The 277,541-nt window shown below is 44.2% G+C and overlaps 29 protein-coding genes, 2 long non-coding RNA genes and 2 pseudogenes across 48 annotated transcripts; 19 read left to right on the top strand and 14 right to left on the bottom strand.

Moving 5' to 3' along the window:
- Positions 1-4,866: 4,866 nt before the first annotated feature.
- Positions 4,867-6,579, top strand: LOC127772753 (NAC domain-containing protein 90-like). Its single transcript, XM_052298716.1, has 3 exons — positions 4,867-5,157; positions 5,280-5,590; positions 5,855-6,579. Exons 1-3 carry the CDS (start codon positions 4,998-5,000, stop codon positions 6,206-6,208), a joined length of 825 nt encoding a protein of 274 aa, XP_052154676.1. The 5' UTR covers positions 4,867-4,997; the 3' UTR covers positions 6,209-6,579.
- Positions 6,580-12,804: 6,225 nt separating this feature from the next.
- On the top strand, positions 12,805-13,953 carry LOC127772755 (transcription factor DIVARICATA-like). Its single transcript, XM_052298717.1, has 2 exons — positions 12,805-13,275; positions 13,543-13,953. The coding sequence occupies exons 1-2, from the start codon at positions 12,914-12,916 to the stop codon at positions 13,727-13,729; spliced, it is 549 nt and encodes a 182-aa protein (XP_052154677.1). The 5' UTR covers positions 12,805-12,913; the 3' UTR covers positions 13,730-13,953.
- A 3,071-nt stretch (positions 13,954-17,024) lies between these two features.
- On the top strand, positions 17,025-18,421 carry LOC127772756 (transcription factor DIVARICATA-like). Its single transcript, XM_052298718.1, has 2 exons — positions 17,025-17,487; positions 17,885-18,421. Exons 1-2 carry the CDS (start codon positions 17,129-17,131, stop codon positions 18,069-18,071), a joined length of 546 nt encoding a protein of 181 aa, XP_052154678.1. The 5' UTR covers positions 17,025-17,128; the 3' UTR covers positions 18,072-18,421.
- Positions 18,422-20,333: 1,912 nt separating this feature from the next.
- LOC127774238 (transcription factor DIVARICATA-like) lies at positions 20,334-21,300 on the top strand (annotated as a pseudogene).
- A 4,778-nt stretch (positions 21,301-26,078) lies between these two features.
- LOC127774408 (protein GL2-INTERACTING REPRESSOR 1-like) lies at positions 26,079-27,979 on the top strand. The gene has a single exon (XM_052300650.1). It carries the CDS (start codon positions 26,536-26,538, stop codon positions 26,932-26,934), a length of 399 nt encoding a protein of 132 aa, XP_052156610.1. The 5' UTR covers positions 26,079-26,535; the 3' UTR covers positions 26,935-27,979.
- A 13,859-nt stretch (positions 27,980-41,838) lies between these two features.
- On the bottom strand, positions 41,839-45,729 carry LOC127772715 (uncharacterized). The gene has a single exon (XM_052298667.1). The coding sequence runs from the start codon at positions 44,096-44,098 to the stop codon at positions 43,604-43,606; it is 495 nt and encodes a 164-aa protein (XP_052154627.1). The 5' UTR covers positions 44,099-45,729; the 3' UTR covers positions 41,839-43,603.
- Positions 45,730-56,457: 10,728 nt separating this feature from the next.
- On the top strand, positions 56,458-57,901 carry LOC127774136 (transcription repressor OFP13-like). Its single transcript, XM_052300419.1, has one exon. It carries the CDS (start codon positions 56,554-56,556, stop codon positions 57,484-57,486), a length of 933 nt encoding a protein of 310 aa, XP_052156379.1. The 5' UTR covers positions 56,458-56,553; the 3' UTR covers positions 57,487-57,901.
- A 7,813-nt stretch (positions 57,902-65,714) lies between these two features.
- On the top strand, positions 65,715-67,035 carry LOC127774962 (uncharacterized). The gene is made up of 2 exons (XM_052301256.1): positions 65,715-66,405; positions 66,603-67,035. The coding sequence occupies exons 1-2, from the start codon at positions 66,311-66,313 to the stop codon at positions 66,994-66,996; spliced, it is 489 nt and encodes a 162-aa protein (XP_052157216.1). The 5' UTR covers positions 65,715-66,310; the 3' UTR covers positions 66,997-67,035.
- A 3,714-nt stretch (positions 67,036-70,749) lies between these two features.
- On the bottom strand, positions 70,750-72,050 carry LOC127774410 (transcription repressor OFP8-like). The gene has a single exon (XM_052300653.1). It carries the CDS (start codon positions 71,872-71,874, stop codon positions 71,179-71,181), a length of 696 nt encoding a protein of 231 aa, XP_052156613.1. The 5' UTR covers positions 71,875-72,050; the 3' UTR covers positions 70,750-71,178.
- A 2,093-nt stretch (positions 72,051-74,143) lies between these two features.
- Positions 74,144-80,460, bottom strand: LOC127774349 (serine/threonine-protein kinase Nek4). Of its 2 annotated transcripts, none has more exons than XM_052300576.1 (15): positions 80,204-80,460; positions 79,642-79,870; positions 79,439-79,505; positions 79,267-79,332; positions 79,144-79,190; positions 79,015-79,060; positions 78,851-78,931; positions 78,735-78,777; positions 78,597-78,646; positions 78,213-78,294; positions 78,080-78,129; positions 76,998-77,071; positions 76,730-76,781; positions 75,993-76,652; positions 74,144-75,911 (listed from the first exon to the last, which is right to left on the bottom strand). In XM_052300576.1, exons 2-15 carry the CDS (start codon positions 79,737-79,739, stop codon positions 74,496-74,498), a joined length of 2,832 nt encoding a protein of 943 aa, XP_052156536.1. In that variant the 5' UTR covers positions 79,740-79,870; positions 80,204-80,460; the 3' UTR covers positions 74,144-74,495. The 2 variants fall into 2 exon arrangements, with proteins under 2 accessions (XP_052156536.1, XP_052156537.1); XM_052300577.1 differs by having other exon boundaries at positions 80,090-80,209.
- Positions 80,461-91,664: 11,204 nt separating this feature from the next.
- LOC127773400 (histone deacetylase 8-like) lies at positions 91,665-95,707 on the top strand (annotated as a pseudogene).
- Positions 95,708-97,833: 2,126 nt separating this feature from the next.
- Positions 97,834-100,816, top strand: LOC127773399 (histone deacetylase 8-like). Of its 2 annotated transcripts, none has more exons than XM_052299461.1 (3): positions 97,834-98,972; positions 99,159-99,577; positions 100,337-100,816. In XM_052299461.1, the coding sequence occupies exons 1-3, from the start codon at positions 98,678-98,680 to the stop codon at positions 100,637-100,639; spliced, it is 1,017 nt and encodes a 338-aa protein (XP_052155421.1). In that variant the 5' UTR covers positions 97,834-98,677; the 3' UTR covers positions 100,640-100,816. The 2 variants fall into 2 exon arrangements, with proteins under 2 accessions (XP_052155421.1, XP_052155420.1); XM_052299460.1 differs by having other exon boundaries at positions 97,841-98,972; positions 99,159-99,739.
- A 44-nt stretch (positions 100,817-100,860) lies between these two features.
- On the top strand, positions 100,861-105,283 carry LOC127773401 (protein LEAD-SENSITIVE 1). 2 transcript variants are annotated; one of them, XM_052299462.1, is made up of 3 exons: positions 102,828-102,992; positions 103,156-103,229; positions 104,320-105,283. In XM_052299462.1, the coding sequence occupies exons 1-3, from the start codon at positions 102,973-102,975 to the stop codon at positions 105,048-105,050; spliced, it is 825 nt and encodes a 274-aa protein (XP_052155422.1). In that variant the 5' UTR covers positions 102,828-102,972; the 3' UTR covers positions 105,051-105,283. The 2 variants fall into 2 exon arrangements, with proteins under 2 accessions (XP_052155423.1, XP_052155422.1); XM_052299463.1 differs by lacking the exons at positions 102,828-102,992; positions 103,156-103,229 and adding an exon at positions 100,861-101,060.
- Positions 105,284-105,997: 714 nt separating this feature from the next.
- LOC127773175 (uncharacterized) lies at positions 105,998-107,441 on the bottom strand. Its single transcript, XM_052299205.1, has one exon. It carries the CDS (start codon positions 107,311-107,313, stop codon positions 106,330-106,332), a length of 984 nt encoding a protein of 327 aa, XP_052155165.1. The 5' UTR covers positions 107,314-107,441; the 3' UTR covers positions 105,998-106,329.
- Positions 107,442-120,106: 12,665 nt separating this feature from the next.
- On the bottom strand, positions 120,107-121,195 carry LOC127774237 (uncharacterized). Its single transcript, XM_052300491.1, has one exon. It carries the CDS (start codon positions 121,193-121,195, stop codon positions 120,107-120,109), a length of 1,089 nt encoding a protein of 362 aa, XP_052156451.1.
- A 945-nt stretch (positions 121,196-122,140) lies between these two features.
- Positions 122,141-123,741, bottom strand: LOC127772766 (U-box domain-containing protein 29-like). Its single transcript, XM_052298730.1, has one exon. It carries the CDS (start codon positions 123,688-123,690, stop codon positions 122,332-122,334), a length of 1,359 nt encoding a protein of 452 aa, XP_052154690.1. The 5' UTR covers positions 123,691-123,741; the 3' UTR covers positions 122,141-122,331.
- A 5,099-nt stretch (positions 123,742-128,840) lies between these two features.
- Positions 128,841-130,986, top strand: LOC127773139 (pentatricopeptide repeat-containing protein At2g20540). The gene has a single exon (XM_052299163.1). It carries the CDS (start codon positions 129,052-129,054, stop codon positions 130,705-130,707), a length of 1,656 nt encoding a protein of 551 aa, XP_052155123.1. The 5' UTR covers positions 128,841-129,051; the 3' UTR covers positions 130,708-130,986.
- Positions 130,987-138,190: 7,204 nt separating this feature from the next.
- Positions 138,191-139,472, top strand: LOC127774499 (RING-H2 finger protein ATL72-like). Its single transcript, XM_052300758.1, has one exon. The coding sequence runs from the start codon at positions 138,262-138,264 to the stop codon at positions 138,922-138,924; it is 663 nt and encodes a 220-aa protein (XP_052156718.1). The 5' UTR covers positions 138,191-138,261; the 3' UTR covers positions 138,925-139,472.
- A 5,101-nt stretch (positions 139,473-144,573) lies between these two features.
- LOC127773198 (actin-1) lies at positions 144,574-148,053 on the top strand. The gene is made up of 5 exons (XM_052299225.1): positions 144,574-144,754; positions 145,855-145,923; positions 146,005-146,398; positions 146,476-147,089; positions 147,629-148,053. Exons 2-5 carry the CDS (start codon positions 145,867-145,869, stop codon positions 147,692-147,694), a joined length of 1,131 nt encoding a protein of 376 aa, XP_052155185.1. The 5' UTR covers positions 144,574-144,754; positions 145,855-145,866; the 3' UTR covers positions 147,695-148,053.
- A 576-nt stretch (positions 148,054-148,629) lies between these two features.
- Positions 148,630-149,299, top strand: LOC127773199 (histone H3.2). The gene has a single exon (XM_052299226.1). It carries the CDS (start codon positions 148,725-148,727, stop codon positions 149,133-149,135), a length of 411 nt encoding a protein of 136 aa, XP_052155186.1. The 5' UTR covers positions 148,630-148,724; the 3' UTR covers positions 149,136-149,299.
- Positions 149,300-152,302: 3,003 nt separating this feature from the next.
- LOC127774321 (fructose-1,6-bisphosphatase, cytosolic-like) lies at positions 152,303-155,215 on the top strand. The gene is made up of 12 exons (XM_052300546.1): positions 152,303-152,435; positions 152,528-152,764; positions 152,905-152,979; positions 153,071-153,132; positions 153,261-153,327; positions 153,625-153,738; positions 153,823-153,909; positions 154,014-154,084; positions 154,168-154,233; positions 154,435-154,521; positions 154,601-154,676; positions 154,949-155,215. Exons 2-12 carry the CDS (start codon positions 152,558-152,560, stop codon positions 155,060-155,062), a joined length of 1,026 nt encoding a protein of 341 aa, XP_052156506.1. The 5' UTR covers positions 152,303-152,435; positions 152,528-152,557; the 3' UTR covers positions 155,063-155,215.
- Positions 155,216-155,574: 359 nt separating this feature from the next.
- Positions 155,575-157,261, bottom strand: LOC127774322 (soluble inorganic pyrophosphatase-like). Its single transcript, XM_052300547.1, has 7 exons — positions 156,971-157,261; positions 156,776-156,841; positions 156,572-156,679; positions 156,411-156,476; positions 156,163-156,283; positions 155,984-156,065; positions 155,575-155,893 (listed from the first exon to the last, which is right to left on the bottom strand). The coding sequence occupies exons 1-7, from the start codon at positions 157,157-157,159 to the stop codon at positions 155,851-155,853; spliced, it is 675 nt and encodes a 224-aa protein (XP_052156507.1). The 5' UTR covers positions 157,160-157,261; the 3' UTR covers positions 155,575-155,850.
- Positions 157,262-163,094: 5,833 nt separating this feature from the next.
- LOC127774613 (uncharacterized) lies at positions 163,095-174,441 on the bottom strand. Of its 13 annotated transcripts, none has more exons than XM_052300885.1 (14): positions 174,058-174,441; positions 173,466-173,538; positions 168,050-168,122; positions 167,660-167,974; positions 167,452-167,587; positions 167,211-167,369; positions 165,967-166,298; positions 165,483-165,702; positions 165,033-165,398; positions 164,828-164,956; positions 164,450-164,755; positions 164,293-164,370; positions 164,040-164,138; positions 163,097-163,802 (listed from the first exon to the last, which is right to left on the bottom strand). In XM_052300885.1, exons 4-10 carry the CDS (start codon positions 167,833-167,835, stop codon positions 164,846-164,848), a joined length of 1,500 nt encoding a protein of 499 aa, XP_052156845.1. In that variant the 5' UTR covers positions 167,836-167,974; positions 168,050-168,122; positions 173,466-173,538; positions 174,058-174,441; the 3' UTR covers positions 163,097-163,802; positions 164,040-164,138; positions 164,293-164,370; positions 164,450-164,755; positions 164,828-164,845. The 13 variants fall into 13 exon arrangements, 9 of the variants coding, with proteins under 9 accessions (XP_052156848.1, XP_052156847.1, XP_052156845.1 ...); XM_052300886.1 differs by having other exon boundaries at positions 168,050-168,110; XM_052300887.1 differs by having other exon boundaries at positions 163,096-163,802; positions 164,450-164,739; positions 167,660-168,110.
- Positions 174,442-184,773: 10,332 nt separating this feature from the next.
- Positions 184,774-187,725, top strand: LOC127773987 (tubby-like F-box protein 8). The gene is made up of 5 exons (XM_052300244.1): positions 184,774-184,939; positions 185,364-185,920; positions 186,072-186,159; positions 186,409-186,541; positions 186,632-187,725. The coding sequence occupies exons 2-5, from the start codon at positions 185,555-185,557 to the stop codon at positions 187,380-187,382; spliced, it is 1,338 nt and encodes a 445-aa protein (XP_052156204.1). The 5' UTR covers positions 184,774-184,939; positions 185,364-185,554; the 3' UTR covers positions 187,383-187,725.
- A 3,111-nt stretch (positions 187,726-190,836) lies between these two features.
- LOC127773462 (uncharacterized) lies at positions 190,837-196,317 on the top strand. 2 transcript variants are annotated; one of them, XR_008017571.1, is made up of 3 exons: positions 190,837-194,912; positions 195,084-195,188; positions 195,785-196,317. It is a non-coding gene; the product is annotated as an uncharacterized LOC127773462 (long non-coding RNA). The 2 variants fall into 2 exon arrangements; XR_008017570.1 differs by having other exon boundaries at positions 195,003-195,188.
- Positions 196,318-199,636: 3,319 nt separating this feature from the next.
- On the bottom strand, positions 199,637-202,845 carry LOC127772515 (bZIP transcription factor 12-like). Its single transcript, XM_052298444.1, has 4 exons — positions 202,011-202,845; positions 201,817-201,888; positions 200,899-200,928; positions 199,637-200,063 (listed from the first exon to the last, which is right to left on the bottom strand). The coding sequence occupies exons 1-4, from the start codon at positions 202,632-202,634 to the stop codon at positions 199,986-199,988; spliced, it is 804 nt and encodes a 267-aa protein (XP_052154404.1). The 5' UTR covers positions 202,635-202,845; the 3' UTR covers positions 199,637-199,985.
- An 866-nt stretch (positions 202,846-203,711) lies between these two features.
- LOC127772633 (protein YIP4b-like) lies at positions 203,712-207,757 on the top strand. Its single transcript, XM_052298585.1, has 3 exons — positions 203,712-204,344; positions 206,969-207,043; positions 207,147-207,757. The coding sequence occupies exons 1-3, from the start codon at positions 203,841-203,843 to the stop codon at positions 207,405-207,407; spliced, it is 840 nt and encodes a 279-aa protein (XP_052154545.1). The 5' UTR covers positions 203,712-203,840; the 3' UTR covers positions 207,408-207,757.
- A 6,874-nt stretch (positions 207,758-214,631) lies between these two features.
- On the top strand, positions 214,632-220,313 carry LOC127773218 (polypyrimidine tract-binding protein homolog 3). Of its 2 annotated transcripts, none has more exons than XM_052299245.1 (15): positions 214,632-214,826; positions 214,964-215,052; positions 215,203-215,274; positions 215,374-215,450; positions 215,749-215,830; positions 216,511-216,643; positions 217,434-217,498; positions 217,577-217,626; positions 217,703-217,744; positions 217,938-217,989; positions 218,098-218,146; positions 218,233-218,246; positions 218,346-218,453; positions 219,341-219,484; positions 219,597-220,313. In XM_052299245.1, the coding sequence occupies exons 2-15, from the start codon at positions 214,996-214,998 to the stop codon at positions 219,984-219,986; spliced, it is 1,335 nt and encodes a 444-aa protein (XP_052155205.1). In that variant the 5' UTR covers positions 214,632-214,826; positions 214,964-214,995; the 3' UTR covers positions 219,987-220,313. The 2 variants fall into 2 exon arrangements, with proteins under 2 accessions (XP_052155205.1, XP_052155203.1); XM_052299243.1 differs by having other exon boundaries at positions 218,095-218,146.
- Positions 220,314-220,990: 677 nt separating this feature from the next.
- LOC127773219 (protein LIKE COV 2-like) lies at positions 220,991-225,250 on the bottom strand. The gene is made up of 8 exons (XM_052299246.1): positions 224,694-225,250; positions 223,650-223,702; positions 223,446-223,555; positions 222,794-222,961; positions 222,405-222,502; positions 221,639-221,765; positions 221,395-221,510; positions 220,991-221,253 (listed from the first exon to the last, which is right to left on the bottom strand). The coding sequence occupies exons 1-7, from the start codon at positions 224,811-224,813 to the stop codon at positions 221,404-221,406; spliced, it is 783 nt and encodes a 260-aa protein (XP_052155206.1). The 5' UTR covers positions 224,814-225,250; the 3' UTR covers positions 220,991-221,253; positions 221,395-221,403.
- Positions 225,251-226,027: 777 nt separating this feature from the next.
- Positions 226,028-230,790, bottom strand: LOC127774702 (ethylene-responsive transcription factor ABR1-like). The gene is made up of 2 exons (XM_052300986.1): positions 230,333-230,790; positions 226,028-227,062 (listed from the first exon to the last, which is right to left on the bottom strand). The coding sequence occupies exons 1-2, from the start codon at positions 230,694-230,696 to the stop codon at positions 226,314-226,316; spliced, it is 1,113 nt and encodes a 370-aa protein (XP_052156946.1). The 5' UTR covers positions 230,697-230,790; the 3' UTR covers positions 226,028-226,313.
- An 11,928-nt stretch (positions 230,791-242,718) lies between these two features.
- Positions 242,719-248,842, bottom strand: LOC127773220 (protein S-acyltransferase 8-like). Its single transcript, XM_052299247.1, has 6 exons — positions 248,618-248,842; positions 246,335-246,629; positions 245,843-246,028; positions 245,439-245,732; positions 243,949-244,182; positions 242,719-243,583 (listed from the first exon to the last, which is right to left on the bottom strand). Exons 2-6 carry the CDS (start codon positions 246,380-246,382, stop codon positions 243,056-243,058), a joined length of 1,290 nt encoding a protein of 429 aa, XP_052155207.1. The 5' UTR covers positions 246,383-246,629; positions 248,618-248,842; the 3' UTR covers positions 242,719-243,055.
- A 2,582-nt stretch (positions 248,843-251,424) lies between these two features.
- Positions 251,425-252,786, bottom strand: LOC127773222 (uncharacterized). Its single transcript, XR_008017548.1, has 4 exons — positions 252,569-252,786; positions 252,380-252,488; positions 252,182-252,250; positions 251,425-251,673 (listed from the first exon to the last, which is right to left on the bottom strand). It is a non-coding gene; the product is annotated as an uncharacterized LOC127773222 (long non-coding RNA).
- A 1,996-nt stretch (positions 252,787-254,782) lies between these two features.
- LOC127773221 (signal peptide peptidase 2) lies at positions 254,783-261,288 on the bottom strand. The gene is made up of 13 exons (XM_052299248.1): positions 261,138-261,288; positions 260,936-261,012; positions 260,485-260,622; positions 260,246-260,361; positions 259,970-260,121; positions 259,786-259,871; positions 259,054-259,181; positions 258,863-258,913; positions 258,520-258,606; positions 257,693-257,762; positions 256,710-256,846; positions 256,248-256,325; positions 254,783-255,269 (listed from the first exon to the last, which is right to left on the bottom strand). The coding sequence occupies exons 3-13, from the start codon at positions 260,522-260,524 to the stop codon at positions 255,183-255,185; spliced, it is 1,032 nt and encodes a 343-aa protein (XP_052155208.1). The 5' UTR covers positions 260,525-260,622; positions 260,936-261,012; positions 261,138-261,288; the 3' UTR covers positions 254,783-255,182.
- Positions 261,289-277,541: the final 16,253 nt, after the last annotated feature.

Genomic DNA, 277,541 nt, shown 5'->3' with positions numbered 1-277,541 from the left:
TATATATTAATTAGCTTCAACGACCGATTATATGATTTTATCAACTATAATTTTGAAATATATTATGATTATGATGCATCAAAGTGTCATTGTTAGACAAAAGTATTTCACCAATATTCACTTTTCTAGAGTTTAAAAAAATCAGTGGCTAAAATTAAATCCGTTAAAGTCAAATTTCGCAAATATTCCTACCGAGGTCGGTCTGTGTGTCGGAATTCGGTGACGTCTCTTTCAATGGGTAGCGGTCTACTAGCACCCTAGCAGGCTAGCACTAGTGCATTTGATCTCGTGTCATTCTCTTTTGCTCTTTGCTGCTGTACGGCAAGATCTTGATTAGCAGGTCACAAACCGTATCTCTACTATGGATCATTGAAGCAGTCAAGAAATCAACAAGTTTGCGGGCTGTTTGTTGCAGCAGATTTAGGTGGTGTTTGGATCCAGGGACTTAACTTTAGTCCATGTATTTAGACATTAATTTAGAGTATTAAATATAAACTACTTATAAAACTAATTACATAAATAAAAGCTAATTCGCGAGACAATTTTTTTAAGCCTAATTAATCCATAATTAGAGAATGTTTACTGTAGCATTACATAGGCTAATCTTGGATTAATTAGGCTCAATAGATTCGTCTCGCGAATTAGTCCAAGATTGTGGATGGGTTTTATTAATAGTCTATGTTTATAATCAGTGTCCAAACATCCGATGTGATAGGGACTTAAAAGTTTTAGTCCTATCTAAACAGGGTCTTAGTACTCCTCTGTCCAGAATATAAAAAGTTTTAGAGTTGAACACGGTTATTAAAAAAATAGGTAAAAGTAAATGGTGAAGAGTTGTGATTGAATTAGTAGTGGAGATAGGTGAGAAAAGTGAATGGTAGAGTGTTGTGATTGCGTGAGAAAAAAATGTTAGTGGTGAAATTGTTATATTTTGGAACAAATCTTAACAGTTAAAAGTTGTTATATTTTGGAACGGAGGGAATAATAATTAACACACCAACTGTTTGATGGCGCCTCAAGTCCTCAACCCAATAAATAGCTACGGGTGGCAAAACTATTTATCCGCACAAACCGGATCAGCTGACACACACACACAGTGATCGATCGAAGCATCGAATGATACTGTGGCAACATAGATGAAATCGATGGATTAAGTGATTGCCGTTTGAATATCTGAAATTGATGGCCATTATTAAATAATCTGATTTCTATAATGACTATATGAGGGTATAAATGCATGAATTGACAGCTACAAAATTAAAATGTTATTTTTGAAATCAAACCATGGAATTTTATATAAGTCATTTTTATATGAAACACACTGTTGTTTAGGAACTTAGTAGGCGTGCAAACGAGAATTCAAATTTCAGAATCAGAAAAAAGAGCATAGCCTGAACCAACCAAACCATTATGGCTTATTGAAATAATTAAGTTAACATATATTTTTTATGAGGTGTTTTACAACTGTCTATATTAATATTAGAATTAATTTAAACCATTTATTCCAGATGGTATATATTTGTACTACTGCATTACTGGTGGTAGAATAATTTCTACTAATAGTAGAAAGTTCATAAATTAAGGTTTAATACTACTTCTATCGGTGATAATATACTTACAGTAGAATATCATAAAGGTACTCAAATTTTTACATAAGTCAAAAAAGACCGAGTATTTGCAACCAAAGTTCATAAACATCATCATAACTGTTCGCCGAATCGTTACCCTTCTCTCCCCCGTGTCGCTTAGGGACAGGGGCGACACGGGCGGCGACCACCGCTGCCGCGCTACACACCCAGCTTCCTCCCTCCTCCGCCTTGCCGCCGCCCAAGCGGGGCGACGAAAACCGCGTGGATGCAAAGACGGCGGTGGTGGGGCCTTCCTTTTTCCCCGAGGTCGCGGGGTCAGAGCCCACGACCTCGAGCTTCGGGGTGGCGGTGGTTGCGGTGGCGGCAGACTGGCCGCCAACGTCGAAGAGGCAGTGTCAACAGTTAGGTGGACCAGGGTGGAGACGGCGAGGTGGCGGTGCCGGACCTAGTGTCCCCCGCCAGATCCGGCCCCTCCCGTCAGCATCCGGCCTCCCTGGCACAGGAGGCCGGCACCCGAGCCGACAGCGGCGGCGAGGCGGTGGGGTGCGGCAGTGTGGAGGCGGTGGGGTGCGGCAGTGTGGAGGCGGTGGGGTGACAGTGGAGGCGGCGAGGCGATGATGGAGGCGATGAGGTGTGTCTTCCGGGCTCCTTCCGCCTGGATTCGGCTTCCCGCGAGCAACGGCGCGGGCGTCGTGGCGCCATGGCGACAGTGGAGGCGGCGGGGATGTTCTCCCGTCCTCCTCCCACCTGGATCCAGCCTCCCTTGGGCGACGGCAAGGCGACGCCAATGTAGAGGCAGCAGCGCGGACGTGGAGGCAGCGGGGCATTGGTGGAGGCTGCGAGGTGGGTCTCCGGCTTCCTCCCAGTTGGTTTCGGCTTCCCGCGGGTAGCGGCGGCTGCACGCATCGCGCGTGAGTAGCAGCAGCGACCAGTGACAGGCCTCAAGCGGCTGGCAGCGGTGGCGCCGTCTTCTCAATTGCCGGCCGACCAATATCCTCTTGTGGAGCTCCTTCTCTCCTATGGCTGGATTTCCTGTTCTGGTCGTGGGAAGCTCTTGGAGAAGGGTGGAGGGGATGGCTCTATGCAGCAGAGGATGGCAGCGGCATGGCGGTCTCGTGAGCTTGCCTGTGTTGTGGTTGGTGGGCTAGGCTTGATGGCTAGAGGGACAATGCGGTGGTCCGGCAACGTTCGTTGTGCGGGTGGGTTGTGTAGTTTTGGATGAAAATCGCTGGCGAAAGCCTTGGCTGGCTTGATGTGACGACGCCCTTAGACGTCGTTTTCCTCCTTGGAAGCATTGTTATGGCATCCTTTCTCCCTCACTACCAAGAATCTTGTCTGTGCAACGATAGTCGTTAGTGAACTCCTGGGTTGAAACTCTATAGGCCTAGCTGTTCAGCGAGGCCTTCGCCTTCTAGGTTCCGTTTCTTGGATGTGGCGAGCGCCTAGCTTTCTTCGTTTCTGCTAGGTGAAATCAAAGCTGCTTCGTTGTGGTGCGATGAAGCTCGGCAACGATAACACGTTGTAGTCTTCTAAGGATGCTGGTGGTTGCTGTACGCGAGAAGTGGTGCTTTGGTGGCTTGGGTTAATGCTCAAAGTTGGTTGTCGGTGTTGTTTGTTCATTTTGGCGATGCATTTGGCAATGATGATGCGATAGATGTGGAGTTGGAGCTACTGTGTCGCTAGGTGACAAGCTCGTCAACGATAACACTTATCTCGCGAAGTCAAAGTCTCTGTGTCGCTTTACGACGAGCACTTTTTCAGCGTCTGTTTTGGGCTCTGCCTTTGTAGTCTTGGCAGCTTGAGTAGTTAAATTGTGGTTGTAGTAGTGGCTTTCGCCTAGTTTTTCCTAATTAATTGTGCACTGTAAGGTTTGGTCCCGTTTTCTCCTTAAAATGGGACACTTTCTTTTTTATATAAAACGTCTGCAACGGCCTGACCGTTCGAAAAAAAAATATTAGCGCATTGCTTATACCGTGACTTTTCTGTCCGAGGGTGTAACTTATTCAGTGAAGCTGCAAATTTTGGTAAGACATCAAACCACAAATATTATCACAAACTTCAAGCTTACCCAAAAATTATTAATAACTTTTTTTGAGATATAAAAAAATGATAATACCAAAATTTTATAAATGCCGATTTTGACATTAAACCAAACATTGGCTTATATTTTTCATTCCATTGTTTATCTATGAACCCATTCCATTTGGAGCGTCCATATCGATCAAGATGGTACAATCAAGGGCAGAGACATGTCTAGGGCAAGTGATGAGCCTTAGGTTTATTACCTCCATGTTAAAATCATCTTAATTAGATCAATATTAATATAAATTCTGGAAAGAAAAACTAATTGAGTCCTTGCTTAGCCCTACACTGGCTGTGTTTAGTTCCCTTCAAACTTCCAACTTTTCCGTCACATCAAATGTTTGGACACATGCATAGAGTATTGAATGTGGACCAAAAATGCTAATTGCACAGTTGGATGTAAATTGCGAGACGAATCTTCTGAGCCTAATTACGCTATGATTTGACAATATGGTGCTACAGTAAATATTCGCTAATGACGGATTAATTAGGCTTAATAGATTCGTCTCGCAGTTTACAGGCGCAATTTGTAATTTGTTTTGTTATTAGTCTACGTTTAATACTTCAAATGTATGTCCGTATACATAATTTTTTTTGAAAAGTAACTAAACACGGCCACTATACATTTAATTAGTATGAAAAATATTTGGATGTCTCTGTTTTTTTTTCTTTTTACACTTTCTGTTCCAACTGTAAAAAGGCACACCACAAAAATCGAATTCGCTTGTCCTCATGTTTACTGATCCTGCGATGCCAGTGCGGCAGTGGCGGGCAGTGCCACAAGCAGCGTCGACCATCTGATGTCACAGTGCAGCAAGGATAGCGAAGGGCGAAAGCAACCGATCGAGCTTAAATTCGTCAATCGTTATAAAGCCCTAATCCAAGGGGTTGGAATGACTAGTTATTAACAAAAGAAATTCAGAGAACGATAAGACTGACCCAGTCCTCCTCCCTCCTCCCGCCACGGTCACTACACACGTCGTAGTAGTGTAGTACTACTCCACCGCACCATGCAAGTATGCGACCCCCAACACTCCAAAAAAAAAAAACTTGGTTTCCACGACGACCATCTGCTGAAAATTTCTTCCCCAATTAAGCCGCGCAAATTATACCGATCGCCATGTCAACAGACGACCACACCTCCCCCCCCCCCCCCCCCCCCCCTCCCCCCAGCATGCTATATAGCCTCGCGGCCAGTACTCATCACTCTATATACGAGCCTTTGCTACCCACCACGAGAGAGACGCCCACCGTACATCGATCCATCGCCGGCCGGCCGCACACGGGGTGGATTGAGATCGATCGATCGATCGGGCAGCGGCGGACATGGGAGAGCTGCCTCCGGGGTACCGGTTCTACCCCACGGAGGAGGAGCTGGTGTGCTTCTACCTCCGGCACAAGCTCGACGGGGGCCGACGCGTCCCCGACATCGAGCGCGTCATCCCCGTCGCCGACGTCTGCTCCCTCGATCCATGGCAGCTCCCAGGCACGTTGATCGTCGTCGTCGTCGTCCTTGCAGCTAATTGTATTTACACCTTGCGTATGCCGTGCATTGCGTGTTCGCGCCGCCGCTAGCTAACGGGGGTCGTTCTTGATTACGTTGTGCAGAGGCGCACCAGGGCGCGTGGACCGGCGACGGCGAGCCGTGGTTCTACTTCTGCCCGCGGCAGGAGCGGGAGGCGCGGGGCGGGCGGCCGAGCCGCACGACGCCGTCGGGGTACTGGAAGGCCGCGGGCACGCCGGGGTGGGTCTACTCCTCCGACGGCCGCCCCATCGGCACCAAGAAGACCATGGTGTTCTACCGCGGCCGCGCGCCGGCGGGGGCCAAGACCAAGTGGAAGATGAACGAGTACAGGGCCTTCGAGGAAGACGACGACAACGCAGCCGCCGCTGCTCCGGCACAGAACCATTATCTCCAGGTAAATTGATCTTAGAGATGCCTCTTTTTTTTTATCCTATCCTATTTTTTTTAGATATGGAATTAAGTCCTATATAACAAACCTAACATCATGGTCAAGTTGCAACTTCAATCATTTCTCATTCCAAAACAAAACATACTCCTTTATGCTCTAGTTGCAATGGTGATCGTGATGAGAGGCGGCTAGCTACTGTAGACGCACGAGCCGTGAGGGAAACTACAACTTGGAATATAAAACGTTAATTTGTGCTTGTTAATTTCGCAGACGAGGAGTGACTTCAGCTTGTGCCGGCTGTACACCAGGTCAGGGTGCCCCCGGCAGTTCGATCGCCGGCCGCCGAGCTCCTCGGTGGCAGGCGGCGGTGGCGAGAACCGGGCGGCGCCGTCATCCACCGCGGCTGCGTTTGCCAACGAGGATGCTGCTGAATCCTCCGGGAAGAGTCAGAAGAGGAAAAGGAGCGCGCCAGATGACAGGCTTGACAGCACCTCATCCAGCGACGACAATGGCGGCTGCGATGGCTCTATGCTGCAGCAACAGCAGCAGAGGCAGAGAGGAACCGATGAGGAGCTTGTAGAGTGCAGCATGACGGACTGGGCAGATCTTTTGGACTGGTTTTGATGTAGGAATTCGATTTTACGGTCGGTCGTAAATTCAAGAAAACGGCGGTCGATCTCTAATTTTTGTTGCTAATTTTCATTATTTTTTTCGTGTTGCCAAAAAATATTTTTAGCAGTCAAATGGTAAATTTTGAGAAAGATCTCAGACAGTTGGCAGCTCAAAGACACAAATTTTTAATGATAACGGAAACTAATAAAAGCCTGCTGAAAATCAAATTGTAGCGTTTGTTGAATTAATTGTTGATGCAATTTTTGACAAGAGCAATTGAATCATTGCCAGGAACAATAAAATCCAACAAAATATACTTATCAACTTTTGGTGTGATTGAACAGGCGAGAGACAAAATTCATACGGCCGGAATAGAGTATTTATGTGATGACTTGTTCAGACACTAAAACATACGCTCAATATATAGGAAGATCTGAAGTTCAATTTATCACATAATTAATTTCTACCCAAACACATTTTCATAAATGTCGATACTTTACTTATCATTTATGTTATTGTGAAACAAAAACTTTGTACTACTAATTGTTAGATTTTTTTTGAGTTGAATATAGTTAAAAAAATATTTCCTCAATCTACTTTTGATAGTCATATTTTCAAATCTAAGAAATTTATTTTTGATAGGTGTATTTCAATCCAACAACCTATCATCTTAATAACTTTCTCGGATTTAATGCGTGACTCTCTATTCTCCCACACAAGATTGGATATATGGGCATCGAGAAATATAAATATTAATGAATCGCTTGTTTACGAGGAATGACTAGTAGCATGTTTAAATGGATGATAAGTAGAATTACTTATCCTTGGTTTGTGTGTTAAGATGAAATATAACTATCAAAAGTAGATGAAGAGAGTATGTTATTATCCAACTGTCATATTTTTCCTTAATTGTTATATATCTTTATAGTATAAGATATTACCATTTTGCGTACATATATTTAAATAAATGAATACCAAAGACCAAAGTGTTCTAAAGTTGCTACACCAAACGAGATCATCTTAATCCACCACCACAATACTAAAAGACATTATCCGCCTAGGATGTTTTCATTGTTTTAGTAGCTTCTTCTCTCCCCTCTCTTTCTCTCTTTCACCATTTTGGTTAGGAAAAAGTACGAATTACCCCCCAAAGTATCGCGGCCGTCCGAATTACACCCCTAAACCACAAAACCGGACATTCTTCACCCCCAACTATGCAAACCGAACGAATTACCCCTCTCAACCTAATCTGGGGTGGTTTTGGTCTACGTGACGGTCCAGTCAGTAATTTATTTATTAAAAAATAGGTGGACCCTACCTGTCAGTCTCTCTCTTCTATCTCTCACTCTCTCTCTCTCCTCCTTCAGACGGCGAGAATGGAGGCAGCGGCGCGGCGAGGCGAGCGTGACAGCGGCGGCGGAGAGGCGCGACAGCGGAAAGGCGAGCGGTGGGGGCGGAGGAGGCGAGGCGGCGGCGAGGCGAGCAACGGGAGCGGACGAGGCGAGGCGACGGCGGAGAGGCGAGCGCGGCGGCGGAGGAGGAGGCGCGGCGGCGAAGCGAGCGGCGGGGACGGAGGAGGCGAGGCGGCGGCGGAGAGGCGAGCGACAGGAGTGGAGGAGGCGAGGCAGCGGCGGAGAGGCGAGCGCAGTGGTGGCGGAGGAGGAGGTGCGGCGGCGGAGAGGCGAGCGCGGCGGCGGAGAGGCGAGCACGGCGGCGAGGCGAGCCGCGGGGGCGGAGGAGGTGAGGCGGCTGCAGCGAGGCAGGGCGGCGCAGGGGCGGGTGCGAGCGGCGGCGGCGGCTTCTCTCCCCTCTCCCACCCGGGTGCCGAGGAGGCCATCCTCCGCATGCTGCAAGTGCTCGCCGCTGCTCCGCTCCTGTCCGATGACCACGTGGGCGAGGCGAGCGGCGATGGCGAAGTCGGCAAGGAGACGGAGGCGAGGCGCAAAAGGCCGTGGGCGGCGGCGAGGAGACGACGGCGAGGCGGTTGGCGGGGGGACGATGTCGCCGCCTTCTCGTCTCGCGCCGCCTCCTCGTCTCTCGCAGCCGCCTCACCTCGCGCTGCCAGTCACCACCCAGCCGCACCCACCAACCGCCTCGCCGCCGCTGCTGCCTCGCCTCCTTCGCCGCCGCTGCTGCCTCGCCTCCTCGCGGAGACGTCGTCCCCCCGCCAACCGCCTCGCCGCCACTGCTGCTCGCCTCCTCCGCCGCAGCCTCGCCTCGCCGTCGCCTCCTCCACCGCGCTCGCCTCGCCGCCGCGCCGCTGCCTCCGCTGTCGCCGTCTGAAGGAGGAGAGAGAGTGTGTGAGAGAGATAGAAGAGATAGAAGAGAGAGACTGACAGGTGGGGTCCACCTATTTTTTAATAAATAAATTGCTGACTGGACTGTCACGTAGACCAAAACCACCGCGGATTGGGTCCAGGGGGTAATTCGTCCGGTTTGCATAGTTGGGGGTGAAGAATGTCCGGTTTTGTGATTCAGAGGGGTAATTCGGACAACCGTGATAGTTCGGGGGTAATTCGTACTTTCTTCCTTTTGGTTATCTTGTAAATACTTTTTTCTCCCCTACTTAATATAACACCAGCTTTGCTGGCTTCGGTTTTCAAACAAAGAAAAACAATACTAAAAAGAGAGCAAGAATTATATGCATCTACAACTCCACCATCACACCCCAGAAAATGTTGTCCCTACTAACGTTTTGCTGCAGATTTTGAAGATATTGTTTTAGGCTGAGAAAAGAAGTTTTGAGAAGCAATTAATTGGTTAATATTTAGGAGCCATTTAGAAATTTGTGCATCTCATAATTAAGAACACATTTTCACTAATAAGGGAAAAGCAAATGTCAGAAAATCTAATTTATTCTTGGGTTTGTCCACCAGTTATTCACTCATGTGATTCAACGATGTTTCCATGGAACTAACCATAATGTAAGAGAATACACGCGCATGTGTTTAATTTTCATGTGATTCAACGACGTTTCCATGGAACTAACCATAATGTAAGACACATAGTGCAGCTTGCATTTTGGTCTTCCATACAAAAACATATCTCTCCCTCTCTCTATAATTCGATGAGTAAGCTCAAAAGAACATGTCCAACTCATTTGACATCAATAACTAATGAAATGCAACTTGTGCTTTGGCCATGCATACAGAAAGATTCGTCTATCGATCGTGACATCTTATAATTGTTTGCGTCGGACCAAAGATACCCAACATGACGCAATGCGTCATTTGTCATAAATTTCCCACGCTGACTATCCGTTGAACTCCGCTTGCTGATAAAAACGCAAACATTCCCGTGTCCATTTCATTGCACGATGTATCATTTTGTCATGCTGACAGTTGCCAATCACATATACTAGCAGGACTGCTAGGAGCAGTCCATGCATATGCCCTGTTTTGGGGAATTTCTGCAGCTTCTCCTAAAATCAGAAATTCCTCAAACAGTACAGCTTTTGGTCCAGATTCTAAGAAACTATAGTAGTAGAATCCAGAAAATAAAGTAGAAGCCAGAAGCTGTGAAACCCAGCTTTTTCAGATTTTCAGAAGCTGGCATACTGACTACAAACCAGTTACTTTTCAGAATCTTAAGTTCCACCAAACAGGACCATAGGCACATCCGCACATGCACAGCCACAGCTCGCTGCAAACGTACATATCGTATGCAAGGTTTTTCTGAAGATTTTACACAAATCAAGTTCTTATTATATATGGAAAGAATAATCAGTGGGGGTATTTTTGGTTGGCATCCCAGTTCACCAGATGCATATTGTGTGGCTAAAATCACTGTTCGCACGCCATACTACTAGTGTCAAATTTGTTTGAGAAACCAAACAGATTCCTCGTTTTGCACGGTTAAGGGCCTATTCGGTTTGGAAGAATTTTAAAGGAATTGAAGTGTTCCTGTAAAATTCCTATATTCTGAAGAAACCCCAAGTGAACCGTGCCAAAGATAGACTGCAGGGGGGCTTCATCCAGGGATGGGCCAGCTTTGGACTCGGATCGGGTTTGGGCCACACACACGCACACGGACTCGTGCAGACAAGCGGGCGCGGCCTAATTAGCTGCACTGCTAGGCAACTTCCGAGCCGAAAGGCATTTCCAGCAGTCACCGTCCACCGAGCCCTTGCGCTGGACGGATCCTGATCAATGATCATCACGGCGCTCTGGAATCAGATTCCGACCGAATCGACCTGCATTTCCACGCCCGAACCTTCACCTCATCTTCTCGAGCCATCCATCGATCGATCGATAAGCGAGCATGCTTGCTTGCTGCCTCTGCGTGCAGATTCCAGACGCATACTGAGCATGCGCACAAAAGAGAAACGATCGATCGCGAAAGGTTAGGCATGCACCAATCGGCACCGGTCGATGATGAGGAAGCTTCGGGTCTCCGGCGATGCGTGTGCAGACATATCCAGTTTAATTCACAGCTGCAGTGCAGTGCAGTGCAGAGATAGACCAGATTTTACACGCCCCAGGTTTAGTTTAATTACATGGCCGGCCGCGAGAGTTGGCACGTACGTACGTGCACACGTTCTTCAGTAAGAAAGGGATCTTAGCTAGGCTTCTTTCGGCTGCGAACGTCGTACAGACGATGAGTCGATGATTCCTCCCTACTTTTGCAATGCACGCTTGTGCCAGCGATGTGAACGAATCACGGTGAGGCGAAATACGCACGTTGATCAATTGCTGATCGCATCTTAGGATGACGCACGCACCGTGTAATAGTCCATGATTCCATCTTGATCGGCCGCGATGCTTGTATGCCTTTTTTTTTTCTTTAATCATTGAACGTTAACTGGTTGGCTAATCGATTACACCGATTAACGAAAAAAAGGAGTGATCCATCGATGGATCTCCCTTTCCTGTCAGCATACACGCGCGTACGGCTGAAAGTGAAGAACCAAATCAGCACAACCACCGCTCTGGGATGCAAGCATGCAACTTGCCCGATCAGGCCCGCGGATAAGGTAAACTAGTGCGTCGCACAGGCGTGCACAGATACGTGCCACAGATTTATCCAGAGCTCAGGCAGATCCGGCGCCTTTACAAGAGATCACACACGACACGAGAGAGAAGAATGGTTGTTGGGTCCCAGATAGTACTCCTACTGGCTGCTGGCATCCGCGGATGAGCCGTGAGCGTGACGTGTCGTGCGGCAAAAGAGGAGGGGGGGAAGAGGAGACGAGTGGTGCTCCGGGTAATTCTGGTGGGCTGCGTGATCTTATCCTGCCCGCTGCGTTGGCCCACGCACGCGGCCCACGGCACGGCGGTTGGGATCCGGTGGTGGGATGGGTCCGGCGCTCGCGTCACTCGCGCGGGGGGGAATCCAAACGTGGGCGGCGCCCGCCGCCCACCGATTTTTTTTTTTCTTGTTCTTCTCGTTCTCGTCCTACGCGCGGTGCTGCAGATGCATCATTTGGCGCCCGCATTCGGAACGTTCCTGTGGAAAAAAATTAAGCACGCGCGCGATCACCCCGTGACCAGAAGATGCGCGAGACAAAATATATCATGTAGCCCAAACATGTGCATATAAGAGAAAAGGAGTGAATTTAAGTATTGGTGTTTCAAAATGCAACTGATAAGCTTTTGGTGTTTTATTAGAAGGAGATACGAAAACTTTATAATAACATAAGAAGGAATAAATTCCAATTCCCTCAAAAGGAAAAAAGAAGAAGAAAATATTCCAATCGAAATAGCCCAACGATCCGCCGGAACCAGCAAGCTTGCTTCCTCTGGTTTGGACGTGGCCACGGCACGAGCAGATACAACGCGCTGGCGAGCACGGGCGCGGATCCCATACCATCATACGGGCTGGGAATAATCCCCCAAGTGCCGATTGATTCGTGGCGTTGGAATCGGCCGTCCCAATCCTCCTCATTATGCCCGGAAGAGGATTTTGATCCCTAGAGAGAATATCCTCTTGTTATTTGCATGTCACTTAAATGGATATAAAAAAATTAAAAAAAATTTAAGAAGATGTATTAATATGTGATATATCACTCCACAAACATGCAAGTAAAAAATTCAACTTCTACATCTTGCAACGAAAAAAACAAATTTGGCTCTGAATATATGTTAACTAGCTGTGGTTCAATTTGTTTTTTTCGTTACGAGATGTAGAAGTTGAATTTGAACTTTTATGTTTGTGGAGTGTTATATCACATGTTAATACACCTTAGCAATTTTTTAAAATTTTTTTTATTACTATTTAAGTGACATATAAAGAACGAGGTATATCCTCTCGAGGGATTAAAACAGTCTCCATCATGCCCCCCTTTCCCGCACTGTTGGTTTGGCTGCGCGAGGGCCTGCGGCCAAGGAGAGAAGGAAGAGGTCGGCGCCACGCGACCGTATCACCGAATCCATCCAAAAAGCGGCTGGACACATGGCGCCCACTAGACCCGCACCGCGACAAGGAACTCTAGCTCGTACTACCAGTTCTCGGTTGCTCTCGCTCATCACTATCTTCTGAGCTAATCTCTTCCTTTTCTTATCATCATCCTGATCAAGACAAATGCAACAGAACCAAATGATGTGTACATGGCTGAGGCTCGCTCCAAATCTCTATATAAGCTGCCCATTGCCTCCCGTTGTGCCACAAGATCCAAGGCTATCTAAGCACCGGCATTTGCATACAGCCGCCTAAGCAAAGAGCACAGCAAGTATACGCGAATCTGAGTGTGTGAGAGGGACTAGTAGCACAGACGAAGGTATGGCGTTCTACCTCGGCAGCATGGGTGGCTCGCCATCGTCATGGGGGGTGGCGGAGGTGCCGGTGCCGAGCAGCAGGCCGTGGAGCAAGGCGGAGGACAAGGTGTTCGAGAGCGCGCTCGTGACGTTCCCGGAGCACACGCACAACCGGTGGGCGCTCGTCGCATCGCGGCTCCCGGGGCGCTCGGCGCACGAAGTTTGGGAACACTACCAGGTGCTCGTGGACGACGTCGACCTCATCGAGCGTGGCATGGTTGCGTCCCCGGGCTGCTGGGACGACGACAACAACAGCGCCGGCCACGGCCGTGGCAGTGGTGGGGATGAGCGTCGTCGTGGCGTGCCCTGGACTGAGGAGGAGCACAGGTATGTGTCCAATACGTGCCATCAAATCCCGGTTCTATTCCATGTTATTTTTTCCTTTTTTCTGTTATTTTCGGTGCGCTCTTTGAGATCCTAGGTATTATTATATTGTTCTTTTCACATCGGATTACTTCCCTGGCCCACATCACCTGTCTCACCAACACGCAGGCCCTAGATTTCCCTATAGCAACAGTACCTTGCACTACACGTCTACTATATCGAGTTGCGGCTAATTTCCTCTCTCTCTTTTTCTATTATTATTATGAATAGGCTATTTCTGGAAGGGCTGGAGAAATATGGGCGTGGCGACTGGCGCAACATCTCGCGCTGGTCGGTGAAGACGCGGACTCCGACGCAAGTGGCGAGCCATGCGCAGAAGTTCTTCATCCGACAGGCCAACGCCAGCAGCCGTGGCGACTCCAAGCGTAAGAGCATCCACGACATCACTGCCCCATGATGTGTGGTCCGATCGAGGATATGCATTATGATCCGGTCCAGTCTAGGTTTAGTTGTATTTCTATCAATTCCAAGTAGCTTTCAACCCCATTTCAAAGAGGAGAGAACGAAGGGAGTTTAGTCGTCGGCCCTCCCTGTTAGTTCCTCTCTCTGTGTTGTGTAAAATATAGCTAGGCAATAGCTAAAACTATGCTTGGCTGGAACCTGAGATCAATTGTTGTGATACTAGTTTGTGTACTTGTCAAATAATATTTGTATCCGTTTAATTTCACCGTGTGCGTGCGACATGTAAGCTAGCATTGCTACACATGTTTGATAGTACTTAATAGGGTAATAGGGTTATACATTCAGCTATCACATTTTCATAGTTGTAATGATAAGTTTATTAAATTGTGTTCACCCGTATAACAATAATAATAAAACTAAAATAGCCTTCACCCGTTGCAACGCACGGGCTTTTTTCTAGTACGTAAAATATATATCTTAACTAATTAAAATATTCATAATTTTCCTTTCGTCACCTAAATTTCTGTCCATGTTAGCGCTAATTTTTCGTCCGTCAAGTGAGTGTCCTCTTTGCTCATGATCTCCCCTGCGCGTCTTTCGTCTGTCTCTTCGTGAGAAATGGACCGTATCAGATGCACCACAATACAAGGGAAGAAAGATGGAAGCAGTGAACACATGAACAAATATATGACTATATCAAGAGAAGAAGGAAAACTAAAAGATTAAGAAATTCCTAAATCGAAGGAGAGGATAAACTAGACTGAAATTGCTTAGCAATAGAAGTAAGAAGAGGGATTAAACTAGATTGAAATTTCCCGAAATCGCCAAATTAAGAAATCCCAAATCAGTGACACCCTAAATTCCTAAAATATGCAAATCAAATTAAGTATCTGCTAATCAATTTAACCTCTTTCGATTCGGTTACTCACCGTTTTCTTGGAACCCTAAGCCACCTGGAAACCCCAACACAGTGCGGTTTTTTGCCGTGAAGCGGCATCGCTGCCGTCGCCGTGTGGGCCTCATCTTCGCCCGCGCGTGCCTTGGTGCCGCCGCTGGCCTCCTCGTCCTCCTCATGGATGCGCCGGCTTCACCGTGCGCGCGATGTCTTGGACCCCCGCCCCCCACCATCACCGCCGCGCTGGGACCAGAAGGTTCGCCTTGACGCTGCCCTGAGCAGCGCCCTCCTTTGCACCCTCCAAGCCCCTCCCAGCAGATGATGTTGGAGCCGCCCGGCGGAATCACCTTTACCCCCGCGAGCCACTTCACTGGACCACCGTAGCTGCCATCGCCGCCGTCCGCTCTCATGCTCGTCGCCGGTAGAGGCCAAAGGGGATTGGGAGAGAATGAGGGTTAGGGTTTCCCCATCCACATCTTCAGTGGCGTGAAGGCGATCCAAGCCGTCCATCAGATCGGCGGTTCATGCATGTAATATGAATACATAGTTGTACATAGAAATTTTTATATGTATGAATACAAAATTTATACATATAAATAAATAAATAAAGTATACATATATACATTTAGAAGATACATAGTTTATACATAAAAATAATAAATTTTATACTATGCATATAAATATAAAATCTATATGTATATATAAATTTTATACTTATAAATACAACGTATAAACTATATATACGTATACGTATAGGATAGAGGGGATGGGTTCCGGCCGCGCATCATCCTCCCCCAATCCAAATCCTGACTCTTCCATGTTACAGAAGGACTCGGTCCAACGAAGTATTCCTCCTAGTGTAAGTGCGGTACGCATCAAAGATCACACAATTCACCAATGCACGTGACGGCAATGCCTCCAGCGGTCCTGCCTCCCTGCAATACGCACGTACGCACACACGGTACTCCCAGAATAATCTGCTTCGATCGTGTCTCTCGAGTGGGCTTCAACTACCTAGCTTGGCATATCTGACCGGATGATGCATCATTATCCACAAACCAAAGCCTCTAATTATCTAATAAATATCCCTTTTACACGTCCAAACCCAACAACAACACACTTACATTATCCAACTCTCACCCAGGTTCTCACTCAGCAGTAACATACTTCCAGAAAAAAAAAACAGATAGCGACAGGGAGATCACGCGGGGATGAGCGACGATGACGAGCTCGGACGATCGAGATCTCTGGATAAGAATAAGAGCAGGTACAATAGCAGGCTATAAGCAAACATATTTTAAGAAGATAAATGAGGAGAGAGAAGGACAGCGGGTTACAGATTTGTAGCCAGCTGTAGCACGGACACCAAGACGCAGTGTGTGTATGACAGGTGGGACTAGATATTAATAGTGTAGTATGTAACTGTTGTATACATAAGCTATTATATTGGCTATAGATGAATTGGAGCTAGTGGTTGGCTATACTATTAAACTTGCTCTTAAGGCCCAGTGCAAGCGCGCGCGTGCGAAAAATCTCCAGACGGCTGGGACGAGGACGGTGCGCCGGCCCGTGCGCGCACTTTTTTGCGTGGGCCACGCGGCGAACGTGGCCTCGCGTCCTGCCACCCGCCCGCGCCGCCAACGGTTGAGGCTGATCTGAATCCGATGCTCGCTCGCTCGCGGGCGCGGCCCCCACGCCCACGTCGAGGCGCGATCGATCGATCACGGCTAAAGTGACGGCGGCAGGCCACCGATTCTACTATGTGACGACAACGCGAGAGATTCCGATGAACGTGACGGGGACATGTACACAATAACACAGCCGCGCAACGTACGTCAAATCGAGAGGAAACGCAAGTATGTGTTACAGGTTTTATACAGCCGTATGCCCAGGATTGCATGGTATGTTTGTGTGGCTTTTTGTGTCCAATCTGTATAGATTCCTGTTGATCGATAGTTTGATACGGGTTTAACGGGAGAGAAAGCGACTGATCACTACTGGCTGATTCGTCGGCACTCGGCCGGCCGCGGCCAAAGGAATTAATGTAGGATTTTTCTCGCGGTTCGCAGCACATCGGAACAGTTCTCTGGTCACTGCTTCGTTCAAGATTTGCTGAAAAAAGTTGATTCTGTGCTACCCCATCATCAAATTTACTTTTCGATCGGGGGAATCTGTTAGCCATGGTTAGGGAGCACAAGAGCTGTACGCAATTTGGATTGATCTCGGGTCGAAATAACAAGCCATGCGGCGAACGTGGCCTCGCGTGCTGCCACACACGCCGTGCGCCGCCGCCGATACAGCGCGCGCCTTGCGGGCTTGCGGCTGAGGCTGGCTCCAAACCTTTATAAGCCGCCCATTAATTGCCTCCTAATGTGCCACAAGATCCAAGGGGAAGCACCGGCATTTGCAAAACAGCCGCCTCCACAAGAGCACGGCTTGTTACATGCGAACCTACGTGTGTGAGAGAGAGAGAGAGACTAGTAGCACTCGAACAAAGGAATGGCGTTCTACGGTGGCGAGATGGGTGGCTCGTCGTCGTCGTGGGTGGCGCCGCTGGTGCCGAGCAGCAGGCCGTGGAGCAAGGCGGAGGACAAGGTGTTCGAGAGCGCGCTCGTGGCGTTCCCGGAGCACACGCACAACCGATGGGCACTCGTCGCATCTCGGCTCCCAGGGCGCTCGGCACATGAGGTCTGGGAGCACTACCGGGTGCTTGTGGATGACGTCGACCTCATCGAGCGCGGCATGGTCGCGTCCCCGGGCTGCTGGGATGATGGTGCCAGCCGTGGCGGAGCGCAGGGCGCAAGCCGCAGTGGGGATGAGCGTCGCCGTGGTGTGCCTTGGACAGAGGAGGAACACAGGTACGCATATGATTTATGCCGTTAAATCTCGGCTCTATTCCATACTCACTCCGTAAAAAAAAAACAACCTATCCCCTCCTATTACAACGAATTTAGACAAAGGGCTATCCAGATTCATTGTGCTAGGAGGGGATCCCCTCTTAGGTTGAATTTTTTTTGGGACAGAGGGAGTAGTATTTTTTCCTTTTCCCCTGCTATTCTTGGTGTGCTCTTTGAGGTTATTATAGATACTTCACCTTCTTTTTATGTCGCATTACTTGCCAAGCTCACACCACCCATCTCACTTATACGCGGGCCCTAGGTTTTCTAACAGCTATAGTACCTAGTACTATACGTCTACTACACCGGATCGTGGATAATTTCCTTTTCAAACATTTTTTGTTATTATTATGGATAGGTTGTTCCTAGAAGGGCTAGAGAAGTATGGGCGTGGCGATTGGCGCAACATCTCACGCTGGTCGGTGAAGACGCGGACCCCAACGCAGGTGGCGAGCCACGCACAAAAGTTCTTCATTCGCCAGGCCAACGCTGGCAATCGCAGTGACTCCAAGCGCAAAAGCATCCATGACATCATTGCCCCGTGATGTGTGGTAGGACATGTGGCATGATCCGGTCCAGTCCAGATGTAGTTACATTTGCTCCGATCCCCAAGTAGCTTTCAACCTCATTTCAATGAAGACAAAACGAAGGGAGTTTTGTCATCGGCCCTCTCCGCTAGTTTCTATCCTGCTGTGTAAAATGTAGCTAGACTATAGCTGAAGCTACTTGGCTGGAACATGAGATCAAGTGTTGCAATAGTAGTTTGTGTACTTTTCGAATAATATATGTATCCTTTTAATTTCACCGTGTGTGTGATATGTAAGTTAACTGTTGAAAGGGGTTTAGCAGTCTTGCACATGTTTGATACTTGTTAAGGCCAATGGGGTTATACATTCAGCTGTCATCTTTTCAATACATCTATAAATCATCGTAATAACAAGTTTATTAAATTGTGTTAGATGACTGTTTACATTACTTCTCGCACACCGCGGTCCATCTTACTGGAGAAGCATATATAAAAATCATGTCGTTAGCGTTGCCGTGTCGGTTTTGCAACAGACACATACATGAGATTTGAAATGGATATTGATAAGAATGTTTGTACCGGTATGATTTGCTCAAGGGTAAGCCTAGTGTCTGCATTGGTTTAAAGAAAGATCTATGTTATCTTTGTCAGGTTAACGAGCGTTTGTTGACTAACATCCCTTTTCCCTAGATAGTGAGTCCTCATCACCTCACTTGTATCATCTATTATATGTTTCATGCTTACCTATTTTCTAATTTTGGCATGTTCCTTGGTAAGGAAAAAAAGTTATATATGATGACAAATATGGCTTGTATTAATTCAGGTTCGATAACCATATTTTGAATCGTTTAAATGCTATCTTATCCAGGAAACAAGGGTCATACTCCGTTTCATATTGTAAGACTTTTTAGCATTGTCCATATTCATATAGATCTTAATGAATCTAGACACATATCTATATGAATGTGGACAATGCTAGAAAGTCTTACATTATGAAACGGAGGAAGTACTTTTGTATAGATCATTATTACACCTAACCTTATTTAAGCAAGGAGTTATTATGGACTGATATTCTTAAAACAACACTATCATCAGAAGTAGTGTTGAAGAGCACTATTGCAAATTAAGGAGAGAATTGCCATCTATATATTATATGTTTCATGCTTACCTAGTTTCTAAGTTTGGCATGGTCCTTGATAAGGAAAAAAATTGTATATGATGACAAACACATATTGTATTAACTCATGTCGGATAACCATATTTTGCATCGTCTAAACGCTATCTTATCCAGGAAATAAGGGTCAAACTTTTGTATAGATAATTACTACACCTAAACTTATTTGAATAGGGAGTTATTATGGGCTGATATTCTTGAAACAACACTATCATCAACAATAGTGTTGAGTACCACAGTTGCAAATTAAGGAGAGAATTGAAGCACTTGTTTTGCATACTTAACACCTTCTCACCTTGGAAAAAACGAGGTACATGTCCACTAGTAGCTTTGTGTAGCTAACATATAACAAACGGTAATATTCAATATTAAAAAACCATATAAAATGTTTCTCAATCATAATAACGGGTTATTAAGAAAAAAGTAGCCATTCCTTAGGGCACTACATAGTGTTCAAAGTGCGGTGGCATTGCTATCTAATATCGTTGTGTATTTCTTGTTACATCAATGTTTACCTTGTCTCCCTCATCAATGTTTACCACTTTTTTTTTACGAATAAGACAAGAAAAAAGCCACAAATATACATTTTCTAGTTGCATGATACTGTTGTTCAATATCAGAACGAGAAAATTCATTGTACTTATATCCAACACTAAGAAGGTTTTTATTTTCCCAAAAGAGAACTCCTAGATGATTATTATGCAATCTCATCATCAAATCAATGGCCACATGAAAGATGATATGACTGGAACTCCGTTCACTCTCTTCAATCAACTAGTCCACACAAATTGTAACTAAGGGAGAAAACTTTAAAACCCAGCTAACCACAAAGTTTGTGTTCCAGATTTACTCTAATTAATGTTTATCCTAAATGACTAATCCTCATGTTACTCCCCTTAGTCACACTTTAATGTAATTCCTAAACTATTTAGTTTACGCATCATCACCATTCCATTATGCAACACGCGTAAGCTTATCCCGGTGCTCTCATGCCCAAAACGTGGTGTGTCGCAACGGGCACGCACATTGTTGGACCACACTTCCTGCGTGCCGGGTTGGGCCGACCACCTGCTCCAAATCTTTATAAGTGATCCATATTTCCTCCCGATGTGCCACAAGATCCAATGTAAAGCATTAGCATTGGCATATAACCACCTCCACAGGAGCATATGGTAAGTTGTTACACACGAATCTTCGTGTGATAGAGACTAGTACGTAGCACGGAGAAGGCATGCGTTCTACTGCAGCAGCATGGGTGGTTCGTCATCATCTTGGGCAGCGGCTATGATGGCGGCACCGCCAGTTCCGAGCAGCAGGCTATGGAGCAAGGTGGAGGACTAGGTGTTCGAGAGTGCACTCGTGGCATTCCCGGAGCACACGCACAACCGGTGGGTGCTTGTGGCTTCGTGACTCCCAGGGCGCCTAGCGCAAGATGTTTGGGAGCACTACCAAGTACTCATGGACGACGTCAACCTCATCGAGCATGGCATGATCGCGTCCCCGGGTTACTAGGACGACGTGGCTGGCCGTGTTGGGGCGTAGGGCGCGGGCCGTGGCGGTGGCGGCGGTGGGGATGAGTGCCGTCGTGGCATGGCCTGGACCAAGGAGGAGCACATGTACATATCCGATCCACGCAGTTAAATCTCGATTTTGTTCCATGGGATTTTTTTTGTCATTTTCCCTTGCTATTATCGATGAACTGTTTGTGGTCATAGATACTTTTTCTATTCTTTCTTTGTCGGATTACTTCCCTAGCCCACACCACCCATCTCACCGACATGTGGGCCCTAGTTATCCACATGGCTATAGTACCTAGTACTACATGTCGACTACACCAGATCGCGGCTAATTTCCTTTTCTCCTTTTTTTTTATTATTATGCGTAGGCTATTCCTGGAAAAAGGCTGGAGAAGTATGGACGTGGCGACTGGCGCAATATCTCACGCTGGTCGGTGAAGACATGAACGCCGCCGCAGGTGGCGAGCCATGCTCAGAAGTTCTTCATCCGTCAGGCCAGTGCCGACAGCCGTAGTGACTCCAAACGCAAGAGTATCCACGACATCACTACCCCGTAATGCATGGTCCGGTTGAGGATATGCAACGTGATCTGGTCCAGTCTGGGTTTTGCAACGTGATCCAGTCTAGTCCGGGTTTAGTCACATTTGCCGCAATCCCCAAGTAGCTTTCAACCTTATTTCAACGAGGAGAGGACGAAGGGATAATATATCATCCAAAATGATGTCTTATCTTGGAACAAGTGTCATATTTTTGTGTGGATAATATAACACTAATCCTTATTTAAGTAGGGAGTTATTATAGACTATCTTGAGACAACACTATCATCAACGGTAGTGTTGAGTATCACTGTTGCAAATTAAGGAGAGAACTGAAGCACTTATTTTCCATACTTTACACGTTGTCACCATGGAAATAATGAGGTACATGTCTACTAGTAGATTTGTGCCGCTAACATATAACGACTGGTTTATTCATAATTAAAAAAACATATCCATTGCTTGATTGATCACCGATAATTAAGACAAAAGTAGACATTCCCTAGTATACTAGGCTGTGTTCAAAGTGTGATAGCATCGCTATGTAATATGGCTGTGTATTTCTTGTTGCATTAATATATATTTACCTTGTCTCCCTTATCATTGTTTTTTTTATGAACAAGACAAATAAAAAAAGACACAAATATATTTTTTCTCTGTTGTAATCGCGTCGTATATGTGTTAGCTAGTATACAGATCGATATGTCAAAATGCTTGTTATTGAAGGAAAGTTAGATATATAGGTAGAATAAATTGCTGATGTTCTTTGTAAAAAAAAAGTACTTTTAGATTATATGTACATTTGCACCGCTGCTGCTTTCACCATAAAAGCTTTAGTTGCTCTTTCTTTCTTTTTTTTTTTCTACCGACCTTACCATGCCTACTAGTATTTGCATAATTGTAATCGGCTATACACACCATAATCTGTAACTTTCTTTATAGGCACTATCCTACGATGATAATATCACTAACACATGCCCAAAATTCGTAAGGTCCATAGAAATAGCAGATGAGTTGTTGGCAAAAGCGAGATCGTGAATCGAAACTAAGATGACTCTGGCCCCTTACTAGTGATGAAGGCACAACCACAAGGTGATTGTGGTCAAACCGTCTAGGAAGAGAGGTGTAGAGGAGAATTAATCCTCCTGATCAGCGTTGTTCCCAGGTATGAACCATTGTGTTGTGCCATCAAGAGCCTGCTATATCACGCCAATCCTTTGTTGAGCGAACCAGGGCTAGATGATGCCCATGGAATCACCGTTATCTAATTCGGTAGGCCGTGTGCTAGGGAGTAAACAACATCTCCGAAACTGTCCACGCGGTTCGACGAGGAGCGACATCATTGTCGTCCGGAGGCCGGGAAGGAGCTAGCTCGAGAAGCCATGACGCTGCCATGGGACGCTCACCATCTCTATTCATTGTGATAGCATCGTTGCTCAGATTCAATACTTCTTTGCATAGAAAGATATTGTGGTTGCGGTGTTCTAGCAAGTATATCCTCCGTTCCAAAATAAGTGTATATTTCTAATTTTTTTTATTTTAGAACGGATTGAGTAATATGGAGTAATAACTACACGGACACCCGTTTTCTTTTGAGGTTTGTCTTTGAAAAAAAAATGTTGCCCAAGTATGAAGATCAGTATAGAGATTGTTTGTAGGGAATATATCTTATGCATACAAGGTTCTCGTGCACACCAACTAACGAATATTACAGAAAACTCTATAAAAAATTAGCCATGTACTTCCAATAATATTACACCTACCTGTGAACTCTTATCTTCAAATTCATTGTATTTCAACCTGTAACAAAAATGACAAAATTCTAATATATTTTTATCATTAAAACTGTCAGATTTTTTAATTGTTTTTTGTTACGAAGAAAAAATAATGAATTTGAATGTGAAACTTTACAGATATGTGTAATACTATTGTAAGTATGTGTCTAACTTTTTATAGAATTTTTTGTGATATTTATTAACTGGTGTGTATAAAAAGTTTATGTGTATAGGATATGTTTGGAATGTAATCATAACCTCTTACTTTATTCTCAAAGTGGTGCCAGCAATTCTTTTTTCCCATGGTACCAGCTCTCTGTTTTTGGGAACGTTAGCGTCAAAGCGTTCCGTTTCACCCCTTCATTTTACCGGACCGTTTCACATCCGTCAGAAAAAAAAAATACTAAAACTATACTGTACTCCCTCCGTTAAAAAAAAAAAGACAAACCCTTGTTTCTGTGTCTAACGTTTGACCGTCCGTCTTATTTAAAAAAATTATGAAAAAAATTAAAAAGATAAGTCACGCATAAAGTATTAATCATGTTTTATCATGTAACAACAATGAAAATACTAATTATAAAATTTTTTTATATAAGACGGACAGTCAAATGTTAGCACGGAAATCTAGGGTTTATTTATTTATTTTTTGACGGAGGGAGTAGGTAGTAAAAGCCTTCCGTTTCAAGACGAGAACGGGGTCAGAACCAGCGGACTTCCTCAGGTTTTTTTTTTTGGGGGGGGGGGGGGGGGGGGGGAGGGGGGGTCAAGTCTCGAGTTACCAAAACTGTGCTGCGGCGGCCGCCGGTGGGCCCAATTCGACGTGAGCGCGGCAGGTTCGGCCCATCCAACCACGCCGATCACGCAAGCCTGGCGCAATGTGAGGCACAGCCTCGTATGGGCCGTTGGAACAGCCTCCTTCAATTAACGAATCACGGGCTTATGGCCCATCCGATCTCCTCGTCACGCGATCGAACTCGCCAGCTCAAGTCGCATATATAGCATGGACGCATTATGGTCTCATTCAGGATCAGTGGATGATGGTGATTACTCACACGCTGAGTCACACTGTACGCTCCTCTCGCCGCCGGGCAGGCTGCCACACAGCAGCAGCAGCTAGCAAAGCATCTCATCAACTCGTGTCCGGCTTAAGATTCCTGGCGTGACATAAAGGCCGGCACATGGCGAGCTGAGCTTGCAAAAATACACCAAAAACTACACCAACCACTATCTCGCAAGCTTATTTATGCACCTCCATTAAGTAAGAGCGAGCGAGCTGAGCATGGCTGCCATCGTATAGGAGGAGCGCAGCAGCAGCCAGCAGCGGCAGTAGTGTTTTGCTTTGCTTTGCGCGCTGTGGCCCGTAATGACAACCACGTCAGTGCCATTTATGTGCTTGTACACTCCCCTTTTGGGCCTCAGTGACAGCGCTATGTTGAGTTGAGGCGTAGTAGTGGCGCGCGGAAGCATTCCGGACCGAAAATTTATTTATGGCCTGTTCACCAGGAGGAGGCAGGGGCCTGAACCCGATTATCCCATGGAGATCTCGCGCGCGCGCGGTGACCTGCGCTTTCAGAGACCAGGGTGAATGTGGGTGTGATTCTGACTGGTGCTCATCGTCGTCGTTGCAAAATCCAGTATAATTCCAATCGTCTCTAGTCTCGCGTGGTCCCGAATTTGACAAGGAAGAAGCAGAGAGAGCCTACGACGGTCGACGACGATGGAGTCAGCACAAAGTCAATTCCTCCCCGGTGGTCAGGGATAGACATGATGCAATGTGGTGATGTTGCTGAACTTAATTTGGCTAGCTAAATGTCTCTGCCTGCCTCCGGGAACTATTCAGTTTCTGTTGATTGTTTTCTAAGCAATCACCTCTTCACAGTCAGCGTTCTGTTCTAGCTTCCCCGAGAGGTGTATGCCACCTAGCAGTCGTAAAACCCTGATGTACCCTCATCATGTGTGATGAGTGATGTGTCAATATAATACACTGCTGTTTTCCCTACTAGCTAGTACTCCATGCAGATTGACTTAAATTTCGTTCTTAATTGGCTTGTACGCATGCCATTAACTCGCCAAAACAGAAGCGTGCCAGGAACATGGTGATCTTTTATTATGCGGACGATGTGCATGCACATCTTGGGGACAACTGGGCAAGTTCTACACTTATGGAGTAGTATTTTTTTTATCAGTAACATTTTCCTAGCTTGTTTTTTAAGAACTTTCCTGGCTTCTTAATCTGAGCCAGAGTCTATGCCAAAGTCTTACTGAAACTGAAATCAATCGCACGATTGCATCACCACTTCTGTCTGCACAAACTGCAGTCTGTTAGTCAACAGCCTGGCTGCATCTTCGCTAACTCGCGCGGAAACAGGGATGCATGAATGTTAGGGAAATCAGAAGCAAGAAGGGAAATGAACAACACTGAAGAGCTAGAAACCAAATCAATAAGACAATAACAGATCAAACAGAGGGTCTAGCTGAGGGATTCAATATTCGACAGCTGGGAATATTCAGAGGCCAACACTATACGGTCTTCCTCGCAAGTCGCAAGCAAGTGCTACGTACAGTGTACAGATCTTATCTGAATTAGCAACTGCATATGTCTATTTTTTTATTCGAAAAAAGAAGCAACAGTAAATATATTTATGCATGGAAAATGAAAGATGATATACTACTCCAGTATAGTACGGATCCACGCACTGCACTAGCCCCTGAATGCAGTTGCAGACTTTCTGTTGAACGTACAGCTCCGGTATATGCTCTACCAGGTAAATATTTACTGCAGTCACAGCCAGTCCAGACAGTAACACCAATGGGCCGTACATCCAGCTAGCTCATTGACGCATCCTCCGTACCTGGCCATGCATGCAATGCACGCACCATGCGTGCCCTCTCACTTCCATTTCAACACGGATGAATTACCAGCATGGATGAATGAATGGATATATTGACGTATATATACGAGTCTATGTCATCCGTAATAATGTTCGCATGACTCTTCCCATCCGATTTCGCAATCCAATTAATACATTAAAATCCTCAACCACAGGAAAGAGAAGGAGCTAGCTGTGTGAAGTGTGTAGTGTGTCATAGTGTGCTTACTTTAAAACCAAAATGGGGAATCAATCAAGCAGCTGTTTGCTAGCTAGCATCGGAATACAGTGTGCGAGGAGTGTAGTGATGAGAGAGCTAATTAAGCTCCCTAGTCGTAGCAAGCAAGGATGTAAATGCGAGCTGCTGCTGCTCATCGATCGGGCAATAAAGAAAACCATCACCTCCACCTCAACGCCGGCCCTAGCGATCGATCGATCGAGCGATGCAAAGCGCCTCGGCCTCGGCCTCGTTATATAACACAAACTGGAGCTGCACCACCACCCCACAAAAACCCAGGCACGCACAAAGCCCACCTCGCGCGCGCGTGCTTGCAGAGTTGCAGTGCGTGTGCTAGCTGCAAGAGAGCTAGCTAGCTTAGCTTGGGTGCAAGATGAGCAGGAACAATGGTGGAAAGGGGGGGAAGCTGCAGGAGGCGCGGGTGAACCTGCCGTCGACGCGCGGGGGAGGGGGGACGTCGTCGGGGGTGGTGGGAGGGAGCAGCTCGCCGAGGAGGCTGTCGTCGTCGTCGTCGTCGACGGCGTCGCCGCCGAGCTCGTGCGTGTCGTCGGAGGGGAGCCCGGAAGCGGGCGGCGGCGGCGGCGGCGGGGGGTCGTCCGGGATGATCCTGGCCGGGTGCCCCCGGTGCATGATGTACGTGATGCTGTCGCGGGAGGACCCCAAGTGCCCCAAGTGCCACAGCACCGTGCTCCTCGACTTCAACGACGCCGCCGCCGCCGCCGACCCGCGCCAGGTCGGCGCCGGCAAGAGCAAGGGCAAGCATCGCGGCTGACACAACCCCTCTCACCTCGAGCGCGTACGTGCATGACGTCGCCGCCGGCCGGAGCCGAGCTAGCTGACCTGGCCGCCGTGGTCGCCATGACGCTCTAGCTAATCAATTATTCCAAATTAAAGCTTAGACCTTATCTCCAGTACTCCAATCGTCGCCGAGCTAGCTTCTACTGCATGCGTCTTCGTGTTCTTTCTTCTCTTATCTGTGTGTGTGTGTGTGACAGTGTGAGTTGATCAAAAAACGGAATTATCACGTAGACCTGTTCTTCCATGGATCAATTGGGTGGTGCCAATGGAACGGGTCTAGGTAATAATTTCGCGTGCGTTTAATTACTGCGTTGTCGTCGTGGTGATAGTGTTGTAGTAGTAGTGGCGTGCAGCGTGCTGTACGTACGTACACATGTCCTGGTGACTGAAAGTGATCGTCGATGATGATTTTAAGATCTGTACGGGGGCAGTACTACTGCTACGGATTAAGATTTTGTCTCTCGGGGGATTTCGCGCGGAACGTAATGCCCCCTGTCCTTCGGCGTCAGGCGGAAACATGCAGGCTTGACGCGCACGGTGTAAATTCGGTTCAGTGGAACAGAGCGCGGTCGGTGCAATACTACTGCAGATGCACCGTTCATTTGTTCTTGAGATTTAATCCGGTCAAAAAAAAATATCTCAAGGGTATCAGTACCTCACAATAACAAATCGTTTTCGATTGTTGGATCAGTTAGACCCAACGATCGAAAACGATTTGGTACCTCAAAGCACCGGCATCTCGAAGTACTTTCGTTGGATCAAAGCAAATCGTTCGTACGTAGGGACGTAAGTGGACAATCCAGCGCTACCTGCATAGAAACATGTTTTTTAGGCCTTGTTTAGATTCCAAAATATTTTGGTCAAAAACGTCACATCAAATGTTTGGACACATGCAGGGGGATTAAATATGGGAAAGAGAAAAACCAATTACACAGTTTGCATGTAAATTGCGAGACAAATCTTTTAAGTCTAACTACACCATGATTTGTCAATGTTGTGCTACAATAAACATTTGCTAATGACGGATTAATTATGCTTAATAAATTTGTCTCGTAGTTTACAGGCGGAATCTGTAATTTATTTTGTTATTAGTCTACGTCTAATACTTCAAAATTAAGTTAAATTGCAGGTTCCACCAGAAAAATACGAGACGAATTTATTAAGCCTAATTAATACATCATTAGCAAATGTTTACTGTAGCACCACATTGTCAAATCATGGCACAATTAGGCTTAAAAGATTTGTCTTGCAATTTTCTAGCGAACTGTGTAATTGGTTTTTTTTTTCTATATTTAATACTCCATATATATATATCTAAACATTCGATGTTACAGCGCGGAAAATTTTATTTGGGAAGTAAACAGCACCTACCTAGCCGAGCCAAACTTAATTATAAGCTAACCTTCGACGGAACTAAGGCTCGACGACCTTGGACAGTCGTCAGAAAATTTTGTGAGTCATTTAGGCCTCGTTTCGTTTCCAATAAAAAACTTTTCACTAATCACATTGAATGTTTAACACATAACTAGAGTATTAAATGTGAAAAAATAAACCAATTACACAGTTTACGTGTGAATTGCGAGACAAATCTTCTAAGCCTAATTGCGCAATAATTTGACAATGTGGTGCTATAGTAAACATTTGCTAATAACGGATTAATTAATCTTAATAAATTTGTCTCGCCGTTTTTCTGACGGAATCTGTAATTTGTTTTGTTATTAGACTATATTGAATACTTCAAATGTATATCCGTATATCTGATGTGATAACCAAATGTAAAAGTTTTCCCTAACTAAAACAATGTGAGGAAGGTCAGGTTGCATTATACCTATTTTGACTATGCTAGCGGTCAACCGTATCTTTTTTTATCAAACTAAAGGGATATTCCCCCATTTCTATTCCTAGAAGCGGTAAAAAGTACTTGCTACAAGATCAAGGATTCAGACAATTACATGGGCTAGAGCAAGGAGATCCACCGTAGTGTGTCATTTAAGCTAGTACAAAAAAAAAATTAACGTTTGTCGTTGTTACCAGCTCGATCGATGTGCAGAATGTACGTCCCACGTGGATGGACTTAACCGAATATATATCTACTACTTTCTTCGAAAAAAAAAAAAACAAGTCCTAGCTTTATTGGTTTAGAATAGGGGCGGATGCACAAACAAAACGTTTGGGGATTCAACATACCGAGTATACCGGAATAAACATATCATCTTAGTATTAAACACACCATCTCAACATACCAATACATGGTTTCTTCAACCTCTAGCTATTCAGAGACCTTTAGTATCTTCTATCTTATCAACTATTGCAAAAAAAATTAAAGGTGGGGACTTGGGGGTATCCATGGGACCAACGGGTGTAGGGGGACTCAAGTCCCCTCTACACACGTTGAATCTGCCCCTGATTCAAAAGTTGGTGGTTTTGTTTACTACTCCTTCTGTCCCAAATTATAAAGTCTATATTTTTTTACACGATCTTCAATAACATACTTTGACAATTATTTTATTTCATTCTATGTTCCCAAAAAATATGAATTTAGCGTCACATGAAAATACTTCAAAATATGAATCTCGTGATATAACATGCATAATACTTAGTATAGATATAGTTAGTATGATTATTAGTCAAAAACTATTGAGTTTGATTTTTCTTAAAAAGGGGCGCCCTATAATTTAGGACGGAGGGGTACTGCCTCTGTCTCACATATTTAATTTTTTTTCACATAATATTAATTATTAACAAAATTGTCCCACAATATAATTACTTTTTCACCTAGCTTGTTGAGTATGTATCTCAACCAACTACAACTTATTTAATTTCTTTATATATACTTACTCATTTTAATTAATCATAACTATTTGTAAATTAATTTTATCTCATTCGACACTCTCTCCAATAAAATCTAGAGGTAGGCATATTTGGTTAAGCTTCAGCTCGACGCTACCTCTCCTGAAACAGTTTTAGTTCCAACAGAGATAGTAAAGTTACTTAAAGTGTTTTTACAAATAAACAGAGGTAGAGATGAGTTTAGATTGTTCTATAACTTTATTTTAGATTTAGCGTTTAAGGTAAAATTTAGTAATTAGAGTACTACAATCCAAGACAGTACTACTAGACAAGAATTTGGAGTGGAGCCGAGCCAACACCCCTGGTGCGTACGGATCTGATTGGAGGAGCTAGCTAGCACTGTAGCTAGCTATGCAGCACTAGCTGGAACCCGACTGTACGCAATATGTACTTCATAAATGCGTATACCGGCAGAAAGAACTTCTGAATACATGCATATATCCGCGTATCTACGTATAGTTGTACAACAGTACATCTACATCTGATCCGTTCGCATCTGATATATGCATGCATGGAGGTGGAACTCATGCAAATGAAGGCGAAGCCAGGATTGGTCAAAAGGCCGGAAATACGTCTATATGGAAATACGTATATACGTACTAACTTTTTCTTACACTAAATTCTTACTAACACTTATGTGTCATGCTATGAGTGTATCTAGATTTTTTATAACATCCATCTACTTAAATCAAACGGTTGAGATGATTGTTAGTAAAAGTTGAATAAGAAAAATTTAGTACACGTAGCATTGCTCTTTTAAATATATATGATAGACTATTTCTACAAAAATTGACCAATAATATTTGCTCAGTTAGTACATTGTTAAGCAGTACATGAAAAGAGTGCCACCGCCTGATCTTTTAGGGTGTGTCCTTTTCAACGACAAAAAGAGAAAGTCTCTCGTTTTACATACGCACGTTTCCGGACATACTAAACGGAACCTTTTTTTTACCTTTTTTAAATTATATTAATTTAATTTTTAAATTTAAAATAATTAGTACTTAATTAATTATGTGTTAATGGTTTACCTCGTTTTAGTATCTATATCTTCTCATTAATCTTCTCCTTTCCCCTATTCTAAACACGCCCTTAGATCAAGTTTAATAGTAGTCTATAAGCCAACTATAACTTATGTGAAGAAGTACGATAAATAGAAAAATTAATAGTATTAGCTCTTCAAATACTTCAAGATAAATGCATTAAATGTATATATGAGAGAAAAAAAATAGGACAAAAAAACTGAGACAATCTTATAGCTCACCTACTATATACTCCCTTCCTATAAAAAAACCAACCTAATTCATAGTACTAGAATGTGTCACATCCGGTTCTAGATTCGTTTTTATGGGACGAAGGGAGTATATATTAACTCTAATATGAACTTTCCAATTAAACTTGCTCTTAGTCTATATATATTTGAAGTGTGTTTTGTATGCTTATCTATTAGACTATTACCATGAATATTTATACAAAAGATGAATAGTCAAATAGACTTAATAAAGTTATCAGCATCATATATTTAGGGTGTGTTTAGTTCAGCGCAAAGTTTGGATTTTGGTTGAAATTAGAGATGATGTGACTGAAAAGTTGTGTGTGTATGACAGGTTGATGTGATGGAAAAGGACTGAAGTTTGGATCCAAACTTTGGATCTAAACACAGAACCAAAATCCAAACTTTGCGCTGAACTTTTTTTTCGCGAACGCGCAAAAGGATTGCACGTCAATATATTAGAAGAAAAGAATTTAAGTTACACGACGCAATCAGCCAGACCGGCTTATGCCAGGGGAGGGAGAAAAAGCAAAAATAGAAAACTGAAGCTTAGAAAAGAACTACGACTGCTAAAAAACAAAAAAAAACTCCAAAAAACTAAAGACAACGGGAGGGTGCTAAGGCACGCTAAACTCCCAAAAAATCCCCAAAAGCGGCAACGCTAGCTAAAGACCACAGACAACCCTCCGAGTGGATGGACTCCAGAACCACTGAGACAGAAGAGAGCGCAGAGTCAAAAACCCTAGCGTTCCGCTCCTTCCACAACTGCCAAGAAACTAGCAGCACCAGGGAGTCGAAACCGTCGTGGAGATGCTCAGGTAAGCAGGCCCTGCAAGACGACCACCAGTCTTGGAACCAGCTACCGCGGGGGGGGGGGGGGGGAAGAGAGAGAGAGGGCAGCCCACCTAGGAGGCGAAAGCACGCGGAGCCAGACCTGCCGAGCAAACACACAGTCGAGGAGGATGTGAATCGTCGTCTCAACATCCTGGGCGCAGAAGGGGCAGACCAAGTGACTATCGATACCACGCTTCTGGAGGAGATCAGCTGTCCAACAGCGCTGCTAGAAAGCAGACTAAAGAAAGAACCTGCATTTAGCAGGACCCTTTGCATGCCAGAGAAGATTAGCACATGCAAAGGAATGCTGGCCATAGAAGAATGCTTGGTATGCCGAACGCGCTGAGTAGCGCTGGTCAGACGTCCAGCGCCAAACGAGACGATCCTCGACACCCAGCGAGAGATGCACGTGAAGCACCGCATCCCAGATAAGGAGAAACTGGGAGATGACTGGGACAGTGAGGGCACCGTGGATGTCAGAGACCCAGGAGTTGTTCGCTAGGCCAGAAGCAACCGTGCGTGAACCTCGGAGACGCTGGGGAACGGCGAAGAGGAGATCCGGGGCCAAGGATGCCACTGAACGGCCGTCGATCCATTGGTCAGACCAGAAGAGCATGGACTTACCATTTCCGGGCACGAAGAAAGTGGATACCGCGAACATGTCGAAGACGGTCCGCTCGACTGGAGCCTTCTGGCCATCCCAGTAGGGGTGCCCTGAACGCTGAAGCCAGAGCCAGTGAACGCGCAAGGCAAACCCTGCTAATCTGAGGTCAAGGATCCACAACCCACCGTAAGCTTTAGGACGACAGACGTTTGTCCAGGACACCCGACACTGCCCCCCATGAGCTGAGTCCGTACCCGTCCACAGGAAGGCGCGACTCTTCTTGTCAATGGCCTTAATAACCCAGACTGGAAGGCCAACCGCCATAGATACATGGACTGGAATAGAGGAGAGAATCGACTGGACCAGCACAGAACGGCCCGCCAGAGTGGTAAGTCGTCCCTTCCAAGGCGGAAGTCGATGGGAGACTTTATCCACGAGTGGCTGCAAGGCTGCCTTCGGCAACTTGCGAACGAACAGCGGAATGCCGAGGTAGGTGCAAGGGAAATCAGAAACCGAACAAGGAAAAGCAGGACTGAACCAGCTCCATGTCCTCAGCCGAGCAACGGATCGGAGTAATCGAGCACTTGGCAAAGTTGGTGCGCAGCCCGGACGCAGCACCAAACACAGAGAGAATGCCCTGGATGAACTCAAGATCCTGATGGACCGGGGAGAGAAAGAGGACCAGATCATCAGCATAGAGGGAGGCACGGTGTCGCAAGGCGCGGTCATTTAGAGGAAGGAACCCGCCTAAGTCGGAGGCTTACGGAGACTAAACACAGCCTTACGGAGACTTACAAAATTGTCACAAGTTAAAGCCAGAGGTAGTAGTTGCGGTCGCTTTCAGACTAATTTAATTCAGATACAGGTCGGCCATGCATGCAAGATTTCCTGCAAATATGTTTTCAGACTTTCAGTATTTCAGCGACTGTTCAGATTGTGTCATTTTGTTGTTCGATAAAATTGACAAATGTATGATTGTATTTAATTTGTTACCAAACATTGGTAATGCATAAGAAATTTTGATAACAAACACATTGATTTTATTCACCAAAACATTAGTTGATTTTGGCAGTAATCTGTATAACACTTCAGATTCTTAATTTGACAAGCAAAGGAAGCAGATATATGCAAGCTTGCAGGCGCAGGGTTGAACCCAGCCAGGTAGCACTCGATCTGGCCGTCCGGACGGCGAGACGAACGGCGATCGTAGGATCGAAGAGGCTGGGTGAGGAAGATGCTGGGTGGTTAGGATCATTCAAAGGGGAGACTATTGCGGATTAACTCGCTTTTAAACCCAAATAAATGCACGAGTAATTGGAGACAGTTGAGGGCAATAAGAAGGGGGGATTGTGTCAGGGTGATGAAACCACAGTTCATGCCAACCTTGTCGCTTCAATGCATTGTTGCAAATTAAGGGTCGAATTGAAGCGCACTGCTTCCAGTTCCAGCCGGCCAGCCACTTAATGCTCTCGTAGGAGTACTGCCACTAGCTTGGACTTGTGTTCAGCATTCTGCTTTGCTAGCTAGCTAGCCCAGTGCTATAAAAAAAACTCTAGAATTTGAATGCGACGGAATGAATCTAGATATAAACATGTTTAGATTTATTATATTGTACTAGAAAATGTTATATTCTATTCTATATTGGTTTTTCATATGACGGTAGGAAAGCCATGCATTGCTCCGTGACTCTCTCTGCCTCTGCAGCAATTGATCGAGCAGATACAATGCTAGGAGTGGTGCCTGTACCAGTAGTCAACACACAGGCACAGCTAGCTACCTGGAGTAGTAGTACGTATTACCATTGGGTATTATACCATCGATCGGTCGATTACTTCATGGCTAGCTATTAAGTACTAGTGACTGTTTTGCCTGTTGGTTGTTGCATCATCATTTTAATTAAGGACCAGTGCTCGTACAGTGATCAGGAGCAGTGTGTGTAGCCAAGGCATTTGGGCTAAACTAGTGAGACGTTTCATGCTCTGCTCTGCTCTGCATGCATGCAGACGCGCCTCTATCTAGCCAACGAATTAGCGCTATCCAAGTGTCCGTCAAGCCACGACCTACTGTTCGTTATAGTGTGTTCTAAGAGCATGTATAATAGGAGACTATTAACCGACTATAAACATATTTTAATAAGATAAAAGATGAGACAATAGTAGCGGGCTACATATCTGTAGCCAGCTGCAGTACAGACTCCAAGATGTAATGTACGTATGATAGGTGGGACCATATGTTAATAGTATAGTAAGCAACTATTTTATGAATTAGCTATTAGATAGACTATAGATAAATTGGACCTAGCAGTGGGCTATACTATTAAACTTGCTCTAAGGGCATGCAGATGTGCAGCTAGCAAGCAAGCCCTGCTTCTCTTACTACTGGTTATCACGATAATCGGGCTTGTGCTGTAATTAATGGTAGGTGTCCGATACGTTTATAAGAAATTTATACAGAAATTTTTTTGTATAAATTTTGTCCAATATGTTTTCCTAATATTTATGATGGCAACTGCATAAACAAAAAAAATATCCTAATGTTTTTTGAACAAATTTTGATAGATGTAATTGAGCTTACCGTCGATGTATTGTAATGGGAGGGGTCCGAAAAGAATTCTAAGTTTAAAAATGTATTATTTTTATAAATTTTGTCTCGTCTTCCTAATGTTCACCATGGTAGCTGCAAGGTTACAAAGCTTATCACCAGCTACAATAATTTGTCCTCCCCGGTAAGATAAACCCTAATTTCTCCGTCCCTAAATATAATGGATTTTGGTTGTTGTTATATCCAATCAAAATCCCTTATATTTAGGGACGGAGCGAGTACCAATTAAGCTCTACAGCTAGGTGGCGCACCGTACTACAGGATTCCACGTTTAACGGAAACACAATATTTGTCTATGTGTGTCCATTTTATTCCATCCATGCATGGGTGCATCCATGTGATGAAGCGAAACAAGGGGAGCAAACGCAACGCAATAATCAAGGTTCGACCAACCACTCGCCCCCTTAAAATTAATCCCAGCTGATCGATCGATCCCTCCTAAAAGATCAGCTCGTAACCTCACGGGAATTAAAAGCCACATAGTGCCTGGAGAGAAGATACAACAGTACGGGGGTACTAAGTGCTAATGAATAAGAGTTGTTGCTTGGCCAGGGTTACAGCTAGCCAGCATTGCAATGCTGATCTCCAACTGAGCTGTACTGTGTGTTGGACGACCTTAGCTCTCTCTTCTCCCGTGCATGGATCCATCGCCCCAACGTCCACGACATGCAAATGCTGACATGAATGAATGCAAGAGAGTGAGTAATGCTAACTGATCATCAGTCGTAGGCCCCGTATAGATTTCAACTTTTTTCTTTAACCATTCAACTTTTCCATTACATCAAACTTATATACACACATAGACTTCTAACTTTTCCGTCACATCGTTTCAATTTTTTCAAACTTCCAATTTTAATTTGGAACTAAACACAGTCATAGTAGTCCACTTGGCATTGCTCAAGTGTGTGGCCATCTAGAAGCTTGGGACTCCTGCGTGCGATCAAGGTTTTTCTTACCGTTTGGGAGGGTATACCCTTACTTGACGATTAGCTCGATTAAAATAATAAATTGATAAAAATAAAAAAAAACAAAGTTCATTTTCTTTGAACTTGGTCAGGTTAATTACCAGGATGTTACTATTTCCATATCCCGGCGATAAGGAAAACCCTGCATGCAACATGTGGGATGAATGAGTTTACGGAGATGTATTACACAATGCTCCTTGATGAAGTTAGGTTACACAAGTGAGATGGAATTAAGGACTGATATGATCGACAAGAGGAACATATATGTACAGCTAGATCAATTGACAGTATGTATCGATCATGCATGCCATATTAAAGGGGATAATTAAGGACAAATTAAGCAGTGTGGGTGCAACCACACCTCAGCAGTGTAGTTGATAATACGCGAGTGTACAAAATACAGCTCGCAAAGTTGTTGCGCAAAATCGCTATATATTTATGGGGTCAATGGTCCCTGCGTGTTGCTCGCCACATTCCATTTGCTAGCTAGCTACTCCGAACCTCCACCTCCTACTGGAATCAGAACACTGCAGCTATGGCCCAGAGATCACTGTTCCTCGTTGGTTCCTAGATTCTCGGTCGTTGCTTCTTTAGGTCAATCTATCCCTTTTTTTTAAATAATAGATTTTCATTAATCCGGCCTCTATATCCACTAAGGATATACACAGCCAAAAAAAATACGAGAGCACTTAGACTCACATCTTAATAGAGAACACAAAACTGAAAAAGAAAAATCAACTACCCTAACACATCCTTGCTTTCCGACATAATCTCCTAAAACAGCGAGATTCGGCGAGTGGAAGTCGTTTGGTCGTCAACGCTCCTAGTGCATCATCGTTGCGAGCCTCCGCTGATGCCATCTTCATTCGCTTCAGATGAGTTGATGCCAAACGTCGCCTAGTTTAGCCCACTTTCATCCGTCATTGCCCAACCAAAACAAGCTAACCAAATGCAGGCCGACAAGATCCATTTCCTCTTTGCTGAATTCCTAGGCCTCTGTCGCCCTAGGGCCGCCACCATCTTCGGGATCCTCCTCCCCCTCCTGGACTCCTAGCTCGTCGCCGCCCCAAGGGCCGTTGTTGGAGACCTCTGCAGCCGTCGTCGAGGAAAATCTCTTCCACCCAGACTCCCAGGCATCTGTCGTCCCTAGGGCAGCCACCGCCAATGGGATCCGCCTCCTCACTGCGAACCTTGCACCGGCACTCAGGCCGCCACCGTCTCGGTTCGATCGCTGCCCCTAGGGCCGCCGTCGCCGCCGGAGAAGTCTTCCGCCCGAACTCTCAAGCACTTCTGCCAGACGTCGCTGCAAACGATACCACCTCCACCCAATCCCGCCGTCTCCTTGCCAAGGATACGCTGCCGACGTTTAGGCCACCGCAGTCCGAAGGGACGCCGCCGTTGACTCCAGAACACCTCAGCTACCGCCCTTAACAATCACATGGCTAGATCTGGGCATAGAGGTCACACCAGTAAGCTGCTGCCCCTAGGAACATCACTGCTAGTGAGCATACCTCCATCCTCCGTCGCCATCTTTACCACCACGCCGAAGGGGACAGGCCACGCGCAGAGGAATCTGCCGCGGCGCTGCCAACTGCCTAGCAGCGGCAGCATGCCACCCGTCGTCCCCTACTGCCCTGAGGCCGTCGCCACTCCCCCGCTTACACTGTCCATCTGCCGCTTCCATCACCACCGCGCCGCCCCACCAGAAGGAGCCAGCACCACCGCTTCACTAGCCGGAGCTAGCGCCACCGCCCACCTCCAACAGCGTCGCCGCCACTCTGCAACTAGGAGAGTGAGTCGCGAGTTCTGCTCCAACCAGACGTCGTCCTCGCCGGAGCAGCCGACCTGCCGACGCCACGCTCGAAGCCTAGCCGCCGCTCCCGCCTGCACGCAAGAAGCGGCCATAGAGAGCTGCCGAGAGCTGAAAGGAACCCCGCCACCACTGTCCTTGCACCCGCACGGAACTCCGGCGGTGTGCTCAGGCAGCGCCGAGGTGGGGAGGAGTCGAGGGGTCGGGGGAGTCGAAGGGGCGAGGTCAATCTATACTATACTAATTGGCTGGCTCATCGTTAAACATTCCATTGAAATTTCAGCGTTTGAGAGGATTGATCATAGAATTTTGTCCATGCTTAAAAATTTTTCTGACTCCACCACTACTAATTGCACGTTCTTTAGTAGCTGACAGTTAACAAGAAAGATCTGATTATTAATTCAATAGATCGTATTGTCGTGAACGTAAATCATGCTGATAATGCACATGTTAAATAAATCACGCAACGGAAAATTTAACACTTTTAAAATTCATACTTTGTAAATATGATATCGTACATCCTGAACTACTCTCATATTTTTTATTAATTTAATACTAAAATTTAAAATTAATAATTAGTTAAGGTGTAACTGCCTGAACTCTTCGTTTTAATATAACCAGCTATAATTTTAAAGCTAACCAACAAGTTTAACATAATTTTAAATATTTAAAATTCAATAATAGAAAGTGTAGCATATGGGTTGACGACCAGTTCTCTCGATTACCAAGTGACAAAATGGCATGCTAGTTATTATGTTGCAAAACATGTAGTAGTAGTAAAATGAAACGTGAAGTTCCCAAGGAAAACAAAAAGGAAATGTGAAGATCTTCATGGGCCAGCTGCAAGCTGGCCATCCTCACCTTGTGCCACCTTGGGCCCTCGAAGGGCATGCTTGCACTTCCATAAGTTTGCAGGCCCACGAGCTACAAGCTGATCACACACAAATAGTCCCGATCCGTTGCTATCAAGCATCGACTTCAGTCTTCAAGACACCTGCACACCAATAAACCAAACACACAGTTTCGAACACAAACATCGCACCCCACATTATTTGACATGTGCATGAGTTAAAGATGCAACATAGATAGTCCAACCTATTGCCACCTACTCACATTGCACTAGCATTTCCACTTTTTCATCTCGAAACAATTGTGCCAACAAAGCATGGTTTCACAAAATGTCATTTCTGGTTTTCTAATGCTAAATTCATACTACTACGCTATAAACTGCGGAGCAAATCAGGGAAAGGAGAATCCTGGGATGGTGAACACGGGCTGTCACAAAGTCTGTTTCGCCTCCCTTAACTATAGCCCCTGGTGGGTTCTCCTCCTCGAGCGGTATTGGTACCGGTTTCATCCTATGTAGCTCCCATGTGGCACGTTGACTTGATCTTTGTTTGATGTAGTGCGAATGTGACGCTCGTATGGCATTAGTTTCAATAAAAAATTGAAAAAAGAAAATAAAAAATCCCAAAAGGAACCACATGCTAGTGATATTAACACCTCCTCCTCCTATAGAAAAAGGCCCATTTGTCAATGTCGCCATGTTATTTTTCCTTTTCTCTTCTCTTCCCTCCTCTCTCCTCTCACTCAATGCAACCGTGGCAGTGACCTAGCTAAGGCCTGGTGGAAAGATCCAGGGTCTTAGCGATATGGGAGGAGAGGGCTCGTCAGTGCACCTGTTCTCCTCGCTCGCAACTTTGCCTCATTAGTCATCACCATCCGTCACCACCTGCTATACCCCTTGCCACCTCGCTCCTCAGACACCTCATCTCGTACCATGTTTTCCGCTGGCTCTGTCCTCCCTCCATGCTTCAACGGATAGCCGGAGGAGCCTACTGCCGAGAGGAGCTCGAAGCTCCCAGAGGCCACCTCTCACCATGACCTCGCGCGAAGTCGGGCATCTTGGGCTAGGCGTCATCGGGCACTCGAGCCGAAGATGGAGGAGATGGGGCAACCTCCGCTACCGCCCTTCCTTGACAGCACCGGCCATCCTCTTTCGTGTGATTCTGCCCTAGCCACCAACTGAATTTGCCTCAGCGAGTTGTATCCCGCCGTCCTACTAGAGATTAGGGATGAAGTTCCCCAAGCTTCGCGCTCATTGCTTGGTCGCCAACATGGACAAGTACGGCGAACGGTCAAGGAGGTAGAAGGTTGGGGAAGGGAAAGAGTGCCACCAACACAAGCGCGTTGTCAATCCTTGCAGCACCACTATCGTGCCGCGGAGAGTCATAGACGGAGGTCTCTAGCTGCTCTACAACCCACTTCCCACCGTTTGCTGGAGCGCCGTGGAGTCAGCGTCTCCCTGTGCTTGGGGACGAGCGGATGCGGCTAGGCTTAGGGTGCCCAAAATTGGTCACCTATCTCTCTACCACCATTGTCATCTACTAGCGCCCCACACAAGCTCGTCGGCAAAGGAAGCATGCCATATTGGTAGAGAAGCGTCCTAGGATTAGAATACGTGGAGGCCTAGAGGGAGGGGAAAAGAGGAGATTTTAGTGACGTGCGTCCACTACTTTTTTTAATTTTCTTTGTTGAATGTGATGCCACGCATGACAAAATAGCTATCAAAATCATTTCGATACTCGAATTAAACCAATTTTGGGAGTTGAGGGAGTCTATGTATCTGGTTTTACGGTTGAGGGAGGAGATTTTAGTGGTGTGCGTGGTCCACTACTTTTTTCTTAATTTTCTGTGTTGACTGTAATGCCACGTATGATAAAATAGCTATCAAAATCATTTAGGGACTCAAATTAAACCAATTTTGAGAGCTGAGGGAGTCTATGTATCTGGTTTTACGGTTGATGGAGGAGAATCAATTAATCTGGAGAGGTAAAATGAACTTTTTTTTCCAGATGGCGGTCATAGGAGACTGCAATGCCCCTAAGGCGTACAGGTCGCCCGGTTTATCGAAGTCCATCAGTCAAGTGAAAGCCTATGAGCGATATATGGGCCTGACTTGGGCCTAGTACCGGATGGACTAGCACCGATGCAGGCAGTGCTGATGCGCTGTGGGCTGACGAACTGCTCAAGTGCAACAACGCTAGCAACGAGATTGTCACCGTTAGCTCCCCTTTTATTTCGTACTTCTAGTACACTAGAAAATTAGTGTGACTGTTGGCCCGCCTATTATTTTATAACACATGCGGATTTTAAATTTTTAGTTTGATGGACAAAATATTGTGTTCATCCTTCGTGTTAAATACCGACGGATTATTTTATAATCTTATTTATTAGCGATTCTGTTTTGTTCTTTTTTCATAAAGTTTGCTTCCTCGTCTCTGTTTTAGTAAATTTCTCTATATATCTCTGAGTCCATTTGAACTGCGCCTTGCCAATCACCAATAATTTTGAACATTCAACCTCTATTTTTACTGATCTATACAGTTGGACCATCTCTAAACTAATCTACTAATCTTACCTGTGATCATGTTGCAAATTTGTTTGAAAATAATTTTTGTTTTCGTATAAAGATGATATATCAGACGACTGCACTTTATAATAACACCCTTTTAGTGTTTCTCGAAACATGGTATAGTACAATTTTTTAATGGGCAAGGATCGTTTAAAATGACATGGATAGTTTGTTTAAACCACATTACCTGCCACCTGGCTCCCTAGCATCTAGATTCTAGAGGCAAGGGCCCATGATGAAAGACAAAGAACGGCTATAAAGGGGGGTGAATATAGCAATTTAAATCTTGCCCTCGAAAATACTCATCAAGCCGGATTTTCTCAAAATCCTTACTAGAACCGCGGATATTAGAGAAGCCAGATCTAGAAAAGAAGAGAGAAGGAATTCCCGAAACTAGAAGAGGAAGAGAAAAGGAATTCCCGAAACTAGAAGAGAGCTGAGGAGGACATAGCAAAACTCATCATCACAAAGTTCAAATTGCAAGCGGAATTTAAATTGCGGAATTTAAATGAACAAGAAAAAAAAAACGAAACCCTTCAAATCATTTCATTCATAGGTGATGCAAAATAACCGCTCAACTAAGAGCAAACATACACCTTCAGAGAAACATTAACACAAACTTAAAATCTCTCGGACAAACACACTCCAAACTAATCCTAATACAAAAGCCTCTCGGGCAAACACACTCCAAACTCACACCGAAACTCTCTCACCGAGCATCTCAAAAGGATTACAAAAAGAACAACCTGCACCCTTGCAACCATCTCTCAATTTATAGCCTAAAACCTCTAAGACATTGTCTCAAATACCCCTAAGGCGAAACCCTAACTCAGAACAGATCTGGTCCATCCATTGTTCCTTCTCCTCAAAGGAAAAGCTCTAGATGTTTGCCACCTCATCGATCCGAAGCCTCACATGCAGATCAATCCGCGTGCTCGCCATCTTGATGAATCAAAGCTCGCCACGTCGCCGGCCGTGCCACGCGCGCTCGTCTTGATCCGCTCTCCATCCGTCCATGCAAATCCAGAGCCGCCGCGTGTCCAGCCTGAGCCGCTCCCGCGTGCGCTTCGTGAAAACCATGTTCCCGCCCGCGCCTTGCGAAAACCGCGTGGGACCCAGTACGTACGGTTCCTACGCTCCAGCCGCGCACGTTGCTGCCTCCGCCTTTGGGCCATGCGCCCGCGCCTTCATGGCCTGCTCGGCTTGGCCTCCCTGCCAGCCGAGAGCAATCTTGGGCCAGCCACGTGCCTGGGCCAGATTGGTTTGGCCTCCCTGCCCACATGCACACATATGCATGCATGCCTCGGCTGCACCACCGAGCCATGCATGTGCATATTGATCATGACACACATACATGCTGCACATCTTTCTCTTTTCCAATTTTCTTCACGGATTCTGGCACTTGCACTTGACCTTACGAAGCCCGTTGTGAAGACCTCTTTACACGGTATCCGTCCACCGTGTGCAACCTTGTGTCCAATCTTGTCACCCGGCATCCTTGATCGTTCTAGACCTCAACTCCTCCCTGAGTCTAGTCCCGATCCGCCGTTGACCAAAATCAACTCTGATCACCTGCTCACACATGAACTAAACAACCGTTGTCTTGGCACAGATGTCGCAACCTGACCAATGTTAGTCCACGCACACACTTCTTGCACTTCCGATACTTGTCAATTTCCCATCACCAAATATAGGGGAACAAATCGACCAATCAAATGGCAGGATAGTCTGCCAGATTTAGAATAGTAGATTTTTCCGTGTCTTATACTTTTGTCCGTTCAATTTTATCATCGTTTAATTTTTAATCAGGTTAAAACTATATTCCCTAACTTGCAAAACCAGTAAAAATGCCATATTCTACACCATATATTTTTCGTGGAATATGGATATAAAAAGGAAAAAGTACAAATTACCCCCTGAACTATTTTTGTCGGCCGAATTACACCCCTAAACCACAAAACCAGACATTTTTCACCCTAAACTTTTAATACCGGACTAATTACCCCCCTCGACACTATTTTGAGCGGTTTTGAATTGAGCTTGCACACGTAGCGCCAACATGGCAATCACAGTCAGCAAATTCAGTGGGGCCCACCTGTCATTGTCTCACCCTCTCTCTTCTCTCTCTTTCCCCAATCCCGTCTCTCTCTCTTCTCCCTCCCCTCACGGCCTCACCTCCTTTACCCACTGACGGCGACAAGCTGAAGACGGCGGCGCACGGGGGCGGAGCCAACTGGTGGCGCGGAGGGGGGCCGAGGACGGCGGCGAGCCATGCGACGGCGGATCTAGCTTCATCACGGGAGGAGGAGCAGCAAGCAACGCGGCCTCACCTTCCATCGACGCAGGGAGGGCGGCGCGAGAGCATGGGGACACGGGCGAGCAGGATTAAGAATCAGCAGGGGGACACGGGCGAGCACCCCACTAGCGGCCTGCTTCTTGGTGGCGTCCACCGACGCCGTGAGGCCACCAACCACGCCGTCGACGGACTTCCTCCAAGCGCCGAGCGCGTCATACGCCGACAGCCGTAGCTTGTCGTACCCCTCGGCGAACGAATCCTCCACCTGGAAGATCTTCTTCCCGAGGGAGCCGATGAACCTCGCGAAGGCGGCCACGGCGTCGGACGCGCCGGCCGGGAACGTGGTGGGCACTGGCGCGTCCAGCAGGGCGAGCTCCGCGGCGTCGCTGACTGTCGCGTCGTCGGTGGTGGCGGCGAGGTCGGAGACGGCCGTCAGCGTCGGCGGCTCAACCCCGCCGCAGAAGAGCGCGTCACCGGCGTCGATGCTAGGCATTTCCGCGGCGGAGAGCCCCCGCACAATGTCGTCTGGTGAGGCGGAGTAGGGGGAGACGATGGAGGAGTCGGCAAGCAGCGGGCGGTCGGGCACCGGCCACGCCACGAGCGGGTCGGCGGCTTACGACCTCACCTCCACCACCCTCCCGCCGCCAATCGGTTCCCTCTCCCGTCCACATCTACCGCTGGCCGGATCCACCAAGCAGCGTCCGCTGCCGCTCTGTGCTATCGCTGGCCGCCCGATCTGCCTCTGCCTCCACCATGGGCAGCCCCGGCGAGCTCTGCCTCAGCCGCCCGCCACCCGGGCGAGCTCCACCTCCGCCGCTGACCGCCTGGTCCGCCTCCGCCCCTCGCAGCCGCCTGCCCAAGCGTGTGCGTGGGAGAGAGAGAGAGTGCGTGACCAGGGTGAGAGAGCGCGTTGGGGGAGAGAGAGGTATGACAAATGGGACTAGGGAGGTATTTTTATTTTATTTTTTTGCTGACTGTGATTGCCACGTTGGCGCCACGTGTGCAAGCTCAATTCAAAACCGCTCAAAACAGTGTTGAGGGGGATAATTCGTCCGGTATTAAAAGTTTAGGGTGAAAAATGTCTGGTTTTATGGTTCAGGGGTGTAATTCGGCCGACCGCTATAGTTAGGGGGGTAATTCGTACTTTTTCCATATAAAAATGGTACCGAGTTAGAATGAACTTATGTTGAAAATGAACCAAAGTTATCAAAAACTAAAGTTAAACCTAGCCACTAAATGGTTGTGATGTTGTATGAGCCAAGCATACGTGTTGTGTATGACCTAAAAAAATTGAATCCTCGTATTTGAAGCTTATAACAAAAATTGGTCAAACTTTTAAAACTACAACCATTATTTTTAGATTAAAAAAAGTTTATAAAATCCAATAAGCCTAATGATACTATGATACTTTTAGGCAAATCTTTTTTAAACAAAGCATTTGAAAATTTATTGATGGTCAGAACTTCTTCAAAAGTTTGATCAAAACTTATCCTCAATGTCAAATATTTATAACTAGAGGAATAAAACTTAATTTGTTGGTGGAGGGGCATCGATGCGATAGTGGGCGGGGCTGGTGTCACATCCCACCCTTACATCATCTATAGTAACATTAGAAAAGATACGCCTCTGAAAATTGATGTGAACCGACTCCTACAAAAATATGATGTTGGTATCAGTCCTGGATACAAATGTTGGTACCCACAACCAACGGAGTAGCAACTAGCAACTAAGGCTGTGTTTGAGGAGAAGGTGATAGAGAAGATTGGGAAGATACGCAAAACGAGGTGAGCCATTAGCGCATGATTAATTGAGTATTAACTATTTTAAACTTCAAAAATAGATTAATATGATTTTTTACAGTAACTTTCCTATAGAAACTTTTTATAAAAAATACACCGTTTAGTAGTTTGGGAAACGTGCGCGTGGAAAACGAAACAATCAAACACCCTATCACCCTAGAACGAACGCAGCTAAGTAACTTATGATTGATTGTACCTTATAAGAGTTAAGAATAACACTTCGAATTATAGCTCATAGCAACTAAATAAATATACAGTTTTAGATCGTTATATTAAGGCCGGGATCAACTTAAAACGAGACAGCAAGGGCAAGAATTATACCTTTTCGATTTTGTTCTCCCTCCATTTGCACATCCTGCAATGATGCAAGAGGAAAACCTCGTGACAAAAGTTTTGAAATCCCATTGCATTCTCTATATAGTGCATCCTGCTCGTGAGTTTGGATTCCGGAGTTCCAACGCTGCAATTTTCTTCTCCATATAGTGAAGTACTGTTTTGGTCCATGGAGACAACAGACAAGGCAATCATGATGGATATGTCGGCCGGACGTGTGCATGCATCGAAGATGAAGAGGTGTTGAAAATATGTTGCGTGTGTATAGAAATGGAACAGTACTAAATTTAAAGTTCTGACCGTCCAGTTGCTGTTCCTCTGATAGCAATGTGCCACTCAAGACAAGGATGATATCCTTGTAAACTGTGGCGATCTTTTGGGTGGATTTGCCACTAGCTGTAGAAGAAGATAGAAGTGAAAAAAAAATACTGTTATCATCACCCGGGATTCAATTTTTTTTAGAGCAGGTTTAATAGATCCTAATCAGCCAGCGCTAGCACGCTACGCCTCAGCCAAATCTGACGAGGAGAAGTGAGAAGAGAAGAAAAAGGATGGAGCGGACGTTCCATCTATCGCCCGGCTGAAGCGCTACACACGAGAAAAAGCTGCTTTCTTCCAATCAGATGCGAGGAAATCAGGTGTACATGCGAATATTAAATGTCTAAATCTTCAATAGAGGTAAATAAACAGCTAACCTAACAGCCAGCCTATTATATTAATGATGGCTATAGGTGATATGGTAATAGTATAGAGCCGGCAGGTGGCCATATTATTATCCTTGCTCTTACTACATCTTCCAGTAGATTTAATACCAGATTGATCACCAAGAAAGATAATGCAGTAATCTTTACCAGAAATTACTGTTACCACATGATTGCTCTTTGCTTCTCCTCCGCTGCTGCTATCATAGTACAACATCTGTTGAAGATAATACAGCAGCAGAAAAGTTTCAGAAAGCAACAATTGTTACACGCCGCACGCATAAGTTTTTCCCTTGTCTTGACGTTAAAAAAGCGCGAGAGAGCTTAGCTTTACGCTGCACTGCGACCAGGTTAGGCATGCATATATAATATATATATATACACACGCATGCAACTTTAGGATCAGAGACCAGAGCGTGTACTGTGACCAGATGATCGATCAAAAAGAAAAAAGGTTGCTTTTATCGCGAGTAACCGAGGCAGGCTGCGTTGCAGGGCTCGATCGCAGCGTGCATGCGACACAGTGCGCGATGATATGCTACAGCGTACAGGCGAATGCGTACAACTTTCTTTGGTCATCATGGTAAATAGTCCCCTGAGCCGCCGAGCAGAGAGCGTTGGACACGTCCAAAGATGGCAGCTTCAGTATTACGCCCCCCACAGTGAAATCTGAGTGCTGGGGGCACATCGTGTTGACGCTGTCCGAGCCTATTATTCATCATTGGGCGATTTTTTTTATCGTAAATTTTTATGTGCTCAATTAGTACAGTTTCACATGAGCTGATCCACAACTTCCATGGCTCCAGTTAAGTTGTTGCAGCCTTGCAGGTAGTTTTGCACTCGTGAAAAAAAAAAGTATAGTACTGTACCTGGTTAGTTTTTATCCTCATCATTTAAGTGAACAGGAAGTGTGAAGTCTCTTTGTAACCTGGTATGCACGACCATCCATTAATTGCAAGTAGGGACGATTATATATTATTAAGTAGTACCCTTGATTCTTGCGTGTTGCAGAACGCATGTTGCTTCTTATAATTTGTTCGTAATCACTGAAAAAAAAATGCTAAACAGTCAATCTGGTCCTTCAAATTTCGTTGGAGGCTTGATTTTGGTCTTGACGTCTTATCAGAGTCCGGTCCCCACTCCCCAGGTTTTCATTTTGGATCAAAAATCATTGTGTGACTCTCGTTCGATCGTACTAGATTAATATCGCCAATGTCACCGGCCTATATGCTTTCTTCACAACTTCATATAGATAATCAAACGAAAACCAAAAAAAAAAAAATGAATCGCTTTGACTATTGACATCACTAGGGCGACCTTAAACAACCTGATATCCAAAAACGGTGATAAGGTGAGATCTGACGTGTCTATCTGCATTTTATTCTATGTCACTCACCACACGTCTCCACGTTATAATTCGCCCACTTATTAAACTACTATAAGCAAGTTATCCCAATACCGGCTCTGTAATTGCTTTTGTATATTATAGAAGGAAGTCGGTTTTTTAGTATAGTTATTTTCTTGTGCTCCAACAGTTGATGCCATGTGGCCGCTTGAGCTATAAATTTTTCTTCCCCTTTAACGATAGCCTTGCCTATTGTTAGAGATAGAGCCAGCTATTGGGCAGGTTGGGCGGCCACCACAGAGCTCCACCGCTGACACTTCTAATATAGATAGTTGTCGACGTTTGAAAAAAAATTAGTCGATCACCAAAAAATACTATTAATCACCTTCTTCCCCTTTGGCAATAACCTTGTCTATTGTCACTGACGGAGCCAGGCACCAAGCATGTTGGTTGCCCTTGCTCCGCTACTGACGTTTTTACAACAGATAACCGTCGGTGTAAAAAAAATGATCAATCACCGAAAAACACAATTAATCGTTCGGACTCAAAGGCACCGCATTGCCTATGCACCTAATAAAGTCAGTGGCACAACGAAATTGCTTCTACAAGCCATAGTGGCTTGCCCCCTTCTATCTCTAAATACTGGCTTTGTTCTTGATTGCGAATACATACACACCATTTTCTATCTACTCTCTCCGTTTTTAAATATTTTACACCGTTGACTTTTTATCACATGTTTGACCATTCGTCTTATTCGAAAACTTTTATGAAATATATAAAACTATATGTATACATATAAGTATATTTAACAATGAACCAAATGATAGAAAAATAATTAATAATTACTTAAATTATTTGAATAAGATGAACGGTCAAACATATTTTAAAAAGTCAACGGCGTTAAATATTTAGAAACGAGGGAATATGTATTTTTGTTGAAAAATATATACGTGGGGACTCGAGATCTAGCAAATGCATTATTGCGCGCGCGCAAGCAATCATATGTAAGATGGTCCTAGCTAGGTCATCCATGAACATGTACGTCCCGTCCCGATGTCCGTATCCTGCTCCCTGGCCAAACGATCCATGCTCTAGCTGGTAAGAAGCAAAGCTGGCCTTCGATCGTTCCCAACTAATAAATTCTGCACGTAATCTTTGCGTGCATCAGCAGCGCTGTTCAGTCCTTCATTTTCCTTGCAAACACACGTCATGGTGTTCGGCGTGATTTCCTCTCGAGAGGCATGCGACCGTGCATAGCGAGAGCTGTGTACCAGTGCTTCGATCACTTGCAGAGAAATCAGAATTCTAGCTCTCTTGGTCAAGAACTCCATGGCCCCCACTCTACGCGAGCTGCTTGTCTCATTGCATCACTGCATACTTTACTAGATAAACGAATTTTACCAACGGGAGGCCATTTATATTTTCAGGCGGACAAAAAAATACTTTCATATAACCCTGCCTGTAAAAATCAACTTTTCCAGGCATACATCTTATGAGATCTGCCTAGATAAATATGATTTTCGCAGGCGGAACCTTAGTTGGTCCGTCTGCAACTTACGAGAACACTATTAAATTTGACCGTGCCTCATTTTTTTCTCTGTCTCCCTCACTTTTTCCTCTCCCTCCCCTTCACTTCTCTCCCTCTCCCTCTCCATTTACCGGGGACAGCGGCAGCGCCAGCCACAGCTGATGACAGCGGAGGTGCGCGGCCCCTCCCCTCCCTCCCTCCCTCCCTCCTTCCCTCTCCCTCCGGCTCCCCTCCCCGCCACTTCTTTCCCTCCTAGATCCGGCGGAGGGGAGGGGCGGCGGCGATGCGGCTCCCCTTCCTCTCCCTCTCCCTCCCATATCCGATGGAGGGGAGGGGTGTCGATGGTGGCGCGGCTCCCCTCCCTCTCCCTCCCAAAACTAGATCCAGAGCACTGGATTTGGTGTCGGCTGTGCTCAAGAGCATCGGATCTAACACCGGCGGTGCTCTTGCCAAGCGTGGAGACCTCGAGCGCACCACGACGACGATGACGGCGGGCAGCAACCACGGTCAGGCTCTACTCCCGCCTCCATCTCCTATTGGTCTCTCGGCGGGCAAGCTAGCTCCTCCAGTCCTCTTCCTTCCCTCTCCCAAATCGCATGTAATGTAATTTGTGAATTTGAGAATGCTATGTGAATTTGGTATCGAATTTGTGAATGTGGACTTTGTGATAGAACTTGAGGTTTGATTTAGATTCGGTGACGGGATGAGGAGCAGTGTACGCTGCTGATTTTTTTTCACCGAATATGATTTTTCTAGGTGGGTTGTACAAGGGAGCCGCCTGCTAAAATTGATTTTCCTAAACGGACGGTATAACTTAGCCGCCTGAAAAATTGATTTCCGCAGGCGGCCGAGACGTCTGCCTGCGAAAATACCTGTGAAAATACCTGATTTTCGCAGGCCTTTACTTACAGACGACATGTCTGATCGCTTGCGAAAACCATTTTTGCCGCCTGCAAAAATGGTTTTTCTAGTAGTGTAGATCGAGCTCTAGGGTGAGCTAATTTGGAGGTTGATTCATCAGCTAGTCATGTGCACTTTGTCAGTTTCGTACCAGATTATGTGCAAGCTGCAAGTAATTAGTGCTAGGCACCACAGTCCTGTCCCCCAGATGAGTGAAAATAATGCGAAACATGGATGGTCTATTGGTCCAGGCGACGCGGCGACAGGGGCCCTACGCATATGCACGAAGAGGACGATGGTTAAGCTGGGTCGTCGCCATGCAATCTGAAGCCCGTAGTGCATGAAATCTCCGGGACGGTAGGTAGCAGGAGGCATTCACAGACACATGTTCTTGATTCCTAAATTTTGCCAACATCGCGATCATGTAGAAATGAACGGCGAGATGCATGCATGGGAGACTTGTTGCAAAGTAATTAAAGGTAGCTATACGCCCAATCAGCGGAGGCTGCAGAGCGCTGATACGGAAGTTATAATCCGATATGAAATAGTAGAATAATACCGATCAGCGCGAAGAATATGGAGGCCTGCTTTGGGATAAAGGTTTTAGGGGGAAATTTTGACAGATTTAAATTATAAATAGAAAAAAATTTAAAGGGTTTGATATACTTTTAAAATTTCTATGGAAGGGATTAATATATAAAAGATTTGGTAATTTTTTTGATAACTAGTTAGAGAGTACTGACTAGATATGGAGCCAACTAACTTTTGATATATATATATATATATTACTCCCTCCATTCCAAAAATATAAGGCACAACCACCCTTAACCCAAAGACCAAGAAATAATTATTATCATCTTATAATTTGTATCATCCTAATAAATATAATGCATGCATCCAATACGATTAGATAACATGATAGTGGGGGATTTAAAAAAATAATAATTTAATGGAGAAGATGCTATAGTTAATTGCATACTTGCATGCATGCCTTATATTATAGAATGGAGGGAGTAATACATATGTACATGCCTTTTCTCTGACTTAGGGCACCTCCCCATTTCACGGCAATCCTCTTTTTTTAGAGTGTTTTTTATTAATTTGTAAAATCTATAGACTATAGGTATTTTCACTGACATCAACATTTAGATTAAACATTTCTGGTGTGCAAGCAAAAAAAAAAAACAAGTTTTGGAATTTTAACCCTGCTGAAGTTTTGCAATTCTTTGAAGTTGATAATTCAACACTCTCTGACTGAATCCCTTACATACGTACTAGAGACTGCGAAGCTACTGTGTGCCAAAAACACTCGGCAACACCTCGAAAACTCTCAGTAACACAAGTTCCCGAGAGAAAACTCCCGGGAACGCGCTCTCAGCAGCTTCACACCTTTACCGTGAGGTTCTTCCCGTGCGACACCGCATGTACAGTCGGGATGATGTACAAAATTACCGAGTAAACACAACCGCTCGGTAACAATCTTTTTAACGGCACAAGCCGTGTACAAGACGGGACAAAGCAACGTAACGGAGTGTTACCGGGAGGTAAAAAACACGGGAAAATTACAATCGTTACCGTGTGTAGTACTGGATATACGGGAATGCTGAAATTGTTGCCGTTTGTTTGTGTAGCTCACGGTAACTTATTGAAAATGAACATTAGGTAACATTGTACCTGATTTTACAGATTTCTTATATATTCATGATAGTACATCACAAATATGAGACAAGATCAGTCACACAGATTTCACACAAACTTGGCAGACAGAACATAGGCCAGCATTAGAGAAACAAATTAGAATCATACAAAAATATCATGTGAACATAATAAGCTATAGATTCTCTGGTATTATTAAGAACATCATGAGGCAAGAACACAACATGAATGGATCTACATACTAGCTAGCTACACATGACTCAATAGAAACGGAATGAGCCTCAGTTCTTACAAACTCTGCCAGGGAGGCAATAGACACATCTTAGTGGCTGACTAACCAAATGTGTGCATTGACAACACAAATCAATCCCAGTCCTTTGCCATGATACCTGAAATTATACAAAAAGTTATGTGAGAGCCAAATGATATTATAGTTTGTTTCACATACCACATTATGAAGCAACAAGCCAAATGATATTACAATCAAGTATGAAATTCCAAATGACAAAGAGGTGGCATGAAACAACTTTTGTGAGAGCATATCTCTTAATGTGTTTGTGTGTGTGTGTGTACACCACTGCACAGATAAAAGAATGAAGGGAAACATCTTTGCTACCGCTTCTTCTGAATGCCTGACAACAACATAGGCAAATATACTCTTAGTATGATATATTTGTGATTCTTAATTTAGTCAACACTATAATGAATCTCTTAATCGTCATTTTTTTCTTCCGTACCAAACAAACTTACCATTGACATAAAATAACCATGACAAAAAATTACCTTCAATCAAGTGGGAGATCCAACCAATTGTTGGGATAGAGCAATAATTTGCATCCATGCTCTGTCGCTAGCCCTACATCTCATCCTGATCATGACCATGGCAGAGTGCTTGGTGCAATCAGCTCCATGTACTGCTTCCATGATATTCTGCAGCCTCTCCAGTACGCAGCTGGTCACAGTTGCAGAGGATGAAAAAATTGAGGTGGTCGTGTACTGGAGTTCATGCATGATATCACAAATAGTTAATAATAATGTTCTACAAAAAGAACATTAGAATATTATGCACTTGAAGAAATGATTGTCATTTTGTGTTGCATTGCCAAGAGATTAATATATTTTGGAACAAACTGAATCTTATCCTCTCTCTCTCGTAAGGAAAATATGAAATCTTATTCACTCTAGCAAAAACTGAATTAGATTTTCAATTCACACAATCTGTAAAAAACACAACCGATAGAAGAAGATGCAAGCAACAATTAATAGAACATCTCCTCCATTTTGATTAGGGTGTTAGCAATCTTCAGTCTTAACTCAGATCTTTAATTTATGATCTACCACTCATTACAGTGTAGAAGAGGCATAATTGGTTATAAAAACTGATAGGGGAGAATAGGATGTGTTAGGATACTCTGTCATGGAACCAACTACCTGTGAATCTTAGTGCTGAAATGTATTCTTTAGAAAGCAATTTGACAGCACAGATAGAAGCAGGAGCAGAAAACTAAGAACTGAAGGGAAAAAAATAAAAATCCAAAGATCCTCCATGCAGCAATGCTGCACCATCTGCATGCGCCACCAGGTACAAGATGATCTCAAGCCGTGCAGTAATTACCGGTTTCTGTCACAGCGACATAGTCAAATAGCACCAATAATTAACCAAGTAGAAATGTATGCATAACTGTTCACTAAAAGAAAGTAATTGAATTTCAGTTCAGCAAGAAAAATGTAATTTAATGCAAGGTACAAAGTATTTCTAACCAGACTGGAAAGAATCTAGCTGCTCCACCCTCCATTCTGCTATAACCCGGTCCCCTTACCATTAGCATATCGTATATAGTCTGCAGATATTAATTTCAGAGACGGGTCAAATCTGGTCCCCTTACCATTAGCAACACAGAACACTCTTTCGGAAGGATAAATGGACAACAGGTCGATTCAATATATAGAGTTTGCTCTGTACAAAGACTGCACGGTGGCATCATAATATCCAAATTACTACTAGCAAATAAAGCTTTACAATAATCTGTCCCACCAAGCACAAACGGAGCTGCAAGAGGTTCAGCAAATTCTGAATATGTTCTCCCCGACCAAGAAACTTCTGACCAAAGAGAAATATTTACCCTGATACTAAAATTTGTACTTCTAATGCATATCAAATAGCATACCATGGTTCCTTTTGGAAAGCTGCAGAGCCACAGATGGAAAGATGGAGTTGCTTTACTGACCTCTCGTTTACGAAGCATGTTGATGTAGATAGGGCCGAGTAGAGTCGTCTGCCTCAGCCACAGTGGCGTCCTAGCCTAGGAGGAGCAGGCGGGGTTAACAGACGGAGCTCCGACTTCATGTGTAGCGTTCCTCCCGGAGCAATGGATGGAGGTGGCCGTCACAGGTGGGGACGAAGGTGAGGCCCCCTCAATGGGGATGTGCCCACGGCAGACTCGGCTTGGATGGGGGCGTGGTGCGGTGATGTGGGGCTGGATGGGGCAGCACGGCGGCGAGGACCTGGATGGTGTGCGGTGCGGCGGCGGGGGCGGGGGAACCGGGGGAGCACGTCGATGGAGTCATGGGGATGAGTGGTGGACGCGAGGATTGGGGATTTTTTTGTGACCTAGTAAGCCACACAAGAGAGGTTTGGATAAGAACCCACGAGATTTTTTGGTGCCCGCTGCACGATTTCTGACAGGTGGGCCTGGGCTGTTACCGAAGGCAAATATACAGATTATTCTCGGGAATCAACTATTCCTTTCGCGCCAACGAAAAACACAGCCGGCCATCCTTCGGCGCCAACGGAAAATCGTCCTTCACTCTGACGGAAATCATCACCTACCAAGCCAAATAATCCGCCCCGTCACGTGGAAACAGTGGGTCCCAGTGTTACTGAGAGTATCGGCTTGGCACACGGTAATTTTTCAATGTTCCCGAGTTTTTATTTGAAAATACACGGTATGTTCACAATCTTACCGAGAGTAGGCAAAACCTCTTGGTAACGGAGAGAGGCACACGGTAGCTTCACAGTCTCTGATAGTTATACCCTCTAGGCTTTGCCTCAATATCCCTTCTGTTTCTCAAAATTCATTTTAAATACCTTGTTTCCATTCTATTAGTTGTCTGTCCTTCTTTATTAAAACAAAATGACCATAATACTCTTGACTCGCAATACTAAGGGAAAATAATATCTCTACCAATATCAAACTATCAAGGGAAAAACATTCCATATACGTAAAATTCCTAATAATGCTTTCAAAGTGAAAAAACCAACCTAATAATGAAAAATATCATATAGATTTCAACCAAATTTCAATACAGTATGTTTTTTTTTTCAAGTTCATGCTGCGGGTATTGAAATTTAGTGAGTTGGGTATCAATGAAAGATTTGGTGATTTAGATAACTGTTCTCCCAATATAAGTATTTATTAAAAATAAAAGTTCACTTATTTGATTTTATGAGTTAAATTATGAAAACTACCGAATGTTCCTAGAATTTCTCCAAGACTCGATTTTTATTGGTTTTGTTGGATTGGATTAGCCCATGTTCATCCAAGTTATAGGACTCGAATACTGTTTGATGATTGACTCAAGTGTTTTGATTTATCAGGTGAGGCCTATATATGCTTATAGATATAAGTAGAGCAAAGGGTGGTACTGGTATGGTTATTTTTTAGAAAAAACTTAATGGTAAACTACTGGAATAACAAGTAGATGATTAAATCAATAAGTTAGGACTAAGAAATGCCACAGAGATTAAGAGAGATTTAGAAAACAACAATGGGGCTAAGGGAGAACTCACGGTACATCAGGAAGGCTATCTTTCTATCCGTATATATCTTTCTATACCGTATTTCTCTGACCAAAATGAAGGTTAACAAAGGGGTGAAATATGATGGTCATGCATGGTACTATCCATAATTCTCAGCTATCACTATTGTGTGGTTTCTTTGTGAGGCCTTCTTGATGACTTCATGTTCTTTTCTAAGTCATGTTAGACCAATAGAGATTTCTCAAATCTCTCATGATCAGTTAACTAAAAAACAAATTTCAGTCAGCTCTTTGGACGGATTGCTTTGCGATTTATGCGTGAGTAGTGAACATCATCTTCTCCTTTTCTTTCCCCCTCCCCATGCACGTGCGCGTTTATGAGAGCTCCGTGGCTCACTGGCGCTGCCCTCCTCTCCTCGCTTGCTGGCTAGAATATTCAAAATAGCATTAGCGAGCCAGTCTAGACCGCCTCATCCTCCTCCTCCCCCCCTCCCTCCTTGTACAAGTTCAGCAATGTGAACCACCCACCTCACTAACAGATCCTCCACCAATCCACCCTACTACCAACCATGCCCATTGCAGGCTTCCACCGCCCGCCTGTCATTGTCGCCCACTGCCGATCCACCCTTCGCCCAAGACCATCCCTTTTAACCCAAAGGAAACCCCCTCTTCCCCCTCCTTTAGCCCGTCTTTCCACCTAGACCCTAACCTAAAACCCAAATTCATATCTTTTAATCCATTAGAGTTAAGGTGTCGCTGTTATCGTACCAGAGAAGATGTCCATAACCTGCGTGCGCACACACACAAAGAGCATCGGTAGGTAAAAGGTGGGTGAAATTCATTAAAACTAGCAATTCCCCTCTTATATATATTAGTTAGAAGAACTGATCAACATATAGCCACAGAAAATCTTCTCCTTCCCCTATCATGCATGTCCTCTTCTGTTCCGACTCCCGTAGGACACTTCAAAATCAAACTAACACCTGCACAACTTCGACCGAAGAAAATCCGACTTCAAAGGCGCACATACACACAAACAAACACCCTCCTAGTGTGGCTAGTGCGGCTGCACTCGCTTCAACTGCCACGCCAATGGTGAGGAAGCTGCCGCTAAGCTCCGTCCTCTACACCATCAACTCGGCCAGGGACATCCCACCCTCGTCGCCTCCCCCTCCGGCGGCCACTCCACCGGCATGGATGTGGCCTTCTTGCAAGCACCCTAGAGCTCATTCCTTCCGTTCACCGTCCGCCGCCTCGGCAGCCGCAGCGGCCAAGACCATCGCGTCGATCTTCCTCGACTCCGGCGAGTCCTCCTTCGCCAACTCATCCGCGCGCATGCACCACGACTGCGCCTCCGACAGCCTCTCCACCGAGTCCGACGTCTCCGCCACGGCCGAGGACATGGCCGACGCCATAGTCCGCGGGCTCCGCTCCGACCGCCTCCTCTTCGAGCCCCGCGCGCCCTCCAGCTCCATCCTCGATAAGAAGCCCGTGCGCCGCGCCGCAGGCGGCGGCGACGACGACGACGACGGCGCGGCGTCGTTCGGCGGCGGCGTCGCGGTGGCGTTCGACTCGGAGGATCCGTACGAGGACTTCCGGGCGTCCATGGCGGAGATGCTGGCCGCGCACGGCGTGGGCGACTGGGGCTGGCTGGAGGCCATGCTAGGGTGGTACCTCCGCGCCAACGGCAAGGAGACGCACGCCGCCATCGTCGCGGCGTTCGTCGACCTTGTCGTCTCCACGGCGGCAAGGGGCTCCAGCTCCTCCCGCCACTCGTCGTTCACTCTCGCCGGGACCGACCTGGAGAGCAGCAGCGCCGGCGGCGGCGCCGCCGGCCATATCTCTTTCAGGCTAAGGTAAAATAACTAAAGCTAGCCCCGAGACAATGCGGGCTGGCTACCTACGTGTGTGTGTGCGCGTGTTAATTAATTCCGTTTGTCTTTGTGCTAAACTGTAGTAGCACTTTCCAATTGAATGACGAAGTAGCTAGCTAGCCTCCGGTTAATCATGGATCAATGCCAGATTACCGATAATGCACATGACTCCTCCTACCCGTCGTGTATCAAGCTTGCATGAGTGGAAGTAATCAAGTAAACTGTAATATTGAGTGTAAGTGTGTAACTAAGTTTGTACCCAGTACCCGCAGAAGCAGCTGGTAGTGGTAGCTATAGTAAGCTAGCTATAGCTGCCGGACTACCGGCACGTATGTACGTGCAACATGTGGAACGTAACAGCTAACAGTGACAGCGATGTGACCAACGTAACACAGTACTTTGCAGTAAAAGTTTACACATGCGCAGCACCGGACAAGGGACGGGGGTTTGGATCTAGCCGGCAGGCGCGAGCTGAGATCGATCGATCCACCGAGCCGCGGGCGGCGGGCGCGCGCGGGCCGCATGCCGCATGCAAGCACGGCTCGCTCTCGATCGATCTGCAGAGCAGTAGAGGCGACAGCGAGCGTACGTACGTACGAGCGCTGGGGTGTACGCGCGCGATCCATGTGAGACGAACAGCGGACGTCTTATCGGTAGCGGTTTGGGCGGCCGGGGGCGGTGGTGGGGGTGGGGGTCGCGCGCGTCGATCTTGGTCCCCGTGGGGCCGTGGATGCACGTGCCGTCGAGATCGGTATCGGGAGGGGGGGATACGGACGGACGACGCGGAGCCCGCGCGGGCGGCGACGTTGATGCGGCAGCGGCATCCATCGATCGGCCGCTGGCTGCGCGCGCGCGGGTGGAGGGGGCCGGGGGACATACACCGGTTGGAACCGATCGATGGGCCGGATCGCGGGTGCAGCGCTTTAGAGCAAGTTCAATAATACAGCCCAGGACAAGCTCCAATTCATTTATAGTCAATCTAATAGCCAATTTATACAATAGTTACTTACTATACTATTAATATATGGTCTCACCTGTTATACACAGATTGCGTCTTGGAGTCCGTGCTGCAGCTGGCTACAGCCCGCTACAGATCTGTAGCCCGCTGCTATTCTCTCTCATCTTTTATCTTATTAAAATATGTTTATTTTTTTTAATAATGAAATAAAATATCCCGGCCTTTGCTCATCAGAGCTACAGCCAATTATTACAAAAGTAACACCCAAACACTGAGTGTAGTTCAAATGAATTAAACACACCCAACAAAATAAAAGATCAAACTAAGATAAGGAGAGCACATTTATTCAAGTCTATTTGTGAATCTCCATCCATAGTTTGCAAGGAGTTGCATGACCATTGTCTCAAGCCTACGATATGCAACCTTCATAAGCTCTTGATTATCTTCACACATTTGCAGCTGTGCCCAAAATCGGAGCCAATATGTTGCCCTGAAAATTAACTGCATATATGAGATAGATGGTGATTTGTCAAAAACCATATCATTCCTAGTCAACCATAGAGCCCAACATATGGCAGAAGCTCCTACAAGTATGAGTTTACTCTTCTTCTTGTCTACCCCCAAGAGCCAACCATCAAACATATTAGATATTGTAGTAGGAAGGTATAAACCAAGAGAGAACTGTACTGCTCTCCAAACAAATTTTGCATAATGACACTCTATAAAAAGATGTTGAATAGTCTCATTTTTCATTAAAAAAACAACATCTTAAACTACCATTCCAATTTCGTCTTGCCAAATTATCCTTGGTTAGCACAACCCCTTTAAGCAAGTACCACATAAAATTCTTAATCTTAAGTGGCATCTTAAGCTTCCAAATAATTTTGTTTCTCTCAATATAACCATTATTAATTAAATCTACATACATCGACCTAACAGAAAATATTTCATTCTGATGATAATTCCATCTAAAGCTATCAGAGGATTGATTCAATTGAATATGTACAATAGAAGCACACAATTCATGCCAATATGCAAGATTCTGACTAACTAATGATCTCCTAAAGGAAACATTGAGTGGAACATATCTCATAACATTAGCAATAGTAGAACTTTTCCTTCGGACAATAGAGTATAAAGATGGATATTTGTCTTTAAAAGCCAGGTTTCCTAGCCATTTATCTTCCCAGAACCTTATTTGTTTCCCATTATTTACAATCCAAGAACCCATATCTAAGAAGGTATCTTTGACCTTCATGAGACCTGACTAAAAATGAGAATCGCCATGTTTCTTATTAACTTGGGTTATAAACTGATTGTAGAGATACTTTCTCTTCAATAGATTTTGCCATGCACCTTCCTCGTTAATCAACTTAAACAACCACTTACTCAAGAGACACTTGTTTTGTATTTTCAAGTTATGAACCCCTAAACCTCCATGATCCTTAGGTTGACAAATGATATCCCATCTAGTAAGTCTATACTTTTTTTATGGTCATCCCCTTGCCAAAAGAACCGTGATCTATAATAATCAACTTTTTGAAGAACCCCTTTCGGTATCTCAAAAAAAAATATCATAAACATAGCTAAACTTGAAACTACAAAGTTAATCAAAACCAGTCTACCCCCAACAGATAAATGTTTTCCTTTCCAACTATTAAGTTTTTTCTCAATTCTTTTCTCAATCATTTTCCAATCTCTATTATTCAGTTTTCTAACATGCATTGGTATACCAAGATATTTAACAGGGAGAGAGCCAAACTTACAACCAAAGATGTTAGAATACTCATCATAATATTCCTTTGCCTGACCAAAACAAAATAGTTCACTCTTATGAAAATTTATTTTCAAGCCAGACAACTTTTCAAACACAGATAAAATCAATTTAAGATTCTTCGCTTGTTGTAAGTCATGTTCAAAAAAATGATGGTATCATCTGCATACTGTAAAATAGATAAACCATCATCCACTAGGTGAGGGACTACCCCATTCAATGAACCAGCATCTTTAGCCCTTTTAATTAATAAAGTAAACATATCTGCTACTATATTAAAAAAAATTGGAGATAAAGGATCTCCTTGCCTTAGACCTTTGTAAGTTTGAAAATTATTACCGGTCTGATATTTACTCTAATACCAACATGTCCCCCTTGAATAAAAGAAGTTATCCACTCACACCATTTAGGAGAGAAACCTTTCATTCTGAACGTCTGTTGTACAAAAGACCATTTAACATTGTCATAGGCTTTTTCAAAATCGATCTTAAAAATCACAGCACTTTTATTTTTGCGATGTAATTCATGCATAGTTTCATGCAAAATAACAATACCTTCCATAATATTTCTCTAAAAAACCATATCATTCCTGTCAACCACAGAGCCTAACATATGGCAAAAGCTCCTACAAGTATGAGTTTACTCTTCTTCTTGTCTACCCCCAAGAGCCAACCATCAAACATATTAGATATGGTAGTAGGAAGGTATGAACCAAGAGAGAACTGTACTGCTCTCCAAACAAATTTTGCATAATGACACTCTATAAAAAGATGTTGAATAGTCTCATTTTTCATAAAAAAACAACATCTTAAACTGCCATTCCAATTTCGTCTTGCCAAATTATCCTTGGTTAGCACAACCCCTTTAAGCAAGTACCACATAAAAATCTTAATCTTAAGTGACATTTTAAGCTTCCAAATAATCTTGTTTCTCTCAATATAACCATTATTAATTAAATCTAGATACATCGACCTAACAGAAAATATTCCATTCTGATGATAATTCCATCTAAAACTATCAGAGCTTTTATTCTGATAAATATGTTTATAGCTGGCTAATCCTTGTACCTGCTCTTACCAATGGCTCGCGTAGTCGTTGAGGGTAGTACTCCTGGCTAGGGGCCAGCTGTGTGTACGTTTTCTTTTGGTCCATCCGTTTACTATCAATCAGGTCGGTCACTTTTAGGTAGCTTTGCTCTAATATTCGTGCACTACTGATGATTTATCAATCAGAGAATGCTTGGACTCGGGGAGTCCCATTGGACACTGTTGCATGCGACGTTTCCCACTTCTCGCTGCACAGCATGCTACAGCATTTGGGCCATAAAGGCAAAGATTGCTTCTTTTTTTTTCTCAATCCCAAATGTCCATTGCATATGAGGGTGGTTGCTGAGACGGATTCATTAATGCTGAAGATGGCTTTGGAAGAAAACTCTTTTGCTTTGTCGGTAATTAATGGGAGGAATCATTCGTGTGAGCCAAAAGATGTAATTTTCTCCAGTTTCGTGTCTTTCCCTGTTAATTTTTGCCCCCAAGGTTGTAATCGGGTAGCTCGCGCCATGGCAGCGATGGGTTGTAAGTGCGAACTCTATTCTAATCTCTGGTGGGAAGGTGTCCCCCTGGAGGTGGAGGGTTTGGTGACCATTTAGCTGTGTCAGGGAGGTACGTAATGGAAGTATCTTTCCAAGTAAAGAAAAAGTCCGTTGCATATATTCCATCCGTATTTAATGTATGACGTCGTTGATTTTTTGACTAATGTTTGACAATTCATAATATTCAAAAAAATTATGTAATTATTATTTATTTTATTGTGACTTGATTTATCATCAAATGTTCTTTAAGCATAGCATAAATATTTTGATATTTACAAAAAAAAATTAATAAGATAAATGGTCAAACGTCGATCAATAAGTTAACAATGTCATACATTAAAATACAGAGGGAATACTAATTAATGACCGGATTTCACTGCCCTCTAATCACAAAATCTGCCCTTCTTCTCCAATCATGCAAGTAACACTCTATTAGCAAGTTTCAAATGGCCTTTTTCACCTAACTTTTATTTATCTCATTATTCGATTACACCGTTGTATTGTTGGTATTAATTAATATTTACAACAAGATTTTGTGTCATTGTATTCTGATGAAGACAGAATATATATGTTTTAATTGTTAAGAATTGATGTTTCATGTGCGAGAGTAAAATATTGGTGTGTTTCACATATTTTTCAAATATTTGAATTCTTATTTTTATTCACGACATATAACTTGATGTTTTATTAAATAAATTTGACTGTTTGATTTTTGTCATCGTATTGAGTGCTCAGCGACTAGTCTCCCCCTTATCAATCACCTCTGATGCTTTGCACACGCCCCCACAGCACCCTCCACCCAGTGCCACCCTTCCGCGCGCTCTCTATGGGTTCCTTCTAAAGTCACGCACCTTCGTCGACAATCATGGTGTCCTAAGAGCAAGTTTAATAGTATAGCTGGTTACCAGCTCTAAAAGTTCAATGTCAACAAAAAATAATGGAAAGAGATAGCTTGCACAACAACTAGTTACATAGCACATTTCTCTAAAAGATTGTTTTATAATTTTCTAATCTAATCAGCTCTTGCTATTGGCAGGACAGCCATGCATGCATGAATCAATGCGCTGGAGCTTGTGACTAATTAAGCGTCAGCCTTTCTCTCTCCAACCGTTCTCTTTGCTCCACCTCAGCTAAAAACTGAATTGCTTATTCCTATCGCCGGCTGACATAAACCTATTGAACCTGCTCTAATGAATCATGCATGCTTGCAGGGTTGTGCAGTGTTGGTGCTAAGCTCACATTGTCACTAGAGAAAATGAAGATAACTCTTTGGTTATTGGATTGAAACCATAGAGTTAGTGAATGGTGATCATTACTCTGGCTAGCAAAGGTGTTTTCTTTTGAAGTTACTATCAAAAACCCATACAAATGAATAGATCTGCCAAAGTATCTTAGGTCATATTTATCATAGCTCCAGAGATCTTAGATCCATGATGGATTTAAAATTTGTATGTTAAATTATAGTGGTTTAAAATTTTAAATTTCATCTAAAATAGGAAAAAATAATTTATCCAAATATTATCAATGTAATCGCAAATACTTACAGATCCATGGGTTTGTGGAGCTACGAATACCTAACTCCAAGAAATCTTGGATCTGAAGTTGTGCTAAAGAGGGCGGAGGACTTTACACGATACATAATTGTGGACATTAAGATTTGTTTTAAACATATTTTTAGGAGAAATTTAACTTGTGTTGCCCGTTTAAAACTTCTCTAGGTTATAGCTTATTCAAATGGTAAGCGGGAATTTTTCTACAATATTTGAAAAACAGATTTCGAAACACTTATAGATTTTCTAATATCAATGAATCATCAACACATCATCCAACTCATTTTATCTAAACTCAGTCCCAAGTTTGAAATTAATAATCTGTAGATTTCAAGGTTAAATAGCGTGGAAATTTTTAATTTTCGTCTAACAGTTAGTTTTTAGATCTTTGTAAAATTTAAGGCTTCCTGCAACAGCGCCATGTCACAAAACACAAAACACAAAGTGAGTAGGGGTACTATATTTGTACACTTTGCAAACCGCCAAACCCCGTTTCTCCTGCCCAAGCGTTTTCAGGTGGAAAGAAACTACCACCATCACTGCTATAGTGGGTAACGGCTGGCCGGTGCACCGGGCCTCCCCTCCGGCCAGCCAGCCTCACGTGGATGGGGGCAGCTGCTTGTGCTTGTCTGCTCCAACCAGAGCTGCGGTCCGCCGTGTGGCAGCTGTGCTGCCCTTGTCCGTCTCCCTTAAATAGTTTTGAGAACGGACGGCACCACTTCCATAAAAGAATCTTTTGGCCCCCATGGTCCACGGCCTTTGGCTTCTACTCTCTCTAGCCCCACCTGCGCCATCGGCCATCGCCACCAGTGGGCTCGATGCGTCATCCACTGTGGGCAGTGCCATCACGAGGCTATATATTGCAGGTTTGTGCATCGTACTACTATACATACACTCAACAGTGTAAACTCCAGTGGGCTGAACTAGTACTGCTCCTACCACCACCTCATTCACGCAGTTATTAGTTATGACAACAACAAAATAACTTCGGTAATAACTCGAGCCCTTGCAAAAGTTGTATAAGCATGCGAATGCCATGGCCGGCCGGGTTGCTGCTACTTTTTTCTCTTGTAAAAATTTCATGTGCTGCGGACGGCGGGAGGCACAGGGTACGGCAATAAAACGTGAGGCGCTGCGGCCTGCGTGCGGCAGCGAGCAGGGGCAGGGCAGAAGAGCCAGCCGCGCGGCGCGTCGCGCGGTGTGGTCCAGGCTCTCTGCCTCTGCGAGCCTTTTTCTCTGTGTGTGTGTGTGAGCTAGCTAGCTTGCTTGCTTGCGTTCTCGATCGGTGCTGTAGTGCAGTGCAGTGCAGCTTTACTGGCGCACCGGCGCGACGCATGAGCATTTGCGTTGCATTCGTTTGTTCCCATCCGCACGTATGTACGGATGCTACCGGCACGTCCTTGGTACTTCTCAACTTCAGTGCTACGCACGCACAACTTCGTTGTTAGTACGGCTTGACTGATTGAGGAAGACGATGTTTGATCATCTTGAGCTTTGCAGAATTTGTGATGCTGGGCCATTGGCCATTTCGCCCTGTCGTGGCAGCTGGATGTACGAAGTTGAATGGGAATATGGAATGACAGTAGAATGATAGAGCACCGCACATCAGCCAGCAATTGTCTTTGCGCCCTGGACAGTTTGCTCTTGGCCGGCGTGTGCCCAGCTTTCCAACTCATCATGGGTCAACTACGCAACTAACGCTCAACACGACCAGGCCTCTCAGCTTTACATATATAGATAGATGGATTGACGTGAAACTTACTCGTACCTCTTGAATTATACACATATCCCACTATGTTTTTTTGGGAATATTAGTTGCAACTTGGAAGATATGTCACTTGATAACAAACAGGCAGGCGCCGCACCGCATCAAGCTATTTTCATTCGAAATATAATAATGACAGTACTAAGAATTTTAAAAATTGAAACCATCATGGGCCTGAAATTGGTAAAGCCCAACTGCAAGGAATAAGTTCACTTTAGGTCCCTCTATTTGTCGCCCAGTCTGATTTTCGTCCCTGAACCACAAAACCATGTACGAACCATCCTCCAACTTACGAAAACCGGGCAAACGAGGTCTCTCGGTGGTTTTGATAGCGGTTTTAGCTAACGTGGTGTCTACGTGGCTAATTTGACTCGGTCTTCATCTAACGTGGCACTGATGTGGCGCTTACGTGGCAAGTTGATCGAAAAAAAATAAAACCAGTGAGACCCACATATCAGTTTCACACCCAAATAGAGGAAAAATGGTGGGACCCACGTGGGCCCCACATGACATCCTCACTTCTCCCTTTCTCTCTATCCTATCTCCCCTCTTCTCTCTATCCCTTCTCTCTCCGGCCGATGGAATAGGGCGAGCGGCGACGGCAGAAGCGGGCGACAGGCGGGGCGGAGTGGCTGGTCGGCAGAGCGGGGCGGGGCAGCGGCTGACGGCGGGCTAGGTCAGGTCCTCCTCCTCGTGTTTGCGGCTAGCTCGCTGGATCTTCACGACCTCGTCCGGTGCACCGCGCCACTTGCAGGCGGTGGCGCCGCCTCGTCACCACCTCACCGGCAACGCGGTGTACATTTGCCACTCCATGCCGCCCTCCAGCCACCTCATCCGCGACCTCGCCGTCGGCTTCTTCCACCAGACCCACGAGGACGACTCGTCTTCCTCGGTCGCACCGCCTCGGTTCGTCCCGTTGCCCTCGACCTCCTCCAGGTTCGGCAGCGGCGAGCTTGACAGGGTGTTTGACAACCCCGGCCTCTTCAAGAACTCCCGCCTCGTCGCATCACGGAAAGGCCGCCTCGTCGTCGAGCTCCGCCGCCCTTAAGTGACAGGTTTCCCTAAGTGATCGACGAACAAGCTGTGGAAACACACGCGAACACGAGGAAACACGCTGAGTTTTGTGGTGCGATGAAGCTGCACCTTTTCTGGTTTTCTTTCTCCCTTTCATTATGCAGGTGAGTGCATTGGATGCGTTCCCACGTCGCGGTACAATCGCGTCCATCCCCACGATCCTAACAACGTGCTCACGCCTCCTATCGCCAAGGTCAGCATGACTACCACTACACGCATAGCATCCATAGACCGGAAGCTCATGCACAATGCAATAACAGAATTGAAACCGGATAGCTAACAGTTAGTAGCTACATGCATGCAAGATTTAACTAACATTAAGCTCGTCGTGTGCAACCCCATGACCGGTGAAATGGCCATCCTCCTCCCCGTCCTCTCCGGGAAGGACAGGCCCGGGCTCTACGCGTGCGCGCTGCTCACCGCCGACGATCTCCAGGACTCCGCCGATCCGCTCCCACCGGGTCCCGCCGCCTTCCGCTTGTTGGTCCTCTACAAGCGCCGTAGCTTCACGGCATGCCGGTCCTACTCGTCGGACACCAAGGCCTGGAGCACCGAGCGCAAGCTATCCGGCGGGACGGACCTCACCACGGGGGCGGGGCTAGCCACCGCCGCCGCCGGCAATCCGAAGGACGATGGGGGAGATTCGCCGCCCTCCCCGCGAAGAAGGAGGCGCTACGGGAGAATGGCTGGCGCGCCGCGACCTGACCCGCCGTCGGCCATGTCCCGCCCCGCCCGTCGCCCGCCGCTCGCCCTGCTCCATCGGCCGGAGAGAGAGAAGGGATAGAGAGAAGAGGGGAGAGGGGAGAGAGAGGATAGAGATAGGAGTGAGGATGATATATGGGGCCTACGTGGGTTCCACCATTTTTTCCTCTATTTGTGTGTGAAACTGACATGTGGGTCCCACTGGTTTTATTATTTTTTCAGATCAAATTGCCACGTAAGCGCCACGTCAGATGAAGACCGAGTCAAATTAGCCACGTAGGCGCCACTTCAGCCAAAACCGCTATCAAAACCACCGAGGGACCTCGTTTGCCCGGTTTTCCTAAGTTGGGGGATGGGTCGTACCCGGTTTTGCGGTTTAGGGACGAAAATCAGACTGAGCGATAAATAGAGGGACCTAAAGTGAACTTATTCCCAACTGCAACGGAGAGTACACATGGGCCTACCAAGAAGGAAAGCCCAACTGCTCAAGCAGTCAAACAAGCAACGTCTATCGAGGTAGGATCGAGCCGTACGTCAAGGTGGTGCTTTACAACACGCACAAATATGTCTGCACCTGGCAAGTTTCTCCCCATGGAACACGCTTTCACATGAATTCTGCGCACGGTCGATCGGGAGTACGGCGAATGTATACGGAAATTATTCCCTTCTAACATCCTCCACACCTTACAACGGATTAGACTCATATAATCAAGGAAAAAGTACGAATTACCCCCTCCCCCCAAAAAAAAATATCGTGGTCGGCCGAATTCCCCCTGAACCTGAAAATCAGACATGACTCACTCTGAACTTTAGACGAATTACCCCCCTCGACCCACTTCTGAGCGGTTTTATCCTACGTGGTGTACGTGTGGCAACCCAGTCAGCATTTTCTTTTTTAAAACATGATGGACCCACCTATCATATACTCTCTACCTTCTCTTCCCCTCTCTCACTCTCTCTCCCTCTCTCGGCGAGGACACAGAGCGCAGTGGCTACAGCGTCGTCATCGTCGTGGGAGCGCTGGACACGGAGGCCGCGGCGGCGGCGGCGTAGGACGTGGAGGCCGCGGCAGCGCTAGACACGGAGGCCGCGGCGGCGCGGGATGCGGGGTCGGGGGCGGGGGCGGGGGCGGCTGTGTCGTGGGATGCGGAGGCGGTGGTGGCGGCAGTGTGGGATGCGAAGGCGGCGGAGGCATGGGATACAGAGCCGGCGTCGCTACCCGCCGCTCGACGATGGAGACAAGAGAGAGAGTGTGTGCCGAGATCAGGAACGGTGCGGGGGCCGGCAGTGGAAGGAGATCCCACGCCGCAGCCGCCGCCGCCGCCGCCACATCCTCCGCCGCCGCATCCTCCGCCACCGCATCCTGCACTGCCACCGCCACCGCCTCCGTGTCCAGTGTCGCCGCGCCCTCCGCATCACGCGCCGCCGCCGCGCTATGTCCTCGCCGAGAGAGAGAGAGGGGGGAAGAGAAGAGAGAGAGTATATGACAGGTGGGCACCACCATGTTTTAAAAAAAGAAAATGCTGACTGGGTTGACACGCGTACACCACGTAGGATAAAATCGCTCTGGATTGGGTTGCGGGGGATAATTTGTCCAGTATTAAAAATTCAGGGTGAGTTATGTCTGGTTTTCGAGTTCAGGGAGAATTCGACCGACCACAATAGTTTCGGGGAGGGGGGAGGTAATTCGAACAATAAACTAGAAGAGTGATTGAGAATAACATAGTGGATCTGACGGTTATATATGTAGAGTAAGAACGCGCCTGGCGTGTTCTAGAAGGACAAGATGAAAGGAGGACAACACCTTTTAAATAGCAAAGATACAAAGCATTTTTAGGTTTCTCTTAGCAAAAATTAAGGTAGAGAAAAAAATTCTTTTTGTCACTTAAGTGGTCAACTTTTAAATTTTTCAATTGCTTCGGTTTTTTTTCCAAGCATCTCATTAGCTAAAAATTATAGATTTCCATGTATTGCAATGAGTGGCTTAGAATTACTCATCTTGTCGTATCAATTTTTATATTTTTGAACGAATTGAGTAGTTCGCAAGTCGCACGTAGGGGGAGTGCTTAGCACTTGAATGATGTCTTCAATAAAATGTTAAGTACATAGTTAAGTTGAAATTTTTCAAATTTTAGTTGAAAGTTTTGGGAATTTAAGTTGAAAGATTTAAATTATGAGTATAAAATTACAAATTTTAGTAAAAAGTGAATTTCGAGTTGGAATTTTCTATTAAAAGGTCTTCATTGCAATTTGCAATGGAATTTTAAGAATATGCAGAAATGGAAAAAAAATAAAAATTCAAAAGCTGTCGATACTACTTAAAGTAGAAACTTATCGGAGAATGCTTTGCGTGGGTTAATCGATGGAAAAGAAATACAGAGTTGCTAAAAAACAGTCGACAGTTTTTGGGGCAAAAAAACAGTCAAATGTAGCTATTTAACTACCATATAATTACACTATAGTTACACTGTAACTACAGTGTAACTGTGGTGTAACTACGTTATAATCTCTATATAAGTTAGATATGAAGTTATATTTATTATTTTAATACATATATAAAAGTTATATTATAGTTACAGTATAGTTATACCGGAACTATATTACAATTATGCTATAGTTAGATTTGAAAGTTTTTTTTTTTTTTTGCTCTCTGCTGTCTCTCAACCAGATAAGAGAATATCAAGCTCCTTCCCAGCCACTCCGTGGCCCCTCTCGCTCTTCCCTCTCTCACACAGGTGCTTGGCGGTGGGCGAGAGATGCTTCTCGTGTCCTTCACGTCATCATCCCACGGCTGCCATGAGCACCGCGTCCACTTTTTTTTGTGGGGGGGGGGGGGGGGGGGGGGGGGGGGGGCTTCTCGTGGGGTCACGTGGACATTGGCACACACAAAAGTTGGACGAAGATTAAGGGCCCCAGGTAGATTTGGAGGTGGTGTGGCCCCTGTTAACCGGCGATGACGGGGTGATGAAGGCTTGGGGAGCAGTACTACCTACCTAGGTGGAGTAGAAGGGTCTTACGTCGTCCCGACGTGGATTTGTAGTTTGTAGCGAAGACTAGAGGAGCCAGCAGTCACCGGAGATGAGGAATAAACTAGATCTGGATTGGTACATATTCTTTTGTGAGTTTTCAATATTTTAGCCAATGTAGCCGGATGTTTCTTAAGGTTGGATAAAAATATTGCATTGGATACTTATATGGTGTGTTTCATATTTTTTGCCTTCGATTTAATTTCTTGCACATCCATGATGTTTCACTGATTGAAACTTTGATATTTCATCTATGAGATTAAAATGTTTCAATTGTGATCAATTATGTTCCACATTTTTTAATAGTTTAAAATATTTTTTTTATTTTGGTGAAACATTTTTCTAGTAGTGGTGAAACATCGTCCCATTTTTGAAGAAAAGTTGGACACCTAATTTGTAGTCGCTGGGCACACGCATCCGTACGCATCTTAGATCCAGACTCTGTCGGCACCGAGTGTTGCCGCACGCCAAACATGAATTCCATATTTCCACATAGATGAAACCGCCATCTCATGTGACGAACTAAAAAAATAACCACTTCTCGACATCCCACTCACACGTACTAGAATGATTACACTCTATAACCCCAATCATGTACGTCACTTTGACATCACATATGTACACGGCTTCATCTTTTCGCTTTTGCATATACTATTCAAACAACTTATTACCAACTTAAAAAAATAACTTATAAACTTTTATGTACGTGGTCTTTTACGTCTTCATAGTAATTCAAAAAACAAGTATTGTAAAATAAGTGGATGAAAAAAATCACAAGATCAATTCATAGGCTAAGTTTTAAAATTAAAATTTTGTCTATAAATATAAACATACATAGAACGATGGGGCTGATAATCCTGTAATAGAATATCACATAACCATGCATGCAGGGCAACGCGACGTCGTGCTTCCCATGCACATGCACACCATATAGAGTAGCTAGTTAGAGTACAATACGTATTTGTGCTACGGCTAGATCATACTATTTTCGTTCTAAATGTTACTACCTAGTATACGATTAGATACTTTCTATTGTAATGAATTTAGGAAAAACCTTTTTAGTAATAGAAAGTATTACATTATATTCTAGCTAATACTTTAATATTTTAGAACAGATGAAGTAGCACATTGGTCATTACATGTGGACCCGATGATCTCCAGGCCCATACATGTCCGTGACAAAAACCGTGCCTGTAAAGGATCTCAATCGCTTGCGGCTGGTGGGTGGGACCAGACCATCAGAGAGCTTGGCACGGGGAGGGAGGGCAGAAGAGGCCGGAGCGCGGGGCCCAGAGGTCAGCGAAGGCGTGGAGGATGAGCGCGTGGTGGCGCGGCGAGTTGAGGGTCAGGAACTGGTGGAGCAGCGCGTTCAGCTCCTCCCACGCGTACATCTCCTTCTCCACCACCATCGCCACCATCGACTCCCGGAAATCCTCGTACGGCGCCGCCGACTCCACCTCCACCGCCACCGCCACCGCCGCTGCTCCTTCCTCCTCCTCCTCCTCGTCCCACGCCGCCGCCCTCCTCCTCCTCCTCCTCCTCATGTCCTTCCTCCTCTGCCGCCTCACCTCGTCCTCGACCTCGTACAGCGTGTGCGTGTTGGTGGCGGCGTACGTCGCGGGGCCCCACGACTCCTTGGAGGAGTCGACGGTAGTGGCGCTGGCGCCGGTGGTGGAGGTGGAGGTGAAGGCGGCGGCGGCGGTGGTGGTGGTGGAGGCCGACGAAGACGGCGGCGCGGACGACTTGGGCCTCGACACCGCCCTGCCGCCTAGTGCGCCGCGCGCGCGGGACACCAGCGAGGAGAGGAGCGAGCGGAGCAGCCTCTGCTTGGGGCAGCTGCAGCCGACGTCGTCGTCGTCCACCACAGGCGGCTGCCGCAGCGGGCGGCGCCGAGCAGAACCACCACCACCACTCCCTGACATCAATGGCGCCATTGTTGACGCCTCCGCCTACAACTGAGCTGAGGGAATTCTTCTTGACGTGAAGAGAGCGCGAGAGGTGGTACTATATATCGTCACCCAAGCTGGCCTCACTGTGACTCGAGCGTGAGCTAAGTGAAACAGTAAAAAAACACGAGTGTGGTGAAACAGTAGCCGCGCGCTAGCGACGCTATGAGCCTACGAATGATGAATCATGGCGGCCGTGCAGCAGCACGGATGTACTGCAACCAGGGATCGATGGTGTGATTTGACGCGTCGGGGGGAGAGGAGACACAGGTTTTTACCACTGGTAAAATCGTATGGCGGGCAGGTGTGACGAGGGGCACAGGCGTAGTACGTGAAGAAGAAAGCCTGCTTCCAGTTGACTATAGCAACAGGGAGCGTGACTGCATGAGGACAAGTAGATTGAGGAGGGGCTTGCTCAAGTCTCGAGCAATAATTTGAGCAAACGTAGCGAGAGTAATTGAGGAGTACCCGAGTACCAGAAAAGTTTATTCAGTGAATCCTGAAATTGTCACGTACTTCCTCCCTTAAAAAAACAACTTACGCCGTGTTTAGCTCCAAAATATTTCTTCAAACTTCCAACTTTTCCATCACATCAAAACTTTTCTACTCCTATATACATAAACTTCTAACTTTTCCATCGCATCTTCCAATTTCAACCAAACTTCTAATTTTAGCGTGAACTAAACACAGCCTTTATATGGGTGAATTTGAAAAGTCACTCGTCGAGCCATTTACAACACTCAACGGTGGTGTGAGAAAAAGTGAATACTCCATCTCAAAATATAAGTATTCTAGCTATAAATCTAGATAGTAGATTCATTGTTAAAAGTTATTACTCTCTCCGTTTTAGGTTATAAGACGTTTTGACTTTAGTCAAAGTCAAACTGTTTTAAGTTTGATCAAGTTTGTAGAAAAAAATAGTAACATTTTCAACTCAAGACAAATTTATTATGAAAATGTATTCAATTATTGATTTGATGAAACTAATTTAGTATTATAAATATTACTATAAACTTAGTCAAATTTGAAACTGTTTGACTTTGACCAAACGTCTTATAACCTGAAACGGAGGGAGTATATTGTAAGACGTTGTACTGGACAAGGCCACTCGTGCACCAAGGCACGACTCTCTAGCCACGTTTCATGAGTAGAAGAGAGAGAGGGGAAGGAATGGTGGAGGTCAAGCACCAAGCTAAGCAATAGCGAGTCCTCGCAGCTAGATGCGTAGATCCGACAAGGTCATCGCAACATTTGGGGTCATGGTCATTGCTCCATCCACCGCATCATTGGCTCGCTATCAAGATCTTGCTCGATCCTCCGTGTTCCATTGTGAAGCTCATTTGCGAAGGAGAAGAGGCGCCGTGGCGAACAGTCGAGGAAGACAAGAAGGGTTAAGATTGTCTCTATTCTCACTTCACCGCTGATAGAAGAGGGGAGGTAACGGTCCCGCCACCACGTTTGATTCACGTTGGGGAAGGAGAAGGAAGGAAGACACCAATAGTAGAAAGGAAGGATGGAGCAACGCAGATAGAGGAGAGGGCGATGACATGGAGGAAGGAGGGGCTAAGCAAGCATCAACGGGAAAACACCGATTTTTAGATCTAGGGAGGGGGATTGGATTCAGTTTATTTTTTTTTTACTAGCGTCAAATGTCCGTTCGTTGCAACGGTATTAAAATAAGTATCATACATCATTGCTATTCCAAATATTCAGAATTCATGTTACGGTTGGAATTTGACATATTCAGAACATATGTGAGCCTTTTTCTCTATATGGCCTCGCTTGTGGGCGCTCACTTGGGAAGATAAAGAGGGATATTAGTGGCGTTGATTTCATCGTTTCGCGATCACGCACAGTAACGCTACCAATTAGACGAATTAGAGATGCGCCAGGAAATGTGTGTTCAATCGTGAATTAGATGAACCGATAGGTGAATGCAGATTCACCCTTCATTATTATCATAGAGTTTTTTTAAAGGAGTATAAATATATGAATTAAAAGAAAATGAAACCTAAAGTACAAAACTTTAGAAGCCGATATGTGGCCTCAGCCCAAGTGGCACTTGGCTATTTCTATTGTGAATTCGCAAGTGCAAACTGCTTGTGAAGCATAAGGTATCCACGAGACTGTGAGAGGAAATGGGAATATGGGATCTAATGATCCGTATCATTTCTCCCATTTTCTTCCCATGTGGCCATATCATCGAATTATTTGGTCACTGCTCGACCAATCAGTCGGAAGGAATGCAGGATACAATCATACATGCCAGCATTAGAAGATGTGTAGGCAACCCGTGCTATTACAATTTGCTTGAAAATGAGCGAAGCAAATATTGGGCAACTAGCGTGGGCATTTGATCAGGCATAATCCTTCTACTATTAGCTACTAGATCATATCAAAATTTTCAGAACTGAAGGCAAATTTTATTAGTGTTTACAAGTCTTGGCTATTTACAACATGCGCCAAAAAGAATGGTTTGAATCAAAAGAAACAAAAAACAAAACCGGGCAACACAAACACAACACGCTGTCAGCAAATCAAGCCCACTTTGAGCTACTCAAAAAAGCAAAGGGGAAAGCAATAAAAAGGCCTTTTAAGGTTACAGATACTCACATCGACAGGCGGCCACCTTCTTCGTTCATCATTCCTTTGAAACTTCTGGCCAACCAAATTGCGGTCTCTCGCGGGGAGACCTTGTTCTTCCCGAAAGGCTGTAGAACAATGGCGAGTTCCTCCAACCTGTTGTTTTCCAGCAAGTCCGCAGAAAGCTCCAAGAGACCTTCTAGAGCCTCAGCTCGCTGCCTAAATGACGTAACATCAAGAGCTTCCTTGGCAGGAGATGCCTCCTCCTTGACTCCATTGCTGGCCTCGGACGTGTACGGTTTAACGTCCATGGCGGTAGATAATCTCACTGCTTCTGATATGGATGGTATGGATATGTTACTGGCAAGATTAGTTTCAGGCACGTTGAGTTTGGATCTAACTGGGGTTTGTCCAGAAGGTTGCGTGCTTGTTGAGCATGAACTGCTTCTTACATCAAAATCTTCTCTTACTACATTCAGAAGCTTGCTGGCAGCCGTGTCCCGAGCTTCCCCTTGAGCTGTTTCTGATGTTGGCCACTCATCACTAACAAGGAAACTGTTGAGTCTAATAGTCTGTGCAGGAACATCAACTGGAGGGCCCGAATGTGAATCTGATTGTTTCTTGAATGACTGGTAAGAACTTTTATCCTCTGGCAGAGTGTTACTTGTGCTTGAAACAAAAGGAGAAATAACTGGTGTTGATGCAAGAAGTTCTTGGACAGTAAATTTGTCCTCACCACTTAGTAGTGTGACAGCACTGTGCCCATGCTTGCTGGATTGCGAATCATCCTTGCAGACAAACTCTTGTTCAAAACTAAGATAAAACGTATCCAACGGAGAGCTCAGGCTTGAATCATCATTACTAGCCATACTCTTCTGCAATGTGCCAGTGTGTATTTCTGAACATGGTATGGCTATTAGGCCATTCTCTCCTTTGGCATCAAGCACTGGGCCTGTCCACGGTGGAGTCAGGTAGGCTGGAGAATTAGATTCAAATACTTCAGATGGCTCGGCCTTTTCAACACAATCAACTACAGAATTTGAGTAAAAGCTGATGTCCTCCTTGGATGCTGCAGTCAAGAATTCCAGAGGAGCTGGCATTGCCTGAGAATTACCCAGCTTGATGTTCTCTTCTGACAGATTTGTAGATATCGGTATCAAAGGAGGGAGATTATGTAGAGAATTATTTGGGCTATGGGCAGGTCGCGGCGGTGTTTTCTCACTCTCTGCCTTGATATGAGCTCGTTTTGACACAGTGAATGGCACGATTGGAATTCCTGCTCCTGTTTGTCTCTGAGGACTAGGCCGTCTACTAGAACTAGGTGACGACTTGGTTTTACTCATTCCTGAAGCTGAGGAACCATTTTCTGCAATCTGTTTGGCAGGTTCAGGAGTTGAGGACCCGGAATTTTTTAACTTTGGACAATGCTCAACAGTTGGTGACTGCAAAACCAGAACCAAGCAAAACCTATTAGAAGAAGAAAAAGAAATGGACGTTTTGTGATAAGAAATATAGGCTCATACCAGTTGTTTCAATTGCAATGGCGCCTGGACTGGATCTACACATTCATCGCTTGTATTGGTCCATCCATTAGATGAAATGTCACCAAACTTTGAACTGTATGAAACACCACTGTGAGGCCTTGAGCTCTCTGATGATTGCTCTGCTTGATTCTTATTGCTAACTGCAGAAGTCAACTTTACACCACTAGAACTTACAGGAGAATTGTTTTCTCTAAGCCTACTCTCCTCTCTAAGAGTTGTCATTATCTTCTCAATTATTTTTGGCTGCTTACTCTCACCCCTGTGATGCTGATGTACACTTTTTGAGGAATCTTGTCTTTTCAGTTCAGCACCAGAAATGTTCTTGTTGCCTCTAAGATCTTCTGGTGTTACACATTTTTCGTCTGAATCAGCTCGGTCTGCATCTTGGATGCTTCTGATATCGTTAAGCTTGCTGTCAGTGCTAGGAGCGCCCCCTGATGTGCTTCTGTCACTTGATTGTGTACTGTCGATATCACTACAAGAAATGCTACTGCTTTGGCTCTCAGACGTGCATCTCTGATTACCCCGTGAAGTGGATAATGGTTTCTCTGGCATGCGCATGGGAGTTGGAGCATCAGAAAGAGGGCGGCATTGATTAACATAAGGTTGGAGATACGGATTCTTCAGAATCTCAGATGCCTGTTAACAAGATTTTTCATGTGTTTTCAGAATCCAGATGAAGAAATAAAGCTATTTCAAGAACTGTGGTAACTTACAGTAGGTCGATGCTCAGGACTTTTTCTCAACATGCTTTTGATAAGAGTTTTCCTGTACACAACAGCAATTAGAAGCATGTATACTTGCATTAAAATGGAAATGTGTTAAGATTTTAGCCAATTTCATCTATTATGTATCTCCTGCCAAAACATTACTTGGTTGTAAAAAATAAGACGATGACTTGCTTCTATTGTCATACTTACAACATCACTTTTAGGCATGAAAAATAAAAATAAAATATGGCTTCGATGCAATAAATGCACTTACATAGAAGAAGAGTAACAGGCAGGCAAGGGGCCAATGGAGGACCTATTTATCTTACTTATTAATCCAGCCATATCCTGCAGGTATTGTTGATTCATAAGATCACTGAAACTTAAAAGGCAAATACAAATAGTAGCATTGTTAAATAGCACACAAGAATTCCAATGTTCCATATTTTCTATTGGCAAAGTTCAAACTTCAAATAGATGTATTGACTTATATAGTTTTATTTGATCTTTTCTTTTCTATGATTATTGTGGACAACACAATATATTCCAAATTATTGCGTTAGAGTCTACATGTAAATGCCTCAGTAGCATGTTTTTACGGAAGACCATATTGAAAGATCAAGGTGCACGTGTACAAGTAATGGTTGCAATTTTACATCATTACACCCAATAGATTTATTGAATTTTTAGTCAATTCAACCTGACCAATTACCGGTGGGCAATGGCAGGTCTATACTCCGTAGGTTGTTTGCTTCTGTAACCTGGCCCAAAGTTCCTTTCAGCACCATCTTCAAACATCATACTTTTACATACTAATAAATTTAATTTAAGTTAAAAATTTTCATTGTTGTTTGTAATATAATTTCTGTAACAAACATTTTCAAATTAAATAAAGATGTGAAACCGGACAGTTAGCTAGGAATGATTTATACTACTTCCACCATAATATTCCAGTTTATCAAATATTAAAGTCAAGATAAAAATATACTCCCTCCGTTTCAAAATGTTTGACACCATTGACTTTTTAGCACATGTTTGACCGTTCGTCTTATTCAAAAAAATTTGTGAAATATGTAAAACTATATGTGTACATGAAATTATATTTAACAATGAATCAAATGATATGAAAAGAATAAATAATTACTTAAATTTTTTGAATAAGACGAATAGTCAAACACGTACTAAAAAGTCAACGGTGTCAAACATTTTGAAACGGAGGGAGTATAAGGCAAGAACCTTTTTGAAAACATGTGACACGAAAAGATAAAACTGTAACTCATATGACCCTATGAAAGCTAAACCTGTATATTACAATATAATAAAGCAAGAATATATGATAAGAGCCCAGTAGCTTACAAAAGCCTTGAAGGCAGGCCGATGAGCTGCCATCTCATACATACAGCACCCTATACAGAAAGCGTAACTTAAATTAAGATAAATATGCAGTAATATGAACTTGTAGAAGACCTGAGGAGAAAAAGGCAGTTACCAAGAGACCAGATGTCTGACTTGAATCCATAAGGGATATCTGTGAGAAGCTCTGGACACATGTAATTCGGTGTTCCAACAACCTAAAGAAAGCATTATGCTGTCAGTTTGAGCATAGAAAAATAATAATAACTTCACCTATTTTACAAATTCAGATAAATGTGTGTGTAAAAGAGATAACTATAAACAATGAATAATATGCACATGATGAACAGCATGGTTAGTGTCTTTGATGATGTACTGCATCGGTGTGTCTGACAGTGTCAATGATTAAAAACTTACAAAACTTAATAAATGTAATGCTCTTATCATTGTGGGGAAAATTAAGGTGATGCAATTTTTTTTTTACCAGAGACCAACCATAGAAATAGGAAAAGGAACATACCGAAGAAGTTAAATCATCTTCCTTTAAGGTCTTAGCAAGCCCAAAGTCTCCTGCATGCAAAGGCAAGGAATATGTGTAAATTGATAAACCAATATGGCACCATCCAGACCTGTAGTAGTTTATTATTAAGGAACTAACCTAGGCGTATATCTTGATCTTTGGTGAGAAATATGTTGGAGCACTGCAATTATGACAAGAATATTGAAATCTACCAATTAAATAAGAGAAAATGATATTATCTGTTCTGAAGTTACCTTCAGGTCCCGATGCAAGACATAGTTCGAATGCAAATAGTCCACGGCTAATACCAGTTGCGCAAACCATTTCAGCAATTTCTGAGAAATATGCAGTATTATTAGCACATATTTGGATGCCTTTTTCCCTTCATTCTGACAAAAACAAAGAAGTCATTCCATACCTCCTCTGGGAAGTAAGTACCATTTAATTTCTTCATCAATTCATCCCTGTGATAAAAGAGAAAACTGAGATACAACAAAATATACAAAATGACATTTGAAAAACTAATCTAAAACATAATCTCACTCACATATCTCCACCTTCACAATAGCCCGTGACAATGCAGACATAGCAACCCTGCATTACTGACCCATGTCAACTAAATAAGTATAAACCAGATAAGCAAGATATAGTAAGTTCCTAATCCACAAACCTTCTCAACCCAAGCCTCTTTGAATTCAACAATGTAAGGGTGTTGCAACCGAGCAATCAGAGCCATCTGCAATTCGTTTTCGTCGTGATCAAATTCCTAATAATACCACTAGCAAACAACCGAACAAACAAAGCCTAGGGATTGCAAGCTTCCACTTCCACATTCCACTAACCTCTTGGTGAGCAGACTTGCGGCAACGCTCTGTCTGCCTCGCAAGCCGGATTTTCTTCAACACATACCTGTGCAACACAACATATATAAATATATGGTGACTAATATTAACAGCAAAATCAAACTCTTCATCTTAGTGAAAGGAAACATAAGTGTTATCAAGTTGTCAAAAAGATGAAAATAAAATAGAACTATGCCACTCACTTCTTCCTCTCAATCTTATGATTCACAAGGATTGCAGCACCAAAGGCGCCCCGGCCAACCTGCTCCATGATCTCGTACTGATCCATCCGCGACTCCATGTGCCCCAAATCCCTAACAGAACAATCACAGCTTCACAGCAGCAAGTCCACCCTAGATACCCAGACCAATCTCATTCCTACTGGCCGAGCGCGACCTCATACACCTCCACTCCACTGCACCAAGGCGATTTCTGCAAAGGCATCGAAACACTCACATAAGCCAAGCTCCCATATAAGCCAAGCAGCTTTTAATCAAAGCAAAACTCATCCAATCAAATCCAAAACAATGTAGGGCGAGACGCCATTGCGTAAGGAAAGGATTTAACACGCCAATCGATGAACTACTAGTTGGAATTTAAAAAATAAAAACTAGCGCATCCTCAGAGGGAGCGTCACCGCAATATCAGTACCCAAAACAGTAGCAGCAAATCTGCTGATTCTGCAAGCAGCAACCGTCCGGCAAGCTGCACAGTGTTCCTCGCTTCCCACCAACCGCGCGCGACGACAAAGGGGGGGCGCCTTACCGCGAGGGTCTCCAGCCGCCACCAGCATTGGCCAGTCAGCGCGGCGGCGCTTCTCCTCCGTTTCCGGCAGAAACCGGCGATGTCGGCGGCGGGCGGCACCGGCGAGATCTCCGCCCCGCTGACGCGCCGGGGGGGGGGGGGGGGGGGGGGGGGGGCACGTCCCTCGAGGTGACGAGCTCTCGCGGTCGTCGCGGCTTGGGCAACTCCTTCCTTCCTTCCCTCCTCCCCGCTGGCTCTGGTCTTGGATTTGATTTGGCTTTAACGGTGTTGGTGTTGGCGACGGAGTTTGCTCGGTGGCTTTTATACGGCGTGGCATCGCCGCAACAGCGAGCGGTGGTGACGGGATGGGCTGGGGTTAAAAGCCTAAAGGCAAAACAGTAAAAAAAAATCGAGGGACGCGATTGGGTTCGACGGGGCTTTGCTAGCGTGGCTTCCACTAATTACCGTTGTTTACTTTCTCCGTACCATAAAAAAAAATTCAACTAGGATTCCCTTTTCATAAATTAATCGATATATAAGGAGAATCATATTTTAATATTACGAATTTGTACATGTCTCTGTTTAGATTTTTAGCACTAAGATGTATCATATTCGGTAGTAATTTGTTTTCAATGGAACATGAGTTTTCGTCTCTAACTTCGATTGTCCATCTTATTTCAAACTTTTTTGTTATTTGTATTTTTATTGTTATTAGTTGACAAAACATAAATAATACTTTATGCGTGACTTATTTTTTAAAAAATATAAATAAGATGCACGATTAAAATTGGACACGAAAACTAATGGTTGTGTTTAAAATGGGACAGAGGGAGTACAATTGGGTGTTGTGAAACAAAGTACAGTAACAAAAGCACGGAGATATCGCCCTGGTGAACCAACGTTGTCTTTTTTTTTCCGTTTAAAAATGTTGAGCGATTCAAATGAACAAGGAATTATGTATCATTGGAGAACGATCAAGCGTATTGATAAAAATGACATTTATTCTAAGTATTCTAACGCCACAATACTACATTAATACATGATGTTAGCGGCCAAGCGACTAACACAATGGAGTTAAGGTCTCATCTCCATTGTTCGCTTGTTGGCTTGTTAGACGAAGCTAAAATTTAGGTTTTGAAAGTTAATTTTTTATTTTAGTATATATTCTTTCAGTATCATCTTTTAAGTCATTAAAAATAAAAACATAAAAGCTTTACTAATAAATTACTTTTAGTTGGTATGCTTATTTTTCAACGAGTTATTTTTCGGTTTATATATATGTGCTTGGCTATACATGGTGCATGTCAAAGCTACTCAACTAGCTAATACACCATTGTGTGTCGTCGTCTAACTGGTTGATCCTACCCTACGTTTTGTTTGAAAATATAGGTATGTTTTGGTTATGAATCTAACCAGAAATACTTATAATTAAAAATGTATGAGGTATGTGTAAAAATCATTTTGTGAATAAATTTATTGGAGGTATCAAGGGAGTAAACACTGCATCCGCCTAAGGTGTAAAAGCCATGTGGAAGATTTGGAGCGAGATAAATAGTAGTAGGAGTTTATTTTACCCTATGCCTTAAGTAGTGCTTAGAGATTTTTTTAATATACTTAACTCAAAAGGTATTGGACTATTAGCTTATTAGAAGCCCAATAGCTTTATAGTTTTTATCCATCTTTCTGGATAAGGATTTTCTACACGTAAGTACCATGTCACCCATTGTTTGTATGTGACTTAAAAAGTTATAAAAAATTTAAAAAGTTTAATAACATTAATTGTGATGATATAAATCTATACACAAATATGCAAGATTTTATTTGATCTACAACTAGAGAAATAAATATAATAAAACCAGACAGTGAATAGTACCTGTGCAACGCAGATAAAATTTGTTATTTTTGTTTCATTAAGTGTAGATGAATTTAGATTTGCATGTTTGTATAGTGTCTTATATTATCATACTCTATCTTATCAAATTTTGTGAAATTTTTATATAACCGTTTAAACTAAATGCGTACAACCTAGGTACCATGGCACCTACTTCCTCCGTCTAAAAAAACTCAGCCTAGGAGAGGATGTCCAGATTTTTGCACAACGAATTTGGAAAAAGGTAGTCCAGATTCATAGTCCTATGAGGGGTTAGGTTGAGTTTTTTTTTTTTTTGGATGAAGGGAGTACCGGTAGAAAATATTTTTCCCCATCTTCCTGCATATATTGTTTCTTTTCTCGAAGTTCGATCTTAGGTAGGATGTAATTTCAGATAGTCACACTTTTAATTAGGCAAATCCTGTTTTTCTCTTGATCTCTTCGCCCTCTCCCATTGTTTGGTGAAGCTCTTTTTGCCGTTTTGCATGGTGGAGCATCACTCAGAATTTCCTTATGGTTTCCCATAACGATTTGATTCTCCAAAGTTCGATCATAGGGCCATTGATTTGAGCTTCCAACCTTCATCAACTTGGTTGACGCGATTCTTGCACGGAAGATTAGCTATAGTATGCACAAAATTGATGATTGGGATCAGGTATTCCGGTCGCATATACTGCTATATAAATATGTGCGGCGAGCAACCATCCAGACAGAACGAATTGATGTCTGAACCAAGGCTGAAACCGTGACGCATTGCGTCAGACATTGTCCCACATCCTGTTTTCTGTTTGGCATCAGGGCATGAGCAACAAAACAAACAGATGGTTAATTTACCGCTCACCTGTATGCCTCATTTTGCTCGTCTTTTGTTTCTTTTTATTTATATATACACTGCCTGGCCGGTCCATTTTGTTGCGTTGTACAGGCGATTACTTTATTAAGGTTAATGAGAATATGAGATAGTAGTAGATGGTTAACTTGAGATAAGATTTTGCCTCTGGTTTGGTAGTACTAATATTGAGGGTCCAATTTCGTGCCCAACTGGTACTCCATTACGCAGCTACTCCATGTTACTTCTTCTGTTCAAAATTATTACTCGTTCCGTTTCTAAATATTTGACACCATTAACTTTTCTAAACATATTTAACCATTCGTCTTATTAAAAAATTAAGTAATTATTAATTCTTTTCATATCATTTGATTTTTAAATATATTTTCATGTATACATATAGTTTTACATATTTCACAAAAAAAAAATTAATAAGACGAACGGTCAAACATGTGCTAAAAAATCAACGGTGTCAAATATTTAGAAATGGAAGGTGTACTAAATAGTACATGATTAGACATTTTTTTAATACAATGATAAATTGTTGTACTTCCTTTGATTCCATAATTCATGACGTTTTGAAAAAGGTCGAGGTCAAAATTTTATAACTTTGATTATTAATAACTTTAAAAATATTTAGTTTAAACGAACTAGAATAACATATATAGATTTGTCTTTCAAAATACTATAAAAAAAAGCAAACATGCATTTATTTATAATAGGAAAATAAAGATAAAGATATATTTTGGAGACTGTGTCATTGTCTAAAACATTAAGAATTATGGAACCGGAGAGAGTAATAAGTAAGAAATATCTCATGGTAAATAGGAGTAATATTTTAGTACAGATATAGTAGTAATAAGCAGGATTTACGTTAGTACTACCAGTAGTACTCCAGGAGACCAGGACGGTAATTAAATTCCGAAGCAAGAGTAATGTGATCTCCCGGGTCAGTGAATACAGCACCGCCAACTCCACAAATCTGGCGGAAAACAGCTACTAGCTTGTTGCGCCACTGACAAGCGGGGCCCGGTCCACGCTCAGCAAATCTAGCTACTTCTACTTCTGCAGCAAAGAGATCTACAGCAAAAATACGCCATGCAAGGATGTGTCGAGTGGTCCGTCAAAGGCTACGACGAGCAGATAACTGGGCACGGAAAACGTCGCGCCGGCACGTGACGGTTCTCTTTGTTGGGCCGCTCCTGTGCAGTTTTTATTAATTACCGTGGGGGTTTTCTGGCTTTTTCACTCGCCCAAACCGAAGCATTGACCTGTCTGTCTCCGTGTCAGTCAAGCCGCAGATCACAGCACGCGACGCCGTGCCGCTGATTCCCCGTGCTCCCCCTCCTCTCCTACTACGCCTGATGCAATTCACCGCGATCTGCTAGTTAATTACAGTTGCAAAAACACACACAGTACATGTCACGTCGACCTTTCCATGTTTCTCCAAAGTCCAAACCCAAATCCACAAAAGGAAAACGCCACATTTTTCATAACAAAATTTGACGGCATCCGAATAGAAAAGCTGTACGAAGCCCATCCAAGGTAGCCAGGTAGGTGCTCCATTGGCGTCGGGGGGGGGGGGGGGGGGGGGGGGGGGGGGCGCGCATGAGAGGCCCTCAAAATCTTCTTGCTGTTGCCGTTTTAGCCTCTCGGAATATTATCCCGGGTCTTAAGAAACCCCCCGGTTAGATAGAAAGGACGGCACAACCACGGCAGGACACCGTCGGAAAGCTACAAACGGAGCCGGCCGGGCCAGCGAAGACTGCGAGAGACCTGATTAGGAACAGAAGGTTAAGACTTGATTTTCTCTTAACCAAAGTTGATTAGCGATGGAGACGTAATATATAGTAGTGTGTTCTTAGCTATAGCTTGTTGGCTAAAAGAAATCATTGGAGGAAAAGCAAGAGGTGTGTGGTGTGGGGTGTGGCCGTGTCGACGGGGACGTTTCGCTTGTGTTGGCTAGATGATTCCATCGTGCAGCTTGATTAGTGACTGGTTAACGATTTAATTAGGGCGCGCATGCGCAAGCTCTGGCGGTTGTTGATTTTGGACTCGGGAGAGACCCGGAGACCGGCTTTGTCGATTAGTGACGTCTGTCTCTACCTAAACCAAACCTGTCGGTACATGTAGAGTGCTCTTCGTCGTCAGCAAAGGCGCAATACTTCTACACCGTAATTGCAACTCAAAAGGAATCAGTGACTACTCCTCGCATGCATTTACCGCAAAAAAGGTAGTGTTACTTCCGCATGCATGTAAACACGAAGATGCAACTAAAAGTGACATTTGTTGGACTCCTTCAGAATGCTATTTTACACGAAGGTTTTGTTAAATTCCTTACGTTTCAAACAATTATATAGTACTAAAGAAAGATATGCAGCATTGAAGGTCTTAACATAGAAAATTGAACATTATATAACTTCATAGTTCTTAGGATAAATTTTTGAAAATTTACATAAGTATAATATTACGATCAAAATCTCTTATTATAGTAAACTTGAATATAACATTTTCATATGCCAAAAGTTTATATTTTATTTTTTTAATGGTCACAGTTAAACTGACTTGTATTTAAAACCAACCCATTTTTAATTAAAAAAAAAGGAGTTATGCTGGTTGCTATAGTACAAACACCACAAGAATTTTTCCCCGCACGATAAGATCACATATGCTAGTTCAGTCTTCAAAGATGTCCTTTGAATCAAAGGATTTATATAAAAATTTTATAGGATTCAAATTCTATAGGAAATTTTCCTATTTGGTCCTTTGATTCAAAGGATTGAAGCTTTGCAAATCCTATGAAATTCCTATGGAATGGCACATTGCATGTGGATTTTGGAGGAAATTTAGCAAGAGCTCCAACCTCTTGAAAAATTTCCTTTGAGTCTATCTCTCTCATCCGATTCCTGTGCTTTTCCTGCGCTCCAATCAAACGACCATTCCTGCGTTTTTCCTATGTTTTGCAATCCTCAGTTTTACACTTCAATTCCTGTCAGAATCCTGTGTTTTTCATATTCCTCCGTTTTTTCTACCCTGCGATTCAAAGGGCCCTTATAGAGGTATGATATGCATACACACACACACACACACACACACACATATATATATATATATATATATATATATATATATATATATATATATGTCGATAGGGGTGTGTGCGTGCTTGTATATGAGAGCTGATGTGATCTGTATCTTGTTTCAAAAAAATATCAATAGGAATGACATAGTGTATTCGATATGATGTGTAATGTAGTATACATAGGAGATGTGTTATAATCATTAATTAGGTGGACGCTCACTTGTTCATTGCATGTCCATTAAATGATTATAATTTATTTTAAAAAAAATATATTAATATGTAATATATCACTTTATAAACATGCAACTTCAAATTTAACTTCTAACTATTATAAAAAAATAACAAATTTGTTTGTGAAAATATGTATACCCATCAAAGTTTGATATGTTTCAAGTTTGAAGTATTTTATAGAAGTCGGATTATTTTTTTGTTACAATTGGTAGAAGTCAATTTTTTTTATCTTACATAATATTTTATCTTATCAATTGGTAAAGTGTATATTACATAATATTTTATCTTATCAAATTTTAAATTTTTTCATAAACATTTAGTTATATATAATAAACGAGTGGATGTCTATTTAGGTGATTAAAAGAGTTTATATTTGCTACACTCGCTCGACTGTTTTGGTGTAATAATTGGCTATAACTCGTTGAGCAAAGGCCTGAATGATATTGTATTCCATTTTAAAAAAAACACAACAAGAAGAAGTTTTCATGTGTTACTGCAAAAATCTGTCTATATCCACACGCCACAGACAGAGAAGAACACCAGTACCCGCAAGTACTACTGTTGCTGTAATCACACGGCCCCGCGTTGCAATCACTCTAGTCCAGGGCCGGATCCAGCATGGGAATGGTGGGTCTCGAGTCTCCATTACTGAAGTGAAGATGTTGCTGTAATCACACGGCCTCGCGTTGCAATCACTTCAGTCCAGGGCCGGATCCAGCATGGGAATGGTGGGTCTCGAGTCTCCATTACTGAAGTGAAGATGTTGCTGTAATCACACGGCCTCGCGTTGCAATCACTCCAGTCCAGGGCCGGATCCAGCATGGGAATGGTGGGTCTCAAGTCTCCATTACTGAAGTGAAGATGTTGCTGTAATCACACGGCCCCGCGTTGCAATCACTCCAGTCCAGGGGCGGATCCAGCATGGGAACGGTGGGGTCTGGAGTCTTCATTACTGAAGTGAAGACTATGATAGCCCCACGAAGACCTCACTAAATATTTTTACCATATGTAGATGGCGTTGCAATCACTCCAGTCTAGGGGCGGATCCAGCATGGGAACGGTGGGGTCTGGAGTCTCCATTACTGAAGTGAACACTATGATAGCCCCACGAAGACCTCACTAAATATTTTTACCATATGTACATAGGAGGGGGGACGGTAACATTATCTAGTTTGTTCAGATCCCACTGCTATATTTTTTTGGATCCGCCACTGCTCCAGTCAAGATATTTGTATCATCATCATCGACAACACATGGCGACTGAAATGAAATGTTACATTTCAGGATAGCCAAGCGACGCGACTGACCAAGGGACACCTACCAAGGCCGTCGGAACCGATCGATCTGCTGCCCCGCTGTTGGTCACGGGAGCGCTTCCACGTACGTACAGCTCCGCTCGATCTCTCGCCGTGTGCCCCAGGACGCGCACGCGCAAGCGAACCTGACCCCAACGTCGCAACAGGAGCGCGCGCGCTGAGATTTCCGCGAGAGACAGTCGATCGATCGGCCATGCATCCAAGCAAGCTAAGCTATATATGGCGGCGCGCGCGCGGGGTGCACGTGCCACCGCGTGGGCCACGGGGACGGTGTATTCGCGAGAGGGGGCAGTGGCACGTTGGGTGCATATGCGCAACAGCGGATGGCGCTTTTACCCAGCCAGATCGGCACGCTAGTAGTTTAGTCCAGTAACTGGACTGGACTCCAGTTGCCTTTGCTAATTAATCAACTGGGAGCAAACTAGTTAGCTGCTTGTCTTTTTTTTTTTTTTTTGCCCACTGTATATAGCAAGTTGTCAATGAGCATTTACTTGTGGATTAGTAGAAGTTTGGAGTTGGTCTGAGAATAAGGGTAGATGGACAGTGAGAATGACGGCATTTTGACTTGAAATTGATCCATCATGAACAGGTAGGACTTTATATTCGAAGGAGCTACCCGACTTATCCGTGCGCGTCTGCATGAAGCTCGAGTCATCTTGGATTTTACTCGAAGTTAAGACAAGGCAAATGGGAAAAAACAAGAGCAGGAGAGGTCGCCAGCTCCCTTCAAGCAAGTCCATATTTGGGTAAAACCCATATGCATATGGGAGTAGCTTCATTACGGAAGAAAGATGCGAATGACAGACCGTCGTAATTCCGCAACGGAGAACGAACAGAGACGCCCCAGGCCCATCAGAATTTGTATCGTCACCATTGATTGCGATCCACATGGCCCATCAAATCATATAGATAGGGAATAAGTCCATATTGCCTCCCTCAACTCTTGCCCTTGATTGAATCATCTCCCTCAACCGCAATACCGGGTATAACGCCTCCTCTATGTTTGAAAACCAGAACAAATTGGCTCCCTCGGCTGTTTGGATAGTGGTTTCGTCCTACGTGGCACTTATAGGACCCACATGTCAGTGAGAAAAATAAAAAAAATAATCCTATATGTCAGCCATTCTAATCTTAATTATTTTTCTTTTCCCTCATCTCTCTCTCTCCCCTCTCTCTCGATCTCCGACGAGGCGACGACGACCCACCCGCCTGTCCGTCCGCTCCTTCCTCGGCTGGAGCCAACAGTTCAGTTGTTCGCCCGCCGCCACCCCTGTAGCCCTATGCCGGAGCAGGCTCCTACGAAGGTCACGACAGTGCTCGGGGTGAGGGACGAGCACGCGGACGGCCTCCTCTAGCCCGTTGACCTCGCCGTCCTGGTCACCGATGCCCATGCCCACTGGATTTGTGCGTGACGAGGCCGAGGGAGGCAAATCCGGTGGTGTCGCGCCCCTCCGCCGCCCGGCGGCACATGTCCCGTGCTCCCTCGCCGCTAGGAGTGCTTCGAGCAAGAAGAGGGTGGAGGAGTGCTTGCGACAAGAAGTCTACGAGAAGGCAACGACACCGGCGAGAGGTGGCAAGAAGTGCTCACGCCATCCTTGCGACACGATTCAGTCAAGCGGCAACGCATATGCCAAATCGCCATTCTTGCGATGCGATTTAGCTCTCATCACTCACCTCTCGTCTCGCCAGCAAGTCAGCAGGGAAAATCACCATTGGCCTTTTCGGCGACGAGGTCCCCGCCGGTGCGTCCCGGTTCTTGTCGCTTGGTGTTGGCTAGTCAAGATTGTGTGGGGCTACATGCAAGCAGGACGGCGTGATGTCACACCCGGCCATCCCGGCGACCGACCGGCTAGCGGCGGAGATGGACGCCGCACGCGCGCGCAATGCAGTGGGGACAGGAGTGGCGTCCACACAACTCCCGCGGGCCGCGGCAGAAGGCGGCGAGGCAGCGGCGACCGAACAACTGAGCTTGTGGCGCCCGTCGAGGAAGAAGCGACCGAGCGGGCAAGCGGGTCGTCACCGGACACCGGAGGTGGAGAGAGAGAGAGTGAGGAGGAATAGAGAGGTGAGGAAAAAGAAAAACAAATAATAGGACATGTGGGGGTTATTATTTTTTTCTCGCTGACATGTGGGTCCCCTAAGTGCCACATAGGACGAAACTACTATCCAAACAGCCGAGGGACTCAATTTGCTCTGGTTTTCAAAGATGGAGGAAGCGTTATACCCGGTATTGCGGTTGAGGGAGGTGATTCAATCAGAGGCAAGAGTTGAGGGAGGCAATTTAGACTTATTCCTAAAGATAGAGAACAACAGTGTGAAACTGGCCTTCCAAGTTCCAATAATAGGCCTAGTTTAGTCTAGACCTACAACAGAAGACGTGACCCACGTAGGCCCACTTAATTTCGATCGCAATCAATAGCGCAAAAAGTCACTGTACATCCTTTAACTATATGTTGAGTTTGATTCACATACCATAATCGGAAAACCGGGTATAGAGTGCACCCTAACTTCTAAAACCGGATCAATTGACATCCCTCGACAGTTTACACTATGGTTCTAGTATTACGTGGCGCCTATGTGGCAGTGGCTCCACTTGTCATCCTCTTTCTCAAATTATTAGCTGTGACCCATATTATCAGCACCCTCTCTCTCCTCCCTACTCCCTCCTCTATCTCTCTCCCTCATCTTCTCTCACCACAAGGCCACATGTCATCGCTATTTTTTGCCTTGTTGAGAAGTTTGATGCGTTCGCAGCAGCGAGGGAGCCCGAGTGATGCTACGTCAAGCTCGTTGCCACTCTTGCGTGAGGGCTCAAGGACCAAAACCAGGCTCATCCTCTATATAGCGCGACCAGCGCCTCCGCTTCAATATCAGTAGTGACACCGACCAAGCGCCGAGCTCCTCCTCACGAAAAAAAATTCTCCGCGGCAGTCCCGTATGATACTTCCCGTGCGATAGTGCATAGACTAGTGATGTGTGTCTCGTATGCTGCAGCCCAACTACCCGAGCCCTTTCTTTGAGCCCAGCTAACGTCTCCCGCAACACCGCATAGACCAAGCCATATCACCTTATGTAATTTCTTTATGTGCTAGATTAAGAACACTAATTCCAAATCCAATTCCAACAAGATACATTGGAATGAGAAGATAGGAATCGGCCTTCAATATAGCTACAACAAACCTAACATCAGCTGCTTGTCATCGATCATCATGTTACTGTCGTGGTTCGTCCGGGTCCTTGGAGCACGCCACCATGTTCAAGTCCATCCCCAGCAGGAACACCGACGGCACCAATAAAACAGGTGCTAAGGACGGCGGCAAGGCCCCGTAGATTGTGCTATACGGATGGGTGGTGGGTGGGCCACCATATGGATTGGTGGAGGACGGAGCCGTGTAGCTACCGCCGTCGTCTTAAATTTTAGGACAATGGACGAAAGAGTTATAGCCAATCTCATGGAGGAGAGGCGGTGGGTAGAAGTCACCAACAATGGTAGACGCACGACGGAAAATGGTGCCTCAATGAATTCTTGGGCAGCTTGGCTCGCCGGAAGTTGTGGCTTGGCCTACTTGGTATTGTAGGACAGGTCAGCTCGGCTTGGGATGCAACAGACATGACATGCGTCACTAGTCTATGCAATGTTCACGGGAAGCGTCGTGTGGCACTACCCGCGGAGATTATTTTCCTTCCTTACTTTGGCTCTCGCATGCGTGGAGGAAGGAAGGTTTAGGCAGAGGCTAATAAGTGGATGGGTAAGCTATAAGCAGATCAAGATCTTTATCAGCTGCGCCGTACAACACGTGCCTCTGCTCGACCAGGTACCGTGTAGTATCACGGTTACGGTAAGTTGTCGTGATCCTTTTTTTTTTCTTTTGCCTGTCTTATGGGAAAACTATTGTAAACTTTTAAGATGACGTTTTCTTGTTGTTTACATAACTTATAAAAAAAATTAATAAGATAGTTAAATATATGATAGGTCAATTCAAGAGCGTGAGCTAGTCCTCACGAAGTCACTGATTTTCCGAGCTTTTTCCCGAGACTAATCCTGTAATCCAAGGCTAACCAAAGACTAATATAAAGGCACCCCGCAAGCGTGAGCATTATCCGTGCAGTGAGACTAATTTCTGGCCAAGCGTGTGTAGGAAGCGCCACGAGCGCGTGACTGCTGCGTGCATGCGCATGCGGTGCGCCCTTGTCAAGAGACAAAGCCCACTAAAGAAAAGGACTGAAGGAGAAAAACTCGATCGACAGACTTCCACCAACGCGAAGCGGCACCAAGAAAGACCGTCCGCCGGCATCCGTCGCCCACCGATCATCCGATGGCGTCCTCCTCGGTGGCGGCGACGGCGGCGGAGCCGGGGCCGCACGCGGCGGGAGAGAAGGTGGCGGCGGCCGCGGTGTTCCGGCACGAGGGCATGCTGGCCCACGACGCCGGCCGCGGCGTGTTCGGCAGGGGCCTCGACCCGGGCTTCCTCGACGTGCTCGACCATCACCCGGAGAACGCCGACCGCGTCCGCAACATGGTCTCCATCCTCCGCCGCGGCCCCATCGCGCGCTTCATCTCCTGGCACTCCGGCCGCCCCGCCCACGCCGCCGAGCTCCTCTCCTTCCACTCTGCCGGTCAGCCCCCAATTATAATCTTGTAGTCTCAAATCCTGAAAAATAATAGACCCACTCCAGTGCCTTCTACTTTTAGTAGAAAATAATCTGAACCGTTCATCTCATTTGATCATAGGGTTCAGATCTATTTCTATTACCATCACATTTAATGGTAGTAGAATTTTAGAGGGGTATTTTTGTCCATAAAAAATTATTTGCGGAGGGATATTTCCGTCTTTCCCGAGCTCCAGCTGCCGTTGCCCCGTGTGCTGCTCCTCCTGCTGGCCATCTATGGCGCCACCGCCACCCGCTCGCCACCGCGACGACTCGCAAGGGGAAGCTTCATGAACTGGATCGTTGGAATGGGTTTCACGCAGAATTCTAGCGAGATGGGCCTATTCACGTTACATTAGCTCGGGTAAAGAGGAAGCAAAGCACAAATTTAATGGATCAGGCTCACGGAAGTTGAGCTACTTCTTTTCATAGCAAATTCAGGATGTTGATTCTGGTATAGCAATAGAGCATACTGTCCATGTCCAAATTAAATTCTTGATTCAGATTCAGAATTAGATTCTTGATTCTGGTGAAGTCATCCACGAAAATTAACATTACCGTGCCTGCTGATGCTGAGGCTACAGAAGCTCCTGCTCTCCCGCACCAGCCTCCTCAACAGCCGGCTCCACGCACGTCTGTAGCTGTCGTCGCGGTTGCCGCCGCCGCCGGCGTCGTCGCGCGAGAGGAGGTAGAACCACGTGGGGCTCCTCTGCACCGCCGCCCCTGTGCGCATGCCGGAAGTCGTCAGGGCGGCGCTAGAAGCTCCTGCGGCGGGGAAGCGGACGCCGGCAGAGAAGGGAACAAAACAAGAGGGGGCGCCGAAGAGTATTGCCACTGGTGGAAGGGAACGTGATGCACAAGCGCCGGCGGCGGAAGGAGTCGCTCTCTCCACCTCCGCTCGAATGCGATGGATGAGGAAGCGGTGGCAGCGCTGCTTTTTCTGAAACATCCTAGCGATCCACGACGAGAAATAAATTAAATGCCAAATTGATCCCAAATCTATCTTAGAACATTACTAATCTACCCTTAAAAATAAAAGGTTCAGGTTAGTCTACTCGTAGTACTCCCCCGTTTCGAAATATTTGACACCGTTGACTTTTTAGCACATATTTGATCGTTCGTCTTATTCAAAAACTTTTGTGAAATATGTAAAATTATATGCCTACATAAAAATATATTTAACAATGAATTAAATGATAGGAAAAGAATCAATAATTACTTAAATTTTTTGAATAAGACGAACGGTTAAACATGTGCTAAAAAGTTAACGGTGTCAAACATTTCAAAACAGAGGGAGTATAATATTACCAGTAGAAAGCACTGGAGCATTGCTCGAAAAATAAAACTTCTGATTGCCTTGTTATCATCATTGATCATCTGCTCTTTGTGTCTTGTGACTTGTGAGTGCTACATGCCATTTGCAAAAGGAATTTCTGAACATAAGTGCACTTAGTAAGTCCTAAGTACTATCTATGAATCTTGTCGTGGTTGGCAGAATACATAGAGGAGCTCGTGCAAGCAGATTCTGCTGGTGCCAACAACAACAAGATATGTGAATGCACTTTCTTGAACCCTGGTTCCTGGGATGCTGCGCTTCTGGCGGCTGGAACAACCTTATCAGCGATGAAGCACATACTAGACGGGCATGCCAAGATTGCCTACGCCTTGGTCCGACCCCCTGGCCATCATGCGCAACCCGACCGTGCCGATGGCTACTGCTTTCTGAACAATGCCGGGCTTGCAGTGAAGCTGGCTCTGGATTCAGGGCGCAGAAGGGTCGCCGTTGTTGATATCGATGTGCACTATGGAATGGCACTGCAGAGGGGTTCTACCACACAGACAGCGTGCTGACGATCTCTCTTCACATGAAGCATGGTTCATGGGGTCCATCGCATCCCCAGAGCGGCTTGGTTGATGAGACTGGTAAAGGCAGGGGTCTTGGGTACAATCTCAATATCCCTCTGCCTAATGGCAGTGGGGATGCAGGGTATGAATATGCGATGAATGAATTAGTCGTTCCGGCCATTGAGAAGTTTCGCCCTGAGCTTATGGTTTTCGTTGTTGGCCAAGATTCTAGTGCGGTGAGTCAAGTTTGTGCCTGTCTTAGGCCCTATTTCTTTCAGCTTGGGATTATTATAATCTAAATTATTAGGAGTAAGCTAAAAGAAACATACAACTTATTGAAGTAGCTTATTATAATCTGGAGCCCAGTTTATTATAATCTGATAAGCTCATTTAGGTGAGCTTTTTTCAGATTATTGGATGAAAAATTACCCAACATGCCACCCCACTCCCTCTTTAGACTTGCAAACCCAATAATCTAGGCTCTAATAATCTAGGAAATAAACAACTAACCGCTTATTCTACTACAGATTATAACAATATAGCTTATAGTAATCTGACTCAATAATCTAGATTATAATAATCTTAAGCTGAAAGAAACAGGGCCTTACACAGTTACACTTAATCATTATGTTGGAGTAATAATATTGGGTCTCTTTAAAATCCCCATCAGCTCAATCCTAATTTCACCACATTGTTTTACAAAACGAAACTATCTATCATAGCAATAAATTGTTATTGTTTTTGCTGCATATGTTTTAAATCATACATGAATCAGACTAGTTAATTGTTATTATGCCCATGCAGTTTGATCCTAATGGAAGACAGTGCTTAACCATGGATGGTTATAGGAAAATTGGACAAATAATGAGGGGCATGGCTGATCAACACAGCAATGGTCAAATACTGATTGTCCAGGAAGGAGGTTATCACATCACCTATTCGGCATATTGTCTGCATGCAACGCTGGAAGGTGTTTTGAATCTGCAGGCCCCATTGCTTGATGACCCATTGGGTTTTTATCCAGATGATGAAAAATACACCATGCAAGCCGTGGACATCATCAAGAAATGCTGGAAAGAATCTATTCCGTTCTTGAAGGATATATAGAAATCCAAGCCTCAATTTCATATCAAGTGTCTAGGCTCATGGTCTTTCGCCTTAAAGTACATATGTACTGGAGAAGCATCCGAATGCTTGCCCCTCTCATGAACGACCTCCAAATTTTCAATTCTCACTGGTATTGTATGTATCATGTAGTTGTACCATTGTTTACTTGCAGAACCAGTAAGAAATAACAGGGGTTAAACAAACTAGACAAAACTTCAACCCCCTTACTATACAGCAGAAGCTCCTATATATAATCCCATATCCGGTAGTGGAGGCCATGGCAGATTTCACCATTGTTTACTACTCCCTCCGTCCTCTAATATAAATGATTTTGAAGTTTCGCTTGCACTGTTTGATAACTCTTTTTATTCAAAAAATTTGTGCAAATATAAAAAAATGAAAAGTTGTGCTTTAAAGTACTTTGGATAATAAAGTAAGTCAAAAAAAATAATAATTTCAAATTTTTTTTACAAGACGAATGGTTAAACAGTGCAAGCAAAATGTCAAAATCCTTTATATTAGGGGACGGAGGGAGTAGTATACTTCCTGCCTATCAAAATAAACCAACCTAGTACAAGATGTGACACATTCTAGATTATGCTTGTATATGTGGAGCTTAGTTGTTGAGCTGAATAAGTATAAATACTCCATCTTCCACATTTAAAAATGTTTTGGTATTTCATCAATCGTCTAGATTCATTAATATCCACAAAATTTTAGCTACTTATATTAAAAAAATGCATAAATCTTGACATAAATCTATTCAAAACCTATAATATTATAGTAATATGAAAAGAGGAAGTACTATTAAAGAAAAAACATATAGACTTTGGTACAGCGAACGACAATATATCTATATCTAATATAAAAATACGCAAGGTTTCCGGTGTTTTTTCATCCGTTTTCCTTTTTTCGCGATTTTCCTTTTTTTTCACCGTTTTCCCTTTTTTCCTTTTTTCCCGTCCGTTTTTTTCGCCCTTTTTTCCCTCCCGTCTTTCTCTTTTGTTTTTTTTCGTCCTTTTCCTTTTCGCCCTTTTTTCATCCATCTTTTTTTCTGTTATTTATTTTTTTCATCGCCTTTTTTTCTTTTTCATCCCTTTTTTTCGTTTTTTATGTCGCGCTCTTTTACACGTGAAAGAGTATGTGTACGCGATAAGGATTCATTTTTTTATCTGCCCAGTTTTTTCGTCACCGGGCTGGTAAGGATTGTTTTTTACACACTCAGTTTTTTAGTCACCGGGCCAAACCCTAACGTCGTCGCTACGTAGATCTGCCTCCCCATATGTTCCCTCTTCCAATTAATTGCAAAAATCGATTTCCCGCTACTCCCTATCATTTCCCCCACATGAATTTTCCTTTTAATTTCACTTTAATTTATTGGATTTAATCACCATTTAAAAGTCACTGTTTTTATCCCGGAGTTTTGCATATTCATTTCAATTTGATAAAAACGGAAACAGAAGATCGAGTATATAAAAAACCCTCAACTAATTTTAGAAGATCAAGAAAGATTCGACCGGATTTGACGAGAATGATTAGTTCTAGCATCGTACGGACACGGAACTGTCTTCCGGAGGTTAAGGACGGTAGTCGACCATACAAGCTGAGCCTACAACTCCACTTGTGGGCTAGGTTAAAGAGAGGCAAGCCACGTAGAGGAAGACAACGAGGTGGGTTGGGACTGAGAAATGTATAGCGATAAAAATGATTTTAGCCGTTGCAACGTACGGGTTCTAGTAACTACAAAAATACAACATGGTGCAGCTGGTCCTCGGAAAAAGTACACCGAAGGTCCCTCAACTTGTCAGCGAGATACAAAATCATCCTGGTGCAGCTGGTCCTTGGAAAAAGTACACCGAAGGTCCCTCAACTTGTCAGCGAGATACAAAATCATCCTGGTGCAGCTGGTCCTTGGAAAAAGTACACCGAAGGTCCCTCAACTTGTCAGCGAGATACAAAATCATCCTGGTGCAGCTGGTCCTTGGAAAAAGTACACCGAAGGTCCCTCAACTTGTCAGCGAGATACAAAATCATCCTCGAAGCACAAAACCAGATATACGGGGTCCCTTAACTATACAAAACCGGTCACCCGAGGTCCCTCTGCGGTTTTGACACCGGTTTTATCCTACGTGGCGGCTGAGTCAGCGTGGGACCCACATGGGCCCCACATGTCATGGTGCCACCTCATCTCTTCCCTCTTATTTCCCCTCTTCTCCCTTTCTCTCTCTCTCTCACTTTTCTCAGCTGACGACGGGGGGAGCAAGGCGGCGGCGGGAGGAGCAAGGCGGGGAGAGCAAGATGGCGACGCGGCGGCCGCACCAAGTCCGCCAGCAGAAGAGGAAGGAGCAGCGCGCGGCGGCGTCGGCGGGAGAGGAGGGAGCGGCGCCACCACTTTCACCAGCGCCCACAGCGACAGCTTGCCGGCGCCGCTCGCCGCGGCGATGACGACGACCGTGGATGCCACGACGGCCGCCAAGTGGAGAAGGAGGAAAAGACCACGGCGGTCGGCCGCGCCGGTTGCCGCCGAGTGGAATCCGCACGCGGGCGGGAGCTCGAAGCCGCCCCCTCCCCCCCCCCCCCCCCCCCCCCCCCCCCCCCCGCGCGCCGCCGCCGCAGAGGAGGAGGAGGAGACCATGACGGTCGACCACGCCGATTGCCGCCGAGTGGCAGCTGCACGCGGGCGGGAGCTCAAAGCCGCCCCCCGCCGCTAACGACGCGTCCGACGACTCGCCCTCCACTTTCTGCTCTTGCGGCGCGGGGGCCTTCGCGGACGCCATGGCGGAGGCGGCGGCATCGTGGTCGGGGAAGCGTGGGTGCCGCGACTAGGGGCGGAGGCAACGACGAAGCCGGAGTAGGCCGTGGGGTGCCGCCGGCCTCGACGGGGTTCTCGCGGCGGCTGCATCGCTCCCCCTGCCTCGTCCCTTTCAGTCGTCGCCGCTGACACTACCTTGCTCCCTCCTGCGGCCGCCAAGCGGCGCTGTGCCATGGCGACGGCAACGAGGATGCTGACGGCGGCGTTGCCTCCGCCGGCGCGACGCCGGCTGCCGGACCTCCTCCCCACAGCGCCGCCCGTCGCCGGCTCAGAAAAGTGAGAGAGAGAAAGGGAGAAGAGGGGAAATAAGAGGGAAGAGATGAGGCGGCACCCTGACATGTGGGCCCACGTGGGTCCCACGCTGACTCAGCCGCCACGTTGGACAATACCGGCGTCAAAACCGTCGAGGGTTCTCGGGTGACCGGTTTTGTATAGTTAAGGGATCCCGTATATCTGTTTTTTGCGGTTCGATGATGATTTCGTATCTCGCTGACAAGTTGAGGGACCTTAGGTGTACTTTTTCCGCTGGTCCTCCAATACTCGGCCCACTTTACTAGGTTCTCCATCAGACAACGAGGCCCACCAGAATTTCGATCTTATACGGCCCACGCATATCTTGTTAATTTCCAGCGCTGCGAGCCTGCACGAACTCACGGAGCCCCGGAGGAAGAAGACTCTCGGTCAAGAGTCAAGACTTCGACCAATCGACCAACACGAAGCGGCAAAGGAAACGTCACCGTCGCGGCGTCGCCGATGGAGTCGTCCGCCTCCTCCTCGGCCGCGGTGGCGGCGGAGGGGGCGCCGGCGACGGGGGAGCAGCTGGCGGTGTTCTGGCACGAGGGCATGGTGGCCCACGACGCCGGCCGCGGCGTGTTCGACTCGGGCCGCGACCCGGGCTTCCTCGACGTGCTCGACCAGCACCCGGAGAACGCCGACCGCGTCCGCAACATGGTCTCCATCCTCCGCCGCGGCCCCATCGCGCGCTTCATCTCCTGGCACTCCGGCCGCCCCGCCCACGCCGCCGAGCTCCTCTCCTTCCACTCCGCCGGTTAGCCCCAAATCTCGCTATCTCAAATCTTGGGGAAAAAAAAACTCTAATTGACTTGGCCCATAGTTAGCATTCTCGATTTTTATTGATTATCTGTTACGGCGATTGTTACATCCTCATTTGCATATGGAATCGCAGAAGATTAGTGTACTTAATAGTTTGTATAAATCTTGTTATGGTTGACAGAATACATAGAGGAGCTCGTGCAAGCAAATGCCGTTGGTGCCAAGAAGCTGTGTGAAGGCACTTTCTTGAACCCTGGATCCTGGGGTGCTGCGCTTCTGGCGGCTGGAACAACTTTATCAGCGATGAAGCACATACTAGATGGACATGCCAAGATTGCCTATGCGTTGGTCCGCCCCCCTGGCCATCATGCGCAACCGGACCGTGCTGATGGTTACTGCTTCCTGAACAATGCTGGGCTTGCAGTGAAGCTGGCTCTGGATTCAGGACGCAGAAAGGTTGCTGTTGTTGATATTGACGTGCACTATGGAAATGGCACTGCAGAGGGCTTCTACCACACAGACAGCGTGCTGACGATCTCTCTTCACATGAAGCATGGTTCATGGGGTCCATCACATCCCCAGAGTGGCTCGGTGGATGAGGTTGGTGAAGGCAGGGGTCTTGGGTACAATCTCAATATTCCTTTGCCTAATGGCAGTGGGGATGCAGGGTATGAGTATGCGATGAATGAATTAGTTGTTCCAGCCATAGAGAAGTTTCATCCTGAGCTTTTGGTTTTTGTTGTTGGCCAAGATTCTAGTACAGTGAGTCGAACTGGCATCTATCTTAGTTCATTGCATTTTGCATTTGCTAAGAGTCTAAGATTCCACACTATCGTAATATAATTTTTCTTTTATGCAACTATAGCTGCTGTTTCATTTGACAAGCAAGGTTTAATGTACTTATATAATAATTTTCTTGCGTGTTCAAGAAAAAAAAGTGTACTTATATAAACAATCCTAATAAATTCGGATAATCTTTTGCCATCACCTAAGAAAACAACAACATTTTGATTACAATATTAGCACTAGTCAATGGTGTAAAGATTTAATTCTTGTGTTTATAGCTTTATATATCTAAACCAAGGCAATACTATCAAAAGAGTTCAAAATAATCTGTCTCTAGGATATTCTGAAATCATTACTATGTTGGAATAATAATTTTGGATCTTTGCGAAGTCGCATCTTACCAAAACCTAATTTCACCTTTTCCTTGCCTCCCTGAATAATGCACCACTCATATGCAGTGATACTTAATACATTGTTTTACAATACGAAACTATCTATCATAGTGATGGTTTAACTGCATATTTCAAAATTATATCTGAAACAAACTTATTAATGGTTGTTATTCCCATGCAGTTTGATCCCAATGGAAGACAGTGCTTAACCATGGATGGTTATCGGAAAATTGGGCAAATAATGAGAGGCATGGCTGATCAACACAGCAATGGTCAAATATTGATCGTGCAGGAAGGGGGTTATCACATCAGCTATTCGGCATATTGTCTGCATGCAACACTAGAAGGTGTTCTGAATCTACAAGCCCCGTTGCTTGATGATCCAATCGCCTATTATCCAGAGGATGAGAAATACACCATGAAAGTTGTGGACATCATGAAGAAATGCTGGAAAGAATCTATTCCATTCTTGAAGGACATATAGAAATCCATTTCTTTTAGATGCGAGTGCCCTTGAACCTCAATTTCATATCAGTGCACCGTCTATTCTTATGGCCTTTTGACTGAAAGTACATGCATTCATTGGAGCAACATTCGAGTGCTTGTTCCTTTCATAAACCCCTGATTCCCAAGTTCTCAATTCACATTGGTATTGTACATACATCATGTCAAACTCTACCATCTTATATTTGTGGACCTCAATTGCTGCGCCTAATAAGTAACGCTGACTAACAGATGGGCTGTTTGATTATGCAATGGGGCATTGGGGCTACAGCCACCTGTATTATATAAGCGCACCAGTTCCAAGTCTGAAACCAAGTGCCAAGTCTGAATTATTGTCTAGCAAGGAATGCTACCTGCTGCCACATCACTCGTCAACTTACTGCCTACAGCAATACTGGAAGGTAATTTTTCAATATGACTACTGCTAGTGCTAGGTGATCCAATTGCTTGCCACCCAGTGAATGAATCGTCCATCTGTTGCAAAAGCTGGTCACACTGCCAAGAAATGCCAGAAAGAATCAAATTCCTTTGGAAGTGGCTCTTTGGAAGGAATGCATCCATCTTGTGATTTGCGGGTGTCATCTCGCTCCATGGAACCATATTCTACCTGCGTCAGCGACTTATCTCCGATGATTTTTTGCAGCAAATCATACGCGCCGCAAATGCTTTTTCAGGCGGTGCGATGCGTCGATCTCTATCGAGGCGGTTTCTTTTCCGAGTCCGTGTGTTTGTGGTGAACTGCTCCGTCGTATGGCTGCAATGCTATGCAAAAATTTTGCTCGGTTGCTTGCTTGCGTACCTGGAGTTCTTGAAGAATTCTGTACAGGTGGACTTTTATCTGAAATTCTCTGGTCAACTTCATCTCCCAAGTAGAGACGCGCTTCCGCCGCGGCTACTGCCGACAGCGCTCGTGCAACCTGGCACCGACCGGCCACGAAAGCTGCATATTTTTTTTAAGACGATGCTTAAGAAAACTTAAGGATGGTCTCAAAAAAAAAAAAGAAGAAAACTTAAGGATAAAATTTCCTATGCATCTCCCGGCCCAAATCCCCAATATTTGTTCCCTGTGCGTACGAGTAAATTATTATCAGGAAAAAGGAATTGGTAAGGGTCTGGTATCTAACATTTATGTAGTTTTAGATAAGTTTATTATCAAATCTATAATTTTCCTATTTTGTGGTTTAAATCTATGCTTTGTACTAATAATAAATTAGGTGTTAGATATGTTAGTTTTGCTTATAATATTGTTAAAAGTATTTTTGTAGTTTTGAAAAAAAGTAAAATTTCACAAAACTACAAGAAATTTGATTATTCTGTCACAAAACTACCGTAAATTTGTATCACAAAATAACATATTTTTGTGATAAGATTTCATAAATTGTAGTTTTACTATAAATTTTGACATTGGATCTATAGTTCTATGATACAAATTTTAAAGATATAGTTTTGTGATAGTTTAGTGAAAATATCTCTAGTTTTATAAAATTTATTAACCCAAATATTCTTAAGGGCCTGTTTAGATCCAACCCCAAAATTTTACGTCCTGTCACATCGAACGTTTGAACACTTGCATAAAATATTAAACATAGGCTAAAAAAATAACTAGGGGCTTGTTTGGTACAGCTCTAACTCCTAAATTTAACTCCAGGAGTTGATTCTGGAGTGGAGTTGTGGAGCTGCCTAAACCCAGCTCCACAACTCTAGTACATTTTGTGAGAGAGCTCCACTCAACTCCATTTCCAGTTTTAGTGGAGCTGAAACTGTTTGGCTGAGCTCTAGAGCTGTGCCAAACAGGCCCTAATTGTGCAGACTGCGACTAATTTGCGAGACGAGTCTTTTTAAGTCTAATTATACCATGATTTGATAATGTGGTGCTACAGTAAACATTTGTTAATGATAGATTAATTAGGCTTAATAAATTTGTATCGTGGTTTACTGATGGATTCTGTAATTAGTTTTTCTATTAGGACCCGAACATCCTACGTGACACTCTATATAATATCCAATGTGATATGAAAAACTTTACACAGGTAAATCTAAACATCCTCTGTAGACCAAGACCAAGGGGTTTCGTAGCAAAAGCTCCATCAGGATTCAGGAATCAGGACTGGAAGCCGCCAGTTGAGGGGACGTGAAATCGGCGTCTCGTCAATCCTACGGCCGCTCCGCTCTTCCCTTTTCCCGTGCTTGCACTCCAAAAACGCAAAAACCGCTTTCTTTTGCTTCCGTCCCTTTCCATTCGTCCTCCCTCCGCCTCTCTCGCCATCCGCCGCGGCGCCCACCGAGTCGATCCCCCCTCCCGCCCCCGCCGCCATGGGCCTCCTCTCGAACAGGTTCTCCACTCTCATCTCTCAACCCCTTCCATTACCTGGATCCTCTCTACCCTGCTGCGCCGCTAGTGCTATTTCTCAGTTCATTGTGCGAGGTTTGCTGTCTGCAGCGCTGTAGTTTCGGGTGATTTTTAGCCTGTTTTTTTTTCCTTCAATCTGTGGTTAGGATTGGGAAGGAGACCCTGAAGGCGGGGGATCACATCTATTCGTGGAGGGCCGCGTGGGTCTACGCGCATCACGGTTAGGAGTCCCTCTCGTCTGTTCCTTTTCCCCTCTTTTTAAGTTTTGATTTGATCAGATGAATCAGGTTTCGTTACCTTTTTGAATTTGATGGCTGCCTGCGTCTTGGACCAACCAATGGGGTTAGAACAAGGGATTGATAGACTTCAGAGAATCTAGCCCAGTCTAATATCTGCAAAAGATTTGAATAATTCGGAAGTTTTAGGTAACTAGGTTACTAGGAGATCCATATGCTGTTTGGTGCTTGATTTTCTATATAACAGAAGGGATATCATGCAAATTCTATGGTGGAATTAGATGTGTAGTATATATGTTTGTTCTGTGTATACTCAATGAACTTGTTTTGATGCTATGTTGAAAGCCTTGGGGCAGATGAATTGGATTTGAATTGATTATCAGGCATGTGAGGCAACTGACCTGAATTTTTTGGGGGAGCACGCAAGAGAGTTGCACATATTATTTGTGTTCAGAACTTATGAAAATTTAACGAGGAAATTGCAATAGCAATTTTGTTTTTGCAACTAATAGCAGTTTTTTTTGGGAAAGACCAGCAGAGCTGGGGTATATATTGTACTCCCTCTGTTTCATATTATAAGTCGCTTTGAATCTTTTATAGTCAAACTTTTTCAAGTTTGATTAAGTTTATGAAAAAAATAGTAATATCTACAACACGAAATTAGTTTCATTCAAACTAACATTTAATATATTTTGACAATATGTTTGTTTTGTGTTGAAAATATTGCTATTTTTTTATATAAAGTTGGTCAAATTTAAAAAAAAGTTAACAAAAAAAAGTCAAAATGACTAATATAATATGAAACGGAGGGAGTAGTAGGGAAGATAACTTTACATGAGCACATGACAAGCCCTTGGAAGAAAGAAAACCAAAGAGAAGAAAAATAAAAGATTCAGACGTTGGTTTTTTTATTATTATAAGATTAAATGCCAGGTAGAATACTGCAATAGCAGATAAAATAGATCTTGCACAAGCTGCAGTTGTTGCCATTTGTTGTAGATTTGGGTATGCAGTTACTTTTTTCTTGTAGTCTTTTTTTCCTTTTTTGTAGATATAACTGTATTTTTCATGCAGGAATATATGTGGGCGATGATAAGGTGATCCATTTTACTAGAGGAAGGGGCCAGGAGGTCGGAACAGGAACTTTCATTGACCTCCTCCTTATGAGCTCTGGTCCTAATACAAACACTCCATGTTCAATATGCAACAATGAAGGTGCCACCACCAATACGGAGACAAATGGTGTGGTATCCTCTTGCCTCAACTGCTTCCTGTCAGGGGGCGCCCTCTACCGTTTCGAGTATGCTGTCAACCCAGCACTTTTCCTTGCCAAAGCGCGAGGAGGGACGTGCACGCTTGCCCCAACTGATCCAGATGAGGTTGTTGTGCGCCGTGCCAATCACTTGCTCAGCAATGGTTTCAGGTGCTACAACCTGTTCAAGAGCAACTGTGAGGACTTCGCGATATACTGCAAGACAGGCCTCCTTGTGGCAGAGCAAGGTGTCGTCGGGCAGAGTGGGCAGGCCATCTCCATCATCGGCGGACCTCTTGCTGCGGTGATTTCAACCCCATTCCGCCTAGTAACCACGAATATCTATGGAATGGCGGTGATGGCAGTTGGGGTGTATTGCGCCAGCAGGTACGCAGCTGACATTGGCAACCGGCGAGATGTGCTGAAAGTGGAAGTGGAGGACCTGACTGCTGGGCTGGCGAGTGGCAGGATTCGTGCCGTGGAGAACATCAGTCAGTTGGTTGCTCCGGCAGAAGCCCAAGGTCTGGCCGTAACCGCACCTGTTGCTGCTTAAAGTGCACCACTGAGATCTATACATTACTCCAGACCTTCTGCTGCTAAATTTATGGATGTTTCGTTGTCAAATATCAGCTGAAATTGTGTACCAGAGTGAGCCTCCCATTCAGCAATAGCTGTACAAACAATGAAAAAACTTATACGCCCGTTTCTGCCATCAACTGTTATGTGTGGCTTATCTACTGTTGTATAAATTATGAACATGGAAGTGTGGTGCTTGTCGATTTGCAACTCAAGATTGTGACAGCTCTCTTATTTTAGGCAGTAATTCCACTTCATTAGGAGACGTTTGCTTGTAAGTGGGAAATATAATTCACCTGACCTGAGCCAACTTGGGATGCAGAGGTTAACTTTCATTCATGGCCTCATTGGGAGTTGTTGGGACACGGAAAAACTGCAATTTTGTTTGAGAATTCATATAACAGCAAAGCTCATAAGCCATTTTTTCACTCGAACTTCTATGTTAAAATGCTGGTTTGTTATGATGATCCTGAATTCCTAATCCTGATCTGATTTACTCCCCCTTCCCAATATAAGTGCATTAGAACATGATGTGATATGCCTCTAGGGGCTGTATTTTTCTCTCGCTATATTTAGTTAAAAAGCACAGTCTCGTGCTGTTTTTCCTTAAAAAAAATGATGTGATATATCCTATAACGTCACGTCCCGTTCTAGATGTATTTATATCGGAGCGGGAGGAGTACCATATATAAAGCAACTTGCAAATCAAGGTAGAAGCAGAAATGCTTGGTGCCAGAGCTTCTCGGATCATGGGCCAAATTCATTCTCTCGATCGGATCGTAGCCCATGTGCACTCGGTGATATCTATAGTGCACTGCTAGCAGCTGTAGCAACATATCCACCAGAAGGACACGTTGAAATTTCAAAGCATCATCGATCTAGCAAGACGTACGCTGCATACTGGTACACACGTATAAGAGGAAATGTTTTCAATGAATGGACTCTGAATAATTGAACAGATCGCTCCGAAAAGGAAACCTGCTTTTCAATGTAACCAATAAGGCATCAGACTTTATTACATTAATCTTTTTATCTATCTCACAAGTATAGTTGTATACCCCTTACTCCTCCATGGTTTGATTACTTCGATGAATGGTCTCACTCTGCCGAAGACATATAACTATATGGTTATAAATTATACTTCTGAACAAAGATCAAAAGAAGATGAAAATATCTGGCATAGGATCGATCGCAACAAGAACAGCAGCAAATCAACGAGGAGATCGAGAGGAGTGAAAAATAATAATAATAAAAAATCATGGCCTGCAGAGAGCTGCTTCCAGTCCTTGGCAACCCAACGCGTTGCACCAGACATCGTCGTCGCCGGAGATGATGTCGTGGAGGCTGAGCGCGTCCTCGGGGAGCGAATCGAACGGCTCGTACTTGGCGTGCTGGTCCAGCGTCGACGGCAGGATCAGATCTCCGCCGTCCGTCGTTGGCAACCCCAGCGAGGTGTAGCAGCTGATCTGGTCCACGCTGAAGTTGAGCTCCCCGAGCGCCTGCGCGCACCGCGCCATGGCTGCTGCACCGTGCTCCTCCGTGCTGATCGGCTCGCCGACGAGCCCGTCTTGCCCCGGGCCGTACGCCGCCGCCGCCGCAGGCTGCGCGGCGGCCGGGCTCGTCGTGCGATCGCTCGATGACCCGCTCGAGGTGTCGACCGATTCCGGCACGGCGGCGCCACCGCCCTGCTCCGCCATAGTAGGCTGGTGGTGGTTCAAGAACTTGGCGTACAGCAAGGCCAGGTCAATCGTGGAGCCGTCCGCCGCGGTGGGCTTCTCGTCCGGCGCCGCCACACCCGGCTGCTCGCCGAGGCCGGCGGAGGCGGCCGTGCTGCCGGCCATGCCTTCCAGGATCATGTCGGGCCGGACGGGCCCGTGGAACCGGTGAGAGAACGCCGCCGCGCCGCCGCCGCCGCCGCCGCGCGCCGTCATCGTCTCCCCGACCATGGCGCGCACCGCCTTGCCCCGCCGGTTCTTGCGGCACCCGCCGCCGACGGGCACGTTCCGGAGCGAGCCGCCCTTGGTCCAGTAGCGGCGGCACCCCTTGCAGAAGTAGCGCGGCTGGCTGAGGCTGTAGTTGTTGTAGTAGCAGAACTTGGTGTTGGGCGACTCGCACCGCGGGCAGTTGGGCGCCACCTCCACGTTCGGCCTGTACCGCCGTTGGTGGTGGTCGACCACCACCGCTCGCCGCCCGGCCGCCGCCGCGTACGCCAGCATGCTCTCACAGTGAGAAGACAGCATCGAGCTAGATTTAACTACAGGGAGAGATCGATCGATCTGCAGGGTGGATAAGGAAAGCTACGCAGGATGCAGCGATGATGTGAGAGGTTTTGCAGACGTGAGAGCTTCATCTGAGAGAGGAGAGAGCAGGGGAGAGAGGTCCAGTGCATATATATGTGGGGAAGTCCTCAGGTCTTATTTGACGCCTTTAACTTTTTAAATATATTTGATCGTTTATCTTAGTAAAAAGAACTTTTGTGAAATATGTAAAACTATATGTATACATAAAATATAATCAACAATGAATCAAATCATAGGAAAAAATTAATAATTACTTAAGTTTTTTTAATAAGACGAATGGTCGAATATGTTTGAAAGAGTCAATTGCGTTAAATATTTAGGGACGGAGGAAGTACTATCTCCGTTTTTTAATAGATAACGTCGTTAACTTTTTATCATATATTTGACCATTCGTCTTATTTAAAAAATTTACGTAATTATAATTTTTTTTGTTGTGAGTTGTTTTATCACTTAAAGTACTTTAAGCATAATTTATATTTATACATTTACATAAAATTTTTTAAATAAGACGAATGGTCAAATATATGTTCAAAAGTCAACGGCGTCATCTATTAAAAAACGGAGGGAGTAATTGCCAGCAGCAGCTGATTAGCTAGGGTGAGATGTTTTCTTCGGTTGGTGACGACGCATGTGCATGCAACCAGTATGCGTTAATTACATCGATGTGGTTCGAGTTGCTAACTGCAATAGACAGCCTAGACCTGCAGGATGTACCACTCTGGTACTACCTCCATCCCAAAATAAGTACAGCCATGGATATCCGTGTCTAACATTTGACCGTCCATCTTATTTGAAAATTTTGTGAAAAATTTAAAAATATTTAGTCACACATAAAATACTATTCATGTTTTATCATCTAATAGCAATAAAAATACTAATCATAAAAAAATTTCAAATAAGACGAACAGTCGAACGTTGAACGTGAATAATGCAAAATTACACTTATTTTGGGACGGAGGGAGTAGTATGAATTATGTGATCAGTGGTTTTAAGTACGAAAAAAATTGGCAAACCAATTAAGTACCATCCCCAACAACCAGTGCTTGTGCAGTCTCTTTTGCACACAGAGCAGTGGTGTGGTGATACCTCTTAGTATTATGGCGGGGCGCCATAACAACCGCAAGTGCGATTCATTGATGGGAACGTAGAAAAGAAAAAAAAACAATCACACTAAAAATCTATAAAATTAAAGAAAGACCTTGAGCTGTGGGGGATTTAATTAGCGCGGTAAGATTTGCAGGCGTCAGGTCACCATCGCGAAAGTTTGGTTTAAATGTCCCCCCGCGACTTTGGAGCCCTGCAGCGGCGCACAGTGCGCACGTACCGTACCTCGGCCGTGTGTCGTTTTGCCCATAGATCCCATCCATCGATCGGTCATCGTAACCGTACTTGGTCGCCTTCCACGTTCAGGACTCCCACCGTCATCATACTTTCTCAGTTCAAAATAAACAAACCTATATGAAACGTGACATATCATACTTCTTTAGTCTCAAAACGTAAATATTTTTTAGGTTGAAAGTACACTCTCCGTCCCAAAAAAAAAGGCAAATCCTGGATTTCCGTGTCCAACTTTAATTGTCCGTCTTATATGAAATTTTTTTTTATAATTCGTATTTTCATTGTTGTTAGATGATAAAACATGATTAATATTTTATGCGTGACTTGTCTTTTTAAAATTTTTCATAATTTTTTTAAATAAGACGGACGATCAAACGTTGAGCATGGAAATCAGGGTTTGTCTTTTTTTTTGGGACGGAGAGAGTATGTGATAATAATTAAAGGAAGTGTATGATTGATTGAGAAAAGAAAGTAGATGAAGAAGAATGATTAATATTTTGGTTAAGAGCAGGAGGTGGGTAGTAAAATAGCTACATTACATTTTAAGGTGAAGGTAGTAATACTATAAATATATACGTGTCTTATATCCATCTGATACTAATTAAGTTTATTTATTTTGAGTACGTGTGGAGGAGCATGCAAGCGAGCGAGTGGGCATTGAATCGGGCGGAGTGCGATCGATGGCAGTAGGCAGCAGCGGGAGCGCCCGAAAGCCACGGCTCACATGGGCGCGAGCCCGGGACCATGGGAAAAAATGGCTACTAGTGCTGCTGCGACGCTAGTCCGGGCAAGCCAACGACCCCCCGGCCGTTTGACCTGGACGCGGGTCCAGCCTTTTCCGGATAACCTCCCCCAACGAAATTTGGTCCCTTCCTCCCGTCGTGTTCGTGCACTTCCAGAGTGAGGGTTGGGTGTTCCGTTTTTGTGCTGGCGATCGATCGATAACATGTTTTGTCGCCGGCTAGTAGCAAGCAAGCGAAGTGGCCGGGCCGGTTCAGCAGATTGTGCGGTTCAGCCCGTGCCGTGCCGTCCGTGTCTAGCTTCTTTTTTCAGAAATGGAACAGTTCTAACTGTCCCCTCCAATATCCAAAACTGTTGCCAGTGGATGCGTTCGTTCGTGCACATTTACTTCTGTCTTCTGTGAGTCGGCTAGAGTACAACGATCCTGTATTGCGGATTCGCCGTTCGCGTACGTATTTTAGCACTTGTTCGTGTAAACCAGGGGCCTGCTTGTACCGGTTTAAGATAAAAAACCACAGAGGTTTCGGCAGCGGCACGCCACAGATTGCACTGCTGCTCTTCACTGTGCGCATCTGCAGCGTTACCGGTGATCAATCTCACGAATCTGACAGCAATCCCCTGCTCCCTGACGTGATCCATCCGACCATCCGCTCGCCGTGGGCCCTCGCGAGGCTCTGGTTCGCTGCCTGCCACAACCACGTGCACCGTGAGCTCGATGCTCTGCAGATTTGGGGCCCTATGACTGTTCAAACGTTTGTGGGCCTCCGTTTGTTTCATCTATTCCTGCACTGTGGCAGCGAGTGTTTTTCTCCCGGCCTCTGTCGTTTGCTTGGAGAACGACAAGGGCATCCGTTTCAAAACAGTTGACAAGAGAACAAGTGCATGCCTAGCTAACAGCCTAATTAAGTGATGCTCCTTTCTACGGTTGGCAATTACTATACTGCTTCAAGAGTTTCCATATCACGTAGGAGTAAGCAGGATCGTCCTTTCCTACTGTTATCATTTCGAAACAAGAGAAGAAAGTGCTTAGACACGCAGGCGAGTACTTGATGGCTGTGTTTCGACGGTTTCTGTCATGTCGTGGGAGTGAAAGATTGGTCATGCCCTCGCGCGTAAGGCGAATACGCGCTAGGGTGAACAAAGATCGGTAGAGCAGGAGTACAGAGTCGGTCTTCATTGGAATTTATTAGTTTGGACGATAAAGGATTTCTACTGTATTTGCCACAAGTAATTTTCGTCATTCCAATATAGAACTACTAAGGTCGCCCCTCTAACACCCTAGCCCTCCTCTCATAATTTTATTTTTTAAAAAAATTTGGTGAAAGATGGACCGGTCAGGTACACACTCATAGCATGTCGTAGAGAAGTCGGTAGCATGCATAGCGGAGTAGATAATAACAAAATAGCTACTCTCGATACTAGTTATTGATTTACTCTTTCTACACTGGCCCTCCTGCTGCCACGTAGGACCTCGCCTTCGTCGCCACCAACTGCCAGCTATGCTCACTGTCTCTATACGTAAGCTAGGACGCACCAGCGTTGTTCGTTGTTCAACGCCATCCTAAACCTACATCTACTGGCAACAACACTTTGTGAGCCTATGAGCAAGCCATCCTCACCTCTTCTACATAGGCCTATAGGCCACTATCGCCTGACCGCACCAGTACTACCTAGAACCTCCTGCCATAATGCCAGTGCTTTCCACCAAGTTGGTGGAGATGATGTCTAAATGTGCATTTCAATTAATCCATTGTATGATTCATTGTAGCATTGCACATGTAAAAAATATTTATCAACATATTGCCGTGGTCAAAAAAGTTCACTTAAAGTTTTGTCCAAATAAAACAAAGTAAATATATTACCAACGCAAACATCATCAAAATATATGCAGTAAAAAACAATACTATAGGATATAATCAGTAAGTAGAGGTGAGGAGATTTGGGTTGTGATTTTTTTACAGAGGCCCTAGCGGAGATGGGAAAATGAGTGGTATTTTTTTTTTACCCAGGGGCACAATGTATTATAACTGCACACTCTTTAGTGCAACCATGTTTCTATATATAATAGTTGTTCATGGGGTCAAGTTGTTGCTATAAAATTTATACAACACACGAACACATGCTGAGATTTGTTGGACGCTTGGCAAATCTTAGGATTCTAGTAGTGATGAGATTTGTTGGACTCTAGTGCAAGTCTTAAAAACCAAGTTAAGGGAGTGCCAATTAGTTTGATTCTACAACTAACAAGATAGAAAACAAATCGTATTAGATTAGAGGGGAAAATCAGCCAACGGGCTGATATGATATTGTGTGCCCGGCCAATGCCGACAAGATGAAGCTTAACGGCTATTTAACTGATTAGGAATTGATTAATTAGGTAAAATAAATAAAATATGCAATCTTTCTTTATTAGAAACAATCTTGATAGATCGGATCAAACCGAGATAGTATAAGATTGAAGTTAATAAAGATTAATTATATACATGAGCTGATGTCACACTTTAAATAGATAACTAAGCTATAACTCTGATGAAACATTAGATGAAACCTACCAAACTTAGGAAAATCTAATTAACAAACCAAAATCAGATTGGACCTAAACAAGCCGATTGGTTTTTACAAAGTGATAGATATATCGAATCTACCTAAGATGGTGAATTAATCAAAGAAAGAGCCGAGATATATATATATATATATATATATATATATATATATATATATATATATATATATATATATATATATATATATATATATATATATATATATATCAAATAGGTAACGGTTGCGATAACTTAAATAGAATATGGGATCTAACCGAGAAAGTTCTAACCAACCGATTCAAGCAAAGTTGACGGAACTTACTTTCTTGCCAGAAATTGAAACGATCCAACCCTAACTCAGAAACTAAGAACCCATCGAGATCGAAAGGTGACGACACGCCGAAAGTTATATATATTGAAATGTTGTTCTTTACATGACTCGAGGGCACTTATATTTATACCCTAACCCTAATTAAGTCCGATTCGACTATGATTTGATCAGCTCGGAACTCTACTTGTTATACAAAAGAAAACTTACAAGCTGTCGTGTTTACAAAAGCTAAATCAAAAAACAAATCTAAAACTAATCAAACTTATTCGATACAATTTCCAACTACAGCAAGCTGAAATTATGGAGTTAATTATTCCCTTCGAAGGTTTGTTTAAGTTCACGCTAAAATTAGAAGTTTGATTGAAATTGAAACGATGTGATGGAAAAATTGAAAGTTTGTGTGTGTATGAAAATTTTGATGTAATGGAAAAGTTGAAAGTTTGAAAAAAAAAAGTTGGGAACTAAACCAGGCCTTGTTCTGACTAACAATAATTGTCAAATTTTACCGTTAACACAAGTAAAATTGACACACATCATAAATAGTGTCTTCTTTGGAACTCCGGGAAACTATTTCTTGCAGAAAATAAAGTGATTAATTACTGTGAAAATTCTGTGAGATTTCTCAGCTATAATTTCGTATTGAAATTAATTAATGGATTTGACAGGTTGCTAGTCAGTAGTTGTCTATTTGCGGTTGTATTTCCATTTATAGCCTGAATTCTGAAAGCACATTCACCAAATCCTACGGATTGCTCAACCCATTCATATACAACACAATACCATCTATGTTTCATAATATAAGAGATCATATAATATTTTAAGAAGAAAAAATAACTATGATGCTCCCAATTAAATGAGGAGTACAAGTTAGGTGGGAGTATTGTGAGAAGAAATTTGAAAGAAAAATGTTAGTGGGAAAAGTAGTATTACTTCATTCCTTGGATTTTGGGATAAAATTCAAATTCTCCTATCTCTTATATTATGAAACTGAGCTAGTACTTAATTTGTCAAAAAAAAAAAAAGTAATGTCGATAGCTGAATCCCGTCCATACCATCCACAACACCTTAACCCCATCCATCCAATTAGAAGCATGAACTTTTAATCACTCGAGCTAGTGACAATAGCCAGGGCAGCTTCCCCACATACGCCTAGCTCCAAACTACTCCTGATCGTTGGTGCCAAAACTGGATTAGAAGCTTGCAGCTTGATTAACTATGCATATAGCAATTAATTAAGCAAGAGGCTGCGGGCCAGGCGTACGTATACGTGCTAGTAGCTCCGACGAACGCTGATCCATCCTCCATCGATCGATCGCTTCACTCGCACGCCAGGCCATCGGCGAAGAACTATGCAACTGCATGACCCGCGGGCATAAATGCATGGCCTGAACAACCACCGCCGCTAGGAGGATGGGGCAGCCAATCGCCCAATCGGCTGCACGCGCCGACGAAGGAGAAGAAATGGACAGGACAGGTCAGAATTGTGGTCGATATCGACACTTATCTAGAGTCTAGAAGCCTCGCGTACTCTCTCTCCGTAAAAAAAATAAAAAAAAAGAGACCACCTATTCATTTGTCGATAAATTTTATTAATGTAATTACGCTGCATCTTACATATAACTACAATATAACTTGTTTGTAACTTTCAAAAGTCCCTTCGTAACATGTTATTTTTATTTTTATAAGATGCAGATCGTGGGACCGATTCATCTCATATGTACGTGTGCTGTGATTTTTTTTCTTTATTGCTTGCACAAATCTTAGATAAATGTAATGATTTAAAATTATGTGAAAGTTATATAGAAATTAAATTATAGTTACATACAAGTTATAATATAATTATACTACGATTATACTGTAATTATATCCATCAAATTTTTAGGAGAAAATTTGTCAACAAATATATAGCAAAATTAAAAAGAATACATAAGACTATGTCTAGATTTATTACTATGATTTTATTTATTTTGGAATAGAGTGTATACGCTGGACACACATACACACACGTATACAGGTCAATTGGCATCTGCACGCATACTCCCTCAGTAAAAAAATGAATTTCTTTGGATATATCTAGACAGTGTCTAAATTCATCCTAAGATTTAAGTTTTTTTTTAAACACAGTGAGTATATGGATCTGTTTGGAGGAGCTTCTAACTGCTTCAGCTTCGCTTAGAATCCGAAGCTCCCCAAACCGTACAACCATTAGTTCAGATTTTGAGAAGCTGTATTTGTAGAATCCAGAAAATGAACTAAAAGCCAGAAGCTAGCTTTTCCAGATTCTCAGAAACTGGTTACCAACCAATTGCTTCTCAAAATTTTAAGCTCCCACAAACAGGCCATATATATATATATGTGTTTTTAGAGAATGGTAGCTAGCCGGCCTTTACATCCAACCGGGTATATGCAACCATTTAAATTGAAAACTTAGCCCCAAACAAATAATCCAATTTAAAATTAGCTTCTATGGAGATTTGAACTCAACATTTTAGGGTGCTACTCTGTTCAGCACGGCGCTCGTACTGATGAGATGGTGCGTTCGTACTGATGAGATGGTGCGCCCGACCGCGCTGAGGGCCGCGCTGGTCGTGAATTCGCCTGAACAATCGGCTAGCTTGGCTTTGGCTGGTCTCGGGGGAGTACCAGTAGTACTGTTCGTTGTTAATTACTGTGATGATACACAAGTTAGAAGAAAGCTAGCTTAGCAATTTAATTTGATTTTGATACATGATGGGAAGATCGATCGACCCTATTGCAACAGTTGATTGACGGAGGTTCCAGCAAGTACGGACGATATATAATGCTGTGGCATGATGTGCCATATCATCAACCCATATCTGATACAGCATCTCACTGTGTGCTATGGTAAAAACAAAGGATAGACTACTTAAGAGTTAAGAGCATATCGTTGATGTGAGTTTCAATCTCATATATAAAAATAGATGGCTAACACATGATCACCAATTATAATCTAATGTGAAATTTGGTGTAGGTAGTGTCCAGAATTATTTAAAGCCACAAGCACAACTACTTCAGGAAAGTTGATCTCCTCCTTGATGTTGGTGTAGGGCGTAGACGACGAAGGAGAAGGCCACCGGCTCCTCTGCATCGACAACAGTCGTATGTGGATCCTCATGCAATGGACCTAGAAACGGCCAGCGCTTCTCAAGATCGGATATATAAAAGGTCATGCGGGAGATTGTTTTGCTTGTATGGGGCCACGTGAGTCTTCTCTTCTTTTATAGGGCATTGGTGGGACATGGAACCGATCCAAATTTGTGACGGTCATCATGTCGTGATTTTGCAATATGTGTTTATAGGGGACGCTTGACTGTTCCTTAGAATGAGTAGGATGAGCGACCACACAAGGATTTTCAGAGGTCATACGGGAGATTGTTTTGCTTGTATGGGGCCACGTGAGTCTTCTCTCCTTTTATAGGGTATTGGTGGGACATGGAACCGATCCAAATTTGTGACGGTCGTCATGTCGTGATTTTGCAACATGCGTTTATGGGGGACGCTTGATTGTTCCTTAGAACGAGTAGGATGAGCGACCACACAAGGATCCAAAATAGGGGCATGTAAAATTTTTTTTTTCAATCTATGCCAATGTGTTTTTTATATGTTTAGGATCTCTACACTCCTTTTTTTTTTTTCAAATTTCTCTTCCTCTCTGTATTTGCTCCACCAATTAGGCTAGAACGTGATTTTTTTTTTCTCAGATTTAACAAGTGTCTGATGTTAATCAAGGTTACCTCAAAGAAATGGTGCTTCGTGACGATGATGTGAATGTGTGTTATAAATAATAAGGATTTATTTTTTTTCCACGGAAAAAGTCTAAATACACCCTAACCTTTGGATGAAAATCCGTCTAAAACGAACTTTGAAACCAGATACCCCCACCCTCCCCCCAAGGTGGTTTTGTGTATGGGTTTTTATCCAATTTGTATATAAGGGTTGTTCAGATTGATGCCGTTTCAAACCATATCAATTTTTGATGACGCTGCCAAATACGTGCGTCAATTTAATTTCTTACCAAACTCTAATAAATATATAAGAAATCCTATTAAAATTTGGCGATATTGCCAAATTGAAGGCTTATTTTGGTTACAATCTGAACAGACCCTTAATTAGATGAGTTTGATCACGTGACATACACATTGGACATATGTATTAAAATCTCCACTTAAATTTTTTTAATCTCTTATTAGCTCTCAATACAAACAAGTACCAACATAATAATAGTATAGTATCACTGTATAAGTATAAATTGAGAATTTTACAACTGAGGGTATGCGTATATGTAATATGAGTTATTGAAAATTGTTTGTTTAAGTTTACAAAATATGTAAAATCAACATCCAAAACTGTCTTAGGGGGTAATATGAAAGATTTTGCAAATTTTAGAGGGTTGGATGTCCGGTTCTAAAGTTTAGGATGTTAGACGGACTTTCATCCAAAATTTTGGATGGTATTTGGACCTTTTCCTTTTCCCAATTAATAAGAATTGCACTTCATGCATGCATGAGTGCTTATACCAAGTTCAGATGAGAGTGTCCTGGGGTCTTTGCCCATTTGGCCATTTTTACCTGTCCAGGCCTCTACATATGGAGTACTAACACATCGTCAAAGCCATTTTTTAGTCCCACAAACCAAGTTGGTGGTCGATGACAATAATAGTTGTGAGAAGGTTCTAGTACTTACTATTAATGAAGCTGTTTGCCTTGCCAGGGAAAGCTCAAATTTGATGTAAGAGCTAACATATTTGTACTATACATCCCCATTTACACCGGGAAGATTAACAGTGCAAGAAAGAAGAAACTGTTCCTGTCATTGTCACAACATAAATCGATCGTGGTCGAGCGCCAGTGAATGGTTGGGCCGGGGTGATGATCACGTCCCAGACTACGACGTGATCCTCCTCGGTTCTATGAGCCCCTCTTCCATAATAAGCAATCAAGCTAGCTATATGCAAGCACCGGGGCCTAAACAGATCCTCCATCGGTCGGTCGGTCGACACAACCCCAGGCCAGCAATAACGACGTAGCATAATCATTACGTACAGAATTGCTAGACGTACGACGCAGCTAGCAAGTAGCAACGTTGACGATCTCGCGCAACTAGCTAGCATGCATCATCGAGAAGCTGGCAGTACGAGGACCCAGGAGCGTCCGTACGTACCTGCTGCTAGCTGCTTCTGGCAATAGCTACTAGTTTCCGGGATCAGCTATGAGGACCATCCGTTGAACTGCCGACGACCGCGCGATGATCCGATCTGAGAATCATCTGATCATAGGCGAATAATGCAACACGAGACGAGGTCACCCGGTGGACTATTGCCCATGTGCTCGCGCTGCCATGATACGTGCGGTTGGTGGTGTGGCGCCGGTGCTGCCGGGGCCACGGTTGGTGGCGCTTGCCCGCGCGCGCGCGGAGTACAGTACCACCGCTGGTGAGGCCGCGGCCGCGGCAGCTCGCTCAATCGGCGGTATCAAAGGCACACGGTTCGTGACAGCGACGCGTACGTCGTCGTGCACCCAAAAAACCAGACCCGCAGATCGCCAAGCCGAGAATCTCACACAGCACCATCAGTAGCTCAGGCGCTCAGCTCTGAGGGCATTAGGCCCTTCACAGTGGGGTGAGTTGGAGGGTTACCTCATTTTTCAGCTAGACCAAATTCTGACGTGGAGGAGAAAAAGCGGTGGGTCCCGTGTCTTTGCAAGGTTTTGCACATCCTAGCTAGGATCCGGTTTCCTCATGCCCAAAAGAGCAGCTGTGAGCCTGCGCTCTGGCGGTCCCCTCCCCAATCTTCCCCAATCCGGTTTCCATTGGTCGTCACCATCCACGCGATTCGCACGGGCTTGGAGCTCGCCGGCCGCGCTACCGAGTCCGGCCTCCGGAGAGGAAGGGGAGAAGCCAGAGGACAGGAGGAAGAGAAGTGCGACGGCGGTGGCGAGGAGATGTTGTCGGTCGCGGTCTAGAAGCGAGGAGGACGAGCACGCCAGGCGTGGGAGGAGAGGAGAGCCAGTGTCGCCGCCGTGGTCGAGTCGTCGTCGTCGACGCCCTCCAGATCCGCGTTGCCGTCGTCGATTCGGTCGATCCGCCGCCGCCTTGGCCTCCTCGATCGCTGCCGCCTAGCCTCCTCGACCGCCGCCGCCTGGCCTCCTCGGGGGTCCACGCCGCTCCGGATCCAGGCCGTTGCGTCGGCCTCCTCGACCGCCGCCGCTTCGGATCCACGCCGCCGCCTCGGTCTCCTCGACATCCGGGCGGCTTCGGTGTTCGTCGTCAAGGTGGGGGGAAAGGGGAGAGGCCGGCGGTGGTGGAGTTCATTGCCGATGTGGGGAGAGGCCGAAGGCGGCGGCGTCGCCAGTGGAGCTCGCCGAGGTTGGGTGGGTGGGGAAAGTGCAAAGGGGTTGTGCGGTTGTATGGGTGCCTGGGTAGCAGGGTAGGGTTGAGATTTTGCATTATTTTCTTCACTGTAAGGTGTTAACTGTAAAATTTATACTTGTTTGTAAATTGGAAAAAATATGAGGGCTGAAATGGCTGAAACGGAAAATCAAGTCACCCATGAGGCCATTTGCAATGTGGGGAACCAAATTTTGGGCACGGTGCTTTTTAGCCTATGTGGCATTTTAGGTTCCTCAAGTGGGTAGCTTGCATTGCTACTGGCCTTAGCAGTGCACCCCATCAAACCGAGAAGCCCAGTCTCCATATAGAAAAAAAAAAGAAGGGATGAAGCTCCCATCTCCACAGTGCATGCGTAGCTTTGGGTGGGCCATGACCAATTTTTTTCCTACACTGGGCCCACCATGAAAAATAGCTTTCCCCACATCTGCACAAAATCTCTTTCTCCCGTGCCGCCGTTCCGTCTCCAACCTCCTCACCGGTGCGCTTCAGATCAGCGTTGCTACTTCCTCTCCTCCCGGCGACGCAAATCAATCGATCCGGCTATGCTTCCTCTCCTCCTCTCGACGACGCAAATCAATCAATCTGGCGCTGCTTCCTCTCCTCCTCCCGACGATTTGCAGGCGGGACAGAGCCAACGAGAGCCAGAGGAGGCAAAGATCGGGATGGGTGAAATTGAGGCGGTCGGTGACCTCCCGGTGACACGGTTCGAGGCGGCCGACGAGCTCCAGCGACACGGATCGAGGCGGGACTTGGCCGACAAGCTCCAAAAGGGGGTGCAGATCCGGATAGGTGAGGTTGGGATCGTCGTCACCGTCGTTCGCCGGTCTTCCTGGTACGCTTGCCGTCTCCTGCTTACCTCCATGGCTCCGCCGCCACTCCTGGGCTCCTGCTCGAGCTCCCTGCAAAGGGGGTCGTGGTGGGAGGGGCGAGGCCACGACCTCCACAACACGGCTGCGTCATTCTCCCACACGCCGCTCGTCCTGAAGTTGTCAGAGAGTTGCAGAAGAACGTGTGTCCAAAGCAGACTTCACGGATTTCGTTTGGTCACGCGCGACGCCTAGCTGGCCGCGAACCTCCGACGTATCGAGGGTTGGCCGAACGACACGTCGGAGCACTGTGAATGCACTGAGAGGATACGTGCTCATCAGGCGGCCGACTGAGGTGGCCTGGATCGATCAGATAAGTGGACCGAGCTGGAGACACAGGGGGGCTTCATGCCACCGTTGTTAACACAAAATCTTTCAAACTATCAGAAGGCGATTCATTACTAAACAGGGCCCCCAACATAAACTCCGGCAATAAAGCGGCCGTGAAGGCTGGTTTCTGTTTTTTCAGTTTCTGTCTTTTCGAACGAATTGGGCCGGGACTGGGCTCAGTTGTACAGGTCCCCATAATATTGCCGGCGGCGAGCAGGCCCTCCTCCTCCTGCCGTGCTCTGCGTGTTACGCCGATGTTGCTGGTAGGCCCGCTGCTGCTGCTCCGGGTGGTCGTACTTGGCTTGCTTCCCGGCGTTGGTGGCCCTGTCGTCTGAAGCGTCGAAGCCACGTGCGTAGTACGGCTTGACGACGTGCCGCTGCTGTCCACGGAAGTGTTGGTGTTGCTGATTCGCCGGAATCTGCCGGCTACCGTAGGAGTCCTCGCCGGCGTACTGTCCTCCGGCTGACGGCCTACCGGAAGAGTAACCCTGCTGCTGCTGCTGCTGCTGCCGTTGCCGATTCGGCGCCGAGTAGCCATACTGCAGCTGCCCCTGACCACCTTGATAGCTCTCCGGCTTCCTGTAGCCGTGGTGCCCCTGCCGCCGTTGATCCTGGCCGTTGTTGTACACCTGCTGCCTCTGATCCTGGTCGTTGTTGTACACCGGTTGCCTCTGATCGTGGCAGTTGCTGCTGTACACCTGATGCCTTTGATCACGGCCGTTGTTGTTCAGCTGCTGCCGTTGATCCTGGCCGTTGCCGTACACCTGCCTTTGACCATGGGAGTAGTTGTTTACCTGCTGCTGACCCCGTTGATCGTGGCCGTTGTACTTGTACCCCTGACGCATTGGCCGCCGCGGCCTCCGCCGGTTGTTGTTGTTGTTGTTGCGAGGAGTTCCTCCGCTACGCATTGCGTAGGGATGATGGCTTCTCATGCTCCGTTCGTGGTGGCTCGTGGAAGGGGACCCGGCGAGGCGGCTCCCGCCGTAGTCGTCGTCGCGTGGCACGGATGGCGCCGGCGGCTTGTCCCGTCGTGGCATGTGAGAGCCGTGAACCCGTGCCGCCGCCCCAGTCTCCGACGACGACCGCGCTGAAAAGGCCGGGGAGAGCGTCTTCATGCCGCGGCTGTCCGGCAAGGACGTCGTCGTCGTCCTCGGCGATGTTGTAACGCCGTGGCCGCCGTCGTCGGCGGCGTGGCTGCACGGCGTTGTCACCGTAGAGGCCGCCTCGGCGTGGGAGGCCGTAGTAGAACGATCGGTTTTTGCCATCCTCTCGGAGTGAGATGGCCCGGGGGATCGCGCGCCGTCGGGATCATCAGGCGGCCGAGGCAGATCGTGATCGTCATCTTCCACCTCATCGTCGTCGTCATCGTCGAGAGGGGACAGAGGGGCGTCCAGGTCTAACACCGGCAAGAGCGGCTCACTGATCTCCGACGACTCACCGCCCGTGCTGTCATCCTTTGGAGGCAGCGGCGGCGGCGGCGGCGGCGGCGACGGCAGATCACACGCCGTGGAACCATCGCCCTCGCCGCCGTCGTCGGCATCCAGATGCGGCTGCGGCTGCGGCTGCGAGTCCTCGCAAGCCATCGCCACATCGTCTTCGATGTCCTCCTCCGGTGGCGGCTCGTTGAGATCGAAGAGCAGCCGGGGCGGCGCCATCTTGCTGCGCCGGCGGGCCAAGCGAACAAACAATGCGGCTACGAAACGAGCAAGTCAATCACGCATACGTATCGAATCTACGCCTTTAGGTTTGTTGCTTAATTAATTATTACCCTTATAAAGACGCGGCTCCTTTTGATACGATCAAGGAAGGAGAGACTTCGAGTCGTGTCGGGGTTGTATTGGAATCTGGAGCTGACGATTCGGAACGGAAGCACACGAATCGGATCGGATTGCGGACGTTGCGCCTGGTGCACTCCCGATCAAATTCAAACCCGATTTTGATCTCAACAGAAACATGCACCATTTTCTGATAAACTGCTTCTCACGGCGGGTTACTGTCAATAATATATTTTCAGTTGACTTGCACCACCTTCCGCTTCTAATGGCAATTACTATCAATTTATACTCCTCGAAGCACGCAAAATTGCATGATCCACAGCGCCGCGTCAGTAGGCGACAAAAAAAACATGCGAATTATAGTCACAGGTTCGAACAAAAAAACGTCTTTAGTCGTCGGCTTCACTGTATGTGCCATGAAACACTTGTTGTTATTGGAATCTCTTAGAGAATTTTTTCTTTGCTCGAACGGAAGCAGCATATATATATTTCTGCAAGCAGATGATGCCCTAAATTGCGCTAAATTCATAGCAAACCCCGAGTAGTGATTTTTTCACGGCATTATGGCCAGGGGTTAGCTTAGTAAGAAAATTACACGAGTACAGTACAGAGGTGTGGTTTTGGTTTCAGTAAGGCATGACATGGATGGTGCGGCTGTCGTAGGCGGCGGCGAGGCCCTTCCTTTCCTGCTCCATCCTCACCGCCCGGAGCAGCTCGCCGGCCATCCGCGACGTCGACGGCGAGCAATCCCCTTGCATCACCACGAGCAGCTTCCCCACGGCCTCCGGCGCGGACGCCACTGCCTCCCTCATCCTCCGGTCGCCTCCCCCGGCGCAGCAGGACAGCCACAGCACTGCCACGGCGAACTCGCGCCCCGCCGGCCCGACCCGGATCATCCGCCCCATCACGGCCGCCGCTACCTCCGCCGCGTCGGCGCCGATGGCCGCTTTGCCATCGGTGCAGCGGGCGGCCTCTACCAGTAGCCCCAGGGCGGACTCCGCCACGGCCGTGGGCGCCGCCGCGACGGCCAGCGCGAGCGCCGGGATGGCGCCTGCCCGGACCATCGACGAGCGAGCGGGCCGGCCTCGCACCTGCACGGCCGCCGCCATGCAGCGGATTGCCGCCGGCGATGCGGCGTCCTTGAGGATCCGTACCAGATCCGGGAACAGCTCTGACCTGTCGGCGATGGCCGTCTTGGCGTCGGCGTCCGGAACGGGCGATGTCAGGATCGTCTCGAGAACCATGACGCCATTAGCCCCCGCGGCGATGAGCGTGTTCACGATGTGGCCCAGATCGCCGGCTACGAGGGCGGCGATGAGGCCTTCCTTGGTGTCTTCGCCTACCCCGTCCGCGGACAAGACGGCGGCCAAGGCCTCGACGGCCATCCTGACCCTCCCGCGCTTCTCCGTCCCGTCTCTGGTCAAGTAAGGGACCAGCTCGGGAGCCACCGTGGCCAGGATCCTCACCGCGTCGACGCGCGCGTCGGCGCCCGCCCCGCCCTTGGCGAAGGAGAGGAGGGCCGGCACGGCGGAGTCAAGGTCAGCGGCGACGGCGGACGCGACGGATGCCCGCTTCCCTTTCTCCGGGGCGATCTTGGCGGCGAGCGAGCGCACGGCCTTCTCCGCCGCGGCGGGCTCCCCGCCCGCCGCCGCGAGCTGCGAGAGCACCACCTCCGGGGAGGGCGAGGGCGGCAGCGTGGCGGCGTGCAGGTGTATGAGCCGGCGCAGGAGCAGGTTGGGGACGAGGTCGGTGGACGCCAGCGGGAGCCGCGTGGCCGGGCAGGTGCGGTGGCCGGTATCGAGCCACCGCTGTATGGACGCCCGGTCGTACGTGGCGCCGGTGGGCAGGCTCACCGGCGACCGCATCACCTCCAGCGAGATCGGGCACCGGAAGGCGGCGGGCGTCGACGGCGACCCGGCCATCACCAGCGGCTCCGGCGGCCGGATCCGCCGCCTCGCGTGCTGCCCGGCGACCGCCGCGTCCATGGCGATTGCCCCGAGGGGATGATGATGAGTCAGTCGTTGGGCTGGGGGCGAAGTGGGAGTGGGGGCCTTAAGAATGGTGGATGTGATGTCAGCGAGTCAACGGTCAAAGTCAAGTGGGTGGGGATGGTGGTGTTGACGTTTTCTTTGGACAACGATGGGGGGTGGGTGGGCTCCACTGCCATGGGAACAAACAAGCGAGGGGAGGATGGAATGGATGGGGACGAGACGAGAGAAAAGATGCCAATATAATCCAGATTTTTCTGCGTGGCCGCGTGGGCCCCATGCTCCTTGCCATCTTCTTCCAACGTGCGTGCAGTCAAAATTTTCATCAGGAACAGTACCGGTTCGTTTGGTTCTATACCAAACTTTGCTCCTGCCATGGAATTAAATTTGTATGCTTTGGTGTAAAAATCATGTTCAGTTGAAATTAAATCAAAGTGTCCAAAATTGTGGTAGGATGTGTTTGTACAGAATATAAGAGCTACTGGTGTAAAAATTATGTTCAGTTGAAATAAAATCAAGTGTCCAAAAAGTAAGGTCCCGTCAGGATCAAATAATTGAGTAGGAACTTGAAATTATTTGGAGCAGAAGAAACATTTGCAGACTTGAGCACGATTTGTTTTAGTGTGTTTTTCAGATAACCCGTGAACAAAAATCTCCATCTTACAGTTTAGCCATTCTAACCAGTGAATTTTCCCACAATTTTATATCGAGGTAAAAAATATCTTGTCTTCTGTTTCTAAATTATGGTACTGAAAATACAATTAGATTTTTATACAACTCTTACCCTTTTTTAATGTAAACATTTGTAATTTCTATATAATATTTTGAAAGTAGAATTAGGTTTTATATACAACTACTCTTACCTTTTAATGTATAAAGTTGTAAATTATACAGTGTATTTCAAAAGTACATTTTGAATTTGTTATACAACTCGTAACTTCCATCTTTATTTTTTTTCTTTGATTAATGTGGCAATTTTTAGTCTCGAGATCAAATGTTGGGGTGTCTTACAGAGCTATCTTTATAGATAGATATATAGATAGATTCTTATCCGAGAGGTTTATGCTTTCAATTCCATACTTAAAATGACATGGAATATATGAAATTCAAAGTATCTAATAATAATTATTATTATTGACATGTGGTAAGTGGTGCATTTGCGCACGTAGCTTATCAAGATTTAAACCTATATTTGGCACTAGTATCCACCAATTTTAGCAATACATACACAAGTGTGCCATAAATGGGCATGTGTGTGTCTACGGTCGCAAGGTGTTTGATACCTCCAACATCGTTTCAAGCATACGTAAAGGACATCTATGCATATGTAAGGGTGATGTACTATTTGTGTGTGTCGAATTACTACTTTATAAAGAAAGTTCATTGTACTCCTCTGGACTATTTTATTGGATCATTTAACCCCCTAAACTATTTATTGGCTCATTTTACACCCTAAACTATTAGTAATACTTCATAGAATTTATGTTCTTTGATTTTCTTTATACAAATTATATTTTAATCTAAAACTTTGTAGAGCGATAGATGAATCATTATCAAAGGTATAAAAATATTTTCAGATTTTTTTAATAATATTTGCTTCAAATTTTAAATCTTGATGTTTAAATCAATCTTAGGTGTTTCCAACAAAGATAGATAAAAAATTACTAAAAATGTTGAAAGGTGAGCTATATATAATGCATTTATCAATCATTCCAATTTTTTTGTGCAAAATACGACTTATATAGCAAGAAACAAAAAATAGAAATACAATTAAGGATAAGATGGATTGTTTTCCATAGTTTAGGGGTGTAAAAATAAGTTAAAAAATAGTTTAGAGGGTCATGTGATTTGGCGAAATAGTTTGGGGAGTAAAATGAAACTTTTTTCCTCTCTAAAAAAATAAAATAGTGCACTGGCAATGCATTTGAGTTTTAGTTTTCAATCCAATATCGAGTTTGTTTTGGATGAATTTTCTGTGGTTGTTCTATGGAAAAGAACATTTCTTATTTATGTAAAAATATTTTATTTTTTATTGAAAAATGGTTTATCAGTTGGTTTCTAGATACCAATCATTTCCTCCAGCAAATTTAAATACTCCATTTCAAGCAACAAATATGAATTAAAACATAAATTATTTTTTTGTGGAACAAAATATATTTTAAATTTTGAAAAGAAGTCGATGAAAATAATGGGAAAAACAGTAAAAGAATCTTCCTTTTTTCGCTAAATGGGAAATATCGTGAATAACTTTTATCCTATGGTGACGATTATATTGACGGTGTGAGCGAGCAAATGGCTGTCTTGATTAGTTTAACTAGCAAAATCTGCCAAATGTAAGTGAAAGGTTACTGCTAAATGGAGTTGTTATAACTTATAAACAAACAAATTTTGTCCTTGATTTAGGGCGAGCAACTAATGCCACTAAAGAATCTCAATAATTTTTGCGCTGAAAATCTTTTGAGCAGGCTTGAAAAGGTTGGTCAAACTTTATGAAAGATAAGAATCTACTTTGGAAAAAAAATCTTTTTGAAAAGGGATAAAGGGAGCATAGAGATACCGGGATGGAACCACGGACACAGTACAAGAGACTGGAAGAAACACTGCTACCTGCAAACGGAAAACACAACATCATAAGCCTGAACTTCCACCCTCCCTAACACGTACTTTGCCACTTGAAGATGCATGCATGCAAAAGCTAAGCACACTTTTTTCTCGAGCTGGGAACTGAGTTTTCAGTTCTGATCCGTCTTTAAGCTTGGAATTAAGCCGGCGTGCGTGCGTGCGTGCACATCAGCCGCTGGAACCTGGAATAATCCGGGTGCCCCTCTGTGCCCCGCCCCGCTTTGCCGCGAGCCACAAGAACGCTGGAAATGTGGCCACTTCTTTTCCCGAAAGCTTTCACGACGATGTGGAATCCGGCAAAGCCGGCATGATTGGTCGGCGCGACAAAATTAAAAGCGAGGGCGCAACGAAGGCGAGACGCACTCACCGTGTCCTCTCTCGCCGGCAGCGGCATGGCGATCGACCTCATCGCGTTTCAACGGAGGTCATCACGATCATGATCACAGCTTCTCGATCCTTCGGCGACGCGAGGATAATTGACCTAGCTAGGCTTGGGAGCAACATTCCGGTGATATTATGGCTTCGGGATACCTTGTTTAGGGTGCTAAATTGGATCTGGATGGGGGAAGAATCCTCCGCCTTTTGGGGAAAGTTGGCGTCACGAGAGTAAAGGGGGAGTCAAGAATATGGAAGAAACCGAGATATGCTACGCTTGCTTGTCTTGAAACGGGACTCCTTTTGTTGTTCATATTCTTTTTCTTAAGTAGCTTTCCCTTGTTCTTCCTATAGAGGCAAGATGTGAATATATAGTTGCATTCTCGTGTGATGCGTATTGCACGGACAAACTATTATTCTTTCTGTTAATTCATTTCATAAGCCGTATTTTAATTTCAGGAATATTTGAAATCAAACTTTGGTCATTAATTTACAAAAATATTTTCCACATCGTGCGAAAGTACAGTCAGCCCAGGTTCTTAATCCTGTGAAGCTAAAAATGGCATAAATACGTAAGTATGTGAGATCAATCCATATGATTTTTCATTGTTTTATGTATTTTTCACATGCCCGATAGATATGCATTTTGCAAAAACTTGTGGGCTTAGCTAACCCCACAATTGTAACGTTGCTCCGTCCCCTATGTCAAGTACTCCCTCCGTTTCACAATGTAAGTCATTCTAGCATTTTTTACATTCATATTAATGTTAATGAATCTAGACATATATATATATATATATATATATTTAGATTCATTAACATCAATATGAATATGGGGAATGCTAGAATGACTTACATTGTGAAACATAGGAAATATCAATCTATTACTATAAACTTAATGTACTGTATGTGCTTGTAACTTACTCCCACCATCCTACTCACGGACACTCAAAATCTCTTATATTTTGGAACGAAGTAAGTAACTAATTATTGGTTAAATAAATTGAAATACACCTTGGAAGTGAGCATTTTTCATTTTCATTTTCTATTGCTAGGTGGCATTGAGCTTCACCTATCCATGACGACTATCAACATATGGATCGAGATTTCTAGGGTGGACAAGAAATAGCTCAAGGCTTACGCGAACCCAACCTAGTTTGGGTATCACAATGGTGAAAGCCTGCAGACCTCAATGGGCATTTAGTTCTACACATACGATTTTTATGTTTTCAAACAATTATTTTTGAATTGTTAGATTTTCAAAGTTTCAAAAGTTTAACTGAATAAAGTGCATTTAAACTCGAGGGAGTACTAACTTTCTTGAGCTTGCTATTTATCAATCGCCTATTTTTTCTTTTATCAATTGGTCACCTAAAATTGCAAATGAAGTGCAACTTTCACTTTGATTTGTTATATATTTTATCGACTAAACTAGATGCATTATTATGCTTATATAAGTCATAATTTCTACTTTCATACTTATAAGATTTTACACCAAAGCTTTTTTTTAGTTTAAAACACTGTTTGATTCACCACACGAAAAAATATATACTCTCCTCTTTTATATTATAAGTCGTTTTGATTTTTTTTCTTAGTCAAATTTTATTAAGTTTGATCAAATTTATAGGAAATTTAGCAACATCTAAAATACTAAATTAATTTTATTAAATCTATAATTAAAAATATTTTGGTAATATATTTGTGTTGTGTTGAAAATATTACTATATTTTTATATAAACTTTATCAAACTTAAAAAAGTTTAACTAAAATAAAAATCAAAATGACTTATGATATGAAATAGAGGGAGCACGTAAGTGTGAATGAGTGTGAGTTATTGATTTGGTCTGAGTGTAAAAGAAAAATGCTTGATATATATAAGGAAAAAAAAACAGTCCCTTGATAAATAGATAGCCCCAAGTTCTTTTAGATTTTCTTTTTCGAAAAGAGACAATTTCTTTTTAGATTTTAAGAAGCGCACAATCGCTCGTATTTCCACCCATGTGCGTTTTCACACTCACCATCTCTATCCAATAATAGTTCAACGCTACTTACAATTTAAGTCAACATCAGTTCCTACACACGTTTGTCAGAAATGGCTGCTAATGAGTGGACTATATAGACAACAGTTTGTCTTCCAAACAAGGCCCAAATTACCCTAGGAAAGTTCTAAAAAAGAGAGAAAAGTATCCCTAGGATTATACACCCTAGATTAATCCCTCTGTTTAAGCAGTCAAGCTAAACCCGTCATTATTTCAGTTTGATGTTAAGACGGTCAAGTCTCTGACCTCCCGCGGAAGCACACCAACCGCTTGCCGAACGTACTACACAGCCAATTCATCGAACACCTTGTCTGCTAACACCATGCCGCCGCCGCCGTCTTCCAGCGCGCCTCGGCAGCTGGAGGACGCGGTCATGGCGAGGCTCCGCGCCTGCGTGACGTTCCGGGACCTCCTCCGCGTCCACGGGCACGTCGTGCGGCTCCGCATCTCGCAAAGCAGCTACCTCGCCACCCAGATCGTCCACCTCTGCAACGCCCACCGCCGCGTCACCCACGCCGCGCGGGTGTTCGCCCAGGTGCGCGACCCAAACCTCCACCTCCACAACGCCATGATCAAGGCGTACGCCCAGAACCACCAGCACCGCGACGCCGTCGCGGTCTACATCCGCATGCTCAGGTGCCCCACGTCCCCTCCGGATGGTCACGCCGGCGGCGACCGGTTCACGTACCCGTTCCTGCTCAAGGCCTGTGGCGGAACGGCGGCGCTTGAGCTGGGAAAGCAGGTGCACACGCACGTGGTGAGATCCGGGTGCGACTCCAGTGCCATCGTTCAGAACTCCCTGATCGAGATGTACACGCGAGCCGGCGACCTGGCGCTCGCGCACAAGGTGTTCGATGAAATGCGGGAAAGGGACGTGGTTTCCTGGAACATGCTTATATCGGCACACGCGCGGCTGGGCCAGATGAGGAAAGCAACAGCATTGTTCAACTCCATGCCTGACAAGACAATTGTTACATGGACGGCGATGGTTTCTGGGTACACGACGGTCGGGGACTACCCGGGCGCCGTCGACGCGTTCAGGTCGATGCAAACGGAAGGCTTCGAGCCGGACGACGTGAGCATCGTCGCGGTGTTGCCGGCATGTGCCCAGCTGGGAGCTCTGGAGCTAGGCAGATGGATATACGCCTACTGCAAAAGGCACGGCATGCTGACAAGTACACACATCTGCAATGCGCTAATGGAGATGTACGCCAAGTGCGGGTGCATCGACCAAACGCTGCAGCTGTTCGACGGCATGGCCGACAAGGACGTCATCTCGTGGAGCACGGTGATCGGCGGCCTCGCGGCGCACGGGAGAGCGCACGAGGCCGTCTGGCTGTTCACCGAGATGGAGAAGGAAGGAAAGGTGAGGCCTAATGTCATCACCTTCGTCGGGCTCTTGTCAGCCTGCTCCTACGCCGGGCTCGTCGACGAAGGGCTGAGCCACTTCGACCGGATGAACGACGTCTACGGCGTCGAGCCCGGCGTCGAGCACTACGGCTGCGTCGTCGACCTCCTCGGCCGGTCGGGACAAATCCGGCGCGCACTGGACTTGGTGCGCGACATGCCGGTGCCCGCCGACGCGAAGGTCTGGGGCTCGTTGCTCAGCGCGTGCCGGAGCCACGGCGACGTCGACACGGCCGTGCTGGCCGCCGAGAGGCTGGTCGAGCTGGAGCCGGACGACGTGGGCAACCTCGTCATGCTGGCCAACGTGTACGCCGCGGCGAGGCGGTGGAGCGACGTGGCGAGCACGAGGAAGGCGATACGGAGCAGGAGCATGAGGAAGACGCCGGGGTGCAGCCTGATCGAGGTGGGCAACGTGGTGAGGGAGTTCGTCGCCGGAGAGGGTCTGAGCTCTGAACTTGGAGGCCTTGCTGGCGTTTTGGACATCTTGGCCTCTCACCTTGCAGACGACGAGGAGGATATAGATTTCGCTGATTCGGATTGTACGGTTTATGCAAATCTGGCAAACGATTGATGACAAATTGGCAATCACATATATGAAATGAGAGGGGGAAAAATAAGCAGGTTATTTTCAGATGAGCGGTTTGGTTCTTTCAAGTTCTCTGACAAAAGGGGCGGACTCTCTAGCACTTTGAGGAAAACGTAAAAATACGGCCCTTTACAATTGGAGGCCTGATATTGTGCAGGCCGGATACAACAGCCTGCATTGTTCACTCTATATGGGCCCTCTAATATATAAGTAGAGTTTTCTCTCTCCGTTTTATATTAATCAACACAACATCATCAAGTTGTATCAAACTTTATCCCTTTAATTAAGGTCCTGTTTATTAGAGCTTATGAGCCAACTTATAGCAAAATTCCTAAGTCCAAATAAGCAGGTGGTTTTTTCATTGGGCTTTTTTAAAGTCATAAATCACTCTCACACCGTTAATCCGAAAGTTAGGTTTGAATAGCTTTTCTTTGGCTGGTGAATGCGCTCCTCGACGCAGGGTTTACCTTATCAAATCGTTTGGGCCGACGTTACCGCCACCCCGCGGTAGCGCGATAACCACGATAATCATCTAAAATCGCACAAAAATCACATCCAAAATTTCGAATTCAAAACTTGGCAATTTCGTGGTTTCACCGCGATTACCGCATGGTTTTCCACGATATTCGCACGGTTATCGCGGACTGTGTAGCTGAAATCATGTAAATGGAAAATAAATAGGGAAAAAAATACGGTTGAATATGTGTAGAAAACTAGAAATTGAGAATAATTGAAAGAATATGTAGGATACTTAAGGCCCAATATTGTCTTCCTTTTTCCATTTTGTAAACTATTTTCGGTTTTGCCCTCAAATTTGAATTTAGCTTACTCTATTTCAAAAAATTTCTTCACCATTGGCAAGTACAAATCAAGAACTACATTCACGATTTTTTTAAAAAACGTTTTCTGGAATTTTGAATTTAGTCAAAATTCATCCAAACCATATCGACGGTTTCCCCTACCGTACCTCCATGGTAAGCGCGATTATCGCTTGACGGTGCACGGCGTCGATTTCCAGGTGCACCCACCTTTTCTTCTTCCCCTCTTTCCCCTTCCGGATCGTCTTTTCTCATCGAAGCCACTGTTTTCTCTCCGGACTTGCCCAATGCGTGGCTCGGAGCAGTGGCGCCGCAGTCCCCAAGCTGAGGCGCAACAAGACCACCGTGACCTATGCAAGCATGGCAAGACGTCGCGAAGCCCTGGTCCCACTGTTGGAATTAATGAATGGGCCTTAGCCCACTCAAAGATTAATTCTTTGGAAAATCACAAAAGCCCACCTCATGGGATGGCATGCATGTGGAGTTTAGTACCACCTTGCTTATTCTAGAAGAGGGGAACCTCCTTAAAAGGGAGGATGCCCTCCTAGCCACTTGAAGCATGTGTGGTGGAGAGAAGAGGAGGAACACGCGCGCTCGCTCGCCTGGCAGGGCAGGGCAGGGCGCTGCAAATTCGGATTCGTTTTTGTTTTGGAAACGTTCCAAAAGATCCGGTGCGTGCAAACGGTGTGGAGTCCGGATAAGTTACGCGCGACTTATCCGGTTCGGTTACACGCAGTGAAGATCGTGCGGGCGCCCTGATCAAGCGACCTTTCTCTATATAAACCGACCCGCCGTCTTCACGCAACACACGCGAAATCAATCTAGGGTTTGTCTCCTACTCTGTGCTGCGCCGTCGCTCGTAGATTACTCCATCCCGCTCGTCGGCGTGCACCTGCGATCGGGAGAGCAGATCTCCGGAACATCTGCCTTCGACGTCCTGCACCGGGAGAAGGCGGCAATAAGGTTTTTGGGAAGCGCTTTGCGCGACTGCTCCCTATTCGTCCGCGACGGCTCATTTTCCTCTTCGCTCGCGTGCTGCGTGCCTTCGTAGACGCCTGCGAAAATTTTCGACCGAGCAGCCGGTCTTTCCGCCACCTCGGTACGTGTTCAATATGTTGCGTATATTTGATCTGTTCATGTTATATTGTGTAGTTTACATGTGTAGATCTAATGATGCGTTCATGCTAGTTTTCATCTGTAATATCATGATTTATTTATGGAATAGATTAAATCATTATATGCCTATAATCTCAACACCCACTGCCATGGAAGCTCGGCTCCGATGTGGATGCTTGAGACCACTGGCCACCGTGGTGCATTGGGCATGGCCTTATAGCTCATCGCTCTCGTTCATTCGGTTCAAATAGCATCTGCAAATTTTCCTTTGACGTAAAAGGCAGCTGCTCCGCCTCTGTTAGAACTTAAGAGAAAAAATCGATTGGTAGTCAGTTTTTAGAATCTGAACAAACTGAATTTTTTTTTCTAATTTCTAGTTTCTAATTTATTTTCTAAATTTTGCAACTACAGTTTCTTAAAATATGGATAGGAAGTTAAAATGTTTTGAGGAGTTTTTATTTTGGGAGAACTTACAACTGTCAGAAGCTCCCAAAAGGCTTTAGTAGGTCTGTTGATAATTACTACTCCCTCCGGGCTAATAATACTTGTCGTTTTAAACAAGGGTGAAGTCAAACTTTAGAATATTTGATTATGAATCATTTTTAAAATATTTATCTTTCAAATATGGTGACTACATGTATAGATTAGTCTTAAAAAGTACTTTAATAAGATCATATATTTGGTAACAAATTTATATATATTATAATGAAAAATAGTGTTCAAAGTTGTTTTTTGGAGACCGTGCCCTTGTCCAAAACGACAAGTATTATTAGGCCGGAGGGAGTATACGAGAAAATATTTTCATCTTTTAAGGGATTAAATATCTCCACGTTTTTTGATGCTATTTAAATAGCTATTAAGATGTTTTTTTAAAAAAATAATGTGATAGATAATATGATATATATTACTCGACAAACATATGCAAGTCTAATTTAACTTATATAAGTAGGAACAAACTATTCACACACTACTACTACGAGGATTTTTCCGTGCGAATGAAATCGATTTTCGCGTGCAGAAGATTCGACCATCTGGAAGAAATCGTCTGCGAAATGCACGATTTTTTTGTGCGGGTGACGCACCCGCACGCGAAAATCGATTTTCGCGTGTGGGCGCTTAAGCCGCCCGCACGGGAAAATAAAAAATCGAAAAAACAAATAAAAAACAAACCCTAACCCTAATCCAGCCGCCGCCGGCACCGCCACCCTAGCCGAGGCGCGCCGCCGTCGCCCCCGTGGTTGCCGGCGACGGATCCGCTGTCCGCTACCTTCACCGACGCCGGATCCGCTGCCCGCGCGCTCCCGTCGCTGCCGGGGAGGGGAGGGGAGAGGAGGAGCCGCGCAGGCCCCGTCGTCGCCGCCGCCTGCGCCCGCCGCCCCCATGCCTCACCGGCCCTTTGCTGGATCTGCAAGGGGAGCCGAGGGGGAAGGGAGGGGCCGCGCGCCGCCTGCGCCCGTCGCCACCATGCCTCCCCTCCGCCTGCGCCGGATGCAAGGGGAGGGGCCGCGCGCTGCGCTGTCCGCCGCCGCCGCCTACGCCCGCCGTCCGCCGCCACCACCGCCCCCATGCCTCCCCTCCACCGGCGCCGGATGCAAAGGGAGGGAGGGGAGGGGCCGCGCGCCGCGCCGTCTGCCGCGCGCCGCTGCCAAGGAGGAGGGAGAGGGAGAGGGAGATGGGAGGATGGGGAGGAGGAGAGTGAGAGTGAGAGGGAGGATGGGAGGATGAGAGGGAGACGGAGTGGCTGCACGCCCGTGAGGTGGAGAGGGAGAAGATAAGGATGCCAGCCTGTGGTGGGCTATTTTTGTGTACGTGTCACTTGACAGGCCCGCACGCGAAAATAACCTGTTAAATGACCCGCACACGAAAATAGATTTTCCTGCGCGGGCGACGCTCTGATGCCCGTTCCTCATTTTTCTGTGCGGTTGTACTTATGGGCCGCCTGGAAACAAACTAGTCTGGTGTCTAGGAAAATCTTTGTTGTAGTAGTGACATGTTTGTTATTTTTTTTATACTTGTATATATCGAATTTGAATTTCATATTTGTGTAGTGATATATATATGTCACATATTAATATATCTGATCAAAGTTTTAATGCTTGTTTGAAATGTCATGCATAAAATGAGGTGATGTCCCCCCTCAATGAACAAAAGTCCACCTCCGAAATGCACTTGTAACTTTTGTAAGGGCGGTACAGAACATGCCAGAAGAAATGCATGCATGTTTGTGCTCCGAGTTGAACCTTGAACATATAGTTGCATGCGCATGTCAACTTCCTTTTCCAGCTTTTATCGACCAATATAAAATGCTAGTCGACTACGAGATATGCATAAGGAAGAAATAAATTTTTATGTATCGTTATGCATGGTACGTTCATGGCTGTAGTTTTTGGTGCGCTCTTTGCTGTTCCGCAACGCCGCCGAACGAGATGCTGGTTTGTCAGTATTCGAGTGGTTACTGGAAACAATGTGATCATGAGATGATAATCTTACATGGCATGGCCACATGGAATTTGGACGAGATGACAACCCTGATCGAGTTGGCTTAGCTACCTCCATCCTTAATTAGGTTGTTATATTTTAAGATGAAACGTGATGTTTAGCTAGTTGAAGGATTAATTTTGGTGCAGTCTACAGTTCAAGTACGGCGGTACATAGATAACTCGCGAGAAGCCCAAACAAGAACAAAGTTTTTTTTTAGAAAAAATTTAAGGAAATATTTATGTATTTTAATACAAAACAATACAGTACTTAGATTAGTGATTTGTAATAAATTATATAAAATAAATTATGGAAAAGTACACCGAAGGTCCCTCAACTTGTCATCGAGTCACAAAATCATCCCCCAACCGCAAAACCAGATATCGGCCGTCCCTTAACTAATCAAAACCGGTCACAATAGGTCCTTTGATGTTTTTGTCCCCGGTTTTGTTCTATGTGGCGGCTTAGTCAGCGTGAGACCCACGTGAGCCCCACGAGTCAGGATGCCACGTCATCTATCTCTTTCCTCCTCTCTCTCTCTCTCTCTCCTCTCCTCTGGGCAAGCCGGCGGCTGGAGAGGAGGTCACCGGGTGAGGCGTGTCGCCGCGACGGCGGCTGGCTGCGGCCGTTCCATGGAGGCCACATCCCGCGTCAGCAACACCAACAACCACCCGGCGGCGACGGCGAACCTTCTCGTTGGCGGCGACGACGCGGCCGTCCACGGGGAGACAGCCGCTGCTCGCCCGTGCTGCCGCCAGCTTCTCCTCAGCCTCCCGCGCTCGGGACGGCGACAGCCGCAGCGCACGCATCAGCCGGTCGCAGCGTTTCCATCTCAATGTTTCAGTTCCCGACAAACGCTGGGATGGCGAGCACCGCGGCAGCAACAACAAGGGAGCAGTTCCCACCGGCGGCCATGGGGCCCGTCGCCGCTGCGCCGTTGCTGGAAGAACCGTCGTACTGGGCAGTGACAACCTCGAAACAGCTGACGATGCATACGACGAGCAGCACGAGCGCAATGACCGGCTTGGAAGAAGAGCGCTCCATCTTGTTCTGCTTTCGCTTGCATGTTCAAAGTTCAGAACTCAGAGCAGAGACGATACACTTGAGCATTTTGCTCAAAATGGCAGGATTTATATAGAATTGCTTCAGGGAATTATCTGTGAATGTTGACATGGTAAACATAGTACATATGCACACAAGTTTGTCCTTTTCTCTCGATCGTGTTCTGCTCGCCAGGTTGAGTTGGGGTTGATCTGGACGGCTGGTTTGTTGCTGCATACTTGTCTGAGAAGTTCAACAAGCCCTTGATTTTTATTGCTGGTGTTCCTTCCTTTCTGCCTGTACCCCAACCACCCCGCTCTCCTCGAGGCGCAGCAGCCGTTCGCCTAAAAGGAAACCAGTACTAACCTCGGGATGGTGATGGCCGCGACCGCCTGATGCGTGCGCTGCGGCTGTCGCCGTCCCGGCGCGGGAGGCGGAGGAGAAGCTGGCGGCGGCCGGGGGCGAGCAACGGCTGTCTCCCTGTGGACAGCCGCATCGTCGACGCCGACGAGAAGGAGAGCATCCCCTCATTCGCCGTCGCTGCCGGATGGTTGTTGGTGTTGTTGGTGCGGGATGTGGCCTCCATGAAACGGCCGCCTCCCCACTGCGGCCGCCGCCGGCAGCCGTCGCAGCGCCGCTCTCCTCCTCTCCCGCCTCGCCCCGGCGGCCTCCTCCCCAGCCGCCGAACAGTTTGCCTAGAGAAGAGGAGAAGAGAAGAAGAGAAGAGAGAGAGAGAGTGAGAGGAGGAAGGGAAAGAGATAGCGTGGCATCATCATATGTGGGTCCATGTGTGTCCCATGCTGACTCAGTCACCACGTATGATAAAACCAGGGTCAAAACCACCGAATGATCTATTGTGATCGGTTTTGATTAGTTAAGGGACAGCCGATATCTGGTTTTGCGGTTTGAGGACGATTTTGTAGCTCGATGACAAGTTGAGGGACCTTCGGTGTACTTTTTCCAATAAATTAATCCATCCGTACTCCATTGATAACCACAATATCTAGCCCAAATAAGCGGCCCAAAGCCCATTGAACGAGCAGAACCGCGTCGCTGGAGGGATTCAGGCTGCTCAGCGGAGAGCTCCAGGTACAGACAAGTCGGACTCCTACGTGGAGCCAAGTGGCTCCTCCGAACCACTCACACGTTGACAAGTCACCCACTCCCTGGCCACCTCACTGCCACGTGGAGCCTTCCCGTGAGCCTACGAGTCGCCGTTAGTGGAGGCTCAACTACTGAGCCCAAATTGCTGGCTCCTGATGGGACCGATTAGGTGCGCATCGCGACGCTGATTGATCCCCTTTGCAGAGTTACGTCCTTGTTAAGCACATCGGAATATGGGGAGATAAATTGCGGGTTAAGATTTGGCCATAAAAAACGCTGGATTAAGCACACTCCACTTTATGGATATGCTCGGTGTGTTTATCATTGGTGTGATTGTGTATAGTGGCGAGCATCCGTTTGACATTTCTTGTCTTCATCAGTTTTGTTAAATCGATCGGTGGTTGTATTGTTCATGTGTTCAGCTGATGACACTGACACCAGATGTTTCTTCTCTCTTTCAAGATACTTTTTTTTTTGGCATCAGCAGTTGGAGAGCAAAACATATGACGGGTTTGTTATTGTGCTAGTGCTAAGGTCAATTGAGTAGCTGGCGTTGCAGGAGATAGCATGATTGCATTAATTTGGTCCATTAGTCGCAACTGCCATGCATGATTCTGCACCTTGAGTCCTTGACGGCTTGATGTTCGTCTCTGTCCATCTATTCATTATTCTCCTTTTTATGCCCCCTTGACGACGTGCATCTTATCTTACCCCCAGGCCAGCATAAGCCACACCAGCATTAGGATCATTTTTAATCGGCCGACTAAACAATATTACAAAGACAGCGACCTCCAAATATCTCTGACTAATTTATTCCCTGCAACATTCCATTCCGTTAACTTGCACTCCTGTCAATTTCTATATATGCCTCTGCATGCTTTACCGCCCACGGTACAAAGTAGCTGGTTCACTCTTAGCTAGCTCCGACGTGATCGATCGCGCGAGCTAGCTAACTAAGCTGCTTCGTCGTCGTCGCTCGCTCATGGACGCGCCGCGGCTGCACCATTCCGCCAGGGCGCTCCTCCTCGTGGCGCCGAGCGCGTCTCCCGCGCCGGCGGCGGTGCCACCAGGAGTCGCCGGCGCTCTGCCGGTCGCCGAGAATGGCCGCGGCGGTCCCCTCGCCGTGTCGTCGCTCAACACCAACACCATCGTCCTGCTCGCGCTCCTCGTCTGCGGCCTCGTCGCCGCCGTCGCGCTCCACGTCGTACTCCAGTGCGCGCTCCGCGTCACGCGGCGCGCGTGCTACGGCGCGGAGACCGCCGCCGCCGCCGCTGCAGGAGGAGGAGGAGAAGGAGGCCGCGCGAGGCGGGGTGGCGGAGGCGGGGGCAGGAAGCGGACGCCGCCGCTGTCGAAGACGATCCCGCGCGTGGCGTACACGGAGGGGCTCGAGCTGGCCGGGTCGTCGCGGTCGGAGTGCGTGATATGCCTCGCCGAGTTCGCGCGCGGGGAGCACGTGCGCGTGCTGCCGGGCTGCAACCACGGCTTCCACGACCGCTGCATTGACCGGTGGCTCGCGGCGCGGCCGACGTGCCCCACGTGCAGGCAGGCGCCGTTCGCCGCCGCCGCCGCCGATCCCGTCGCGCCGCCGGACCCTGCACCGGCGGCCGTGCAGGTGGTGCGAGTCATAGTACTCACTAGTCAATAGCTGGTACCCATGGTGGCATACTGGCATGAGCTGCTTAGACGTGGTCGATCGCCTCGTGTGCAGCGGCCGCGCCACTGTGTCCACAGCTAGTATACAGTGTGTGTTGCCGACTTGGCGAGTTGGCGTGTGTCGCCGAATCGGCAAACGTTTCGAAGCCGTTACACTTGGTAAAGTGGGCGATGGATGTGTAGGGGTGTACAAGTGTTCGGGCCTATGCATATTGCACGCAGGAGCAGGACACGATGGTACGAAGCCGAATCGAGGCGAAACGGGAGTAATCTGCCCTGCCGGGTTCTCTGCGGACTGTCAGCCTTTGACGCTGTGAGTCTGTGACAAGCACTTCTTTTTTTTTTTAGCAAAACAGACCATGTCCTGTGAGATGGTGACAAAGCACAAGTGTTACACATTTTTCCCTTTGTATATGTGCATGTAAATTTTGCATTGTGAATGCTATCTCAGTCTGTTTTCTGGGTCCTTAACTCCTAATTGTACATACGTGAATTGTCACCCGTTTACGGGACCATACAGAACTTAGTACAGTACTAGTATTTTTACATATCTGCGTGTACACAAAACATATGTTTTGCCAAATAAATGCTTCATATTATACAGCATATATTGTGCCATCCGTGTTGAAGACTTATTTCAAGCGAAGAAAGCTGGAACCTCGCTAAAATAAAATCTGAAAAGGAAACCGAGTTCATAAGCAAAGCCCATGTACCAACCGAGTTCATGACTGTATGATGGTATCTGGGCCGTGCACCGTGGGCCTGTAAACCTACGGAGCCCGTAGTGCAAACGATACAGGCAGAACGATTGGAACAGTCCACTCTGACATCCTTTAAAATAAGTCTAATAATCTAAGTTGTATTTCTTAATCGTAATACCGGATATATTAACTCTTCAACTATAAAAACCGGTGTAATTTGATCCTCTCGATTGTTTTAGGGGCGATTTTCGTTGACTTAGCTTGTTGACCTTGTCTAATCGGCTGGGCTTTTCCCACGCTATAACACAAGCTCCAACGGGATGGCAGTCGGCGGTGGATCAACGACATTCAGTGGCTTGGAGCATTCTTCCCCCATACTGCCACAGGAGCTCAAGCCAGGATTGTAGTCGGTGGCAGCAGCGACGCGACGAGGAGCAATGACGAGAGGACGACGTCGTAGATGCGGAGTCAGGGGAGAAGCGACGGGGATGCCTATGAGCGCGTGGAGAAAGGCGAAAGGGCGAGGCGCAGGGTCAGGAGGCGTAGCAGGTGTTCGAAGCTGCTCGGCCAAGGCTAGATGGGTAGGGTGATGGTGTAGCCGGAGGCGGGGCGATATGGCCAGGTTGGCCAAGTGGATGAGCGGCACGGTCACCTTTGCGGTGGACAAAGGCGTGGGATGGAGGTCCCCAGGCCCAGTGGTGCGCCACCTCATCACTGGATGTTGTTGTGTCACCGCCTTGCACCTCCATCTCATCCTTGCGTTCGATTTGGTGAGGAAGATGGCGCTCGGGTAGTGTTAAGTCAAACAGGATCGTCCCACGCCTCCCACCGGCTAGGGAGGGAAGGGCCGAAGAGGAAAAGGATGGAGGAAGAAGGGAATGAAAGAGAGGATGAAATGTGGGTCTCACATGTTGATTTAGTTGATTGGACAAGGTCAACAAACCACATCAACAAAAAAATACCCTCAAAACTATAGATGGCCAAATGGGCCACTCACCCCAGCACGGCCTAGGCATGACTGGCCCTGGGATGAGGTCAGTTGGGCTGGCACGGCCCGACCAACACGCGGGGCCGGATCGTGCCTATCCACAAGCTGCACCCACAGCCTAGTCACGGCATAATAAGACTTGGGTCATGCCGGGTCGGCCCGGCTTGAAGGCACGACAACCCATCGTGCTTCTCCATAGAATAAGTCTATTTTTTCTCTCGGAAAAAGTACGAATTACCCTCCCCCCCAACCACAAAACCGAGCATTCTTCACCCTCAACTATACAACCGGACAAATTACCCTCCTCGACCCAATCCGCGGTGGTTTTGGTCCACGTGGCATACGCGTGGCAGTCTAGTCAGCACTCTATTTATAAAAAAATTGTGGAACCCACCTGTCATCTCCTCATCCTCTCATCCTCTCTCTTGTCTCTCTCACTCTTCCTCTATCTCAAACGGGAGGACGCGTGGCGGCGTGCAGGGGAGGACGTGGGCACGCGACGGCGGCGGCGGGCAGGCGGTGGCGGCAGCGCCGGGGAGGACGTGGTGGGCGGGCAGTGGCGGCAGGCCAGGGAGGACGCGGAGGCGGCGGCGGGTGACGTGGATGGAGCGCATGGCGGCAGCGGCGGCTAGTGACGCGGAGGCGGCGACGGAGGGGGATAACGAGGACGACGATGAGGATGGCGACGGAGGAGTGGAGGATGATGGCTGCGGCGGCCATGGCGGAGAGGCGGAGCGCGGGGAGGACGTGGCAGCGGCGGCGGGCGGCGCCGAGGAGGTAGCGGAGCGCCGGGGATGGGGGATGAGAAGGTGGCTGCTCGGCGCTGCTTCCCCACTCCCCTGTGTGTGTGTGTGTGTGGTGCCGTCGGGACAACGGGCACAGCGGGGGCGGTGCACCTCTGTCGCCATCCTCGTCGTCGTCCTCGTCATCCCCTGCCGCTGCCGCCTCCGCATCACCCACCGCCGCCGTGCGCTGCATCCTAGTCGTCGTCCTCCTCATCCCCCCTCGTCGGCGCCGCGTGCCGCCGCCATGTCCTCCCCGGCGCTCCGCCACCGCCCGCCCGCCGCCGCGTCCTCCCCGGCCCGCCGCCACCGCCGCGCCCGCCGCCGCGTCCTCCCCGGCGCCACCACCACTGCCCGCCCGCCGCCGCCGCCGCATGCCTGCGTCCTCCCCCGCACGCCGCCGCGCGTCCTCCCGTTTGAGAGAGAGGAAGAGTGAGAGAAGAGAGAGGATGAGTAGATGACAGGTGGGTCCCACAATTTTTTTTTATAAATAGAGTGCTGACTGGACTGCCACGCGTACGCCACGTGGACCAAAACCACCGCGGATTGGGTCGATGGGGGTAATTTGTCCGATTTGTATAGTTGAGGGTGAATAATGCCCGATTTTGTGGTTCAGGGGAGGGGGGTAATTCAGACGACCGCGATAGTTCAGGGGGGGTAATTCGTACTTTTTCCTTTTCCTCCCTCATCTCTTTTGGGCTGTGTCTTATATAGCTGGAACAAGTCTATTTTGTGTCCCTCTTTTCTTTGGGTTGTGTCTTATATGGCTGAGTTCAGTCTATTTTGTATCCCTCAACTATTTTTCTATGATCGTGCCGTGTCGTGCTTGGGCTGGGCCAAATGGCCGTGCCATGGGCCGGGTCGTGGGGCCTCAGGCTTTATGACTATATATACTCAAAACAACCAAGGAAGTTAAATTACATTGGTTTTAATACTTAAAGGGGGTCAAAACATATGGTTTTGCGGTTGAAGGATTCAAGTCATATTGGACACATATTTAACAGAGTCAAAGTAGACTTTTCCCACAACAATTAAAGCTTTCTCTACCATGGGCTAAACGCCAAGTAAATCTACTACTTGAACTTTTTATATCAAGAAAGTGGTTATCTAACTCTCCATAAAAAATAGCATATACATATACTACGAATATAATAATCTAATATTAGATTAGACACACAACTAGTAATTAACCTAGATATATTATGGGTCTATTCAGATTGTAGTCAAAATAAACCTTGCCAACTTTTGGCAATGCCAAAATTTTAGCAAGATGACACTATTGTCAAAATTTTGGCAGGATTTCTTATATATTGACCAAATTTGGCAACAAACTAAATATAGGCATTTTTAGCAACTATGCTAAAAATTGGTATGGTTGAAAATGGCATCAAAGTGAACAGGCACTATATTTCTAAAAAGACTACGAAATTCATATTAAAGAGGCGAATGAATGATGATGAGTCAACAGTGAAAATGCTTCTATCCGGATGTCCGATCGAACATAAAAAAATCGGATGTCTGCGCGCATCTCCTTAAACCGTGTAATAAAATTAATCACAGTGCCCATCGCATTCCGTCATTGTTCTCCCTCTCATATTTATATTGCGTAGGCATTTATCTCATGAAGTAGCCTATGTAACTACTCTGACGTAAAGTAGCCCATATTCTCTCTCTCGTATGCCTCTACTACCACACATACTTTACTCCTTAATGAATAACTTCAAATAATCTTATTTCACAAATTATTTATCTAATCGTAATCTAAATATATCATTGTATTCACCGCAATTAAATCTTCATAATAAGATCTCACTTAACTATATTTTGGTAATTTTTTTAAAAAGTTTTTTTTTGTTGTAATGGATTTTTTAGTTATTGCAATAGGTATTTAATAATGTTTCAATAGGTCATTTCGAAATGTTGCACAAGGTGTTTCAATAGCCCACGCAACGACATCTAACCAGACAAAACCAACCAATCGGTTTTAGTGAAACCGTTAGGTGTATGTTTGTGAAAATCAATCAGTTTCAACCTGTATCTATTCGGTGTTGAACGAAAGTCGGCTTTTTTTCTTCTACATGTTTCCGATAAACCCGTGAGAGTCGGTTTTTATGTTGAAAACGGAAAAGGTACCCTGGTCTGAGGCCACCGCGCTACAGGGGGCGAGCACGCGAGCTGCGAGCATCCGGCGCACCGCGCTGTGCGTGCGGCGTGGACTGGTAGCTCGGCCAGGCGCGCGGCCAGCTCGCCCAGCTCGCGGCGTGCCGTGCGAAAACTCGCCGGGAATGAAAAGGTTGGTAGGCCGGAGAGGCGGACGACGTCACCAGCCGCAACCGACGGCGCGGGCCGCACGGCTGCTGTCCAAATCGTCGGCCGAATCTCCCGCTGGCGCCGACGTGGACGTGCCGCTTCGGGCACCGAAAGTTCTTTTGGGCGGCCAGGTCGGAAGCCTTTTCTAGTTTTCCGGGGGGACCCCTTTCTGCTGTCCCGGTTCTCCAATTCCGGCGATGGACGAGTCCCGCACGCGTCCATCTGTGCGAGTTTGCGAGCCAGCACCACCACCCAACGTGTCCACTCACGGCTTACACGTGCCACGCCCATCAGGCCGCAGCCGTCGCTACGTGGCCGCGCTCATCTTTCCGCCCGTATTACACGTACGCAGTCGCACAGCAGCTTCATTACTGATCTGCAAAATAACGTAACGCAAAATCAATCAAATCTGCCTCGACTTTTTTTTTCAGTCTTTCAGAAAATCGAAACCCCCGTTAGAGCAGGTACAATAGCACCATAAATCAACTATAAACATATTTTTAAGAAATAAAATAAAATATAAGAGTAGCGGGCTACAGATCTATACTTAGCTGTAGCATGAACTCTAAAACGTAATGTGTGTATGACAGGTAAGACTAAATATTAATAGTGTAATAAGTATTATTGTATGAATTAGCTATTATATTAACTATAAATAATTTAAAGGTAATAGTTGACTATACTATTAAACTTGCTCTTACTCGTATTTTCAACAAATTCTGTTTAAGAAAGGAAGATCGCAAATTTGTGGATCGCGAGGGATACGGTAGTAGATTGCGGGGGGCAAGGAGCAAAAATCACGAGTCCCCAAAACGTCGCACGCGGTAAGCCGCCGTTTTATACGGGGCGGCGTACTTTGCCTTGAGACGGACGCGTATAAACCGGCGCCTCGCGTTTTCTTCGTCCGTCCACCGACCCAGCAGTGCACCTCCCGTTCGCCTCGCTCGCGAGCTCGCGTTACTTTACACCGCCGCCGCCGAGCTCTCCAGACTCCGGAGGAGGAAGCGATCGTTACACGTACGCCTCGTCAAGCAGAAGCAGGTGATCCTCCGCCCCTTCCGATCCCCTCGGTCCTCCGAGCTGTTCGATCTGAGAAGAAAAAAAAGAAAAATCTGCTGGATTATACTTTGCTTGCTCTAGGATTAATTCATCGCCTTATTATGGTTGATGATTTTATTTCCTTCGTAATTACTGCGTATGTTTTTCTCTCGGCTGTACCCGATGGAATTTTGGTAGTTGGTTTGGTGGTGTCCTGGTGATCCCCTTTGGAACAATCGAACATAATTCTTCAGGTTTATCGTGTTGTATTTAGTAACTGTTCGTGCCAGTAAGTACTGTGTAGTGATTGTGATTAGTGATATTTGCTCATGCATACAGGTTAGGTGAACTGGGTTTGCCGTCGTGGGGCATCATGATCTCCCCGTTGTTCAGAGAAATCAGCTGTAGCTTTTGCTTTTGTAGAGCTTACCCCCTTTTTTTTTTGAACGAAACGAGCTTACCCCTTATCAGTTATCACCGTGGCTGTGAAGCTACAATTTCTTTCACTGCCCTTTTATTATTAGTGTTATGATAAATTGATTGATGTTGAGATAGTTCTTGTGATGTGTCCTGATTTGAACTCTGCATGTAAGCTGTGACATGTGTCCCCTATTTTTTTCCGCACCTCATCAAACTGGATAGGTTCAGGATAAACTATGTATTATTAAAAACGCCACCAAAACAAGTTGATGCTTTGGTTTGCTGCTCGGATGTAATGTGAACTTCTCAAAATCTTAATACAAAGATGCGCAACTCTTTTGCGCATTCTCGAAAGAAAAAAAAAACGCCATTGAAACAAGTTGATGCTTGGTATAGTTAATGTGCTTATACTCTGTTGTGCAATGTAGTGAATATACTAGTTAGCTGAAAATTGCATGAGATACTTTCAACCTTGATGCTTCGATTAAATATATTCCAATCTGCTGGGCACCGATGATTTTTTTTTAAAAGATTGTACTCTGGACATCTCAAGCAGTATATATTAATACATGTAGTGTTTATGTTATTAGTTTACTTGGTTTTGCCCAGCGACTTCTAGCCTTCTGGGTACTTTTGTCAGAGCCTAACAAGTGATGTGTAATTATCACGCATTTCTGTTGCAGAACATCTGAAGAATGGCTGACGAGGATATTCAACCTATTGTGTGCGACAATGGCACTGGAATGGTCAAGGTGGTTATCCTGAACTTGGTCTTTTCAGCAAAGCGGTATGTTCCTCATAGCTTAACGGATCACCTTCCTAATGTTTAACAGGCAGGTTTTGCTGGTGATGATGCACCAAGGGCCGTCTTCCCTAGCATTGTAGGGAGACCACGTCACACCGGTGTCATGGTTGGGATGGGCCAAAAGGATGCCTATGTGGGTGATGAAGCTCAGGCAAAAAGGGGTATCCTGACTCTAAAGTACCCAATTGAACATGGAATTGTCAATAACTGGGATGACATGGAGAAAATATGGCACCACACCTTCTACAATGAGCTTCGTGTTGCACCTGAAGATCACCCTGTATTACTAACTGAAGCCCCTCTCAATCCCAAAGCCAACAGAGAGAAGATGACACAGATCATGTTTGAGACCTTCAATTGCCCAGCAATGTATGTCGCAATCCAGGCTGTTCTATCCTTGTATGCTAGCGGTCGAACAACTGGTATGATTATTACCTTTGCAATAGATCGTGTTAAAATTCAATGTGTTGGGGGGCAGTGACACTTCTTTTATCTGCAGGTATCGTGCTTGACTCTGGTGATGGTGTGAGCCACACTGTTCCAATATATGAAGGATATACGCTTCCTCATGCTATCCTCCGGTTGGATCTTGCTGGCCGAGACCTCACTGACCATCTCATGAAGATTCTCACAGAGAGAGGGTATTCCCTCACAACAAGCGCTGAGCGGGAAATTGTCAGAGACATAAAGGAGAAGCTCGCTTATGTCGCCCTTGATTATGAGCAGGAGCTGGAAACTTCTAGGAGCAGCTCCTCTGTTGAGAAAAGCTATGAGATGCCTGATGGCCAAGTAATTACCATTGGGTCAGAAAGGTTCAGGTGCCCTGAGGTTCTGTTCCAGCCATCTCTTGTTGGTATGGAATCTCCTGGCATACATGAAGCTACATACAACTCCATCATGAAGTGTGATGTAGATATAAGGAAGGACCTGTATGGCAATGTTGTCCTAAGTGGAGGGTCTACCATGTTTCCTGGAATTGCTGATCGTATGAGCAAGGAGATCACTTCCCTTGCTCCTAGCAGTATGAAGGTTAAAGTGATTGCACCACCAGAAAGAAAATACAGCGTCTGGATTGGTGGTTCTATTTTGGCTTCTCTTAGCACTTTCCAGCAGGTAGGGTTTTTTTTCCTCAACTCTGGAAGTTGCACATGATGCTGGTGATGTTTTGTCTCAATTAAAAATGTTCTATTTATTTTTAGATTAGAAGATTTCACTTTTTTATTAGTAGTTTATCCATATAATCTCGATTCAATTTATACTAGTAGGTTTTTCACTGCCCATTTTAGATAGTCCTATTTGAATTCTTAAAAAGAAGTTGAGTACACATCTGTGCTTGCGAGCATTTTAGGAAATTGTCTAATTAGCGTCCAATACTGCACAAATGGCCAAATCTCCATGTCCTAGGTTTATCACATAAAAGAGGTTAATTCTCCAATAGATGCCGCAAATTGCCGCCAGTGTTATGATTTGCTTTTGCAATAGAGACAAACATGATCACATTACAGGAAGTATTTGTGCTTGAAGTATTAGTATGTGCTGAGATTGCTTTTGCAAGAGACATAGAACCGGAAGTGTAATAGCTGCTGTCATAACTGTATTTATTGCACATATCCTCAGAATCACATCTGACAACGATAACATTTGTTTCACAGATGTGGATCTCCAAGGGCGAGTATGATGAATCTGGTCCTGGCATTGTCCATATGAAGTGCTTCTGAGCTTCTTGCCAAGTTTGTAGAGCGGTATTTCAAGATGTCGAGAAATCTCAGTTGGTTTATGTATACAAGGAGACCTGCTTTTGCAGATAAATATATACTTGTACTCTGATAGTTGAGATATGCTTTTAGCGTTGGGCATGGCAAACCAGGATTCCTCAGAACGTTGAGACTATCTTACCATGAAGAGAAAGAGGGGCCCAGGAAAAGAAACAAAAAAAACACCTGATGACCTGAAGATACATAAACTTGAGCAGTCTATGTCGTAAAACCTGTTTGTTCTTTTGGTGTGGAATTACCTCGGTTGTTTACCTGCTGTATGAAATAATGAAGCAAACCATATATATTCGCATGCGCTAGTACATCAATGTAGTTCTGTTTACGTCTATTTTCATTTGGCTTCGGGCTCTCAGCTGATGCCTGATGCCTGATGCCTGTGGCCTGCGCTCCAGTGCTCCCTCACAACCTGATGCAATCTCACCATGGAAAGGGGAACAAGGACTATTTAGCAAAAAAACAGATCGTAAATATACTCGCACCCAGCACTCAATTTTGCAGATCGATTTTGAAAGTCAGGATTTCTACCGCTCTATCCAAGAAACAACTCAAACAAAGGGACTATTCTGTAAATACGCGCGGGGGAACCAATCAGAGCGCAGGACCGCCTCACCCCACGGATCGCTCCCCTCAACGATCCGCGTGCACCCCGCGAAACCCCATCCACACCGTCCATCCTCCTCCCCCACGGATCGCCCCCCACGATCCGCGTGCACCCCCCGCGAAACCCCATCCGCGCCGTCCAATACCCCGCAAATCCGACGCTCCAAACCCATCCCGCGCCCGAGGATGAAACCCACCGCGCCGCCCTCCTCCGAAAACTCAAAATTTCGCCGATCTCCCGCTCACCCCCACCGCCTACTTAAACCCCCCGTCGCCCATCGCCATCCTCACCTCACTCCAATCCCCCAATTCCCAAATCCTCCAAGCTCTCGCGCTTCCGATTCCAAGCAGCAGCAGCCAGTCCAGTTCTCAAATGGCCCGCACGAAGCAGACGGCGAGGAAGTCCACCGGCGGCAAGGCGCCGAGGAAGCAGCTGGCGACGAAGGCGGCGCGCAAGTCGGCCCCGGCGACCGGCGGCGTGAAGAAGCCCCACCGCTTCAGGCCGGGAACCGTCGCGCTCCGGGAGATCCGCAAGTACCAGAAGAGCACGGAGCTGCTCATCCGCAAGCTGCCGTTCCAGCGGCTGGTGCGGGAGATCGCGCAGGACTTCAAGACCGACCTCCGCTTCCAGAGCTCCGCCGTCGCCGCGCTGCAGGAGGCCGCCGAGGCCTACCTCGTCGGGCTCTTCGAGGACACCAACCTCTGCGCCATCCACGCCAAGCGCGTCACCATCATGCCCAAGGACATCCAGCTCGCCCGCCGCATCCGTGGCGAGAGGGCGTAGAATGCCTCCGTTGCCAGATCTGGAGTTGTAGAGTTAGATCAGGTGTTACCAGTTTTATTTTAACCTGTGTTCCTTATCGTAGTGGTGTTCTTGTGTTATGCACCGTCTGATGTTACCATCTCATTATCATCAGCTATGGAAAATGTTGTTATCCGTGTCTCTAATTTTTGTTCTTAGTAAAATGGTTCTGAACAGGTCGCACTATCTGCGGTACTAATCAGAAATGTTTATTAGTCTGAAGTCTCTGATCTCATAGCAAGTTCATTATTCCGAGCTTCTCAATTTGCAAGGCGTATTACTGTCTAAAATGATGTCTCCTAAACTATTTCGTTTTGTGGAGTTTATAGCAATATTCAGTATACTGTTCTCAGCCACTCTTCAGAAATGCGGAGCAGGGGGCGTAACTGAACAGATCTGCTGCTACCTGTAGAGTAGTAGGTTGCTAAATAGGGAGTACCAGATCTTTTTGAAGGTGTGGGTCGCATGACTTGATTCTGACAAGCAAAAATTGCAATTTAACATGGGAGAATATTTCAACATTGAATCAGTTTCAAGGAAGACAATGGGCAGTTTTGGATTGCTACCAAATTTTGCCCTACCAATATTTTGGTAGTCTAAATAGTACCCAACATTTGTTTGGATTGGTGCCAACATTTTGGTAATGCCCATTCTAAATTTGGTAGTAATCTAGAAATTTCTTCACCATGATATCATAATTTGCCTAGATTTTGGTAGCAAACCAAATAAGATGAATACACATTTATTCTACCAAATAATTGGTAGCGCCAAAACTTGACTATGTTTTGGCACTACCAAAAATTTCCTAATCAAGTACTCTAATCCTCAAGCCTCAGCCACCAAGCAGTCAAGGCCAGTGAGTCTGAAACTCTGAAACTTGTTGAAATATCATGCGAACACAAATTATGCCCTTCTCTGAAGTGTCTAAGCGACTACTATCCATTAGTGCTAAATGGTGTCATTTGTCTTGAAGGAAATCGAGTCGGTTTGCAAAATTGTCTAGTTAACAAAAACTGTCCCACAACGGTTTCGTTGATAACCTTGATTATCACTTTGTTATCCATGAAAACATTTATTCTACCAAATAATTGGTAGCGCCAAAACTTGACTATGTTTTGGCACTACCAAAAATTTCCTAATCAAGTACTCTAATCCTCAAGCCTCAGCCACCAAGCAGTCAAGGCCAGTGAGTCTGAAACTCTGAAACTTGTTGAAATATCATGCGAACACAAATTATGCCCTTCTCTGAAGTGTCTAAGCGACTACTATCCATTAGTGCTAAATGGTGTCATTTGTCTTGAAGGAAATCGAGTCGGTTTGCAAAATTGTCCAGTTAACAAAAACTGTCCCACAACGGTTTCGTTGATAACCTTGATTATCACTTTGTTATCCATAAAACCCGGGGAAATTTTCTTTTCCTGACTATAGCCTTTTAAGCTGTAGACTAATAATTTTTTTTCTACTCTATCAATATGAAATGTCGCATTGTACTAATACTGTACGTGTTGGTTTAAAAAAAACAAAAACCGGTGAAATTCAAACAAATTGTGCAAAAAGAAAAATACTTTGTACATTTAAACATGTCCGATTTCCCGAGCCGTTTCTCGGCAAAAAATGAATTTGAATATGTACCTGCTCGATAAGTCCAACAACCGCAAGGACTTTTAAACAAGATCTATATGTATTTTTTATCCTCGAATTTGTTAGCCATATGGCAGATGAGTAATGACTACAGACTACTCCTAACCTGTCGTTGCATCATGTACCGCTGTCCGCCGATGAGCAATGACAACGTGGCAAACAGCCCATGACATCAGCGTTGAGTACAGCCGTTGCGTTTCTTCTTTTCTCAAGCTATCTGAATCTTATCTGCAATCCTGCTGTCCTACCTCCTTGTGACATGTCAAAACCTCATCATCCTATCCTCAGTACATTAGTCAACTGAATGCAATGCGTTTACATGGACGCTGAAATGTATTTAGTCCGTAGTGACGGTTACTTGTAAGGTTTTAATCGCATGTGTTAAACCGTGGAAACATTTCAAAGGTGTGTGGGGTTGTTTGGTTCATTACCACAATTTGCCTCACCATACAACAACTCAAGTTAGCCGGATTTGATTAAATTAGGTATCTGTTTGGTTCGTGCCACACTTATGGCAAGATTTCTTCACTATGATGTGGGTCCTATATGCTATTGGCATATAAAAGTGTGGCAAGCTTGCTCTTCTATGGGTGAAGGGTGGCTTTAATTTTATTGGCCACATGTTAAACATATTAGCTAAATGAAGTATGACAAGCTTTGACAATGTCGATACGCCAACCAAACAATCCCGTAATCCAATATTATCTCTTCGCTAAGTACGTTGATAAAGTGCAATGAATTGATTTGGTCAGAACGGCAGTTCATTGGCCAGAATTGCCATACTAGCATCGTTCAGCTGTCAGCTCAATTTCTCTACCAGTATCATTTACTACTCCGTAGTTGACTGTAGAGCATCAGATTATTTGACATTATTATTGTCGACAAAGAGATTAGTACAAGTCAGAGATTTGGACATCAGATCAACTCGTTTGGGTTAGTGAACTTTTGATGTTATTACGGTACCAATTTTTCCTTCTTTTTTTTAGCATTAAAAGTTAGTGGTAGAACGCAATAATTAGAGTATATATTTATGTTGCTTATCTTTTTTTCGTAGGACTCTGCAATTTGAGACAACGCGAATAATTGGACGAGTTCGCATCGAGCCACCCACAGCAGGTCCAGGAATATACGTCAGGCAAAAGAAGCTTTTCACCCTAAACCGACCGGAACCGCACAAAAACGTCCCGCTCCGTGGCTGCCAAAGGCCAAAGGTGCCCCGTGCCATCCACGCCCACGCTTCAACTGGACCGTCCTTACCTGCACAGGTTGGAATGGAAGAAGGGGAGGTGATCAGATCACCAATTCACGACACCAACTAGCCCCAAGTCACTAGTTGGCCTTCTTCCCCTCTTTCCGGCGCGCGTTTGACCGGACGCGGCTTGCCAACGAGCAAAGCAATCCCCCGTATCGACACATCACATATCCGCACCGGCACCAACGCCCATGCGGCGCATACGTGGAATCCGCACCCCTCCCGTGCCCGCTTCCCCTGTACTCCTATATTTCATCATCCACGAACCGCGGACCGGATGCCCACTCCGCTCGCTTAACACACCTGCCCGAATTCGTCCAATCCATCTGCACCCGCGCACCCGCGTCCGTGTCCCTCTCGCGCCACAGGACAAGGCCTCCCGACCGCCGGTACCTCCTCATCTCCTCTCCGAGTCCTCGCACGGTCGTCACAGTCACCACCAGAACTCAGCTAAGCTCGCGTTCGTTTTCGCAAGGAGCAGAGGAGGAGGAGGAGGAGGAGGAGGGGAGAGATGGATCACGCGGCGGAGGCGCAGAGGACGGACCTGATGACGATCACGCGGCACGTGCTGAACGAGCAGGGCCGGCACCCGGAGTCGCGGGGGGACTTCACCATCCTACTCTCCCACATCGTCCTCGGCTGCAAGTTCGTCGCCTCCGCCGTCAACAAGGCCGGCCTCGCCAAGCTCATCGGCCTCGCCGGCGACACCAACGTCCAGGCAAGCAACCCCATCTCTGATCCGCTCTACTCTACTCTACTGTTCCTCCACACAAATCCATGTGATGGCGGATGGCCTCCTCGCGTTAGTTCTTGTTTGCTTCAATTTCACGCTGTCACACGTACGAGGTGGCGGTGCAGGGTGAGGAGCAGAAGAAGCTTGACGTGCTCTCCAACGAAGTCTTCGTCAAGGCGCTCGTCAGCAGCGGCCGCACGGTAATACAGTACAGATTAGCAGTTTATGTTTTACTACAGATAAGTTCAGTTTCTGAAACTTGACAGTGACACTCCATTCCTTTCTGTGCAGTGTGTTCTTGTGTCTGAAGAGAACGAGGAGGCCATTATCGTCGACGCTCCCCTCCGCGGAAAGTATGTGAAATTTATGATAGTACTACTACCATGTTCTTCTCAGTTGCTAGCTATCAGCCACGAGTTCGACAAGATCATGGTGACTGTTTCGTCTCATCAGAAGCTGCACGGGTTCCCTTTCTCTTCAGGTATTGCGTTTGTTTTGATCCACTGGATGGCTCCTCAAATATCGATTGTGGTGTCTCCATCGGGACGGTAAGTGTCACTTTCATTAACAGAGCCGATCTCCTCTGGTTTCAACTCTCAACTGTAAATCAAAGAAAATGAATGGTCTAGTACTGTTATCTGCGAGCAATCAGAGGATTTCTTGCTTTCTGAACATGACAAAAGTTGGTTGCTTGCTACTAGAGCTTACTCGATGTCTGATAGCCCATTTCACCATTTGAACTCGCTCTGTTATCAACACAATAAACAGCCTCTACTAGTGATTAATTTGAGAAACACTTCCAATCATAGCTGTCAGTTAATGTAGTCGGCTGTTCTGTTCTACAGATCTTTGGGATTTACATGATTAAAGACAAGGACAACGTGACTTTGGACGATGTACTGCAACCTGGAACAGACATGCTTGCTGCTGGCTACTGCATGTACGGGAGTTCATGCACGGTAACCATGTCATCTGAATCCATTTCCCCTTCAAATATATCACATGTACTCTCTTCCTAAATAGACTTGGTTCTGGTATGACAGCTTGTGTTGAGCACTGGAAATGGAGTAAACGGTTTCACCCTTGATCCTTCCCTTGGGGAGTTCATTCTGACTCATCCAAACATCAAGGTCTGTGATTCAACAATGCAATTCTTGTTCTTAATTGGATTGGTCATGGATCAAAACAAAATGGCCATTTTTGGCACCTGTACTGTACTCTTCTTTTTGTGTAGATACCAAATAGAGGAAAGATCTATTCAGTGAACGAAGGGAATGCGAAAAATTGGGATGCTCCTACAGCGAAGTATAAAAGGCCTTAATTTCGTTTACGAAATATTATCTTTAATTCTTAAGTACTTGAGCTGAATTTTCGAGTCAATATTGCAGGTTTGTGGAGAAATGTAAATTTCCCCAGGATGGTTCGCCTTCTAAATCCTTGAGATACATCGGAAGGTCAGTCATATAATCTGACAGAAGAGCAACACGTTTAATTAGCTTTAGATGAGGCGATAATCAGCAATATAACGCGTGGCTGCATGCCAATATGTTTACACCTTACAGTTATTTGAATTTGAATGCTCTTTCTTACACTGAATACTGAACTGAACATTTTTTTGGTTATGTTGTTGCTCTGCTTCTGGATGGTCCACACAGTATGGTTGCTGATGTCCACCGTACTTTGCTATATGGAGGCATATTTTTGTACCCTGCGGATCAGAAGAGCCCAAACGGAAAACTTCGGTATGCTGATGCAACTCTGAACTGCAAAGGTAGAGTAGTAAATGTAGATTGCTGAAGTTCGCTACATGTGGCATGGCAGTGTTCTGTACGAAGTGTTCCCAATGTCATTCTTGATGGAGCAAGCTGGAGGACAAGCTTTCACAGGCAAACAACGGGTGAGCTGAACTTCACTTCGGTTTTAGTAGCACATTCATCTTACGATTTAACCAAAAAAATGTACTCCCTCTGTTTCATAATGCAAGTCATTCTAGCATTTCCCACATTCATATTAATGTTAATGAATCTAGACAAACATTAATATGAATGTGGGAAATGCTAAAATGACTTGCATTGTGAAACGGAGGAAGTAGCATTCAAATTTCAATGTTTTTATAAACCAATGGCATCCACAAGAAACTAAAGAGCTGTTGCTGCATTTGCATTGCAGGCCCTTGAACTTGTTCCCAGAAAGATTCATGATAGATCTCCAATATTCCTGGGGAGCTATGATGACGTGGAGGATATCAAAGCATTGTACGCTTCAGAGTCTATCATCGGTTGACCGGTGTTACTGAAGAGTAAAAGGACACATGAATCACCCTCTACCTTGTGAACATAGACATTTTTTTTTGCTTTAATGTAAAAAAATCAGCCTGTACTGACACGGTACGGCTTCACCAATATGAAAGAATAAAGGAATATGATTCTTACATAATTTGATTGGAACATAAGTGCCTTTTCAGCTCCTTGCAATAGCTAATTTTAGGCTTACATTTGATCTTTTGTTTCGGGTTATAGCTATATCGTTTTGTCTTAAAGTATAATTACACCGTTGCTCCAAGGGTCATTTTTACAGCTCTTGATAAGTATTCCAAGTTATCATTTTGGTACCTTTTGTTTTTACAAGGATTATAAAGAGAGTATCACTTTTTTTGTTCTTGGTACATTACAGAAAAATGTGGTACCTCTCGGTATCTCGTTAAGAGCCCGTAAAATTTCTCTAATAAAAAGCTATTGCTACAGAATTGAAGGTTTGTAATGTAATATTCAGGCTACAATAATAACCCAATCAAATAGCGAAGTAACACCAATCGCCATATTAATTCCTTTTCCAATAACAAATAGAAGTACATAGATCAAAGCACAAGCCTTGAAACAAATTTCCAAATGAGTAATGCCGAAATACAGACTAATACATCTCTTGGGGGGGGGGGGGGGGGGGGAGCAATGATTTGTTGACATACATAACCCATATAACTTGGCTATGCATCAGATCTTAACTGTTCTGCAGAGCCACTCTTTGCTTGAGCTCACGGGAAGAATTCGTAAATCAAAAAATTGGAATACGCTCTACCGCTTCAAGCTCTGCAGAATGTACTGTGCGTACAGATCCCTGAAAATAAGACAACAAATTGGATCATCGAACATCAACAATCCAACATGGTAATATGCACATCAATGCTGCAAAATGTTTAGGACTTACATAGAGTACTGGATTGCTTCACGAGCTGTCGGAGCAGGCAAGAAGTCATTGACAGCAACCTCCTTGTTCTCATTCTTCTTGTCTGAAAGATTTTGATCAAGAATAAAACAATTGAAATCAAGGTGCAATACCAAGCATAAAAAATGTAGCAATCGGATGAGCTGAGGAAGCAGGCGTACAGTCTTCAAAGAAGCGCCGGATTTCCTGAAGGCGATGAGGAGAAAGCTCGCTGAGATTATTGAAATGGCGGTACTCAGGATCATCGGCGCAGACAGCTATGATCTTGTCGTCCTTCTCTCCCTGTTCATGAAACGGAAAAAAATGCAGGTGCAGTGTAAGCTTGTTGCCGATACTTAAATGACAAAAGTTATTTTTTTCTCCCTAATAAAGTTTGACTTAGCAGAGATGAATGGATTGATTTACTTACCTGGTCAATCATAGGCATGAGACCAATGGCCCTGGCTCGGAGGAATGAACCAGGAAGAACTGGTTCCTGGTTGCGAACAACACAAGGTTGTACGTTAGACAAATTAGCAAATGCAGAAAATGTGAGTCATATAGAAAATTAAGGGCGTCAATTCTGTTCACCTGCATGAGGACAAGGACATCCATGGGGTCGTTGTCCTCGCAAAGCGTTCTCGGAATGAAACCGTAGTTGTGAGGGTAGACCACGGACGAGTATAGAATCCGATCAACCTGTCCGAGATTTTTCAGATCTTAGCTCATGATGCAATCGAGAGAAGTTTTTAGAGACGTGGGAGGAAATGCGTGCAGCGTTGCAGTCTTGCAGACCTTGATGAGCCCCGTCTTCTTGTCCAGCTCGTACTTCACCTTGCTCCCCTTGGTGATCTCCACGACCTGTGCCAAAAATCCACCACGGGACACATCGCAACAAAGCTGTCATCATCGCCGGCGGCCGGGCGGCAAAGAACGGAATAATTAAGCTGGAGCTGGAGGAGGATGCAAAAGAACAGGGCGTGCACTTACGACGTTGAACACGGCGGGAGCATCAGGGCCGATCTCGAGGTCGTGCCACGGGTGCGCGGCGACGGACCTCCGCGACAGCGACGAGAGGATCCTCTCGTTCAGCTTCGGCCCGGGCCGCGGCGTCTGCTGATACGGCTCCACCACCTCGTCGGCGGCGCCGTGTCCGTTCTCTCCATTCTCGCTGCTCATCCTGTCTTAGCTAGCGTAGTACGATCGCGTCGGTTGGTTTGTACAGACGACTATACGATACGATCGAGTACGACCGGTGGACGATGATCGACCGAAGCGCGCGGCGCGCGGGGAATTATATAGGCCGCGGCCGGTCTGGGTTGGTGGTGGTGGGGAAGGGGTGGGCCGCGGCTAACGCGGGGCGGATGGATGGCATGTGCGGTGCTGCCGGTGCCGGTGCTTGCTGCGCCCGCGGCGCGGGACGACGGTGGGAAACTTCCCCGCGTGCGTCACTGCCGTTCCGCACGTTGGCCGCGCGCGCGGAGTGAGTGCTCTCTCCGAGCTACTCCAGCTGTGCGGCGCCTCTCAATTCAACGTGCAGCAGCGAACTGCGAACGTACGAGGGTGGCAGCGCCAGGGTTCGAGGCTTCGATCATGGAGTATCACCTGCTCCCTCCGCGCCCCCCCCCCCCCCAAAAAAAAAACTAAAATTAAATGTGACACGTTTAGTACAATGAATATAGACTTAGACAGAAATATATTCAGATTCGTATTAAGATAATGTTATATTGATTTTTATGGGATAGAGGAAGTACTTTGCTTGGTGACCTTTTCTTCCTTTTTTCTCTTTAGGTAATGACCAGGTTTGATATTCTAGAAAGGACCGTCACTGGTAATGAAGTTGTTTAAGGCGGTGTTCTTTCACTAGTATAGATCCTTCTATCTGTGACGGCCTCTAACATACCTGGAATTAGCGGGCCATCACAAGGAAGTCATCTCAATCGGACCAAAAAAGCGTCCGATTGAGATATGGTCGCACAGACATGCTAGATGGGTATAAAACTCAGACCTATCATGGATGACACCTATCAGTGACGGGCCGTAATTTAAGCCCGATTGAGATAACATTTCATATCTCAATCGGACCCCAAGTTGGAGCCCGTCACGTGACGGGCTCCAACTTAGGGTCCGATTGAGATAATAACTAGGCCCGTCACAGATGACTCATTCGTGACGGGCATTGTACTAATGCCCCGACTGAGATGACTTAATCTCTATCGGGCATTAACTAAAACCCGTCACAGATGAGTCATCGGTGACGGGGCCTATACTAATGCCCGATTGAGATGACTTAATACCCGTCACGGATGAGTCATCTGTGGCGGGCTCTATACTTATGCCCGATTGAGATGTATGTTTAACTATAATATGAGTAAGGTTTCTCAGATCTGATCGAAAATTTTTCTAAGTCCCGCCACTATTAGATATCAACAAGTTACAACTTCTTCTCCGGAATCCGATCTCCAAAGAACTATGAGGTTAAGAGCATTTTCAGGATGGGTGACCGATCGAGGAAATTCTTCCTGGGTGCACACGAGTGAAGACAAAGTCTGTAGAAAAGACCGGGATGGGTGACCGATCGGGAAATTCTTCCTGGGGGCATACGAGTGAAGACAAAGTGTGTAGAAAAGACTAGCCCGGCCTGGGAGAGGCGGGACGTTACATGAGGCTAGCCAAAAAATAAGATTTATTTATTTTTTTGGATTATACTCATCTGTGACGGGCATTAACTTAGTACCCGATTGAGATGAGGGTGCACAGGAGTGAAGATAAAGTTTGTAGAAAAGACTGGCCCGGCCTGGGAAAGGCGGGACGTTACATGAGGCTAGCCAAAAAATAAAATTTATTTTTTTTTGGATTATACTCATATGTGACGAAAATTTATTTATTTTGGATTAAACTTATCTGTGACGGGCATTAACTTAGTGACCGATTGAGATGAGGGTGCACACAACTGAAGACAAAGTGTGTAGAAAAGACTGGCTTGGCCTAGGAGAGGCGGGACGTTACATGAGGCTAGCCAAAAAATAAAATTTATTTTTTTGGATTATACTCATCTGTGACTGGCATTAACTTAGTGCCCAATTGAGATGAGGGTCATCTGTGACGGGCTGTAGTTAATGCCCGATTGAGATGAGGGTCATCTGTGACGTGCTATAGTTAATGCTCGATTGAGATGAGTAGTCATTTGTGACGGGCGCTAGTTGTGACCCGATTAAGATAGGTCATCCGTGACGGGTTATAGTTTGACTGGTCGTCTGGGTCAAAACTATCGGTGACGGGCTTTAATTAAGGCCCGATTGAGATAAGTTCATCCGTGACGGCCGTTTGCCTGATTGAGATAATTTTTCACATCTGTGACTTCTAGACTGTGACGGACGCCGTGCCCGATTGAGATGGGGGTTACCACCCGATTGAGATGGTGATTACCGTTCTAGTGTTTTCTCCAATTTTCTGACTTCTATGCACACACATTTCTCGAACTACTAACCTATAGAAAGTCTTTAAAAAATATATTAATCTATGTTAATAATTATTATGTACTAATGAGCTACTCCATTTTCCCTGTCGGATACAAGATTTTAAATATGCATGTTCGAATTCAGTCTAACCTCGCTTACTAGAAAATAAGGACGGAGTTAGAGTATACAAGCGAGGTGCCCAGGAACCAGTCAATAAATTTTTTTTAGCTATATCTCACCTAATTTCATTATGTTTGCATCCTTTCGATACAAATTTAGATACCTGCATCAGTTTAAACTTAATGTAAAATAAAGTAAATTAAACAAGTACTAGCACACTCTTCCTTTCATTTTAGCTTTGTCCCTGCCGGAAAAGGAGGGGAGAGGCATGAAACCGTTTCAAAGGCTTTGAGATCGTGATGGGAGCGTTACTCAAATAATGAAAGCAAAAGGCAAATAATAAAAATGCATGGAGTCGTGGTGCACATGCCGGTCGATGCTGAGCACGTTGTTACGAAGGTTTTGAATTGGACTTTATGAATGTAAAGTTGTACTTTTGACGCGGATAATACTATTGCTTGCTGTGGCATCTGGAATTTCGTGACACAAATCACACAATTACAAGCATCAAGTAGGGAATATTTTTTTTTCTTTTTGAAAAAGGCAAAAGCTTAAGTAGGGAATGTATGACCAAACGTGCAGCATCCACTAAAATGGGACGTGTATTTTTCCCTTCTACTACAACAGAATTTGTATTATTAGTAATGTAATAATCAGAAATAAAAGAGGTCTTCTAGAAGCTACACCATCAAACTGAATTGTAACCAAAGAAATACTACACAGCTGTTTGATCTGTGTTGATGCTATCCAGATCATGGTTCACGCTCAACAGCATCACCAGCAAACTGGTGACAGTGAGTGATGCCTCGGGCATATGCCACCTCCATCCAAACTCCAAAGTAGCTTTGCACGTCTTGAAGACAAACTAGACCAAAGGTCCTGCAATTTTTTCATATAAAACACTTTCTATAAGACGTCTTGGATTTTAAAATGGTGGATACCGAGCTGGCTCGGCTTGGCTCGGTATGGCTCCTTAAGATAACGAGCTAAAAGTCTCGCTCGGTTCGGCTCAGCTCGTTTCTCAGCTCGAGCCAACTCGTTTAGCTCGCGAGCTTGATCTAGACAAAAGCACACACAGTCGCGCAAAGCAGGAGGGGCGAGCGAGCGGCCAAGCAGACAATCGGAGAATCGAGCAGCAAGACCATGTGGCTAGTGACACAACAGCGCCGGCCGAACCTCGCGGGAGCAGCAGGCTCCACGGCACGTCGGCACCAGACCTGGTCATCCTCCAAACCACGCCACCTTGGACACCTGGATAGGAAGAAGAGGGACGACATGGCGGATGCCAGCGTGACCGAAAGGATATGGAGGAGTCGACTTGCGCCGGGGGGGCTCAAGCTGGTGACGATGCCGTGCTTGTGGCGTTGAGCACTTGAGCTGCTGCTACAGGCAGCCGGCCGCTCAGCCGACCAACGGAGGTGCCTCGCCCGTGGTGCTTGATGATGTGGTGCGGCCGTGCGGATCCGCAATTAGCTAGTCCAAGCTGCGTCGCCGTAGGCTGCCGTCGTTGGTGAAGTATCTAGCCCTCGTTGTTAATTTTGATAATTAATGACAAGTATTAATTGTAGACTAATCGTTGTCTTTGAGATATTTATATTGAGTTAGGTTCACATCATGAGTGTGCGTGGATGATTATCGATGGATTAAAATTGACGGCGCAAAGCGAAGGATAAGAAGATGGTAAACTAGTGTTTTTATTTTAAATTGATCGAGGCGTTGGGCGATCAAAATTGTGCTAGTTTATTTATAGCTTTGTTGTACTATTAAGAGGGGTAATGACCTAGCAAAGAGATGATTTTAATTGCCACATTAGCTCATTGCCTTTTCACTTGTGCTCACATTTCACAACACACACATGCCTTCACTGAGTTCGGCCAGACCAGGGCTGGTCTGACCGCAGGTCACCGCCCGGTATGACCGGCCACCTAGTGGCGGTCTGACCGGCATGTTTGCTCGGTCTGACCGCCCCCCTGGAGGCCGGGAGTGTGTTGCTCTGGTTTGGGTGATACAGAGCCGACGGAGCCGTATTCAGTCAGGCCGAGTTGAGGGCGGTCTGACTGGCCAGGCCGATGGGGCCCTCTGACAGAGCTACAACGGCTATAAAACTAGCCGTTGTAAAGTAGCACGGTATGACCTGCCACACACCTCCGGTCAGACCAGCAGTACACAGAATTGGGGGTTTTCGCCCCCAACTGCTAGTTTTGGTTGGTGGGAGTATAAATACTCCCCCTCCAGCAGCAAGGGGGCTTTCTTGGCACCCAATTCAGTTGCATACACCCCCTGTACCTCTCTCTCACACATTTGACCTTAGTGTTCATCCATTGTAGTGGTTGAGATTGTTCTAGCCAAGAGTCAAGTGCATTGATTCCATTGTAGAGCTAGTGTGGCACTTGATCATCTCCGAGCCGCGTCATCACTTGTTACTCTTGGAGGTTGCCGCCTCCGAGACGGCTTGTGGAGAAGTTGCCCGGTGACCTCTCCGAGAAGATTGTGGAGGAGGCCCGGCGCTGGTTGTGAGTGGTTTGGAGTTCACCATCTTCGGAGTGAAGGAAGAACTACCCCTAGTGATCGAGGCTTGGGTAGTCCTCTCCGTGGGCCGGCTTCCGCCTTGCCCACCCCTTGACGAAGGGGGCATGCAGTGGCTTCGTGGTTGAGCTGTGGAGTTGGACTCGCCTCAACGGGGAGTAGGAAACCGGCGAGTTTCCGAACCTCAGTGAAAAATCTCTTGTCTCCTTGTCTCATTTATTTGTTGCATTTACATTTGTGCAATTTACATTCCTAAAGACTTACTAGAGATCATATCACCCTAAGATTGCTAAACTAGACTTAGGAAGTGTGATTTACTTTCCTAGTGATATACTTGAGCCACTTTCACCCTAAGATTGCAAAACATAACTTAGTTGCTTAGTTAGACTTGTCCCTCACCGAGCCTAGTAATTTAGGTTAGTTTTGATTAGGTTTCATTTAATTTTAAATCGTCTATTCACCCCCCTCTAGTCGATATCTCGATCCATTTGACCATCCCCATCCATTGCTGGCCACCAGTTTGCAGTCGTGCTGCTACGCGGTTGACTGGTTGTGCCTGTGCTTGCCTTTGCGGTGTGATGGAGGTTGGTTTAGGCTGTCTTTGACACATCAGCACATGCGGTGTCTGGTGGATTGATGGGTTACAGATGGTGGGTTGGTTTGATGGGTTAGCTGTATGCTCTATGCCTCCGGCTCGCTCGTTTGGCTCGTGAGCCAGCTCGAGCTGGCTCGTTATCTCCAACAAGCTAAAATGTTAACTCAGCTTGTTAGAAAAATGCAATGAGCCGAGCCGAGTTAGTCACGAGCAAAGAGACCAAAGAGACCAAAACATCTTATACTCCCTCTGTCCCATTTTAAGTGCAACCATACGTTTTCGCGCTCAACTTTAATCGTTCGTCTCATTTGAATATTTTTTATAATCAATATTTTTGTTGTTTTGAGATGATAAAAATGAATAGTACTTTACTCGTGACTTATGTTTTTAATTTTTTTTCAAAAATTTTTCAAATAAGAGAACGATTAAAATGGGATGGAGGGAGTAATATGGAATGAGTAAAATGGGATGGAGGGAGTAATATGGAATGAGGGGAGTATCTGAATAGGGTGTTGCATTGAGAGAGATAAGAGGTGATCGGAGTGCATTTTTCAGTGAGACCATCCAACGAAGGAGGAAGAGAAAACAATTATTGACTTCTATTGACGTCGGGTTGCACAAAGGAATTTTTTTTATTTTTAATATTTAAAGAAATACTATATCGGCGGAAAGATTTACAAAAATAGACCTTGCCGCCCTCTATTTGGGCGGCAAGCTGACGTGGCACACGGCGTCGTGACGGTGCCGTGTGGGCATTTTGCGTTTAGACTCTTGCAGCCGCAAGGGGATAAATGCAATTTTTGCTCTGCCAAAAAAGCAATTGGCTAGTTCTTTTTGCATCTGAGCAAGCCTTAGCCCATCTTGCATGATCTGTTAGTGAAGTGAGCGGCAGCATCATGGAGAGGCATTCAAGATGTGCTAGTATTACAACCACCAGAGTTGTTGTTCCCACCGATGTTGCTTCCATCATTGGCAATCAAACTGCTAGTATTATTGCCATTGCAGTTGTTGTCGCCGTTGTTATTGCCACCATTGCCAGAGGCGGTGTTACATCCATCGCTGTTGTTGTTCCCATTGTCCTCAACTGGCTGTGTGAGACTACATGGGAAGAACTTGTTCCCTGCAGCAGTTCGAAATGAAGTTTATAAGAATTCAATCCAATTAACCAGTACTGAAAACGCATGCTGATGCAATTAGAAGAAACAATAAGTAATACACAGTGGTCTATCAAAGTTCATATGCAATCGTTTTGTACTATATTGAACAAATGTTGGAGTAACTATAACCTTCTAAACCAATTTTCTGTTTTGTGCAAGATGCAAGTCATCTCAAACTAAAATAATATATTTTGTCTTACCATTTCAATTATTTGAGAATGTGACTACAAGGCCAACTGTTACAACAATCAACATGAGCCCAATCCCTCACTGTAAGTGCTGCATTGTCTGTTCTCACTCTGACATACCAATACGAATTAGTTTGCTATTTCAATAGGGCAACCAAATTGTACTGGCACAATATAAATATTCAGCTAGTTCATCTATGAGTAACCACAGCAGTATAGGAGAAAATACTTAGGTAAATAACTAAAATAATTGAACTCCACTTACCTGTGCAAATGGATCTTCCTCTTCTACTGGACAGTCCAATTCTTGTGGTACTTGTTCACCCAACTTTTCATAAAGTGCCTACATTTAAAAAGTAGCCAACTAGGTTTAGAAACTAAAAACTAAACCTAAGAGTAAAAGTATTATTGTAACTTCATACCAATAACAACTTGTCAGTTCGTTCCTATTTTTTGCGCATGTATTGATTCTCTCGGAGTAGTTGTTCATTTTGTCGAGCCATATTTTGAGTTTGTTGAGCCATATTTTGGAAAGCAATTGAATTGGCAGGTCGAACATTTGTTGATTTGGCCACAGCCAAAATATTAGCCTTCCTAACAGCTCCATTCGCTATCTGTACGCGACCATGTGGCAAGCCACCATTGGTGCTGTACAATACATTCTCATCTAGGTCTCTTTGTTGCCAATCATCTGGATATTTAGCCCTAAGACCTGTTAAATAATCAGTCTACAAAAAGGTTGGAATTTAGTACCAAACAAAACATTCCTTCAATGGAAAGAATAGAAGCAGAAACCATACCACACGCTTTTGTGCTTTCTAGCTTGGGATTGGTCCAATATTTCCATCATTATCTATATTTTTAAAGCCAGTCTTCATTGCACTAAAAGTGTTTAGTGTTGTAGCTTTCTCAGGTCCAAATTTTACTCCCTAAAACATAATTGGTTTGATGAGCAATACCCTATGAATAAAACTAATGAAAAACCATGCTGAAAAGATATGGTACCATATATTGTTGTGTCTCTGTGAATGGCCGGGAACCTCCTCGGTTTTGGGCAACATCCTCAGAATTAAGGCGTGCTTGTTGGCCTCTCTTTCTTTTTGCCTTGAACTCTTCAGTACACCAATAATCTGCAAGGTATGAAAATCCATTGTCTCTGCACCAATCAACAGGGCCATCCTTATATTCATCAACTTCAAGTTCCTTTGGGCGTGCTAATGCATCATCAATCTGCTCCCCAATTTTATCATGGTACACCTTGACAGAATCGACACGAAGCTGATACATCATTTGCCTCACTGATTTCGCTGCATAATTTTCCAAAACACGGTCAGCCTCTACCTTGTCCGCCTCATTGACACAGAATGCATTCTGCATGTACCAAGTTAATATATATTAGATAGCAATTTAATTGCTTGTCAATGTAATTTGAAGGACATTTTAACAATGACTTACCCAAAATTCTTGCTTCACCTTATCTGCCTTTGTGACTCCTGAGTCGTCTTCCTTTTCATAGTAATCAAACCATGAGGTTGCTAGACGGCTGCTGATGATTAAACCATTCTCATCCTTCTCTTCAATAATGCCAAGGTATTCTCGTTTAAGAATAATTCCCATATGTGTACCATATTTGGGGTCTGATTTCAATAGAGGGTATGTTACGTACTCAAATTGCCTAAAGAAAACACCCATGTGAGAATTGTTCCATTAAGAGGAGAAAAACATAGACAACACATGTACAGAGCTTTTGTATACATACCCATATTAGATTTGAAGAACATGTATGCTACTCAATTTATCACGTCACAAACATATCGGCTTTGAACAATACAAATTCTATAGAACAGAAATTAAGATAGCCTCTAATTTATTAGAGCAATTAACAAAGTAATAAGCATTAGTAGAAAATCTGTAGGGTTCTAGAAATGCAGATACTTACTCATCACCCCGAGGTTTCAGCGCGATCTTTCGACCCCGCGGAGGTACTTTTAGTGCAGTTCTTGAGCCCTTCTTCCTCCCTCTTTTATTTGGTGGCACACTGCTCATGCCACTTCCAGAAATATTGGTGGCTTGGGAGGCATTATCAGTATTGCTACTATTACCAGCACAAAGTCTCTGGGAGGAGTTAGCACCGGAGTTACTACTGCCACCTCCATTGATCATTTCCGGGACTCTGTTTTTTGCATTAGTAGCACTAGCATTGCTCCTTGTGGAGATGTTCCTGCCTTGTTGCTGTCTTGCAAGCCGCTTCCGATGAATGCTGTTCATTTCCTGCAATGTTATATCCATTTATTAGTTTTAGAAGAGCACCATCGGTCCATAAAAAAAGAAGAATAATAGCATATATTTTCATAGCATGGAATCATTCAAATAAATAATAATCCATCAGTGCTTAATATAAAACCTTTATAAAGTACAAAATGACCTTAGGTACTTAAAGGTTAAAAAGTCATATGAAAGTTGGCAGCTGCATAAATAAATTAATAGACACAAAATACAATAGATATTTATAGATATTTCAATCTCAATAGCTTAAACTAAAAATCATTTGGATCATAAGCTGGGGGCTGTGTCCCTTCATCTTCTTCATCATTTTCTTCTTCTTCTTCTTCTTCTTCTTCTTCTTCTTCATTGTCATCTTCATCGTAATTATCTTCAGCCTGCGTTTGCTTTTCTAGGAATTCTAAGTCTTTTGCATTGGTTATCTCATCCAAAATAGGTGGAGTCATATTTCCTAAGTCAGCCCCAAGGTCAATAATAAAAGTGCCTTCCAATCTATCTTCTTGATAGAATGATACATCTTGGGTTTGATCATCATTTGGGTTGGAATCATTATTTGTGTTCTCAACTTTCTGGACATAACCCCATGGATTGACATGATGTACAACCCACCATTCTGATAGATCACGTCTTGTAGTGCATGGGTAAGGCAAATAATATACTTGTGTAACTTGACTAGCCATCACAAATGGTTCAAAAGTTGAAAGCCTAGACGTGTGCTTAATTTCAACTAAACCCAAATTGTCAGTACGCCGAACACCGGTAGATGTTGGGTCAAACCAATAACAGTCAAACAAAACCAATTCAAGGTTCATGTTGCCTTCCCAACTAATCTTGAGTATGTCTTTTATAATACCATAGTACTCTAGCACATCATTGTTTTCGCCAACACAAGACACACACCCCACTGTTGGTTGTTGTTAACCCTGATTTCTTACTCTCGTACTTCTCTGAACGAAACCTATATCCATTGATATCATAAACTCCATAAGTGGAAACTGTACTTCGAAAACCATAAGACATTTGACGCAAAGCATTGTGTATACTAGATGACTTCATGCACTGCAAATGACAGATATTAGTGTTAGTTTTAGTTGATTGCAGATTGAAGGAAAGACAATGTCTCAAGTGGTTAGAGTCATACTTCAGTTCTGAACCAATCAAAGAAATTAGGCCCATTTCTAATACCACGACCAGATTTCCATCCATTTAATCGCAAGTCTCGCAACTGATTTGGTGTTGGTGAAATTCGGCTCTTCCATTGTTCCTTATCATATTTACTACATTAACAAACTTATTTAGAATTATGGCATAAAAATATATGAATGACTCATAGTAGATTTGAAACGTACTTGAAGAAATCATCCATTTCTGGTGTGTTTGTCAATATGTATAAGGTAGCAGCCTTGTACTGTTCCATTGTGAGTGCACGGCAGCCCCGTGGGCTAATACACCGGCCAGGGTACTGAAATATTTCTAGGTTGCATGTACTATCAAATTGTGAGCTGCCATCATCATATCGATACATCTTGTTTCTAGCAGACCGAACTTTAGGATTGAAATAGAGTGAAAGAAAATTAGATGTTTCCTCAACTAGGTAGGCCTCAACAATGGAACCCTCAACTCGAGCTTTATTTCACACTTTCTTTCTAAGTTTTTGGATAAACCTACATGGCAGGACCAAATGCATTAGGGTTAGTAAACTCTATAAAAACAAGTTAATGTTTTACTTCTTGTTTTACCTCTCATATGGATAATTCCAACGAAATTGGACAGGACCTCCAAGTCGAGCTTTGTAACGCCCTGGAAATCGCCCTAAATTTAAATCGTGCTTTAATGCATTTCTAGAAATTTTAAAAGCCTAAAAGAGCCTTCAACAATTAAAATTCACCAAGATTTATATCAAATTGGCTTGTGGGTATTTTTAATAAATTCCCCATGCTTAAAAATGTTTAATCAATTTTTACTTGAATTTTCAGAGCATCCTAAATAATTTTAAGGCAACAAAAACTATTAAAGAATTTTATAAAATGGAAAATATAAAAGAAATCCTCTTCCTCCTCTTGGGCCTCTTCTGGCCCATCTCTCCATCTCTCCCTCTCTTGGCCCAGCCGCCCCCTCTCCTTCCCTCTCTCCCCTCCCCTCCCTCTCCTTGGGCCAGCCAGCTCCTCCCCTCCCGCAGACCGAAGTCTGTTTTGCCTCCTCCGCGCGCCCAGTCATAGACAGGTGTGCTTCCTCTCGATGACAGGTGGGTCCCACTCGTCATCCCTAACCTCCAGCCATCCTCTCTCTCTCTCCGGCCGAATTCCAAGCGACGGCAACCTCCGATTCGCCTCCTCCACTTGCCGTTTCATCAAATTAATTGAGGGGAATTAATTCCCACCTCATCCTCTCCAATTCCCCCATAATTTCCCACTCAATCCCGTATTATTCGTGGTGGATTTTGATGATGTTCTTTAATGGTGAGCTCCACCATGGCCGGCGTCGATCTCCCTACCCGGCGTCTCTCTCCCTCCCCTCCGGCCTATAAAAGGGACCCCCGACTCCCTCCTCTCTCCCCTCACACCGCCGCCCTCTCCCTCCTCTCTCCGCGGCCGCCGCGCCGCTCTCTTCTTGTGCTGCCGCCGTCGCAACTCTGGCCGCCCCTCGCCGGTGGTCGGGACCTCATCGGAGCCCGGCGTCGCCACCATCCGCTTTGCCGCTTCCTCCTCTTCCCCGTCCACCCCTCCGTGGAGCACGAGGACCGCGGGAACGACGACGACACCGACGACCCGAAGTTCCTCGCCGTTTCTTCCTCACCGCCGGCAACACCGTCGACCTCTCGCCGCCGTGTCTGCTCGATGAGAACCGTCATCTCCTCCCCTTTCCGTTTTTCCCCTTCCCGTACTCCGTCGCACCGTCGCCGCGCCGATGGCCGTCGCCGGCGTGCCGCCTGGCTCGGGTGCTTCTCCTTCCCGGCCGTGCTTGTGCGCCGTGAGCCGCCCTCATGGTGTACCGAGCGGCTGCCAAGTGGGACCCGCTCGTGGACCCCTCTCTCTCTTCTCTGTGCAATAAATCAATTTCCTTTAGAAAAATAATTCACAAAATTGTAAATTTCCATTTAAACAGCACATAAACTTCAAATGGCCATATCTTGACCGTTTGAACTCGGAATTGACCCGTTCAAATCTCTAATTTCTCCTAAAAATGAGTAGAACCCATTTATGTGCTTTATTGCTTCTGTTTATATGGTTTTTATTAGCCTTTTTGTATTTCTTCACATTGGTCGTGTAGATCCTGCCGTTCCGGAGGATCAGCTCTTCATCGCCATCGACGTCGAAGACTTTGTGAGCGATCAAGGCAAGTCATATCTACCTTGAACATGTTGAATCCCATATTGTGAAAATTATGTTGTTTTACTTATATTGCATTGCTTTATAAATTATACCGTTCATTATTAATATTGTTTTATTAGTTATTCCTATGCTCTTGGTTATGGCCATGATGTTGATTTGATATCCATGATCTTTGTGAACCCTAGTAAAATTATAACTTGACTAGTCTAGTACCCTACATGATGGACTGACTAGTTGCTTTAGGTAAATGCTTAGTTATGCTTAGTTCCAACCTAGAACTTTTGGTTAAACTAGACTATGGTGGTTAACAACTAAAACTGGATTAGTTATGGACTATTGACGGGTTTGTCAATAGGTGGGTGATAAAATGCTTTGTGCAACTAAAATATATTTTTGGGTTGGGCTCGGGGTGCAAGCTGGTTACTTTGGTAGTCGTATCCCGGCTAATATAAGGACTGGTCTTCGGGCCTCTGTTGCAAGGCATCTTCGTGCAACCACAAGTCTAGTGGGTAAGGCCTGACTGGAAGTTTAGATCTTCTCAAAACAGAGACCATTGGTTGGAAGGGTGTGGGGTCAGGATTAAGGCCGTTTTTTCACCCGGCGCAAGGGGGGGCCTGTCTCGTCCCGGGGGATCCGACAACCTTTACCTTGTCGGGGACCGGCGGGTGGCGAAACCTCAACGGGTTCTCCTGTTTTGGGTAGACCTAGATGGATAGTCTTGTCACGACCTCTATCCGAGTACCGTGGTGGTACCCGGCGCGTGGCAACGCGTGTTGAGGTTGTGTCTTGTGGGTAAAGTTGTACACCTCTGATCAGAGTTAAAAACTATTCGAATAGCCGCGCCCTCGGTTATGGGCAAGCTGAGCAGTGTACCCAAAGTTAGTTTTGTTTTACAAAACCTTGGGAGGGTGAAATCATGATGGTGTAGTCATGTGGAGATTAGCCTGGGTTAAGGCAGGTTCGCAGGCTCATGCGACCTTGGTGATATTATAATATTGGCTTAGAATAGGATCGTGTTTTAAAATGTGCTTTAACCTGATTAAAATGTTTAAACTATGGCTTTATGCAAAATAAACCCTATTAGGCCATTTCCTTGTTTCCCCCTATGCATTATTGTTGCATTTCCGGTGTGACTTGCTGAGTACGGTGGTGGTACTCACTCTTGTTCACAAAAATAATCCAGAGGATGGACCTGAGGAAGATGAAGGCTTGGATCTCTAGTTCGCTCCGTCGTCGAGTGCCTGTGGTTGCTGTTGTTCCGTAGTCTTCCGCTGTTTTATTTGTTTATCTTTGAGTGCGAGGGCTTGAGTCATCCATGTAATAAAGTACTTCCTTTACGCTTCCGCAAGTGTGGCTTGTAATAATCAACAATGTCTATGTGTACCTCGCCTCCTGGGACGAGGATTAATGCACTGAGCGTTTGGAAATGGTGTATATTTCCGGGCGTGACAAGCTTCATAGGGAAGATGTATGATGAGATGTTGCATTGGATTATAGAAACCAGGTGGGAATATTTTTTCCAATTTGTAAATAAGAACAGCTACATACTCTTCTAAAGAGCGGATGGTATCATTGTTTAGTTCTTTTGAACATAACTGCCTATAAAAGAAACTGAACTTTGCCAAACACTTCCAAACACTCTCTGGAATAAATCCACGGAATGCAACAGGTAGCAAACGTTCCATGAAAACATGGTAGTCATGACTTTTTAGGCCAAAAATTTTTCTTTGTAGTAGGTTAACCCCACGCCTAATATTGGCAGCATATCCATCAGGAAACTTTAGTTCTTGAAACCATTTGAGAATTGTTGTCTTGTCATTCCTATCAATACAAAATGATGCCCTTGGTTTATGCCATTTTCCATTACCCTTCGACACTAATTGCAGTAATGGACGACTACAAATTTCAGCCAAATCTTTCCTTGCCTTCACATTATCCTTTGTTTTATCTTGTATGTCAAAGCATGTGTTCCATATAGATTCAGCTACATTTTTCTCATTGTGCATCAAATCAATATTGTGCTGCAGCTTCAGCTTATCAAAGTACAGAAGTTGCCAAAAACAGCTTATATGAGTCCAATGGTGTGTTTTACCAAAGTTTTCTGTATCATCCACACACACGTACATTTCTTCTTTAATTTCTTCTCCTGTCAGAATCCTTGGTGGCTCATCAAGCATAAATGTGTTCTTTCTAAATGCATTTAGTTGAGTTCTGAATTCATGTTCGTTGGGTAGAAAGCGTCTATGACAATCAAATCAACAAGGCTTTCTACCATTACGGAGCTGAAAAGATTGAGAATTACCCATACAAATTGGACATGCCAAACGACAATGGGTGCTCCACCCAGCAAATATCCCATATGCAGGAAAATCATGGATTGACCATAGAAATATTCCCCTCATTGTAAAGTTTTGCTTGCGTGAAGCATCCCAGGTTTCTACCCCCTCCCATAACTTCAGAAGTTCATCAACTAAAGGTTGCATTAGAACACTTAATTTTTTCCCTGGATGCTCTGGTCCAGGGATGACAAGAGTAAGGAATGTGTACTCGGGCCTCATACACACACTGGGAGGGAAATTTAAGGGAGTTATAAATACTGGCCAGCAAGAGTATGGAGCAGCACCTAAACTATATGGAGTAAACCCATCAGTTGCTAAAGCAAGACGAACATTTCTTGGATCTTGTGCAAAATCTTGAAAGTCCTCATCAAATTGTTGCCATGCCTCGCCATCACATGGGTGAACCATGTTACCAGATCGTGAGCGACTATGGGACTGCAGTAATCTTGCTATCTCCTCATGTGCATATAACCTTTGTAATCTATCCTTAATAGGCAGGTAGCGCAAAACTTTACGTGGGGTTTTGTTTTGGCCATTCTCATAACGAGAAGTACCACAGAAATCACACTTCTCTTTATGCTCATCTTCCTTGTAGTAAAGCATGCAGTTGTTGTAACAAACATCAATTTTAACATATGGCATACCAAGACCTTCTAGCAATTTTTTTGAACGGTAAAAGTCCTTAGCCAACTTAGACTTAGGAGGTAAGAATTCATGGATTATCCCTAAAACATCATCATAATGTGCAACTGACATGTTATACTGTGACTTCATAGCTAGCAAACGAGCTACAACTGAGAGACATGAGTGTGTTGTATTCTCATAGATCAATTCATCAGCATTAGCAACCATCCTATAGAATGCTTTAGCATAATGTGCAGGTTCTTCACTACTTTCTGGTGGCTGTGCACTGGCTAAGTCAACCAACATATTATCCATCCTATCAGATTCACCAAATCCCTCATGATCTATTAATGAAGGCCCAGGATCATTGTCATTTATCACTGGTCTCTCACCATGTGATGTCCATATTCCATAGTTCTCTTTATATCCGTATTTGCACAAGTGCAACTCTATTGTATCCCTTTTGTGCCTAAAATAATTCCGACATTGGGCGCATGGACACTTAATAGTACCATCTTTAACAACTTCTTGCATAGAAAATGCACGGTTTAAGAACTGTGTTGTATTATCAATCCATTCATTAGTGGGAGCTTTGCCACGTGTCCAACCACTATACATCCATTCACGACTTGTCATTCTGTGGTTAAAAACAGATTCAATTCTTAATAAATAATTTTAACGTGCATATATGTCACTCTTATTTATCACACCATAAATAACATCATCTACATAGCACAAAAAGAAATTATGCACAATATAATCAACATTTAGAATGAAAAGGTTCATGTGAAGGTTGTTATTGTTCTATCACTTACTGCACAAAATATATTACAGTGAAGTAAGTTGAAAATCCTGGTTACCTCGGATTTGGTATTGACAATGAGACGATGGTAAGCAATAACTTGTCAGCACTTCAGATGAGTTCGCCGCAATCTGTAAATATTAGCCAACATTACAGTTCCATTTTGCATAGTAAAGGTGAAACTTTCAAGAAAAATATGTATGTCATGCTTTTACTAAGATGCACCAGGATGATGGTGTATCATCCTTTAAGAGAAAATCACTCTTTTTATGAAGCTCAAAGTTTATTCACTGCCTACAAGCTCAATTGTGCTAAAATTACTATTCTCTCATAGGAACATAAATGTTGTACAGTCCAAACAACAACAAAATTACTATAGTCTCAGTATAAAGCATTCATTGACAGGAGGATAGTGACATGCTTAGAGTGCTGAAGAAATTAATACTTACGAATAGTGAGGGATTTATTCAAACTAGCAGTCAAAATTTAAAGATCTTTGGGATAAATTCCATGCTACCAGTATAAAGCTTGTAATGAAATTCTAGAGAAAAAAAACCAGCAGATCCATGGGAGTATTGCCTCAAATCATATGAAAATCCCTAAGAACTGCAAGCTTTATCAGAGTTCGTTAAAAATAAACAAAAAAGTACCTGCTTCCCTACAGCTTAACAAGTGCAGCAAGAGGAGTCGATGGAGTCCCGGGATTAGGTCCTGATCTGGATGGAGTTGAGGCAAGGATTGAGTACAGCTTCAGCTCTGGACTTGGAGCAAATCCACAAGCGCTGCAGCCACAGATCGACGCGGCAACATCTTCTAGTCCACCATTGGAGCAAATCCTAGCCACAGGAGAGCTACAATATGAAGGGGATTCGAGGGGAGAAACCTACATGGGTGGATTTGAAGGATTTGGAGTGGGGAAGAGGAAGAGGCTGGATGGATTTGAAGGATTTGGAGTAAGAGGAAGAGGAGGCTGGAGGGGATGAGAAGAGGAGAAGGATTAGATGGAAGTAAAGAGGCTTCTAGACAGGGTGGTGAATGAAGCGGTTTTTTCTCTCTCTCTTTTTTTTATGTGTGCCCGCGAAACACCAATTTTTTTTGGCACTCTGTCCATCCATCTGGCGCCAAAGCGAAAATAGCTGCCCACCTAACTCCCACCAAAACCTATTATTTTCACTGACTGCCCCATTCACGTCAGAAAAATCGCATTATTGTGACAGGTTGTGAATCCTCGTCAAGAAAATTCTATTTTTCTGACGTTAGTACAAGCTCGTCAGGAAAATTAGATTTTTCGCGATAGGAGCCATTGTAAACGTCAGTAAAATAATTGGCCGTCAGGCCTAGTCCGGTTTTTGGTAGTGCCCCTAAAAAGACCGTCATACGCCCGTGTGCCACGTCAGCTTGCCGCCCAAATAGAGGGCAGCAGGGTCTATTTTTGTAAATCTTTTCGCCGATATAATATTTTTGTAAATATTTAAAATATAAATTTAAAAATGAAAAAAGATCTTGAGCAAAGAGCAATGGACCCAATCATGTGTACGGGCCTGTATTTGGCCCAAATGACAATGCTTCCTTCTGGGCCAGTATCTGTCATGGCGGGCTTGAATTTGGTTTGAAATTTACTAATTTAGCATCCATCCCTCTTTTCACTCTCTCATTTGTTATTGGTAAATAAATAAATGTCTCTACCAAAAAAAACGATACATCTTTTCTAATGTAGTACTGAATAAAGAATAGCATACTTATTATTGGTCTACCTTTTTAACTTTTGTGCCAAAGCTCAAAAGGCAATACATTTAGGAAGGGGCTTAATGTTCTTCCTCGATCCATCTTCCATCGTACTCCTGTCCAGGCGTCCGCGTCGTCGCGTATCGCCGAAGTCCCGATGTCGCAGCCGCTTCGTCTCCTCTCCCCAGTTCCCTCCGGCCTCCACTTCTGCTTCATCGCTGATGATCGGATAATCGCCACGTCCATTTTAATTTTACTATAAAAAAGTTTACTAGGCTACTAAGACCCATTTTAATATTTTATACGGGGACCCAATTTGACCTGCACGCTCCCGGTGATTTGCAATCTTCTGATTGCACAATCGTACGCCACATTCCACCCAAAACAAAAATACAAAAGTAGAACAGACTCACGCGACATGAAACACGCCCTAATCATGGATACGTCACACCGGTTCAGAAGAGTCCCGGACTCCGGAGAGGGCAAGACGACGCCACGCCCCAGAGAAAATTCCCCCGTTTTCCCGTCTGTTTTGCCGGCCTCGCGACACGTACGCCCGAGAAAAATAAACGGGAGCCACGCCTTTAGCCCGCGTCGCGTCCCTGGCCGCGCACGCAACACACGCGGCGGCGTCGCGGGCTCTGCCGACCGGACCCCGGCCTGGGCGCGAGGGCGACAAGCTTTCGTTTTTTTTATTTATACTCGCCACATCGGACTCGAGCCGAAGCTACTCCAACCGTGGCTGGCCACGGACGAACTCACGTGTTCTCACTTCTCACACGCGGCGCGTTCGCTCGGTGCACCGTCGCCTCAGGCCGGCTTCGGTAGGTGGACGTAGGCTGTGTTTAGATTAGTTCAAAAGACTGAAAAGTTGTGTGTATAAAAGGTTTGATATGATGAAAATTTAAAAGTTTAGAAAAAAAACTTTAAAACTAAACACACCCGTAGTAGGACATCGCAAACGAATTGACAAACTCCGTAGTCACCGGCTTGGGTAGCGGCTAGCTCCGACCCCGTGACCACCAAGAACTCGCTGGTTTGGTGCTTTCCGGCGAAGACCTCATCGGTAGTCAGTCCGGTACTCCGGCGCGAGTATTCAGGGCCTCGAAGAAAACGAAAACGGCCACGGGCCATTCATCAGAAACGCACGTGTTACTGCTACAGTGCTACTGCTACTAGCGCTTGAAAACCGAACACTGACAGTGCCAGGTTAATTAATTAAAAGGAAGTGTGAACGGTTTGTGGTCACTGTCTCTGTAACCATCCGTTAATGGCGGCTCTTAATTAAGGATAAGAAGCTTTTGGACACAACGCACACGGCGTGGACACGGCGCCGGCGACGCGCGCGCGCGCCTTTCCACCGCCCCTCATCACAAGTCCACGCCGACCTCGGCTGCACAAATTCTGCGCCGCGCGCTTTATTTTACTGGCGGCAAAACGGGCATCGATCGATGATGACTCAAAAGCAGCAGTGAACTTTTTGTCGAGAATATAGGCATAAAATGATTTAATATATTTCATAAATAAATCATGACGTTATAGTTATATAATAGCATTAACGTATTATTAGATCTATACATGTAAACTAAACAGTAAAATATGAACTGATCAAATATACGTAACATGTCGAATACGTACCGAGGTAGCGGAAAGACCGGTTGCTCGGCAGGAACTACTCGCGGTTGCGAGCGTCGACGAAGGCGCGCAGCACGCGAGCGGAGAGGAAGGCGAGCCGTCGTGGACGAACAGGGAGCAGTCGCGCGAAGCGCTTCCCAAAAACTTTATTGCCGCCTTCTCCCGGTGCAGGAACTTATCCGTGTAACTTATCCGGACTCCACGCCGATTTCACGCACCGGATTTTTCGGAATGTTTCCAACAACAAAACAAATCCGAATTTTCCTGCAGCAAAACAAAACTGCAAAAGGAGGCTGTATCTGCGCAAGGGTGAGGAGCCAATTTTTCGGACCATTCGACGCGTACGTTGTACACGCGCGCCGCCTGCCCTGCCAGGCCAGGCGAGCGCGCGCGTGTGTTCCCCCTCTTCTCTCCACCACACATGCTTCAAGTGGCTAGGAGGGCACCCTCCCTTTTAAGGAGGTCCCCCTCTCATAGAATAAGCAAGGTGGTACTAAACTCCACATGCATGCCATCCCATGAGGTGGGCTTTCGTGATTTTCCAAAGAATTAATCTTCGAATGGGCCTTAGCCCATCTATTAATTCCAACAATCCCCCACCAAATCTCAAAATCCCACTGAGATTTGCCTTTTCCAATGTACTGTTTATATACCAGCGGTTCGATGGAGACCGATTAAGGTTGAACATCCACCTAGAACTCCAAGCTACACTTACTCACAACTTGAACAATGGACTACGCCTTGAATTGCAAGTCTTGTGCAAGCAAGTTTCACTCAAAGTCTTATCTGGTAATAGACCGTTTGTAGACTACCCCTCGGGTGGAGCGTATAAGTCATACTCCTAGGTCTTTAGTAAGCTTCCTAGAAGATTCACCCAAAATCTTCATAGACTACAACCAACAATCAAGCTTACAAAGGTGAGTTCTTTCAAGAATGCTCTGCAGGACAGCATCTTCGCTAATTAAAGCCAACAGAACTCATTAAGGCATAGCCAATCTGCCTTGCAGCTCACGAGAGTACATGCATCTTCACTTAGAAAGGGTATAGATTGGTACTCTCCTCTAGTTTACTAATGGTTTGTTCTTCCCAGGTTCTAATTCACGAGATCTCCGATCACATAGACTGGGTTACCACCATAGTATAACTCACATGGGTCTCAAACCCATCTCCTACGATGCATTATCTATCACATTTCGTGATAGTCCCTTCGTGAAGGGATCTGCCAGGTTTCTAGCTGTTTGGATGTAATCCAACGTTATAACTCTGGAGTTTCTCAATTTCCTGACAAACTTCAATCGTCTTTTCACATGTCTAGACGATTTCATATTATCCTTAGAACTATTCACTTTGACAATCACCATTTGATTGTCACGGTTCATAAGGATAGCCGGCACCGGTTTTTCAACAATAGCCAGATACATTAATAGATCACGCAGCCATTCTGCCTCAACAGTAGCAGTATCCAGTGCCGTCAGTTCTGCTTCCATGGTGACCTCGTCAAAATAGTCTGTTTGCAAGACCTCCACGAAACAGCACCACCACCCAGTGTGAAGACATATCCACTAGTGGCTTTGATCTCATCCACATCAGAGATCCAGTTAGAATCACTATATCCCTCCAGTACCGCAGGATACCCAGAATAGTGAAGCCCCAATTCCATAGTACCTTTCAGATAGCACATTACTCGCTCAAGCGCACGCCAGTGATCATCTCCCGGATTAGAGGTAAACCGGCTCAACTTACTCACAGCAAAGGAGATATCAGCCCTAGTTGCACTAGCCAGGTACATCAGCGAGCCAATGATTTGGGAGTATTCTAGTTGATTCCTAGCAATTCTCTTGTTCTTGCGAAGCAACAAGCTAACATCATAAGGTGTTGGAGAAGGCTTACTATCAATGTAGCCAAAGCGATTCATGATCTTCTCCACATAATGGGACTGCAAGAGTGTAATCCCATTCTCACTTCTAATTAACTTAATGTTTAAGATAACATTAGCTACTCCAAAATCCTTCATATCAAAATTTTGAGACAAGAATGATTTAACCTCATTTATCACCTCAAGGTTTGTCCCAAATATCAGTATGTCATCAACATACAAGCACAGAATAACTTCCTCACCCCCACCATAGCGATAGTACACACATTTATCTGCCTCATTGACTGCAAAGCCTGTAGATGTCAATGTTTTGTCAAATTTCTCATACCATTGCTTAGGAGCTTGTTTCAGACCATACAAAGACTTCAACAATTTGCACACTTTGCCTTCTTAACCTTCAACTACAAACCCATCAGGTTGATCCATATAGATCTCATCATCCAGCTCTCCATTAAGAAAAGCTGTCTTAACGTCCATTTGATGAACGAGAAGACCATGTGAGGCTGCTAGGGAAAGTAGCACACGAATTGTGGTCAATCTAGAAACAGGTGAGTAAGTGTCAGAAATCTTCGCCTTCTTTCTAAGTATAGCCCTTAGCAACAAGCCGAGCCTTGTACTTTTCAATAGTACCGTCAGGCCTGAGCTTCTTCTTGAACACCCACTTGCACCCCACAGGTTTACACCCATAGGGTCGCTCTGTCACCTCCCAAGTCCCGTTAGCGATAATGGAATCCATTTCACTACGGACAGCCTCCTTCCAGTAGTCTGCATCAGGAGATGCGTATGCTTATGAAATTGACTTAGGAGTGTCATCCACGAGGTACACAGTGAAATCATCACCAAAAGACTTAGTCGTCCTTTGTCTTTTGCTCCTTCGAGGAGCTTCACTGTCATCCTCCTCAGTGACATGTTCATGTGTATGTTCAGTTTGTTCTGGTGGTGTGATTGAACTGGGAATTATTTTAGAGGGTTGGCTAGAACTACTATGTGTATCCTTCATTGGGAAAAAGCTCTCAAAGAAGGTAGCATCACGAGGCTCCATAATTGTACCAACATGCATGTCAAGTGCCTCAGATTTAACTATTAAAAATCTATAGGCAATGCTGTGGTGAGCATATCCCAGAAAGACACAGTCCATAGTCTTAGGTCCAAGTTTGCGCTTCTTCGTTATTGGTACGTTGACTTTCACCAAGCACCCCCATGTGCACAAGTAAGAAAGTGATGATTTTCTCCCAATCTATATCTCATATGGTGTTTTGTCCTTATTTCTGTTAGGAACTCTGTTTAACACATAATTCGAGGTCAACAATGCCTGCCCCCACCATGCCTTAGGTAGTCCCGCGGTGTCCAACATGGCATTCACCAAGTCGGTCAGTGTGCGGTTCTTCCTTTCAGCAATCCCATTAGACTCGGGAGAATAGGGAGGCGTCCTCTCATGTATAATGCCATGTTCCTCACAGAATAAGTCAAACTCGTTTGAGAAAAACTCTCCACCACGATCAGACCTAAGTCTTTTTATCTTTCTGTCAAGTTGATTTTCAACTTCTGCCTTATAAATTTTAAAATAGTCTAGAGCCTCGTCTTTCGTTTTCAACAAGTACACATAGCAAAATCTAGTAGCATCATCAATCAACGTTATGAAATATCGTTTTCCACCCTTCGTCAACACCCCATTCATTTCACAGAGATATGAGTGTAGGAGTTCTAGAGCTGCCAAGTTTCTCTCCTCGGCAGCCTTGTGAGGCTTGCGAGGTTGCTTTGATTGCACACAACTATGGCACTTAGAACCTTTGACAATGGAAAACTTAGGAATTAAGCACATGCTGGAAAGCCGAGACATCAAGCCAAAATTAATATGACATAAACGTGAGTGCCATACATTAGCCTCATCATCCACACTGCCACAAATATGGTTCACAGACTTATTGCAGAAATTAGAAAGGGAAAAGCGGAACAGGCCTCCGCACTCATAACCTTTACCAATAAAATATCCATGTTTAGACACAACTACTTTATTAGACTCAAAAACCAACTTAAATCCGTCTCTAGTCAGACGGGAGCCACTAACAAGATTCCTGTCGATAGAAGGGACATGTTGTATGTTCTTCAGCTGCACGATCTTTCCCGAAGTAAACTTCAAATCTACTGTGCCAACACCATGAACAGAAGCATGTGACCCATTCCCCATTAGGACAGTGGAACCCCGTGCAACCTGATAAGAAGAAAACAATGAGATGTCAGCACAAACATGTACATTGGCCCCTGTATCAACCCACCAATTAGTAGACTGATTAACTGAAAAAACAGTAGGTCAATTACCATACCCGCTTCCATCTCTAGTGTTGCCAATGGTCACGTTAGCAGACTTAGAGGCCTGCCCTGCAGGTGCCTTCATCCCCTTGCGTTGTGGACACTTCCTGGCCAGATGGCTAGGTTGATCACACATAAAGCAAGTCATCTCATCCTGATTAGGATTGTTGTTGTTCTTCTTCTTCTTGAAGTTGGTGGTCTGCTGAGCTTTGTATTTCCCCTTGCTCTTATTCTGGGCCTTGTGCACAACATTGGCAGTGGACTGCCCACCATCGCTCTTAGACGCGACATCTTTTTCCCAAGCTTTCTCCTCAACATCAAGAGACGCTATCAACCCCTCAACGGAGTATTCCTGTCTCTTGTGTTTGAGTGCAGTACCGAAACCTCTCCAAGATGGAGGTAGTTTCACAATAATGCACCCAGCCACAAATTTGTCGGGTAAGACACACTTAAGGAGTTCGAGTTCCTCAGCCATGGTTTGTATCTCATGAGCCTGTTCGACTACAGAACGGTTGCCAGCCATCTTGTAGTCATGAAACTGCTCCATGATATACAGATCATTGCTAGCATCAGTAGTATCGAATTTAGTATTCAGTGCATCCCACAACTCTTTAGCGTCAGTCATATGCATATACACCTCGACCAGACGATCGCCAAGCACGCTAAGAATGCATCCCACAAAGAGAGTAGTGGCCTCATCGAATTCTTTCTGCTGATCAGCATTAAGAACGCCCATAGGCTTGCCAGTACTCACCCAGAAGCATTTCATAGATGTCAACCACAGAGTGGCCCTGATCTGCCATCTCTTAAAGTGCACACCGGTAAATTTATCCGGCCTCAGTGCATCGGCAAAACCAGCCATAGTAAAATCACAGCGCTTATAATAAGGTTTTTGGATTGTTGAGAATATAGGCATATAATGATTTAATATATTCCATAATTAAATCATGACATTACAGATGTATAATAGCATTAACGCATCATTAGATCTACACATATAAACTAAGCAGTAAAACATGAACAGATCAAATATGCGCAACATGTCGAACATGTACCGAGGTGGCGGAAAGACCGGTTGCTCGGCAGGAACTACTCGCGGTTGCGAGCGTCGACGAATGTGCGCAGCACGCGAGCGGAGAGGAAGGCAAGCCGTCGCGGACGAACAGGGAGCAGTCGCACGAAGCGCTTCCCAAAAACCTTATTGCCGCCTTCTCCCGGTGCAGGAACTTATCCGTGTAACTTATCCGGACTCCACGCCGTTTTCACGCACCGGATTTTTCGGAATGTTTCCAACAACAAAACAAATCCTAATTTTCCTGCAGCAAAACAAAACTGCAAAAGGAGGTTGCATTTGCGCAAGGGTGAGGAACCAATTTTTCGGACCATTCGACGCGTACGTCGTGCACGCGCGCCGCCTGCCCTGCCCTGCCAGGCGAGGCAAGCGCGCGCGTGTTCCCCCTTCTCTCCACCACACATGCTTCAAGTGGCTAGAAGGGCATCCTCCCTTTTAAGGAGGTCCCCCTCTCCTAGAATAAGCAAGGTGGTACTAAACTCCACATGCATGCCATCCCATGAGGTGGGCTTTTGTGATTTTCCAAAGAATTAATCTTCGAATGGGCCTTAGCCCATCTATTAATTCCAACACCTTTTTCCCCTTCTCGGATAACGGAGAGCATGCCTGCACAGGCACAGGCTGCACTGCACGGAAAAGGACAGATGTGAGAGAAAGTTAACATGTGTTGCTTTGTGCCTAAAGTTGTTGGTGTAAAACTGTTAAGGCTGTGTTTAGATCCAAAGATCCAAACTTCAGTCCTTTTACATCACATCAACATGTCATGCACACACAACTTTTCAGTCACATCATCTCCAATTTCAACCAAAATCCAAACTTTGCGCTGAAATAAACACAGCCTAAAAGGGGTAATCTGTGTGGTCCCGTTTTACGTGCCGTTGCAGGCACGGTGAACATGTAAATTACTGCACTATTCATATTTTGTACTCCATCCGTAAAAAAAAAGACAAACCCTGGATTTCCGTGTCCAACGTTTGACCGTTCGTTTTATTTGAAAAATTTATGAAAAAAATTAAAAAGACAAGTCACGTATAAAGTATTAATCATGTTTTATCATCTAACAACTATGAAAATACTAATTATAAAAAAATTCATACAAGACGGACAGTTAAACGTTGGACACGGAAACCCAGGTTTTTTTTTTGAGATGGAGGGAGTAGGAGAAATATAAAAAAAAAACTCTATCTATTCCGTACTACTCCCTCCATCGACAAAACTTACACATATTACTTTTGACACCAAGACCAAGGAGAAATTAAATCACCTTGGATACTACAAAATCAAGGAGTGAATGAAAGCATGTAACCAATGAGTATTTAGATGCCTCCTTGGGTTCTAATAAAACATTTAATTTATCTCTTCATTTAAGTCTTGAATACATGAAGAGTACAAATAGGAACAACTTATTTGGAAAAACTCAAATATGAAATAGGTGTAACTTTTGTTGATGGAGGGAGTATCTATTTAATTAGTATCCATTTAATTATGAGAAAAATATTAGACCACATTAACATATATGTAAAAAATAATATACATATTGATAAGATATAGTCATCCCATATCATGCATGAGAAGAGGAGACCACAATCGAATGCTTTATATCAAGCAAAATTAAGGTTATTATTCTTTTCTTTTATAGCCAAATCTATCTAACCATAGTTAATCAACCTGTGTTAGCAATAGTGGCGTATCCAGACATATTCTATGAGGTCGGCTAACTCTACAGCTTTTTAAAAAACACCCCATAAACCTTGATTTCCATGTATAAATTCAAAATTGTTGAGAAATGGTCCTACTTAAATACAAACTACTAGAAATTGACCCCCACAAGATTAAATTTCTGACTCTGCGCACTGGTTAGCAGAAGTTCATATCGTCGTGTATCAACATATCATGGGATTATTATTAGTAGTTAAGTAGACCGGTCTAGCCATACTATACAGAGACGATAAAGCTATAATGTGCTTAGCATAGCACGAGACTATCAGCTAATAGACAACTCATCAATTGTGCTATAGAAAAAAAATTAAGTGCTATGTGTTCTTTAAAGTTTTCATATTATAGTATTCTTTAACCATTCTTTCCATTTAATAACAACTAACTTTATATTTTTGTTCTAATTTAAACCACCCTATTCTATCCATTTCCAAATCCGATAACTCCACCGCCGCTCCACCTCCAAGTCCAGTTAGTCTACAACTACTTCGCACACTAATTCTCTCTCTCCTTTTCCCCCTCTTCGATAATTGGGGAACCGCTAGATCAAGCAAAGAGAGGTCGGCTCATGCTTTTCACACACTAATTCTCTCGCTCTCTCCTTTTTTTTTCCCTCCGACAATTAGGGAATCGCTAGATCCAGCAAGGAGGGGTCGGCTCCTGCTTTCCCGAGTCCCTGCAAACCCGACACCATCGGCCTCTAGGACAACCGTGACAATAGCGTGCATGACGACCGAGGAGGAGAAGATACATGTCGATGTCTAGAGGGTACGGTTGCGCATGCGAAGGTGGAGAGGAGGAATGATGGTGGCTCATGGAGAAAAAACGATGGTAGTGGTGTGTGGAGTGATAACTAGTGGTTGTCGGTGGTTTAAGGAGTTTGCTCTCTGACATAATTTCTAACTGAGTTTGTTGTATTTTTTTTTTTCAAGTACTATCGACATGTGAGCAACAAAATCATCCTAAAGATTGAATAACATAGCTAGTGGTAATGGGAAAAAAAAATGAGATAAAAGGTGGACTGGTGTCTGGTGGAGTACTCGAGTATCTTCCCCGTTCCTTCCCTTGGCGTAAGAGAACGAGAAATCTCCCGTCTCTCAGTCGTCTCCCCCGCTTCCTTGCGCCAAGACGAGTCGCGGCTGAGCAGGAGAGGGGCGCCGATCTCCATCCGGCGAGCAGAGCAGGGGAGGGGATCCTGGTGAGCATCCACATCCTCTTTCTGATGCATCTCTCTCCCACCGGGAGTTCTTTTGTGTGGAATTTCCTTGCGTTTGTTAACCCTAGCTTCTCTTCTAGATCTGGGAAGAAGCTCTTCTCTTAATTTCAGAGCCTTAACCTTAATACAAGTAACAGTTTGTTGTTTGTCCCCCCCCCCCCCCCCCCCCCCCCCCCCCCCCCCCAAAATTTGGGGGTTCAACTGAAACCCCATATCCCTAGTTGGATCCGCCCCTGAAAAAGTATAGGCTGTTTACTCTCTCCACAACTCCCTTGTTTGCTAGTATGATATGTTTTTCACAAACTCTGATTTAGTCGTTGCGAGCTATACTTGGAATTGGCCTATTATTCGCTGTTCTTAGCATATATTCGCACGCTTTCTCACCAAGATTCTTTTCTTCTCGCAGGTATAGATTGTTGATTGCTTGTGCGTGAACACAACTAAAGCAGTAATTCTTACCGTGTCAGCGTGATCTGGGACTGTGGCCAATTGTACCATAAGTGGAAACACAGCTGCGAAGATTGTCGGTGGTCTTCGCTGATAATATATTGGGCAGGCTAAGTTTCAAGTTCAGTTTGCTGAATTCAGCGAGCCTAGATGTCGTTTCGCAGCATTGTTCGTGATGTTAGGGATAGTTTTGGTAGCCTGTCGAGGCGAAGCTTTGAGGTCACCCTGGCTGGTCTATCGGGGCTTACCGGCCACCATAGAGGCAAGTCTCAGAGTACGGTTCACGAGCTCTGTGATGCAGATCTCATAATCCAGGAGAGTCGTTGGGCTAGCCTCCCTCCTGAGCTCCTCCGCGATGTGATCCGGAGGCTGGAGGCTAGTGAGAGCACCTGGCCGTCACGCAAGGATGTCGTGTCCTGTGCTGCCGTCTGTAAGGCATGGAGGGAGATGTGTAAAGAGATTGTGCTGAGCCCGGAGTTTTGCGGGAAGCTTACCTTCCCGCTCTCTCTAAAGCAGGTAAAATTTCACATCCTGTAATGAAAGCAGAACTTAAACTGACTGTTGTTAAGAATTATATTTTCGTACCTTAGTGATAGCAACCTGCAAGTGTGGTTGTTGCTTATTCATTTGTTCCTCTCAAATTCATAATCCTTGTTTTGACTTTCAGCCTGGCCCTCGAGATGGAATGATTCAATGTTTCATAAAGCGGGATAAATCTAAATCAACTTATCATCTCTACTTGTGCCTGAGTACTGGTATGTCTTGTGCTTCTTTCACTCATACGAGCAGATTTTTTTTCTTAATTTGGTTAACAGTATTGCAAGGCTTTATCTTTTGGTTAAACATCTACTACCATCTAGCACCATTTTTATCCCTCATTTATGTGTGCACATACATGGTTTTTTTTTCTCCAAATATTTTTGTTATGGAATGTTTAAACAACTGGCAAATTTGATTTCACCTGAATTGAATAAGTTGGCTCACTACTGATTTTTGTTAATCAGCTGTACTTGCGGATAGTGGCAAGTTCCTCTTGTCCGCTAAAAGGCACCGCAAAACAACCTGCACAGAATATGTTATCTCAATGGATGCAGACAACATTTCAAGATCAAGCAGCACCTATATTGGAAAACTAAGGTAACTGTTTTGTGTGCAGATGGTACACCTTTCCTTTCGCTCCATTTATTTGATGATACAAACCAACCTTGTTGTGTCTTTCATTTTTAGGTCAAACTTCCTTGGCACAAAATTTATAATCTATGACACACAGCCCTCTTATAATGGGGCTGTAATCCCTCCTGTTGGACGGAGCAGCCGAAGATTCAACTCCAAGAAAGTGTCTCCTAAGATGCCGTCTGGTAGTTATAACATAGCTCAGGTGACATATGAGCTTAATGTTCTTGGCACCAGGGGCCCTAGGCGGATGCACTGTGTCATGCACTCCATACCTGCCTCCTCAGTCGAGCCTGGTGGCATTGTCCCTGGCCAGCCCGAGCAGATTGTTCCCCGAGCTTTCGAGGAGTCATTTCGCAGCACCACCTCCTTTTCTAAGTCATCCATCATGGATCGGTCCATGGATTTCAGTAGTTCCCGTGATTTCAGCAGTGCTCGCTTTTCAGACATTGCTGGAGGCACCATAAATGGTGATGAAGAGGGGCAAAATAAGGAGAGGCCACTAGTGCTTCGCAACAAGGCCCCTAGGTGGCATGAGCAGCTCCAATGCTGGTGCCTTAATTTCCGTGGGCGTGTAACCATTGCGTCGGTAAAGAATTTCCAGTTGATTGCTGCACCAGCACAGCCTCCCGCAGGGGCTCCAACTCCGTCACAACCTGCTCCACCAGAGCAGGACAAGATTATTCTACAGTTTGGTAAGGTAGCAAAAGATATGTTCACAATGGATTACCGCTATCCGCTCTCAGCTTTCCAGGCATTTGCAATATGTTTAAGTAGCTTCGACACAAAACTGGCCTGCGAATGAGGGAAACAGTGAGCTCTAATGGAGGCAGAACTGGAAATGCAACAGAGAGCAACTTGAGAAATGTAATGCCCAAGGGCTCTAGATCATGTTTGCATTTTGTTGTGTCGTCTTGGCTGTATTTCTGCTTGTAGCCTGGAACTGGATTTCTCAGCCTGTATGTTTCACCTGGTAGCACCATGATAGGTTTCCTTTGGGACAGCGGTTCATGCATTGCATTTTTCCATTTGTGTGGTGTACATGCGGTTCCGGATTTAAGCTGAAAGGATCCGTTCATGTCTTTGTTAAGCTTTGCATGGATGCCGTGTTCTGGTAAAGAAAAGGGAAAGATTCAGTGCTTCACTTATTTTGTGCCCGGGTGGGTTCAAGGCTGTTCTTTTACAACTATTTGTGCTGTTGTGCATGTGTGCTTGCATTATTCTATAAGATCAGAATCATGCTAGCATCCGGTTGTTCTGGACTTGTCTCACATGATGGAGCCTTCCTAGTTCTTTTTCAGATTACTCTTCCTACTACTTTGTACTACTACTGCTACTACCATTTTAATAAGGTTTGCCACAACCACTATGTATCATCATGGCATCATTTACAAATGTCCCCTTGCTTGCCGCGCGAAATACAGTGTTTGTGACTAATGGGAGAATCATTGCACATGTACCTGTGCTTTATTCTTTCTTTTTTATCTCCTGAATAAAGCTGGGTGTCTTAGCTCTCTTTAAGCTGAGCTCTTTCCATTGGAGAGGAAGAAGAGGATACATTTCTGTGGTGACAACAATGAGTAGTACAGCTAGGAGGAGCAATTAAAATAGTAAAAGGATGAGTACTTATGGACGGACCCATGATGAGTGTGACTGGATGAGAAGAATGAGTATTTTTCTTGGTGATGGGAGAATGTGATTGAGCTGGAATGCACATCATACTGGAAACCGAAATGAAATCCTTCTTCTTTCTTCCATGGAACATGTTGTTGTGGCATGCTTGGAGAGCACGAGTGAAGGAAAATAATTGAATATATGTGGTGCATGGTGGAGTAATTCTTTGTGCAAATCAGTAGTGCCCCGTTCTCATTGTTCCCATAATGGTGACAGTGTGCAGCACTGTCACATTATCTATCTGATGATGATGGTGATGCACTGATGCCTATACTTTGCCTTGTGCAGGGCGAGTGGTCTCGTGATCTCGTCGCTGGGTGGCACGTAATTGGAGAGGCCATCAAATCAGGTGTTTTTAAGGGAGCATTACTCGTAGTCCTATTACTTCTTGATGAAGTTTCTTCAGTACTACTATGTGTTTGCGAGTTAATTTTCCACCAGTTTATTCGACATGAGAAATGATATTGAGGCTGTGTTTAGTTCACACTAAAATTAAAAGTTTGGTTGAAATTGGAACGATATGACGGAAAAGTTAGAAGTTTGTGTGTAGGAAAGTTTTGATGTGATGGAAAAGTTGGAAGTTTGAAAAATTATTTTAAAACTAAACACGGTGTGACTGCATATTCAGATAGGGAAGCAAAGAATAAAATCTCATCTCTCTGTCTATTCAGTTGAGTGGAGACTGGAGAGTGGCTTGTAGATGCGAGCATAGTAAAGAGCATTACTTCCCTATAATTCAGGCGGAACAATTTCGTTCTTTGTCCCTTCGCTTTTCTTTGCCGGATCGAATCGTTGGACAGCATGATGGGACGACGCGGCGGAATCCCACTATGAGGAGGAGAAGCGTAATGGATTCCTCCATAGTACGAGTAATGATGGTGTAATCCGATCCCTTCTTCTTTCGCATTGTGGCTGCAGTCACGCGCCGTAAGAAGTGTCGCTTGCACAGATCGAATCTGGAATGGAGATATACCGGCGGATTGTGGAAGAGAATAGGATTTCTCCTCCAATGGCTTTACCGAGTCTGGTTTTCAGCGGGTAGAACCTGTGCTCGGTAGCTATATGGATTATTTTTTCTTTTTTCTTTTGAGATAAATAGCTGATATGGATTCGTGACGACTGATGAGTGAGTGAAGCAGCAATGGACCTGCAAATATTTTAAAAAAAGTAAATTGCACTCTAGGTATAATAATTTGGCAAGTGGATACAATTTAGTACAATAACTTCAAAATTGAGCGTCCAAGTGTAAGGGCAACAACAATGTATATGGCAAAAGTAGTACATAGAGATGGGACCCACATATATGAACTTTAACTATTGTAACCTTCACAATGTATATGGATAGCAAATAGTATTAGTAGGAGAGAAGAGATAGAGACAAATAATATATTTTATTCTCTATGGGCAGCCCATATACTTATGGGTAGCTTTTGTTATTTCTTTCCTGTGGACTAGTTTCACAATGTTGCTAGGTGGCTGAATCAAATATTATATTGCTTATGGACTACTTTTGGAGTGCATTGTGGATGCCCTAATAACTTAGCAAGTGAGTGCGTCTGGTACATGAACTTGAGAACTTACTATTTTGGTGCAGTAACTCGGCTATCTATATGTTATTTTGGTCAATAAATGCTAGATGAGTTTTTTTTATGATATCAATATGACAATATGCCATCACATAGCAATACTGTGGATATTCCATTATAATTTTGAATTTAATCTATAATTCAAGAATTATGTTGCTCATCCGATTTACACCATCATCTTGGATTTTTTTTCTTCACCTTTTAAAATCTCAACTGGAATACACATTATTTAGATATTAAAATTTAATTGATTGTTAGTTACTAGAGCGACTAAATTGAAGTATGCTTCTACAAATTCCATGAGTATATTAAAAAATTAATACCTAAAATTTGAATATTTATGGTGAAAAATGTTGTTACATATATTTTTAAAGTTATTGGACTATAATCGCACGCACCTTGCAAGTTGTAGCACCCGTATGCAATTTAGTACAATTTGTTAAGTTTTTGCACTAAATCGCACCTATCTATTAATTAGTTGTTGCACTACAACGCTCACTTCTCAAGTTCTTGTACTAAATTGCATCTACCTACCAAATTGATATACCATGGATATAATTTACTCTTTTAGAAGCACTGGAGCTAAAAAAATATGAAGTAAATACCTTCATTTTCACAGACTTTGTTCACTACTCCCTATATATTGTTTTTTTCAAGTACAAGTTTAAACAAAAATCATCAAACTCTACCCACGGATCCAAATACGAGTTTAGTGACACTACCCCTACCCGGTTTTAAATTTGAAGGAAATAGGATATAGAAGTGCCATGATCACACGCTGTAAGCCTGTAATCGCTGGTAGGGGAAGCTCTTGGAGACAATATGGGCCGAGCACACGATGACCCAGGTGATTTTACGGCCCATATAGAAACACAGATGGGCTAAAACTTCCGCCCACGTCGAACCAGGCCCGGCCCACATGACCACACCGCGCCGATGCGGCTGCCGCGTGGCCTTGCCTTCTTTGGGAGTCGCGCCATTGGTGGCCTCGAAAGGCAGCAACCGGGAAGAGGGAAGAGAGTTGGGAGAGAACGCGAGAGCACGGGAAAAACTAGGGTTTCGGGTTGTCTCGCGGAGGCGGAGAGGCCGCAATCCCTCGTGCTCTCCGATCCTCCGGAGCCCCCGCCGGCCACGGGGAGCTCGCCGATCCGATCAACCGGGGTTCCGGCCTCCGGCCCCGCTTCGGCGGGAGGTTTACTCGTATCCGCTTCCCCTACCGTCTCGTCTTTGCATTTCCGCTCGCTTCGATTTCGCCGTGGCTTGATGCCTCTGATCTCTCTCGTTTTGCTTGGATTTTGCCGTTGGCCCGATGATGATTGCGATTTAGACCCTCTCGAATCGATCGATTGGTTGGTTGGTTGATGGATGGATAGATAGATCGGCTCGGATTTGAGGCTCGCCCTTTGCATCTGCAAGCGGGTTGAGGCCCCGAGAATGGCTAGTACGGCGTTGGCTCCTCGATGATCTGGGCGCTGAAACATGCTGGGGGGGTCGGAGAGGCACTGACATGTGGGCCCGCCCACGCGGCAGGAACATGGTTTACTGCTGCTTCTGCTATACTATAAAACCTGCTCTTTTTCTTTCTTTTTTCTCCTCTTCCTCCTCCTCCTCCTCCTCTCTTGCCACCGCTGCGGCGGTCGTCGTCGTCGTCGTGCATCATCATCATCGTCCTCTTCTGCCGTACCCTTGAGACATGCTCCAGTGCCAGCGTCGAGGGCCGCCGCATTAGCCTAAGATGGAAAACGAAGTTGTGAAATCTGAGGGCCAATTGGTAATACAGACCTTTCTGTCTTCTCGTTTGGATCTTTCGGTTTTGTTGCTTGCCTCTCTGACTCTCTGTGTCTACTTAATAGTCTGATGTAATGCACGAAATTGGTCCATTGCCGTGTAAACAGCACGCACGTAATGTATCATGGTTGGAGATGTCTGAGTGATTGATCTTCAGAACGGTTCACATCTCTCCACTTGTCTATTGCTAGCAATTGCAAAAATATCTCAACTTAAGCTACTACATTGTTTCTGTTTTTTGTGTTAACATTCCTCGTCGAGTTCTAATTTTGATTTACAAATTGGATGCCCGTCTCTTGTGTCATCTTGAAATGCAGAGGTGCATTTATGTCTTAAGCCAGAGGGCATTAGGATCATACTGTTACATACGTTCTGGTTCATCCTTGTCTCATTTTGTATTCCTTATTATTTTTTATCATCTCCCGTATAATGTGATGAATCAAGAGCCTGCAATAGGCATGATCTTGACTACCATCTGGTTCATATTATTTTTTTTCTTACCATGTTGCTTTGGTTGGTAGTAGCATGATGATGCATTGCCCAATGATGAAAACTTACTATGCAGAGATGGCACATGGTTTCCTCCTCCTCCTCGGCTCCTCCTCCCCCCTCTATCTCCCCCCTCATGTGACAGCAGCAGCAGCAGCAGTTGGGAATTGCCATCAAAAGGATTTGTCTGGAATACAGGTACCGCTAAGTTTTAGCGGGAAAATCAGATACCATATATGTTGCCATAAATGAAATGCATAAGTGAGTCTTGAGGGCATAACATTCCTTGCAAATGCACAAGCTGTATGTTTTTTCGATATTTTTAGTCTACTATTGCCCATTTTACCACCTCAACTTCCTGGTCAACCCCAAACTACATGTTCAAGAACTATCAAAGTTATTGCAACTCATCCCATTGCTGAAACCAATCCGGTGAAATGCGTACAAATGGACGTAGTGGACCCGGTGAAATGCTCAATTAGCACAATAAAAATTTGCATGGCTCCTCACATCATACTCAAAACACACCTAGGCAGCAAAGAAACTATTTACGTGGGTACAAATATTGAATGGTCACTGTTTGTTAACTTGTGGACTTGAGCAAGAGTTGAGGGGGTTAATCAAAATGGACTTAGTACTTTCAAAATTTTGTTCCCTGCAAGTTTGAATATGTTGGCTTGATGAGAGGCTTTTCATTTGCACTTCCTTCAGTACATTTTTGCTGTGGTTTGTGTAGGTTTGTTCTGTTAAACTGTTTATTGTGTTTCTACTCTAACCTTTCTGTTTGTTGCTCGGCCAGTATTTTCGTCTCATTTTTAACTGATAGACACCCAGCAGAGCTGACTCTTTAACTCTTCCCAGATGACGGTTCCTAGATACTCTTATTGACTTATTCTAAGTCAGCTTGTGTTTGTGCTCCAAGTGATAAGTTCGACACCTTTTCTAGGCTAGAGCTTCTGAGGGTTTTCATTCTGCAGATTGACTAGTTTATTACTTTATTTACACCGTGATAAGTTCATTTGTTATTTTTTTCATTGCCATGTTATTTATTTTGTTCAAGAAACCAGAGTGTATTGAAGTGGTACCTTTTGGACTTCATGACAGTCGTCCATATCATAAAACCAAATCACTATCCACTTATGAGCCATGATATTTTGAGAAATAACTCATTTGCTTCCTTTCTTAATCCCCTTCATACAATCAATCAAGAACGTGACTTCCCCTCTTTTTTATGACTTTCCTTTTTAAAAAAGGAAAATTCTCACTTGCACGATTTCCCCTCCTTTTCTCTTGGTTGAAGTTTTCCTTGTTCAAGACCACGTAGTCATATATGTTTCCCCACCTTTGCAGAGCATCTGGATTTGATTCTGAATTGGACCAATGTTTTATTTGATTCAGACTAGCAATTTCACCTAAATTTAGTACCTTCTGCAGTAGAATAACAGGTACCATGCTTTGATTTAGTTGATTTAAATGCCCAGTGATGAAACATGATTTACAGAGATGGTGTTTTGCTTCCTGGAAGTGCTGTATGATCTGTATCCATCCATCCGTCCTCTCTCTCTCTCTCTCTCTCTCTCTCTCTCTCTCTCTCTCTCGTACATGTCATCATTTGGAATGGTTCATTCCAATGATTGTGCATGTGTAGCTAGCTAGCTTAACCTTCCATCATCATTCCAGGAATTCATTCAGCCTCACATTTCCTTGCTCACAATTTGAGGCTGTCTCCTGCACCATCAATGGATACTGTGTATGTGAGTTCTGAGGGCATTATTTTTCTTATGGCACGTTTGCCAGTTCGTTTGAGATGAGTCCATCCATGGATGGTCCTTTTTCTGGTGCACCTGTCTCTTATGCATTTCGCTTGTTTCGTTTTCACTGTGGCATGGTGCCTCTGATCTCTCTCGTTTTTGCCTGGATTCGCCATTGGCCCAATGATGATTGTGACTAAGACCCTCGTGAATCGATAAATCGATTGGTTGATGGATGGATGGATAGATAGATCGGCTCGGACTTGAGCTCTAATGGGGTTGCCCTTTGCATCTGCAATGGGTTGAGCTGAAAATGGCTAGTGTGGCGTTGGCTCCTCAATGATCTGGGCGCTGAAGCATGCTCAGGGGTTGGAGAAACACTGACATGTCGGTCCGCGCAATTGGCAGGACCATGGTTTCTGCTGCTGCTTCTGCTTTGGAAAAGTAGCTCTCTTTCTTTCTTTTTCTCTTCTTCTTCTTCGTCCTCCTCCGCTCCTGCCACTGCTGTGGCAGTTGTCGTCGTCGTCGTCGTCATCGATCATCATCATCCAGTTCTGCCGTTCCCTTGAGACATGCTTCAGTGCCAGCATTGAGGGCTGCCGCATTAGCCAGCCTAAGATGAAAAACAAAGTTGTGAAATCAGAGGGCCATTTGGTAATATCGACCTTTCAATCTTTTTGTTTGGATCTTTTAGTTTTGTTGCTTGCCTCTCAGACTCTGTGTCTCCTTAATAGCCTGATGTAACTCCCCAGAAATTTACTATCTGACGGAGTTGGTCCATTGCCGTGCAAACAAGTGCACACTTAATGTATCATGGCTGCAGATGTAGTGATTGATGTTCAGAACAATTCAAATATCTCCACCTTGTCTATTCCTCGTAGATTCAAAATACCTCAACTTATGCCACTACATTGTTTATCTCTTTTTTGTGTTAACTTATCTTGTCGATATTCCTTCTCTCATCTAGTTTACCACCTTTTTTTATTACCTCCTGTATAATACGATGAATCAAGAGCCTGCGATAGCCATGGTCTTGATTACCAGCAGGTTCATATTTCCATATTTTTACAATGTTGCTTTGCTTGGTAGTAGCATATCTAAATGCATTGCCTAATAATAAAAACTTAATATGCATAGATGGCACTTGGTCTTCTCTCCTCCCTCAAAATCCATGCACGAGTAGGGAATTTGTCATCGAAGGATCTGTTTGGAATGCAGGTACTGCATAAGTTTTAGCGGGCAAATCACTGACCATATATGCCATCAATGAAATGCATCAGAGAGACTTGCCATCAATAAAGTTTCCCTGCACATGCACAAGTTGTAAGTTTTTTTGTCAATGTTCTTTTTATTGTACTATTGGCCATTTTACCTGAACATTCGCGGCAACCCAAAACTACAAATATCGCATGTTTAACATCTTTGATCTATCAAAATCATTACAAACTCCCCATTGCCCAAAACCATGCTGGTGAAATGTGTACAAGTGAACATGTTGATGAGTCAGCACTGCTTAGCACATAATTATAAGTTTTGGTATGGCCCCTCCACCTAGGCAGCAAAGAAACTATTTATGTGGGTAATGTTGAATGGCCACGGTTTGTTGAGTTAGCGATTCCTGGACTTGGACAAGTGTTAAGGGGTTAATCAAAATGGACACTTTCTATTTTTTGTTTCCAGCAGGTTTGGGTATGTTGGCTTGACGAGAGACTCATCATTTGCATTCTTTTCTGTTATAATATCACATAATGAGTGCTTCATTTCTTTTAGTACATTTTTGTTTTCGCTTGTGTAGGTTTGTTTTTATTAACTGTTCAATATCATATTGTGTTTCTACTCTCTAGTACCTTTGTGTTGTTGCTTGGCCAGTATTTGCGATTCTGAATTGGATCATTGTTTTATTTGATTGATATTGGCAGTTTCACCAAGGTTTAGCACTACGTAGGTGCCATGCTTTGATTTGAAGCCCAATGATGAAACTTGATATACAGAGATGGTGTTTGGCTTTCTGGGAAGTGCTGTATCCATCTCTCTCTCTCTCTCGCTCTGTGCGTCTCTCTCTCTCTCTCTCTCTCTCTCTCTCTCTCTCTCTCAAATATGGTAACGGAAATGGTTTGAGCATTTTCCCGACCGTTTTCATCCCCAACTCGCACACATCATCATTCCCATGCCTGCATATTTGCAGCTACCAACCTGTGCCCTCAAATATAAGGCTGTGTACTTTACCATCATCCCAGGAAGTGGTTTAGCATCACAGGTCCTTCACACAATTTGAGGCTGTCTCCCGCACCATCGATGGATATTTGTATGAGCTCTGAGGGCATTCTTGTTACCATTTTCATGTTTGCTTGAGATGAGTCCATCTGTGGATCGTCCTCCCTGGTATTTATGTAAAAATTCGTAATATGTGATGCTCTCTTTATCTCGTTTATATTTGAGAAGCTTTTGCCGATGATCATGTGGCCATGGTTTAGAGAGATTAGAACTGGCCTACCGTTAATGTGATTTTTATTTTTCGTCAAATGTATAATCTCGCAGAGGACTCCTGAGGAAACTATATATCAAGTCTGTGCGTTCCTTTTCACATTGTTGTGTTTTTACCGTGTTTTTTACCCTGTTTGTACAGCATACTCTGATCACAGCGTTGTGATCAGTTTGAAAAGTAAGATATTTTTTCTTCGGATTATCCATGTATACGGTCCATTGAAAAACATTGAAATTTCTAGTTCATACTTCTCTTTGTCCACCTATTTTTTTCAACGAAAACAGGCACAGATGGAATGGAGACTATCGATGTGTTTCATAATAGCAACTCAGACAACAGCCTCTCGTTTTAAAAGCCCATAACCCTAAAATGAAAAGGTCAGGCTGAATTGGGAATGGGGGCTGGTCCAATTTCCTGAGGACCTAAAAATATTTTCCAACTCTAGCAACTTTATTTATTTTTCTCTTATATTTTAATGTGTACTCTATGTTGTGTATAGTTTAACTATTTCTCATGCATAGAATAATCATATTCAAACTAACAATACTTAAAACACCACAATTCCAAAGAAAAATAATGGCTTGCTAAGGGTAGTGGGGAGGTATCGAGCCAGTGGTAATAATGGCTTGCTAAGGAGCCTAAGGAGGCGGTGGAGGATGGGGAGTGGGGAGGTATCGAGCCAGTGGTCGGAAATGGCTGGAAGAGGGCTGGCGGTGCGGTGGTGCTTGTGCTGAAGGGAGGACGTGGAGGGGGCCAGTGGTGGATCCAGAAATCTTTACGAGCCTGGAGAAAATTTAACAATAAATAAAGTACTTCCTCCGTATCATAATGTAAAACTTTTTGGTATTATTTACATTTATATAGATATTAATGAATGTAGACAACATATATATGTTAATGAATCTAGACATATACTCCCTCTATTTTTTAATAAATGACGCCATTGACTTTTTTTCACATGTTTGACCATTCGTCTTATTCAAAAAATTTATGTAATTATAATTTATTTTGTTATGGGTTGTTTTATCACTCATAGTACTTTAAGTGCGATTTATATTTTATATATTTGCATAAAATTTTTAGATTCATTAATATCTATATGAATATGGGCAATACTAGAAATTCTTATATTATGAAATTGGGCATGATTGCATGTAGTTGTGGAGCCCGGGCAATTTGCCTGGGTCGCTGGGCCCTGGCTTCACCGCTGGAGGGGGATGTAGTGGGAATGTCCTCTCGCCACCCAAAAAATAGAAAACGGTGCGTAGGGTCTGGCCTAGATCTCATAGGACTGGAGGCCTTCACTCTCGGATAACTCTTGGTATGGGTAAGGCTATATCTTTTCTTAAAAAAACTCTTAACTCTAAATATTTTTTTTTAGAATTACACAATACAACGTTGACATTCATAACGCGCGCACACTCACCCTTATGAACGCACGCACACAAATTCTACCCCTATGAGCATCTTTGAAGACTGGACCAGTAAATCTTTGAGATTGACGAAGTCACCACAAGCGTCTCGCTGTCGACTCTTAACTCCAAAATTGTTTTTTTTGGGGGGGGGGTGCGTTTAGGGTTTTGCTGGAGTTGCTCTAATTCATATATATTTTGTAGAGCAGTTTACCACCAACAAAGGAATAATTCAAGTGTAATTTTTAATTTAGATTCTGAATTGTAACTGAAATTTTAGGTAGAATTTTATACTCCCTCCGTTCCATATTATAATTATAAGTAGTTTTAATTTTTTTTTCTAGTTAAACTTTTTTAGGTTTTACTACGTTTATAAAAAAATCTAGCACATCTACCACACCAAATTAGTTTCATTAAATATAACATTGGATAAATTTTAATTGTATAGAAAATGTTATTATATTTTTTTATAAACTCGGTTAAATTTAGAAAGGTTGGACTAAGAGAAAAGTCAAAACACTTATGATATGAAACATAAGGAGTACATATTTCTTTCGCTATCATTAAAAAAATAGAGAGGAACACCTTTTGTCCTAAAATATAATTACTTCTGAAAATTTTTTACCAGGATTAGGAGAGAGAGATGAAATTAAATACATGATAGCTGTGATTGATTAGTTGAGATGAAATAGGTAAAGAAATTAAACAAGAAATATTTATGATCGGTATATATGAAGAAGTAACTATATTGTAGAGTAAATTTTGAATACTACAAGTAGTTATATTACGAGAGAGTAGACAACAAAATGACAAAATTAACTTAAATTATTCTTAAAATGAAGTTGTAAAATTTAAAATTTGCAAATGAATTGGAATATAATAGTCCCTCTTTTCAATTTGACCATCATATTTGCAAATGGTGTCGAGACCAAGGCAAAAAAAAAAACATTCCTTTTGAAATTAAACCTCATCGATAAGATGCTCTACATGCATGTGGGTATGCAAATGTGCAATTGAATGCATACAAGACATGCGATTGAATGCATACAAGACATGCGACGATGTCATTTATGCTCGGATAAACGAATAGACATACTATAATTGCATTTACTCTGCACACATAAACAAACAAAACGTAACAATTTTATTTATTTATGCACGAATAAACAAATAGATATCAGTTAGATGATTAATTTGAAAAGACCTCAACAAATTTAGAGGATGATCAAATGGGATGGAGTATATATCCAAGAGTGCCAATTAGGCCCGCAGGCGAATTGTGCTGGTAAATATCAGCGTACTCTCTCCGTCCCAAATATAACAGGAGTATGTCTCAAATATAACAACTTTTATGACTCAGGATTTATCCTAAAATATAATAACTTTTCCACCAACATTTTCTTTCTAACCAATCACAACTCTCCACCATTCCCCTTTTTCACTTCTTAGCCAATCACAACCTTTTTCTATTTATTTTAACCTACTTACCAATTACAACCCTTTACCATTCACTTTTTCGACCTATCTCTACTTCTCAACCAATCACAACCTCTCGCTATTTAATTTTGCCTATTTTTTAATAAACGTGACCAATTCTAAAACTTTTTATATTTCTATACCATTTTTCCATGCTCATGCTGTCCTTTTTAATAACCGATACTGTCGTACTCATGCTGTCCTTTTCCAGTTCTGATGAAAATTTTCGTTACGCAACTTTCTAAATGGAAAGATGCTCTCTACTGTTTTGACAATGGACGAGACGATCGAGCCCAATGAAGTGATATGCCCGGATGCCCCACATCTAAGCAGCTCAAATCAACTCAGCTAATAAACAGCACTGCTTTTTTTCCTTTTATATTTGAAGAAATGAAGAATAAATCGAAGGCTTTTTCATCAGTGGAAACACAAGAGAAACACACTCAAAACACAGGTGGCTCAGATCTGTAACATTAATCTACCTTTCATGTAAACCGGCTTATTCTTGTTTGTACACACAGTTAGCCGCATGAGCCTGATGACAAATAAATAACAGATCGCAGACCAATTCTGAATGGCGTGACATTTTGATCACGCACAGCTACACCTTCTGATGGCATTTGAGATTTCATGTCACCTGAAAGCCTTGACTATTCTACCAAGTCGCCTGAAACATCAGCTAGGGGAAACAGAAAACGGGAGAATCTCTGTAGCTGTAAGAGAGTAACAACAGAAATTGGGTTACTTCTACCATTCCATTGAGTTGGTTCTTCGTAGATCTTGTGTTTTTTTCCTTATGACAACTGCAACGGCTTGTTCCTTGATCTGCATAAACACGTGCCATTTCTGAGAAATAAAGTAAAAAAAATGGCATGTTTTGCTTACTACATACTTATGCAGCAAATAACAAACAACAAATTTAGCAAAATAAATTTAAAAACAACACAGAAATTAGAGGGAGAAAATATGGACTTTTATCGTGTATACATTTGCTATATGAACACCTCAATGTACTAGATTTGGGCTGCAAACATTGTTATATAGAAGATGTGATACCATTTTCATTATGTCATATGCATGCAGCAAGCGCCATCCACCCCCAATGGTAGGGACAAAATGATAACTTATTGTACTATACCTGGGTGGATCAACTTGACAAGCAGTGTTGTCATGAGAAATAGTTGTCAGGATTGCTGGACGGACCACTTCTAAATAACAAAAAACTATTTGAATCATGTATTACCAAACATGAAATAAAGAATCCCAAGCAAGTTGACATAGTGTGCAGATAAACTTGATTAATCAGTGCATTAATTATTTAGTTCACCAAACACCGATGGAGACATTAAGCTTGTTAGCTCCTGTAAGAAAAACCAGATCAAAATGGCCAAGGAAGCATGTAATTTGACATAACGACTGCCTTCATTTTAAAAAGCTTAAAAGTTCTGCAATACGCTTTCCAAAAGATTGTATTAAATGTCCAATAAACCACACTACGACTTTAAACATGGAAACATATATGCAACTCAATTAAATGTCTCAGCTCTCAAGCAGAATGAAACTTTTAAGGACATATTATGATACTGTACCATACAGATGTTAAATCAAGTTTCAAAGTAAAAAAGATACAGAAGCAATTATGTTAGACAATCAAACTTACCTCCTTAAGCCTCTTTTGATTTTTCTCCTCCTGCAATTCAACAGAGATGGTAAAATTAGATAAACTTGGTAGAAGTCCATATAGCCGAACAAGAGATGGAACATAATCAAGGTACAGGGCAAAATTGTTCTCTTTTTAGCAATTTGCTGTCTGTCTAATTTGTTGAAAAGAATAGTGCACAACTTTTAAGGGGTAATCCTGGTCTGGACACTGCAAGGAGCAAAATGCTCATACTAAAGAATGAAGTAATGGGGAAAATGTATCTACCTCAAGAACATGACAACAATATACGTCATATATACCTGTTTACATATGACACTACGCACTGGGAAATACATAAGACAGTAGACTACCAAGAGTTCATTGGTGGTCACATGTTTTAACTTCATAATTATTTGTATAAGAAAAGAAACAGATGAAAGTCTTGAAATGAACTAAGGCCAACAAAAATAATATTTTTATTCATTCAACAAAATAAGGGGAAAATGGCAGGGATATGAACTACCTTATTTTACTTATGTGAAAGATTTGACATATTTGGTACTGAAATATTAATACTAAAATACATTTTCTGTTTGATTAGTGAATTTCCATGGATCAAGCATTGCCTTACATGCTGTAAAAACACTAACATTATATAGCGACCATCCTAAGATGCATGACAACTTTATATTTTGAACACACCAACATCCTGAATTGCTGACAGTTCAAATGTCAGTGTCCCTTTTATCCCAATATGCCCTGGTGCTTTACTGAAATAATGTAATGTACTAAGCAGTTATCTAACATGGGAAAAATTACTACCAGAAAGAGTTCAGGCATAATAAAGCGGCAAATGAGTATAATTGGTTGATGTATCCATGCTCCATTTCAACATTTCACAGATAACATTTCCAAAAACGCAAAAGTAAACAGTACCTGTTCTCTTAACAGCTGTGCATGTTCTTCCTCAAGCTCCGCGACCTGCGCCTCCAGCTCTGCGATATACGCCTGCATTGAGAACAAAATGGAAAGCATCATGTTCTGAACTCATGACTGTGCAAAGCCAAACAGCCCCAAACCCACTTGATGAATGCATCAAATTCTCTCCCCACTGAAGAATCCAGCCCAACCTGTTTCCTCTCCCTGGACCTCGCCGCAGATTCGCGGTTCTTGATCATTCGCTTCTGCCGCTGCATCGCTGCGCGGTCAGCTGGATCCATCAGCGTCCGCTTCCTCCCCCTCCCGCCGCCGCCGCCGCCTCTTCCTCCTCCTGCTGTACCCACACCCTCCGTTCCATTAGGGAACCCCACAACCATATTCCCCTCCACGGCCGTTGCCCTAGGGTCATCCTCCCTAGCCAGGAAATCCTCCAGCGTCATCTCAGGCCCGCCACCCCTACCCGCAGCGCCGGCCGCGGGAGCTGGAGCGGGAGCAGATAGCCCTCCCGAGGACGAGATCTCCTTCCACACCTCCTCCGCCGTCCGCCGCGCGGCGACCTCCGCCACGGGGGCCCCCGCCGCCTCCCCCGCCGGGGGCGGGGCCGGGGCCGAGCCGGCGGCCCCAGGCGGCGGCGCGGCCTCGCCGTATATGTTGCGGAGGATGTCGTCCATGTTCATGGATCCGATGCCGCTGCTGGTGCTCCTGAACCGCGCGAGATCGGCGGCCCCGCCGGCCGCGGCCGCCGCCGGGGGCGGGGGCGGGGGCGACGACGACGACGACGCCGCCGCCGCCGCCATCACCCTCGACGACGCCATCCGCCCGCCGGCCCCCGAGCCTCGGCGACCTCGCGCCGCGCGGCAGCTTGCTGGCTGTACGGCGGCTCTCGCCGTGGTGGGGGGGAGAGGGGGGGGGGGGGGTGGTTGGTTGGTTGGAGCCGGAATGGAAAGAGGAGAGAGTGCTCGACACGAGGGCGAAGGCAAGCGAGCGACGCGACGCGTGTGACGTGACGTGAGGGAGGGAGGGAGGGAGACCGCGAGTGTGAGTGACTGCGCTATGCGCGGCGTGCGTGTGCTTTTGTGTTTTTGCGAGGCCCCCCGCGCGCGGCCGCGGATTATCGGCGCGGCTGAGGTCCTTTACAAGGGTAGGGGTGAAAACTGTTGAAATCGGTATCATACTTGCCATTTAAACTAGTATCTCCCTCTCAAAATACTTATCGTTTTATTATGTTTTTACTTATAACTTTTAATCATTCATCTTATTTAAAAAATTATAGAATTATTATTTATTTTGTTTTTGACTTGATTTATTATCAAAAGCAATTTAAGTATGACTTATCCTTTTTTATATTTATATAAATTTTTCAAATAAGACGAATGGTCAAACGTTACAAGAAAAATATCAAAGTGACCACTATTTTGGGATGGAGGTAGTACTCAGTATCGATATTAATACGATGTAGATAGAAATTAGAAAAAAACAAAATTTATAAATAACAAAAAAACAGTATGATCAAAAACGGTACTTCTTATACGGAAACGACATCGGTCCATAACCGTTGTCGTCCCTAATCGTGACTATCACATGTGGTAACTTAATTTTTAAAGTCACCTTATATCTCATAGTAATCATAAGGTTTTTGCGGTAACAGCGATAACAATTAAATTGTGGGGGGTGACGATAACTTCACCCTCAAACAGTTCAGTAAACTCTTGAGTGAGCCGTTTCACCTCGTGCTTCCGGGCGTGGCGTCGTGTACCCGTGTGTCGCGGTTTCACGCACGGTGATGTCGTACACGGAGGCACGGAGGCACGGAGCCCCCCGCATCGTGTCGCCCGTGAGCCGCGGATCCATTCCACGCCCCACTAGCGAAAAACACGATCGGGTCGGGTCGCACAAAAACACGACCGCGCGCACCACCACCATTTCTGCGATTCGCGCACACGTCTCCACCCTCTCCCCGCCGCCGTCGCGACTCGCGATCGCACGGTAAAATCGCCGCCGGTGGGCACACCGCCGCCGCGATGTCGCACGGCGACACCATCCCGCTCCACTCCTCGTCCGCGCAGTCGGACATGGACGAGATCGAGAGCCTCATCCACGCGGCGCCGCCCTCCGCGGCCGCGGTGCTCCCCGCGCGGCCGCCGTCGCCTCCGCGGGCCTCGATCCCCGTCTCCAGCTCGCCCCCCCTGCTGCCTCCTCCGGTGGCCGGGTCCAAGCCGCAGCTCCCCCCGTTCTCCTCCTCCTCCTCCGTGGCGTCGTCGTCGTCTCCGCCGCTCCCCTCCTCCGTCTCGGTTGCCATCGCCGGCGACGGGTTCGGCCCCCCGCCCAACACGCTCACCGAGCCCGTGTTGGACACCGTCAAGCGCGACCTCGCTCGCATCGTCAGCAACCTCAAGCTCGTCGTCTTCCCAAACCCTTTCCGTGAGGACCCCGGGAAGGCGCTGCGCGACTGGGATCTCTGGGGCCCTTTCTTCTTCATCGTCTTCCTCGGCCTCACCCTCTCCTGGTCAGCCTCCGTCAAGAAGGTACCACGGCATCTGGGCATTTGATTTTCTGCCTTCTTATGTGAAGTCCGATCTCTTTCCATGATCGATTAGATTTAGTTGATTCCCCAACCCTTTAATGTCAAAACCTAAAATGCTATGTAAAACTGTAGAGCACTTGAATCACCAAAATCACATTGATTAGATGAAAATACATCGACTATCCATTGAATTTTTTTAGATAATGGAATCCATTCTGGATTTTGCTTCAAAGAAGATATAGCCAGTTATTACAGATGTTGCAGGACAAACGACTGCGAATTACAAAATCATAGCTTGACTAACCGTTGAATGATCCAATAAATGTTAGGATCTGCTAGAAATTTGTCGACAGATTTTTGCAAAAAAAATTGTCGTTTTCTCGTTCGTTAGATTACTTAGATATGACGTTGTGATCCGTGCATTTGTTTGCTCTCTTGTATATGTACAGTAATTAAACTCCTCACGTTTCACACGGCAATCATTAAAGCTCTACCTCCATCTCAGTGATATGTACTCTGGACTTCTATGTGATATACTCCGTATGTACTCTGGACTTCTGGAGCATTGTATTCTCTACTTAAACCGACGAGTTGATTATTCGCTGCCTAACAAGCCAATACTTGAGCAACTAGACGACTATATATGCACCGAGAATCAGAGATAACACCAAAAGAGAAATTACGGTATAATTTTGGTGTAACTACAAAAGTTACAATGTAGTTACATTATAAACATTGTAACTATAATGTAGTTACAATGTAACTTTGAGTAGATTTATTTGTAATTTTTATTTTCAATTTTCAAATGGAAAATAAATTAGGTTATGTTTTCCAGTAAGCTTGTTTGACATAGTAATTTGCAAGTTAATGGTTTTTATGATTAATAATATTTTTTTTGTTAATCCTACCATCTGAAAATTGATTGATTTTGGTAAAGGATAATAACAGTACACAGTTGCTTAGATAATCATTTAATCGGGCTGCACAATTCAAAACCAGCACGTGCATAGAGACCTGCTGATCCTGGCCGTTGTCCATGTATCCTGCGGCGGGAAAAAAACTGACAGTTTTTAGCTCCAATTTCTGTTGAAAGATGTGTAGATAGTCCCATAAATGTTATTTCCATGTGTTAGTAATTACTTGGAGAAATTGGAGCATCCTCCTAGAATTTTTTATGCCTCATTTCCCTAATGCACACGCTTCTTCCAAGGCATCTCATATGGAATTCTGGATACAGTTATCTCTGTATATATCTCTCTCTTAAGTATTTGGTCCGTCATGAAGTTTAAGAAATGGGTAAATGTTGTACTTATTTATCAGATGCATGTATAATGGTTATGGCTGTGTCGATTTCTACTAAAATTGTTAATGGAAGGCTAGCTTGCTCTCTCACTGTTTTGCACCATTGTAGCTGCAACAGACTATGACACATCTTAAATTAAATATGTCAAACAAGGCATATCATGCTAAATCTTGCAGACAAGATAAATTCCAGCATCTTTAGTTTAATGTTGAAAAGCTGGATCAGTTTGTATAGTAGAGCTAAGTAGTCATCTTCACTATGAGATCAAGAGCTAAACTTGACTATTTAAGTCCTGAGGTGTAACTCAAATCTAGTTTGCCTAGTCAAATTTGATGAATACAGAGTTTATATCCGGGACATTATGTGCTATTAATAGTCATACTCTGACAATTTCTGATCTATAAACATCTCCTCCATTCATGCATGCATGAATGTAATACAATGTCTACACTGAAACTATTCGTAGTCTGAAGAATTGTGCATTTGAGTTGTATTCCTGGAAAGATGCCTAGCCTGCCTAGGTGTGCATCTAACCTGCTTAGACAGCACTGGTGCCTACCAAGCTGATTTGGCAAAAACTGCAGCAACAGGATATTTCCTAGTGCTTTAGTGCCACCTAGGACCATCTTTAGAGCACTGGAAGAAAGTATTGGGGACCAGTCTATAATTAATGAATCTCTGGACTCCTATTTTCACATAGCATTTCCAACCTTGTGCATCAATAAGAAGTATCATCTTTTTTTTTCTGTGGATATTTGTCTGATTCATGAGTATATTTTTGGTTTTGCCAGATTATAATGTTTACCAGGTTCTTATGTAAGGTGTGTGTTGACAAACAGTATGAGAGGATTGGCTATTGAAAATTTCTGGATGTAGCAATAAGGACCACTGTTAGTAACTTGAGCATTTGAATGCTCTTGCAAATTTTCATGGGTAACAAAGAGAAAACTCCCCTATTAGGATAAAGTAGTGTCCTATTTCTACAGCACTCTGTAGTTTTAGATATTCTTATTAGATTTTTAATACATTTCCTGTTGTAAAATTATGGATGCAACAATAAGAACCATATTTAGTAAATCGTGCATTTGAATGCTTGTACAACGTTCCATCAGTAACACAGAGAAAGCACACTCATTAGAAGGAAGCTATTTCAATTTACTCTACAATTTGTAGTTTGTAAATGTTCCTATCAGAGATTTAACATATTTGCCAGTATTCCAGGGATATTCAATAGTTCAATTTCCTGAGGGTGCTGTTCTACTTCTTTGGCATGACATGATATATCACTTGCTGATTCTGATGATTTGCTTTGTCTTTTGTAGTCTGAAGTGTTTGCTGTTGCTTTTGCTGTACTAGCTGCTGGTGCTATAATTCTCACATTGAATGTGCTGCTCCTGGTATTTTTACTCTCTCATATCATATGCTTGCTTGGGAATTCTCAAATCCCTTCAGAACCAACTGATTTTCTTTTCTTGCCAATAACTAAACACTCCATTGTAGGGTGGGCGCATCAACTTCTTTCAGAGCCTGAGTCTTCTTGGATACTGCCTGTTCCCTTTGGATGTCGGAGCTTTGATTTGCATGCTGAAGGATAATGTACTACTGAAGATCATTGCAGTAGTGGTTACATTGGCCTGGAGCTCCTGGGCAGCATATCCATTCATGAGTGCTGCTGTTAACCCAAGGAGAAAGGCGTTGGCACTATATCCTGTCTTCCTTATGTACGTCTCTGTTGGGTTCCTCATCATCGCAATAGATTAAGGGCGGAATAGTCGCTATGCTACTAATCCTGAGTTTTGTTTCCCGTTTGAGCATCATAATTCATACAGAATTAGTTACACGTTCCTGTTGTCGTTGTTGCTGACTTTTAGTTCAGCTATGATTTTTTTTTTCCTTTTCTATAAGCAGAAGTCGTAAGGCTGTAGGGTACTACTCCAGTAGAATGCAGTAGAATATATATAGTACATATATTGTAAAGGCACATTCATCTTTTTGCACAATCTAAAATAATTTGTAGACTGCTGAATTGGCTTGTGCGCGGTGCTCTGGTTCTACCATCTATCATCTATGCCATGTTGCCACGGCTCTGCTATCCTGTATTACTTGACTGCTAGCTGGTGGTAACTAACTGACCTGAAAGCAACAGTACTTCCTGCCTACGCAGTACATGACTGTTTCCTGGAATTTTTGGTTGATGCAACTGGATGATTGCGTATTGGGTCAATGATCCAAGTACGGTAAATCCGGTTTCTGCCGTGCTGAAACAGCCGTGCAAATCGCCACAGGCTACAATTGATGAAACAATTGGGAATGAATTGATTGGTCGCATATGAGTTGCTCCATTATTTCTGGTCCATTGAGCAATTGATGTGCACTTCTCATCGTCTCCACTCTGCAGACAGTGTGACTGACCAATCTGAACTTGCTGATGACTTCTGACTTGCTTTAAGACGTAGTACTACTAGCATAGACTTCTGACTTGGTGTATGTATACAGTATCACGCACTACTGATCCCAAGTGAAAGTGATCTATAGTTTAATACAGTATACATTGCAACGCGTCAAATGGATCATGTACAGTACACGATTATCACAATACTTTAACCTGAGAGATTTAGACCTATTCATTCGCCGTCACGGCTAACCAAAATCTCTCCGTTCAAGGTCAATGTAATCTATTACGTGCTCCTCCGTCCACTGCTAGCAGCCGACACAATACGCGTCCTGATCAAGCCCGTCACTACGGTTGCTTCCGCCATCCTTTGAATTCCAATGAAAATCAAATATATACAAGAAACACGAATTCAGCGGAATTCGTGATGTTTTTACACGGTTATGGCTTCATCTTCTGTAATCGGACGGGGTCGAGTTTCAGAGAGTTGTTGCCAAGACAAATATACTAAACTTAGGCTGCATTCAGCAAAAGTAGAAAGAGAGGAAAATTCTCTCATTTTCCACATTCACATTTCTTAAACGGTTAAACGGTATGTTTCTTTTATAAAAGTTATATTAATCTATTTTCAAGGTTGTGATAATTAATACTCAATTATCACCTCATTTTACATATCTTATTAATTTTCTTCTTTTTCTCATCTCAAACAGGCCCTTAGCTCTCTCCTTCTCAATCAATACACTCCCTCCGTTTCTTCATAATATAAGGCAACTATTTTTTTAAGATGTTTCACTAGCACTTTTTTTCACTATATTATCATTTTTTAAATCCTCTATTCTCAAGATATTTAATTGTATTGGGTGCATACATTATATTTATTAGGGTGATCTAAACTATGAGGGAGTATTTAAAAAATAATTATTTTTTGGTTTTTAAGGTTAAGAATGGTTAAGTCTATATTTTTGAATGGAGGAAGTATAAGATAACCTTCTTGCTTTTTTTCCTTGAAAAAAACACGCCTTAGCCAAGGCAAATACTGAAGATAATACAAGAGTCCAAGCAAAAGCTAAAACGAGGCAAGACACTCGACAAGGACGAGTCGTCTCCTTCCTGCCACCTTCCAAGTCTTTCCTTGGCACCTCCTCACCCTCGGCCTGTTCGTTCGATCGATCGATCTCTCCCGCTACGCGGCGGAATCCTATATTTAAGCTTCTGGCTGGCCGCGCCATCCACGGCTCGGTGGTGATCCTCCTCGAGGGGCTATTTGTGGTCGCCGTGGTTCGTCGTGGTCTCTCTCTCTCTCTCTCTCGATCTATCTCCTGTATCGGGCATGTTCGTGGAGGTTGATGTCATGGCCGGCGCGACGGAGCTGGACATGGAGGCGGCGGAGCAGCTCATCCAGCTGAGCGGTTGCTGCAGCGGCGACGGCGGCGGGGGCGAGTCGGAGAGCAGGAGCACGGACAGCGTGAGCAAGAATAATCGCTGCGGCAAGAAGGCGGCGACCGGCCGCAAGGCGGTGGCTGCGGCCGTGGAGAGCTGCAGCAGGAAGAGAGCCGCGGCTGCCGGCGACATCGACGAGGTGGTTATCGGTGGGGAGGCGAGGCGGAGGCCCAGGTTCCGGTCGCTGGCGGCGGTGTACAGGGAGACGAGGAGACCGAACGACCACGTCGTCGTCGTCGTCGCCGGGGCGGCCGAGGAGGATGGCGAGAGGACGACGACGACGACGACGACGAAGAGGGCGGCGAACGACGCGGCGATGGCCGGCAAGGGAAGGTGATCGATCGAGCGGCACAAGTAGTACGTGACAAGCATGTCGCTCGAGCTAAGGATCAAGAAATGGTAGCTCATGATGCGCATCATTGAGTCGATTGTTAGAGGTATGCAAGATTCAAGATTGTAGATTTCTAGTTGCAGTAGATCATAGCAATCGGTTTTTGTAAAAATGGATGATTGGATGCTATACTCGAGATCGATTTATCTGTTTCTTGCGACGACGAGATGTTCGTGATCTTAGATCTGGTTTCCATATGCAAGGCACAAGCGAAAACGAACTAACAGTGTTCATGCTTGCAGATGCGGTTACACTGAATTTAATCGAAACCTCGATCGTGGTTTACAATTAGCTAGCTAGATCGATGCTCGCTCCAGGTTTTGATCTGCAGAAGAACACAAGTTCACAACATTGGGGGAAAGAGAGGCCTAAGCTACGCAGACACGACTTTCCCGGTTGAACGTAAATACACAACGTAAATACACGCGCATACGTTAAGGCAGCTCTAGCTTCCGTATTATTCGGTGAATGTTGTTCATCGGCCTAGATGTTTCTAATCTAATCAAAGGACAAAATTTTAGCTTAGAATTGAAAAAGCCAAAAGTTGGAATATGGCCAGGAAAACATAACTTGATGTTAGGCTCACTGTTACTTGGAAACCCGCACAACATTATATTCCATACCCTTAGTGAATTTCGAGGTGAACTCCAAACTAAAAGTACAGTATATCGCGAAGTGAGCGTAATTTAACTGGTTAGTTTTCTTGTGGTGAAACCAGCTTATACGGGATAAATCCTAGATTTGATATGGGTGCTTACATTTATAGCTAATTATTCTTTCAGTGCTAGGTGACATCCACGTCACGAGATTACATTTATAGCTAATTATTCTTTCAGTGCTAGGAGACGTTCACGTCGCGAGACACCCATGGTGACATCACCAATGTCAAGATATGTCGTCCTAGATTTTTGGAGGTGCTCATATGGGTAGTGTATACAAAGGATCTTCGAAGTTGCTCATATGGGTAATGCAAACAATTAAAATTATCTTCACCTGTATCGAGAAATAATTTGATTGAGTTCAAGAGTAATCAATATTGTTACCTAGTAATTTCGTACCAAGTTTTTAAGTCAGAGAAGACGAAACTTATTATATATATTTCCTTTAGATAGAATTGGACCATATGCCTTCCTTATAAATTAAGCACATGCATTTTGCTAATCGAGAAATAATTTGATTGAGTGCAAGGAGTGATCAACACTGTTACCTGATAATTTCATACCAAGTTTAAGCCAGAGAAGACAAAACTTATTATAAGCAGGATGCCAACAAAACTGTAGCAAGGAAGCAACATACATAGATTTATAGATCTAGGCCCCCAGAAATAGGTAATACAGCTATGGCAAGGTTAGTAAGGCGGTATGGCGAGGTATAACGACCCACCACAACCTTACCGCCATAGCGACAAGGCATATGGCATGGCAATACCTTACGTGCAATGAAATAATAGAAAGAATAAGAAATATGGAATGTAAATACGCTAATAGGGTACTCTATTTATCCCAGTCTAGCCCAACAGTATCCCATTTAAGCACTTATCTAGCCTGGGACCACTACTTCCCTCTCTTGACCTAGTAGGGAGCAATTTAACCCTACCCAACAACTTCCTTCCCAGTTCCAGCAACCACCACCTGACCTCCATCCAGATCTCTATCCCCCATTGTGCAGCACTGCTGCATGCTCCTCGTATCCATCTTTCTCTTCCTCCTATGCACGATGCAGCAAGCAAACCATCCTCCTATCATCTCTCCCTTCTTGCAGGCTTGCAACCGATGGCCTCCTCTCCTCCACCTTTTCTCTCTCATATGGCACAACAACAGCAATCCCTCTACTCCCCATCAGCACAAGAAGGGATAGGGCGACGTCAAGGAGGACCAACAACAAGACAACAAACCTTTTCCCTCTGCTCTTACCCTCTCTCCTTTAGTTCATGCCATAAGGCGGAGGATGCCTTGCCCTTCCGGGAACGCCACGATGCTATAACGACACCAGGGCATCGCTATAGCCTTAATAACCATAAAGCTACGTCCTATTTACCCTTATATATATTGTCTTATGGACACACCGAATATGAAATGTACAACGAAAGCCATAGTTTAAGCTATACAACTATGTCGGTTTGAAATGATCCTATTATTGTGGTCGACGGCTAGCTCTTAAGATTCCTCCAAATTTCGACTCAACGTAGCTTATGTTGGCTTATCGGGATTTTGATGCCTTATTCTCATAGGAGGACTTGTATATATACTTGTTTGATTGTCACCTTGTCAAGTAATTTTGGGAGACACCTCGTGGTATATCGTCGAACAATCATGACACCACATGTCATTAGTAGATGAGAGTAAACCAACACTTCTTTCATCTCAAAATAAGTAAACTTTTGTATATATGGCCTATTTGGTTTGAAGCCAAAATTTTCATACCAATTTTTTTTTGGCAAATTCATTAGTATCAAATGGATGTTTTGTATTGTGACTATTTTTTACACACACTAGTTCAAATTGTATACCACCAAGTTTGATAGTGCTAAAACCTTAGCAACTTTTGTCACTACCATTATTTTGATAACACAAAAATTGATCCAAACAAAATAAGCCCATAAATCTAACATACAAAAGTTAAGCTTATTTGGTTTGGAGGAAATTTAACCCATAGAAATAGAGAAAAAAAAATAAAGGAGCCCCTATATAATAAATTTCACGGTAGCGCTATTCTGAGCGCTAGAGCGCGGAATATTATTCCGAGCACCGCACATCGCGTCCAGAGTCCGCAAAATCTGGTGTTCGGTTGCCCACGTTCGATTTGTGTAGATTAGTTCTATTTGAATTCAGGGTAAATCAATTACAGATTTGTAAAATCGGTGGTCTGTTGAAAATAATCGTTGTAATTGGTTTATCTATGTTTCCAATCGAGGTAGTTACGATATGGTGTGCAACAAACTAAGACCAAATCTTGTACTAATCAAATTACTATCAATGTAAATGAAAATTGATGGTGCATGTGCCTATAGTAATTGGATTAACGACAACCATGCTTGGTGAAACCTTGTAGTAATCGAGTTACTGTCGACATAAATGAAAATTGATGGTACATGTGCTTGTAGTAGTTGGATTATGAACAACATTGGTTGATCAAATCTTGTAGTATTCATATTACTATCGATGTAAATGAAAATTGATGGTGCATTAACTTATAGTAATTGCATTATTGCTAGCCTTGGTTGATGATTTCTTATAGTGAGTGCATCAAGCAAGAAAATAAAAGGAAAAATAAATAAGGAGGGAGTTACTGGGGCCTAATTAGTTTACCCCAAATAATACGTGAATAATTTTTTTACTTATACATTGAATCACTGCATCCTAAATCATGGGACAAAAAAATAAAGATTTTACATGCACATCATAGTAAAAGCACAAGAATAAAAATTTTACACACACACAACAATACACGCCATCCCCAGTTCCTCGTGATGGCTTAATGGAGTTTCTGTCCTACTAGAGAGAGCAAGAAGACAAAGCGGCGGAGATGGAGGCTGGAGCCGAGGCAGCACCAAGTCTGGCCGCTGCGACCTCAGTAGGAGTTGGATCCGGCGACGAAGCCAAAGATGGAGGTCGCCGTTGTTTTTGTCACCGCCTCATTGTCATAAACTGAGCAACGGCAGAGGTGATGAAACAAATCACAGTTTCTTGCCGATGTTACCAAATCGATTGACCATCACGAACATGATATCCGCCATGTAAGGGAGAATAGAGAAGCACACCAAGATGAGTGCTCAACCCAATCGAAGTCAGACTGCATAGAATCAAGAAGGATAAAGAATTTAATTAATCATAGATTGTATACAATACTTGCAAGAAAATCAAGAATTTCATTAGGAATTGCTGAGAGAACTCACCGTCCCCACGACTTCCACCTCGTTCGCCATGCGCCAGACGTCTCTTCAGCATCGATCTGAAGCAGATGCTGCGGCAGCGAGGCCTGAAGCAGTGCCTTCACCTCAAGCGCCGCCATCAACCGCCACGATGTCGTCGTCCTCCTCCATGGTGCGTCGCCGATCTGTGGGCTGGGATGGTGGATCGATTCAGATCCGGAAAAAAAGGAAAAAAATGAAGTGGGGGTGAGAGTGGTTGGTTGGGTACGGGAAAAATAGAATATATACCAGAAGTAGAGAAGTTTTTATTGGAGTAAATCATTTACTCCGATAATGGTGGGAGCACGAAGCGGAACGTGGGGTGGGATCGAAAGGGAAGTTGTTTTTATTATCGAAGTAAATCGTTTACTCCGATAACGGTAGGAGTGGGATGACGGGACGTGGGGTGGGATCGTAACCAGAGAAGTTGTTTTTCTCGAAGTAAATCGTTTACTCCGATAACGGTGGGAGTGGGATGATGGAACGTGGGGTGAGGTGGGCCTGGTTGATACATGTTTGGCGCTTGGAATATGGGAGCGCTCCCAACAATACTTCTAATAAATTTCAATCCATATATAATAAATTTTTCAAGAGGTTTGAGTGGATGAAATATTTCTTCGATTTTTCTTGTACTTACATGTCCTATGAATTGAATATCACTTAACAATTAATCCTTATAATTCCAAATTTTTGTTTTTCGTCCAAACCGAACGAGCCCAAAAAAAATTATTTTTAAACGGCCGTAGTTCATCCGAGAGACCGAGATACTGTAGTATACGATCAAATCTCCCGCTACAGACTACAGAGTGCCCCCAAACCTCCAACAACTTTTACACCAGTTGTAACTGTAATGGGCCTGTGACTCACTCCACTCCCTTGCGCTTGCGCCGGCCCTAGCCGATCTCCCCTCTCCTCGTCCTCGGCCTCCTCCACCCCCACGGAGAGGTCTCCTCGCGACTTCACCCGCCGCCTCCGCGCCGATCTCATCTCCATCCCCCCGCGAGCAGCGGCGGTGCCGGTGCCGGCGTCCTGCTGCTTCCGCCGCCGGTGAGCACCCCGTACGGACGTCCCTCTTCCTTCCTCACATCCTTCTCTATCCGCACCCTCTTCGCCTTAAATCTTATCTTCTCTTCTTTGGTTTGGAAGCTTCTCTCTTTTGGCCTTAACCCTAGTACGGTTAACAGGTAGACCTGTGGTGTGGTGCGGTGCGGGGAGGATGGCGGAGCCGTCTAAGGTGATCCACATCCGGAACGTCGGGCACGAAATCGGTGAGGTGAGGGAGGATTGAATCGTGGATCTTTTGTTTCTTCTCCTTTCTGGATTTCGTGCTTATTATGTGCCTAGATAGATGGTTTGGTTTTACTGTGAAAGCTTTATTACCTTTACGGCCTGTTCGCTCACTGCTTTGTTGCTGTTGTTGTAGGCTGATCTGCTGCAGCTATTGCAGCCGTTTGGCAATGTTTCCAAGATAGTCATGCTGCGTGCCAAGAATCAGGCGAGTTCCTTATCCGTTATTTTGCCTGCTATGCCTGTAGCTGCTAGGTAGATGTGTGCTGATTTATGTTTATTTTGGGGGTGGTTTCTGGTGGTTCAGGCACTTCTCCAAATGCAAGACTTGCATAATTCAGTGAGTGCGCTGCAATACTACAGTACTGTTCAACCTAGCGTAAGGTAATTGCACTCTTCATGTGATGATTTTGGATGCAAGTAGCTCCTAAAAAGGATAGTTTTTTTTTATATAGGTCTTATTATTTTAGCTGCTGTTGAAATATGGCCTCCTTCTGGACACTTATGGAAGCCAGGAGGTTTTGGGTTCTGTTTTATGTGATTTTTTATTGACAAGTGTTAAACTGTTAATGCGCTGAGTTTACTGTGTTACATTCTACTTTACACAACATATAATTTTACTGTCCTTCATGATTTTAAATCATCTCATTTGGCATGTGGTTCACCTGTTATGCTATTTTAGGGGAAGGAATGTGTACATGCAATTTTCGTCCCACCAAGAACTTACCACTGACCAAAACTCTCATGGACGAAATTCAGATCAGGTATGCACGCACATCTATACAACACTAGATTTTTCCTTTCTGAACTTTAGGACTTACTTTTAAGCTTTTCAAGATGACCAAAGGTGGACAATGTCATGTTTGAGCTCTGAAGTCTGCATGAGTTTTAATTATTAATTTTTCTTCAAGGTCCTCATTCTTAAGTTCTTAAACCACTTATGATTTTTAACTTGTTTGTGGATGCAAAAAAAAATGCACAAGTCTTTATTCGATTGCACAATACTCTTGTGATGGACAATCCGCTGGCCATTGTTGGTTTACTCAGTGGAATCTTTAATTCCCTCCAATCGCAGCACTTAAGTGCTAATGGTTTAATTCTTCTCAAATGGCATGGTTTAAGATGCCTAAAGTTAGTAATGCAATATAGGTGTATTCTAGAGCCAGAAAACAATATTAATCTGCGAAAACCGGAAACTTGAATCACTGCTCATAATAGAAGTGTGGCAATATTTGACTTTGAATATTTTATATTACACACTTATTGTGTCAGAACTGGGAGGGTGATTAGCTATTCCATTTCTCCTCATCTTTCAGATAGTTGAGTTCAATTGCATACCGTATCTACTGTATCTTATTGTTACAACTAGATCTGCGTATTCCTCTCTATTTATTCTTCTCTCTCCTCTCTCTTGTCTTGGTGCTTGTTTGCTGCTGGGCCTCAGGAGTCAGAACCCAACCGAATCCTCTTAGTTACTATTCACCACATGATGTATCCTATAACTGTGGAGGTTCTACATCAAGTTTTCAAAGCTTATGGATATGTGGAGAAGATTGTCACATTTCAGAAGTCAGCTGGTCAGATTCCCCCATCTCTCTCTCACTCCGCACACACATGCATAGTTGATATGGATGTTACTTAGCAGATGCATGTGAATGGCAAGGCTGATTTATCAATTTTATAAACTCAATAATTTCCAATATGGGTATTACTACGCTGTACCCTGGTTACAAAAGCATTTATGCCAACTGTTGCAGCAATAATGTTGTAGTGCATATCAATTGATTACAGTAGATGCAGCATTGCGTATCATAGAGCAACAGATGTTTACATGCATGTAGTACTAATGGAAGCAACAACATGGCTCAATTATAGAAGAAGCACATAGATTATTAGATATCAGCCTCTCATCCAATTGCTGCAAATTTCATATGTTCTCCATAAAGAAATGTGGGTGACAGCATGATTTTTTCCAAGCGGCCTAGTCTATCTGTTGTAGTAAATATTTTTTATCTTTCCAGTTACTGGTACTACCTCTGTCCCAAAATAATTGTAATTCTAATTTGTTTAGCATATATTAAGGTTTGAGAAGAAAGGCTATGATGTCCCTTGTTAAATGGTGTATAGGTAAGAGTGTGAGGGTAGTTGAGGGTAAAATAAGGAGAAATTTAAATGAGAAGTGATTAATGAAACCATTAGTATTCTATTGTGATAACTATTTTGGGACAAATTCAAATCCTAAAAATACAATTATTATGGGACAGAGGTAGTACATGTATTCATCTCCCACTGGGATAAATAAGTATGGAATTTCCCACCGATAATGCTTGCAAAGTATATTTATTGCATTTTGTTTGTTTGATGCAGGTTTTCAAGCCCTTATCCAGTATCAGTCACTCCAAGAAGCTATGGATGCATTTGGTGCTTTGCATGTAATATTTTTATTGTTCATTTAATTTCCCTGAGTGTACATTTCTGGTGTCTTAATTCTTGCAAACAAAATATTCCAGGGAAGGAACATATATGACGGTTGCTGCCAGCTAGACATTCAATATTCAAAGTATGACCCATGACTAGTCTTAGTTGAAATTTATTTATTTTTCTCAATCTTATTTTCTTGTTTCCTTGTATTTCAGTCTAAGCGAACTGCAAGTCCATTACAACAATGATCGTTCTAGGTAAAATTAACCTCTCATCCTTAGTACTTACAAATGACATTATTGGACAATTTGTAAGCATCAATAATTTTTAGGGAGTTGTACTTGCCTTTAAAAGTTATAGTACAATTAAACTTCAGTTCACAACTCCTCCTTTCTTTTGACTTTTTTTTAATCATCTTGTTGCCTTCTCTCAATTGTATCCTTTATACAGGGATTTCACAAACCCATCATTGCCTACAGAACAGCGTCCAAGGGCCTCTCAGGTTAGAGTGTGCTTATGTTCTTTTTGTTATCACATCACTTGTTTCATGGACCCATTTTTGCTCTGAAACTAAATAGAGAATTTTATTATTTGAAAATTATTGAAGCAGCAAGGCTATCCAGATCCAGGTGGTCTTTATGCCTTCCAACAACCAGGAGGTAGCACACTTCAATTTTGTTTGAATCAAATATTTATTGTTGATATTTGCAAAAGTTCCTGATTTAATTTCCTTTTGTGTGTGCAGCTTCATATGCACAGGTTAGTCTCCAGTGATATGTCTTTCACTTTGTGGAAAATGCGGATGGATAATAACCCTATAAGTTCTCATAAAAAAACATTTGCATTTGATTCATTCAGATGGGAAGAGCTGCAATGATCACAGCTGCATTCGGTGGAACTTTACCTCCCGGGGTGACTGGTACCAACGAACGTTGCACGCTAATAGTCAGTAATTTGAACAATGATGTAAGTCTACATCTGTTCTGTATCGTTCAAGACTACCTTAACCTTACCACTTATATTCATTATTCATAAACTTCTAAGCTTAAGCTGTTTGAATTGAACACTTTGGTCCCTGAGTTTTTGCTAAAAGGTAGCTTTGGTCCTTGGTGTTAAAGAAGTCCAATGAGGGCCCTGATGTTTTGAACATAAAACCAGAGGACCTAATCAAAGTTGTTATGCCAACTACACTTGTAGATTGGGTCCTACTCGGCTAGGTGGAGATCAAGTAGAGTGACAGTAAGTCGTATAATTGTGTTTACCTATGTGAGCCATCCCAGTCAATGAAATCATCAGTAAGTCAACAATTCATGGCCAAACTGGAATAAAACAGCTGCTTGTTGCCTATCTGTTATGTTATGATAGGGTCAAATATAGGTGAAGGTGCTGATACAAGCATTCATCCCTCTCTCTAGTCAGGCCCCATAAGATGGTTAGCAAATGAATGCAGAATGCTACATGCTCATTTTGCTGTCTCTGCAGCCCTTAGAAAGGAAGCATCAAAGATGCATGGCTCTAGTGGGGTGTGTTAGTGGGGTGCTCGGCAAGAGACTTCACTTCCCTCATCATGTAGAGAGGTTCTTGAGTATGATTAAAGCTAGCAGGCTGTTGGCATGAATATCAGGATTGGGCCATTCTTTGGCCAGAGTTTTGAATAGTGAGGATCTGTCATTTTTTAGAAAATTGTAGCTACCAGACTGATCCTTTAGTGAAAACTCAACGAACCAAAGTGGTCGTTTGGCAAGAGTAGTTTAAGCCTGATATGCCAACTTATAAGGTATTCAAAGCTTTTGTGCAAGATGTTACTGGCCTTAAACCTTGGCATCTTAGTTCTTAACTCATCTGCCTTGCAGAAAATAAATGAAGATAAGCTTTTCAATCTGTTCTCTCTATATGGGAACATAGTCCGAATCAAAATACTGCGCAACAAACCAGATCACGCCCTTGTTGAAATGGCTGATGGGTTTCAGGCTGAGCTAGCTGTGCATTATCTGAAGGTACTCTCATATTCGCAATTATCTGCTTCATTGCATTGAGTAAAACTAATTTTCTATTTTCATATGTATGATTACTGTTTTGCCGCATTTCGGATGCCAATGTTTTTCACAGGGGGCAGTGCTATTTGCAAAGAAGCTCGAGGTTAACTACTCAAAGTACCCAAATATAACAAGCGCTCCTGATGCGCACGACTACACGACTTCAAGTCTTAACAGGTTCAACAGCAATGTAATCAAGAACTACCGTCACTGCTGCGCTCCAACCAAAATGATCCACATTTCAGCCCTCCCACAAGAGATCACGGAGGATGCGATTCTTAACCATGTTTCAGAGCATGGTTCTGTTGTAAACACAAAGCTGTTTGAGGTGAACGGCAAGAGGCAGGCGCTCATCCAGTTCGAGAGCGAAGAGGAGGCGACCGAAGCCCTTGTATCAAAACATGCCACCTCGCTGGAGGGTAACACGATCAGGATCTCATTCTCCCAGATGCAGAGCATATAGAAACTCATCGTGGGGAAACTTATCCAGCTAATCGGATGACGAGTAGCAAGTTTTTATTTAGGAAAGCATTGAACTTTAGATGTGAATCCTGTTGTCTTCTCCTGTAGGCGGATGCTTTGTCTTTTGCTGTACCATGCTGTGAGACTGACTGAACAAGCTTGACGTTGGGGCCTTTAGCTGCACCAAATGGTTTTAAGCTTCTTTTCTTTCCCTTGTTGGTTTTAGGCATCCAAGGATTGTGTCTGGATATTGTGCTGTTCTAAGAGAGAGTTCTGCCCTGCCATGAACAAATCGTGCCTGTTGATCTAAAAAAAAGTTGTGTTATTATGGAGGTGTTTGATTAGGCCAGAAGGGCCATTCTTGCTCGTTTACGAATTTCTTCTCTTCTGTCTTTGTACTAATCAGAACTTGTAAAGTGCAACATCACAAAACCATTTTTTTTCCCGATAGGTACTCCACAAAACTTTGTACTCCCTCTCTCAATGCTGATAACACTTGTTCTTTGTAAGACTGTTATTAAACTTTAAAATCTTTAACTAAAAATAGCTTTTAAAATATGTCTTAGAAATAAGGTGACCACATAGATTAGTCTTAAATAAAAAGTTATTTTTTGAGACTGTTTTTGTCCAAAACAATAAGTATTATCAAATTGGAAAGGGAGTACTAACCAGAACTAGCAAGTGAAAAAAAGAAAAGAAAGAAGGGTAGACATACGAATTACCGTTCACGTAGTTATTTCGTCGATAACCACTACAGATAAAATTTCGACAAATTTTTTTTTTAAAAAAATATTTCAGTTTGTTTAACTTGTTTGTATACCGAGCAATTTCTCAATATGAACCGACTCAAAAGGACCAAACGATACATCAGTTTTTGGTTTCTCGATGGAAACATGCTCAAGATGACCAAGCGTTAACCTGGTTTCAGTTGAAGTGCATAAGACCGGTACACAGCCTCCAGATGACCTTAGTTGAAGTGCATAAAAGAACCAGGACGCAGTGAAGTAAACAAGGTACAAATGCTATCGATTTTTTTTTCTTTTGAAAGGAGTATAAATACTATTGGTCACAGTACTGATATACATTTGGAGCGTGATTGAAAGATTACACAACTTTTCACTCAGCGAGCAAACCTAAGCGATGCGGACTAGTCAACACTGACTTTCGTATTTTGATCTGCCTAATCTACCAGCAATGCTGCTTCTCAATCACCTTGTTCCAGCTTTGTCATCCACCGATTTGCCCTCTCTCAGCAACTCTGGGCAGACCTACAAAAGCTAGGTGGCAATATCAGTATACTATGTATATTCAACAGAACAGCTGCTGAAATTGAGATGGCCATGGATCAGAAATCTATTGGCAACCGCCTGGGACAGGTTTACAGGCCTGATCGCATCTGCAGATTTTACCTGATGTACTCACGCACTCATCATTCTGTTTAAACGGGTGCTCTGACCCTTATGGGGTGTTTGTCCTGGTGCTGCAATCACCTGCGGCATGGTCATTCCTCCAGAAACAATGATTTCTGTAAAAAGTACAAAGAGCATAAGATTAGATGAATAAGAGAAATGTACTAGGATAAAACACTGAATTGGATAGGAGAAAAGACCTAGCACACAAACGGTAACTTCAAAATTTGGAAAAGGAACCAACCTATCCCTTCTCGAATGGACAAATTCGGCCTTATAATCTCCTCAGACCTAACCAAGAAGATGTCACCGATATATAGATGATTGGTTGGCACATATACACTGCACAGTTCTTCATCACCTTTGTCAGTCTGTAAAGCAATATTAAATGATCATCTCAGAGCGCACAGAAAAAAAGTGTCAATCATAGATAATAATGGCGTTATGAAGTTGCACAGAGCAACAAAATATGGGCCTCTGTAATATAATTAATATGTAACCAAGTACAGTATTTGTTGTGCTGCTTGCTAAATCAAAATGTACACCAATTTCTAAAAAGTCGAAGGCACCAGTTTCACTGTTCCGACTGCAAATGTTTGCTTTGTGTTGCTGTTTGGCCTTGCATAGGTCTACTAGCAAATCTTTAGTAAGCTATCTTCTAGTATAATCTCTAAGTTCAATAGTCAGCTAATAAGATAAGGCCAAGCAAGGTTTTGTAAAATTTCTTGTGACCATTATTTTGACTCAGATGAACATAACTAATCGTTGCCACTTCCCTCAAAGTGAGGGAACTATTCTAGAAACAAGGAAACACAGAAAAGGAGCAACCGAACACATGCTTATGAAAATCAACAAATTAAAAACATTCAAAAAGTTTCTCGGAGTCAGCTAAGCTAAGCAAGGAAGTTATATATGAATGAGGCATCTGGAGGTAATCATCTAGGCAGGTGTAGGCTGAAACCATCAAGATTCTATTCATTCTAGAGCACATGATATGTATAAACAAATACCTGAAGGATCATCGTCGATGTTATGAATCCAAATGCATATTCACCAATACGGGGATGACTAATTATTGCAACTTCTTTAAATGCCGTTGTATTTTGATCTGTCAATAAGAAATAAGAAAAAATTCTGGTTGAGAAAATGAATTACAACAAAGTTGGAAACTTGTAATATAATGATTAAAATGATACGTTAACCTATCGATACCTACAAAAACACAACATGAAGACATGAAGTGGGCAGAAACATAGTGTTGCAACTTGCAACTATAATTTATGAGTTTCAGAAACAGTGTCAATGTGTCACTCCAAGTGAAAAACATGAATGAGTTAAAAAGAAATATCATGGGTGGACTATTTCAAAGCACATAGATTTGTATATACGTATGAATCACCTGGTGAAACAGCAGTGCTAACTTGCTTCGATGCAGAATATATGTGCCTTACAAAAGGCATTTTCTTAATAAACCATTCTCCAATCCAGAAGACAGTTGAACCCACCCATGAAGAAACAAATATTCCAACTAGGAATATGAATAGCAAGGAAGTCAAAAACCCAAGGCCTGAAAAGATGTGATAACCATTTGTCATGAACAAAATATTAATACAAGACATAACTTTTATTACTCCACACAGAACAAACCATGAAATTTTGCCAGTTATAGCTTGATGTTGTTATTGCACGACATACTGATGAATGGCTAAAAGTGTCTTGTTATTGGCATTGTCAGCAGTTCAGGATCAACATTGTATCCAATAAAAATAAAGCATCATAAACTAAATTACCTGACTAAAGCACCTAAACCACATTATTTCGCACCCAGATTTGCAAATCCAAGTTAATATTTGGAGATCAAGTCTAGATCAAACACACACAAAAAAATCCAGCAGGAAAAAAAAACATCCTAGTCTAATTATGTTAATATACAACTGCATTACATATAAAAAAAGAGTAATATACAGACTGTTATTTCTCAACTATTACAGTATAGTATTTTTCCATAATAAGTACAAATATCCAGAGAGAAGCATTTTTGCAAGAGTTACCAAATATATCAAATCCAAGCTTTGCATACAGTGGACTGAAAAATCCATCAACAAACTTAACAAACCACCAGGTGATGAAGAATGTAACAGCAACAGGGAAAAGAACTACGCTGCAAATCAAAAGAGGGATAAAACAGGTTAATAGGCTTGGATATAATCTTTAGCTCTTGTGATATGTCTAGATTAATTGTTGAAAAAACATACCATCCTGTCATAAATTTTCTTGACACCCAGCTTTGAAGAACAGCAAAACATGCCTGTTTAATCATACAAGGTTAAGCACAGAACTACTATTTTGAAGATAATTTAGTACATGCATGGACAGAAGTATAACTCATTTGGGTGAAAACAGAAAATTTGTTAACACAATAATTCTGGATCCAGGTTGTCTAATTTGCCCAGTGAAGTCAACAGAATCTAATATTTATCAAATAAGAAATAACCCTTCAAAGATGGAAAACATGATCAGACTGCATACAAAACTAAACAAGTAATAATTCTCAAATGTGATTTTTCAGAAGTGTCAACATTAGAATAATAGTTTGACTCAGGGACCAACGTGTAGGGGCAAATTTAGTGCCATTTGTCAAATTCGTACTGTCAGACACATATTCCATCATAAGATTTTAGGTCTGTTAGTATACGCAATCCCTGCTTATGACAAAAAGAAAGTGTTTAAGGCATGCTCTAAAGTAGACAATTCCCAAATGTGTAGAAGCAGTAATAACTATAGGTCAATACAGCAACCCAGATGATCCGTTAGCCCAAGAATCATCTAAACTTTAAATCCATGTGTCCACGGCAAGAGGGCACTCCTCTCCTACACACTAATGTACAAACTATCCAACATCAACACTCGAGAATTTAAATCCTCTTGTTTGTGTTTCGTACCTAATTTTTACAACAGTCAGAATTTACATTTTATCCAATACTATGTCGAAATCTATGTAAGCATCATCATCATCATCAGGAAGTGTTTTGAAGCACATAAAAATCCATGCATAAAACACGCGCATCAACGCATTATGTGCCATGTTCATCCCATCAAGCCACAGAACGCGAGGGCCAGGTCAACGGTCCAATCCAAACAGCTAAGTAGCAGAAGACTGGACATCAAAAATCAAAACGCAGCAGGAGCACAGGCGCGCGGCGGCCAGATCCAAGCAACCATTAGGGTTTAATACTTTAATCCGTCCGGGAGGAAGGAAGGGGTAAGAGGGCAGAAGGAAGGGTAAGACCGATCTAGACCTTGCGGGTGGAGTTCGCCGGCGAGGTGGGCCGCGGCGGCGACTTGACCGGGTCCTCGGGGTCCACCGCCTCCGGCGCCTGGCCGAGGGGCACGGGCGCGTACTCCTTCTCCTCCGGCATTGCGAGGCCCGGCAAGTCGGCGCGGGGGGCGGCTTCCTTCCCGAAGCTTCCGGAAGCTTCTAGATGGTAGCTAGTGGCCGTGGACCTGGAGGATGACGATGCCAACGAAACCGAGGTGGTTCGCCGGCTTCGCTGTCTACCAGCAGCAGCAGCAGCAGCAGCAGCAGCAGGAGAAGGAAAAGGAAGCGGTTGGTAGCGGAGTTCGTAAGCGAGAGGGAGGAAGGAGACGGAATTGCCCCCCAGGTGGGCCCCGCGCGATCCGAGGGACGGTGCGGGCCGCGGGCCCCACCCACCCACTGCTCCGTGGGCCCCGCGGCGGAGTTAGCCCTGCCTGCCTCACGTGGACGGCGGAGGAGGCCACGAGCTTCGGCGCGGGGGCGGCGGCGGGTCGCGGGGGTGGAAGAAGAAGAAGAAGAAGAAGAGGACGAAGAAGCCGGCGTGTGCGCGGGTCGTCAGCGTGGTCGCCCCGCCCGTGGTTTGCTCCGCCCGCGCGGGCGCCGGCTGCAGCTGAGCTGGAAGACGAGGACGAGTCGGCTACGGTTTCCACGTGGACTAGGTCAAAGGTCAGGGTTGGTTGACGAGGGCGGGGGCACCGGCGGGATTGTTTTGGGCCGCTTATCTTGCGTTTGGCTCTGGCCCAGTAGACTGCTCAGTGGGCCAGAATTAGTGTGAGAACATGAGGCGTAAGTAAACCTGCTTTTGTTTGGTTGGGTTTGTGGCCTATATACTCTTATGTGTTAATCAAAGTTAAGTCGTAACCTTTCAATTTCGATGTTAGAAACTAATTATCAAGATCATCCTCGCAAAGATTACACACACGCAAAAGTTAGTCGTAACCTTTTAATTTCGATGTAGAAACTAATTATCAAAAATATCCTCACGAAAATTATAAAACTTAAATAGTGGAGCTCGTTTTGTTTGTTGGCTTATATCAGATAAAGTCAAAATTTTAAATTTTGAAACTTAGTATTAGAATTGATTTTGAGGTTTTTTATTATTCTTTATTTTTAACATTAACTTTTAAACCTACTACTACTAAGAATAAAGATATAAAAGTTTTACATATAAATTATTTTTTTACTCCATTCAATTTTCCAGGTAAAAAATGCATGCCATCTTGCACTCTTTATGTGGTTTGCTGCACTCATCCATGTCTAATTACAAGATCAGGCGTAAAGATTATAGTTATTTTCGTTTTATTGACTAAAGGAAATGATAGAAAAGAACAATTCCATCAAAATAAAGAACAAATACAACAGTGGCACTGCCATGCACCTTTCTTTGGTTTCTTGCATGGATGCATTTTGAACACACAACACCACCATATCATCATCTTGGCTAGCTACAAACTGAAGACTCTTAGTTTCTAAGGAAGAAAATAACAATCTCTTAGTAGTCTCTAAGTAAGAAAACAACAAGAATTAAGTAAGAGAATATTCAGAACCTAGTATGATCTCTAGCTACCACTTGCCATGGAAGAAGTAAGAAACGAAGAAAGAACTACTGCTGAGGAGGCCGAGGTGGCGGCGGGTACTGGCTCGAACCAGACCAAGAACTCGTCGTCGCCGGATAGGTCCAGCCACCACCGTCCGGCCAGCTGGTCCACTGCACCGCCTCGCCGTGCTCCGCCGGCGCGCCGTAACCCGAAGAAGACGACGCGGCAGAGGACGACGACGGCACGGAGGCGACGGTGACCGAGGAGGTGGGGATGGAGGAGTAAGGCCCCAAAGAGCTACTCATGGCAGCGGCGGCGCCGCCGCCGTAGTAGAGAGGATAACGGCCGCCGCCGCCGCCGCCTCCTCCGTGTAGGAGCATCTGGTACTGCAAGTAGTCCGAGACCGCGCTGGCCGGGTAGGCCACCGGCACCGGCTGCGCCGCTGCGGTGGCGCCACCGGCGCCGGCGCCGGCGGGCGGGCTGCTGAGGCGCGCGTCCTCGGGGAAGTTGAGCTTGGCGCGGCTGCCGCGGAAGCGGAGGGCGGCCTCGTCGTAGGCGCGCGCCGCGGCCTCGGCGGTCTCGAAGGTGCCGAGCCAGACGCGGGCGGCCTTGTGCGGGTCGCGGATCTCCGCCGCCCACTTCCCCCACGGCCGCTGCCGCACGCCGCGGTACCGCCGCCCGCCGCCGCCGCCGCCGTGCTGATCGGCGGAGGACGACGCTTCGACGGTGTACGTGGGCGAGTGCTCGTCCATGGCGAGACCGAGACTAGCGCCGCCCTGCGGCACGTCGGAGCTGAGCTGCTCTTGCTGCCCTCCTGCGCGCGAGCGATCGAGCGAATTAGATCGATGAGAATTGAAGCGAAGCTAAGCTAAGCTAGCTAGCGCTAGAAAAGCTCTATGTATATAGTGCATCATATTTGACGACTCCGTTGTCTCGCGCTACGCAGGCTACGTACGCACTTTGACACTTTGCTTCCATGCATTAAATGTGCATCTTATCTCTGTCGACCGGCTGCGAGCTTGCGACCAGCTGCAAGAACGTAATCCCTCCGTTTTAAAATATAAACAATCGCTATTCTATATCTATCAGATTTTCTAAAAAAAAATATTTATAATACTAAATTAGTATCGTTATAGTTTGTTTGTTTGAAATAACATATGTAAATATCTCTATAAACTTGGTACAACAATCTAAGAAATACTTACATTGTTTTTTGAGAAAAAAAATGCTTGATGCACATTAACAAACAAACAGAAAAGTATTAAGTGTAACAATGTAACAACTTACATATTATAATGTAAGATTAAGTGTGAAATCTTAGAATAGAGAAAAGTAGTATATTGAATTGAATATATAGTTCAGCTTAAGTGGAAGAAAGAATGTCATGTGATCCACATTGTCAAAAATTTCTTAATTATTTACGTTGTGTTTGATTAGTAAAGCATACAGGTAGGATCGGACAAGGTTTTTCAACACCTAGATGCAATGAAATCAAAGTTTCATTCGAAACTGCAGTTCGGATGGGCTATTTTGTTTCACGCAAAATGAGACAGATCATTAGGAGGTGATTAATTAACTATTAAATGTTACAAACTTAAAAAATGATTTATTTTATTTTTTTTTGAAAAATCTTATATATGCAAAATTGTTGTACGAACCATATTATTTAGTAGTTTGGAAAATGTGTTAACAGATAACGATAAATTAGCTCAGCCGAAATGCTAAATCAAACTCAGCTTTATATCCCATGCAATTAGCATTAGCCGCAATATTGTGCATTGCATTTCTATAAACCCATCGTCGTGGGAAGGCTTGTAATCAATTTTGTTCCGTTGCATGAATGTTGGGTATATATAAATTTGGATGCACACATTTTCTCCCCTAAATATAAGATATATATCGTCCTTTTGTAGCGGTTGGATCTAATTAATCAAATTTAACGACTTCCACCGCCCAACTTCCCTCGCCGTTAGTTACACTTTCTTCCCCAGCACAGTTGTGATTCTTCCATCCTGACGCCTCACCTGACCGTTAAATACCACATACGTAGTACGCTGATACGCATCAATGCATCGGCCCGTATATGTACGTCTCGTATACATTTTTGCTACCACTACCCAAAGTGGAACTCTCCTTCCTCTCTCTCCTATCCCTATAGGCTATAGCTACTTAGCTAGCAATGCCAGATGCATTACCACTCCTTGACACCTAACAATTGCATTCAAAACCGCAACTTTGGCAGCGCCTACTGTTAGGCTGCTATCACACCGGCCGTTCCATCTAATTAAAGATGGAAAATATATATACATATATATATATATATATATATGCACAAAATTATTCTTAACTTTTAAAAAAGGCTGATGTGGCAAAGTAAATCTAGATTTCCTATGACTCGATCCCGTTTAGTAAAATCGAACAATTGAGAGCCTTATTCGTAAGAGTTACTACCATGTAAGAATTAATCTTTTAGTACGTGCAGCGGTGTTTGTTGGAGAACATGGTTATTTTGGAGAAAAGGCACAAGGCCCAGCTTTTACTAAAAGCATAAGGAGAACATGGTTATTGCTAAGTCACAAGGCCGGAAATTTTACTGACCAGTGTTAGTGAAATTGTGCATGCTATTTTATTCCTACTTGTTTTATATGTAAATGACTTATTCTCCTATACATGTACCATTATCTCTAGTTCTATGATAATTAAACCTAAAATATTTGGAGGTACTTTCAGTAGATGAAAAACCAACTAATATCATGGAAAAATATGTTTTCCGTGTTCTGCTAAACAAGCTTAAATTTTGATGTATACCTATCGTTTAACAAATTAAGAGAATGGAGGGAGTACGCAGTATGTACCCATCTGTTAAAAAAAGACCAATCCAGACTGAACACGGAGACATGTATGTCCAGATACATAGTTAGAATTGGGTTTTTTTATGGAACAGAGTAGTATGTTTGAGTAGTATGTTTGTTGGGTATTTGGAAATTTTGGAATGAGTTAAATGTGAAGTTGTCTAACCATTTTTCTTGGTGAGATCTTGGAAGAGTTAAATTGATGTGAAGTTGTCTAATCATTTCTCTTGGTGAGATCCACATGCACGCAGGTGTACGATGGCCCGATGATGGGACTTTTGGATGTTGGAAATTTTGGAAGAGAGAAAACTCTGAGCTTTGCTTGCCATTTTGTTTTTCTCCCCCATTTTTCATAAATATCCACATCCCCATGCATGCAGGTGCAACGGGTAGATCATTTGCATGTATATGTTGTGCACAATTGCAGATTTTTTTCCCGAGGTACTCTTCCATATAAAAATAACCTCCAGTACTAACATATATCTCTGTCCAAATCGGTTGTACTAAAATATCATAATCAGTTTTAGATTTTTTTTAAGATGGAGAAAGTAAGCAATTGCAGATTTGTAGGGCCGGCTAATTATAATTAATTAGTCGGGCTTTCAAATACCAACGAACATGGATGCCATCCGCTAGCTCATTCAAATGGATAGAGAAAGTGGATATATATCGATCGAGCAAACTAATGTGGATTTGGTTTTCATCATTAACCAATATTCCCAATTATTTTGTATGATGATCTTTGAGTTTTCTTCGAAGAATCGTACAAAGTAATCGGGTTTGAAGTCAGAACAGGGCAAGTTGCCCTGTTCCATTGTTCTTTGCTGAATAAAGAAAATTTCAAGTATGCAGTCTTTAGATGAATGAATAAGCTTTAGCTTAGCTGGCAATGCAAGATAAAATTCAATGCAAGATAAAATTCAATGGCTGTGTCGACACGTAGCACTCCTCTCGTTGGAACCAAATCAAAATATTCGTTGAAACGGGACAATATTAGCATAAACACCTTTATTTAATTTGATTCTACCACGCAACATGAGTAACACATGCTAAACACGAAGAGCGTCGAGAAAAAGAAAATGGGTAAAAAAAATAAAAGCAAAAGCGTGTAAGTGCGAATTGGTGACGTGCAAACTGTTGCTTAACTTGCTAATGATGCAAGCATGCAACCATTCTTAATAAGATTAAAAATAAAATAGAAAAAGAATAGAAGAGAAGGAAATGATCCTCACCTGCTACGAACTCCGGTGTCGACGTCGGCGCTGCGCCGTAGTAATAATAGCTCCCCTGTGCGCCATGCCCGTAGTCGCCGCCGCCGCCGCCGCCGCCGGCGAGCGTCGTCGCCGGCACGTCCACAAGGCCAGACCACTGCCCGCCGCCGTGGTCGTCGTGGCCGGCGGCGACGACCCAGGTCAGCGCCGACACCATCGTGGACATCTCCTGAGCCTGGTACTCCCCGGACAGCACCGATCCCCTCGCCGCCGCCGCCGCCGCCGCCGCCGCCGCGGCCTCGAGCTCGCCACCGTCGTCCACCACATCGTCGACGCTCGCCTGCCAATCTCCTCCGCCGCGAAATCTCCGGCGTTGGTCGGCCATTAACTCGGCTGCTGCAGAGGCAATGCCGGCGCTCGAGTGCACTGTAGCTAGCGCGCACTGATCAAAATCAAAAGCTCAAATTGTTACTGGGATCGAGCCGTTCAGAGTGCTGTCCGATCCGTTAATTCCTTGCACGAGGCGGACTCGGACGAGACGACTGTTATATATATACACAGATCGACTGTGAAAAAGGAAAGGAAAACATGTGTGTTCAGCGCTTCAGAATTCAGATAGCCGCCGCCTAAAAAAAGGTGCAGTTCAGATTAGACTCGGTCTCACTCGGGCTACCGCTAGCTTCTTCAAAAATCAGTTAATTAACCACGGTAATTATAGTTGATAAATTATAAGTAGTTATCTGGATCATAAGTTGATTCCCAACCCAATGACTAGAATAGTGTCCATAGCATTAAATAAACTGTCACTTAGAATAAAAAATAATGTGGCAAGTGAATAAATGAAAAAAGCGAAAGAAATCATGTCTTGCATGAGACATGGTTTACAACATCTAAGACATTATGTGAGATAAGTAGTATTAAATTTAAATATGTATGATGTTTGCATTGGAAGAATAATGTCTAGTACTAGTTTTTTGATGACGTAGAGTTTATAGAAATTATGTCTAGTGTTTGGGTTGAGAATGGACTAATAGATTAGCGATAATTTGCTAGATCGATGGATGGCTCGAATCCGGTGGACAGGTTCCATTGTAAGAAATTTAACTAATTAATTACTACGCTTATTTTATATAATACCTCTATTTCAGGTTATAAGACTTTCTAGCATTGTCCAAATTCATATAGATGTTAATGAATTTAAAAATACATGTATGTCTAAATTCATTAATATATATATGAATGTGGACAATTTTAGAAAGTCTTATAATATGAAACAGATGAAGTATTATATTCTAGGTAAATTTTAGTATTACTATTTTTAATATAGCAAAAGTACTTAAGTCGTCGTGCAGTTTACTGATTGTTTTGCTATCAGTATGAAGCCAAGTCTTAATATGGTTAAAGTAACATTTTAAAATATGATAAAATAGGGCATCAGCAATACCAATTATTTGGTTCCAATTCTAAACATCCCAATTATACTATTTAAGTTTAAAAAATTGGCATGACACACTTTGAATTCGTATCCATCCAAATCGGCCTCTAATTAAGTAGGAAGTTTGGTTATCCGCACTTCAAGCTTATATACATTGTTATTGATCTACTTCCTTGAAAATAATTAATATATAACTAAATATATAAACGTAGCCGAATTGACATTTGTTTACTAGTAACTGGCGATCAAAGTGCGTCATTTGGAACTGCACCCACTATTTAATTAAGCTGACATTGGTCAAACTAGCACCGAGCAATGCAACGACCAAGTGACGTTGTGGTTCATGCACCCAACAGTATTGTCCCTTATCTGGTCCACGAAGTTTCTTCGTTTGGTATTGGAGATTGCAAAATTTCGTCGTCCTGACCCGAATTTGGCTACATTTATTCTCGGCCGGGCTAATCGAAAATTCATCAATCGTTTTTTCCACGACGGCTAGAACTAGTCCTTCGAAGGCACGCGGTCTCATACCTTCTTGAAACTAACAGCGCTTAGAATTTTAGTTCCGAGATGAATTGTCCGATGCACGCGAGAAGTAGAACATATTGGGTTCAAGTTAGTTTGGATTGAAACCAAACCAGTCAACCAAAGGTTTACAAAATAACTTGAATCGAATATGAATCTATATCCCCGTAAACAAAAAAGAATTTATATCAATCCTATCTTCTCTGGCAAGGTTATATGTTGCTAAATATATATATTTCAAAAGGAAAAAGTGACAGATTCATTTTTAAAGCTTCATCTTTTGTTATATTTTGGTGGATTGTATATTGTACAACATATTTTGTGATGCATGCTTATATTGATAATTGCATTATACATTTTGATCTATTTGTGATATATCTATAACGTATTACATTATGTCTTTTTTGGGTCTGTAAAAATGCACTTTAGCCATCCATTTCTTTTTGGGCCGATAACAGGTTTTTGAATTCAAAAGTTTAGATTTGAATATTTGTTCAATGAAAACTAGTACTCCCTCCGTCCCAAAAAAAAAAAAACAACCCTAGCTATGTATCTAGACATGAGTGCATAGCAAGAGTTTGTTTTTTTTACGGAGGGAGTATATGACCGCTAACAAGCCAATTACTGGTCCAGCGCTGAGGAATCTGATAAAATCACGAATATAGTGGATTTTTATGTTTGGGCCCTTTTAAAATATTATTTGTAAATAGATCCCTTTGAAAGAACTTGTTTTAAAGATGGACCCAAAGCTTGGCACCCAAGTCCTTGGTGCCGAGGGTAAATGCCTCAGCGTAAATGATGTTAGCGATGACACCCTCACACTAGTGACAGGAAGTCCGTTGTGGGTGATGATGTGAATAGGTCAACACAGTGTCTTTGCAATCAAGGTTTTTTTTTTTTTTTACCGGAAGAAGTGATAGATGCCTCATGTTTTTTTTTCTCTTTTATTCATGCTTGAAATTTGCTTCCTTAGGGAGAGTCAAACCCAAGATCTAGAGATGCTACTTGAGGACTTTAAGACCCTTTCGTGCAGCCTTATTGGCATCGACCTTCAACACCCTCATCCCATAAACAATTTAGAGGAAAAGAAGTAGGTTCACCCCAAAGGCGGTAGAACTAGCCATTAGGATGGATCCATCTAAACCGGTCGTTGTCGGTATCACGTTCAATCCCACTAATGTCTAGGTTGCCATCGTGAGCCAACATAAGCCGACCGTACACCACTCACTATTGCGAAGGATGTTTAGGATCAGGAGGAACGACAGACACGAGGATGGCTAGACCGATCTTATTAGACAACATCAAGCATCCCTGTCTCCTTACCACCTCTTGCCATGGTACCTTGCCCTACTAGGGCCAATTTACCCGATACCATTGTAAAAATTATGAGTTGAATGATATATTGGTCTAGGCCCTCACATATCATTCTCATGTACGATGGTATCTTGCAACTCACAAACCCTTATGATGGTATTTCCCAAATCCCCCCTACATATTATCACTATTTACGGTTTACAGTATTTATGGCTTATATGGCAACCTTGGTATTTCCAAGCGACCTATATATATTCTCCTAGTACCATATACCATGGTGTCTAAATAAGCCATGAACTTTTAACTACCATGACCTCTAAACTCTGTCGTGTTTTAGCTCCCTCTATATTTTCTGTTAAAAAAACAGAATAATTAGTACTAGTAGCATTTTTTTCACTGCAGACACTAGGGTAGTGTTTGGTTGCAAGGATGGAATGGGATGAACCCACTTTTAGGGTATTTGGTTGAGGGGTGAGTGAGATGGGTTGGTCCCTGGAGAGAAATATTCCTCTTAGATCCGGGACCAATCTATCCGGGAAAAACGGCCGGAGGAGCTCGTCCCACCCGGGACGAGCGCACGGCGTCAGCTCGTCCACACCCACCATCACCTCCGCATCCGTCGACGCTTGTCCGCGCACTCCGCCACCTCCGCGACCGCCGCCGCCCCCACGACCGGCCGACCGCCGCCTCGTCCGCGACCGTCGTCGCCCCTGCGATCGACCGCTGCCTCCGCGACCGACCGCCGCCTTGTCTGCTACCGCCGCCGGCTCGTCTATGCCAGGCGCCACCTCTGCGACCAACCGCCGCCGCTCGACCGCTGCTTCTCTCAGTTCTGGGAGCCGCCTCGCCTTCCGTCGCTCGTCCACGACCCGCCTCTCCTCCGCGAGTGACCACCACTCGTCCGCGACCTGCCTCCGCTGCTTGTCCACGACCCGCCTCTGCCTCTCCTCCGCTCGCGCCAACGAGCTCCTCTGCCCCCACGCTCGCCGCTCGCTGCGCCCCAGCCGCTAGGAGCCAGACGACACTAACGTCCGTGCAAAGTTGTCCATCCCATCCCACCTTAATCCCTTCTACCAAACAAAAAGCTATTACCATCCCATATCACAAACTAAACTGACAACTAGAACCATCACATCCAAAAAAAAACTAGGATAGATGGAACCCATCCCACTTAGTCCCAAACCAAACACACGCTACAGGTACAACAGATTCTACCGATTCTAAAAACTAGGTAGGTCAATTTTGACTGAAATAGGGTGTAGGGGCCTGTGATTAGTTGCATAGTCGTCGTTATTACATCATTGTCCAGCACCTGAAGCATGCGAAATGCAACTCCAAGTTGGTAATGGAATGTTTCAAGAAAAAAAAAAGTTGGTAACTGAACAAACAGGTGCTATAGCTTGCTGTCTGCAGAAAAAACAGAAAAAAAAAAGGGCAACTCAGCTGAAATCTTTTAGAAGTAATAAACAGGTCAATTTTGATTTAGGGAATTTGACTAGATATTCACAGAAGTGGTGTTAATTTGCTGATTTACCCAGAACTCATGAACTCTGCCAAGGCCCTGCTTGAGCACATAGCTTAATTAGGAGTCGGTGGTCACATGCGGTCAATAAACGCTTTACAATACAACCGTAATTTAATCATATTTGAAAATTTACTCAGATCAGATTGCAGCATTAGTACTAGTACTATCTTAATAGGGAATTTCCAAAAGGCAGCGTGTTTGCTGTCTGACGGCCGGTTGACCACTTGACCTAATCTGCATCTATGCGCTATCACTAAAAGCACACACGTCAGACCACAGTTTGATTAATCCAAAGAATTGCTTAGGCTAATCTGCATGCTTAATCCACAATGTGATTAAGGTTTCCAACTCTGAACTTTGCTTAATACAAAAATGTCACAAGAGCTTCTAGATAGTGGCAAAGTGCATAGGGATTGGGAGGTTTGAGGGGGTCAAGTTTCTTAGCTCGAGGAGGGGCATGCGTGCATGCCTGCCTGGGAAAAGCAGCCACACGCGAGCATTTCGTCAAACGGCTTTGAGTTCTTCCTGGTTTTGCAAGCCTGATCAATCACATTTGTACGGGTTGAGTTAAAAACATCACATCGTTGAGAAAAATCGCATGGTTTGTCAGTGAAAGCAGAGTGTGGCCCCTGCATTACTTGCGTTTGATCCAAGAACATGATGACGACGAAAAACGTGAGCTAAATGGTTTATTGATTTATTCTTTGTTGCTTTATATTCCTCCAATGGCAAGAGTTCAAACCAGCCTTAAGATTGATTTGTACCTGACAGTGTCAAACGACATGTTGATTTTGTCAGTTATATTGATTTCACACTACCGCTGCTTCAAACTTAAAGATTGAATTGGTACTTTTGGCACTAAAAAACTACAAAAGGCACAAATATTATTGTCTTCGGAAAATTAACAAAGCAAAGGTTTTGCCAAACACATGGCAAAGTTAGGGCATTTCATCTCAGGGCAATGATGAAAAAGGAGGTGACAAGCTGATGGCAATGGTTGGCATGTCAAATGTACTAAAATGTTGAATAATACCTTTGCAGCAAGACAAAGCAATAATGTAAACTTCCAAATTGGTGGGTTTTTAACACCGACAAATTAAGAATACAAAATAAAAGCTACTACTCTACATTTTACATTCCTTTTGAGTTTTGACGATGCTACTCCATGCATGGGTGTCGAGCATGCGTTATCCCTGACAAAGCTACTGTTTGTTTTAGCGATTGCACCAGGAAGACTTGCAAACGCGGCTAAGTCTAAGGTCAAAAGGCCTGATTTGAGGGGCCTATCTATGGACTGATATTACATTGGAGGAGACTGTGCAGATGCCTTTCATACTAGTAAGCAGTCTACAACATTAACATCTATCTCTTGAAACCATGGATGTGTTTAGTTTCTTCTAAAGTTGGAAGTTTAGGTTGAAATTGGTACGATGTGACTGAAAAGTTGTGTGTGTATGATAGGTTGATGTGATAGAAAAAGTTAGAAGTTTGGATCTAAACACAGCCCATTTTGTTATTGATGGAGTTTTCTAATCACAGAAAAGTGAGAGGCAATTATAGATAATACATTTGACTTTTTTCAAATTTTATTTAACTATTAGTTTTTCTAAAATATTTGTGCACGTAGATAAACATGCTAAACATTCTTACAGTCCTTTTAATGACGAATCTAGTGTTACTATTTCGTGTTAGTTAAGTAATTGATGAATATTACTATATTTGTCTCAAAATATAGCAAATTTGCATAAATAGGACATATCCTAGTATTATGAATCTGGACAGGTCCAGATATGTCTCATCTAACCAAAAATTGCTATATTTTGAGACGGAGAAGTAGTAGACATTATTAGTCAAAATTTGAGTAAATATCAGTTGCATCTTATATTAAAAACGAAAGTAATATAACACCAGTTAGTGAGATGTCTCATAGCACTCATATTAGTATATACTTCCTCTGTTTTATATTATAAGACTTTCTAGTATTTTCCATATTCACGTAGATGTACGGAGGGAGTAATAGACAACATTGTATATTGTACAGTGCCTCATGGTTGAACATGTCTCGATGTCCCAATAATGTAACTCCAATTGAGACACCTGTAATTCCAATGAAGTGCATTTAGTGGAAGAGATGGCCCTTGATTATTGCCACCTCCTATCAAATTCCAAGCATGGGCAAGAGAAGCAAGAGGGCTCACTCGCATGGGCGTTGATCGATTGTGCTCTAAAAGCAAGAAAGGAGCAACTATCTTGGATTAATGAGGTACTGTTGTGGTGTGGATGCTAGATGTGTCCCATATGCTGATCATTGCGTCCTTAATTTGCACATAACAAACTGATCTCACAGGTGATGCGTGCGAAGCTCATCCTTCCCTATACTCTTTTAAAAAGAGAAAGTGATGCTGGCGTAGCCAAGGGGGCAGGGGGCCAGCGGAGGACTCCCCAAGGACCCCAACAGAAATTGTTTCCTTAAGAACATGTACAATATGGTAAGCCACTCCTAGAGTGTCTTCACTGTCCGAAGCAACCGAGCAGAGATACTCCTGCCCACAATACGTGTCACAGCCACAAAGCCCCATGTATATTTTTACTTCCCTACCGCTAATCCACCGACTACACTATCTCTCTCTCCCCCCTCTTTTTCTTCACCTGCCCCTCTTCTTCGTCACCCATCCTCTTCTCTTTTTCTTCGCCTCGTCTCTCTCCCGCCACCCATCATCGTCGCCGTCCCCCCCGCCTCGTACCGCACCACCCAAGACACCATCGTCGCCTCGCTCCTCGTCCAGACACCGTCGGCTGACTCCCTCTCCCTCTCTCTTCCGCCGCCACCGCCGCTCGCCTCTCTCTCTCTCTCCCCCCATCGCCGGCAGCCCCGAGGGTGATGAGAAGGACCGCCGGAGACACGTCGGTGACCTGCGCGTCCTCTCCACCGCAAGGGTGATGAGGAGGGCCACCTACTCCACCGTGCCGCCATCGACTTCACCCCACCATGCCGCCTATAATTCTGGCCGAGTGCGCCACTGCCGACTCCGCCCCTCCCCCTCCGCCCATTGTTGAGGTGGTCAACGGCGAGCGGCGCGCAGATTTGGCGTGCCGGTAGCCGGATCTGGTGGGCCGGCGCCATCTCCAAGTCGTCGCCGCATCTATCCCTCTACTCGTCACCGCGTCTCTCTCCCTCTTCATCGTCACCGACGAAGCTCCTCTTCACCGCCGGATCTACTAGGGCGAGGGGTGGAAGGGGAAAATCCAAGGGTGAAGCGGTGTCCACGAGCCGCTCCCTAGCCACGGTGCGCCCAATGCGGAGCCCAGCTCCGTGGCTCGACAAAAAGGAATACAGAGAGGCATGTCCCCCGCAGAGGGGTCGTGGCCCTCTACTGGGAGACGGCTTCGGCCGAAAAAGTCGACGCCGTGAGTAGGGCTACGCCTAAGGGACTAATGTACATGATCTTAAGTACCAGCTAAGTAGCTACAGTACCACTTATGTTTTTAATATACTACGGTGTTGAATTTTTAACTATCATTCGTTCTATTAAAATTTTGACTAAATTGCATTCACGGTGCATCAACTTGATAGGTGGGTGTAATTTGGTACAATACCTTGAGAAATAAGTGTTCTAGTGTAACAATTTAGCAGGTAGGTGCAATTTAGTGTAAAAACTTTATATGTGATCGTATAAATGCAACAACTTATAAGGTCGGTACGATTTTGATACAATAAATTAAAAAAATATGCGACAACTTAATTATTTGGAGTATTTTTTATATAAATTAAATTTTTAAGTACTAATTTCAACAATATACTAGCGCGGGTTTGTATAAGTATATTTATATTTTTATCCTAATAACTAATAACTGAAAGCCAATTAAACTGTATGTAGAAATTATTATATTTCAGTTGATATTTGAGAAGATGAAGAAAACAAAAAAAAAATCTAGAAGGTAATTGGATGTAAATTGTACTATTATGTGCAGTATAATTCTTAAAGATTAAATTCAATATTATAAGGTAATATCCTTATGATTAGTATGTAATGGCATATTGACATCGTGAAAAAACCCACCTAGCATATTTATTCTTAGCCAAGTTGATACACCAAAATACTAAATTGTTAAGTTCTTATATTAGAACGTATCTACTTATCAAGTTGTTGTACTCAAACGCTCAATTCTCAAGTTTTTGCACTATATCGCACCCACCTGTCAAATTGTTATACCATGGATGCAATTTACTCTAAAATTTTTGTGAAAAAAGAAATATAAGTTATGCTTAAAGAATATTTAATGATAAATTAATTCACAATAAAATAAATGATAATTATAAATTTTTAAATAAGACATTCAAGCAAACATATTTTTTAAAAATTATCCGTGTTATATATTAAAAAACGGAGAGAGTGTGTAATTATCTAAAGCAATTAGTGTATTAGGCTTCCTCTAATACTAGCAAACGAAGTGTTTACGTTGGCTTCATTTTGTGCACGCAGGAGCGCTGCAATTAACACCAAATTGCTAAGCGTTCGTATTGCCAGCTGCTAAGCGTTTAGCAATGTTTTGTTATGTATGTTCTGCTACGGTAACACAGTAGGCTGAAAAGGATTCTACTATGTTACTTCCTCCGTATCACAATATAAGTTATTTTAGCATTTTTTATATTTATATTGATGTTAATGAATCTAGACATATATATTTATTTAGATTCATTAATATGAATATGAATGTGAGAAATGCTAGACTGACTTACATTATGAAACGGAGGAAGTATGTCAAAATATATTATTATATTGATGAGCTCTATTATTTTTGAACGATCAACACGAGATAGCGTGATGATTGGTTTTCAACTAGGAATATTATTATGCTATATTGCTATTTTTCCGCGATCACTGTCATTTACTGAGTTGGCCTCTCTGTCACGTTGAAATATTGTTTAGCGAATGTTCATGAAGTAGACAAACCCGTTAAATTAAACCTAGCTAGCCTCCCAAGGAATGTACGCCAATGCCTCCCAACTAACCAAGTCAACTTGACCTTCAGCGCCGCGCCGCCGCCATTCCTACATGCCCATCCATCCATCCATCAATGCCACGTTCAACGCTAACCTGTCTGTTTGATCAACCCACATTCCCCGCCAGAATTCACAGATCGCAACCACATGGATAACACCATTGTCCTCTGCTCGATGCATGTGAAAAAGACGCAAAGCGAACAAAACTGAAGCTCCGAGAGGACAAAAGTGTATTCCACCAGTCAACGAAACAAAAAACGCTGAAGTCTTCGCCTTCCTCGATCTGCTCCTCCTGGTGTTTTCTGGGAGCAAAGGGTGATACTATTACTATTCAATGGTGAAGAATTCTGTAGTGGATTCCAACTTGAAGGATTTATAAGCTTTGACATGCGAACCAGACGGAATTTGTTTTGAAGTGGACAGTGGAGAGAGCGAGCAAGTGGTGTGCAGTGTGTGAAGTCCTCATCTCTGAAGAAGGTTGCTTTCATGGAATGATAAGTTGAACACTACCAAAAAGCATAGCTAGCCAGTGATGACTGGTGAGTGATGAGGATTGAGGATGATGAAAACGCGTTAAGGTCAGCGTTCAATAAAAAAAAGAAGTGTATGAAACGACTTTCCAGCACAAGATTCCTACAGATGAAATGAGACTGTAGCACAAGCAGCAGAATCTTTTTGCATGAAAAGAAATGCTGTAAGGGCAATTTTTATAGTGGAGGTGTGTGCCACACCTAATTTAAACCACGTCATCTTCTCATTAATTAAGAGGTAACAAGTATAACATATCACATCTAATGCACAAACCCTAATATTAGTTTACTCTCATATCATCTTGTACTTTTTTTAGAGATTGTGTGGAGGTTGCCCCTTGCATGAGGGGTGGCTCATTCTCTCCCTCCTAACTTCTCTCCTCCACCTCATCACCTAATCCTATGTGGCAAATTCAGGGGTAACATGTAAGGGCTTATAGTACTTGCCCTAATGAGCAGCAAAAAAGATTACTAAATAGGAGTCTTTCCAAGGTACTTTACTCCCTCTGATTCCATATTAATTGATATTTTGGATAAGATTGGAGTCAAACTTTTATAATATATTGATCATCAATAATTTAGAAAATATTTAGTTTAAAGAACTAGAACAACATATATAGGGCCTGTTCACTTTGATGAAAAAAAATACCTTACCAAAATTTTAGCAGGATTTCTTATATAGTTACCAAAATTTGGCAGCAAACTAAATGTAACCACCTTTTTAGCAACTTTACCAAAATTTGGTAAGGTTGAAAATGGCATCAAAGTGAACAGGCACATAGGTTTGTCTTTCAAAACACTATAATAAAAGTAAACATACATTTATTTACTTATTTATTTTATATATATATATATATAGAAAAATAAGGTCAAAGATATATTTTGTAGACCGTGTCATTGTCTAAAACGTTAATTAAAATGACACCGGAGGGAGTACTACTTAAGCAAAGAACAAACCTGCATGGATGACTACAAATGTTCCAATTATCAAGCAGATTAAATGTGGTTGCTCTACCATACCAATTTCAGATTTTTTTTTTTTTGGGTCCCAGTAGGCTCCACGGCTTGACATGCCAGCGCATCAAACCAACCAGGTTCAGAAATTGCAGCACATTAATCACAAATATAGTCAAGATCAAAGTAATGATATGACTTGCTATATATCCGACTGACCGTTGAGTGGACTTTGCCGATTTGATATACACAAAGATCAGCAACTCTTCAAGTGGGAGTCAGTATCAGTGCACCAATGATTAATAAGATCAACCTACTATTAACATGATATTTTGAGTTTCACATAAGCTCATTGAAACAGCCGTTGCAAAAGCCAAGCATTCACTGGTCACATGCTCTGGTCCAAATGGACCCAAAGAATTGTGAAGTCGCCTGGTTTGGCATTATCAGAATTCATGGATTAGTCCTCCAGTAGAGTCCTTTGCAGTAGTCAGAATCCAACAGCTAACTGAAGCAGCACTCACCCTTGAGCATGGAATTTCCACAAAATTACAAATGGACATATCAACATTGAAATAGCATATTCTAGAAAAAAAAGCAGTGAGTGTTTGCTATGCTTGCAAACAAAGATGACAAAATATTAATGGATCGGTATTCCCAAAAAATGTTAATGGATCAAACTCGGGCATTATCCAGCCTTTTCGGGTTTGCTAATTTTCTTCAACAAATTCCTTTTTCTGAAAGTATTGTGTTTGTTCAGTCTTTTAAAATTATTAGCATCAAGATTGCACTACAAATTTGAATGGTATAACCTCTTACCGGTCATTGCCAGTTGGATTGGCAACCCAAAGTGTTATGAATTATGATCCCTGGGTTGGATGCTTTGGTCTGCTAGAATGTGGCCCTATTTTGAAAATAGCAATTACACATGAAACAATTGACTTCGGTAGATTTATTTTGCGTACCAAATATGGCATGAATATAGAATTCAACTCCATTGAGGTTTGAGACCTAATGGAATATATAATCAAACAGCATTGTGATCAAGGTGATATACTGACCACAATGGAAGGTAAAAGATCATAATGAAAGCTAATGGAGATGCACTACAGAAATTCCTGAAGGAAGCTGCAGAGGAATTACAGGTGGATGACTATCATGCAATAGTAATTTACATAAAGAATCATGAAGACGCTGTGAGATCAGATTGCCACACAAAAAAAGAAAAAAAAACACAAATATGTGACCCCAACCGCACGGAATCTTTGACTAAAGTAACTGTTCATACATGAAAAAATGATTGAAAATACCAATTACGGCAGTCAAAGTCAAAATGCGTCATGTGCATTTTTCTTTCTTGCTCTCTGGGTATGTGTCATACTGTCATCATCAGTTAAACAGCCTTGAAATCCAAGTTCAGGTTTCTGACACATCTTCTCAATGCACGAATAACTGACTAGTGAGTTTCTGTTTGAAATGGAGGTGCAGCCTCATGGCCAGAAGCACTTCTTCTAATTACATCTGATGCACTTCTTCCAATTACATCTAATGACATGTCCCAATTCCCACTTCTACGATCCCAGCTCGAGTGCCGCACTCGTACCTCACTTCCGATTGCAGGAATCTGCGATTCAGAACCTATCGCAAGTTTGGCGTTGGGAATGCCTTCCATCTCACTGCAGTCCTGACTTCCCATTTCAAGATCAACATCCCCATAGTTGCGCCGCTGAGAGATCTGCAGGAGATCACTACCGATCTCAAGATCATCTTCTACTTTTGCCCGAGGGCCACCAGCTGGCTCTTCTTCCATCTGCCTGCCAAAGTTAACTACTGGAGCTCGTACTTCCTCTTGTACATAGGCTCTGAATTTGTGTTTTGAAGGTTTTGTCTTACTACAGAAGACTCCTAAGCAATTATTCAGACATCCTTGATCATAGACATTAGGCCTGTTGTCTGATCTGTATCGAAAGTTCTCGTATGTGGTCTGCAACATTGAAACATCATATTAGAGATTTGTACCATGACTTCAATGGGAAAAGAGACCTCGAGGCTCGAGCATATGACAAATAAACTCATAAGGCTATAATGTTGTTTTTGCATTTTCCATAGAAGCAATTAAAAATTGACCTTCCTGGAGCTTGTTGAGCATAGAACATATAGTATATCACTTATTCTAACCCGGCATTTGCGCAAGCCATCACAACCCTATTTATCATATTAGCGATTTGGCATGCTATAACACTTCTCTTTAACATTCAGTTTAATAAGCAGGCAAACAAAACCTTGTGTTCATGAACAAAAGTAATCACTAGACAAATAAATCACCAAACTTTGTATTAAAAAACTAACCTGGTTAGTGCAAATGAGATATGAATGAAATCCAGTGAGTCCACCAACAAACCAGAGGGCGATGAAACAGTATATCATAAGCACCAAAGATGCTGGAGAGTGTTTCAAAGCCTTCCACACTGTAGGATAGCCCTCCTCCATGAGGAACTTGATGTATAACGCCGACATTGCAAATACATAAATGCAAAGAAGAGTCGAGGAGGAAACAAACAGGAAAAAGAATCGATAATTGCGCTGCACAATGTAGAAATGAAACAAGAATGGTCAGAAACAAAGCAGTAAGAGACAGACTGAATCAAACTTACAATTAGATTTCAAGAACCATTCCTTAAAACAATTGCAGCAAGAACGATATTGTGAGCATCTCTCAATTTCAGATATGTTTTCCAGCTAGTAAATGTTTCAGTTGGTCGATCCTGTGACGTGCGGGGATTTTACAGGATTCAGAATAAAATTAATAGCTTCTTGCTAGTCCATAAATACTAGAGTATTAATACCTAAAATGTGTGGTTCCTAAATGTACTGAAGTTATGCACTATCTGAAACTAGTCATGGTGGAATTCCCCTGAATTGAAGTAAAAAACTGTGGGCTCATTATATGCATGTATAAGTTGGAACAGAAGCATGTCCTGCCAACTGGTGTTAAATTGGGATATAAAGAGCAGAACTATGCAAAATTAACTGAAGCCAGGTCAAAAAAGGTACAGCCACAGCAGTCCAGCATGAAATAGATCATTAATAATTCCAAGCACATCATACAGCAATTTTTGCACAACTGATCAGGCATGAAAGGTCTAAGGAGAACACCAACTTCAGCGATAGGGAATGAGTTATGCGTCCATTAACTAGAAGTGACTAATGCTCTTTAATAAGGCATGTTTGGCAGAGCTCCAGCTCCAGCTCCACCTCTCCTAGAGCCGGAACCCAACCAAACGGTTTTAGCTCCACCCTAAAAAGGAGCGGAGTGGGCTGGAGTGCTCCCACAAAATGAACGGAGTTAAATTTAGGAGTTCGAGCCTTGCCAAATAGGCCCTAAGTAGACAGCAACAATCATGTTAACCATGCCTTGTTCTATGGAGTATGATAACAATCATGACATGCTCCAATTGCTATGTTAACCCATTTATTAATAATTGTGCTCAATCAAATGGGTTTATTCCATCGTCCAGAACGAAATTGACCCTATCTTGCACAATCCATATAAAACTTATCATCCCTCTCTCAGCTCTTTGGAAGGATACATGTGAGATCCCGAGTTTGCTACTTACTAACAGTATTTAATAAAATGAATGCATAAGCCAAAGCCAGGAAAATACATTTCTTAAAACAACTAAATTTAACCCCAGAAACTACAATATATTGTGTATGGGTTATCTCTTGGTATACTTGCCCTCTAAGGTGTCAAGATAAATGTAACAAGTTAATGATTCTGTTGAGCTCATCAATTTTCATGAAAGCTGAAATAGCTTTAGCAGACAGAGAAATTGTACCTGTCCAATGCATTGTCCAACCCAAGGGCAATGATGATCAAAGCGCTCGACACAATTGTTGCATATTGAACAGTGCGAACACCGAGGGGGCCGGTAAATCATGCAGGTGTCACAATACTTTACTTTCACAAGCATCCCATTAACCATTATTTCTTTTACACGGGGAAATTGCAGCCTGCCTGGTGTGCCCCCGTTCAATGGATTGCCATAGGCAAACTCTTCCTCCGGTGGATGCGATGCGCGAGGCACAATGCCAGGATCCTGAGCTGAGGTGATGAACAACAAGGTAAGTACCTGCAAATGCACACAAAAGAAGGACAACAAAGCCGTATTCAGTCGAGTGCTCAAAATGCAGTACCATGTGGCTACTACCTGAAGGAACCAAACCAAGACATTGCACTCACATAGATCATGAAGAGTACTGCAACCGCAGGAATCGCATATCCTGCGTTGTAGGTGGAGAACTGATGCCGGAGATGCCGCGCAACGAACACGCAGAAGACGAGAACAGGCACCACGATGAGCGAAACAGAGACGAGCAGGGACTTGGCATCGGGTCCGAATATCAACCTCCCACCAAACAAGAACCTCTGCATATACGAAGCGAACCAACCATTGTCAGGGGCAGCAACACATCACATTGCACTCTGACATATGCAACAGGCCATCAGCACAGACAGAGCAACCCAGCAAATCTACTACTGCTCATACCTGGAAGCACCAAGAGGGTTCTTTTTTCTTTCTTTCTTTCAAAAAAAGAGAGAGGCAGCAAGAAACAGAATTTCCCGAGAAAGAGACTGTACCAATCGTCCACCCAAGATTCGGAGCTCAAGAGGAGGAAGCGCGAGCAAGAACAAGAGAGGTATGTGAGGGAAACAGGGGGGGTAGGATCTTACATTATTCCCTTTCCAAGCTTCGTAGACTCGCTTCTGCGGCTGCGCCATGGACGACGTCGGCGAAGGTCCTCCGGTCAGTGCCACTGCCCCATCTCAGACCGGCCCCCAAATTGGGTGGTGAGAGCACGGAGGAATCGACGCGCGCACGCGGAAAGGGAGATTCGGAGCAGAGGTGGAGGAATCGAGTGGGAGGGGAGATGGGCAGAGGCGAGGCGAGGCGAGGCCAAGAAAGAAAAGCTGCGTGCTTGCGTTGCCTTTGAGCGTGAGGTGAGGTGTACAACGGGTGCCTTTTTCCCTGCGTGAGGAAAAGAAAAGGATAATAAAATCAGAGAGACAAGCTGGCAAAGTGAACTGGAGTGAATTGCTGAAGAAGAAGAGGGAGTGCGTGCTGCGTGCTCTATTGCTCTTTTTGCAAATGAAACCTTGGATGTTATAGGAACGACACATATAACATTCAGCAGCAAAAGAACTTCGAACCAACCATAGCACATGTAAAATTGGTAGTGGTAAAACTTATCGAAGGTTTAACACTACCGTTAACTCGGCTTCACGGAGAACCAAAATTTCATAAGGACTGCTATTTAGCGCATATGCATTCTCATCGTACGCTTTTTCTGAAAACGTTCATCTAGAAAATTTTCATCTGAAAAACATTTAACTAGAAAACTTTCATCCGAAAAGGTTTTATGGGAATACTTTTATAAGAAACTTTCATCAAGAACTTTTTTATGAAAACTTTTATATGAAAAGGTGCATGCTATGAATAAATATGCGCTAAATAGTAATCTAGAATTCTTTTTCATTTGTATGAACCATTCAATACAAATAGGTTCAAGAGGATACACTGCAACTTGCAAAACTTAATTCATATCTAGAAGACATGTTTTCATCTTTATACCAACATGTACCTTCGTATTTAATTTAAGCTCCCATTTCACTCATATGGCAATACATTAAATCATTCTACAATTAATTCAACTCATTTGCATAGCCTATTGGTAAAGAACAAAGTGTTGTGACTTAAGTTATGAGTAATTAGCATGATCAAAATACACTTAAAAATGAAACCTTGCCTCCAAATTACTCTAAATTCTAGTCGGTAGCATGTTGCTACTCTCTTACTGATAATTCCAAAAATTTCTACTTCAAAGAACTATTCTTAAAACAATCCAAAAATGTGCGAGGGCTACGCGCAAAGAAAGCCAGGCAAGCAAACAAAAGCAAAAGGGCAGCAAATGCTCACTAGTCCCTGCACCGGGTCTAGGACGGGAGTTGCCAGGTCGCTGAGGGGCCCGCGTATGGTCAAACAGCCAGGGACAGTGATGGTTGCACGGTGGACCAGGCCCAGCCAGCGAAGTCCCCCTCCAGCTAGGAACATCAAAGGGAGGCAGGTGGGGCCAAGAGGACAGACACGAGAAGAGAGTCTACGACGCTAGGGTACTTTCATCCATTAGACTACTCGATCAAAGGGCAATGGTAGGAGTAATGATTTGCTCAAGAGTTGATTATAATTGCACGTGTGCTCACCAATCCATTCGCAAACAGAGGATAGCAATCATATTGTTTGACCGACAAGAACATATTTACTCTTTTTCCTAATCACAAAAACTTTCACTGTTATTGTATAATCAGGGTCTGAAACTGAGGAAACTGACACAAAACATATTTTTAACTCTCTCGGTTCAGTATGAACCGGCACATCTAAGAAAGAGATGGCAGCCTAGCAGGTGAGACCATATGGGCAAAGAAAGATTGTCCATGGTAGACCAGCATTATGCCATCCAACACCGATGTGGAATGTAGGAGAAAACTAGAGGAAATCCGGAGGCTTTGGAATCCTATGAAAAAGCTGCTTTTCAGCTGTCAAGAACCACGGAAGGACAATCAACTTTAGATCTCATTGCTACAGAGTCTGAGGGGAGAAAACACGCTGGATGGAACCTAGACAAAACTTTGATCGATCGCTACTAGCCTTGTCCCCAATCAAAATAAATCATTCCCCTTCATTTTGTTTGAAGGCAGAATTCTGCACTTTATTGCGGCATTCTATGTTTCTGCAGCGTTCAATATTTTAACGAAGCATTATTTTTTTCCATGTACTATTCTGTTCATGAAACCAGAAAAATCAAACCCACATTCGTTCTGTTCATGGATAGCAGAAGTGGGAAGATGGACCATTGTGTTACATTACGCAAATTCCTTAAGGCTTTCAGAACGATCAAACTCGAGAGATAAATGGGAATAGGAACAAAGGTAAAGCATTAAGGAGTACCCAGTACTGACCTCTTGCTGCTTAACTGCCATGGCATTAGAAGAACAGCAGGAGTTAGCTGGAATATGGGTTGGATGGCATCAATGCTGAACTGGTGGCTTCCGTGGTCCAGACTGGTACAGTACAGGATAATGAAGGTGATAGCTCGACCAAGAGAGCAAAACAAAGGCAAGAAGTCAGTGCCTGGAATGTGCATGTCCCAGCCAAATTGCCAATCACACTGTTACGTGTAGTAGTCTGAAGAAGGTATTAGTCACATCTAAAAAATTAAAAGCATGAAAGTCAGGTGGCAAGGGAGTGACCAGCAAAGAACACCTGAAGAACCGACTCATATCTGGAATAAACACCTTTACTTTATGCCCGGTTTGCCTTCTCTTTTCCATCTTTGAGATTGATAATATCTGAAAATTACAACATAATTTCATTAGATATGAATATATGAGTCCACAGTCCACAGAACACATAGCTCTTAGCAATCATACCATAGAAGAACGAAACAAAGTTTGCGTGTTTACAGGTTGCAGAATATATTACATGAAGTACATTTACTGAAAGATTATAATACTACAACATTTGTGTTTGCTATTGTAATGTTCTTTCACTCAATGTGTAACAATATAATTGTTGTTGGCTCAAAACTAAAAGAACAATTTCAAAGCAAACAATTGCATAATTTTTTTTAATGTAACAATCTGGTGGAAAATCTGTCACATATTGTTCATCAAGTCACTCTCTAACGCAAGTAGTGCAACACATCGCATCACCTTCCTTTTCTTTCTTTTTCATACTTCAAAAGGGAATCCGACACTTCTTGGTGCTTCAAGGGTTCAAAAGTGGTTTTCGGGAGCTCAAAGGCGAACTTGCATACGCTCGGTCGCTCCGCCTCCGGGGGCGACGCGGGCGGCGAAACAGGCCGCGCCGCCCCCGACCCCCTCCTCCCTTCCCCCACCTCGCCGCCGCCCGAGCCACCACCGGCAAAGCCATGCGGCTGCAAGGACAGCGGCGGCGGGGCTCTCTCTTCCCTCGCTCGCAGTCAAGCTGGTCGGGGCGCCGGCAAGACGGAGCTCAGGGCAAGGCGCCGGCGCCGAGGAGAAACCGACGGCGGCGTCCAGATCCAACGCCGGGATGCATGGATACGGCCCCCTCATGGCTGGATTTGTTGCTCCGGGCGGCAGAGAGCCGGGGACAGCGAGTTGGCGGCGTCGGCGGCGCTGAGGTGGCGGCGTCGGCGGCTGGAGTGGTGGGGGGGGGGTGGAGGAGGCGACGGCATGGCCATGTCTGCAGCGGCAAGCGGCGGCCGTGGCCAGATCTGGCCGGTCGGCTGGCGCCGGAGGTGGCTGCGATGGCTGGTGACGACGGCGACAGCTGAGGCAGCTGCTACGGCGGTTGGCGACGGCGGCAACTGCGCTGGCTGGTGGCGACGGCGACGGCTGAGGCAGCTGCTGCGGCGATTGGCGAAGACGGCGACGGTCGAGGCAGCCGCGGCGGGGACCATGCGGCGGCGGCACAAGCAGCCGCACCTGTCGTGGCGGCTGCACGCGGTGTCGGCCTGCTGCGGCGGGAGACCGGATCCCCTCCGTTGAACTGCTGGTGGCGGTTGGCGACGAGGCGGCGGCTTGTGGCGACAGCGGCTGGCTACGACGGCGGGAAACGGCGGCGGCGGTAGACGGCGGCTGGCTTGCAGCTGCCGCGGCTGTGGAGGCGACGTCTGGCGGCCGGGGACGTTGGCGGATGCGACAACGGCTGGCGGCGTTGTACAGACGATCGACGGCGGCAGCAAGTGGAGGCGTGACGGTGGGAGGCATGGCGGTCTTCAACGGCTAGCCGGGGGCGTGGAAGACAGGTGCACCTGGACGGCGCAACAGCGATCGGAGAAGGGTCGGAGGTCGGCTTGGCGCAGAGAGGCGCAGCCGATGACAGGAGGCCGGATTGGTGCGAGAGGCGCGTCCGGTGGAGGAGGCCGGTACGGCGCGAGAGGCACTGCCGGCGGCGATGGAGGCCAGCTTGGCGCGAGAGGCGCGGCTGATGGAGGGAGGCCGGATTGGCGCGAGAGGTGCATCCGGTGGAGGAGGCCGGCTTGGCGCGAGAGGCGCGGCCGGCGGTGGAGGAGGCGACCTCGGTGTGAGGAGGAGCTGCCAGTGGGTGTGGTGCGGTCTTCAGCGCACGAAGGCTGACCGGCGGGGGACGCCGATGCAGGGGTCCCACATGTCGACAGAGCTTGAGTGGTGGTGGAGCATCGGTGCGTCAGCCGTGGATTCGCAGGTGGTGAGCGGTGGGTGAAAACGCAGCTCGGCTGTAGCCGGACCGACAACGATGTCATTCCCCCTCCTGAGGGCGTTGTCGTGCTGTCTCACCCCTCAAGGGCGGTTGCCGGGCGAACGCCCAGTCTTGGCTCCTTTGAGCCCTGACAGATGGCGACGGCGGTTCTTCCGTCGCTTCTCTTCCTGAAGACGTCATTTTGGCATCCTCTAGGGGCCGATCTCGTCTATGTTCCTTTGTTGGTCTAGCGGCGGTCGGTCACGCTTAGCGGCGGCCGGTCCGGTGCTAGCCTTCTCCCGGGTGTGTGTGTTGGCACTGTCGGTGTGTGGGTGGGGTTTTTTTTTTCTTTTTCCTAGTTATGACCCTCCAGGGTTGTAATCTTGTAATTTTTTCCTGCTCTATCAATAGAACTTCGCACCGTCTCGTGGGGTTTTTTTTTCTTTTTCCTGGTTATGACCCTCCAGGGTTGTAATCTTGTAATTTTTTCCTGCTCTATCAATAGAACTTCGCACCGTCTCGTGCGAGTCGTTCAAAAAGAAAAAAAAAGGGAATCCGACAACACAAGATACTACTCCTGCAGGAATCTTGTCAACATCAACAAGAGGTACATAGAAAGCTGCAATCCGGCCATCAGGCAAAAACTGCAAGGTTCTTCAACTGAATCTAATACAAACGCATATCTACCTTGGATTTTCTGGATCCAACTCCTTCGATGCAAAGGCCAACTGCTGCAAACTCTTTGCTCGGAAAAAAAAAAATCTCCCAACCGCAATCCTGATCACACCCTTCCATTGTTTCTTGTGTGATACTGAAAACAATGAGATAAAGAAAAATAGCAGTAGCACATTGTTTCTTGTGTGGTACTGAAAACAATGGGACAAATAAAAATATTACTACTATCACATTAGATGGTTATAATTCTTTTCTGAAGAATTCTGAACCTATTTCTACAATTCTACTTGGTGAAGGCTGCAGGTTTCGAAGAACTGCTCTGTAGCTATATCAATCGTAGAAGTACAACAAGAACATGTAGTAGTACTACTGAAGTGTGCAAACTGCAAAGAGGGGAATATGAAAAGGTGGGAATCTGCTCTGACAAGTAATGGTCATTGTCATTTGTCAATCCAGCAGTCGTCAAAATCTGCTTTCAGCTTCTCAGAATGCGAAGACGTAAATGAATGAAATATGTAAGACAATGCCGGTTCGCAAATCTTCATTTTCAATTTTGGAGGGATTCGAAAGTTTTTCTCTGAACTACCAGTATAGTTCCTTACTTGTAGCAATGTTATAATCAATCATATAGGAGTAAGTAATACCTGCTGAGATTATCGTAACGAAATTGCCATTCATCAGGTGAGCAACCAGAATGCCCATGTTCAACCAACCTGGAGAACACAAAAAAAAAGTTGGGAAGCATAGGTTAACAAAAAGGATCATCAATATCATCAGTAACAACCATAGGTTAACAAAAAGGCCGCGTTCGCCATCTTCATCAACCCGGGTTTCGCATCCACCTGCGGCTTGGCTTCCTCGCTTGGATTTTATTACCCATATCACCATTCGAACTCGCGAATTGGGCAGCGGAACGGGAAGCAACCCCTAATTTTGGTTCGGCTCCATTCCCTACATCGAATCCGTTTGGTATGATCAGGGATCCCCTCCATCTCGAACCCTTTCGACGGCGGCGGTAGGGGGGAAAATACCTACACCTGCGACGAGGGCGCTTTGAGGGGGACTCGATCGGAGCGGCGCCGGAGTCCGAGCCCTCGCTCCCGCCGCCGTCTGAGAGGGAGGCGTCGGAGGACGGCGCCTTGGGGGGGATTCTTCGCCGCGCCTCGCCTCCACCTCCCCCTTCTTCACCCGCACCGCCCTTGCAACACCGGCCGCCGCCGCCGCCGCCGCCGCCGGCGGCAACGAAGGGCGCGAACGCACGATGAGAGCCCAGCCCACAGCCCAGGTTGTGCATCCGAAGGCCGGCGCAAGCGATCCACCCCCAAAGGCCCAAGATAAGCCAGTAACGGGCCAGATGGGCTGCCTCCCGTTCAACCGCGGCCATGTGAGCCTGCACGATCGCGGGGCATAACGCGCCACCGCAGCGGAAATAAGTCCATTTCACCTCCCTCATCTCTTGCGCTGCGTGAATAACATCCCTCAACCGGAAAAACGGGTATATTACCTCCCCAAAGTGTTAAAACCAGTACAAAACAACTCCCTCGGTGGTTTTTGACAGTGATTTTGCTGACGTGGCAGCCTAGTCATCGAAAAAATTGAAAAATTATGTGAGAGCCCACATGTAAGTGCCATTTCCACTCTTCCTCCACCACTCTCCACTCTCCTCTCTCCTCTCTCTCCGTGGACAGAGCACGGTCAGGGGAGGTGCCGGAGCGCGCGGGAGGGATGGGGACCGCCGGAGGATGTAGGCGCGCGCCGCGAGGGAGGGGCTCGCCGGCCACGGCGCCCGCGCGGGAAGGGTTCGCCTGCCACGGCAAGCGCAGGGGAAGCGGTTCGCCGGGATGGGTCATCGAATCACCGCCACTGCCGTCGCCGCCGACGAGCTGGTTCCTCTTGTCGCCGTCGGTCCAAAGGGAGGAGACGGAGACCTTGCTCCCCTTGTCGAAATCGGCGGAGCTCAACCTAGGCATCGCCATCGCCGCCTCTAACTCCACCTCCCGGATCGGCAAGACAACGCGGCGGCTGCGCAAATCCGGCAGCTCAGCAGCGGTCTCCGCCGCGGGAGGCCGTGGTAGTGGCCGGCGGGGCGATGAGAGGATCTAGTAGGCACCGGTGTCTCGACATCAGCGGCGGCAACGGGAGCCGTGGTGGGAGACGGCGGGGCAGCGATAGTGGCCATTGTCGGGCGACAGCGCCCGGGCTTGTTGAAGAAAGGGGAAGGGGTGGCGTCACCACAAGACCCGCGCGCAGCCGGCTGACGATCTCCTCCCCACGCGCGTCATGGCCGGCTAACGAGCTCCTCCTTCCATGCCGGCAAAGTTGTCGGCAACGTCGCTGCCGAGCAGCAGCAGCCGTCACGACTGTCCTGCCGCTCCCACCGAGCTCCCGCCGCTTTGCCGAGATCCTGCCGTCTCGCCACTCCCGCCGTCCTGCCGCTACCACCAAGCTCCCGCTGCCCCACCTCTCCCGCCGCCCCGTCGCTCCCGCCGCCTCGCCGCTCCCGCTGTTCTATCGCTCCCGTCGAGCTCCCGCCACTTTGTGATCCCGCCGGCGTTCCTACCACTGTCCCGTCGTCCCGTCGCTCCCGCCGTCTTGCTGTCGCCGAGTTCATTTATTATTTTTTTTACTCACTGACATGTGGGTCCTATTTAGGTTTGTTTTATTTTAGAGCCATATAAGCGTCACGTCGATGCCACATGGAAAGTCAACCGACACGTAAGTGCCACGTAGGACAAAACCGCCTCCGAAACCACCGAGGAAGGTGATTTGCTCTGGTTTTTAGAGAAGGAGGAGGCGTTATACCTGGTTTTCCGGTTGAGGGATGTTATTCACGCAAGCACAAGACATGAGGGAGGTAAAATGGACTTATTCCCACCGCAACGTAGTACATGATTCTCAGCCTCTCAGGAAGTTGTTACGTAATTTACTCAGAAAATAGTAATCAAAATCAGATTTGCTATAAAACTTCCGCAAGTTTTTTTGCCCTCAAAACTTTCATCAGATTAATAACCATCGAATCGCCTCAACATTTATACATGAAAGGAAAAAAAATGCTAGAAAGAATTTTTCGCACATGTTACACTTAAGATTTCTAGTTACGGTGTAGTTATAATACCGATACAATGTAATTACACTCTAATTATACTATAGTTGCATCTAATAGTTTTTGACTAAAAAAACTTGCGGCAGTTTTTTTAGATACTCCCAAATCAAAATTCGGTCAAAATGTGAAACACTGGAGGATGTAAAAATCCAATGGCACAAGTATTTTGCAAGAAAAGAGTGCAGCACACATGAATTTCTGCGAGATCCCTCGTTTCAGACACGACAGTGTGCCAAGAAAGATATCACAGAGCGCTATTTACCATACCAAAATTCAGGAAAGATCCTTCCAACCACCAGGATAAATAAGTGTAAACAAGAGGTACCGGTTATAGTATTGCTAAACCACTTAGGATGCATTCCTCATCTACTCACCAGACCAAACAATTCTCAAAACCAGAAAGATTCTATCATGTGAATCATTTCTAAGTTCTAAGTGAGCTTGTATCCCAAAGGTCATCCAGCCTACTTAGATGCCGAAGACCTTACATAAAGTTTCTGAATATTCTAGTCCTCAAGGTATGATTGTTACTTGTTAGAGCCCTACTCTTTCTTTTTGTTTTGCTTGCTATCTGTATCTTCTTCACAAGCTTCCTCCTCTTCCGCTTTGGACTCGTTGTACTCAAGGAGCTGGCAATGTAATAAAATGTCAGCAAGTATAGTCATAATAAAATACGAAAACAATAAAGGTAAAACTAAGGATACGCATAACAGAAACTAAACTACCCGGCCACTCCCACTCCCACGCCAGCAAGCATCAGCTTTCACATACACACTAGATACATATATTATACGTGGGAGGCGAGCCCTACTGGTGTATCAAGTCCTAGCTAGGATTAACGGAATAATTAACTATTTGCCACTCTTACAAGTGGTGCTAAATTATTTGCCACTGGACCCACATGTCATAGACAGTGAATGGCAAATAATTAATTGCCACATCTTAAAAGTGGCAAGAAGTTAAATGTCCCAGGATTAACCCCTAGAGGCAATCCCAGGGAGTAGGAAAAAAGTTCCCCACTGACGCACAGATTTCAGTGATAAGGATTGAGCCCATGCCTGGCTGTTCACTCCACTGCGAACCAGCAAACCAAGTGATTTTTATCTAGTGATCAAAAGATAGAAGGAAAATAATCTAGTCATTTTTAGCTAAAAAATAATTTGATGTTAGCAACAAAGAATATCATCCATGTTCAAAACTTCATCATGTTCTCAGCCTTTCAGCACCTGAATCGCATAATCTCTAACGATGTGTACAAAGCCATTTCATGCATAAATGGTACGGGCATTGCTCACAGCTTAGAAAATCAAATATTTAACAGCGTGTGGAACATAATAACTTAACCATAGCAACACCATTCTAACACTAACATCAAAATAAATACAGCGACTCTTCCAACAAATTATATCAACCATCCTATTGTACATAAAACTCCCACGTCTTTGCAGTAGCAATTAAGCATCGTGAACGAAGGCTATTAACTTTGAGTTTTTAGTAATGTAACAAAAAAAGGGGCCCCTTCAACAGAATAAATTACGCAGCGTACTCTCAAGTTTCAGGACAATGGACAGGTTGGGAAATACCATGGTCAGAGTTAACAAACTTACCGGCTTTACTTCACCATTCCACAAACAGTGAACAGCAACAAAACCAATCACACCAGGAACAATGTACAACAGAGCAGGCTGCATATGATGAGAAAATAAAGACAATGAAAGAAGAGGGGCATTAATATTTCAGAGATGACAGAAATCAGAGGCAACTTTCTTTTCCTGTTATAACTGGAGTCCCGGTTGGATCTTGATGTAATTTTATTTCCTTGTTTTTCCTTTTACAAGGTTTATAGCTTCCTTTGTACTACTACAAGTTTATACAGGGTGGAGGTGGTCTGGTGGTGTAGAGGTGGCAGATGCACCAACATAATTACCTTCTTTTTCCCCTTTTATTTATGTATGTATAACAGTTCATTTTGTTTAAAATAATCTGTATACAGTAGGCTCTCCCTCACTGTTTCCCTTGGGAAAAAAAGAGGCAACACGATGGCGAGAATCCTTAGTAACAGAACTCACCTGTGCAGCTTGGAACCAGTTCATCACTATTATTGTCACAGTCAGACCCACAGTATAACCCAAAAATGCACTATTAAAATAGCGGTTCTTAATTCCTCTTGAGACATCAAAACGCAGCGCAAGTGCCACAAATATACCTGGAACCAAAAGTAGAAGAGCATATTATGTGTCAATACAAGAGTTGCACCTTGCAGAATATGTGCCAATTTCATGATTTACACTATTGAATGGTGTGAAGACTGCTAAGGAAAGACAAACGATCAGTGGCAAGTAGCAACTAGCAACAACAAATTCTTCGAGCTTTAGTGCTAATAAAGACAACAAGGAGTTTAATGCATTATTCAGTAGAAGGCATCCACATGCATACCCTAACCAACCAACTAAACTAATCCCTGGAAAAAAAAATTAACGAACCAGGGTAGTGCAAATGATTCTGCTATTCATTTTATTTAGATTCAACTATAGAAAGTAATATCATAGCCAAAAACCAACATATATCCTCATTATAAAACTAAGTAGTTTGAAGACAAATAGCCAACCTTGTTGGCTTCATCTGGATAACAGAGCCAGAATTCAGACTCGGAGTACATTTTTACAAGCAACTCAAAGCAGCTGAAATGCTGAATTTACAATTATTTTCTGGCAATACACGCAACTGTACTCCTATTACCAGCAAATGGAACTAAAATTATATCTACATTATTTTATGATATAGTTGATTTGATTCTCTGCTACATGCCTACGCACCTTTAGAACCACAGGAGAAAAAAATAGGAACTCAAATGATGTAGCAAACAGATACAGTTTTGAATTGGGTTACTATTTTTAACAAACAACCCAGTTGAACTAACAGCTTGCTATAGATCATAAATTCAAACAAGTTCTCAATCTAATGCAGCTGACAGCCTGAATGACCCTATTCAACCAGAAATCACAGGCCAAATAAAAGTTGAAATAAATAATCTAAAGATTTTATTACTAACCAGGTATTACAATGTCACCAAGGCCAAGCATAGAGAACGGGCGTGCAGCATCACCTGTAGGAAATAGAAGCTGTGCAAAAAAAAATGAGCAGAACTAGATTAACCTTTTTTTAGAAAACTAGTATTTCTAAAACAGTATATTTGCAACCTAGAAAACGAATTCACACGGGATGGATTAAACTTAGAGCTAGGTCATATAGCAGCGTGCGTTGATGCATCAATGAAGGAAGCACGTACAAGAAGAGCTGTTCCTCCAATCGACGCAACAAAGCGGATCAATGTAGGTGAGCTTACTGACCATTCACACAGGGTTAAGGTTGCTGCCATGGCGGCTGCAGTGTGTGATTGGCTAATTAGCCACCGAGCACATAAAGAAACATCCAAAGAGTTTGAGACGACCATACAAACATACAGTAACATGGAGAGGGAGAAAACCTAGAGGTCTCCGGCGACAAAGAGGTTGACGAACAACAGGGAGTAGTTTCCGCAGATTGAGAAGCCAGATATTCAGGGCGAGTGGTGGCGGGCCGGAGGCGGAGGCGGTCGGATCTGGGAGAGGGGGAGCAACGAAGGGCAAAGACAGTAGGGGTCTTTGTGATGAAAATCAGGTGGTTCTAGGGTTTCTGTAAGGGGTCCCTTGGGCCGGTATTGTTATGGGCCCGATGGCTCATCCTTAGCCTTTCTTGCAACTGGACGGCACAAAAAAAGGAAAAAGCGGCGAAAAAAAAGAAACAGACGAAAATAACTACCGGAAACCTTACGTATTTTTTGATTAGGTATAGAAATGAATGGCTATTGCAACAAGAGTGAAATCAAGGAATACTTACCTTTATTGGAGCATCAAATGACTTGGCAACACTGACCATAACTGGAGTGAAGAAGACCCAGAAAATATCATAGAAAAAGAGTCCGCTCTGAATTAAAAGGGAATACCACGATACACAAAAGTTACAAATTAAAAATGCTTTACACAATACGGTGGTGTATACAAATATGGACTTTAATTTCGCAAGCAAAAGAAAGGCAACCATAAATTATAGCATATCAGAAAATTCAAATTATCATTGCCATGCTCAACTAGTAATGATTTTGATGGCTGAAATAATAAAAGGTGCTTTGACAAGTACCACCAGAAAATATAAGTTTCAGTTCAATACAAACAATCCATACCAAGAGAATAGCACCAGTTTTGAATGATCCAAGTGATAGCATCTCGATTCCCTGGATGGCAAAGAGAATCAGGGATTCAGGTTTCTCTACAAGTTGGTGGGAAAAAAAACATATCTACGAAACTTTCATACCGTAATTAATTTACTCATGCATATTAACATTATATCTCAAAAATAGCAATAAGATCAAACCTGAATGCAGAAAGAAATCCCCAGAACGTTGTTTGCTAGCCAATGCTTCTTCGCAGCATACCATATGCAAAAGAAAAATCCTGGGATCGATGCAATGACTTGAGATCTGGTAAACTCCACCGAGAGCGCTGAAATAAGAAGTGAATGAACTTAAAAGACCAGTAAACAAAGAAGTGACTTGCATGATACAATTTCAATGTTATTGAAAGGAGGATCCTTTTTTGCCATTTCAATAATTTCCTAACAAAAGGAACTGACATCCTAACAGCACCTATATGGTTCACTCAGGAAAACTGGATACCATATCCATACAACATGCTGTTAATGAAAGCATATTTAGATGCCACTAAATTGTTTAGGAACAATTTAAATACTTAACTTTACTCTTAACGTCTTTTGAATAAGTTGTGTTACTTGCTTGTATTAAGCGATATCATGTATTTATGATTTTGTAATACAGTACAGACAGTTTAAAGTTCTGCTCTAGGATGAATTGGTCTACTGGAAAAAGACACCATGTTCCCAAAAATAAAACCAAATCCTTTCTAGCTATGACACACAATAAGTATATGGATTATGTCGCCACAACATTGTTTTGATGTATGGCAAATTGGCAATACTAGAGATGCAACCAAATAGTTCCCTCATATAGTAGACTACTAATAGATAGGATTACATAGATGTATTGATCTGACATGATACATGATGGCAATAATGAGGTGTGAGTCATACAGTGGAAAAGTGGAGCGCGCCAAACAATGGCATTATCGTTCCATTCGTTTGGAAGAAATCGTTTTATGGAAGGCAGCAATGTTGCACTGCAAGAGAAAAACATAAACATTCTTAATTTCACAAAAACAGTATTAAGAAGTTACATGTGTGGAAAAACTCTTCTAATAATAGGATTTGAACTTACCAGAGAGCAGCGATGCCAAGAATGAAAAAGTAGGCAGTGAGAACAGTATTGACCAAATCTTTTGAGAGAAACTTGAATAGAAGGAAGAGGGACAAAAGCATAGCACTTCCCACCAAAGGAAACCGCATAGCATGTTCTTTGGACATTGTCTCCTATATAAGAAAAAGGCAAAAATTAAGTTATTCAGAGCCAGAGATACATGTAGGAAGTTGGATGAATAACCTATCACATTAGTGCCCAGCAGATGGATAAAACAAGTTCAAGCATATTGCTTACAGCGGGTGGAGTTGGCTTAACAGAACGGTAACAGCCCACATAGACGGCAAGGCATGCTGTCAGTATAACATTCGCATTGGGGTTTACTTTAACCACAAGTGGAGCCAAGCTCAAACCTGCATACAATGTAAGATGCATAAAACTGCAGCTCAGCAAATATTCAGTTTGTCCAAAGGAAAACAAAAATGGTTATGAACACCGCCAACACCACGATGGCTGAATTGAGCATGTAAATGTACCTGCAAGAGCCAAATTGGCAGCTCTCTCATGTGTTTTCATTGTCACGGAAAATATCAGGAAGATTCGTTCTGAAGTTCCAAGGTGAATCCACGAAAATAACGAAGCAACAGCCCAGATACTTCACGGTATTGTCCCTTCTGAGATATAAAAGAGCATTGGTTAATTATGGTTTACGAAGGTCAATAATATGCTAGCAAGATTTCGCCTTCCAGTGTCTCTACTCATTTAAAAGTATCTGCGAGCAATACTGTGCTCTACACCCACAACAAAACCTAATAAACAGCGGATAGACCTAACGATTTTTTTTCTTTTTTGAAACACAAGCTGCTATTAGCACTACACCACGCATCAAATAAATTCACAACAAACTCGACGGTTTGATTGGACGGAGACCAATCAATCAAAGCCCTGATGAATTTGCAATCTACGCGAGGGAAGTAATCGCAAGACCTTCAATTCGAGTCGAGACGAGACTTGAGGTAGGCGGGAGGAGGTCGGCCGGCCGCGCCTTCAGATCTGCTCGCCGGCTGCAGACAAAGAGTACGACCGGAAAGGGTTTGAGGAGGAGTTTGAGGTGCCGCACGGCAGAGGCCCCGCCATGGATCTCGAATCGGAGGAGGAAAAGGGGAAGCGGGGATGGTTGCTCGCGTACCTCGGTTGGATCGCTCGATCGATCGATTGATGGATGGATGGATCGATCGATCTGGTTGATGGCTTTGACGCGTCTTTCTCCCCCCTCTTCACCTCTTGCCAGCGAGGGCTTTGGGCGCTCGTCTCGTCCGTGTCTGCTCGCGTACGGTATCTGCGTAGCAATATGTATCTGTATATACGTTATGCTGCTGTATAGTTACTATTCTAACTTTGCCTTTTTCTTCGTTGATTCTAATCTGATTCTTTTCTATTGCAAACGAAATTACTACTAGCAATCAATAAAAACTCCAAATAAATGACTTTAAGGAAGACTACCGAACAGAATACCGTTGTAACGGAATAGCAAATATATACCGATCTGGTACTTTCGATACCGTATCATGCTGATGTCATCACACGTAAGTATCATATCTTAACATGATACACGTATGTACTTAATTTATTACTAAGTATCATGCTGATGTTAGCATTGTACCGTGGACATCAGAATCTGTATCATATTGATGTTAGATATTTCATTATAATAGTATATTGTTTCGTAGTATTTCTGTGTTTTTTATTATAATGTACTGCTCGCCTTCTCCTACTTTAGATTTTTTTTCATTTTTTTAATTTTATAGAAAAAATTAATTATGTTTGTAATTTTTTCAAAGTATTACATATCCACACCTCTAACACCATTTGGGAGGTCATTTTTCATGACATTTAGACCATGTTTAGTTCCCCAGAAACTTTTCCAAACAACATCACATCAAATCTTTGGACACATATATAAATCATTAAATATAGATAGAAGAAAAACTAATTGCACAGTTTGCATTTAAATCTCGAGACGAATCTTTTGAGCCTAATTAGACCATGATTAGCCATAAGTGCTAAAGTAACCCGTATGTGCTAATGAAGAATTAATTAGGTTCAAAAGATTCGTCTCGCGGTTTCCAGGCAAGTTATGAAATTAGTTTTTTCATTCATGTCCGAAAACCCCTTCCGATATCCGGTTAAACGTCCGATATGACACCAAAAAAATTTTATTTCACCAACTAACACAGGCCTTACACGTCATTGGAGCATGGTAATGGTTGCGCGAAGGAGGACTAGCTATTTTGCAGGTGGCTCCTCTAGGTCTAACGGTAATACTTTGAATAATAATAAGAAAAAGGTCTCTAAATGTTTTGATAAATCTCTACTATTATAAAAACTAGCATGGTTGCCCGCGCAGATTGCGCGGCTAGCATCATTATATTTTCTCTCATATAATAACATATATGTTTTCTCATTATATTATTCAAATATATTAAAATGACAACATAATTTTAAATTTTACAATAACTTAAACTACTAATGTGTAATATTCATATTGTATTTTATATACGTCTTAGTTATTAATTATTTTTAATATCAAAGTTGTTTATAAATATATATATTCCTATATCGTCTTTTAATATTTCTTTTTTTTAATTCCGAATTTTTTGTAAATTGTATTTCTATATAGACTCTCTGCTCTTCTTCCAATATTATTTATTTTTATTCTTAATTTTTATTATTTCTAATTGTATTTCTATGTGGACTCTAAACTCATCTTTCAATATTCTTTAATTTTTAATTTCGAATTTTCATTACTTCTAAATTGCATTCCTACATTGACTTTAAACTCAACTTCCCATGTTTTTCTTAATTTTGAATTTTAGTTATTTGTAAATTGTATTTTTATACGGACTCTAAACTCTACTTTTAATTTTATTATGTTTATTCCAAATTTTAGTTAGTTTTAAATTCCTATATGCACTCTATACTCTACTTCTAACCTTCCTTATTTTTTAATTCTAAATTTCTATTATTTCCTAATTGTGTTTCTATACGGACTCTTGTAACGCTCCGCTTTTCGTGAGACGTTAAAAACTAATTCGGCAAAATCCTAATTGCGAAAATTCGTTCTTTGTGTGCTGAGTCTAAGTCGTGCCGTGGATCTCAATTCAAATCCCGTTGTTCCCTCTCATTGAAATCAAAATCCTCCACCTCAAATTTCCTCTTCCAATTCAAGACTCCAAATCAAATCCTGAAATTCAAATCCTCTCTTGAAATCCTTGTGAAATACCTATTCCTGATTCCCATTTGAGTTCCTTCCTTGACTCCACCTTGTTTCCCTAAGACCAAGCATCAAATTCGAAATCCAAATCCAAACCCCCAACTCGAATTCTCTCCAAATCTGTCTTCTTTATAAAAGTCTATTTTGCGTCCTCATAATTTTGGATGGGCTGGATCCCCTCCCCTCGGCCCATCTCCCCTCTGCCTAACTCCTCCCTCTCCACGTAAGTTGCACGTGCCCCCACCGAGCCGAGAGAGAGCGCCGCTCTCCCCCCCTCTCTCTCTCTCTCTCTCTCTTCGCTCTCTCTCTCAGTTCTCTCTCTCTCCCTTCTTTCCCGGCGTCGGTCTCCCGTCGCCGCCTTTCGATTTTCGTCACCGCCCGCCGGTTCCCGCCGCTGCGGTTTGAACTCTCCTGCCGCCGCTATACGATTTTGCTCCGCGCGCGCGCTCCCACGCAGTGGCCGACCGCCCGGTCGCCGCCCGTGCCCGCGCTGCCGCCTGCGTCGCGCGCTGCAACCCGCCCCCACTCCCTGTGCGCGTGCTTCCAAAACACGGAGCCAGAGCTCGCCCTCCCCCTTCTCTCCCTCCCCAAAACGGCATGGTCAAGCTTCCCTTTCCCCCTTCTTTTTCTCTTTTTCCCAACCTCAGCCACCGCACCTCCACTGCCGCCGCTTGGCCGCTAGCTCCGAGCACGACCGCCAGCCGAGCTCCCTTGACCACCTAAGTCGGTTTCCTCCCCCAAAACCGACTTCCCGCGCCTATAAAACCCAACTCGAGGCCCGCCCTTTCCTCCTCGTTTCCTTGCCGAACCTCCACCGCGCCATTGCCGCTGGACCATCTCTGCCGCTCGTCGTCGTCACCTTCCCCGCCGTTGCGCATGCCGGGAAGCCGGCGTGCGCGTGGAGCCGAAGAGGACTCCGGGTGCCCTCTCCTTCCTCTTCCCCGGCCCGAGGCGGAGGCGATCCCACCCGTGCCGTCGGACCCTCTTCCCGGCGATCTCCTGATGCGGTAGCCCCCGTTCACCCTCCCCGCTCTTCCTCTCCCTCTTAGCTTGCGCGGTCACTAGCCTGGACCTTCCCAAACGTGCCTAGACACCGCCCAAGCGTCGGCGCTGCTCGCTGTGAGCTTGCCACTGTCGGCACCCGCTCCTGGAGGCCGCCTCTCGTCGCCGGACTTCCACGGCGCCGCTCTGCCCCATCCAACCCCGGGAACGAGTTCCCCGAGTCCTAGAGATGCTCCAGCTCCGACGAATCGAACCCTCGTCGTCTCGTCGTCGTTTCCCCCTTTTCTCGCCGCCGGTTGCCGCCGCCGCGATTCGCCGTCGCTGGCCGCCCTCTGGCGAATCTGAGCCGTTGGCTCACTCTTTCTTGTCCTCCTTGTCGTTCCGATGTGCTCCCCGTCGCCCTCGCCGTCGCATGGTGTCCCGGTGAAACTGCCGCCGACCGCCGTCCATCTCGGCCTCCCCTTCTTCCTCCTCCCGCCGGCCCGCATGGCTGCCACGTAGGCGCCACGTCGGCGCCACCTCGGCTTTGACCGGGCCAATCCGGTCAGCCGCACTCTCCCTTCGTCTTCCCTCCCGTGCGCGTGGTCCACAGCAAGCCGTGCAGCTGCACGTGGGCCCGCCGCCATCCGTCCACCCGACACGCCGCGCCCGAACCATGCACACCCGAAACCCTAGCGCCCGGCCCCGCGTGCGCCGCTTCCACCGTGCACCGCCTCACCGACAAGCGGGCCCGCTCGAGACCCCGCGAGGTGAGCCCGGTCCACCCGGCTCCCCCCTCTCTCTCCCCGCGCCCCTCTCTTGGGCCGCCTCCCCGTAGCCCGCGCCGGCCCAATAAGCTCTGCCGAGCCACGCAAATCCCCTGGGGCCGCACCCTAGCCGCCCTGAGGAAGTCTGATATTCCTCCCTCCTTCAATTTCTTTCCAAAAAAAGGGTTTAATAAATTATTAAATCCTTTTTCCTTTAGACAGAAATTCCTTAATCTTTAGAAAATCCATATCTTCTCAACCGCTCATCCGTTTGACTCCGTTCAACTTCCAGTAATTCCATAAAATTGAGATCTATCTAATGGCACTATTAATTAGTCTAATTAGGATCTTTATTTTGGTCTTTTGTCTAGGTTTTCGATTGTTTGCGTATAGTTGCGGTTACCGGATTTTTCGTCGATCGTGGTTTTCTCGAAGATTCGTGAAGCTTCGTGAAGACCTTGAGCAAGGCAAGTCACCCTTTGATCAATTGCTCCTATAATTGGAAAATCGTTATTATTTTGTTTGCAACTTGCATTATTAGGGTCACACACTTAATTTGCTTGGCCTCGGTTTGCATGCCAAACCGACGGACCTACCCAGTAGTCGCACTAATTCCTGTAGGTTGTACTACCCTGATTCCTTGTCGCTCCACCCTTGTGGTACTTAGGTATCCGTGCTCTCTGAGCGCGTGTACCAAATATCCCACATACACCGTTGATTGTCGAAAACTTGGGAAATGGGTTTGTGAAGCCTTGAAAACCCGACATGTAGTGTCGGTGTGTTTGAAAATAAAATGAATTGTGAAAACTCGCGATGCGGGGGTTGTGCCTATGTGGCACTGTCCCGTATTCGCATATAAGGACCGATTCCTGTGGGAAACTCATCGAACATAATCAAAGTGCAACCACAAGGTAGAACGGACACCCTTGCTAAGTAACTAGTTGGTTCAGGAAAACCTCGCATGCCAATAGTTGGGAACGCCGGGGCAGGGTCGGACGAACCGGGTTCCTGGTAAGGCAAGGACGAGAAGCTTGCTCACTTACCGATCAAGGTGGTTGGAGTTGATTTGTGAATGCCTAAAATGGCCTATATTTAAGTGAGGATTTGATCCTTCTATGTGGCATGAGGTAACCCTGAGTCAGCTTGGGAAAGGCTTTGTCGTGAACCTCTGACACCGGCCAGTGTCTGGAGTAAGTTCGTGTCTTGTGGGTAAAGTGTACCCCACTGTACAGGTTAATTAACTGTTCGAACAGCCATGTCCACGATCATGGGCGGATGTGAGGTGGTTCCTGTTGCGTAGATTTGATTGCCTGTGCTTTGTTAAATATTGTTGTGGTGTGGGAATCGTAACCAGAATCAGCCTATGTGGCAGATGGATGACCTGAGTGGTCAGAAACGATCTGTGTGATTCGGGATGTCTACGGGCATCATAGACTAGGCTTCCCGAGTGGAAGCGGATTGTTGTGCTGCCGGGCAGCTGGACTCTGGGAATCCGAGAAAATGAAAAAGGCTCTGGGAGCCACCTAATCAAGTGAAATGGCTCTAGGAGCCGATAAGTAATGATCTGACCCGGGAGGTCGGTACATTACCATTTGAGTTGTTGAAAAGCATCTCTTAAATCGATTTGATACGCAAGTCTCTTTTCGATCCAAACTTAAAAAGAAATAAATCACTTAGTAATTTCAAAAGTAGTTTCAAATAAAGGATTTGCAAAACAACCTTGCCTCTCTTCCAAGCTTGCATTAAACACCTAAATTCTCGTGACTTGCTGAGTACGAAAGTACTCACCCTTGCTCTATATAAATATATATATAGTTCCTCTGCCTTGAAGTGAAGATGAAGTGAAGTGAAGATTAGGGTTTCGTCCTGGTCCCCAGCCGTCGCCTGTGGTGTTGGGTGTTAGTCCGTTGGTTCCGCTGCTGCTGCTGTTGTTGGTGTTTCCTCGTCTGCGTCGTCGGTTGCATTTCTCAGGCTGTTCTGAGCTGCAACCTAAGTTAAGGTAAATAAGTCCTCTATTTATTTTAAAGATTTGCAATGATTCATATTTGTCACCGTGGGTACCAGCACTATGTCCTGGGACTGGTACTGAGATCGCGGTTTCGTAGGAAGCGGTTCGCGCCGTTACGACACGCTCCTGTCAGGTGCCGTTGTACGGCGATGCCGGATTGGGGTGTGACAACTCTATACTCTATTTCTAATATTCCTTATTTTTAATTTCGAATTTCAGTTATTTCCTAATTGTATTTCTATATGGACTCTAGTCTCCTCTTCTAATATTTCGTATTTTTTAATTCCGAATTTCAACTATTTCTAAATTGTATTTCTATATGGACTCTAGTCTCCTCTTCTAATATTCTTTATTTTTAAATTCCGAATTTTAGCTATTTCTAAATTGTATTTCTATATGGACTCTGCCTTTTCTTTTTCTCCGGTTAATGTGAGAATTTCTAGGCCATGAGAGCGAACATGGAGGCTCCTTTTTCTATTCCTTTAATTAATAATATAATAGATTGAAGATGTTTTTGTCAGTACTTTGGTACGTCATCCATGTATGAGTCGGTTTTTAAATTCATTTGTTTTTGGAAATACAGATCTATATTTGAGTCGGGTTTTAAATTTCTTCGCTTCTGGAAACACAGAAGGAGTCGTATAAGAAATCATTTTAAGAAAACTCGCATGCTAACTTGAGATGATCGGACTCCTAACTGTATCATGATTTTGTAGAAAAATATGTATCCAAGCTAATTCTCACAGTGAATTTCATATTAACTAAACCGCATAACAATAAGAAGATTAAAATAATTTTCACCGTTGCAACACACGAACATTTTTTTTCTAGTAAAATTAAAAATAAAAATATTCCCTACTTTGCACCTTGCCCCCTGGGCTAATAAGGCCAGTGGCCAGATGGGCTTCTCCTTCCCGGATCGTCCCAAACCGTATCAACCACCCCAAAAACCGCGGCCCGTTTCCCCTCTTCCTCGCCGTGCTGTGTGCGCGTCGCGCCCGCGAGAGCCCGAGCCGTCGCCGTCGCGCGGCATGCCGGCATGGCGCGCCAGTCGCCACAGCGCCCACCGCATCCACAAACAGCGACCTCCGCGGCATCTCAGGCTCTCGGCTCGCCATCCATCCGACACCCCCTGTTTGACCCCGGAACCGCAAGCCCGCGACCGACGAAGACGTGGAGGCGGAGCGAGCAGCCGCACGCGGCGCCACCACGCAGACAGCCATCCTTGTGCCGATTCTGCTAGCGGCTAGCCCCGGCCGGCGCCCCGGCCACGCAGCCGGTGACTGTGAGGAATTGATGAGCCAACAACGACACGATCCATCACCGTTCCAAGTCCACATCCCTCGATCGCGAACGCTACTCCACTGTACTGGTACACTGTAGTATCACTCTGTCACTCACCTCACTCCCGTCGCATCACCAACCGGCTCGATCGGTTGGTGCTTACACCGGGAACACCGGCCACCTGCCATCTCATCGCCTCTTTAACTGTCTGACCCTCCAGTTTCTTGCTTAGATCACGGGCTAAAATTATACTACCTGTCATATAAGATGTTTGATACAAATTAAAATTATAAATGTAAACTAATGATAAAACCCATTTCATAACACTGAACTAATTCGCGAGACGAATCTATTGAGTCTGATTAATCCATGATTAATCTATATGATGCTACAGTAAACATGTGCTAATTATGGATTAATTAGGCTTCAAAAATTTATCTCACGAATTAGCTCTCATTTATGCAATTAGTTTTATTATTAGTCTATGTTTAATACTTCTAATTAGTATCTAAACATCTGATGTGACGGGGAATTCAGTCCATGGATCTAAAACACCACCTTAAACTTCTCTTGCCCATGCACTGGTGTCTGGCGCTCTGGTTTCAGTGGCCTGTGCTGTCCCATTCAACCAAACTGCAATTCTTGGATGAAATGAACGTGAACGTCAGGAAACCGCCGAATGCAATAACTAATGTCTCAGCAGTTAAGAAAAAATCTGTCACTTTAGGTGAACTATCCGGAGAACAGATTTTCCTGATTTCCCTCACGAGCGAGATTGCGAGAAGTTTCTGTTTGGACATGACAGCGAGGCATAACCGTCTGTGTTTTATTTCAGGGAAGAAACCAAACGGGGCCTTGGCTTGGCTGTGCAGATTTGCAAGCATATGAGATATCCTCACTCATCAGTCATCACGTTGCGTTGCAAATCCCTGACCTCAAGCTACCCAAAGGATCTTTCATATTCTTTCTCCTCACTCCTCACGTCGTTCCATTGCAAATCTTGGAGGTGATGATAATTAGTCGCGAATTCGCGATGCATGCACCTACCCGGGAGGCCATGAGGAACACGCCAATAAATAGGCAGGCACAATCGACAAGCCACAGGACAGGACAGCAAAGAAGTTTCGGTTCATATATACTCCTACTCATAGTAGTAGTACTTCATTTCTTCATCTTCGCCGTTATTTAAGATCAGCAGCCGCAGGAGTAGTACAGTACTTGCAAAGTCATGAACACGGAGCAGTACAGTACGCATAGTAACCGATCTCCGTTGCAATGCCTACTACTCGATTGCAGAAGCACACCGAGATTGAGCCGAGCACAAGTGCACGAGCATTTAAACCCAAATGATCCTTTGATGCCAAGCAAGCCGCCTCCCTGCGACCCTGCCCGTGTATGTGTCGCCATGCCTGCCTGCCTGCATTCGCAGTGAAAACATGCAGTGTCCGGCGAGGAAATGGAGCCCATGCAGTGTATTTCTCTGAAAAATTTCAGAGCTGTAATCTTCAGATTTTATTTTCTCCCAACGTATCACGGCTGCATTATGCAACAGATTTTGGAGGCAGGCTGCAGCTGATCTATATCTGTATCACTATATGGCTGCACTGTAGTGGTGGTTCTGAAGAAATGGGGCCATCTCATGACGGTGATCCGTCACCGAGGGAGACCTTAGCTATCATTGCCAGCTCGCCTCTTTTTGGAGGCAGCGGCTGCATTGCCAAGCTCCAACTGTGCTCCATGTCCCATTCACTCCCAGTAGCGTGTAAAAGCAGAGGAGATCGAGTCCTCTCTGCATGTAATTACTCCCCCATCTTCTGGTACGTACTGATTATTCAGATCTATCGCATTAGAGAGAAATTAACATACGATCGATCGTATCCGGTTTATCACAAATAATAATTCGGCGGCAGCCTTCAATTTGCACCCCAGAGGACGATCAGAGCCGTCCTGGAAATCGTTATAAACGGATGAAAGGATATGCACATTACTGCATGCTAGCTGTACTCACCTTCCATTCCAAAATGCTACTGTAGCAAAGCATATAGTATCATTCTTTGCACTGAGCATGTTTATCACTAGACTGTAACAGATGGATCTGAAAAGGAAATGTTCCATTTGCAAGAGAACTCATCTGACGGATCGATATATGCTTGCAAGCTGCATTACACATGCATGCATGCATCAGCATGCTCTATATATGCTGGTACTGATTGAGCCACTTGTAATTAACCGTGCAGTTTTGCCATCAAATGCTTCTACTCATTGCTCACCGGTAACGAGCATTATATTGGAATCTTGGCACAGAAGCGACCTCCATTTCTTCTCTCACCTTGTCTCTCTGATCATTCATTCATTCATGGAGATCGAGCTTTTGTGCTAGCTAGGTTATTGTGACGCCTAGTCACGGGTCATGGCACGCTAGAAAGAAAGAAGGGCACTTAGGGCGCAAGGTTACTCATTTCACATCAACGCCACAGCTGCACAGATTGTCGGTAGCTTGCTTTGTGCTTGCTGGCACATGGTGACATGGAGTTTTTTCACAAAGGGAGAAAAGTGAGAGGAGAACAGATTGGCATTTTTCTCATCCTTTTGGCTTCTCCGTACGTGTTTATAGCAAGAGGGAAATGTTAGTAATAGATTTGCCCACATATGTAAAGTTAGTGGTAGTACAAGACAAGAGGCACCAACCTGTTATCCATTAATTAGAAGGTCATAGCACTTGCATACGTACAGTGCATGCTTAGCAGTTTCTCAGTGACTGGAGTATGAAACAAAAGTGTAAAGCCAAACGGAATAACGGTTGGTGATGGATTAGTGTTTCTGTGAGTAGTATATGTCACCATAATTCCCCCGGTGTCATCGGTCCTGTTCTTCATCTTGGAATGTCTCAGCTTGGTCCTATGGGTATATGTATAGGTGCTCACGTAATAGTAAAATGGAGTTTTATCCTCATTGTTAATTTCCTCCTCCGCTGATAAACCGTGGAAAAATAAACAAAGCAACTAAAAATAATTTATGGACATAATTTTTATATATGTGTTGTTACTTCTTAGTAACTTAAAAGCCAATGTTCCACGTAAAAAAAAACTTAAAAGCCAATGTTAAAAAATAAATTAAAAAAGAAAAAGACCTCAAAACTGAAGTTAGAGACTTGAAAATTTAAGAGTAAAGTCCATCACGGTCTCTAAACTTGTACCGATGTATTATCCCGGTGCCTAAACTCGCAAATCGACCGTTCAAGTCCTCAAACTTATTCGACTGTGTCATCTCGGTCTCTAAACTTGCATATCACTCATTTAGGTCCTCCAACTTGTTCAGTTGTATCAGCCTGGTCCCTAAACAGGACGATCTAAAAACTTTATATCAAAAAATAATTCATAACTTTTTCATGAGAACTCTAATAAAGATAAACTTTATATCAAAATTGTAGCCCTCGACGCGACCTACAACTTTGTAGTTGAAAAGTTTTTGAATTAAAACTTTTTAGGGTCCTAAAATATTGTTGCATGTGTATAGATTTTGAAATTTAATTTTAAAACTACATTTTGGGACAAAAATGACTTAAAATAAAAAAAATCAACTATAAAGTTGTAGATCGCGTCGAGGGCTACAAGTTTGATATAAAGTTTGTCTTCATTAGAGTTCACATGAAAAAGTTATGAATTATTTTTAAATATAAAGTCTTTAAACCGTCCTATTTGACCCAGATTGATATTCAAATCCAAGTTTAGAGACCGGGGTGACACAACTGAACAAGTTGAAGGAACTAAACGAGTGATCTGCAAGTTTAGGAACCGGGATGACACAGTCGAACAAGTTTGAGGACCTGAACGGTCGATTTGCGAGTTTAAGGACCGGGGTGACACAGCAGTACAAATTTAGGACCGGTGATGGACTTTACTCAAAATTTAATATTTGGCTCTATTTATCAAGACTTAAGCCAACAAGCGAAGGATGGATATATTTGAAACCCAATAAATTGCTCTTGACCAAAATGATGGTACGAGACAATGCGTAAAGCACTGCATCGTCATCAATAGCTAGATGCCTTCATCAACCAGTGTCAGATCAATGTTCTAAATATCCGGCTATAGCTGGAGATAGCGGATTGGAAGGAAAACACTTAGGATATTTCAATTTTAATGCTATAATTTATAGGCCTCTAATAGCTACACTTAGCCGAAGATAGCCGCTAAATTAGCCGAATATAGCAGCACTTAGCTGTGGCTAAAAGATTTAGAAGGAAAACTGAAAATGGACTTTAGACATGCGTGGCCCACGAAGTCTGGCCCAACAACGAGCCCTAAACCTCCAGTCGGCTCCTATCCTCTCCCACTCGTGCTCTGTGAGGTTGTGGCCAGGAACGGCGGCAGCAGCGGCTCCTACGGCGGCGGCGGCAGCGGCTCCTCGCCCAAGCAGCAGCGGTGGCTGCTTCTTCTCCCGGTGGCGGCGGCTCCTCCCCCAAGCAGCGGCGCGCGGCTGCTGCTTCTCCCGACGACGACAGCAGTTGCTTCTCCCAGCGACGGCAGCTGCTTATCCCGGCGACAACGGTTGCCTCTTCCCAACAACAAACGACCACCATTCCTCACCCGTCCCTTTCATCAATCGTCCTCTATGTGCAATCAAGTAAATGATATGTCAATTTTTAGTCCAAATTTTATCAAAATTTTGAATTTTTTCCTAATATTTTCGCAAACTGCTAAATGTCTTAGCTGTAGTTATAGTCGGCTATAGCTGCTCTTAGCTGCTGGAGAGCTTAACCGCTAAGAGGCTTAGCCGGAGATTTAGAATCTTGGACCAGATCATCAGATTGTCACCAAAGCTTGTCTTCGTGCATTAGACACTCAAATAAAAAAAAATAGCTGGATGGACCGCGCAATTGCGCGGCTAGCACCCATACAAAATCATATATTTTTTAGTATGATTTTACTTAAAAGTTATTAAATAGCTATCTCATTATATTAAGACTTTGAAAGACCAAACCTTATCATCCTCGTGTTTCTAATTATTTAGTTTTTAAAAATCACGCCAGTTGCTACTCCTTATGCCATCTCCTTCTTTATTTGCTTGCTCGATCTACCACCACTATTTCTATTCATTCTTATTAGAACCTTTAAAAATTGGATTTTATAGTTTTTAGAGTTTATTGTCATGTTGGGTTTCATTTTTATAAAATTTCTAGATGTCCCGTCAAACATTGCCATTATACTCCTCTACGGCCCGTCCACTGTATCTTTTCTTTATCGTTATTAAGATTTTAAAAATCGAACATAATTATCGTTTAGATTCATTTTTTACTTTCTAAAAGTCCCGCCAAACCGTCAGCGGCTTTGCCATTGTACTCCTCTACGGCTTGCCCGCTACCTCCCTTCTTTATTGTCATTGAGATTTTAAAATCGAACATGATTCTAATTGTTTTTTTATTACTTTTTAGAAGTTCCGAACCTTTAAAAATTGGACTTGTAGTTTTATTTTTTATATTTTTTAGAAGTCCCATCAAACGATGCCACTGTGCCCCTCTACAGCCCGTCTGCCGCCTACTCTTTATTGTTATTGTGATTCTAAAAATCGAACAAAACTATCGTTGGAATCCATTTTTTATTTTCTAGAATACCCGCCAACCGTCGGCGGCTTTGCAACTATACTCTTATGCACCCTGCCTGCTGCTTCTACTTTTTATTGTCATTGAGATTTTAAAAATCGAATATGATTATCAATGCGGTTTTTTTTTTACTTTCTAGAAGTCCTGGCAACCGCCTTACTCGTTTGCTTTATGGCCTGCCTGATGTCCCTCCTTTTAATCGTCATTAGGATTCTATTTGATGTTCTATTAATAATTTTTATATGTCATATCAACCGCCACCACTATACTCCTTTATAGGTCTGTTACTTAATTTATCTCGTCATGTATTTTAGATGGTCTTTTCTTTCAATAATCTTTATTTTTATCACAAATTTTAGTTATTTATAAATTGTATTCCTAATTGAAATCTTATTTTTCTTTTTCTAATTTCAGTTTTTTTTAATTTTAATTAATACCGTATTGTGTTCTTTTAATGTTTTTATTTTTTTGTTTTCAATTTCAGTTGTTTTAAAATTGTATTCCTACTCGAGCTCTCTTTTAATTTTTCTAATTTTGGATATTATTTTATTTTTTTATTCTAAATTTTAATTAATCTCGTATTGGGTTCTTATATGGATTCTTCTTTCAATATTGCTTATTTTTAATTCCGAATTTTAGCTAATTTTAAATTGTATTCCTATTTGAACTCTTCTTTTATTTTCTTTTTCTAATTTCGGATTTATTTATTTTTATTTCGAATTTTAATTAATCTCGTATTGTGTTCTTATATGGACTCTTCTTTACTATTCCTTATTTTTAATTCTAAATTTCAGCTATTTTTAAATTGTATTCCTATTTGGATTCTCATTTCCTTTCCTAATTTTGGATTTTATTTTATTTTTATTTTGAATTTTGATTAATCTCGTGTCAGGTTCTTGTATGGAAACTTCTTTCAATATTGCTTATTTTTAATTACGAATTTCAGCTATTTTTATATTGTATTTCTACTTGGACTCTCATTTCCTTTCCTAATTTTGGATTTTATTTTATTTTTGTTTTGAATTTTGATTAATCTCGTATTGGATTCTTATATGGAAACTTCTTTCAAATTTGCTTATTTTTAATTCCGAATTTCAGCTATTTGTATATTGTATTTCTACTTGGACTCTCATTTCCTTTCCTAATTTTAGATTTTATTTTATTTTTATTTTGAATTTTGATTAATCTCGTATCGGGTTCTTAGAAACTTCGTTCAATATTGCCTATTTTTAATTCCAAATTTCAACTATTTTTATATTGTATTTCTACTTAGACAATCCTTTCCTTTTCTAATTTTAGATTTTATAATTTTAGATTTTATTTTATTTTTATTTCGAATTTTGATTAATCTCGTATTGGATTCTTATATGGCAACTTCTTTCAATATTGCTTATTTTTAATTCGAAATTTCAGTTATTTTTAGACTGTACTTCTACTAGGACTCTCCTTTTCTTTTTTTTCTTTTTCTCCGATTAATGTGAGAATTGCTAGCACTCATAGCGAACGTGGTGCCTCCTTTCAAAGCCGTTTTAATAATATAATAGATAGATAGATAGATACACCTCATACACGACGCCAATATTTTTGCAATGTCAAAATCTAAGTAAACTTTAATAGTGTCATTTTTTTAAAAGATTTTTGTGTATTATTAGCATATTTAATAACAAAATAAATAAGTACTATTTAAAACACCGCACATTTTGACATCAAATCAAAATGGCCCGCAGGGCCGACTAACAATCTGACAGTAGAAAGTAGTAGATGAAGGTGTGGTAAGCTATCAGCAAAGGTTACATGTCAAATACTCCCTCCGTTTCAAAATATTTGACACCGTTAATTTTTTAGTACGTGTTTGACCATTAGTCTTATTCAAAAAATTTAAGTAATTATTTATTATTTTCATATCAGTTGATTCATTGTTAAATATACTTTCATGTACACATATAGTTTTACATATTTCACAATTTTTTTAATAAGACGAATGGTCAAACATGTGCTAAAAAATCATCGGTGTCAAACATTTTGAAACGGAGGAAGTAGCTCACACCATAGCAAGTATAAAAACTATGTGCCACACTGTCAAGAAATGGTAATTGTGTTATATACTTCATTCGTCCTAAAATATATGACTCCATCGTTTTGCTTATTGACGGAATAAGTGAAATATCATATTTGCAAATGGAAAATAATTTGTAAATAAAACTTTTATATACGTGCATAGCGATCTAAAATTAAAGGCTGAAAAATAAACTACGATGAAAAAACCTCAAATTTAACTTCAAATTTAAGGTTGAAAATTTAAATTTTGGCTTATAAGCATAAGCATAAGCTAAAAGATGGAGCTGATAGAACCTTCTAGCTACGAATGATAAATATTTGTTTATATTTGTAGATAAAAATGCATGGAGGGAGTATATACTTAGAGTGATTTTATAGTTTTTGAGAGGTACCATGAGTTGCCATATTTTCTAGTGTAAAATATGGTACCTCTCAATACCTCTGGTACTAACAGGTACTAAAATTTACAATAGAAACGTTGGTACCTCAAAGATTATAAAATTACTCATATATTTACCATATTGCCAGGTCTATAAGGAGGCTAAGAACAACCATTGCTATCGGATATAATCAGATGGAGTTTCTGCCACTCAATTCTAGCCCTGCATACTACCGACTGTGTTGGTGAGACGATGAATAGTGCAAACTTCATATATAGTGTAAATATATAAACTATCACAGGATATGTAAATAGACGTATGATATTTATTCATATTACCCTGAGTAATATTTTACTCTCAGGTTTAATCATGAGTATATTTTTACTTGAATTGGCACAATTTTGGGACAGAGGGACTATCATATTCAAGATAAATTTATACATGACATTTATATATTTTTCAAATAAATATTTTTAAATTTAGAAAAAAATTTGGTATAAAAAATCAAACTTGATAGTTTCCCACATTGTAGTACCAATACTCATCCGTCGCTAAATATAAGGGATTTAGTTAGGTGTGGCGTATTCTAATGAATTTGGACAGATTTTACGTTTAAATTTATCGTACTAGATACGTCGTATTAAACTAAAATAGCTTATATTTGACTGAGGGATTACCTCCTAGAACTCTCGATGTGTAAAAGAACTACAGGGAAATTTCACCGTTTTCCTCGTGAACTTGTCGTAGTCTGAGATCCTAGCCAGGGCCAGACCCAGAGCCCAGAGATTCCCCTGCCATTCGCTGTTACCAAAAGAGATAACCCGATCCCCGATCGTCCCTTCAGACAATGCCATCCATCCGATCGACCGATGGACGGTCCAGATCAATCTGGACGCACACGAGAGACCTCCCAAACTTTTCATGCGTCGCACTCGTGCACTGTTCGTGCCCACCCGAAAAGGCGAGCAGAAGGTGTACACCCGGCACAGTATCGTGGAATTTTTATCCCCGACGTAAATACTGCCGTAATTTTGACAATTCGATCCTTTTTTTAAAAAATACTTATTTTGATATTGACCCGTGTCACAAACTAATTTTAAAAATAAATCGTTTTCTTGTAACATCATAGTTGGTACTGAGATATAACACCTTAGCGCCACTTTCATTAGCACTGAGATGTCATCCTACATGTCACGGCTAAGAGAGGAGGGCTTCCACCACCAGGCTAGATCTTCCATG

The sequence above is a fragment of the Oryza glaberrima genome, chromosome 5 (genome assembly GCF_000147395.1).
Source record: "Oryza glaberrima chromosome 5, OglaRS2, whole genome shotgun sequence".
Classification (NCBI taxonomy): Eukaryota; Viridiplantae; Streptophyta; class Magnoliopsida; order Poales; family Poaceae; genus Oryza; species Oryza glaberrima.
Note: the sequence above shows the minus strand (reverse complement) of the source record. Positions and strands in the feature narration are given on the sequence as shown.

What these genes read in the sequence shown, in the direction of transcription:
- LOC127772515 (XM_052298444.1), bottom strand. Translation starts at nt 202,634, where the DNA reads ATGGCGTCGTCGAGGGTGATGGCGGCGGCGGCGGCGTCGTCGTCGTCG. An exon ending in GGTCCAGGGAGAGGAAACAG is followed by an intron (nt 201,889 to 202,010) that starts GTTGGGCTGGAT and finishes TTCTCAATGCAG; the next exon opens with GCGTATATCGCAGAGCTGGA. An exon ending in CACAGCTGTTAAGAGAACAG is followed by an intron (nt 200,929 to 201,816) that starts GTACTGTTTACT and finishes GTTGAATTGCAG; the next exon opens with GAGGAGAAAAATCAAAAGAG.
- LOC127773219 (XM_052299246.1), bottom strand. Translation starts at nt 224,813, where the DNA reads ATGCCGGAGGAGAAGGAGTACGCGCCCGTGCCCCTCGGCCAGGCGCCG. An exon ending in CGGCGAACTCCACCCGCAAG is followed by an intron (nt 223,703 to 224,693) that starts GTCTAGATCGGT and finishes ATGATTAAACAG; the next exon opens with GCATGTTTTGCTGTTCTTCA. An exon ending in CATCGACGATGATCCTTCAG is followed by an intron (nt 221,766 to 222,404) that starts GTATTTGTTTAT and finishes ATTGCTTTACAG; the next exon opens with ACTGACAAAGGTGATGAAGA.
- LOC127774408 (XM_052300650.1), top strand. Translation starts at nt 26,536, where the DNA reads ATGAGCAGGAACAATGGTGGAAAGGGGGGGAAGCTGCAGGAGGCGCGG.
- LOC127772755 (XM_052298717.1), top strand. Translation starts at nt 12,914, where the DNA reads ATGGCGTTCTACCTCGGCAGCATGGGTGGCTCGCCATCGTCATGGGGG. An exon ending in TGGACTGAGGAGGAGCACAG is followed by an intron (nt 13,276 to 13,542) that starts GTATGTGTCCAA and finishes TATTATGAATAG; the next exon opens with GCTATTTCTGGAAGGGCTGG.
- LOC127774702 (XM_052300986.1), bottom strand. Translation starts at nt 230,696, where the DNA reads ATGGCCGACCAACGCCGGAGATTTCGCGGCGGAGGAGATTGGCAGGCG. An exon ending in GACACCGGAGTTCGTAGCAG is followed by an intron (nt 227,063 to 230,332) that starts GTGAGGATCATT and finishes GCTCGCGCGCAG; the next exon opens with GAGGGCAGCAAGAGCAGCTC.
- LOC127772756 (XM_052298718.1), top strand. Translation starts at nt 17,129, where the DNA reads ATGGCGTTCTACGGTGGCGAGATGGGTGGCTCGTCGTCGTCGTGGGTG. An exon ending in TGGACAGAGGAGGAACACAG is followed by an intron (nt 17,488 to 17,884) that starts GTACGCATATGA and finishes TATTATGGATAG; the next exon opens with GTTGTTCCTAGAAGGGCTAG.
- LOC127773218 (XM_052299243.1), top strand. Translation starts at nt 214,996, where the DNA reads ATGGCGGAGCCGTCTAAGGTGATCCACATCCGGAACGTCGGGCACGAA. An exon ending in ATGGACGAAATTCAGATCAG is followed by an intron (nt 215,831 to 216,510) that starts GTATGCACGCAC and finishes GCTGGGCCTCAG; the next exon opens with GAGTCAGAACCCAACCGAAT. An exon ending in TACAACAATGATCGTTCTAG is followed by an intron (nt 217,745 to 217,937) that starts GTAAAATTAACC and finishes TCCTTTATACAG; the next exon opens with GGATTTCACAAACCCATCAT.
- LOC127774499 (XM_052300758.1), top strand. Translation starts at nt 138,262, where the DNA reads ATGGACGCGCCGCGGCTGCACCATTCCGCCAGGGCGCTCCTCCTCGTG.
- LOC127774349 (XM_052300576.1), bottom strand. Translation starts at nt 79,739, where the DNA reads ATGGAGTCGCGGATGGATCAGTACGAGATCATGGAGCAGGTTGGCCGG. An exon ending in CATAAGATTGAGAGGAAGAA is followed by an intron (nt 79,506 to 79,641) that starts GTGAGTGGCATA and finishes TGTGTTGCACAG; the next exon opens with GTATGTGTTGAAGAAAATCC. An exon ending in TCTTGCATCGGGACCTGAAG is followed by an intron (nt 78,778 to 78,850) that starts GTAACTTCAGAA and finishes TCATAATTGCAG; the next exon opens with TGCTCCAACATATTTCTCAC.
- LOC127774322 (XM_052300547.1), bottom strand. Translation starts at nt 157,159, where the DNA reads ATGAGCAGCGAGAATGGAGAGAACGGACACGGCGCCGCCGACGAGGTG. An exon ending in AGAAGACGGGGCTCATCAAG is followed by an intron (nt 156,680 to 156,775) that starts GTCTGCAAGACT and finishes AATCTCGGACAG; the next exon opens with GTTGATCGGATTCTATACTC. An exon ending in TCATGCCTATGATTGACCAG is followed by an intron (nt 156,284 to 156,410) that starts GTAAGTAAATCA and finishes TTTCATGAACAG; the next exon opens with GGAGAGAAGGACGACAAGAT.
- LOC127773198 (XM_052299225.1), top strand. Translation starts at nt 145,867, where the DNA reads ATGGCTGACGAGGATATTCAACCTATTGTGTGCGACAATGGCACTGGA. An exon ending in TGCTAGCGGTCGAACAACTG is followed by an intron (nt 146,399 to 146,475) that starts GTATGATTATTA and finishes TTTTATCTGCAG; the next exon opens with GTATCGTGCTTGACTCTGGT. An exon ending in CTCTTAGCACTTTCCAGCAG is followed by an intron (nt 147,090 to 147,628) that starts GTAGGGTTTTTT and finishes TTTGTTTCACAG; the next exon opens with ATGTGGATCTCCAAGGGCGA.
- LOC127773199 (XM_052299226.1), top strand. Translation starts at nt 148,725, where the DNA reads ATGGCCCGCACGAAGCAGACGGCGAGGAAGTCCACCGGCGGCAAGGCG.
- LOC127773401 (XM_052299462.1), top strand. Translation starts at nt 102,973, where the DNA reads ATGGGCCTCCTCTCGAACAG. An exon ending in ATGGGCCTCCTCTCGAACAG is followed by an intron (nt 102,993 to 103,155) that starts GTTCTCCACTCT and finishes ATCTGTGGTTAG; the next exon opens with GATTGGGAAGGAGACCCTGA. An exon ending in GTGGGTCTACGCGCATCACG is followed by an intron (nt 103,230 to 104,319) that starts GTTAGGAGTCCC and finishes TTTTTCATGCAG; the next exon opens with GAATATATGTGGGCGATGAT.
- LOC127772753 (XM_052298716.1), top strand. Translation starts at nt 4,998, where the DNA reads ATGGGAGAGCTGCCTCCGGGGTACCGGTTCTACCCCACGGAGGAGGAG. An exon ending in CGATCCATGGCAGCTCCCAG is followed by an intron (nt 5,158 to 5,279) that starts GCACGTTGATCG and finishes TACGTTGTGCAG; the next exon opens with AGGCGCACCAGGGCGCGTGG. An exon ending in CACAGAACCATTATCTCCAG is followed by an intron (nt 5,591 to 5,854) that starts GTAAATTGATCT and finishes TTAATTTCGCAG; the next exon opens with ACGAGGAGTGACTTCAGCTT.
- LOC127774237 (XM_052300491.1), bottom strand. Translation starts at nt 121,195, where the DNA reads ATGGCAAAAACCGATCGTTCTACTACGGCCTCCCACGCCGAGGCGGCC.
- LOC127774410 (XM_052300653.1), bottom strand. Translation starts at nt 71,874, where the DNA reads ATGGCGCCATTGATGTCAGGGAGTGGTGGTGGTGGTTCTGCTCGGCGC.
- LOC127773221 (XM_052299248.1), bottom strand. Translation starts at nt 260,524, where the DNA reads ATGAAAACACATGAGAGAGCTGCCAATTTGGCTCTTGCAG. An exon ending in GCGCGCTCCACTTTTCCACT is followed by an intron (nt 259,182 to 259,785) that starts GTATGACTCACA and finishes TTCTTATTTCAG; the next exon opens with CGCTCTCGGTGGAGTTTACC. An exon ending in AAACTGGTGCTATTCTCTTG is followed by an intron (nt 258,607 to 258,862) that starts GTATGGATTGTT and finishes CTTTTAATTCAG; the next exon opens with AGCGGACTCTTTTTCTATGA.
- LOC127774136 (XM_052300419.1), top strand. Translation starts at nt 56,554, where the DNA reads ATGCATGTCCTCTTCTGTTCCGACTCCCGTAGGACACTTCAAAATCAA.
- LOC127773399 (XM_052299460.1), top strand. Translation starts at nt 98,678, where the DNA reads ATGGAGTCGTCCGCCTCCTCCTCGGCCGCGGTGGCGGCGGAGGGGGCG. An exon ending in CCTCTCCTTCCACTCCGCCG is followed by an intron (nt 98,973 to 99,158) that starts GTTAGCCCCAAA and finishes TATGGTTGACAG; the next exon opens with AATACATAGAGGAGCTCGTG. An exon ending in TTGGCCAAGATTCTAGTACA is followed by an intron (nt 99,740 to 100,336) that starts GTGAGTCGAACT and finishes ATTCCCATGCAG; the next exon opens with TTTGATCCCAATGGAAGACA.
- LOC127772715 (XM_052298667.1), bottom strand. Translation starts at nt 44,098, where the DNA reads ATGCCTAGCATCGACGCCGGTGACGCGCTCTTCTGCGGCGGGGTTGAG.
- LOC127773220 (XM_052299247.1), bottom strand. Translation starts at nt 246,382, where the DNA reads ATGGCGCAGCCGCAGAAGCGAGTCTACGAAGCTTGGAAAGGGAATAAT. An exon ending in AAGCTTGGAAAGGGAATAAT is followed by an intron (nt 246,029 to 246,334) that starts GTAAGATCCTAC and finishes TCGTATATGCAG; the next exon opens with AGGTTCTTGTTTGGTGGGAG. An exon ending in CAGTACTCTTCATGATCTAT is followed by an intron (nt 245,733 to 245,842) that starts GTGAGTGCAATG and finishes GTGCATTTGCAG; the next exon opens with GTACTTACCTTGTTGTTCAT.
- LOC127772766 (XM_052298730.1), bottom strand. Translation starts at nt 123,690, where the DNA reads ATGGACGCGGCGGTCGCCGGGCAGCACGCGAGGCGGCGGATCCGGCCG.
- LOC127774321 (XM_052300546.1), top strand. Translation starts at nt 152,558, where the DNA reads ATGGATCACGCGGCGGAGGCGCAGAGGACGGACCTGATGACGATCACG. An exon ending in GACGCTCCCCTCCGCGGAAA is followed by an intron (nt 153,133 to 153,260) that starts GTATGTGAAATT and finishes CTTTCTCTTCAG; the next exon opens with GTATTGCGTTTGTTTTGATC. An exon ending in TCCTTGAGATACATCGGAAG is followed by an intron (nt 154,234 to 154,434) that starts GTCAGTCATATA and finishes TGGTCCACACAG; the next exon opens with TATGGTTGCTGATGTCCACC.
- LOC127773139 (XM_052299163.1), top strand. Translation starts at nt 129,052, where the DNA reads ATGCCGCCGCCGCCGTCTTCCAGCGCGCCTCGGCAGCTGGAGGACGCG.
- LOC127773987 (XM_052300244.1), top strand. Translation starts at nt 185,555, where the DNA reads ATGTCGTTTCGCAGCATTGTTCGTGATGTTAGGGATAGTTTTGGTAGC. An exon ending in CTACTTGTGCCTGAGTACTG is followed by an intron (nt 186,160 to 186,408) that starts GTATGTCTTGTG and finishes TTTGTTAATCAG; the next exon opens with CTGTACTTGCGGATAGTGGC. An exon ending in ACCTATATTGGAAAACTAAG is followed by an intron (nt 186,542 to 186,631) that starts GTAACTGTTTTG and finishes TTTCATTTTTAG; the next exon opens with GTCAAACTTCCTTGGCACAA.
- LOC127773175 (XM_052299205.1), bottom strand. Translation starts at nt 107,313, where the DNA reads ATGCTGTCTTCTCACTGTGAGAGCATGCTGGCGTACGCGGCGGCGGCC.
- LOC127774962 (XM_052301256.1), top strand. Translation starts at nt 66,311, where the DNA reads ATGCAGGTGAGTGCATTGGATGCGTTCCCACGTCGCGGTACAATCGCG. An exon ending in TCACGCCTCCTATCGCCAAG is followed by an intron (nt 66,406 to 66,602) that starts GTCAGCATGACT and finishes CGGGAAGGACAG; the next exon opens with GCCCGGGCTCTACGCGTGCG.
- LOC127772633 (XM_052298585.1), top strand. Translation starts at nt 203,841, where the DNA reads ATGTCGCACGGCGACACCATCCCGCTCCACTCCTCGTCCGCGCAGTCG. An exon ending in GGTCAGCCTCCGTCAAGAAG is followed by an intron (nt 204,345 to 206,968) that starts GTACCACGGCAT and finishes TGTCTTTTGTAG; the next exon opens with TCTGAAGTGTTTGCTGTTGC. An exon ending in CATTGAATGTGCTGCTCCTG is followed by an intron (nt 207,044 to 207,146) that starts GTATTTTTACTC and finishes ACTCCATTGTAG; the next exon opens with GGTGGGCGCATCAACTTCTT.
- LOC127774613 (XM_052300888.1), bottom strand. Translation starts at nt 167,835, where the DNA reads ATGTATCGATATGATGATGGCAGCTCACAATTTGATAGTACATGCAAC. An exon ending in CTGAAACCTCGGGGTGATGA is followed by an intron (nt 165,703 to 165,966) that starts GTAAGTATCTGC and finishes TGTTTTCTTTAG; the next exon opens with GCAATTTGAGTACGTAACAT. An exon ending in CAGAGACACAACAATATATG is followed by an intron (nt 164,957 to 165,032) that starts GTACCATATCTT and finishes ATTATGTTTTAG; the next exon opens with GGAGTAAAATTTGGACCTGA.